This window comes from Macrobrachium rosenbergii, chromosome 51, assembly GCF_040412425.1.
Source record: "Macrobrachium rosenbergii isolate ZJJX-2024 chromosome 51, ASM4041242v1, whole genome shotgun sequence".
Classification (NCBI taxonomy): Eukaryota; Metazoa; Arthropoda; class Malacostraca; order Decapoda; family Palaemonidae; genus Macrobrachium; species Macrobrachium rosenbergii.
The window spans coordinates 9,994,268-10,282,625 of NC_089791.1; the positions used below are offsets into that span (position 1 = coordinate 9,994,268).

A 288,358-nucleotide genomic window follows, 5' to 3' on the forward strand; every position below is an offset into this window, starting at 1 on the left:
AGCAACGGAGCTTATTTATTGCTACGCAGGCTACAAATGTTGCGAAGTCAGATATATATATATATATATATATATATATATATATATATATATATATATATATCTGCCTCTCTGTATATTTATATGGATATATCATATAATCGCTCTACTTACTTATACAGTGATGATGACTGTTGTGCTGGTAATTTTACTTCAATAGAAATTTGCCATTTAGAATAAAAGTGACATTTATATCGATGCTGACTTATATCGTTTCTTTCTTGCATGATGAGTGCAAGGAAACATTTGAATGCAAGTGTTCATCATTTAATTTTTCATGTTTCCTTTGAAACGTTTGCACACTAATGTCTTTTAAATGGATAAGCAATTAATATTCTTTCTTGATAAGGTGATATCGAATCACAAGAGATAAATATTTTATTTTTATGCTTGCATGAAGCAACAAATGTTACTGATCCTTTATTAGGAAATTCATAAATAAGAAGTGAATGTTAATAAGAAATTCATGGATGCTTATTTAGCAAATTCTCAGTTGCCATCTTGTAAAATTCCAGCACAGGAAATTACATATCCTGAGGTAAAATCGTAATACATATTTTCCCACTGTCAAGTCGTTTCATTATAAACTTGGAACTGACGGCGATAGTTGCTTTTTTTCTAAGCCAAGCCTTTCGGGGGCACCAGATAACGTTGAAATAATTACTTCTTGCTTTTAAATTAGAATAATTATCTAATCCACGCATGTAAATACTCTACTCCTGAAGTTCGTTACCTCCATTTTCATAGTCTAATGGGTCATAAGCTGACAGTAGAACAATAGGCCTATGTTTCGCAAGTTATCGCATTAAATGAGCAGGCAGGCTTTATCCTCACACAGGTTTTATAGTTATCTATTTTCATAAAGCAATTGCTAATACTGTAATTGTAGAACATGCAATATAGTTTTTTGATGAATGCAAATTATAACGTATCAGATACGTTTTTTTCTGTTATAATTTTCCCCCTTTTTTTTTCTTTATTTGCCAAAGTTTAAGGGGCAAGCTTTCCTCCCTTGGCCCATCCCGGCTCTTCATATGGCCAATGGGCTCACAAAACTAACCGTAAAAGATCATGTTCTTAGGCTCATCAGTCATGAACTTATTGTGCTCACAAAATAGGTTCCGAGTATCTCTGCGCAACACTAGCTAGCACTAGCAATACTAGATGAACGACCTTTCTTGCGGCCTTGGGGCCAAATTGGTGGTAAATTCGTTCTCTCAAGTTTGAGCTTAAAGTTAAATATATTAAATTTGAATGAAGACGCTTAAATCAGAATTACTGGCATGGTATACCTTCATTATACTTTTAAAAATCAAAGGAGATTAGGCTTTGTGATGGTATGTTTGACAGACAACTGGCACGCAGTAGCTTTGACATGCTGATCCTTGATCCTCAGATTATTGTTTTGGAACATTACAAGCACATTTTTATTTACACGAGCAGAGACGCAACGCACATCGAAAATCACTGATCGATCCGTTCAGGAATGTTATTTCAAAAAGAATAGTGAAAATATTTGTCCCGCTATCTCTGTCCCGAGACTGATTTATCTGTGTGAGACGGCATTCGTACATATGTTCCCACAACTTACAATAGCATTCACTGTGTCAAATTACGTAGCACTCTTTATCATCGTGTTTGCAAGTCAGATTTTTTCCCCTACCAGAGTTAAGGGCCCCATGCAAAATCCTTTATTGCGCGAGCATTTCCAACGTGAGTGGGTATGATTGGTGGTTTGCGCAAATGATTAAGTAAGTTCCAACACAGTTTGGTATTTTTAGCTCATTCCTGGTGTTTGTATAATCTTGAGTGACAGTTAGTGGTAGTAACTGCACAAACAGCTGTCTTTCTCTTTCGTCTGTCACCATGGCGAGTACACCGGCTTCCCAGGAGTTTTGGGGAGAATTCATCGAACTTTTTTGTCGATTTCCTGCTCTTTGGAAAAGTAAGAGCGTTGAATATATAAACAGAGATTTAAAGAACGAAGGTTACGCAAAAATGGTTGCGAAATTAAGGGAAATAGACCCCACTGCTAACAGGACTTCAGTAACGAAGAAAATGAATTCGTTGCGTTCAAACTACCGAAGAGAGCTGAAGAAAGTGAGCAACAGTGAGAAGTCAGGTGCTGGTTTGGATGATATACAGTATACACACCTTGACTGTGGTATTTTTATGACCTTGCATTCCTTCGTGATCATGAAGAACAGCAAGATGGAATTCCGACTATGGACAGTGAGGAAGTTGCTTTTGATCAATGGATAATTCCGGAAGTATTCAACCTTTTACTCATGTATCTTATTGGCATAACGCTCTCTCTCTCTCTCTCTCTCTCTCTCTCTCTCTCTCTCTCTCTATATATATATATATATATATATATATATATATATATATATATATATATATATATATATATATGTATGTATGTATGTATGTATGTATGTATGTATGTATGTATGTATGTATGTATGTATGTATGTATGTATGTATCGCTATATTTTAATAAATTTCAATAAGTATGTAGAAACTCAATCCTTATTGATATTTTTTATATGTCAAACATATTTATATGAAAAATAATAAAAACCATAGCTTTAAATTTCATGCATATACGTGAAATATGCAACTTTAATATAGTACAACTTTCTTTTCACACTTTTCTTTTTTTCAGATTCTTCTAAGGCCAGAATAATGGCAACACGTGCAGCCTTTTTGCCCATCCTCACTAGTCGGACTTTAACAGACAACTGATGATTGTGCAATCCTGCCTCTGGTGAGTGGACAATACCAATGATTGCGCAATCACCAATTTTTACAATCAAGATTGATAGTGTATGGGACCCTTTAAACGTGAAATTGGCACTCTCAAAAGTGTGTTCGTAACTTTCCGCCTGGTCTCATTTGGTCTATGTCTGCATGTATGCCCTTGTTTCATTGTAGGCTACCTTGCTTAGGACGTTATACCCATGAACTGATAGGCTACAGCTCGTAATCAGTTTGCGTGACAACGTATCAGGCTGGGTGTCATTATCTACTATAGTCAAACCAAAATGACTACGAACATGTAGCACGTTTTCGACGGTGCCACTTCTCTCAGATTTGATTCATAAAACCTTGGCCTAGCTTGGGATGTCGTGAGATGAGGCAAAACGATGCCATATCTTCCTTATACAGGTCAAAAGGGTAAACACCTTGACGCAGTTGTCCTGCGTTTCTACAACTGAAGACGTAAAATGAGCGAAAGAAATGGAATTTGAAGAAGAGAAAAGGATGATCTATAGTAAAAAAAATTAAACTGTTTTGATGACAGGGTAAGATGAGGACGATTTAGTTTCTAATAAACTAAATATATACAAATTCCCAATATCTAGCCCAAACTCACTGATGAAAATAAATGATACAATGCGATAAAAAAAAAAATGAAGTCTGCCTTATCCCGGAACGGTCTTACTACTGGAAAGCCCGTGGGAGTGGTAAGTTAGATTTTAAGACCGGTTTTAAAGAACCGAAAATTGAGTGATGCAGATTGACAGCGGTCGGGTTATGTCACGAAGAAGTTTGGCAACGGAGTTAACGACAGCCATGTTCGTAGTCATTTTGGTTTGACTGTAGATCTTTTGTTGTTATTTCTTTTCCGGTTTCGTGGACGTTGTTACCATTTATTGTTATGGTCTGTTGGATTTTCAAACCATGTTTAATTTCAAGTTTTTTTTCTTTACTTTGAACGATTTCTAAAAAAAAATTATTCTTCTCTTCCTGTAGACATCATTCTGTACATATCTGCAAATGTCCTCAGTTATTCTGTAAAATTTGGTTTTCGTCACTTTGGGATGATAGATAATAAATTTGATTTTTGTAATTCCTTTCGTTCCTAATTCAAGAGCATAATACACTTCGTCATTTTTAACTATATTTATAATGTTGCTGCGTTGGGGAAGAACCATTTATCTTTAACATAACAGAAGAATAATTTTCTCTGCTTTATTGTTATTAATTTCAATATATATATATATATATATATATATATATATATATATATATATATATATATATATATATATATATAATATATATATATATATATATATATATATATATATATATATATATATATATATATATATATATTGTATGTGTGTATGTATATATGTGTGTGGGTATGTGTATCAGCTATCCAATTTGTATCTCGTATTGTTAGACAATTCACATGACGCTTAATAATTTAGTTTCTTAGCTTTTTCACTCTGATTCAGAATGAAATTATCATCCAGAGTCATCATTTGTGATTACGACTGTCCCTCCAGAACTGAAATGGCACAGGTAAGAATGAAACTAATCGGTTACCAAAATAATTTAATAGTTGCAAATAATCCGAATAGAATACTTTAATGGGCCTAATGATAACAGTAAAGCTTCATAACCAATGACTTTGCGGAGATGTTAGTTCCGCCAAGAGATTGTTTTTCCTTTGACTTGGTGAGAGGCCATGTAGAGCTGGAGATTTAATAATCCTCGCCCTGCTCCTCATCCTCGCCAACAGTGTCGAGACCGACCTCTTCGTAATCCTTCTCGAGAGCTGCCAGATCCTCACGGGCTTCGGAGAATTCACCTTCCTCCATACCCTCGCCTACGTACCAGTGGACGAAGGCGCGCTTGGCATACATGAGGTCAAACTTGTGGTCAAGGCGTGCCCAGGCCTCGGCAATGGCAGTGGTGTTGGACAACATGCAGACGGCGCGAGAAACCTTTGCCAAGTCGCCGTTGGGCACCACGGTGGGAGGCTGGTAGTTGATGCCCACCTTGAAACCAGTGGGACACCAGTCGACGAACTGGATGGACCTCTTGGTCTTGATGGAAGCGATAGCGGCGTTCACGTCCTTGGGGACGACGTCACCGCGGTACAGCAGGCAGCAGGCCATGTACTTGCCGTGGCGGGGGTCGCATTTCACCATCTGGTTGGCGGGTTCGAAGCAAGCATTTGTGATCTCGCCGACGGAGAGCTGCTCGTGGTAGGCCTTTTCGGCGGAGATGACGGGGGCGTAGGTGACCAGGGGGAAGTGGATTCTTGGGTAGGGCACCAAGTTAGTCTGGAATTCGGTCAAGTCAACGTTGAGGGCACCGTCGAACCTAAGGGAGGCAGTGATAGAGGAGACGATTTGACCAATGAGACGGTTGAGGTTAGCGTAGGTGGGTCTCTCGATGTCAAGGTTTCTGCGGCAGATGTCGTAGATGGCTTCGTTGTCGACCATGAAGGCGCAGTCGGAGTGCTCAAGGGTGGTGTGGGTGGTGAGGATGGAGTTGTAGGGTTCGACGACGGCGGTGGCAACCTGAGGGGCGGGGTAGATAGCGAATTCCAATTTGCTCTTCTTACCGTAATCAACGGAAAGCCTTTCCATCAACAGGGAGGTGAAACCTGAGCCAGTGCCACCGCCGAAGGAATGGAAGACGAGGAAGCCCTGAAGGCCTGTGCAGCTATCAGCCAGCTTCCTAATGCGGTCGAGGACGAGGTCAACGATTTCCTTTCCGATGGTGTAGTGTCCACGGGCATAGTTGTTGGCAGCATCTTCCTTTCCACTGATCAGTTGTTCGGGATGGAAAAGCTGGCGGTAGGTACCGGTACGAACCTCATCTGCAAAGGTACAATTGATGTTGATAATCTCGTTTATATATATACATACACATATAAATATATATATATATATATATATATAATATATATATATATATATATATATATATATACATATATATATATATATATATATATATATATTATATATATATATCAATTAAGTTCATAAAGTGCAACTCTCTAAGTTATCTATATGTTTCTTGCATACGAGTAAAATTATGGTTTTAACCCTTTTAATAACTTCTTTTTCCCATTGATAATCATGATCGTCAGCTTCCATAATATTTCAGTTTAAATTTTATGCCAGAACCCTTAAAAAATCAAAGAAGCAAATATACGCACCAACTACAGAGGGTTCAAGATCGACGAAGACAGCTCTTGGGACGTGTTTACCGGCACCGGTCTCGCTGAAGAATGTGTTGAAAGAGTCGTCGCCGCCTCCGAGGGCTTTATCTGATGGCATAGAACCATCGGGAGCAATACCGTGTTCGAGACAGTAAAGCTCCCAGCAGGCATTGCCCATCTGGCAACCAGCCTGGCCGACGTGGATGGAGATGCACTCACGCTGGAAGAGAAGATGGAGAGGTGTCATGAATGAGAAAATGAAGAAAATAAGATTACATGCGACTATCCGGGAAAAACGAATGTCAGAAAAAGAAAGAGAAACATGTCAACTTGTCTTTGAATAAAAACAAACTTAAGTACAAGAAGGAATTTTCAAGTTTAACAGTGACAGTGATAAAGGAAGAAAAATAACGACGGCTAAGGTCACCCTCTACCTTCCTTCAACACTCCTAGCATCAACACTAATTAGGTGATATATTATTCATGCAGAAATTCCTAAAACGGGACCGCACCTAACCCCACACCTCCATTACAACGCCTACGCGAACCTCACAAGGAGAGAGAGAGAGTCAGAGTCATATTCCGCTTTTGGCACTGATAAGCATTCTCCCCTTGGCCCCTAGTACTGCTACCTTAAATAGTAAAAGGAGTTAGGAATGGGTAATATACGCATGAATATCAGGAACCTATTTTATTGCAAATTTATGTTCTTCTTCGGAGTTAGAGATCTACTCTTTCTCTCTTCAAGGACCTTACTTAGAAAAAAAAACGTATCTGTCTCAAAATTGTTTACTTTCTCGCTCTCACACCAATGACGCCATACTTTCTATATCTGTTCTTTATTATAAACAAATCCCCTGCTTAACAGATATAAGCGAACTTTTGAGAACTCTCTCTCTCTCTCTCTCTCTCTCTCTCCTCTCTCTCTCTCTCTCTCTCTCTCTCTCTCTCAGACTGCTGTCAGGTTCATCCCTGCATTTACCTCTCTCATTCATATAAAGCAAGTCATTGAAACCGCTCTCTATCTCACTTACCGCATCATTAAAGTTCTGAATGGCTCTTTGATTTCATACGAGTGGTAGGTCCCTTCCACTAGATTTATCAAATAAGAGCAAAAATGAATTGGAAGTTGTTTAGCCTATATTCCTCAAAATTTAACTTTTATAATTAAATGATTAATTTCCAAGTTTTTTATAAACTACACCCATACAAATTAATTTATTCGATTGACATTACAAAGTGTATGGAAAAATAATGAATTTATTACCCATCTATTTGATGATGAGTGCCTGTTACTGAAATTATTCTAACAGGTTATGGCTGAAACTGCTTGCACACGAACAGATGGAATCACGTCAGTTCATCTGCTAAAATTCCATCGCCCCGCGCCCTTGCGGCAGGTGGGCGGAGTCATATCGAAAACTAATGACCCTCAAATGCGTAGCGGCCAGGTGTGACCTAAGTTTCTCTTTGCTTAATGAAAATAAAGTTTTCTAACATTTTCTTTTACATAAAGGCTGTATGTTTTTAAAAAAATTGGATATATGTTCTCTTCAAAGAGAGGAAAGTTAAAATGGGGTAAAGTAAGTTGACTGGAAACCAAAATGTTGGGGTAATCTGTCCGAAACCCTTTCATTGCTAAACACTTTCACTTCGGATGTCGCCACGGTCACCTGGATACTGATGAACAGCATTTTCAAGTATTGTTTTGCAATATTCCACTGTTTAGAAGTTTAGCTTAAAGTTATCACTTCTTATTACCTCTTTTAAGGTAACAAAACTTTTGAAACCAATAATTCATTGAACTGTATAGCGTTTGCTTCGTAAAATATTGCGAAAAAAATTTTTAATAAGATTTGCTTCAGGAGTGAAATGCATTGTTTATCTAGCCGTGATTTCAAATGAATCTCGTGAAAAGAACCTCCCAGATGAATGCAATCACCTAAAACATTTTTCAGCTTTTTTTTTTTTTTTTGAAAACTTAAGATAAGCCTAGCATCACCACGAAAACAAAGCTCTCAGACACTTACCATTTTGATTAGTTTTTGGTTGTAAAACGAAGAGGCTTAAATAAAGCTCCTGAGCCCAGTCGCGTCTAACAGTTTGGCGTTAGCGCAGTAGAGGATCTGACGAAATCCACCTGTGCCTTACGTTATATACCCACGGTGACGTCACACCCACACGAGAAGAGTTCTCCCAGCTGATTGGCCGCTGGAAGCCGGGCACTGGGGGCGTAGGCGGGTATGTGTGGGCTGCTCGTGTGTGTACATACACGTAAAGAAGGCAAAGAAATGGCCTTGGCAAGTTGGTAAAGAAATTGCTCTTCTCTTCTTATAAACATTGTATGCACTACTTTAAAAGGTCAATATACAATAAATCGGACAAGAGCCAACGCATGATCTAATGTCAACTGGGATAACTGGAATCACGCTCGATTCAAGATTCAGTTGTGTTAGAGTTTCTCTCTCTCTCTCTCTCTCTCTCTCTCTCTCTCTCTCTCTCTCTCTCTCTCTCTCTTTAAATGTATGGAAAATGGCTGTCTTACAATGCTAAAAAGTCCAGAGGTTTATTACGTTGTGGGCTACGTCATTCTGTTTTAGTTCCCAAAGTCTGGTGAAAACAGGGAAAATAACAAAAAAGCAAGTGACTTGACCCTCTGAGACTATGACCAGAAAAGGCTTTACTCCATTCTCGCTTGCTGGGTGAATCACTGACAGGCAGTGGGCGGAGAACAGCATCACACGCCCTTCGACGCCCATACATATTATCTTCTTTGGAAGAGTGGCTGGAAGTGTAAAATGACCTCTTCATTTATATATGTATATATATACAGTATATATATATATATATATATATATATATATATATATATATATATACATATATATACAGTATATATATTATATATACTGTATATATATATATATATATATGTATATTGATTTATATGTATTATATATATATATATATATATATATATATATATATATAGTATATATATATATACGACGTTCGGGGTTATATATATATATATATATCTACGATATGTTCGGGTAACTGGCGTCATCGCCAATCCGACGGAAGAAATATACTTCAGAATAGTTTTTAGTGAATTTCAATAATCGAGTTTACATGTTTGCAAAGAAAATAGAAATTGATACGTTTCGACGATTTTCCGGCTTGACGATTTTATATTATACAAAACGGAACCGTATATAAACGGGGACCGCCATATATATAACTGTGTCTATGTGTACTTCGTAGTTTTTATATTTATATATCGATTGTTAGAAAAATAAATTAATATGAAGTAATATATATATACACACACACACATATATATATATATATATATATATATATATATATATATATATATATATATATATATTATATATGTGTGTGTGTGTGTGTGTGTGTGTCCGTGCGCTTGCGTGCGTGTTAGTAAATTTTAGATCACTTGCTTCCAAAGAAAAAAGAAAAAATAGTAATAGTAAAACAACACTTGTCATCTCTTTGTTTTCTTGAGTCAGAGATGGACTCCAGATTGCTGAAATATCTTCAAATTCAAAATTACTTGTGAAACCAATACTTTTTAGCTGTAGCACACATCCTCTTCTCCTAAAGCCATATGTGTCTTACAGTTTTTTCTTTTTTTTTTTTTGCTTAGCCCATCTTAAACAACTAGTTACCTTTTAGTCAAAGATTAACATTTCTCTCGCTTTGAAAACTTTAACTTGTGCATATTTTAAAATGGGTATATCTCTTACTTTGCAACAGTTTTTAATCTCACTTATTTATTATTTTTCAGAAACAACTGATAATTACCTTTCAGTTCTTCATATAAAGTTGACTTATTACTCCTTTCATGCGTTCCAAGTTCAACTTCATCCAAATTCTTTTTCATCCCTACAGCTCTCCTTAGAAGAAAGAAGCTTAGGCAAGACCACTGAGCTGAGACAGAATGCTGGCCCGAAGGATTAAAAACTTTTTATTTTACTGGCTGAATTGGTCAGGAATCCATTAAATGGAACAGACAATTAAAGGAAAGTATAATTTTATCACCGAAATAAATTCCTCTAACTCTTCACAGTTGAGCTTCAACTCCGGTTATCTGAATGACGGTTGAAGCTTTCACTGGTTATTATTCTTGAGACAGAATGCTTAAAATGTCAATTATTTCCCGCTTATTATTCAACTGTTTCACTAAAAAAATAACCCTGATTGCCATGGAATGCAAACTACGTCCTGAAGAAGTAACACTTTAATATAGAGGGTAGAGGATAAAAGTGACAAAAACAAATTCTAGCACGTAGCTTTTAGAATGGTAATCACGTAAAGCTTCCATCCCTGGTCTTCACTAATACATTAATACATAGTGCCACTGGTCTTCTTGAGCTATTGTCTTAAGCAGGTTGAGAGAATTTAAAGTGTCCAAGGATAGGTAGCACCAATCTATGCTTTGGAGATAAGGGGGTTTTATCATTTTGTATGGTGGCTCTTTTTGTCTCTCATCTTCAAGAAAATACTGCAATAATGCAGTCTGCTCTGATTATACGGCTTGGTTAAACCAGTGAGTTTTCCTACCTATTATTTTCTAGGCCTACTCTGCCATGTAAGTTAACTTACAAGATAAAAGAAGTTAATGTTCCTTTCTTACAAATGTAAACCAAGAACTAACGTTATAAAACTAGTCTTGCTATGTAAGAATAAGAATAAACAAGAGTATTAACGACCTGCCTTACAAACATATTCCAAGCTCAAGTATTAACTTATCACAAGTTAGCAGTGTCATTACTTTCCAGTTCCGGCGATATTTTAATTTATAATCTTAAATCTACTTCATGTCTGCAAACAGCATTTTCCATAAATATACAAAGTGTACTTGTTACTAATCAGCAAATGAGATCTGCAAAGCCAACTAAATGCATCTTAACGACTCTCAGTAATAAATTTAAATATTTTCAGTGGACTGATGTGATGACTCCGGACATCACGATTACAGGAAAGTAACGAAGGAAGCAAAGTGGGACTTGAATGCGACAGTCTATTTAAAGCGATGACGGAAAGGTGATCAGCATTCACTCCGATAGACCAATAGCCTGCACTGCATAAAAGTGCAAGAAATGAATACTTAATATTGGCCCCTCCCCTTTCGCGTTGGAAATATATACAAACAATGTCAGCCAGACTTCCTGGTGAATCTTCTATGAATGATGAATGTTATCAATTTTGTTGTTTAACAAGTCAGGAAAAATCAAAAGTATATACTTCAGAATGTGATGTAACTAAGACATCGAAAATATACGTATGGTCAGATAAACATTAGGATATAACAAAATCCATATTAAATTTCGAATTTTCTTGTTTATTAGTATGACATTAATAAACCAGTTATTCAATATCGTCTTCAACTGATATTTTTTCTTTCAGTCATGAAAAATAATAAAATTCTTCTTAGGTTTTCTACACTTCGTTGCTTATTTGCTATTAACATCTATTCATGTAGTTAATTAGTTTAGGTTTTGATTTGTAATTTTTCCTTAATCTACTTTTAAATGGTAGCCAAGTGAAATTTACTTATGTGTAACACATACAGTACACTTACACACACATATACGCTCACACATACACGGACAAACATACAAATATATATATATATATATATATATATATATATATATATATATATATATATATATATATATATATATATATATATATTACTAATTAGAAAGTATAGCCAGTAGCCTACTAATTACAGACAGCATTTCAGGATTAAATTTAATTTTCCGTGTAATTGACGCTTGTAACGGCTGCTCTAGAGCATGAGCCCGTGCCAGCACAAGGCTTAATCTATGAAGATGATTAACAAGATATGATTGCTAATACAATCACTAATAAATCGCAATATAAAACATAATATTACAACAAAAAGGAAGTCATAAAACTTAATATTCTTCTTGGACAATTTACAACATGAATACTATGTGAGAACTGTGACTGCAAACCTCATGTTGCAGTCCATTTGGTCATTTTCACAAAACGCAGAGAAAGAGATGTTATTGCTGTATATCTCGGCATAATACGGGAGTGAAAACGTGTGATTGCCGTTGGCTTCAAGGTAGAAGGTTCATCAGCCATCTAGGGGCATCTCCTTCCTCCAAAAGATCCTCAGCCCTCAAATAGGTGCTCCATTGCCTTGGGATTCGTTTGATTAGCGCCAAGCCACAAACGCCTCTAGGAAAGCTAATTCCAGGTTGTACTGTTTAATACCACTGCAGTACTAGTAATTCATAAACTGCCTAACCTGCATGAAAGTGAAATATCGGTGTTAAATGATTATGAAATGGAGAAAAGGCAGCTGTTGAGATGAACTGTTTGTGTAGTATATCATAGAATAGGAAAGGTGAAAAATGGCCACGCAGTGAATCAGTATGGTCAATAATAGGATGTCAATGGCGTCGAGATTCATGGAAGACCAGCGGCATACGTCAGAAAAAATTCAACGTATTTTTGCTACGAATGAGGAACACCGAAAATTAACTCTCTATATGTATGTATGTAAGTATGTGGATCATTGGGAAGACAGTTACTTAATACGAGTAGAGTCTAGCGCTGTTAAGTTGCATGACATCAACAAAAACTTGTGAAACAAAATGGATTGATCTAATATAGACAAGATATTCCAAAACAAATGACAACTGATGGTGCAAATAGTCAGCAAGTACAAAATATAGAGTGTTGAGGGAAAGTTTACCTTAGTCCTTTCTTATGAAAAGTGGATTAATGAATAGTTGAATAAATAAATATATTAAATTTCGGCTTCCAATGTAAAACTCAGTGTCTCGTACGCTATACGTAATAATGAAAAAGAAAATTGTCATCATACACCATGCGGTAAAAATTATGTAAATTTTAAATTCCTCTATAACCAAATTTGATAATCCTAAAATCCCAAGTATTTTCTTGATAATGGGTCACAGGAAAGGGGAATGTTATAAACAAATGAACAAAAAGTAACCGGTAGCGCGATGCGATCTTCCGGTTTCATGGAAAACAAGATGTATATGTTAGTTTGTCAAGAAAAAACAAGGCAATATACCATGATAATTAGAATTAAACAATATAGAGATATCTGAAAACAACAGTTATATATATATGTGCACCTTAAATAAAAAAGGATCTAAATCAAAGTTTGAACAATGCACCATTGGATGCAGGAAACATCACACATTTAGAGGGTCAGGTGTTGAAGATGAATGTAAACTGTGGCAAAAGGGCTGCCGTAAGGAAAGGTGAAAGGATGAATGATGTCTCTGATAGACGCCTTTGTGTCATGAAAGTAAAGCCGTTTCGTCCAGTCTGAGCAGATCCTTTCTCCACATTTCCTCGTAAGCGATTTGATGAAATTGCTAGGTTACTTTTTCACTCTCTTTTTCTCTCCTTTTGTCTGCTTTTCTGGCTGTCTGTCTATCTGTCTGAACAACAACATAAACACTTATAGAGTCAAATATGAAATCCAGCGAAGTTTTCGATCTTGCATATAAAAGGGTAGTCTTCATATGGCACACCAGAATAAAAGACCCAATTAAGTGAATGCAATTGTTTCGCAGGTATCAAAGCACTTTGATACGATAAGTGTACGAAAGTACCGGTCTTCTCTCTCTCTCTCTCTCTCTCTCTCTCTCTCTCTCTCTCTCTCTCTCTCTCTCTCTCTCTCCTCGTCTTTTACGATTGTTTACTGAGGCCATTCGTATACTGGTCACGTACGCATGGGTTCTAATCCTTTCCCAGGTCTGCGAACAGTACTTAAGTTGTTTGTACTTGCTTTCACTCCTAAGCATATGTTTTATATATATATACATATGTAAATGTATATACATGCATATATACATATATACATATGTATGTAATATATGTATGTATGTATATATATATATATATATATATATATATATATATATATATATATATATATATATATATATATATATATATATATATTCAAAATGTCAATCTTGAAGGATCATTAACTTGCAACGAATGCTTGAGTGAATAGAAAGTCAAATGTTAAAAATAGAAAAACAAGTGATATTTATCAATATGAATAATAGGCCATATATATGAATGCTTGCTTGCTGTACATACAGTCATTATTCATTCATAGTTTCATTTATCACCATTTTAACACCAATTTTGAGTACCTTAAATAAGTTTTTAAGAGTATTAACGATCGCTATAATCTCACATATAAAAGATAACTCTCTGACCTTTCAAATCTGTTACACTGTTTCTCCAAGGCTCTCTTGTTAACGAATTTTGAAAAGAAACAAGTGTACCAAACGCGGATTTACATACCTAAGATGGAAGGGAATGAAACTGTCAATTTCAAAGAAAGTTGCATTGATGTGTGGCCTCTAGGGTCTACATATTCTCTCCAAAAAGATTTGAAAATCCCAAGGAATTGATATTAGTGATACACCACAAGAGGAAGACATACTTTTGCAAGTGCCTTAGTAAAAACGTTATATGCTAACTTGATCATATCAATTTTAGCTGTTCGTTGTGGATAAAAAAGGCAAAACATTCATGTCTCAGCATTGGAACTCTAACTTCACTTACATAGTAAACAGTGGCCGCATTTACAATAAAAGCAACAGCATCAAGAACAGCAGGCATACCGACATTCATCGGCAGATTACTCATAGTACTGGCTCCTCCATTGTCAACCAAGAACCGGCTTAGAAAGTTTGCAGTTTATAAGCTTGAGTATCTCCACGATGAAAGACATCAGTCTCTCTCTCTCTCTCTCTCTCTCTCTCTCTCTCTCTCTCTCTCTCTCTTTATATATAATACACACACATATATATATATACATATATATGTATATATAGATAGATAGATACACACACATGTATATATATATGGACAGTAGATGCACACACACACACACACACACACACACACACATTTTATATATATATATATATATATATATATATATATATATATATAGAGAGAGAGAGAGAGAGAGAAGAGAGAAGAAAGAGAGAGAGAAGAGAGAGAGAGAGATAAAATACGGTGTACATATATAACTAACTATATTAGCTCTCTGAACTTATTAAAAAGATAAAAAGAGACAATTACCCTTTTGAATTATCGACCTTGTCATGAACGGTTACAAGCTGTATGTCCAATGACATTCTTGAGGTACGCATGAAACTGGATTTTCACAACTCTTTAATTTTGCTGTTGGGAATTTCCTTTTTCATAGACCCATTAAATACTAAATTATCTTGAATTATAAGCACTTTCTTTATGTTTTTCTAACCCTCAATGGAAAACCTTGATACTGAGTCATTAAACTAACTTGCTGACGGACGCGTAAATATTTTAAACTCTGATATTTTGTATTAACGAAAATATCTTTGGAGTAGCAAAGAAATTCAAGGGAATTCTTTCACAAAAATCCCCAAAAATGGGAAGGGGAACAAAAGGAATTTAAGCACTGAGTGGGATGCAGTGCTGAGGAGGGAGGACGCCAGCTGGCTTTTGTTGAACGAGGCACCATTGAAGTCAAGTATAACCTCATGTTGTCACTATAAAGTGCCCTGCTTTATAGGTCTCGTTTCGCCCTTGCGTTACGTCTGACTTTATAGCTCTCCTGAAGGTTGAAATTTATGGATGGTAATAAATTTATTTAGAAAATCTGGAAATATTTAATACCGATTCTAATTTTCTGCGCGAATGTTTAAAAAAATGTATAGTCAAAACTATAATTCCGCCAGTGCAGATCATAAGTCCATGACGACCCCGAAATGGTAAGAAAAACTGGCCAAGGCTGCCTTGTAAGGCTAAATGAAACTTTTAGTCCTAAAACAATAGAAATTGAGAAACAAACAACTATAAGTTCGAGATAAACAACAAATAAAGTCTTTTATGAAACGACAACATGAAAAAGAAGGAAGAATTAAAATGCCTTTTTCGGATCCAGAGATCAATACTAGCAAGACAAAACACATTCAGTTGTCTTCACAGTGATGGCTAAGCCTTACATCATCATCGTCTCCAATACTGCGGAATACAAAGGGCCTCTGAAACTCCGCCACTCGTGTCTTTCCGGTGCTTTGTCTTCCACAAATCTCCACTCACCTCCAGCCTTTCTCATGCTCTCATCCAAGTAGGTCTGGGTCTTCCATCTCTCCTGATGCCCACAGGAACCCAGCTAACACCCGGGAGTTGTGCGAAGTACATGTCTAAGCCATCTCCAAATCTCTTTCATCATTGAGGAACGTCCGTAATTTCTCTTAGGAGATCATTTCTAACTCTGCCCTGCTGTCTGACTCCTAATATTCTTCATAAAACTTTCTTTTCTAAACGAAAATTTCCTTCTAGGTATAATTTCACTGTCATACCATGATGTATGTTGATATAGCAATACAGTTCATTATAGACTTCTGTATAATCTTGCATCTGTATACAATTTCAGTTTATTTTATTTCCAAATGTCATTCAGTCTGCCCATTGTTTGATTTCACTTTCTTGGGGTTTCACTGAAATCCAACTCAAGTAAACCTGTACTGGATATCATTGCTCCATTATATATGAAAATTTCAACTTCATTAATCCTTTCTCCAAAGAATGCTATTTAATATCTATATGCATATTCTCTCCTCACTACATCTGTTTTTCTTATATGTACTTTGAGTCCTACCTCCCCGGATATATAAAGCATTCCATTAAGCATGCTTCGCATTGTGGTGTTTTGCTGACTAAAACAGCATCAGCTGCTCAGCTAAATATTCTAAACCTTCTCTTCCATCTCAGACCGCTTTTTTCATTATAAAATCGGTAACAAGGGCAAACAGCAAAGGTGGAATAATATTCCCTTATAGCACCGCAGTATTTACTGCAAATTATTTATCGCAACCTAAAGTTCTGTCTCTCCCTTATATAGAATCCACAAGTCATCGCAGTATCATGATAAAAAGTAATAAAGAACGCTTGCAGAGAGGGAGGGGTATCTGATACACAAGCATATAGAAATATGACAGATCAGGTAGGAGTAGATAAAGATAGTCTGATTTTGACAACTAGTATTATGTGGTATGTTGATCAAATCCGCAGATATGTTTTACTCTGGTCCGCAATTTGAATAATAATTTTGCTAACTCCATTGTATTATTTGACCGAGGGACAAATAATTTCGTCTATAGCCCAAGCGGTATCTATAAATATTATATTCTTTGCTATACATTTCGTGAAATAATTTAAATACCCCAGCTAACTTATTTGGTGTCCTTAATCCAGCCACTTAACATCAGACCAGCGCGACGAAAACAGGTATTATGGCTCAGAAAACGGGGACTGGGAGACCAGTTAGGAGTTTCACGAGAGATGGGCGTCGGCCTCGTTTAGGGTCTGGCCAATACTCCTCCAGGGACGCCCAAAGGGGTATCTTTTATTTTTTTAAATTCTCGTTCATTGCCTTCCCCAAGGTGTAGGCGTAACCCTCATCTGAATGTGGGTGGAGTGTAGCGCTAGCTGGCTTCCCTCGTCGCCTTTCTTCATCTTCTTTCTCGTTAATTCTTGGCCTGAAATGGTCATGCCACAGTGTTCCTTCACCTTATTATATATGAAATGGGATATGATTGTTTCCCAAAAGATGTTACCGCGACGTGACATGTTGATCCGTTTTTTCATATATCCAGGAATTATAATTATCCACTTTCACCCGTTAAGTTAATTTTACGAATTAGTACTATAAAACCCACTAAAATAATGATTTAATCTGAATCGAATATTTTATTTTCAAGATGAGTTTGTCTAAATTTTGAAAGCGCAAGAAATTAATTCTTCATAAGCACATTTCAGTTCCAAGGCTATATATGTACACACTTTCGTCGTACGACGTAATCTATTCTTAATATTTTCTAAACCGTCGAATTGCTTGTGAAAAAGTTGCCTTACGTTACCTGCTGACTTCCTAAGATTGGCATAACATTAAAATAGCTTCAGCTAAAGTGAGATACACTAAAGCTACTTTCCCCTCTTAGAGAGCTTGGAATATGGACATGAAAGTGCATAGTTTGAAAAACAAATAGCCCGCAGTGAAAAGGACGATGATGGAACAGACACATTTCCCATTTTATGAGCACTAAAATATATATTTCTTTTTCTTTCATTTTGACAGTCCTTTTAGTCGACGAGGCTCAAGAAACATTACCCTTCTGATTCTCAGCTATCATTGAAGGATGAGGTAGCCAACCCTATGCCCTTTGTGTTGTGTATGTGCATGTCTGTGAGTGTGCCTGTTCGTGTGTTGGATTATAGGTCCCGTGGTAGATATATTCATGAAACTAAAGCAGGAGAAATAACACCAGTATGAAAAAGAATAACGAGAAGAGGAAGGATTTTAATTACTGATGATTCTACCAGTAGTGAGATCAATGTCAATTAAAGAAATAAAACTCATTTATGCTTTCTGCTGAATGCACTTAGAAAAATAGTCTGAAAAGAACTGTGGGCACTGCAATAATTTGTTATAAATCACCATAACCTGAAATCAGTCAGTTCATGACTAATTTTTAGAATAATATTTGTATAAATACTTTTGCAAGCATGCAAATATTAATCAGACAGAGACCCATTCACACTGCTTGTGCAGATGCACATCTGTTGAGAGTGTAAACTTAAATCAATAGAGAGAAATTATATCCGTTCGAGAACATTACCTCCACGTGCATAGGGACTGATAAAACATCATATCGCGTAAAATACCATAAAGCATGTGGTTCAAAGTCCTGTGGTTTTTAAATGTAGCGATAAATGTATGCGGGTTAGGGCGATAAAGAGGCGGGGACGCAAAAGCCCACCTTGTGAGTCACCACTAGCAATGAGTCCGAAACGAACAAACAAACAGGTGGAACAGACTAAACCCTGACATTACTCACATTGTCAGATGCATGATCCAAGGACACCAAGTGATAAGAGTAAAGATGGGAGTTTTCCATAGAAAGCAAAACACTTTCAGGTCTAATTCAGGAAAAGAAAATAACCTTATATAAGTTCAGAACAATACGCTCAAGTTTGGAGATCTCATTCTACGCTTTCGCTGCTGGATCAGCCTGGTAGCATGGAGCAACCAATGTTTTGTGACTTGTCTCCGCTGTGAGTATGGCATGGCACCTGTTCTCTTCGTCCATCACATAACCTTCATTTGGATTCCACGCTCCTGTTTCTTTGCAGAACGGAACGAAGAAGTCAGGAATAAGGAGCACCCAGTGATGAGGAAAGGAAAAGTCACCTGTGGTCATGTTTTAAGGCTTCGTCAAACAGTCGCTTCATCGTTCAGGTGCCGGGTGCTCTATCTTTCTTCCTCGTCCTCTCACTCTCTCACTTCCCGATACATGTCCTTTTAAGGGTCCCCGGCCCTCACCTAGCGACCGGCATATTATAAGTGTTTGGGAGTCAGCCTTCATCCCTTCACTTGCTGGCTCTCTCTCGCCTGATACACTTTCGTCTTTTATGGAGAGAGAGAGAGAGAGAGAGAGAGAGAGAGAGAGAGAGAGAGAGAGCATGATTCAGGATGGAAGTTTGAGTTTTTTTTTATTCTTTATAATGCACAAAATACGTTTTGAATGAGGATTCAGTACTTCATAATTTTCGCATTTTGTCCTGTAATATTCAAAATATGTGCTGGAATAAATATTTTGACATAATTTTTTGTGTAGCATGAAAATATTGCCATATTGCTGTTTTCAGACAGATGGGCCTATGGCAAATTTACTAATGGAATATAAAGACGAACCCAATAAGAATAGATGACTAAGCCAATCATCAAAAAAATTCAACTTATTGTTTATGCCACTTTTACTGAAGAGTAATTTTTAAAAAAATTATTATTAACAAACACTTTCTAGAAGACTTGATACACCATAATAGACGCCGCTAAATAAATGAATGTTACCAGTGCCGTCTTGGAAAAAGTAATGTCTAGGGAAACTTCTCAAACCATACTAGACAACAAACAAATAAACAAAACATGATGGACCGAAATCCCATTATTGAATTTTTTTATCTGGCATATATATATATATATATATATATATATATATATATATATATATATATATATATATATATATATATATATATATATATATATATATATATATATACATGTATGTGTGTATGCATGCACTTGAAAATTAAAATAATACAATGGTTTTGTAACAGAATAATTGTAAGCGTCATTCATAAGTTATAATTACTCTGATTACATGCTAGTGTGTATGCACTCTGTAAGTGAGAGAAGTCATGTAAGTAACTTCGGTTTCCAAAAATAAGATATATATATAATATATATAAAATATATATATATATATATGTATATATATACATATTTATGCATATATATATACCTGTACACTATATATAAATTTGTAAACCGTAGTTACTTACATTACATCACTCACAGGATACGTACTCTGAACACACAAATTTAAGCAAACTAATTGTATCACGTTCACATTATATGTATATAATTCTGTGTATGTTCCATTTGTGTGTATGCATATGTATATATATATATATATATATATATATATATATATATATATATATATATATATATATATATATATATATATATATATATATATATATATATATATATCAACACACACATAATCGTATACTGATAATGAGGTGGATGAGCTGCAATTAGTCTGCGTGTAATTATGTGGTCAGTAACACGTACAAGAAAACTACAAATATCTTGAAAGAATGGCTATGGATACTACGTAACAAATATCAAAAACTTTATTCGAAGCAGAGGAAGTTATGTCAGCTGGAGAGTCGTGCTTGAAGTAGTTAGAACCAAGAGATGGCATTATCAGCTCGATGCGGGAAGCTGTGACAATATGTAAGCAGGTCAACCTCCGTCTTGTACACCTAGGAAAACTCGTCGTGCAATAGCAGGTACTTCAAGGCATGGCAGCTGTTTCCCGATAGAAATCATGGTTTTAAAACCAGTACATATCTCCGCAAATCGTTACATGTGCCTTTTCAGAGCGAAAACTGTATATCAAGGTATCAGTTGGTTTAACAGCGACTAACTCTTTCTCCTGAAAAAGACGTCTGTTGCTGAGACCCTTCGACCCCAGTCTACTTTCTACTTCGTGCCACGGTCGGGGAGCTTCGAGGTATGGAGATAAACCTAGAGAAACTGACGCCCAGTTCTATTATGCAATGGGAGGCAAAGTTGCTTCAAAGATTGCTCACGTTTTATGAGATTTACCTTAATCTTATTTTGGTAGTATCAATCTTTGTCACGTATTAGAAGTCTCAATGACCATTTATTACAAAATAAAATTTAAAGATAAATTAACAGATATACTTTTTTTTTTCAGAGTAAAGAAAATATTGTAAAATGATGAATCAGATGCCTCAAGGCTTACCTCAGGTACAGCACCTTCCTCAACAGATGGCGTAGGCTCGTCCAAGATCATGCCAAATAAGGAAAGGGGTAGAGGGTCTGGGAATTGGAACTTCAGGAGAGAGACCAGAAGACACCTTTCGCCTGCCACTTGCAGATGACATTTTAAAGACCGAGATATTCTTTGTACGATAATTTCATACCTAGGTACGGCGGTCTAATAAGCAACTGAAATATTACGAGAAAAATTCTTCGCTTGCCTAGGTTCTAGAAACTAAAAGATTTTCACTCTCTCTCTCTCTCTCTCTCTCTCTCTCTCTCTCTCTCTCTCTCTCTCTCTCCCCCCGTGTTTACGCAGTTGACTCAGACCATTTTCCATTAAAGGTTATGGATGAAGCAGGTGAAACAGCTGAGAATGGTGGGAGTATAATACTCAGTTATACTATTTTTTTAATAAACGGGTATATTCCTTTCCAATCCTTTGGTTATATTAGTTTATCTCTCTCTCTCTCTCTCTCTCTCTCTCTCTCTCTCTCTCTCTCTCCACGTATACATATATGTATATATATATATGTGTGTGTGTGTGTATATATACTGTATATATACTGTATATATATATATATATATATATATATATATAATCTCTACTGGAACACATACACGCACGCAAATTATATATATATATATATGTTATATATATATATATATATATATATATATATATATATATATATATATATATATATATATATATATATATATATACATACATACATATATATGTGTGTGTGTATTAAAATCATACTAATTTTTGCAGAGCTGAAAGTTTAATCTAGAGCTGTTTCAGCGCAAGACTTTGGAAAGAAACACTTCAGACGAAAGTCAGCAAGATATAAAACAAACCGAAAGTTGACAAACTCAAGTCAGACCAGTGTCTTTTCATTGGTTTATCAGTGGCATAATTTATTTCACTACCAGCCAAGGTATCATGAAAATATAATCTATCCTGAGGGCACGCAGAAAATAACGTACCGAATACTGACATAAAAAGATTTCATCTACATAACACTCTTTTGATATCAAATACAGATGGGTTGCCAGACCTCAAGGGTGAGAATACTGCACTGTAATACTATTACACCTAAATTTTGTACACCGCCAATACATTTAGATTAGAGTTAGGTGGGAAACGGAAATATTAACCAATTATACTTGTATCACTCAGAGATTTTGATCATTTTTGAGCCAACCAGCTTGGTGATATAGATCAGAATAAAATTGTGAAGAGAAAGTTCAGGAACGTTTTGGGAAGGTTCACTGTTATCTAGGGATCGGTCTCTTACGTGCCCTCTTCAATCCGGACCAAATGCTTGAAGGGCATGGCCTAATCCATACTGTACAACCTCTCCTGAATGTTGTTATTATCATTATTATTATTATTATTATTATTATTATTATTATTATTATTATTATTATTATTATAGCAAACCATGCAACAACCCTAGTTGGAAAAGTAGAATATAAGAGCCCAAGGGCCCCAATACGGAAAGTAATCTGTTACAAAAAATGAAATCGACTTAATGAATAAACTGTGAAAGAAATAAAAAAGTAAAACAAATAAAAAAATTAATATCAAATGTAAAATAGTACACGACAAATAACCAATAAACTGTGAAGTAAGGCTCATATCAGGCTCCCCATGAACGTTTTGCCAAATTCTAAGAGCAGTCGAACAAAAGGGGGTGTGACTATGCTTATTTTAGAGATGTTACATCATAAAACAAAACCATATGAAGAGTCATAAGCTCTAACTCTTTTGCGTGGTAATTTTTATATATAAACAGCTGCTAATATTGCACCACAAGACGTTTGAAATCTGTAATTTCCTTTGGACATATTTTCATCTTTGCAACAGTAATAATAATAATAATAATAATAATAATAATAATAATAATAATAATATACTTATGTCTTATGAAACGATTCAGGGATTCCCAATGTAGCTCCGAATAGAGGGACCTTGAAAAACACCTGCTTGGAGATCTTTGTAATTAAAGCAGTTATTAGCTGATGCATGTTCAGGTTCGCTGCACGAATATACAACGGCAACTATAATAAAGATGTTTGCACCATCCTCGCATGAATTTAGTTCAGTATGCAAAAGCTAGGAAAATCTGCACGCAGATTTTGAACAAAAAGAGTTTTGTGCTTTGTAAAAAAAAAAAAAAAAAAAAAAAAATTCTAACAATTTTTTGTTGTCTGATAATAATTGACTTTCCTGGAATATAATATCAAGATATGGATATACGTATTTTATTCGATGTTTCGCTGCTGAACTTATTTGGACTATGAAAGCTAGGAGGTGCTTCAGTTCACTGCATTCTTCGATTAAAATAATGCCATTAATGAAGTATGATCAATTAACTCTTTAAAGCTAAATGTGAAGGACCATCCCTGAAATGATTGCAAGTATTCATATAAAGGTTCTTTACGATTTTTTTCGCACACACACACACACACACACACACACATACACAAAATTATTGTACTTTTTCTTTGGAAAGTTGTCGCTGCTGGTTTCATCATTCCACATTTCCGACTTTTGATAACACTTTCGGGTTCCTTCAGGTTTCTCCGAATGTAAGTAAGCCATATTTTCAGAATTCTTCCTAATGAAATATGAGTTGCAAATCACAAAATTTTTAAAAGTATATATACTATTATATATGTGTATATATATAATATATATATATATATATATATATATATATATATATATATATATATATATATATATATATATATATATATATATATATATATATATACATATACATGAGTATATACATGTTTAAAATTTTGTGATTTTCAACTCATATTTCATTTGGAAGAATTCTGAAAAAAAAAAATCGCTTACAGTACATTCAGAAAAACCTGAAGGGACCCGAAAATGTTATCAAAAGTATTCGAAAACGTGGAATGATGAAACTTGTAGACGACAACCTTCCAAAGAAAAAGTACAATAATTTTAGGTCAAAAGAGTGGCCAGTGATACTTGACTTCTAATGAAACGTCAAAGGATGTCACTTACGTCATGCAGGATGCAATTCAATCCTTTGATACATCTGACGTAACCGGATGTGTGACAAACACGTCTTTGTAACTTGCAGTTTTAGGGCGATGGCAAATTTACTGAAAGATTAAACTCGTGTAGAAAATTAGCATAAAATCATATTAGTGGTACAAAAGTAATTCTCGTTTGTAATTTTGGGCGCCGTTGTGTCTTCAAAAGAATATAAGAAAATTGCACAAGTTTTCAGCTTGCGCAAAATCCTTCCTTTACTGTTCAAATAAAGGAAATGGCGTAAGGATCTGCACCAAACAGCACGTATTCAGTAGTCTATTTATACAGTACACCCGCAGAACGGTTTCCAGTGAACAGAAAAAAAAGCCACGATCTGAACTCAGAGATGTATTGCAAGGACAACTTAATTATAACTCAGTTGCACAAAGAAACAAGTAAAAAATGCGCCGAAGTTTCTTCGGCGCATTCGTGTTTTCTATACATCGTATAATCAAGACCACCGAAAATAGATCTATCTTTCGATGGTCTCGGTATAATACTGTACGAGCAGCAGCCCATGAAACTTTAACCAAGGCCGGTGGTGGCGTGTCCTATATTGTTGTCAGATGCACGATTATGACTCACTTTACCCTTAAATAAAATAAAAATTACTGAGGCTAGAGGGCTGCAATTTGGTATGTTTGATGGCTGGAGGGTGGATGATCAACATAACAATTTGCAGCCCTCTAGTCTCAGTAGTTTTTAAGATCTGAGGGCGGACAGAAAAAGAGCGGACGGACAGACAGGGCCGGCACGATAGTTTTCTTTTACAGAAAACTAAAACATTTCCGTGCAAAAATAAACAAATAACCTTTAAAAAACTTAACTCATAATCACGTTGACAGGAAAAAAGATTTCAGCAAAAGAGAAGAAAGGCTGTGGGGATGAGCAGATGGACCACTTGGAGCGAAGTTACGTGTGTTTCTTTGCCCTACAGACAGAGATGAATGAATACCCATAAGAACTGGAGATTATTAGTGCCGTAATAAAATTTCGTTATGAAAGTCAGCATTTTGATACGGGTATTGTTCGGTATGATAAAATACTGCCCATTACACGCTATGATGTCGTTGATTTTCCAAGCACAGAAGAAATCAAAGTTTTTCGATGGATATGTAGTTCTGAAATGCTTCTCGAAGCCAAAGTAGTCTTAAATCACCAAAATCGTCTGCTTAGAATGACAACAGATCGCGAAAAAGGGTCACAACAGGAGTTTGTTAAGGTTTCAACATTAAAGAGATGATATCAGTAACCCAGCGAATGGGAAACAGCGTTAGGTAATTTCATGAAGTCTTGAAACTTCAAAAAATATAACTAGAATTAATGGTGCTTCGGTCTCTACTGCAGGCATTACTTAGGGCTTGGTCTTTCTTAGACCATGCTTAAGGGTCTTTGCAGCGTCCCTTCGACCTTTAGCTGCAACCCATTTCATTCCTTTTTCTGTACCTCTGTTCATATTCTCTTTTTTCCATCTCACTTTCCACCCTCTCCTAACAATTATTTCAAAGTGTAACTGCGAGGTTTTCTCCCTGTTACACCTTTAGAACCTTTTTACTCTCAGTTTCCCTTTCAGCGCTGGATGACCTCATAGGTCTCAGCACTTGGCCTTTGGCCTAAATTTTATATTCCATTCCATTCCGACTGGAGGATGCGGCAGCTGTATTCAAGACAATCCATTTCTTTGCCTCTGTTCCTATTCTTTTTCAGTAGTGAAATCATACATGCGTGTAATCATTTATTTTCATAAATCCTTCATAACAGGCAAAAGGAAGATACGGCATGCAGAAAATGCATTATGACCTGCACGCGAGTTACACTCTTTCCCAAACACTCGCTCAAGCACAGACACTGCCATGAGGCGATCACAGTCATACAGTGAATGTCTGAAACCACCACAAATGGACATGCTCTTCCTCCAATCAGTCGCTTGGGAGTGTAAAGAGAACCTTTCAGAAAGTCCACAGAAAACTCTCTCTCTCTCTCTCTCTCTCTCTCTCTCTCTCTCTCTTCCTTTGTATGAGCACACATTCATCTTTACGTGACAGCGCCAAGCAAGATTCATGCCTATAATACCGAGGAACATTTACGAAACAACGATCGCACACTCGACTCTCTCTCTCTCTCTCTCTCTCTCTCTCTCTCTCTCTCTCTCTCTCTCTCTCTCAGAAAATGCGATCTGAATGCAGTCTCAGTGAGCCATTCCCTTTACCCAAGAGTGATTCATTACTTTTTTAACTTTTGATTATAGCTTCTGAAATGCACGCCATGATTCGCCCCAGTCATCAGTTACCTTACTTGGGAAGCTCAAGGGCACTATCACCGAAACAATTTTATTTTCTCATAAGAACAGAACCCCATAACAAGCAATGGCTTTAAACAAAAACAAGTCTCCGCTACATTATCATTATTATTACATCACACATATCTTTTTCAATACATCATCTTTATTATTATTATTATTATTATTATTATTATTATTATTATTATTATTATTATTATCATCCTGATTTTTCGAAAGCGACCTACATCTTTTATTTCTTCATTCCGTTAATATTAAAGTTAGTTTTCAGTTTACTAAATTTGTTATGATGACTAGAGCAAAGTCTCTTAAAAAGGATAAGATCATACAATGTTTACTGCCGAGTGGATGAGTAATGGTCACACTCAATAAAATTATCTAAGAATAATTTGACTGAAATTTGAACAATAATTCTTCATTGGGATACCATATCTTCCTCGTTATACAGAATCTTAATTATAAAGGCCACAGTCAGCAAAGTCTTACAGGTAAGGTTCAAAATAATGACATGCAAGATTAATACACTTCACTAATAAATGCATATATATACATATACATATATATATATATATATATATATATATATATATATATATATATATATATATTGTCGTATGTGTTTAATTTTACGTAAATTGATTTGTTTTGAATAAGCCACTTTGGCAGTAATTATTCTTTTGGAACGTAATGACCCTGTTTCCTCCTCCCCGACATTTCTGACTTGTTGTGTAGTTTTAATTACAATGAGCTTGTTTCATTTTCACGTTTGGTTTTTGGCTTCTCATCCGAGCTGTATTCGTCGCTGTCTCACGAGGACTGAGAGAGTTGTTTTCCTGGACCTTTAGCATTGTGTGGGCCTGCCTTATTCTTGATTGATTTTGAATTATCTCTGGATTACGATACCTGCCTTCATCAGTTGCTGCTGCTTTGGGAGATTGATTTATTCTTCAGTCTACGCCCTTGGTCCAGTAACACTGCCAAGGGACCTCTCTGCCAACTGGTAAGGTGATTGCCTGTCGGACGGCCGTGTCCGTTGATCGTCTTGCGACGTTAAGTGATTTCTATCTTCTGTCTACGCCCTTGGTTCAGTAATACTGCCTAGGACCTCTCTTACGTTTGGTAAGGTCTCGAGAATATATATTATGCCCTCGACCCGTGATTTGAAGGCTGCGTTTGCCTCTTCTACTGTTTACAGCTCACTTAAGGGAAGCAGTTTTTTTTTTTTTTTTATAAACATTTAGTCTTGTAATAAGTTAGGTTATTCTGTCTTTTCGACATCCTATTACTTTCAGGCCCTCTTTAAAGTGTAATTGTATAGTCTATCTTAATTTGGTGTAAGAGTGTTTGTTATTCGATGTTTTCAGTGTGTGGTTGATTTTTGTGTCTATTTAATGTGTTTGTAAGAGGCTCAGTGGTCATTTCTTTCAAAAAGTTTTATTAAATATCAAGGTTTTATTTTCAGCTTTACTTATCCTCCTTGATTCCATCTCTGTAATTTCTTTGCGGCCATTCCACCTATTGTGACTTGGTCGTTTGTGACTTTGTATTTTAAGAGACTTGTGTATGTTTGATGTGGGTTGGGCTTATAACAATATATATATATATATATATATATATATATATATATATATATATATATATATATATATATATATATATGAGTATATATACACGTGTGTGTGTGTGTGTGTATAGAATCTACTGGTCCCTTTTACCAGGTACGTATGTAATTGCAATAACTGGATCTTTTAGCCAACAATACAGATATAGTTATCTATGATATTTGTCTTGAACGCTTGCGTGATAATAAGAAAACAGTTATTGTTTTAATCTACCCTTTTTAATGTCGTTTTCCTTTTACGAACTTTATTCTACCTATGGGATTGGCCGGCCGGTCGGGTCCTATCGATCAAACATAAATCCATGAATATGGCAATGAAAACAGAAATTTATACCATAACCTGCAGTCGACGTTGATTTCAAAACAATACGAATGGTTACACTATGCTTTTGTCAGTCTAGACGGAACTTCCTCGTATCCTTTGTGCATTATAATCAGTGACATTTTTGTAATTTTGTAGTTATCCTTTTGTTACAGACTGATGTGTCTGTACTCTTCATTAGACATAAAGCACATAATTACGACAAAGGCTTTCGCTGATTTGAAAGCATCCAGTAAATGACAGCATCAGCAAACTGCTTACAAATTTAGCTATCTGGAGCATGAATATCTTAATTCCGTTTATTTGAAGTCTTTCAATACTTTATGTGAGCTTTCTTAAAATGAAATTCATTTTCCTCAAAAAAAAGAGACATACCTGTTTATTCAGTTTCTCCTGGCTAGCCTATTTTGGAAATGGTGAGACAATGCAAGTCTTTTTCTGAAGAAAATGCAGTCTATTAGATATATATATATATATATAATATATATATATATATATATATATATATATATATATATATATATATATATATAAATTAATGAAATACTGAAATTTCTCATTTATTGCTTTCTTAAACTCACAGACTAACTCATTGAGCTGTTGATAAAAACTTGCTTTAGTCCAATAAACAATGATTTCGATTAATCTTAATATTTCTGTTTTCACCTTGCAGTCCATGATTTAATGAACTAGCGGCTTTGATACCTTAATATTCACTTATGGCCCTCCCTCACTATCCGAATGGTCACTTCGTTGCCAGCAACAATTTCATAGTCTTTCTCAAGACTGGCAAGATCTTCTCTAGCCTCTATAAACTCACCTTCTTCCATGCCCTCGCCTACGTACCAATGGACGAAGGCTCGTTTCGTGTACATGAGGTCAAATTTATAATTAAGTCTAGAAAAAGCTTCGACGATTGACGTGGTGTTTGCCAGCATGCAAACAGCCCGAGAGACCTTTGCCAGATCACCATCCGGTACCACAGTAGGCGGCTGGTAGTTAATTCCAATTTTGAATCCAGTGGGGCACCAGTCGACGAACTGGATGTTTCTCTTCGTCTTAATCTGTGCAATGGAGGCGTTGACATCTTTTGGGACCACGTCTCCCCTGTACAAGAGGCAGCAAGCCATGTACATGCCGTTGCGTGGATTGCATCGTACCATCTGGTTAGAAGGTTCGAAACAGGCACTTGTAATCTGAGAGACTGACAGTTGCTCGTGGTAAGCCTTTTCGGTGGATATGATGGGTGAGTAAGTCACAAGTGGGAAGTGAATTCTTGGGTACGGCACCAAGTTAGTCTGGAACTCAGCCAAGTCAACATTAAGTGCACCGTCGAATCTCAAGGAGGCAGTAATGGAGGACACAACTTGACCAATCAGGCGGTTCAGGTTAGAGTAAGTTGGTCTTTCAATGCCCAGGTTTTTCTGGCAGATGCTGTAAATGGCTTCGTTGTCGACCATAAAGGAGCAGTCGGAGTGTTCGAGGGTAGTGTGAGTCGTTAAGATGGAGTTGTAAGGCTCAACAACCGATGTTGAGACTTGAGGGGCAGGGTACACGGCAAATTCTAGCTTGCTCTTCTTGCCAAAATCAACAGAGAGCCTCTCCATCAGGAGAGAAGTGAATCCAGAGCCCGTGCCCCCTCCGAAGGAGTGGAAGACGAGGAAACCTTGCAGGCCGCTGCAGATGTCGGCCAATTTCCTTATCCTGTCGAGGACTTGATCAACGATCTCTTTTCCTATGGTGTAATGACCACGAGCGTAGTTATTGGCAGCATCTTCCTTGCCGTTAATTAATTGCTCTGGATGGAACAGCTGCCTGTATGGGCCAGTGCGAACTTCATCTGCAATAAAGAATCTGGTTTAGCATGAGTGACGAACAGGAGCATTTCAGAGACATGACGAAAACAGCAACAAGAATTAGGCCATTAACATTGCGTAATATAAGAGGTTTTGAGGACTATTACATAATGTCAAGTTTAAAAGGATGCTTCTCTGGCTGGGATTCAAAAGACCGATTATACTTATCAAATATTGTTGACAATATTGTCAATAATAGTTGTCAGTAAGTTTTGTTTTACATAGCTTTATTATGAGTAATCAGGTAATCTCATTGATCATTAGTATTCTCCATTCTAAACTAGATAAAAAAAGAATAACATTTCTGCTTATGAAACAATGGATAAAATCGTACTTTGATCACTTCTATAATATAGATAGTTCGCATACCAATGACTGTTGGTTCAAGGTCCACGAAGACCGAGCGAGGAACATATCTGCCACTGCCTGTCTCGCTGAAGAAAGTTGTGAATGAAGACTCAAACTTCTGTTCTCCTTTCAGCATGACCCCATTTCGTTCAATCCCATGCTCGAGACAGTACAGCTCCCAGCATGCATTGCCCATCTGGCAACCAGCCTGGCCGACGTGAATGGAAATTACTTCTCTCTGTTCAAAGAAAACAAATCGGAGAAAATGGTAGTTCACTTACTTAGTATTTAAACAAATTCAGTACATATCTAGTCATATGATAACAACAGGAGCTTGGCATGAAGATAAGGAGGGCAGTTCAACAGAACTGGGAAAGAATATACTTCATTTTTATAAGATCTTTATTTATATGGAATACGAAAAAACCGCTTTAAATATTATCTCTTGACTCTTTAAAAAGTATTTATTTTACCAGACTAACTACTACAATACTCATGATCTCATAGATAATAAAAAAAAATTGATGATATTTTACTTCACCACAACGTGGGATTCTTGACCCAACTAAAGAATCAGATTCTTTGTCAACTAAATAATGATTCCATAAGGCATTTTTTTCATAAGACGTGTCTGAACCATATTTTGTTATATTTGGATGGTCTTTATTCACATCATAACACGCAAGTAACCAAAGAAAAAATTAAATAGGGTACACGAACAAACACACTAAAGTTACTGCGTCTTTGTGCCTGCAAATGTAAATTCTCGTGCATCAAATATTTTTAAATTCAATTAACCCACCATCTGCTTCTCTGATCATCCACAGTAACTTTATAGTTCTCACAAATAAGAAATCTGGCTTTAACATCCATAACTGATGATCCCTTAAATGCAGTTTGGTCGAAGAAATTCGAAATAATCAAACGTTAATTCTGTTCTAAACTGATCTCACAGAGGCCAGTAGACATGTCTGTCTGAAAAGCATGATGGCGAAGGGGGAAAGGCAAACGTGCGTTTCATCTCTTGAAGTATTTTAAGCCAATTGTGAACTTGAAATTCATCCTTCACTTGATTCAGATTTTTGCTGATTTTATCCTGGAAAAAGTCAACAACTGCCAAAAACATGTTGTTTTTTGGTTTTAACACATTCCCTTTAATTCTATTGAACAGACATAGTTATCGTTGCACAACTGTTGAGAAAATAAGTGACTATGGTTGCGAAAATGATATTTGAAAAAGTAAGTAGAGAAAATTTTGCACAAGAAAGTTTAAAGAATCAGGGACTAGCCATGTTCGGAATTCTCTTATTTCGTTTCTCTTGCATTTTCCCAAAACCTCTGCTAATTTGTTCATCATTCTCTGGAACACTCTCACTCTTTGTTCATGTTCTGAAGCAGCACCAAATAAGATGTAATGAAAGAAAAATTGGTTAGAATTCGTAACAGCCTTTTTCAGTATTTCGAAATTTTCGAGTGCCAGAAATCCTTCCCCTCCCCCACCACTCGCCTGAACCTGAAAATCAATCTTTCAATTCGTTTGAGAGTTGGTCATCAATTGCTGTGTTGTATTTTGGCAAAAATGACTAACGAATTTATTTATTTCAACCCGGTTACCCGTGTAATTAATAAAAAATGCATAATTATCATTATGGCTTTATGCGAAGATGCCATTCGCTTGACTTGCTACATTTCAATGAGCATAATGGTCGTATGTGGAAGGGAGTTTTATCAGCGAGAAGATATTAGCCTTCGACCACAGAAATTGTCTCCCGTTTTGCTTTATCTAATGCCCCTTGATTTCCTTGATACAGGAAACCAGAGTGAATTGTTGATGGCGATTCTTCAAATGAAATTACGAACTCACCGGTATCAATAATCTTCTATGTGGATTATAGGAAATACGATTCACAGTTCATGTGAATAGGAGTGTACATTTTCAAACAAATGTGTTAATAATGGTTTCTATATGCTAAACTATAGTGCAGAAGACAGGCAACTGTCTTTGGGGTGACCGAGCACACAAGATATGGCCAAGATCTCAAATGCATTAAGCTATTAGAATCTGTACCACAGATTGTTAAACGCAGCTAAACATACCAACAAGATTCCCAATGTTAAGTAAATCAGGTGATTAAAAACTTAGTAGGGTTGACAGCTATGTACAGAATCGTTATAAATGAATCAAATTTGTCTTTTACCAAAGCAGAAAAAGACGATAGTAAACTATCCATTCACTCCCTAGGTATAGCCGAAACTGAATATTATTTCGCTAAGCAATTATAAGAAATGGAAAAGTATGGAGTCCCTTTCCCTCGAATCGCCTTGAATGGTAAATGAATCACAAGTACCGCTTGTAGCTGTGTCTCAGAGTGAAAACTAGGCACGAGCAGCGTTGCGGAAAAACTGGATAAAAACTGTATCGATCTCATACGTTGCCCAGGCAGCCTACCTCATAAACTCCTGGTATAGTTAAAAACTTGATCAGTTTGATTGAATGGTTCAATATGAATCTGATAGTAAAATATCAATGGAATTAAATATATAATCATAACAAGCCTAGAAAAACAGGAATCAAATGCGTTTACTCAACAACTTATTCTACTTAATAATAACGGCAATTCAGATAAGATAATCTTATCTTACTCAATGATAGCTACTTGCCTCTGAATGGTAAACTTCTATTCACATGGGCTAGACTTTGACAAACACAAATACACAGACTATCCACTTAATACAGTACTTCCATGCACAAAAATCCACAACCATGTATGTCAAAAGAGTAGAGAGAGAGAGAGAGAGAGAGAGAGAGAGAGAGAGAGAGAGAGAGAGAGAGAGAGAGAGAGAGAGAGGAGGTCAGACCCCCGTTGACGCCTGGGAACGTGCATTTACACAATACACATATGTATGTATGTATGTATGTATGTATGTATGTATGTATGTATGTATGTATAACACGTAGGGCTGTTTTGGTCATTGTATGTAAACATTCCTACGATGTTAAATAAAGAAAACAAACGAATTGAAATCCCAAATTATAACAATCCAATGTATCCAGAAAGTCACCAAAAACAGACAATGTTTTGACACCGAAACATGATCATTCAGTCACTAAATCTTTATTTATCTCTGAACCAAAGCCAAATCTTCTTCTTCTTCTTCTTCTTCTTCTTCTTCTTCTCTTCTTCTTCTTCTTCTTTCTTCTTCTTCTTCTTCTATGATACAAGCATCTCAAGATAAACTGGAAAATGCAGAGGGACCGACAGAATACGCGACCCGCTGATATAGTACATCGAGTGCATTTACGTAAATGAAAGTACTGATACATCCCAGTTTGCAGCACTCTCTAGGAGACGCTGCTCAAGTATGTGTAAGATATATAGCTAGAAAGATAGCCTGACATATTGAGCATGAATGATAGAGTCCATCACCTAATCGAACTTACTGATACGCCCACCGTCATCACGATTAGATTGTGAAGGGCAAGATCACGGGCCGAGCTGAACTCCGAGAATTCACCTGCATATACACACAAATTTTATTTCAAACTCTACCTGAAATCGAGTGCAAACGGTATACATTTGCGTGAGCATGTTAATCCCATGAAATTTCTCTCGGTTGAAATATCCCATATAAAACTCAATGTGCATTCATTTATTCAGTCTTCTGTGTGTAACAAATGGGGTCTGCAAGTAGTGAAAGCCACGTTTAACTATCATAAAATCTTAAACAAGTAAATCCAGTGCATCTTCATATACTTGATATGCAGTATTGTCAGCAAGATTTAATGGCAAAATTATTTTAATATTCTGACACTTTTGACGTGTTATATTTATCAATACTGTATATTATATATATATATATATATATATATATATATATATATATATATATATATATATATATATATATATATATATATATATATATATATATACATATATATATATATATTTCATTTTCATTTATACAGGCATGGCTTTTTTATATTTATAAAATATTAAGTTACAGGTATCATTTAGTATGAAATTGCTATATTTAAGGTATAATCTTTATAATTTCAACAGGAATTATAACTGATAACTGTTTCTTGCGCAAGTGGTCAAAAGCACTAACTATCATTGTTTCCTAATCAGGCCACGTTCGAATCCTAGCCTCAACAGAAGCACTTATCAAGTGTAATTCTAAAAAGTTATTCCCAAGATATATTGAGTTCTGAGTTCTATTAAACTTTATTTATAGCTTGATATTTCATGTATACACACACACACACACACACACACACACACATATATATATATATATATATATATATATATATATATATATATACTGTATATATCGAAGTGGGTATTTGCACCCGGAGGTGAAAATAACATTGCGTTATCGTATGCTAGTAGTTAGAAGTGCTTAGATCGCATTTCCTTCTCTTCTCTCTTAAGTTAGTTACATACTTAACCAGTCCACCTCTTAAAGATACTGCTTGTTGTCGAAGGGAGTGGTCTCTCGTTATTTGCACTCCACAGTTAAGATAAAAGTTAGACAGCTACATACTTAACCAGTTCTCCTCTTTAAGATACTGCTTGTTATTGAAGAGAATGCCCTAATTATCGATAGTCAGACCTTCCGAAACTATGATGGTCAGTTTTCAGTTAACTTTCAAAGAGGATTAATATCATGGCTGGAATAAAAGTGACCGATTTCTCTGACATCTTCAAGGAAGATTTCTCCAGCACCACCTTAAGTTCTTTTGTAGAATTTGAGCAACAGTTCAGTTACTTCAAGAAAAAGACTGGGAGTGTCTACCGAGTAAAGACATCATGCAGCGTTGAGGCAGAAAACAAATGAAGAGAACCTCTTTTACCCGCAGAGCTTAAATATTCTTCTGTGACTTATGTGTGTGTTCATTATGGTGACTTAAAAGAACTCTATGACATGTTCACTGAACATGCAGTTGCATAAATGTTGGAAGATCACTAAATACCATTGGATGCTGCATCAAAAGTCAATTGTTTGCAAGGTGTACTTACAGTAAAAGTCAACAAATCCTACCATACAGTAACTATAGAAGAATTAAAATATGCTTGTACATGTAATTTTCCATTCCTGATATATCAACTGCCTTGTCGTCACATTGTAGCTCAGTCTGTTATCGAATGGGAGACATCAAAAGGCTTGCATCAAACTCCTGCTGACAAAATGCAACTTTATTGGTCCCACACTAAATCTTCAAAGCAAAGTCTACTTCTGTAACCCCTGAGCCAGAGCAAGTCTTTTATGTTCACAGAGAAATATAAGACTTCTGAAGACATTTAGTGCTTACATCTGTCTTAATAAATTTGAGGTACAACCATGCGTTTAGAACGATTAGAAACGCTAAAACACATTGTTAGTGCCTGGGAAGAACCAAAACATTTAAGCTTGTTTCGCTTATCAAAAAGTTCCTAGTAAATCTACAACACAATTAGCAGCAGAGTTTGCAACTAGGATTCAGGACCCCCCTTCTTCACCAAATAATGACCATGTCCCCCATTCATCAGTATTTGGCACGAGATCATCAGAAAAAGCACTGCCTGTTCAAGATGAGACCCTAACCATTTCTCAACAAATGCGAAAAGTTAACGCTCATCTCCCTGTTGTGAAGTGTCAGGTCGACCGAAGGAATCAAAAACAATAGGGCGATTTAATTCAAGTTCTAAAAAACGGAAGACCAACAGCAAACTTGGTGAAAGTAGCAGAGGCAAGAAATCAACAAGGATTTAGCCATCTCTTTTTATTGTAAATGGAATAAAATGCTATCCTTATGTGAACTAATTGTAACATGATTCGTTCATTTTAATCACTGTTTTATTATCCCATTGTCATAAAAAATAGAATGTACATTTTAGCAAATAAAATAAGATCTTTTTAATGAGTTTTATTAAGATTCTAATATATGCAACAGTCGAGGCGTACTGAATTTACGAAAGGCCAAGAGTTAAGAAATTGTTCAGATCTCCGGGTAAAAATAACATTGTCATATTATCACCCCCCCAGTGCAAATACCATTGCGTTATTTTCTCCTCCGGGTGCAAATACCCACGTCCTTTATATATACACATGTATGTATGTATATTTGTGTGTATATGTGAGCGAGCGCGCGCGTATGTGTGAATAATTGAAAATCAAACTTATAAACAGAGTATATTTAAACTGATAAATATTATAAAGGGTGTTATATTTCATTCCAGGTGAGGATCTTGCAGTTAAGGTGTTATTTTATCAAGAAATTATACTTCTGGTTAAAAACCATATACATCATTAATACTGTAGTTATATATTGTCCACATATTACTATATAGAAAGAAATACGATTCAGAGCACTGATAGAATTAAAATTTAGAGAGACCATTCCAAGGCTATAACTAGTGCTAATTATTATTATTATTATTATTATTATTATTATTATTATTATTATTATTATTATTATTATTATTATTATTATTATTATTATTATTAATTCAGCTATCTATTTTACTGACACAATTTAACCTTTAGCATCTTGACTTGTAAGAGACCCATCGACCGATGGTGGCGGTCTCTGAGCACTGAATCGCGAACTGGCCATATGCAGAACTCTGGCCTTCCATTGGTATATGTTTTATCACTTGCATCGTTTATTATGTCTCTCACAATCTCATCCGTTTGTCTGCGACAAACATAGATGTGAAAACATTACTTCCTCTGTCTGTGTATAGATGCTACTTCGCTCCTTTGCAGGCCAATAATCTTCGAAGATTCTGTACATTCTTACGGGCTGCTCTAGGAGCAAGAACCCGTGCTGGCACAAGGCCAGCTAAATCTGAAACAACAACATGTACGTTCATACCCCCACCAAAATCATTTCTATGCATCATGCAAAGTTTTCATCTAACCTACCCATCACAGACTCATCATCAATATAGAGTTGCAGGCTGCTCTAGGAGCAGAGCCCGTGCTGGCACAAGGCCAGCTAAATCTGAAACAACAACAACAACATGAAAATTCATTCAGTAAGGAACCACCAATAAACCAGTCAACACCCAGCCAGTAGGTCACTCAATCCCGTCCTTACAAACTCGGCGCAACGAGGAATTGTCTGCGAAAAATAATGCTCCCTTTCTTCCAAAAACTTTTTGAAATAATCATAATGCTTACCATTCTGATGTGATGTGATAAATAATTGGCAGGCTAGTCGAACGGATCCCTTAAATTACTGATAGTTAGATCACCCAAAATACCAGAAGCGTCTAACGTGGTCTGGATTAGCGCATCTGGGAGATAATAATGGGCGTCCTTCTTCAGATAAGGTATATATATACAAAATCATGACGTCACTTATCAACGTATGACTCTTGAGTACATAATCTGATAATGCCTGAAGATAGCAGAGATGAAATTCACATGTTCAGGTTGAATCAGAGATGAAATTAACATATCCGAAGGCATCAGAATAATCAAGTACAGTGGATGGTACAATAGGAAGTAGGCTACGGTAGCAATTTTTTCGTTGACTTAACAATGACATAAAATCTACTTCCATAATAGCCATTACGAGGCATATCTCATGCCTTTTACTTCTATAAGTACGTATATAGAATATCTTAAGTAATCCAGGGAAAGAAAATTATGGGCAAAGCACATGGTAAATATTAGTTAAGAATAGCTAAAAAGAGTAAAGTGAAAGATCTGACGGTACGTAATAAATAGGATTAAATAATATCCGGATATCATTTTGAAGGGGTGATAAAAAGGTCCGATAATTTCGTGAAAGTGAATGCTTTCCGCGGTTGGGCCATTTTGGCAGATGTGATGCAAGATAGCTCATAAATGGAAAGTGCCGAGAAGAGGTAAAAGTGCCTCAAGTCCAGCCGCAGTGACTCCTTTTTTTTTGTGCGGTAGGTATATCAATTTTGATGGTGGAACTTCAAATTACGTTTACTTCTGTGGAATAATACCATCTCATCATTTCGAAAGTCTCAGCCTCTGATGTACGTGAGCTCAGTGATCAGCATTTCATTACATTACACAAACACACACACATCACACACACACATATATATACACATATATATATATATATATATTATATATATATATATATATATATATATATATATATATATATATATATATTTATATGGAAATACTGATCACCAGTAAATGTGCATGAGTTGGTATACTGTATAGATTTATGTATATATAAATGTATATATATATGACTGGAAATAATGAAATATATATCTATATACACACATATATACAAATATATATATATATATTTATATATAATGTATGTGAGTACCGAGTTCATGTGCAACTGAGGTGGAGACTAAAAATAATGAAATGTCATATTGAAACACACACATTTATATATATATATATATATATATATATATTATATATATATATATATATATATATATATATATATATCTACACAAAATTACATGTGGAACGAAATAAATTTCTGACTCACATGGAGCTGTCTTTCAATATATATATCCTATATATATATATAAAAGGATTAGATATTATTTTTATATGGCCAAGAATATATATGCATTATATACAGCAATGTGTACAGTATGTTTATAGGAACCTCATAACCAGGTCAGTAGAGAAATGAATTTCTATCAGTATGTGAAACGGGTTCAAATCCTTGTTCAGCCGACCGGTCGAGATTCGAACTTTGCTATCCAGTACCAGGGATATCCAACCTTTTTTAATTTAACGGAACCATTGCAAACTTACCCAGCAAGGAATCACAGAATATCTTAATACAATAACGAAAAATTAAAAAAAACAAAACCATGTGAACAGTTTTAACATTATTGAACGACATAAATATTGTAATGTTTATATGCATTATACAAAAAAACATTTAATTTTATTAACCAATTTCAATGAGACGGAATTTTTTGAGCCATAATGTCCTCAGATTTTGCCGAAGGATGCATTCTTAAATTCTAAGAATGTTTGCTAAATGTTGATCCAACCTATTTCTTTTATCATAATGTTTTTCATGGATGAAAAACTGCTCATATTGGCTTCAACTGATAATAATTTTCTGGATAAGTTTAGAATTTGATTAAATTCATTTTTGAGAGAATGCAATTTCTGATAAAATAAAGGATGTGTGTTTACCCTTTTGAAAGTTTTAAACCTTACTTTATCAATCAGTTCAAGTTGGTACTCCACTTTTATCATATTCAAATGAAAATGGATCATTAAACAAAAAGCCAATTTCAATCTTGATAAAGTCAGAAAATCTAATTGTAAACTCTATAAATATCAATAATTTAGTATATTTTTCATAGTTTACAGAAAACTTTTCACTCTTTCAGATAGACTACGAAAGTGTACAATTTTACCAGCTTTTTAGCTTGCTATAAAAGTTCAATTTCTTTGTGAAACTAGTTATCAGAAACATTTGAGGAACATAACTGGTGCCTTTCCTTGTAAATGCATATTAAGTTCAATTTAATACTTCGGTGATTTACAAGATAAAATTATTTAAATTCTTCATTTTCTAAAAAATCCACAGTGTCTTCAAAGGAACACTTTTATTTGCAACAATAACTGAAATCTTTTTTATTGATTTACTGAAGCTATCCTTTTTAAAATTAAGTCTTCATATTCAAATGTATCTTTTTCCATATAATAATTTAAAAACATGCTTATTAAACAGTGATCTGGAGTTAAAGATAGACAATATTGTCATCAAATGTTTCATGTTGCTTTTGAGCATTAATTTTGTTGATGTATAGGCTTAATGGTAAAAGAATTGATGATCAACAGACTCTTTGAATAAAGTAATAAAACCATTGTGTTTACTGAGAAGTCAGGCAGGAGCACCATCAGTTGTAATTGAATAAATGTTTTCTTATCAATATTAGATTTACCTAATAGAATACATTAACAAACTCATATATGTCACTTGCTGTTGTTGCTACCCTTTACTATGACACAAGTCCAACATTTCTTCAATAATATTGAAAGTTATGAAGGAATTCCTCTAATGAAAATAACTAATTCCCAGTATCACTTTGTCCAGTACTTTTATCCACCTAAGTCTGAGCATACAGATAATTTGATATTCAGTAGTGCCTTCAATATTATCTGAGTCATGATGCTTCTACCAATTGAGAAAACTGACAACATGTTTCTTTACTAAAACCTTGTCCTGGACAGTACTCATTAAAAGAATAACAATGCATTCTTTATTAATTCTCCATCAACAAGTAGTTTCCTTTCTTAGCTAATTTCTCAGCTATAAGGTTAACTTTTGTACATGTTCCAGTTTAACAACATGTTTTGAAGACTAGCTTGTTGTGGAATTACCCCCGTCAATTCTTCAAAGTTTTCTTCTTTCTTCATTAAACGTCTGATATTCTGACTCTATTTCGAGAGACATAAGACGTTTGATATTGTAGCGTGAATACTAATTATTTACATATGGGATTATTATATTACCAAAATGTCGGACACAAAATATTTTTCCGTCCATTGGGGACAATTTCCTCTTTTCTTCTGCTATCTTCCTTTTTTTAGTAATAGATTCCATGGCCATATGAATATAAAATTTTCAATATTTAAGATTAAATTTCTCTGGAAATTAACCATTAATAGGTATACTGCTAGTTTACTAAAAATGTATTTATTTCAACAACAAAGAAAATTTAAAATCCATTAAGGAGTGATGAATATAGAGAATTAATGCCAATAATGTTAATTTAGTTTTAACAAGATGGCCTTCACTCGAGGCATACGAAATCATATTTAAAAACATGTTTTTATGTGCTTCAAATAAAATTTTCAAGAGGTAACGTGTCAAACTGGGATTTAACAAATTTGTTCTCTATAGATATTGTTACGCACCATACAGTTACAACAGCCATCATTGTTTTTCAAAATCTTCAGGGTAAACAGTGCTTCAAAAATCGAAAAAGTGCAGGGAGTTAACTTACCATTAAATTTGATTACCGACATGGAAAGTGTTTTGAGCGCTAGCTCTTAGGTTGAAATGGCTATAACCAAAAGAACAACAAAGCAAGAAAATGACCTTAATGGTGACCTTGATTTTGGTCCGATGACCTTGACCAACGAACATAGCCGAGATATTATACACTCTAGTAATTGAGGAAAAATGAACTTCCTATATCATGAATTCAAACGAAGAGCGAACAGACGCTTGACTTGCTGCACACACAGAAAGACAGATAGACAGACAGACCAGATGACTGAAAACAAAACGGATTGTCTTTTGTATCCTCGAGATTAATAGATGCACAAATAAAACAAAACGCAGAGGATAGACTAGCTCCAAATTTGGATGAATTAGGCAGCAATGAATTATTTGCACTGACACCCCCTCCAAGAGAAAAAATGTAGAAATCTGAACTCCTTTTAGAAGATATAATTGTATGGAAACAAAATTTAAAGGCACTTTCAAATAAAAACAAATAAATTTCATATCTTGTCCACGGTGAAATACAATATCTTATATATTGAATTCACTGCATTCATTTCATCTCATAAAAAGAAAGTAAAAAAAATCACATATCAAGTTCAGGGGAACGTAACCATGATTTAAAATTCTCTGTCTTCATATCAAGTGATGTTTATCCATAGTGTGTATTAATTTTGGGGTCCAATTAACTGTGTTCCCCTCACTTCAAACTCTGGAAATTTCCACCCCCCCGCCCCCGAGTTACATATGCACAGGGTAATAAATAATAAAGCTATAAAGCTGCACGACGAACCCACACCTTAAATCATTCTCATCTAACACTGGCGCACCAGGTTGGCAATCTACTTTTAGACGAGACGGTTCATCTTTCTCTCCTCGCTATACATCATACAAATCCATGTTCTGTACATGTACATGTACACGTTCCTCCTCCCCGAGTTTGTATTCCTGTAATGCTAAGTAAACCATACGCTGTGATGTACCCATAGCGTTAGTAAATCCACTCCTTAAAATTCTACGGGGTTTTGAATAGTACGAGAAATTCTGCATTTTCGTGAAAGTCGTACCAAATGTGCTTACTACACCTAAAGTACCAAAACTGGTACATTTGTACCAGGACTGGCAACCCTGCACTGGCGGTAGTCATACAGACTAGACGAGAGTTGAACAACTAGGAACAAAACAGAACGAGTTTTATACAAGATGATTTTACGTTCATGAAACACATGGTGTTGTCACGATACTATGATAACTTGTGTGTCTCTATTGGCTACAAAGGCAATCATAAAATGTTATAATCAATATGATGGCAGTCAAAAGAAACTCAAAATAATCTATATTCTTGATGACAATTTCAGAAAATTAAATGAGGTACAAAATAGTAATTTAGATTTTAAATAATTAGTCCGGGTCCTATAAGCCTAATCACAGAACTAAGAATTGACAATATTATATGCTTGAGTAAAAAGCTCTCGTAAATTTCATCTTCATATATTGTTTTAAAATTATTTATGTTAATTATTTTATTTTATTAAATATAAAGTATTTTGATTAAATTACATGCGACTCTTGTGCAGACTGTTGATAAATTTGGCAAAAAAAAAAAATTTTTGATGAGTCGATAGTGGGCCGCATCCAATCAGTGAGTGGGCATTTTCCAGTTAATTTATGTTGGACATCCATTTATACCCCGGGATTTTATTATCAATGGATTATTTCTAAAAGCAAATGGGAAGCAAATGGGTGTTACATGTCTTGACAAAGCCACTCCAAGATAGAATAAAGAGACATCACTTAAGCAGATTTCTAATGTTCTCGCTGCTGGGAGAAAGGGAGCTGGTGATTTGGTTACGATACATGTACATACGCTACCGGGGTCTAAGCGATGTCAGGCAGAGCAGCCGATCGAGACTACGGTCTATCCCAAAGCCAAATCAAAGTCCTTCAAAAAGAAGGCATCGTGCTTACCCCATACAAAAAAATGGGAAAAAGCACGTTAAAAGAAGAAGAATTGTGAGTGTGTTTATAAGCTAACTGTTGGTAACTGAGCTCAAGTGTAACGAAGATGAAACTGCAATTATGAAATGCTATATATATATATATATATATATATATATATATATATATATATATATATATATATATATATAATTTATATATATATATTATATATATATTTGATTTTAAATCACGAAAAATTAAAAACGTGATGATTATATGAACAAAGTTACAGCCACGAACGGGGAATAATTCAAACAATTTTTTGGTATGGCAATGGGAAACCCACTTTTGCCTGTTCTTTCAAACTTACATATGGAATTTTCTGAACGCCTGTACATTCCCAAGATTTTCCATTTTCCTGTAACATGGTACCGTTATGTTGATGATATTTTAGCCATCATACCCGAAAATTTGGACGTAAATAACATATTGGCTCAACTAAATGATCAAATCCCTGCTGTTAAATTTACACTTGAATTAGTGAAAGATGATTGTTTACCTTTTTTGACATTTACATTTATATTAAAAGGGACCCTTATAACTGTAAATTTAGCATTTATAGGAAAAAGCCAAATAATTTGACATATGTACACTATTATTCAGGACATCATATAAATATCAAAATGTCAGTTTTTTCATCAATGTTTCTTCAAGCTTTGCGAATAGTCAGCCCTGAGTTTTAGATCAAGAATTAAAAAAAATCAGAAAACTAGATAGAGATCTATGCTATCCACCCCATATTATGGATATTTGTTACAATAAAGCTATTAAGACCTTTTATGGAAAATCGGAGGGGAAAAAAAGAAGTGTCCTCAAACACCCTTTGTTTGCCACATTTTATTGGATTTGAAGCTGTAAAGCCTTTTTTAAAATTGTTTAATACAAATGTATCCTTTACATATAATAATATAAAAACATGCTTATAAAAAACAGCCCCTGAAAAGATAGTAATATTGTATACAAAATTCCATGCATGGATTGTGATTTATTTTACTTATATATAGGTCAGACCAGTAAAGAATTGAACACCAGAGTAAACAACACAAATACTCGTTAAGAACAGGTCAGACTAATAATGCTCTACTTTTACATTCAAGTGAAAAGTCCCACAGAATACATGGAACGCAAAGCCAAATATTGTCACGTTGTAACGAAACTACTAAGGGATTCTTATCAAAGTATCGGATAAAGGTGAAAGTTGGCAAGTGTATATTTTATAACCCTACCTAATTTTTGCAGGTATTATTTAGCACCTAAGTTCGAGTTTTGATATTCATAGAGTAAAATGAAGTCGCCGGTGCCGAAACCGAGAAAATCACAAACAAGGATCATAAAACCATTTGTGACGTAAACAGAATATGACGTCATGAGGCTCCGCCCATCCACCAGGTAGCAGTAAGTCACTGTGACTAGCCTTACCAAGTTACACACTCTAGTCTTCAACAAATTCGATAATGGGCAGCGGGATATGGAATTGTCCCCGTGGTTGCAAGCCTGCATTTGTGCTAAGGCATGCCACTTTGTATACAAGTGAGAGACCCGTGGCAAGATTTATTCTAGCGTGAATAGGTAATTATTTCTATGGTGGGTAATAGTTACTTGGCCACCCCAGAAGTGTGGGCAGGAGCTGTTAGACAATCCCGTCATTTTGAGTAGTACTGGAAGTCGGACAATATCCATGAAAGCGTGGAACCAGTCATCATTGACATCGCTAGCGACGATGTGGACGAGGATCATGACCTCTTCCTCGAGAGTGACGATGAAGACATTTTGTAAATAAATTACGTATAGCGTTAGAGGTTTTATTTGTACATCTAAATCATATTTATTTAAACATAATGCTTATAACAGTATGTTCCTCATTCAAACTGATTTAAATATATTTTCCTTTCCAAGCATATCGATATAAATCGTGTTATATTTGATTGATATTAAGTAGGTAAATAATAGCTTGCCCTCAAAATCTCGACTCCTACCATTACCTTTTATTTGCAGCGAGTATACGAGCGCTGTTTAGGGTGCTGTATGGTATAAGTAAAAGAAAAACAAAGCAAGAAAATTACCAATGGGTTACAGTAACTGAAATAAAACAATGGCGTTGATCTTTACACCTCTAGCAATTGAGGGAAATGATGTATCATTGCTTTTCATGTGAATTCTACTTCTTGTGACTGCTCCTGACTTGCTGCAAATAGAAGGCTATAGTATCGAGACCTGAGGTAAAACAAAACGGATTGTCTTTTTGTATCCCTCCCCTGAATAGATGTAGATCAAACAAATGAGATATAGACTGGTTCATTATGTGGATGAATTACATACAATGAATTATTTGTAAAGTAGAAACAGGGGCGTTCCTAGACATTTTGGGGCCCAGCGGGCACAGACCCATTTGGGGCCCCTCTTCGGGGTGGAAGGCAAGCGAAGTTTTGCCAAAGCTGCTGGGGGTTTGCGGGGGGAATTTTAGAATATGAGCAATTGTAGGGATCATTTTAAAGGCACTTGTAAATGCAAATTTCAGCTTGTCCTGTCATAGCAGCAATGGTTAAATTTTGCATTTTGGGGCCCCCTTCACTTTGGGGCCCGGGGGACGATTTCAAACAGCCACCCCCTCAGGAACGCCACTGAGTAGAAACAATCGCTGTTCTTATGTTTTAATATTTTCAGCTCCAACTGCCATCACTATCGTTTTATCTCCTTCATATGTGTGAACTTTGTAGACATAGGCCTACGACTGTTACAAGTTGAACTATTAGTCTTATTAACATCAACAAATACGACTTTTGTAAAGATTTGCTTCACATTATTATTAATTAAATTTTTGAATGACTAATCCTATGTAGCCTGTACTGTGAACTAGTGAAACTTAATATAAAATATACTGAACTAGACTAACAGATTTCACGTCTATTTTGTAATACATAGAATATAATCGCACACACACACTTACATACATACATACATACATACATACATACATACATACATACATACATACATATATATATATATATATATATATATATATATATATATATATATATATATATATATATATATATATATATATATATACACACACACACATATATATATATATATATATATATATATATATATATATATATATATATATATATATATATATATATATACTGCCTATATATATATATATATATATATATAATGCCTATTTTTGTATTTCTCATTATCTAAGTTTCCAAAGAATTAAAATTAGCAAGAAGTTCAACATTAATTTAGTTAATGCTAAATGCCAGCAGTTAAGAAGACTACCATGCTCATCAGTGGAGAATGTCTTCTCCTCATCACAAAAGATGACTTGTACAGAAATCATCGGCCACTGGATTATATTATAACGCAAACCCTAGCCTCTATTCTTTGTGTTTCACTGATATGAAGTATTTCTTGGCAGAAGTATGATGAAATAATATCTTGGTCTCATGTAGCCTGTTACAGATGGTTTGAGCAGCAACTTAAAGGGAGAGCGTAATGTTCTCTCTTTATAGCAACATCGGTTGTCAGGGGGGAGTTAGGCGGAGCTCCTTAAGTGATCATCCGATGATGAACTTTAACAGTAGTGCAACAATGGGGTTGTCCTCCAGTTTTTACAATGAATTTATCATGTTTCCTCGTTCTCTCTGTTGTTGCATCCCTCTATACATGGTTGTTTTATTTACGCTAAGCTGCCGAGCAATATCTACAATAGAAACATTAGTCTTATGCTAATGATTGTGGTGTGACTTAGTCTGTCAGTCGACCATAGGTGCAAGTGATAGACAGGCAAACTTTTCCTGCCTGAATGTATCACACGACACATACGACGCTATGAGATTTTGTTTTCATTTTTGACAACGATAATGGTTGAATTCTTTCTTTATTTATATATAATTTCATTGATGATTTATTCAATATTATTTTATTAGTCAATAAGCTTTTTACCTGGACTTCGAAATATAGTTTTTTCTTTGAATTTTTGCCCAATCATCTGAAGTGATATTTTTTCAAAATGTTTCGTCATTTTTCGTAATATGAATTTTTCACTCACCATTCTTTTATATTGTTAACCGTATGATTAATAGCAAAATCAGAATAAGAAAATTACATTTCCTTGTAAATATCAAAAGAACAAATTACTGTTAGGTGAACGAAAACTTCTGGAAACATGTTACCAAAACATTTTGAGTGACTGTACACTGTGCCCAAGTATATAAATTAGCCAGTACCCAGTTCTGTCTCTTTGACCTATTAATATATATATATATATATATATATATATATATATATATATATATATATATATATATATGTGTGTGTGTGTGTGTGTGTGTGTGTGTGTGTGTGTGTGTGTGTGTGTGTGTGTGTGTGTGGATGGGTGGGTGGGTGTGTGATAAGCGTATTGTAGTGCCCGAAGTGGCCTAATAACTTCTTGATTTATAAATATATTTGATTAGCGTTTCTTTGGTATTCTAACTTGTTCTTATCTTGGAAGGAGAATTTCTTCATTCATTTCTCTTAAATCCAAGGTTTTCAATGAGGAATGTATAAAGAATATTTGGAAATCGAGACGTTAAGAAGTCATTGTGGCCATCACGATGCAGAGATCTGGTGGATGTTATAAAGATCTGCGAATGTTGTAATTTCTTGTCTTTTGCTCTCACTCCATTTATTTGGACCGACACCGTCTTGCTGTCCTTGCTGGTCACTCGTTCAAGCATTCGCCAGAGTTAACGTTGTGCTTTTTTTTTTTTAATACAAGTTCACGGGTATTAATTTACTTAGAAGCAATAGACAAGAGACTGCTGATAGTAGGCTATAATAAAAAAAAATAGGTTTACCTTCTGCATCAGAAAATAACTACTACATTATACAAAAGATTTGTCTCAATTATAATTCCGAGATAAAAACCCACGACTAATCGGTGCTTGAGTTCTCATTTCTGCTAATAAATGTTGTCCAGTAGAAATAAAATTTTACTCCTGCTTAATCATTCTTACAATCAGTCAGTTGCCATATACAATATTTGTGACTGCACAGTTAAACTGTTACCTTTTTTATTATTGCAGTAATGAGAAAAACACATGACAACCTTTTAAATTAATTGGTTTGAATTAAATTGAATCTTGCAGATCTGGTTTATCACAGATGCATTCATCAACCAAGGGTAATTTTCCCTCACATAGAAACAAGACTATTTGTTGCCATTTCGGTCAGCTGACAAGGAACGCATTTATGCTTGAGCCAGAACTTGAAAAGAGAGTTTACTTGTCATAAATGATGATGCTTCTGAATAAATATCTACCTAAAAGTCGTCTTTAATTATTCAAAAAAATTTGATTATATGTTAGTTTTTTCAAAATATTCAGCAGAATAATAAAAGAGTTTTGAAAGGTTCTTTATGGCACATAAAAAGCACCACCAGTGAAATAGAAACACTACAAATTTGAGAGCATCCCAAAGTTCGCGAGATAATTCAGGTTGTTCAGGTCCAAGTACTCGAGACCCAGTAACAGCATAATTTTTCTGTGGCCTTACATCTACTGCGAACCCCAAGCATAATGGCAGCTCTGACGAGAGGTAAGTTCGGTGATAAAACGTCACTAATTAATAGCGTAAACTACGTTACCTACAATACGAATTGAGTTGATTTATGCAGACCTATACTAAGGTAGCCAACTTTAGCATAGGCCTAAGTTAGCCTATCGTTGGCTATTCAAGGTTCGTTAACTTTAGACCCAGGCTACGCACAGGCCGGCTGTTTGGCGAGATAAGTCGTGAATATTGATTGAGAGATTGCACTGTTTTAACTGCCAGCTAGGTTATGATTCCATACCCTACTATTGGTAGATATAGCCAGAGTGACCGGTAGGCTACTGGATGACAGTAGGATGAACCGGCTTACTTTTCATTCAGACGATAGGCCTAACCTAGGCTCTTCTAGCAGTGGATAGCCTACCGAAAATCCTCGGCTTAAGCCGCCAAGGCTTAGGCTAGGCTTCGTATAGCCTACCCAGCGGCCGGATTTGAGGTTAAGCCTGCTTCATCTTGGAAGTGAGCTTTGTCACAGTAGGTTGGTTGATCCTTGAAGCTGTGCAGGGCGCTCTCTTTTGGTATATGGACTAAATGCACAAGTATTATGGTATGAATGCACTGAGTGTGTGGTCCCAATGCACCAATTCCCAGTTAACCCAAGAGATGCTAAGGGGATGCCACTTAAGGATGACGGCAATATTATGCATTTGCAACTTCAGTTATGGAACCATTATTTTCTTGCTCAGTTTTTTAGGTAATTCTAAGCCGGCTGTCCGCGGTGAGGTAGCCTATGGCAGTTGACGTTTTTCCTATGTTATTTTACTTGCTTTATGAGAATTTAAAGTAATATTTTGTCGGCCGGCTGTAACTAAACTGTAAATGACCTTTGAAGGCTACACGACGGTATCAATAGGTCCCCTGCACCGACCTATACAGTTCAAAGGTAATTTACAGTTTAGCTACAGCCGGCTGGCAAAATATTACCTTAAACTCCTGTAAAACAAGTAAAACAACACAGAAAAACGTCAACTGCCATAGTCTAGCTGGACTGGACATTATTCGAAGCTTTCAGTTGGGGCGAAGAAACGTAAACGGGTGGCGGAATGGCGCTTCGCGTCTTATCCGCATTTTGAAATATTCTTGGCAAGCTCATATGTTCTGGGAGGCGGTAATGTTGCGCTGTGCGTGCTAGCCACGGGGGTTACAGAAAATATAAAAAGAATATTACTTTAAATTCTTGTAAAGCAAGTAAAATAACATAGGAAAATGTCATTTGCCACAGTCTAACTCACCAATGAACACCAGCTTGTAATACTACTCTCTTAGTTGGAGGCATCGGGTGATTGGCTCGCCTGTAAGGCCACGCATGCATGATAGGGCCTAGAATCAGCAATAGTAGTAATGCATGAAAAGTGCCTTTGGAATGGCTCCCGCTGTCCATTTATTCGCTTGTTTTTCATGCTCCAAATGACATATATAAGAGGAAATACAATAATAAGGTGCCCAAACCTTTTCCCAAGTTATTTGCCCCACTCAAAACCCCGAATCCCAACGGGTCCCCCTTACCATTAGCTATTCATGAAAGTGTTTGCTACCAAACCCGATTCCCCAACGGGTCCCCCTTTTCCGTCGGCTACAGTTCTAAGATAATTTACTTAATTACAGCCGAGCGACAAAATATTACTTTAAATTCTTGTTCAGCAGGTAAAGTTCTATAGAAAAACGTCAACTGTCATAGTGTAGCTAACCGCGGACAGCCGGCTTAGATCTACCGTTTTTTAAAAGTACAAAAAATATACGACAGTTATTAATTGGTTGAATGGGTGTATAGGCTATGTGTGCGTATGTTAACTGTCATATGCAGACTAACTTTAAAACCAATATTATTATTGTCACTGTCATTGCAATTAACTATCTCGATATTACTATTTGATGAAAATGAATAAGCATCATCATCAAAGACCATTACAGTATCTCCAAAATTTTCAAAATAAAGATTTATAAAAATCTTCGACCCTTGCTCAACTTCAGCATACAAAAGCCTCCCTGGTCCTGCCCCCCGGGCTGACGGAGAGTTTACAATTTTGCTATTTTTGTACGCATCATTAAGAGAAATCTGGCATCTTTTATGTTCAAGAGTGAGCTGAATGGCTGTTGAGATTGTTGGTGCCACTCGAGCTGACTAAATTTACTCAGGTATTTGAAAATAAAGCGTCAATAATATTGTCATCCTAGCGCAACATATAAAGTGTCAGTTATAGCGATGTGCAGCACCTTGTGGATTAAAGTGCATCTTTCCTTATGGTCCCAGTGCACCAACTTAATTCACATAACAACTGCTCTCTGGGGAACTATATATGTAGGTAACTATATTCACTTTGCAGGATTATTTTCTTTGATATAGTGAATCATTTACAAAGTCTGAATAAGAATATTACTAAGCCAAGAAATACATTATGCTATAAGAAGACAATTAAAACTGGTAGAACTATGGGGTTGCTCCACATGGAGTATTACCTTGGAAATTGACTTTTCCTGTAGTATTTTTGCTGCATATTAACAGTTTAATGTTATCTTTTGTCAGTCAGCTATAATTAACCTGTAATTAACCTTTAAGGAAGGGCATAATTTATCAATGTGCAGCACCCCAGACCGGGGAAACTTTGAGGTCGGCAAAATAAAAAAAATCACATCAGTGGAAAGAGAATGACACATACATTCACACTGTATAAATAAAAAATTCTAAAAAATTTTACCTTCCGAGAAGTTGAAAATGACTATTTACAACTCCTTGGTACCTCATACAAGACAGTCGTAAATTTTACCAACTTATATATGTTTTCTAATAAATAAATTCATTGTATTTTGTAAAATTATTACTGCTCACACAATATCAAAACAGATAAGAAATAAAGCAGTAACAAATTTTTGCATATTTGTTGTAAAATTTTCAGGTAAATTTCTGAGAAGAAGATTCAGTAACCTTTTTTTACTTTTACATGCTTTTTCTAATATTTCTTTGCAATTTTTTGTAAATTACATTTACAACCAACATACTATCGTAAAGACAAAAACAAAAACAACCAACAACCCATTAGTATATTTACAAGCAAATTTACAAAAAAAGACTCATGTGAGAGAAGTGCAGTACTTTTCCTTGAAGTCACAAGCATTACTGATACTGGCTAACTCACGTCTGTATAAAGTTGCCATTAGTGAATTTATAGTATAGAAGTATTGGCACCTTTGTTTTGAATCATTATTACCATAACAGTGGTGCGTAATTCTGCTTCACACTGAAGCTCAATCTGTCCACCTTCCCAAACCTGTTTTACTTCACACTGAGGCTCAATCTGTCCCTTAAGGGTTAATATCAGAACTGATATTTGTTCCGACACGATATACAAACCGTCAGTCCTTTACATTAGGAATTACTTTCAGCACAGCTGGAAACAGCTATTGAACTTTTGAACAAGGTGATTAGGCAGTTAACTACCGTCTGGGAGGTAAGGGTACCGCCTGCCCAGGTGTAAACATTCCAATTTGCTTTCGGCCATTGTGGGCTGCAGACGCGTTTCTTGCTCTCTGCCCTGACTGCCTTTGAGCTGTTTTCCTGGTGGGATCTTTCTTGTTTGTTCTTTATCATGGATGTGGATAAATCTCATAAGACCTCCTTCCCCCAGCATGTGTGTCCTGGGGTGGTAGGAAAGAAATGTAACACCTTTCGTTCTAGCATGGATATGGACCCACATGCCCTCTGCCCCACTTGCAGAGGACGCGTGTGTTCATGCGCTTCTCCATGCAGAGCGTTGTTCCTGGTCTGCTGAGCAGTGGGCGAAGTCTGAGGGGAGGGGACAATACTGTAGAAACCCCGCCAAGGCGTCGTCCGAGGGTAACACGCCCCCGACGACTCCCGTGGTGGCTGACCCGTTGGGATCGTTTCTCCCTCCCAGCAAGCTTCCCCTTTTTGCTGCCTCTCCCTTGGGTGAGGACTCCCCTTCCCCTTCCTCATTCGTTTCGTCGGGTGTGGAAGGCTGCGGGGGTGCGGACGTTCAGGACATCCTCTCTGGGTCCTCTCCTCACTCTGGGGGCGAATTTTTCCTCATGGAGTGAGTAGAGGCTTCCGTGTTTGACCTGATTCTTTCCTCAGGCTTGGCAGTGAAAGTGTCTCTTGGTAGCCAGGTACCCGACCTCGCCTCTTCCTGGCTGCACCTGGGTCTGCTTGGTGTTACGTCACTGGAGGGGGCCTGGCATCCCATCTGTCAGGCACTCCAGTGACAACCCACACAGCTACAACACCCACCACCATGACTGTCACCATGTCATCATTTGGGAAGCTGCCTGTGACGGGCCTCGCACCTGGGCACCCAGGTGTCGGCCGCTCCTGCCATGCTCCATTCCGTGCCACTGCCTCCTGGTTTCCTGGCCCTGTTATCCCTGTCTGGCCCCTCGCAGATGGTGACTTCTTCAGTGCCATACATATCCATGCCTGCTCCCGTTGCCAACCCATGGTCGTTCCTGACCCCGGCCCTGGCTCCTGGCTACCCTGACTCTCGGCCCGGTGTGGCTTCTCATGCACCACCCATGCCTTCGACCTATGCATCGTCTACTGGCTTTCCTGGCTCACACCCGCTCCACCTGCCCCGGTAGCTGCTGGCCCGAGCACCGTCTCCACTACCCAGGTTGTGCCCACTTCCCTGGCCCCCCTGGCTGCGCCTGTGTCTTCTGTTGCTCCCTCGTGGATAGGGAACCTGACCGCCATCCTGAGGAAGATGACGAAGAAGTCGAAGAAGAGATCTAGGAAGATAATGGTCGTTGTCCACGTCTTCGTCGTCCTCGTCGTCTGCTACCTCTTCTTCCTCTTCTTCTTCTTCTTCCAAGGCTCGCCAGCCAAAGGAGAAGAAGCCTTCGTCTCCCCCCCCCCCCAGAAGTCTTGCTCCGAGACTTCTAAGGGACTGCTTCCTTCCACAGGAAAGGAAGTGGGATCTCTCATTGGCTCTTCCCAGTCCACGGACCAGGGAATTGATGCATTGACCCCCAGGTCAGTCGTATCGGGAGCCGAGGGTGTGCAGACCGCGGTTTGCACTCCCCCTGCTGCGCTGAAGAAGCCTGCTTCTAAGGCCAGCGGGACTGTGTTGGATGCTCATTCGCGAGCCGCGCCGAGTACATGGGTCTCCTTAGGTCTCTAAGGATACCGAGTACCCAAGTCTGGTACTGGAGAAACCTCTCTCCGTACCAACTCAGGCACAGGACGGGAGAAAGAGTCTGGGCATGCAGGTGCTCCGACTCTTCCTGCTGGCACTTCTTCGAGTGCCAAGCCAGGTTCCCAGGGAGGTGCGCCGGTCCCTCAGGTTCGGACACCTAGTGAGGTAGAGAAGAGGTCCCCTGCTCAGTCTTCCTGAGAGGCCTTGGCCTCAAAGAAGACTGGGGTGCACCCAGAGGACAGTGCAAGTTCTCGCCAGCCAGCCTCGCGCTCGACTCCTTCTAGTCCCCAGCCACATTTGTGTTGCCAGCCTGGCTTGGGGAGCTGAGTGCGCGGCTCGACTCACGTGAGCTGCTCTGCTCTCACTCAGGCAGCCAATCGCCGAGAGTGTTCTCCTCAACCAGGTTTGCTGTCACCACACTGGGTTGGTAGCTCTCCCGGCCTGCTGCTCCTGTTGGTTCACCAGCAAGACCAGTGGGAGTGCCCGATCCTCCTCGCCTGTCCCCTCTACCTCCTGAACTCCTCCTAGGGGGCGCGAGTCGGACAGGAAGAACTCCGGCGAGGTGTCTCCCCAGAGTTCTACCTCGGGGGTGTATGTGCCTGACTCGGTCCTAGGTCGTACGCCCGCATGGTGCAGGAAGGATCACAGGAGTCTGCCGAGGTTCTCCCTCCTGCAGTGATAGTAGATCGGGAGGACTGTACCCTGGAAGGACTCGAGGGTCCCCTTCCCCAGGACGCGGACACCCCCAAGATACAGAGGACTTTTGTCAAGGTAATTGTGCTGATTCGTCAGCACAGCGACCTCGGGAAAGGGACCATGGCCTCTTCTGTGGATCATCCTTCACGCTTCGAATCCTTTTGGGGACCCAAGAAGGAATCCAAGGCTTCAGTGGGGCTGCTGTGGTCCATGCTTGCCGAGGGGGTCTTCGATCAAGTGAATGGTCTTGTGTCTGGGCGAAAAGAAAGGACAATTCACAACTTAATTGAACCGCTCGGACAAGCTGCTTCCCCTCCTCTGCCTCGTCAGAAGCATTTCTGTACCACCATTGGAGAGTCATTGCTGTCTAAGCAGGTTGACCCACCTGGTTCGTGGGCGGGTCTTTTGTTGCAGCAACTTGCTGCAGAGAGCATCTAACCCTGGAAGCCACTGCCATGGCAGCTTTCCAGGCAGTCTCCTGGTTGGATCTGTGGTCATTCACAGTATCCAAAGTGCAATACCCTGTGGGCCTGACTGTTGCTGGGGTCTACCTCTCTCTTCCCTAGAGAGTTGGTGGACACTGCGGTGTGGACAAGGGTTGGGCCGATGACATCGACCGCCTTGTTCACCAGGCAGTGGCCAAGACCTCCGGGTCTTTGCATTCCACTGTGGCCAGGCCCTCGGGTCAGACTAGCACTTCTCGGCCCCTAAATTCCGTCTTTGAAGGGATCATTAGAATACCCAGCCTTCTTAGGTCCTCTGGAAAAGTGGGTCTTCCCGCCCCTTTCAGTCTGCTTTCCAGTCCGGTAAAGGGGGCAGGGGAAGAAGAAGGGAAACGCTAGGGGCGGTGGTCCCCCCGACTGCTGCGAAGGTGGGAGGGTGCCTGTCGATGCCATTGGGCAACATAGCGGCTTGTCTGGGCCGAGACTTGGATAGTGGATGTCCTTTGGGAGGGATATCTCTACTGCCCGAGTCTTGGCCACCCCTTCCGCAACACCCCCGTCTGTCTCTGCACCTACGTCCAGGATCACCGAAGGACTCCGCTTCACAGCAAAGTGCAAGCCATGCTAGTGTGAGGTGCTGTGTAAGTTGTGTCGGATCAGTCCCGGGCTTTTACAGCTGTGTCTTGCCGTAGAAAGCCACAGGGGGTTGTTGGAGGTCGGTCATAGACCTCTCTCCTGAACTGATTCCTACGCCAGACTCGGTTTCACAATGGAAACGGCGCCATCGTGCTCGCTTCCATCAGGAGAAACGACTTCATACTTACAGTGGACTTGAGGATGCATATTTCCAAATACCCATTCATCCATCCTATCGCAAGTACCTCTGCTTTATCCTCGGGGAGGCGGTCTTCCAATTCAGGGCACTCTGCCTCGGGCTCTCGACCACTCCCCAGGTGTTCACGAGTCTTCTCTCGTGTCAGCTTGGGCCCATTGGCAGGGATCGGTCTGCTGGGGTATCTCGGCGAGCTGGCTGGTCCTGGCGAGCTCCGTTTGCAGTTGCTGGGACCAGGATTGACTCATTGAGCTTTGCCATGATTTTGGGATCATGGTGAGATCTCGAAAGTCAGATCACCCCCAAACAGAGGATAAAGTACCTGGGCATTTGTAGACACGGTAGCAGCGAAAGTCTTTCCCTTGAACTCTTGTATCAGCAGGCTTAGGAAGGCAGCACAACTGTCCCTGTCTCAACAGGAACAGCCAGCTCGGCAATGGCAAGTCGTCACTGGTCACCTGTTGTCGCCAGAGAAGCTGGTACCTCATGGGCGTCTTCACCTGTGGTCTCTACAATGGAGACTAAAGGAGTAGTGGTCCCAGTCCTGAGACCCCTAGTCCTTTCTCATCCCTCTTTCCGAGGAGGTGAGAGAGGACCTCCGCTGGTGGATGGATGATGGAAACCTCTTGATAGGAGTATCCCTACATACTCCCCTCTCTGGACATGCTGTTCTCAGATGCATTGACCGAGGGATGGACCGCACACCTAGAGGAGTTGCTGACTTGGAGTATAGCACCGAGGCGACAAGCACCTGCACATCAACATCCTGGAACTCAAGGCAGCCTTCCTGGCTCTCAAAGTTCGGGATCGGTGATGGGACACTCCGTGGTACTGATGGCGACAATACCATGGTAGTGGCATACGTCAACAAGCAGGGGGTCTAGTATCCCTCCCGCTCCCATCAGTTGACGATGCAGGTGCGCAGTGAGCTGCTCACTTTCGGCCAGAGCTGTCAACCAGGTACTGTACATTCCAGGTAAGAGGAATGTCGCGAACAAGCTCAGCCTCCAGAATCAGGTAATTGGAACTGAATGGTCCCTTCACTCCGGAAGTCACGGAAAGGTTGTTTGACCTGTGAGGGCATCCAGTCATCGATCTGTTCACCACCTGGCACAACAGAAAACTCCAGGTCTTATGTTCTGTTATGCCAGACCCATGGGCCACTGCGGAGGATGTTCCAGCACCCGTGGGACAACCTCGACGTCTGCGCCTTTCTTCCATTCTGTCTGATTCGCAGTGATCAACCAGGTGATGATCACTCCAAATCTCAGAATGATTCTCGTGGCACCTTGGTATCCCAACCTGCTAGCCCTCCTTTCCAAGGTGCCGAGAGAGATTCCCCCCTGGCCCAACCTGCCGTGTCAACCCCACGTGGAGCAGTATCACCAGGCAGTGCAGTCCCTGTGTCTTCATGGCTGGAGGTTATCCACCATCTCCTGCAAGCGAGAGGCTTTTCGCATCGCGCAGCAACGGAGATGGCCGGGTACCTCAGACGATCCTCCACAGTGGTGTAGTACCAGGGAAAGTGGTCCGTCTTCTGTGGTTGGTGTCGTGGATGGGGTATTCCACTGGTCGGAGCTACTGTTCAGCAGGTCACAGACTTCCTCGTCTTCCTTCACGGAGAGAAGCTTCTCTCCACTTCAGCTGTAAAAGGCTACCGTGCTGCACGTGGCTTAGTCTTGCAGCTGAAAGGAGTAGATGTCTCCTCTTCTTTTGAGATTTCCCTACTGATGAGGGCTTGGAAAGGTCTTGCCCACCCAGGCATCAGGCCCCCTGCATGGGCTGTGATTCTCGTTCTAAGGAACCTGACTCATGCACTGTACGAGCCTTTACAAGAGTTGTCAGACAGGGATCTGACCCTCAAGACCGTCTTCTTACTGGCCCTGGCATCAGCGAAGAGAGTTGGCGAACTTCACGGACTTTCCTTTGATGTTAAACACTTGAGGGGATGGGGATCATTTACGCTTGATTTAGTCACGGATTTTGTGACGAAGACTCAGAATCCTTCGGTCCCTGATGCACGGTTCAAGTCTTTCATGATCCCCTCCTTAGAGGACTTTGTAATGAACCAGACGAGATGCTACTGTGTCCTGTTAGAGTGCTGCAGCGCTATCTGAAGAGGACTTGACGTCTCCGGCCTGAGTGTCGACGACTCTTCGTTAGTACTGGCTCGACCAAGAAAGAAGTGTCCAAGAACACGATCTCCTTCTGGCCGGTGAGGCGATATGAGAGTGCGTATTCTGCTGCTGGAGAAGATTTACACCGGGTATTTTTTGTAGAAGAGCTCACGAAGTCCGCAGCTTTGGTCCGTCCCTCGCATTCCAGAAGAACATGTCGGTTCTTCAGGTGTTGGAGGCAGGTCCAGTGTGGCCCCAACAGACCACCTTCACTTCCTTCTACCTTTGGGATGTTGCTCACAAGCCCTTGGAAACTTTTTCCTTTGATCCTGTGGTGGCTGCTCAACAAGTTGTGCAGCTTACCCAGCTCCTCTAACAGGACAGGTTGCATCTCGCCTAAGATGTACGGTTGTGATTGGGAGAATGAATGTGGAGTGACTGGCCTATCTTCCTTCTCCCCATCTCGGCTCTCTTCCCCCGGGCAGGGAGCGGACGTGCTGCTACATGCTGGATCTGGCAGTCAATGCAGGTAAGCACTTAACGGGAGCTTCCGTTCTATTTCCATTCAGGTTTATAGAAGCAACCCCACTCCTTCCCCTTGCAAAGGGGGGAAGGAGACCATGCCAATAAGACAAACCCAATGCTTGTGATTGCCTTAATGTCACCGACTCCAAGTTCTTCCTAGCCTACTTTGCATGAACTGATGCTTCCTCTTTCATGCAAAGGGACCCAGAAGTCTGACAATTGATCTCATGTTTCTTACAACCCAATCATTTTGTCAGAGGTAGTTTTCCCTTCCTCACTCTATCGACCAGGAAGGGAAGACAAGGTGTGGTAAACTCCAGTCAGTTTGTAGAGACTCACTCAGATTCTCTCTCCAACCAGTGAGTCTTCCTAATGTAAAGGACTGATGGTTTATATATCGTGTCAGAACAAATCACAGATTTTTTAAAGTAAATGGTGTTTTTCCTAACTATACAAACCCGAGGTCCTTTACATTATGTTTCATGCCCACCTCATGCCACCCCTCAATCTGAAACCTGGGCCAAAAGGCAAATTGGAATGTTTACATCTAGGCAGGCGGTACCCCCACCTCCCAGATGGTAGTTAACTGCCTAACCACCTTGTTCGAAAGTTTAATGGCTGTTTCCAGCTGCTCTGAAAGTAATTCCTAATGTAAAGGACCTCAGGTTTGTATAGTTAGGAAAAATACAATTTACTTTAAAAATGTGATTTCAGGAAAAGATAATGTCATAGCAGATTATTTATCCCGTTGTGAATCGTTGGATTCAAACCCAGGATAACTAATCTTCCTGGGGGGAGGAATTTCATGATGTTGCTTTGTAATATGTAGATCATCCCAGTTTTGATATATTTACTCTTCTGTTTATCATGTGTTATGTGTACTGTAATATAGTAACAATAATTGTTGAAATATCATATGTAGTGTGATGTCAGACCCCAAAAGAGTTAGTGATTTAGTTAACAGCGTAATTTAGAATTAATAATATTTTTCCCGATAATAGCACAGTAGCGGGAGAGAGAGATTCGAGTTTTAGACCAGATGTGCCATCTATCATCAGTTCAGATAAGAGAGCGCTTTGTTTTGGGTTACGCGATGACAGGACGGAATAACAATTGTTGATCCGTTCTGGAAACCAACTTGGGTTTTTCATTTTGTTTTTAAAACATGCCAATCATAATTACCCAGTTGCCATCTGTTTTATCACGTAAAGATTTCTGTAAAAGCTTTGTCTCACACGAGAAGAAGGCAAATGATTTTGCAATGTTACATGTATTCCATGCGATTTTCTGGTAAAAACATGTACCTTTTGAGAGATATGAACAAGTGTTGCACTGAAGCTCATGGCATTTGTGTCATGTTTAAGATGGCATTGCTGTGATCAAGTGTTGTCCCGATTGCGTTAAAAATGTTTTGCTTCCTTCTTCTAGAACCTCTTGTATCTCGTCCCCAAAATGCCTTAATGACGTCACTTGAGTGTTTCGTGTGCTACAGGAATCCCAAAATTTGCTCATTCTGATTTCGGAGACCATTCATATTGATTCTCTCTCTCTCTCTCTCTCTCTCTCTCTCTCTCTCTCTCTCTCTCTCTCTCTCTCTCTCTCTCTCTCTCTTCAAAGAGAGTAATTTTAATCTAGGAAATATATTTGTGGTCACTAGTGATAGTCTTAGCTTTTGAGATCTGAATTTATGAAAATTATATCTAAAGATGCCTTATAAGGTGTGTTTTTGTGAATCTAAAGCAGACAAATTGATTTTACAAAGGTTTTCACAAGCTTGTGTAAGGTAAAGTGAAATTTAATTATTATTACCATGGTATAATAAGGTGTGTTGAAAGAATTTTTGTCTAAGTGAAATTATTATTGATAAATCTTTTGTGTATTTTATGTGTTCTTGTGTTTGCAATCTCTTAATTTTTCATATTTTATATACTTGTGATTTCACATTTATTTATATATTTAGCATTTTAAATATTTCTTGATAATTTAACATTGTCTACTTGATTTAATTTTTATTTATTAAGTTTTTCTTTTCAAATCTTGAGTAATTCTTGATAGTTTAAATTTTGCTTGATTAATTTAATTTCTTGATAAATTAAAGTTTTTGTGATTTAGTTTTGTTTAATAATTGAATTCAAGAATTAATTAAATTTTGTGTTGTTTTCAAGTAATAGTAAATTTTTCATATTGTGAATTCTAATTTAAATTTTGATTTTATATATGTAACTTACCCAGTAATTACTTAGCTAAGAGTTTCTACTCGAACAGCAGTTAGAATTCTGAATTCCGTGGTAGCGATTCTTTTGTTTTGTATAGATGACTATGCCCCACCCACTCTCGGGTTACGAAAGAGGGACAACACCGCCAACACGACAATTTGTTTCTGCTGCTTGTAGCATCAACACCTGGTGTTGTTACAGCAGTTCAGAGTTTTTGGATTTGTAATTTTCTTCCTTGGTGAAGTATTTTGTAGCCTTTTCAGCAGTTTTTCATATGGACTTTCACAATTTCAACCTTTTCAACTATTAGGGTATGTCCGACACTAGTAGTTCTAGTTTCCAGTATTGCAGTAAAAGCTGCAATACATGGATGACAAAATTGACTTACGATTCTCACACCTTGTGTTCCGGTTGTAGAGGTCAAGTTTGCTCTATTAACTTGACATGTGACGAATGCAGGGATTGGGGAGAACAAAAATGGAAGACTTTAAATTCTCATTTAGCAAAGCTAGAGAGAGATAGGAAGAGGAAAGCAGCCGCTAAAGCCAGTGGAAAATTAGCTAGTCAGACTTTGACTCTAGATCGGGTCAAGGCTGACATGTTCCATTCTCCAACTGCTAACCCTTCCCACCTGCATCTCTTAAACCACCCCTAGCCCAGATTTTGAACCACCTACTACCTGCCTTGAGAAGATAAGTTTGAGCAACATTTAAATCTGGTAGTGACTACAGTGGCCCAGTTACGGGCATCAGTGCGTGTCTGATGGACAAGTTTGAGAACAGTGCTAAAGGTGAATCTTGGAGGTGGTCGTCCCCACTGATTCTCTCCTAGCGTTAAATCTTCCATACTCCCTGCTACCTGGGAGAAACATACTAGTAGCCCAAGGGAAAAAGAAAGTATACCTTAGTTTTACCAGACCACTGAGCCAATTAACAGCTCTCTAGGGTTGGCTCAAGGATTAGACTTATTTTGCGTGGCTAAGAACCAATTAGTTACCTAGCAGCGGGACCTACAGCTTATTGTGGAATCGAACACATTTTAGCGAGAAATTAATTTCTATCACCAGAAATAAATTCCTCTAATTCCTCATTAACCAACCGGAGAATCGAACTCGGGCCTAGCGAGTGCAGACAACTCACTGAGTCGAGCCAACGCATTTAACTATAGTAGCCCAAGGGAGGTCAGTGGGGTCTGCCCGTGGGCAGTTGTCCCCTCACTCCAACCTGTTGCATCCCAGGTTGCGACTAGACAGCATCAAGTTCTGAGGAGTCCTCGCCTTGTAAGAGCTGTCTTCGTCGTTTCCCTGATGAATCTTGCCCGCTTAAGAGACATTTCTCAGGTAAAGAGTAGTCCCCGCATCTCCCTTACAAGGGAATGAGGGAGCCTTCCTTCAGTCCTCAACCTTTGTGTAGCAAGTGGGACACTCCGAAGTGTTTCTCATCCCCTCAGCACCAGGAGTGAGGTTCTAGCTCTGTACACCTCTCGGGCAAGCAGCTCCAGATTTCACGTAAACGGCCTGTTCCCTCCGAACGTTCCATATCAGCGGAATGCTTTGATGAGCGCCATGATGCGCCCCAGCACCCTGTGGTGGTCGGATGCTCTCTTTCGTCGGAGTGCCCTGAAGCTTCTGATCTTCCCATAGCTCTTGAGCCCCTCTCAAGTCGCCAAGCACCCTGCAGCTTTGGATGAGCCTTCTCCTGCATTGGACCCAGCTCTTGAACCTTTGCGACATAAACTGGATAATATCCTTCATCTTTTACAGAAATCAGCAGCACAGACTGCCCTGAATTAGACTCGATGACGTTTCCAATCTCTTACGAAGATGAAGAAGAGGAGCAGGATGCATCTTCTGTGCTGTATGCGTCACTCCTGAAGTTCCTTCTTCAGCAGTTCCTGGAATTTTTCACTCCGACCTCTCCTTCCTCTCCAGGTTCGTCTTTCTTGATGAGCAATCAGCCCGTGGATTCAACGAGACTTCCTAAGATGGCTCTCTCTAAATCATTGAAGAAAGCTCTTTGCCAAGTAGAGAACTGGCTTTCCGAGAAGAGGGATCAAGGGAAAGCCTGTTTTAGTCCTCCCTCTCGTCTCGCACTTATGCGGTACTTGTCTTGTGCAATGGGAGAAGCTCCTTCCCTGGGAGTGGCTGCCTCCTCCCAGGGGGACTTTTCTGCGCTCATTGACTCCGGACGGAAATCGGCTCTTGCTTCGGCAAAAACGTTCTTTTCAGCACAGGAGATGGATCATCTTTTGAAGAGTTTGTTTAAGTCTTTCGAGGTGTTGAGTTTTCTCAACTGGTGTTTGGGAGCAGTTGCCAAGAAGTTTCAAGAACCAGTTTTTTTGTGTGATGAAGCTGCAGACCTGTTTAAATTTCTCTCTTCCGCAGATAAAGCCGTTAGAGGTGGCTCACAGGAATTAGCTGCCCTTTATACCATGGTTGTCATCTGCAAAGATGGAGCATTTGTAGTTCTGTAGAGGCCAGGTGAATCAGTTAGAGTATACCTTAGATTTGTTGACCAGACCAAGTGCCAGAGGGACTGTCTGCCTTTCTCATTAAACCACAACTCTCTTGACCTGGCTTTCGAAGGATTAGATTTAGGTCCACGGTTCAGTTATTTGTGAAACCTAAGAAAACCAAAAATTGGTTGCTCCACTAGGGCCAGGGATCCTTTTGGGGAGAGATGGAGCAAAAGAGGACAGGTTACTGTGGAAACCGATTTTGGGAGGCTAAGAACCACATTATGGCTGCCCCACAGGTTAGAATACCACATTATGGCGAGAAATGAAGTTCTATCTTCAGAAATCTTCTTCTTCGTTTAACATGCTTTTTCCCATTTTTTATATGGGGTAAGGATGATAAAATCCTCTAATTTTTCAGTGGCTGGTCGGAGAATCTTAATGCTGGGCCAGCAGATTGCTAGCTGAGAATGGTACCCACCCATCCAATGAGGAACTGAGCGGATCAGTGGGTGGTGAAAGTTTTAAAGGAGGGATGCTCTATTCCCTTCAAGGAGAATTCGTCATTGACCAACATTCCCATTGTATTGACGGCTTACTCCATAGGATCAGAGAGGTATTCGCCCCGTCGAAGGAAGTGTCCTCTCTTCTGAGCAAAGAAGCGATAGAATTAGTGAAAAAGGCAGACTTGAAAGGATTTTACAATCTCCTTTTTGTAGTATCCATGACTTCAGGGGGTTGGAGACCGGTGCTTGACATAAGTGCTTTGAACGTCTTCATAGAAAAAACAAAATTCAACATGGAAGCCACCCACTCAGTTCTTGCTTCCATCTGTCAGGGAGATTGGATGGTTTCCCTGGACATGCAAGACGCTTATTCCCATATTCCGATTCACCCGGATTCGAGAAAATACCTACGATTCGTTTTTGAGGACCAGATTTTTCAATTTCGAGCATTTTGTTTCGGTCTCTCGACAGCCCCTCAAGTCTTCCTGTTAAGCTTTTTGGCGAAGGACGAGAACCCTTCACACCCTTGGCCTCGTTCCTTCACAGTTAAGAGCCTCCCTGATATTTTAGGCATGGAATAGGAAGAAAGAGTGCTTTGCCTGATGAGAGCCCTCAGGTACTACCTGCACCGAACCGAGAAAATTAGAGGGCAATTTTCTAATTTATGGTGCTCGGTCAAAAATCCCTCTAGACCCTTATCTAAGAATGCTATTTCCTTCTTTTTGAGGAACTTTATCATTGAACCTCACTCCTAAGTAGAAGAAAATGATTTGAAAATCATGAAAGTGAAAGCTCATGAAGTTGGGGCAGTTGTTATATCAGTAGCTTTCAAGCACAATCTTTCCTTATCCTCATATTGGAAAAGCAAGTCGTTGTTTGCAATGCACTATCTGTGGGATGTGGAAACTATTTTTTTTTTTTTTTTGTACTGCACCCTGGGCAGGGGCAATGATCTGAGCTTTGTTGACCTTCGGTATTCTTCATCACAAAGTCCCTGCTGTATGTTCTGTCGGCCTTCGGAGCACTCCTAAAACACAGAATGTCCCACTTCCGTAGAGACGACTCTGACTATACCGTCAGTTTCTACAGTTCGAGATGAGCGCCAACCAGAGGCAGTAATTATCTGCACAGCTCACTGACCAGGTAAGGCAACAACAAACAGTGTCTCAATGTTAGCCTTGTTTAGATCATTAACTTTCATATGTAAATTGTTATTTTACTGTCCACGATTCCGTACCTCCTTTCAGTGTGGAATCAGCTAAGTAATTACTGGGTAAGTTACTTGTATAAAAATTATATTTTTATGATAAAATAAAGTTTTATATAAGTAACGTACCAAGTAATTACATAGCTATTGGTTCCCTAACCTACGGCAGCTTAAAAATTCAAAATTCGTGATGTGGTGCTACTATCATTAGTGTTTAGGTGACAAAGTCCTGCCCACCATCTGGGACTCGAGGAAACAGCCCAGTGGAGAGCTCAATTCGTTTTATGCTCTAATGTTCATGTAAGGGAAGGAGGGCGGGCTCCGACCATGTAATTACTTGGTAAGTATAACTTTACTTTATCATAAAAATGTCATTTTTATATAATTAACTTACCAAGTAATTATATAGCTGATTCCACATTGTTAGGAGGTGGGAAAGAGCATGGGCATATTCTACTCCAAAGCATTAAGTAAGTAATGAATTTGAAATAGAAAGGTTGCAAACATTGAATAAATGTTTGTTGTTTCCTTACCTGTTGAGAGCGCTGCTGCAGGTAATTACTTGGTAAGTACTGTAGATATAAAACTATTTTATCATAAAAATTTCATTTTTATACATACTTACCCAATAATTACAAATGGAGCCCACCCTCTGTAATATATTATCCCAGGTCCAAATAAACGTTGGGGTATATTTGCATAGTTTATTCCCAGACAAGGATCCATGGTGATACTAACAATTCAGTTACAGAAACTAGACTCGCTGTTATACAGAAAGCATCAGAAAACGTTAACAGTACAAACCATAAATATATATAATAAAACCTTAACAGCAGTTCTCCATCATCATCATCCAACAATAAACAAGTGCAGTTCTCCATAATTGAACCATTGAACGGACATACATACTTATACAACAAACGACTCAAGTATACAACACCCTCCTCCCTGTGCATGTTTTGAGCATAAACAAATTGGTATAATGGCTTAGTTGTTCCTTTCTCTTACCCGAAAATGGGTGGGTCTTATCCCTACACAAAAACAAAAAATGATCAACATAAATTTCAAAATTTAAGCTATCCGTTGGGTAGAAATTCTTCACTAAGTAATTACTGGGTATGTAAATATAAAACTTTATTTTATCATAAAAATATAATTTCTTTCTGAAAATCAGTTGGAACAGAAAGAAATATCCGGATTCTTTCATCTTTCCAATAATGAAGGAAATAAAAGTGGACCTTGTTTGGTGGAAATCAAGAGACAAGCTCTCTCAAGGGAAGTTGCCCCTTCCTCTGAGCCCCAACCTAGTGTTTTATTTTTGATGCATCATTTTCTAAGTTGGGAAGCACTGGGAGACAAGGAAGTCTCAGGCCTTTTGACTTTAGATTGCAGAGGAAAGGGGCACATCATTGTGAATAATTGATAGCAATTCACTGGGGATTGCAAGATTTATCATCCGGAGGTGTCTGGGAGGACAGTGACCATCCACTCAGACAACACCCTGCATTGTCCTATGTCAGAGATCAGGGGGAACTCGTTCGTTTGCCCTTTTGCCAGCAGCAAGAGCCTTGCTCATTTAGGTGGATTAAGTCCAAACCAGATCTTAACCAGGTTTTATTTGGGGAAATTAATGTTGGTGGACTAACTCTGCCATCAAGCAAGTTCTCCCCACGGAATGGACTCGGGACTCCCATGTGTGCCTAGAGTTTGTGGAAATTGTGGGGAAGGCCGGTCCTAGATCTGTTCTGCTGACCTCAAAGGATCATCGTCTTCCCCTCTATTGTTCGGCCAGCGCCAGATCTGCAAGCATGGACGCACGGTCTAATGCTTTAGATTGATTGAACAAAGACCTTTACGCCTTTCCCCATTCAAGATGGTAGAGAAGTCATAAGTTCAAATCATCAGAATGTAACGTGACGTAGTGGCCTTTCTGGCCAGCACAGGAATGGTTCCTGGACTTGCTGGAACTTCTCACGGATTTTCTTAGGCTGTTGCTGCAAAAGCCAGACTACTCCACAACCACATTTCAGTAAATCCCATCAAAGACTATTATTTCCTGGCTCTGACCGTGTTTTAGACTGTGTACAGATTGTATATGAACAAAGGATTTTGAAAGGCAAATTTGCAGATGCTGTTATCGTTGCAGATGACATTCCTTGAGCAAAGTTTATCAGGCCAAGTGGACAGTCTTCCATGACTAATGCAGGAGACACAACATCCATCTTCTAAAGGCATCTGTAGTGGAGCCAGGTGATTTCCTGCTCCATTTAAGTCTTCCAGAATCTGTCTACCTCAACCATTCGGGCTACTGAGCAAGTAGAGCTCTTTATTTAAACATAGGGGTATAGATCTCTCCTCAAATAAAGATCTATCTGATCTGTCTCTAATAAAGGTCTATCTGATCTCATCAAGTCATTGACACAACCAACAGAAAGTGATAAAGGCTGGTAGCCTGGCTGATGTAGTTTTAAACGCTGTCACCAGGTCACATTTTGAAGGTGGGTGGATATCTCTTTTGGGGACCTAACTAGGAAGACTGTTCCCTTGGGGATTATCTACTGCCAAGGGGTAAAGTGAGCTTCATGCTTTTGATAAAGATTGATTCTCTCAGGTAATGTAATTTGCTCTTTTAGTCCTGAGTTCTTAGCTAAAATGAGACCCCTTCCAGTCCCTGGCCTCGCTAATTCATTATTAAAAGTTTTAGATGTTCTAGGTCTGTAGGATTTAGAAAGAACTCTTTGCCCGTAAGGGCATTGAATTGATATTACCTAGATGCGGATAAGATCTTGAGTATTCAATCAACCTTTTGATGCTCAAATGGGATCCTTCTTGTCCCTCTTACAAAAATTTATGGTGAATTTTTATGAAGGATCTTATTCTAGAGGCTAACACTCACAGATTGAGAGGATGTGTTTAGTCCTTTAGTCAAGGTAAAAGTGCATGAAGTGCTTTATTAGCCGTTCCATAAAGTTTTAGGCATAATTTATCTATCACTTCTATTAGAAACAACAATTTTGGAAATGCAAATTGTTGTTGCATCTCATTATTTGAAATGAAATTGAAACTGTTTTATGAAAATTGCAACCTTTGGTCCTATTTTGGTTGCTGGTGTGGTGTTGCAGGATTGTAAGCTAAACTTCTTGTCATTCTAGTATACCAATCATTCACCTTGATGTTGCATCAAATTGTAGAAGTCTCTAGGATACAATATTTCGATTTATGCTTACCAGTTTTATCTAAAAATGGTTGGGTAATGGGTGCTTTTAACTTTTGCAATATCGACTGTGTTTTTATTCTCAGTTTTGTTTTATGGTACTTTGCCCAGTTTTCATCTGGCAGCTTGCATAAAGTTTTTGTGTGCAATTGACACTTCTGTAGAATAGCAAAGAATAACCATGGCTGATGTAGTTAGGCGAGTCCTGAAATAGCCTATACCAAATGCGCTATGCTAAAGAGCCATCCAGAGGCATCACTTTTGAGCAGCTAATCAACAGGTAAGGAACCAGCACATTTTACCATTAAAAACAATAGTACTTCTATTTCTTTTTTTTTTTACCTTCAATTTTAACAAATTAGGATAGTAATCCATGCACACCTCTCCATTTTGGATTCAGCTATGTAATTTTTTAAAGTAGCTTTCTAACTATGACATTTTTTATAATAAAATGAAGTTTTATAAATCTACCAAATAATTTTAATCAAAGCCCTTCCCTCCTTTAGTCACATTTGCTATTAGCCAAAACAAAAGTAGTTTTCTACCATGAATTTCAAATTCTAGCCATGTTAACCCTTACAACAAAAATGGACGTATCATTGTAAACTAAATTGTCTGTTTTGCCAAATATGTACATATAATCACTCCGACTACAAAAATTTCAACCTTTGGTCAACTTGACTCAATTTAAAATGGTCGAAAATGCAATTGTTAGCTAAAACTCGTACATTCTAGTAATATTCAATCATTTACCTTCATTTTGCAACAAATTGAAAGTCTCTGTACAATATTTCGATTATGGTGAATTTGAAAATTTTTCATACGTCGTAGCAGTAGCTCCGTTGAAAATTTCAGAAATTCTTTCTTCATTTTGTCGTAATTTTTGCACTGTTTTATATTAGCAATTACGTAAAGTTTTATATATGAAAATGTGCAATTTCATATAAGATACAACAAAATACAACCCCATGGTTGTAGCTTTTTTATCAGTTTGGAAATATTTTCATATAAATCATGATAATGCCAAAATTTCAATCTTGGTCAATTTTGACTCAACCATTGAAATGGTAAAATGCAAATTGTAAGCTAAAACTCTTACATTCTAGTAATATTCAATCATGTACCTTCATTTGCAATAAATTGGAAGTCTCTAATAATATTTCGATTTATGATGAATTTTGAAAACTTTTTTCCATACGTCCGTGCCAGAAATTCTTAAATCACGTTATGTAATGTTTGCACCGTTTTATATTAGTCGTTACATAAAGTTTTATATATGGAAATGTGTGCAATTTTATAGAATACAACAGAAAATAACTCATGGTTGTAGCTTGTATCCAGTTTTGAAATATTTTCTTATAAATCACGATAACTGCCAAAATTTCAACCTTGGTCCATCTTTAACTTGACCAAAATGGTAAAAACGCAATTATAAGCTAAAACTCTTACATTCCAAAATATCTAATCATGTTCCTTCTTCAAGTCTCAATATTTGATTTATGGTGAATTTAAAAAAACCTTTGTTCGGGCTGGCAATTCTTTCACGACGCTGTCGGAACGTCTGTTCTCTGAAATGCGCAATTTCATGTTCAGAAAATAATTTATGGATTACTTTTTGATTTAACTTAAAACAATTTTCAACTTTAACTCGACCGTCTGAAACGCAAATTGTAAGCTAAAATTTGGCATTCTAGTAATATTCAATCATTTACCTTTTATTTTGCAATAAAATGGAAGTCTCTCAATATTATTTTGATTTATGGTGAATTTTTAAAAATAATTCTTTCCAGAAATTCTTTCACAGCGTTGTCGTAATGTTGCACCATTTTTTATATTAGTCATTACATAAACTTTTATGTATGAAAATGTGCGCAATTTCATGTAGAATACAACAGAAAATAACTCATGGTTGTAGCTTTTATCAGTTTGATATTTTTCCATATAAATTACGATAAATAGAAAAATTCACCTTAGTCAAATTTAACTCAACGCGAAATGGTCGAAAACTGCAATTATGAAGCTAAAACACTTACAGTCTAGTAATATTCAATCAGTGCTTCATTTTCAACAAAGCGAAAAGTCTTAGCATAAGTATTTGATTTATAGTGAATTTTGAAAAAATTTTTTACGTCCATGCGTAGAGTTCATGCATCATGTTGTGATAATATTTTCTCTGTGTTGCTTTGATCTTTACAATTGTTATACTAAAATCATTTGCAATTTAGTGATAATACAAAGAAAAAATAATCCGTAAACTTTAACTGCTTTTGCTCACAGCGATTTGTATAAAATTATGTATGAAGAAATTTTTTTGTGCTGTCATATATTTCAATGACCTATATGATAATGATATTTTTTCATTTTGATGGTTTGCATACTAAACTGCAAGCAACCAAAAGGAGCCAAAGTGAACTCTTAATCTTAAAACTAAGGGTGACATGATTTTATGAAACAACTTCCCTTCAGCGCTTGCTCCCGTAACGCCGCGGCATACGAGACGTTTTTGTAAATAGAGGCCTCAAGCATTTGGTTAGTAACTAGAAACTAGCTATGTAATTATTTAATTATATATAAAACTTTATTTTATTATAAAATGTCATATTTCATTGCTACCATCACTTGTATAGGTTACAGGGTCCCGCCCACTTTTGGAACTGATAGGTACAACTCGGCAAAGAGGATCAGTTTGTTTACTGCCGGCTCCCGATTAACATTGGTAGTCTTGTTCAGTCGCTGCTTCATCTTTTTTGGATTTTGTTCTGCATTTTTGGTGAAGTATTCTCTCACTTTTTCGTGGTGGCTTCTTTTGTATTAGTAATATCGTTAGTTAACTTTATTTCGAAAGATAGGCAAATATGTCGGACTCCAGCTCTTCCAGCATTCGTTATTGCATTGAGGGATGTAAAACTAGACTTACTAAGGTGGCTATGATTCGCACACTGGGTGTGTCAAGTGTAGGGGGCAGGATTGTAGTAGAGAGCTTACATGTCTGGAGTGTCAGGATTGGGAAGATAGTAAATTGAAGACCTTGAAATCCTGGGCCTGGACATATTAGACCCAAGATAGGAAAGGAAGGCTGGCCCATGTGGCTAAAAAGTAGAGTACTTAGTCAGGAGATTCCTTCTTTACTCTAATGTGGTAGAAAACAGGTCTGTTTCTTCACCTTTGATCCATGCTATGTCTCCCATCCTTAGCCCTCCTACACCTTTACCAGGTTCCTGTGCTTCCGATCCCAACTCTGTTGCCAGTCTTGAAGCAAAATTTGATAAATTTGAATTCTTGGCCAAAACTGTTTTGGAGTTAGGTTCCTCTTTCAGGGATTTTGTGTTGAAAACAGTGCCAGGTGTTGGTGTTGCACCTAGTGAGAGTGTTGTGAGTGTTGAGGGGTTGGCTACCTGTCCCGCTGGTGCTCCTAGGTGAAGGTCACTGTCCGGCTCCCCTGCACCAGGGAGAAGACATACCAGAGGTCCAAGGGAGGCCAGTGGGTTTGCCCACGGGCAGTCACCCCCTCTTTCGAGCCTGTTGCATGGTCCCAGGCTACGACGAGTGCCATTGGAAAGGCGTCTCATTCAGTGCTTCTTGTCTGTTGTCGGATATGGAAGACACTTTGCTGGACATGAGGTATCAGTGGCGTCGATCTTCCGTCTCTTGGCCTTTGAAGAGGCACTCCGATGTGGCAGACAGCTCCCCTCCTCTGTCAAGAGATGAGGAGGCTAGTGTTAGTCCTCAGCCCTCCTGCAGTTTCACCATTCCGCCTGCCACCGCTGCCTCTGCTCGTCATCAACCTTCTTAGGATAGTCTGGAACCTCTTTCAAGTCATGAGCACCCTACTGTATTTTGGTCTCAAAGCGACATGATACTTCGAGTAAGCGCCCGTCACCATCTGCTAAGCGTTTAAATTGGCCAACCTTAGAGTTTGCCCAGTCTGGGGGTGTGCTTAATATGTATTTAGCCTGTCCTGTAAGGGTTAAAGTAGACTACTTAGTACATGTCTTTTGGAGTCACTCCAAGGGGATGATATTTGCATTCCAACTATGATGTATTCAGAACAGAAACTTGTAGGAGACTTAGAGGATCAGGGTGTGGTTAGATTTGAAAGAATGAAGACGATGATCAATGGAGCTTTTTTTCCACTTGCAAGTTAACTATTACAGTATGTTCAATTCTACCTGCTTACCTAATGTAGTAAAAACAGCATGGTTACATTTTAAGGTTAAGCATTATATCCCAAGACTGAGGGGGTTTTTTATATAAAGAATATGATCATATGTTAGGTCTTGCGGGCAAAAGATACAAGGCAAACCTGCTGCATGTGTCAGTGTAGTGAACAGAGCATGGTATATGTATCATCATCATCATCATCATCCAGGTGCCATATCCCACAGGATCGCCAAATCGCGGGCTTGCCACTCCTCTCTATTTCCGGCTCTCTGTGGTAACTGAGCTGCAGACATTCTTCCTCCAGTCATTCTCACCAACCCATCCATATATTTTGTCTAGGTCTTCCCTCTCGGCCTCCTTTCATTGGTTGCAGTGAGAGAGATGTTTCTAGTTCTTGTCTTCTCTCACTATGTGGCCCATAAAGAAGCCAAAATGTATACATTATGGAGATAATCATCCATCCCTCTTCTAAAATTATGATGGGCATCATGGGAAGAAAATAGACATTAGGAGTAAAAATCATCGCATTTGATGAGTGGTCAAAGCACAACCGTGCCATTGCTCAGAGTCATGAGTGTCATTTTAGAGTTTATGTCTTGGTATCTTTTGAGATCTCACACTAGCTCTACAATCAGAAACAGGTAATAGGGACTTATTGGTCCCGAGGCACATGTATAGCGAGAAAGTTGTTATAGATTTTTAGGTTTGAACTTGCACCTGGCTGGCTTGTGGCACAATAGGAGCTCTGAAAGGACTTTCTTTTTCATATTTGAATTGTGGTAAGCATGGAAGAAGACTTTCTTTTGTGGAAGACAACCTTGAACTTTGTCTTTCTTGCCATTCTGCCTTTTCAGTAAGTAATCAATGGCAGGTTGATTTCTTCGTTTCTCAGGTGGATTCTGGTGGTTCCTATATGCCCATGCCAGGTATATCCAGACCTGCTAGCTTTATGTGAGGTCCTGAGAGATGTTTCTCTTTGGTTGACCAATGGATTCAGTTGCTCATGGTTGGGTGTCTTTGGGTGTAAGAGTTTTGGCACTTTACACTAGGAGGATATCCAGTGTCTCCTCCGTCAAGAGGGGTTCCCTCTTCTGTCTGCATAGGAATTTTCAAAATACTGTCATTTCCTGAAGGGTTGTCTACAAGGGAAGGATCATCTCCAAATTCTGTTGTTGGAGACAAGGTATCTTTATGGTCAGAGGTACTCATCAGCAGGTAGTGGTGTTTTCTCGCCCAGCGTTGCTGTAAGAAACTTCTTTTTGACCTTACCTGATCACCCTTAGACTAAGGTTGGATTCCAGAAATGGATCTCCCAATTTAAAGGGGGAAATTTTGTTCTCAGAAGCTCATAAACAGTCTCTCTTGGGGATTCAGACCCCAGAGATGTGGGGCTTTTGTCCTTGGGAGTTTGGTGTGCTGTTTGTTCAGGATTGTCCCAGTTTCATCAAAACTCTGAACTGTCTGTCACGAAAGTTCGAGTCCTTTTCAGCCACCTCCCTACTAGACTTTCATTATTGACATGTAATACTACTCTGTCTGTTTTGGGTGTTAAATGATATCTGAAGAAATCCCGACATTTCTGTCTTGAATGTCACTGTTTCTTCAGTTAGTGCTAAAAGAGCTAAGGAAGTGGTGTTCAAGAACACTAGGTCTTTCTAGCTCTGTGAATCGATCAGTGTTAAGGGCAAGTATGCAACCTGGATGAGAGCTCATAATGGTAGGGGCAGCGCCTCATCCTTTGCACTCAGTAGGAACCTGTAGGATCATCAGGTATTTTGTGCAGAGGTTGATTGTATTTGACCACCTGCACATTTATTATACTGCTGAACAATGCCCACTGGCCTTGAACACACTTTCCTTGGACAGTTGGTGGTTGCTTATGGGTTGGGTAGCTAGCTCAGCTCCCTTTCAGGACAGATGGGACTCTAGACGATAATGAAAGTCCATTAAGGAGGTGGCTGAAAAGGACTCGAACTTTCTTGACCGACAGTTGAGAGTTTTGATGAAATTGGGACAATCCTGGAAAGGGAGAGGTTAGGAGTGACTCCTCCTCCTCCTCCTCCTCCTCCCTCCCTCCTCCCCTCCTCCTCCTCCTCCTCCTCCTCCTCCTCCTCTCCCTCCTCCTCCTCCTCCTCCTCCTCCTCCTCCTCCTCCCTCCTCCTCCCTCCTCCTCCTCCTCCTCCCTCCTCCCCTCCTCCTCCTCCTCCCTCCCTCCTCCTCCTCCTCCCTCCTCCTCCTCCTCCTCCTCCCTCCTCCTCCTCCTCCCTCCCATTGCAATCTTATGCAGGCTGGATGGATGAGAGTAAGATTAGCTATTCACCTGAGCATCAGTCTTTGTGTTGGTTGCAAATGGATGCAAATTCCCCTCCTCTCTTGGTAAGGGTGAGAGAAGGATAGACAATATATAAGGCCCTCATTGACTTAGGCCTGCCTTATTGTCTCCAACTTTTTCTTCTCTCAAGGTTCTTACAGCCTGACTTAAATAATTGCATCATAAACCCATGACTTAATGGTTCAGAAGTCTGGCAGCTGCAATATCCCATATGGGTGGCAAGCTAGAGGTGCGGAGTCAGCCTTCCTCTGCTCCTGAGTGGACCAGGAAAGTGACATTCCCAGACTGGGCGAACCTCCCAGTCAGTTCAGAGAGCACCCAGATTTCCTCTCTCCAATGGATAGGTCTGCTAATGTAAAAAACAAAGGTTTGTATTTGTGTAAGGACAAATAGCAAATTTTGAAAGTAATTTGTATTTTTCCTAACATACAAGCCTGAAGTTCTTGACATGAATGGCCCACCTCAGCCACCCCTCTAATCTGCCCTGTGGGCTGGAAGGCAAAGTGGAGTGCAGACCATGAGGTGGGTGGGGCTTCCCCCTACCTGCTGGTAGTTTAATTACCTTGTCAGTAATTTTGAATGGATGATCCAACTTGTTTGCAGGCTTATCCTAATGTAAAGAACTTCAGGCTATATGTTAAGAATTTGCTATTCTGCAATGAAAGTTTTAGATACTGTACTGTATATTAATATCAGACATTTTAGTTACTGTATAAAGTATTGTTCTTTGTAGGTATTTTTGTGGTTGGAGCAAAACGCACTCCGTTTGGCACATTTGGTGGTAAATTGGCTAACCGCACACCAACTGATTTGCAAGAAGTAGCTGCTAAAGCAGCTCTTTCAGCTGCCAATGTTAACCCAGAACTTGTTGATTCGGTTATTATTGGTAATGTGATTGGGGTGAGTAGATACATTTGTATTTTTATTACTTAAACCTCAGTTCAAATATGATAATACGTAATTTGAAGAACTTTATATTCGAGATGGAATTCCGTATAGGAATCTGGTGCTCAGATTGGTGCATGTGTGAAATTTAAACCTAGATAAATGATGCAATACTTAGTCATCTTTTCATATAAGTAACTTACCAAGTAATTACATAGCTATAGTTTCCACTCGCATGGCAGCTTAAATTTAAAAAATCTCTTTAGCGCTTTTATTGTTTTTGTGTAGGTGACTAGTCCCACCCACTATTGAGGAACAATAGGAACAAATAAAGCAGAAGAGCTCTCTTCGTTTCTGCCGGCTTTCGACGTAACATCGAATGTTTGCAGCAGCTATTTTTTATTTATTTCATTGGTATTTTGGGCCAATCCTTCAGGATTCAGTGAAGTATTCTCGCAATTGTGTAGCCTTCAAGCTTGTTATTTTTATATAAGTAACTTACCAGGTAACTACATAGCTATTACGTTTCATTTATTGACAGCTTAAATTTGAAAATTCGCAGTAGCGTTCCAATATTTTGGTGTAGGTAACTCACCCCGCCAACTTTCGGGGAAGGATAGGTAAAACACTACTAACGAGCCCAATTCGTTTCTGCTGGTTGACAGCTTAACTTGGTTGTTAACTTCAGTTTTCTTTTGAAGTGTAATTCGCTGGATGATTTTCATCATTATTTGGTGAAATATTCCGTGTCTCGGTAGCGATTGCGCTAATTGCATTAGCTTATTTAGCTTGGACTTTATTTTTCAGGGTATGTCTGACTCTAGTTCTGCTAGTAGTAGGTTTTGCAGCAAAGGCTGTCATACCAGACTAACTTCTATCAATTATGACTCATACCGTATGTTGTCAATGCAGAGGACCAACTTGCTCTTCAGTCTTGACTTGTGACGAATGCAAAGAATGGGATCGGGAAATGGAAGACTTTAACTAGTTACTTAAATAAACTTGAGAGTAACAGACGTAGGAGAGCAGCGGCTAAGACTGAAGCTAAATTCAGTTAGTCAGGGTTCTCCTGTTTTGCCCCTGCCCAACTCCTATATCTACATTTCCCCATCACCAGTCCTCTAACCTTACTGTGACTCCCATTATCCCAACTTCCAACCTTCTGAACCCAATGCCATCGCCAGTGTGGAAGCCAGAAATGGACCAGAAAATTGGTCTCATAGTGAACACTGTAGCTCAAGTAGGGGCTTCAGTGAGGGCCTTTTGGATAAGATTGGAGTACCAGTGGCGTTGGTGCAAGTGTTGTGGCAGTGGAGGAGGTGGCTACTTGTCACTGATGCTCCTGGATGAAGGTCCCTGTCACAACTCCCTAAACCTGGGAGGGAGGCAAACTGTAAGTCCCTGGGAGGTCAGTGGGTTTGCCCCCTCAACCGTGCCTGTTGTTCGGGGATTACCAGGACTACAGCGGACAGCTACTGGAAAGGCATCCGCATTGGAGTTCATGCACTTTCGCCAGTGATGTGGATTTGGGATCCGACGAATCCAAGTGCAAAGCGAGTCAGAAGCGGAGCTGGCGCTTTCCGGGACATTGAAAAGGCCGATATCCTCAGCTGAGTCCGAATTTCCGATCCCGTGCAAGCGGAACAGAGATCGGGATCCGAGTTCCAAACCTTCATGTAGTTTTTGGGATGATCCATCTAACGTGTCGCCCGTGGTGTCTGTGTCAGAGCCTCAGTTTCTGTTGCCCAAGCGGATCCTTAAGAAACACGGAGATCGCACTTTTGGATCCAAGGGATCCAAGCATCAAAGGGGATCCAGTTTAGTGGGATCTGGTGGATCCAGGTACCTAGTGGGATAGGAAGGAAGGCTCCAAATATTCAGTGGGATCTGAGGGATCGAGGCATCCATCGGGATCTGAGGATCCAGTTGTCCAGTGAGATCCTGAGGATCCATTAGGTCCAGTGGGATCCGAGGACGGTCATCAAGGGATCTATAGGATCCAAGTGTTTAATCGGATCAAGGGATCCAAAGACACAGTGGGATCTAGAGGATCTGATGCACCGTTAGACCAGTTCAACAAGTAGTTCGGTAGCAGTTGTCGATGCCCCATCACTTCCATTCCGGAGCGTAAGTGACGGGCATCTGGCACCATTCTACTGTTCATCTGGTTCAAGATCCGCTTTCGAAACTGGGATTAAACAGCGCTAGACAGTATTATGGATCTTTTACATGAACCATCAGTGACTCATGAGCCTGAGGATTTGACTCTCTCACCCATTTTGTCTGCAGAAGAGACGAGGAACAGGATCAGCCTGCTTCAGCCTATGCTTCCTTTGAAATACTTCTTGTTTTGCTTCCCGACTTCTCTTTTCTCCAGCGATTCCCCTTTCGCCGGGTTTCTTCTTTATGATGAGACAGCCTCACAAAAGCCTCTAGGCTGCCTAAGATGGTGCTATCGGGCCATTGAAGAAAGCTGTCAAGCATTGAGGAGCTGGTTGACAGAAGAGGAAAACGGGAAAGCAGTATTCTGCACTTCTCCTCCTCGCTTATCCAAGAGGAGATACATATCCTATGTGACTGGGGAAGTGCCATTGTTGGGAATTACTGCCACCTCCCAAGGGGATTTCTCCAGTTTAATTGACTCGTCATGGAGATCTGCCTTCTCCTCTTCCAAGATCTTGTTTATGACTTCTGAACTCGAGCATTTGACTAAGGACATCTTTAAGGTCTTCGAGATCTTAAGTTTTCTTGACTGGACCGTCGGCGCCTTAGTGAAGAAAATAGAAGATTGCGCCTCTCTCCAAGCTAACTTCACTACAGACTGGCTGGGAGTGCTCTCATGCGCGAATAAAGTGATCAGGGATGGATCCCAGGAACTGGCAGCCTTGTTCATGGTGGTAGTAGCAAGGCGAGAGGCAGTGTTGTTCATTCTGCCCACTCCCACAGAGATCCGCACTCCTTTTGCCCTTTAAATCAACAGGAACTTTTTCCCAGCTCTACAGCAGAACATACTCCTTGTGGAGCTGCAAAGAAATCCACACAAGACTTGCTGGGCCAGTCCACAAGCGTCCTAAGGAGTCTGGATGTTCTGCATCTTCGCATCGTTTGTGCCTAGAACAGTTTCTCTACAGCAAACATTTCGAGGAGAGGTAGAGGTAGATTCCAGCCCGTTCTCAGCGTATTCTAGGTCCGTTCAGCCAATCAAGAAGTCAGCAAGCAGCTTCCTCTTGTAGTGAGGATACTATCCTCCTGTACCCAGTAGGCCAACCAACATCTTTGGAGCAAGTGGAAGGACAGAGATGCAAAACCTTGGAGTTTTAAAGGATACTCCATCCCATTCAGGAGAAATCTCCCATAGTGTCCTCTCTCCTATCAACTTGATTTGAGGACTTTAGGACTCAGAGAGGTATTTGGCCTATCACAGGAAGTTTCGTCTCTCCCTCGCCAGAGAGCCATAGAAAATAGTCGTGTCAACACTCCTGGGTTCTACAACTGCCTATTCATCGTCCCAAAATCATGAGAGGTTGGGAGCCTGTCCTGGACGTCAGCGCCCTGGAATTTCTATATTCAGACTCTTAAATTCAAAATGGAAACGACCCACTCAGTTCTGTCTTCCATCCATCAAAATGTTGGATGGCAAACCATATACATGCAGGATGCACATTTCGCGTTCAGTTCACCGGAGGCCAGGAAATATCTACAGTTTTTGTTCCAGGACAAGCGCTATGCTTTGGACTTTCGACAGCCCCTCAAGTTTTTATCTCTTGGGGATCAACATCTGCCTCTATTTAGACGATTGGCTCTTATGCACTCCCCTCGGAATCAAGTTGCAGGGAGGGCAAAGAAGACTCTTGCTTTAGCCAAGGTGGGCCCTGCATTGGATAAACCTAGACAAGTCCCAATTAGTTCCAAGTCAATCAATTCTTTATTTGGGAATGAAGATCAACTCTCGGGATTTTCGGCTTTTCTGTCAGACAAGAGAATAAAAGCCTGCATTTGGACAGTTCAGAAATTCCTCTCTCTCCCACCATGATCGGCCAACGAATGGATGAGTTTACTGGGAACTCTCTCATCCATAGAAAGTTCGATTTCCTTAGGAGACTTACACGAGAGTACTATAATTCTTTCCAAAGTCAGTTGGCAGAGGAAGTTTCTCCCGGACTCCGTATGTTTTCCCAATTTTAGATCAAAGAGGACCTTTGATGGTGGCTGGTAACAGGAAGATTTGCAGAAGGGAAATCACCTCTGAACTCCCAACCTCATTATACTCAGATGCACCGGATCTGGGTTGGGAGACTCCTAGAAAAACAAGCGCCGAGACATGGTCACACCGAGAGAGAACTTCCATACCAACGTGAAGGCGCTGATGGCAATACACTTAACTCTTCAACACTTCTTGACAGCAACTTACAAATCAGGTCATAGTCCACTTGGACAATATGTCAGCTCTGGCTTATACAGGCAGTCCCCGATTAACGGTGGGCTCGGTTAACAGCGATCCGGTTTTATGGGGCTTGTCAAGTGATGAAAATCAGCAATTTTCGGCGCCGAAAATCGCTGATTTCCGCTTATCGGCGCCGATAATTTGGGTATTGGCACTGATACACACTAACAGAGTGCGATAACCGAAAATCAGCGCTTTGGCATTGATAACCCCAAAATTGCTGAAAAAGCGCTGAAATCGCCAATTTTCGTTAGCCGATTTTCGGTTATCATCACACTCAGAAACGGAACCCACCGATAACCGGGACTGCCTGTATAAAGAATCAGGGCGGGGACACACTCCTTCTCACTATCTTCGCCACCAAAGATCTTATCTAAGGGAAATCAAACCAAGATTGTTACCCGCTTTATACAGGGCAAACTCAATGTTATAGCAGACGAATTGAGTCGTTGCAAACGGAATGGACGCTGAATCCGCAGGTATGCACCGATTCTTTGGAAACGGTGGAGAAAGCTGTCGATAGGTCTATTTGCAACGTTGAGGAATCACCGGCTCCCTTTGTATTGCTCCCCAGCCCCGGACCCTCTCGTATGGGCAATGGATGCGATGCTCCAGGACTGGTCGAACCTGGATGTATATGCCTTCCCACCATTCAGTGTGCAGTGTGGTGAGAGACGTAATCAACAAATTCCCTTCCATGACAACGTGTCGATGACCCTGGTAGCTCCCTTCTGGCCACAGAAAGAGCGGTTTCCAGATCTCCTCAATCTCCTAGTAGACTTTCCAAGATTGCTTCCACAGTGACGATATCTACTCAAGCAACTGCACTTTCACCAGTTCCATCTAGGTCTATCCACTCTCACTCTGACAGACTTCAGACTATCAGGAAACTTGTCAAAGCAAAAGGCTTTTCGAGATCAGCTGCGGAAGCAATTGCCAGATGTAGACGTCAGTCTTTCTCCAATGTGTACCAGAATAAATGAATAAATTGATACTATTCTGCAACTGGTGCAGAAGACACAAGGTATCATCCTCTTCTACCTCTGTAACGCAAATAGCAGACTACTTGCTATTTTTAAGGTCTTCACGAGGATTGGCTACGTCCATGATCAAAGGCTACAGAGCAATGCTCAACTTCGTTTTCAGACATAGAGGTCTGGATCTATCTACTGATAAAGACATCAGTGACCTTATCAAGTCACTAGATCTGTGAAGCAAGAGAAGTCAGGTTCCATATCCTGGAACCTAGATGTTGTTTTAAAATGGCTCTCAGGTCTGCCGTTGGAACCTCTTCGACCCACATCCCTCAGGGATCTTACAAGAAAAACACTATTTCTAGTTACTCTAGCTATTGCCAAGAGAGTTAGTGAGTTACAGGCCCTGATTCAAGAAGGTAGGATTCTCACAGGGAGATGCAGTCTGTTGCTTTACTTTGGGGTTCCTAGTGAAGAATGAAATGCCGTCCTTTCCCTGGCCCCATTCATTCACAATCAAAGGCTTAACGGACACTCTAGGTCCTATGGACCAAGAGAGAGCTCTTTGTCCAGTAAGAGCACTTGAGTATTATTTAGAAAGAACAAAGAATATCAGAGGCACGTCCCCTAACCTCTGGTGTTCAGTTAAGGATCCAACACGTCCTTTGTCCTAGAAAGCATTGGCGTTCTTCGTGAGAGACGTGATTTCTGAGTCGTACATTAAGATTCAAGAAAAAGACTTGCCAATTTGCAAGGTTAAAGCCCACGAAATTAGGGCAGTAGCGACTTTGATTTCCTTCAAGAGGAATTTATTTCTATCTTCTATTTTACAATCCACTTTCTGGAGGTGCAAATCAGTATTTGCAAATTTTTTTCTACATGACATTGAAACTGTTTACGAGAACTGCAGTACCCTTGGCCCATTATCCGTGGCTGGCATGGTATTGGGGGGAGAAGGGTAGGGGATACCCTTACACTCCTCTATCTACTCACCTTGAGTTAAGTTGTTGAGTTTCGGGAAGTTGAGAGGTACTGAGTACCTGGAGCACCCATCATTCGCTGTGTCGTGTTATGAATGGGTTATAGTATCTGATCGGTTTTATGGTGTATGTGTAACTTGTGTTTTATGGTTTTAGTTGTTACTGCGCCCAGGGCAAGGGCTTTTGTGTTTTGTGTACTTTGGCAGCCATCAGAGTACTCCTCGGCTGCAAAGCCCCACTAATGTAGAGGTGCCTTTGGCTTCACTGCCACGCCACTACGGTCGAGATGAGCTGCATCAGAGGCAGTATTTTCCTGCTGGAGCTCTCTCGCCAGGTAGGTTACAACTAACATTCTCAGTGTTAACTGCTTACTATTTTAAAATTCATCTCCATTCATGAGTGTTTTTTGAAGTAGTTCATGAGTGTTTTTTGAAGTAGTACATGCCCATGCATCTCACCTGTCAGTGTGGGATTCAGCTATGTAGTTACTTGGTAAGTTACTTATATAAAAATGACATTTTTATAATAAAATAGTCTTACATATACTTACCAAGTAACTACATGATGATAGCCCTCCCTCCTCCCCTCTCATGGGCATAGGGCATAAATGAATTGGGCTCGTTAGTAGTGTTGTACCTATCCTTCCCCGAAAGTGGCAGGGCGAGTTACCTACACCAGAATATTGGAACTAGTTAAAGTCTTCCTTTTCCCGTGATCCCATTCTTTGCATTCGTCACAAGTCAAGACTGAAGAGCAAGTTTGTCCTCTACATTGGCAACAATGCTGCAGAACCTACTATTTTACTAGCAGAACTAGAGTCAGACATATCCTGAAAAACAAAAGTCCAAGCTAAATAAGCTAATGCAATTAGCGCAGTTGCTACCAAGACACGGAATACTTCACCAAATAACAATGAAAATCATCTGGCGAATTATACCAAGTCAAAAGAAACCTGAAGTTAACAACCAAGTTAAGCTGTCAACCAGCAGAAACGAATTGTACCCATCCTTCCCTGAAAGTGGGCGGGGCGAGTTACCTACACCAAAGTATTGGAACGCTACCGCAAATTTTCAAATTTAAGCTGCCAATAAATGAAATGTAATAACTGTGTGGTTACTTGATAAGTATATATAAAACTTTATTTTATTATAAAAATGTCATTTTTAGCTTAAGTTGTTTATAACCTGTTTTTTGTGGGGTATCATGTCGGACTCAAGTTCCTCCAACAATAGGTATTGTTGGGAGGGTTGTAAGACCAGGTTGACAAAATCTTCTTATGATTCTGGTACAATTTGTACAAACTGTAGGGGATAAATATGAACGAAAGAGCGAACGTGATGAGTGTAAACACTGGGATGATAAGCAATGGAAGGTGTTGAAATATCCCATCTAGATAAGCTTGATTAGGATAGGAAGAGGAAGGCGGCCTCTAGAGCCGAAAGTAGGGCACGTAGCCTAGAGCCATCACCTAGACCTAGTGTTTTAGGTGATTTTTCCATTCCTCCTTACCCTGTTCCAGCCTTGTCTCCCATCCCCAGTCCCTCTACCATTGTACCACCGACTCCAGTGCCTAGCTCCCATGCTTACGATCCTGATCCCATTGGCAGTCTTGAGTGCATTACGGGCTGCTCCAGGAGCAAGAGCCCGTGCCAGCACAAGGCTGGCTTAATCTTAAACAACAAGTCTTGAGTGCAGGTTCGATCGCAAGATTGATCTAGTGGTGAATGCAGTGGCCTAATTAAGGGTGTCCCTAAGGGTCCTTATGGACAAAATTTTCAGTGAAAATCCTAAAAGTGATGGTGTCTTGCAAGTGGAGGAGGCAACTGCTCATCCCTCTGGTTCTCCTAGACAAAGGTCCCTGTCATAGTCCCCTGACCTTGGGAGAAGACATAATGGAGGTCCAAAGGAGGCTGGTGGGGCTTGCCCACAGGTAGTCACACCCTCAGTTGAGCCTGTCACACGTCCAGGCTTCGACAGACAGCCGTTGGAAAGGCGTCTCAGTTAGTGTGCATCAATTGTCTTCCGACTCGGAGAATTCCAGTCCTGGCAAGAGAGCGCCAATGGCATTTTCCCGGCGAATCTCAACCTTTGAAGAGAGGTTCGGATGACGTGCTCAGCTCTTCGCCACTGCCTCGTATGTGGTTTTAGGAACCACCTCACAGCCCTCAGCCTTCCTGCAGTGCTTGGCACAATCCAGAGTATTTTTCGCCCGAACGTTCAGTCACAGAGTGCCAGTATTTGGCTCCCAAGCACCTGAGGGTCAAGAAATGCTCTTCATCTTCATCCAGGGCCCCATTGTCTCGCTAGGACCCATCTTCTCCCAAGCGCCAAGTGCCATTCCAAGTTTCCAAGCGCAAGGCGCTAGCTCTCAAGTGTTTGGCGCCAGTTGACAAGCACCCGGAGCCCTCTCTGCCAGCTTCAAGTGCTTCTGTGCCCGTGGTAGGAGACCCATCCTTGGTGCCCATCAAGCAGCAGTTGGACGACATTCTGAGTTTACTCTAAAAAGCTCCTGTTGTGAACAAACCATTTAAGGACTTGTCTTTGTCCCCAGTTTCTTCTGTTGAAGAGGATTTAGTGCAAGAACCTGCTCCTTCAGCTTACGCATCTCTTCTGAGATATTTCCTGGCGACTTTAACATTGTACTTCGAGCCAGCTGCCCCAGTCTCGCCTGCTTAGACTTTCCAGGTGAGAAACCAAGAGGTCGGTGATTGGCTTTCAGTGAAGAGAGAGCAGGGTAAGGCCACCTTCGCATTTCTGCCTTTAAGGTTGACAGCCAGGAGATACCTGTTGTACGCTACTGGAGAAGCTCCGTCTTTGGGAGGTGCTGCTTCCTCCCAGGGAGACTTTTCGGGCCTCATTGACTCGGCACGCCATTCAACCTTCTTGTCGGCAAAAGTAATGTTTGTGTCCACGGAACTGGATCACCTCGTTAAGAATATTTTTATTTAAAGATTTTAGGCGTTCAGTTTTCTCAATTGGACAGTTGGAGCCCTTGCCAAGATTGAGGACTGCACAGAATTGACAGACTTCGCTGCAGACTGGTTTGGCGTACTGTGGGTTCTCAAGAAGAGAAAGTTGTGGTGCTCCTTCACTACTAGAGGAGAAACTTCTATACAGAAGTCAACCTTGCTATACTCTCCTTGTACCACCTTTATCTTTTTCCCCAGTCCACGGTCAAGGAGATAGCTACAGACCTCCAGAAAAAGTCGACACAGGACCTGTTGGCACAGTCTTCTAAGCGCCCTAAAGAGCCTTTATCATTTGGCACTAAGTCTATTTCACCACTTCAGTAATGGCCTTTCGTGGGAGTAGACAGAGTTTTCCTCCCAAGCCCCGCTCCAAGATGCATTTTTCGGCCAGGTTGATCAAGAGGACTTCTACCAGACCTTCATTCAAGAAATGAAACGTCAGTCGTTTGTGCACCATTAGGAGCCAGACTTCTTTTTTGAGAGAGGTGGAGTGTCGGAGGAGTGGAACCTTGGATAATCAAGATCTTGAAGGAGGGCTACTCAGTACCATTCAAGGAGTATCCTCCGCTAGTCTCCACACCAATCGCATTGACGGCCTACTCAAAAGGATCTGAGAGGTATGTGGCCCTTTCAGAGGAAGTGTCATCCCTCCTCCGAAAGAGAGCCATAGAGTAGGTAGAGGATTGCTCCACGACAGGCTTTTACAGCTGTCTTTCTGTAGTCCCCAAGTCGTCAGGGGGTTGGAGACTTGTCCTTGATGTCAGCGCTCTGAACTTCGTCGTTTAGAAGACAAAGTTCAAAATGGAGACGAACCAGTTGGTACTATAGTCCATTAACCTGGGCGATTGGATGATTACTCTCGATATGCAGGACGCATACTCCCATGTCCCTGTTCATCCAGACACCAGGAAGTATCTCAAGTTCGTCTTCGAGGACAGAGTCACTCAATATCGGCCCTGTGCTTGGGCCTCTCTTCAGCTCCTCAAGCTTTTGCGAGAGTGCTCAGCTCCTTTCGTGAAGTGGCTCTATCTTCTCGGCATCAACACCGTCAAAGGAGAAGTGCATGAAGGACCTACAGAAGACCCTTCTCCTCGCCCAAGAGCTAGGAATACTGATCAATCTGCAGAAGTCGCAGCCAACTCTGACTCAGGAGATTCCCTATTGAGGGATGAGGATCAACTCTCTTAGTTTTCGGGCTTTTCTATCCCCCAAGAGAATTGACTCCTGTCTACAGACGGTCTACTCTCCCATCTTGTTTGGCCAGTCGGTGGATGAGTCTTTTTGGAACTCTCGTCTACATCGAACAGTTTGTCAAGTTAGGTGGACTCCATATAAGAGTCCTGCAGTTCTTCCTAAAAGCAAACTGGAACAGGAAAATGCAACCAGTCTCATTTGTGTTCCCCATAACAATGGGGATCAAGTTGGACCTGCGATGGTGGACATCCAAAGGATGACTTTCCGAGGGAAAGTCTCTGCGCCCTGTGAGCCCCGACCTAGACTTTTATTCAAACGCCTCAGATCTAGGTTGGGGAGCCCTGCTGGGGAACATGGTCTCTGGAACACTGGAACCTGCACATCAATATAAAAGAATTGATAGCCATTCATTTAGGCCTCATAACCTTTTCGGACATGATTACTGACAAAACAGTAGTGGTACATTTGGACAACACCACTGCTCTTTCCTACATCAGGAAACCAAGGCGGGACTCACTCCTCCTCCCTCTGCGAAGCAGCAAAGGACCTCCTTATTTGGGTGGACCAGAATCGAGTGAAACTAGTCGCTCATTTCATTCAAGGGAAGGTGAATGCGTTGGCGGACGAACTGAGTTGTCGCAAACAGGTTCTCCCCACAGAGTGGACCTTGGACCCCATGATCTGGAACGACCTTTGGAAACTGTGGGGCAAACCATCCTTGGACTTGTTCGCCACATCAGTGAATCATTGCCTTCCTCTCTTTTGTTCTCTGGTATGGACCCTCTGGCATGGGCGACAAATGCCATGCTGCAGAATTGGTCAGATTTAGACCTCTATGCATTCTTTCTATTCAGCATGGTCAGGGAAATACTCAAGAATTTCAATCTCATCACAGTGTGACTATGACCTTGTTAGCTCCGTTTTGGCCTCTCAAAGAGTGGTTCCCGGACCTCTTGAGACTCTTAGTGGACTTCCCATGACTTCTTCCTCAAAGTCCACATCTGCTCAAACAACCCCACTTCTGGAGGTTTCACCAGGGACTATCCACTTTACTCTGACAGGCTTCAGACTATCTGGAGACTTGTCAGAGCGAAGGGCTTTTCAAGATTAGCCGCATAAGCTATTTCAATGTGTAGACATCAGTGCTCATGCAGCTGTTTCAATGTGTGGACATCAGTCCTCTTGCCAAGTCTACCAATCTAAGTGGGCCGTCTTCCGAAGATGGCGTAGCAGACATAACATCTCATATTGTAAAACATATGTAACTCAGATAGCAGACTTCCTTCTCTATCTGAGGACCACCAAGGGACCCCCTTCTTCCACCATTAAAGAGTATAGATCCACGCTGAGTTCAGTTTTTAAACATAAAGACCTAGATCTTTCCTCTAACCAGGATCTTAGCGATTTGATTAAATCTTTCGACAGTTCAAAGCAGACGAAAGTAGATTCCGTATCTTGGAATCTTGATGTAGTTCTCAAGTGGTAAAAGACTCCCCCCCCCTCTTTCGAGCCCCTCTGTTCCATGTCTCTCAAGAACCCGACTCAGAAGACTATTCCTTATTACCAAGGCACATTTTCGGATCCAAGAGGACATCCTGCCTACCTCAAAGGTGAACGCACACGACATTAGAGCTGTCGCCACCTCATTTGCTTTCAGGCATAATATGTGTCTCTATTCAATTCTACAGTCTACTTACTGGTAGTGTAAGTCCATATTCGTGTCACACTATTTAAGAGAAACTGTGTTTGAAAACTGTAGTATCCTGGGACCTTTGTCAGTGGCTGGCATGGTATTGGGGGAAGAAGTGTAGGAAGTATTCCTTTTATCCTTGATCTCTTCGCCTTTACATGGGTGTCGAGTCATTGGGAAGCCTGAGGGTACTTTGTACCTAGAGTGCCCACCAGTTTTTAGTGGATGGATGATGGTTTTTTTATTTCAGTGTAGGTAACAGCGTTATCTGGTTATTGTTTTTACATGTTTTTATTTAACTGGACTTCTGCGTCTGTCTGTCTGTCCGTCCTCAAATCTTGTAACTCAATTTTCGACCTGTTCCCTTCTTTCAGTGGACTTGAAATTTTGCATGGTTACTCATTCCCAGTGGCATTACAACCGTACATGATCAGCAGTTCAGCAGCGACCTCTAGTGACCCTACAGTGACCTCTCCCAGTATCTCAGGATTTGTGTAAAACTTCGGATTTTTCGCAACTTCTTTGACTCGGTAGGGTCTATCTTCTATATAACCCCTCCCCCTTCCCTCTTCCATCCCCTTCCCCCTTCCCTTTTCCATCTCCCTCCCCCAGCACACGATCAAGTGTTATTTTAGCTGTCCTCTCCCTCCCCTGCCCACTTCTCTCCCCTTCCCTCTTTCATCCCCTTCCCCCACCCATCCCCCCAAGCACACGATCAAGTGTTAATTTAGCTGTGTTCTCCCCTCCCCTTCCCTCTTCCATCCCCCTCCCCTTCCCTCTTCCATCCCCCTTCCCCTCCTCCCCTCCCTTTCCCTTCCAGTGCATATGATCAAGTGTTAATTTAGCAGTGCCTCCCCTCCCCTTCCATCCCCTCCCTCCACCTTCCAAAGTACACGATTAAGTGTTAATTTAGCTGTGTCCTCCCCTTCCCGCTTCCCTCCCCTTCCCCTTCTGGAGCACACGATCAAGTGTTAATTTAGCTCTGTCCTCCCCTCCCTTCCACCTTCCCTACTTCTCCCTCCCCTCCCCATTCTCCTACCCTACCTCCCCTCCCCTCCCCATTCTCCCTTCCTTCTCATATCCTCCTCCTCCCCTCCCAGCACATTACGATCAAGTGTTAATTTAGCTGTCCTCCTCCCCTTCCTTCTTCCATCCTCCACTTCCACCTCCACCCTTCCCCACCCCCTCCCACTTCCTCTTCCCCCTCCCCTTCCTCCTCCACCCATCCCCTACCTCATCCACCCATCCCCTACCTCCTCCACCCCTCCCCTACCTCCTCCCTCCTCCTCCCATTTCCCCTCATTTCTCTTCCCTCCCCTCCCCTTCCCATCCCCCTCCCTTCCCTCCTCCTTTACCCCTTCCTTCCCCTCACCTTTCTACTCCCCCTACCCCTTCCCTCCCCTCCTACCCCCTTCCCTCACCTCCCTGTAAACGGATATCAGTTTCTATTAACTACAATCACAAATCAGCCATTTACAATTTCTGTCAAAACAGAAAAGCATAAAATAAACAAAATCTAAAAAAATTTTCTTTAACATGCTTTTATTAAAATGCACTAAAAAGTAAAAAACAGTATTGTGAGACACACCAGGATTTTCTTACAGTTAATCATGTCTACAAAAATAAAAGTGTGGTCCCCAAACACTGAGGGAAATGCTACAAGAAATAGAAAAATCTATTTCTTTTCTGGTAGCATTTCCTTCCTTGTTTGGATGGTTAATCGTAAGAAAATCCTTGTGTGTCTCAAAATATTATTTTTTACTTTTCAGTGCATTTTAATAAAAGCATGTTTAGAAATTTGTTTATATTTTTTTATTTGGTACTGTGCCCAGGGCAAGGGCACCTGCTTTTTATGCTTTGCAAGCCATCAGAATTTTCCTTCGCTCCAAAGCTCCCACTTAAAAGTGGAGGCGCCTCGCAACTATTCTGCCACGTCACTACAGGTCAAGATGACCACTGACCAGAGGCAGTAATTACCTGCAGTAGCTCTCTTACCAGGTAAGGAAACAACAAGCATTGCATCAATGCTAGCAGATTGTGTATTTCAAATTTATTTTCATGACTGAATGTTTTGGAGTACAATATGTCCATGTATCCCACCTCCTATCAGTATGGGATTCAGCTATGCAATTAGGCTACTTGGTAAGTTACTTTTATGAAAATGTTATTTTCTTTATAAAATTAAATTTCATATATAAGTACAAAGTACTTACAGGCTGGAGCCCTCCCTCCTCCTCTCTCTTGGACATAAGGGCACAAACAAAGTGAGCTCTTCTGCTTGGTTATTCCTGTTGTTCCCCGATAGTGGGCAAGGCTAGTCACCTACACAAAAACAATAGAAGCGTTACCGCAATTTTTAAAATTTAAGCTGCCGCATGAGTGGAAATGATAGTTATGTAATTACTTGGTAAGTATATATGAAACTTTATTTTATCATGAAAATGAAATTTTCAGTGTTTACTGTTGGGTATCCTGTTTTACCATTTTGTTAAGTTTTACATTTCAGATACAGTAATTGATGCACCCTTTAAACCACTTGCAATGTCTTCTCTGTGATTATAGGAGTTGGATCCATTGAATTTGGGTTAATTTTTCAAGTTTTAAGTGATGCATTTGTAGAATGAACTAACCTTTGCCTGTATTGTAAAGATGTTCTTAAATCTTTCCTGTTAATTCTATTAGGTTTTGTATAATTTTCTTAGAATCCTATTTTTTTTTTTATTCAAGTTTGCTTTTCCTTTACCAGAATGTTAAGAGGAAGGGGAGCTTTTAATGTCCTGTATAAATCATAAAGCGTTAAAAAATTGTTACAGGAGTGTTTTGTCAACTTATTGAGTTAAATCCGTTGTTTAAAAGCAAGATTATCTTTTATTATTTTTAGTAGCTAATCAAATTTTCTTTCTAGTGTGCTCACACAGATACAATCTATGCTGCTCGACATGTAGGCCTTCGATGTGGAGTTCCCATTAGTGCTCCAGCCCTCTCTGTTAATAGGCTGTGTGGATCTGGATTCCAGTCAGTTGTGAATGGTGCCCATGTAAGTTATTGCTATTGTATTACAGTATTTGCTCTGTGCTATGGCAATATCAGTTTTCTGTACTGCATGATAATTTTTTGTTTCAATAATTTGCACCATGCTTAACACATTTTTAAAGATTCGTTACTTGAAGGAAACTATCAGGTAACAATAAAACCATGTAAAGAATAACAGTTGAAGCTGCCTTTTTGAAAATACTTGCTGTGAACATGGTTAAATATAATTTGTGGATTTGATGTTATCTTCATATTGATGAATTCTTTGTTTGGGCTATCTTAAATTTCTGTTTGGAACTAATGACCATTGTTTCATTGCTCGTCATACTCAGTTACAGAAATATAAATGCTTTATAATTGTTTCATGGGTTACATTTTGAACAAAAACTGCATTAAACCCTTGTTAGTCCGCACCACCTTTTACCACATTTTCTTCCAGTCATCTTCTGTCAGCTATCTCCAAGGACTATTATAGGCCTAATTAGACAGTATTTAAAAGTCACCTCAGAGAGGAGAGAGAGAGAGAGAGAGAGAGAGAGAGAGAGAGAGAGAGAGAGAGAGAGAGAGAGAGAGAGAGAGAGAGAGAGAGAGCACTGTGCTTGATTGTGAACATGGCTGCTGACATTAAGGCATTAGGGGCTGGGAATGTGTAGATAAGCATCCAGTGGTGTATCGTTTGACCTGGTTAAGCTTAAGTTATTCCCATAGTGGTTATAAAACATGATTAAAATAATTGGGAGATTTGTTAGTGTTGAAAATGATGATTAAGGAAATAAAATCTACAGTATTGTTAAGGCATTCCTTGTTACAAAACAGTATCAGTGATTTTATTTCTACATGAAGAACATGCTTATTAAACCAGTAGACTTAAATGTAGTATCTACAAAATTAGACTTGAATATAGTATCAACAAAATGCAGCTGTATGTGGCAAAAGCAGTGGTATGTCACTTGAAAATGATTTTTTATATAAGTAACTTATCCAGTAATTACATAGCTATTAGCTTCTTTTAACCGGCAACTTAAAATTTTGAAATTGCAGATCACACCAGTTTGTTTTGGTTATGGCGATGTGCCCCGCCCACTTTTGGGTGGAAGAAGAGGTACAACATAGCCAAGCGCTTCAATTTGTTTCTGCCAGCTGTGGATGAAGGACTGTGGTTGGCAGCAGCTTGAATTTTGAAATTTATACCTTGCTGGTTATTTTAAGGATGAATCCAGACCACTGAAAAGGTTTGTGGTGGATGTGTCAAGCACCCCTCAGGTGCCATGTAAGAAAGTTAAGGAGGCTGAACTATTGTGTAGCTTTTGGGACAACCATGAGTGCATTATGCTTGAATGTTCACCTGTGACGTGTCGTTTCGGAGCCCGAACAGTCTCCATCGGCGCCCGAGCTTCCTTCCACTTCCGAGCACGTTTTAGTGAATGAGTGCCTTTCAGGGCCTGCACTCTCATCCAGACATTCTGCAGCATCCTGAAGTGTAGAAGTGACAGCCATTACTTCAACCTCTAAGGCTTTAGAAGCGCCCAGACGTTCAGTAGCATCCGAGCTGTCAGTTGCTCCCTAGTGTTCTGTATCTCCTGAGCGCCCAGTAGCTCCTGAGCACTCAGTAGCGTCTGAGCGGCCAGTTGCTCCTGAGCGCTCTGTATCTTCCGAGCACCCAGTAGCTCCTGAGCACCCAGCGGCACCCAAGCATCCATTGGCGCCAGAACTTCCTTCTTCTCATTGTTCGGTGACAGCTTCGTCTCTTGCTGCACCAACTTGTGGATCTGGCTCTAGCTCCCATCCCACAATGACTGGATGACATCTTGAGTTTTTTGAAACCTCAGCCTCCTCCGCTAGCGCTGTAGATGCGCCCTTGTCTCCAGTGTCATCGGCCAAAGGTAAGGGTGAGGATCCAGAGGAAGAAACTCCTACTATGGCATATTCAGCTTTCTTGTGTTTTCTTGAAGTTTTCCTAATTTCTTCTCCCCAGAGGCCCCTTCTTCTCCCGGCCTCTGCCTTCTAGATGAACAATCTTCCTATGAGTCGTCCAAGCTTCCAAAATCGGTGTTCTCTACCTCGGCTAGGAAGACTTTGAGTGAAGTTGAGTGCTGGTTGGCAGACGAGAGAGAAAGAAAAGGCTGCGTTCTGCCATCCCCCTTCGTGTTTGTTGCAAAGAAGATGATCTTACTTTACTACCGTAGAAGCTCCTTCCCTGGACGCGTCTGCCTCCTCCCAGGGGGACTTCTCAGGTCTCACTGAGTCCTCTAGCAGGTCGGCCTTTGCAGTGGCTAAGGTGATGTTTTCGTTTGCTGAACTCGACCACATACTGAAGAATATCTTTGGATCTTCTGGGCGTGCTATCTTGCATCGATAGAGGGATAGGATATACTTCTCGAGAGTTAGTCTCCACCTATTCAGTGATAATGTTGAAGAAAAGAGAGCTTTGGTGCTCTTTTACCTCAAAAGGGGTTACGTCAGCAGAAGTTGGCCTTCCATGTCGCTATACATCCAGACTTGAGGAAGTATCTCAGATTCGTTTTTCGGTACCAAATATTCCAGTTTTCGGCCCTATGCTTCGTACTTTCAACAGCCCCTCAAGTTTACACCCATGTTCTTGCTCTGATAGCTGGTTGGCTCCATCTAGTGGGCATCAACATTGTTCTCTGTTTGGATGACTGGCTCATACATTCTCTGACACAGGAAGGTTGCGCGGGGGACATTCAAAAGAATCTTCTTTTAGCAAAGGAGTTGGGACTGTTGGTCAGTCTTTAGAAGTCTCAACTGGCTCCCTCTCAACAGATAGTATATTTGGGAATGACTCTGAATTATCTTCTTTTTTGGGCTTTTCCATCCCCCAAGAGGGTAGAATCCTGTCTAAGGACAATAGATGAATTTCTCTCTCTGCAGGCTTGTTCGACCAACAAGTGGATGAGTCTCCTCGGGACATTGGCCTCCATTGAGCAGTTTGCCTCCTTGGGGAGATTTCACATGAGAGTGCTTCAGTTTTTTCTCATAGACAACTGGGACAGAAAGAAACATCCGGACTCGTTTGGTTTTCAGGTAACCCAGAATATCAAGAAGCACCTGCTTTAGTGGAGGTCTGAGGACAGGTTGCTAAAAAAGAAGTCCCTTTTTCCTCAGAATCCCGACCTGAGCTTCTATGCAGACATGTCTGATTTAGGCTGGGGAGCTATCCTGGGGGACAAGGAAGTTTCTGGGATATGGTCACAGGAACAGAAGAACCGGCACATAAATGTGAGAGAACTGAAAGCAGTCAGCCTGGGATTGCAAGCCTGTGCATCAGAAGTCTGAGACAAGATTGATATAGTACACTTAGACAATATGACCACCCTGTCCTATATCAGCGAGCAGGGTGGTAACTCATTCCTTCTCCCTTTGCGAGGCGGCGAGCGACCTTCTTCTCTGGGCTCATGAGAACCAGACAGGAGTAGTAACAAGATTTGTACGAGGCAAACCGAATGTTCTAGCAGACCAACTAAGTCGTAGCAACCAAGTGACACCCACAGAATGGACTTTGGATCCATTGGTCTGCCTGGACCTTTGGAAACTGTGGGGAAGGCCAACAATAGACCTATTCGCGACCTCCAAAAATCACTGTCTTCCTCTTTATTGTTCACCAGTACCGCATCCCTCAGCATGGTCAATGGATGCCATGCTTCTAGACTGGTTCGACAAGGGTCTTTATGCCTTCCTAAGTTCGGGATGATAAGGGAAGTGATGAACAGGTTCCGATCTCACAAGAATGCCTCGATGATCCTCATAGCCCTGTTTAGACCACTAAGGGAATGGTTCCCGGACCTGATGAGTCTCCTAGTCAACTTCCCAAGACTGCTTCCTCAAAAAAACAAGCTTCTCGGACAACCCCAGCTCAGGTGATTCTGTCGAGGGTTATCTACGCTAGCTCTGACAGGATACAAACTGTCAAGAGCTCCTCAGAGATAAAGGCTTTTTGAGAGCAACTTCAGAAGCTATCTCAAAATGCAGGCTACAGTCATTGTCCAATGTCTACCAAAACAAGTGGACTATTTTCTGCACTTAGTGCAAAAGAAATCACATCTCTTCTAAAACATTTGTGACAGAGATTGCCAAGTTTTTTTTTTGTTTTTGAGAACTTCTAGGGGCTTATCCTCTTCAACTATTAAGGGTTACAGAGCTATGTTAAGCTCGGTATTCAGATATAGGGGCCTAGATCTTTCTTTGAATCAAGGCTTATCTGGTCTTATTAGGTCTTTCGATACTTCTAAATGCAAGGATATAGATCAAGTGTCATGGAACTTGGACGTTGCACTTAAGTGGCTTTTATACTTAACTTGCTTTTATACTTAACTTAACTTCTGGTCCACCTTTCGAACCTCTTGGCTCTGCTTGGTTACAGGATGTAACCAAGAAGGCGATACTTCAAAAACAAGGATATAGATCAAGTGTTGTGGAACTTTGATGTTGTACTTAAATGGCTTTCTGGTCCCCCTTTCGAACGTCTTGGCTCTGCTTCGTTACAGGATGTAACCAAGAAGGCCCTTTTTCTAGTAGCCTTAGCTACAGCCAAGAGAGTAAGCAAGATCCTACCTCTTGATAAAAGAATCAGCTTCTCTAATGGAGATGCGATATGTTCTTACACTCTTGGTTTTCGTGCAAAGAACGAGAATCCACTGAAACCATGGCCTCGTTTTTTTAGCATTAAAAACCTAATACAAGCACGTAGTAGGTTCAGAAGACGAGGAGAGATTCCTATGTCCAGTAAGGTCACTTAAATTCTACCTCCGTAAACTAACAATATAAGAGGTCCTTCCAATAATTTATGGTGTTCAGTGAAGAACCCCTCTCGACCTCTCAAAAAATACCCTCTCTTTCTTCCTAAGGGATCTCATTCATGAGGCACATTCCCAAGAAGGAGAAGAACTTCTACCTATTTTGAAAGTGAGAGCTCACGAGATTAGGGCCATGGCGACGTCTTTAGCATTTAAGTATAACCTCTCCTTCCAATCTCCAATCCACATATGGTGTTGGGGAAGGAAGTATAGGAAGCACTCCTTCCATCCTTACTCTTCACCTTGGAAACTGGTGTCGAGTCTTAAGGGAGTCTGGGGGTACTCTGCACTGGGATGCCCACCAGGTCTTTTAATGGTTGGGTGGTGGTGTTTTTAATTTTTTGGTGTAGGTAACAGCATTGTTATCTGGTTATTGTGTTCTGGTACTGCTCCCAGGGCAGGGCCAGCCTTTTTATTTTGCTAGCGTTTGGAGAAGTCCTTCGCTGCTAGGTCCCCACTTATGTAGCAGGTGACACTTGGCTATACCCCCACACCTTTACGGGTTAAGATGAGTGCCACCAGAGGCAGTATCTTCCTCATTACTTTTATTAATGCTCAGGGGTAGAATAAGTCCATGAATCCCACCTCTTGTCAATGTGGGAATTAGCTATGTAATTACTTGGTAAGTTATTTATAAAAAAATGACATTTTTATAATAAAGTTCTATATATGCTTACCAAGTAATTACAGTGGGAGCCCTCCCTCCTCCCCTCACATGGACATTACGCCATAAACAAATTGGCGCTCTCTGCTGTGTTGTTCCTTTCCTTCCCCAAAAGTGGGTGGGCTAGTTACTAGAAATTGATAGCTATGTAATTACTTGGTAAGTACAGTATGTATAAAACTTTATTTTATTAACGTATTTCGACTTCGCTGCCATCAGTAGCTAGTAATGAGGTTGCTAGAATCGATAAGAGTAAGAATGCAGGTATAGACATTGTTATTAATGATAATATCCCTGTAGCAAGTTGTTCTTCCTCTGTTATGTTGACTCAATCAGTTGTTGAACCTATTTTGTTTGCATCTACATCTCATTCTAAATCTTTCTCTGCTATTCCTCTGTCTCCTCGAAATGCACATGGTCGTTCTTTACATGCTGTTTCCCTGGCTATTGGAAATTCTCCTTCTGACACTGTTAATATTTCTTTTTCCCTTACTACTATGGTTACAGATTCTACTGTTGTTCCTCCTCGATGTGGGACCACTTTGACATGGTGAGGGGACTCTTGAACACCAGGAATTTGTTCCTGAGTTTGAGTCCAGGAGTCCCATGTACCATTATATATTTATTTGGATTAATTTTTTGTGGATTTTTCTACTTTACCTAAAATTTATTGGACCTGATAAATAGGAAAAGATATCATAGCTGGGAATGGGTTTATATCCGAAGCTAAATAGTGAGAAATATGGTAGGACCATCAGCTGCCGGATAATGTTCGGACCTGAGAGTTATCACAATAGCTCAAAAGCAGATTTATTCTTTAGGGCTGGACCATGGATTCCAGGGGGGGTGTCTGGTTCTGGGGATAAGATTCACAGCATCTATCCAGTTTGCCCATAACATGATAAGGATGGGGATGATTGTATTCTAGTAATATTGTCAGTCCTAGCAAGCGGGTTTGGCTCACACTTGGGCCACTCTAATCATGTTGTACCCTTGTGGGGTAGGGTAGGGAGCGGACATTTGGGAGTCAGCTCTCACTTGTGCCATTGGTGGAAGAATAAACTCCATGAAAGGCTGATGATATCTATATAAAGTTTCGTTTTTTTTATGTTTTTTAATTTTTTTTTATATACTGTACCTCAGTCTTTATGCTCAGTAGTGTTAAAGATTTAAGTACCCCTGGGCCCTTTGGTGGTAGCAACTTGGCAGAGTTGACAACCGCTGGAACCTCCTCTGACAACCTCTCTCTGAAGAAATCAGAAAAAAATACTAATGCAATTACACTGGAACCTTACTCACCAGTACAAAACAAGCCCAAAGAAGTAAATATTGTCTTGACCCAACTTTGACTCACTTCGACTCCCTCTTTGGGAGTGGAAGTTGGTCAAGGTTTCTGATCTTAGAAACAGAATGGAAAATTTCAGCCCTGAAGTTAGAGAACTACCTATTAAACAGACATTCAACGACAAAAATGTTTATACAGATAAAAGAAAAGACGTGGCTAATAGAAACCACAACAAAGAGTCAATCTGAAGACTATACTGTATGTCTATAACAGCAATAGATAATATAAATGTAAAAATTAAAAAGCATGACACTATGAACAGCATTCAGGTTACCATTGTGGTTCCTGAGAGCAGTGATGAACCAATTGAAAAGAATATTCTCTTGGACACTCTTAAAAAAGATATCCCAGAATCCAAAGTTGTGAGGTATATAATATACTGAGTAAACAGAAAAATAAGAAAATGTTAAAAATCACAAAAATAAAATTTGAGGGTCAAGATCTACCCCCAAAAATTAAGTTTTCTTAATAAAACTAATATGGTAATACTTACTTGAACACCTGAATTAGCCCTGGTCACCTACCAGCCCGAACCACATCCCGATAACTTATTACCCACTAAGTGGGTAATTAACTGTCAGCGCTACCAACGCTTACAGGAAAATCTTGTCAAATGAGTTACCTGAAGTCCAGGCCGAGTGTGGCCAAGATCCCCAATTGCGTTATTCACCATTCAAATTGAAGAGGGGAGGAGGGTGGGAATCATTCAGGTGTTCAGGTAAGTATTACAATATTAGTTTTATTATGAAAACTTCATATTGCAATACACCCCCTGAACACCTGAATTAGCCCGATTAACAAAATTTTAAGGAGGTGGGATCAATCTTAGTCAGCCTGACCTGCCAACAGGGAAAGCAGTTAACTCATTATTTGCCTACTTTGTATATATGAATGTATCCTCACCTGGTTATCTTACTCGGCAGGTGAGGATGCCTGTAGAGAGAGTACCCTCGACGTCAGTCTCATGTCTCGGTACTGTCTGAGTCGAGCTACCTCTCGTGGTATTCAAAACCCTCCCATGGATGGAGAGGAGAAGACAAACCTCCCATGTGGCTAATCAGAGCCTTCCATGTAGTGGAGAATGACGAACCTCCCATGTAGTGGAGAATGATGAACCTCCCATGTGGCTATTCATAGCCTTTCATGTATGGAGGAGTACAATGAGCCTCCCATGTGGCTATTGTAGCCGATGTTTGTGCAGAATGGGTTGAAGAAATCAAATATGACACCTGGATCTGCCTAACTCCACAGTACTAATGCCAAACTTAATACTCCCACCATGGATCTCGATTGACCGAGAATTCTAAGTTCTTAAGACTACATTCATTACCTAAATACCGCCCCCCCCCAACCTTACCACGTAATTATAAAATTGAGTTGGCCGCCACAAAGGGACCCAGCGAGGAACCCTTCTCTGATGAAAACTGTATGCCTCTAAGGTAGAAAGTCATGAAAACAGAAACTGACTTCCAAGTGGCTGCTTCTAAGATCGCCGACACCGAAAAATTCCTAAGGAATGCTGAAGATGTCGCCACTCCCCTAATACTGTGTCCCCTTGGACACGCAAAGGAACTCGAAGGTTCCGAAAGAGATGAAGAACTCTCCGATGCTTGTTGAATAACCTCTCTTAGAAAGAAATTAATCTCATTCTTAGAGATAGAACGCGATGGACATTTAGGGGAAACAAATAGCGTTCTCGGGCGAGGCAAAAGTTTTTCGGTTAGGGACAAATAAACTTTCAGAACCCTAACCGGACATAAGAGCATTTCTGAAGTGTCACCTCCTACGAAATCTTCCAAAGATGTGACCTTGAACACTCTGGGGAGAGGATTTGTTTTTGATTCGGATTTCACAGTGAATTCTGGCAGGTAGGAAAGAAAAATATCTTTCCCCGAAAAGGATACAGTCCTCGAAACAGCTCGAATTTCCCCAACTCTTTTGGATGTAGCCAGCGCAACTAAAAATAATACCTTTTTCGTTAATTGCCTTAGGGACAGTGACTAAAGGTTCGAATGCTGCCGATCTTAAGAGACCTAACACAGCCGCTAAATCCCATGAGGGGGCCCGAAGCAGAAGAACTGGGCATTCTATTTTAAAGGACCTTAGAAGATCATGAAGAATTCTGCTGGTTGAAAATTTCCGGTACCAACTGCGGTACATCGCCCACCTGGCCTGGTACAGTTTCCTAGTTGAACTTCACAGACAGACAGACAGACAGTCGTCAAACCACTGCCTTAGAGAGTCCTGCATGACGTGCTGCTCGCTGGACAGTCTCCACGCAGCTAGCTTCAGCACGCGGAGGTTCCGGTGGAAGTAATAGAAATGCAGCTGTCTGAGAAGATCTTTCCTCTCTGGGAGGAATACCGGGACTTCTGTCAAGTCCAGAAGGTCCAGAAACTAAGGTCTTTGGGACCAGAAAGGGCAAACCAAAGTCTTCTGAGTGTTGTTGGAGTTTCTGAGCTTTACCAACACTTCTTGAATCATCCCGAACTGAGGGGATGCATACACCTGCAAGTTGTCTCAAGAGAGTAGCATTGCATCTGTCCCGCAGGATATGGGGTCTGCTACTGGGGTGAAGTAGACTGGGAGACTAGTAACCACCTGGTGGCTAATAGGTTCATTGTTGCTGGCCATCTCTTCATTAGAAGTTGCACCTCCTCCTGAACTCAGAGTCCATTCTCCCTCAAGAACTTCCTGTGAACAACTGGAGCGCTCACTAACACGTTGAGTTTTTCCTGACAAATTGGGAATGAGAGAACTCTGTGTTCTCAGACTCAATGCAGAAAAAACACTGTGCTATTCCATTTAATGCTTATGCGATCTTGTTCCCTTCCTTTTTCTTGAGATGTGAACACCCTTGCCACGCCACAAAAGAGTGCTACTGTCTTGTTGCTTATCTGCTCTGAGAAGCAACTTAGAGCCTCCTCTACTGCTCTTAACTCCATGCAGTTTATGGACTCCTCCCAATCCCGATCCCCCAGGGTTGCACCCCAGCCCCGATCTGAGGCATCTGTGTACAGATGAACATTTGGAAAATGGGAGTCCAATCTTATGCCGATGATCAGATGATGTTCTTACCACCACCGAAGATCCTTCAGGCAAGAATCGTCCCAGACTATAAACGTGTTCTCTTCCTGAAAGTTCCAGCGATTCCCGAGACACACCTACAGAGAACGCATCCGGAGACGAGACCCTGGAACTAGAAGCAAGAGGGAGGCCATTTGGCCCAACAAGCTTTTCCACAGGCTCACAGGTTGAGCTCTGTCCGACAGGAATACCTCCAGCTGGCTTAAAATCGCCAAAACCCGCTCCTCTGTCAGGAAAGCCCTCAAAAGATGCGTCTGAATTGTCATCCCCAAATACATCTTCATTTGTGCTGGAATTAGTGAACTCTTGTCTACACTGATTCGAATTCCTAACTCTTGACGAAGCTTGAACTAACCATTCGTCGAGATATCTCCTCATTTGGAAACCCCAACAATGCATTAAGTCTGAAACAGGAGACATCACCCTCGTGAATGCCTGAGGTGCTGTGGTCAGACCGAAGCATAGGACTTTGAACTGGAATATTCCAGATGGACCCGAGAATCGAAGGAACTTCCGAGATTCCTGATGAATTGGAACTTGAAGATATGCGTCCTTGAGGGCCATTGAAACCATTCAATCGTCTCTCCGAACTGACCGCAGCACCGACTGCGAAGTTTCCATATGAAATTTCGTTGAGACAACAAACCGGTTGAGACCCGAGAGATCTATGATGGGTCTCCAAGATCCATCTTCCAGCTGTAAAACCCCGGAGAAGTGGGAGCGGGCTCTAATACTCCATTCTCAAAAGGTTTGACTCCTTGCCCCAAAGCTATCTCCCCAGATGGAGTGAAGGGAATAACTGGGAAGATGAACCGTGAGCTGATAGAGAGGATGAGAGTGAAAGGACTCTTGTACCCTTCCTAGCACCTCCACTACCCAACTGTCCACCCACTCCTTCCAGGTGTTCCAGAAAGGAGGCAACTTACAGGTGCAGCGTATGGAATGTCTATTTCAAAAACCCTTTCTAAGAACAGGTTTTTGATCTGATGCAGGAGCAGGACTTTTGAGTGAAAGTTTTATGATTTTTCGGAGATCTTACCAGCCATTTGGAACGTGGTGGACTTTTGACGTGATGCCATCCTGACCCCCTTAGTGATCTGGCACTCTGTTGCCACCCAATCATTGCCTGCTGCAACTCGGGACTGCTTGAAGAAGAAACAAAATTCACCTTGGCAGAAACATCTTCCTCCCTAAACAGACTTGCTGAGCGCTAATGGAGCCTCTGAGAAACCCTCTTGTGGATATCTGGATAATGGGAGACAGATGATTCAAAAGAAGTCCCCCTCTTCTTCCCAAAGAGCGTCAGCATGTCTCCAAGAAATGTTCACTGGTAAGCTAAAACCCACCGACACCAAGTGATGAGGCTATCTATCAAGGTCGGATCCAAAGAGTATATCCATCCTGCCAAGAAATCCTATTAATCCCGACTGATCATGAAAGTGTCTTCCAAGATGCAGTTTCTCAGCTGTAACAGATACTGACAGCTATCTGAAGAAGGAATCCTAGATAAGAGAGCCTCCACCGATTGCTTAGAGGAACCCTGACACCAGCAGAAGGATTACCCACAACCTTATAAAACCCCTTCTGAATAGGAAGCAAGGTTGAGTCCTGCTTACCCGACCCTATCAAAGCCGCTGACCTATTGTCCGCCTCCGTCAATACCTGCTTGACACAGCCAAATCAGACTAGATTCTTTGATGACTGTGCAACTACTGGTTTTGTCACAAACAGCAACCTGAACATTGCTTGATTTGGTTGTATAGGCTCCTCCGGAGCCTTGGACTGCAGATAAAGTGCATGGATGAAGTCCACCACCCACCTGTACTCATTCTCATTGGCTGAAGGAAAATTAACCTCCGGTACCGGATCTTCTTCTTCACAAGAACAATCCTTGTTGGACTGGTCCGACTGAGTTGAGACTGGAAATGAGACAGGCTGACCCCTAGCAAACACTGAACCCGACAAACCAGAACACGATACACCTGGGTGCGTGAGACGGACACCTGAAGAATCAGCCGCGATCATATTGGAGGCAACCAAATAGGTTGCTTAAAACCCTTGCACCCTCCAATGATGGTAACGGCAACACCCTGGCCGCCACACCTGAAATGGACAACGCCACTTCTGAGAGCCAAGAAGTCACAACACCAAACATTTGAAACCTGATGCATCAGGGCTGCATGAGAATGTGGATCCAGAACAGAAGATCTGCTATTTAAGGAAGAAGAAGGGGGAAAATTTCCCTGATGACCTGAAACCAACCCTGAACCTACATAGACCGCCTTAGCTGGAGGAACAGAGAAACCTTTTGGAAAAGTTGAGAAAGAAGGAACCAAAGGAAGGAAAAGGGAAGAAGTCACACTCTGGGTAACCACCGGAGCTCCTGCCGACGACGTCGGACAGGTGAACGCCCCAACTGGACTGGAACTCAAAAGGGTTTCAAAGGGAAGGCTACAAGGTACCGAACCCAAAGTAATAGAGGAAGACAAATTACCAGTCATCCAAGCTACTGGAGCAATTGTGGAAACTATCGGTACCGAAACATTGAACACAGAGGCAGCTGCACCGCCAACTGCCGCAGAAACTAGATCGGAAGCCTGAGAAACTATGAGATTCGCCGATGATTGCACCGAAGGCAAGTCCGCTACGGGCAAGGAACCCGAATGAGTGAACGAAGAACCCGAAAAGTTCCCAAGAGTGACCCAAAAAAAAAAGAAGTTGCTGAGAAAGAGCAATGAAGAAGGTTTGGAAGCTAGGAGAAAAAGAGAAATATCTGCAGTTACAGAAGAGCTATAGATTTTAAGGAAAGAAAATATACTGATTCTGTTCCCCCCTGATAATCTTGCAAGACATCATTAGCGAATTCAGGAAGATTTTTTAAGACATGATCATAGATATTAGAAAAACCCAGATTGAAACAGTGTTTAACTAACGACCTGTAACCCTTAGAGAGACCCAACAAATCAGCATTATATTCTGCAATATTTGGAACCCGATCTACAGAATTAGCATCACCGCAAGACGAAAGTTTGTCCCCTGAAGGAAAAGGAACTTTCGAAGAAGGAGGAGTATTCTCCAACATTTCCGAACATGACGAACTAACAACCACATTTGAACTATCCTCCACAGATCTAGCAACCCCTTGTTGCAGAGAGCCTGCTGCCAGAAATAGAACGCCGCTGGATCTAACAAAGATGCTGAAACCTTAACCACACCTGACCCCGTAGAAGACTGCACCTTCGACTTTTCTTCCTGACTACTTACTAATGCACTGTCCCTACTTGTCTGAGTCATACCTAAATCTAAATTCACCTTTGAATTTATATTACCAGAGGGAAAGGGGAAATCTGCTGCTAACACTGCCTGCTCCGTGCCAGGGGGCCGGCAGATCCTACCTTCGAGGCTTGCGGTTCTCCATGACCCCCGGCACCCGTTAGGGCTGGTTCTGGAACAGGCAGGGGAGCTGAAAGAGAATGATTAGATTCTATCTCCCTATTACTATTGTTCTGATCTTTCATTTTCGTTAGTGTAGACATGAAACTAGAAAATAAGCTAGACATACTAGATGATAATTTATCTTCTAATTTTCTGAACAATTCAGATTCTAAAGCTTCTTTATCAAAACCTGTGTCTCTACTGCTGGTTCCCTACGCTTACTCTTAGAAGCCAAAGATTTCCATGCTTCACATAATCCTCCATTTGCGCTGTTGCATCATGACCTACATTCTGTCATTACTCAGAGTGACATTACATTGAACCTTTCTGCATGCTATGCACAAAGAATGTCTGTCATGTTTGGAGGGTACTCATCCTGCTCTTGCAGGCTGTGCCATCGATGAGCTGCAGCATCTCCAGCAGTAGAGAGCCTCGGTCGTAACAGCTATAGCAGATGTGGCAGCAGCCGTAAGTATCTCGGAGGGGCATCTTCCTGTCCAATTTATCCATTTCAAGTCCAAAAACTGCCAAAGCCCAGACGGAGAGAAGATCCAAAGAAGTAAATAGTACAATCCAGGAGAAAAAGGGGCGAAAAATGCGGTCCAAGTCGTTATCCAGAATCCAAGAAATTATATATGTATAGGGTCGCTGAGAAACAAAAGTTTGCCTGATGGCAGGAAACGTTCAGCAGCACGCGAACAAAAAGCACACTTGGGATCTCGCCACACTGCCGGGACTTTGCAGCAGCTGTTAACGGCAATTTCAGGTAACTCATTTGAAAAGATTTTCCTAAGTGTTGGTAATGCTGACAAGTTAATTAGCTCACTTATGGGTACAAGTTTGGGGGATGTAGTTCGGGCTGGAAAATACCAGGCTAATTCAGAGGTGTTCAAGGGGTGTATTGCAATATAAAAGTTTTAGGCCAAAACAGAGAAATAAGGCCCTATGTCCCAAAGCCACTACAGTGTCAAAACTGTAGTAAATATGGGGATGCAAAAAAATATTAGTGAAGCAAACCTGTATGTGTGCATTGTAGATCTGAAGAACATGCCACACAATGGAATTGCAGCAAACCAAAGTGTATAAACTGTGGGCAGAATCATCATGCAAGATACAAAGAATGCATGGATTACATATACAATATGGAATTGAAAAAGCTACAAGAAAGAACAGGGATGTCTATTAGAGAGGCTAAATTAGAATTCAAGATCCTTCCAAGAAACTTGCGTATGCCTCGATAACAAGAACTAATAATGAAACAAAACGACATACAGATAGAAGTAACAAAATGCAGGAAAACAAATCTCAAAAAGAAAATAATGCTTTACAGAAATAAAACTAAAATGTTAAAGAATCAAGAAACAGGCACCAAGGATATGGGTAACATTTCATCCAACGCATTTGAAATGTTAATGCAAATAGCACAAGAGATGATACTACTACAGAAGAAACAGGAAAGTCGTGATGGAGTGGAAATTGAAGATAAAAAAAGACCTTTGGAGAGAACACCACCCAAAATGAAAAACCAACTATAATTAGAACAACATCGTTTAAACCAAAGACAAAGGATATGAAGAAAGAACAAAAACTAACTAAGAATACTGTATACAGTACCTTTATCTCTAAAATAATAGTAAAACTTATGGATACAGATATCCAGAACACTGAAGTTGAAGATAACAATGATTATGTCAAGGGAGAAGAGATTACTCCATCAGCAATAATTGATACAAGAGCAAATGAAACAAGGAATATATATGAAAACAACTGTGGATGTAATGATTGTTTTTTAGAATTGTGCAATAATAACAAAAACATACAAAAGATTGTTTAACAAACATTATAAGAAATTTTATGAAATATAGAAAAAAAGAAACAGATTTGTGTGCCCATGAAAAAGGTTGCATGTGAATTGAGCCTTAGTATATTAAAAAGAAAAACAAATGAATGTTGTGAGTAAATTATTAGAAAAATACAAGTTGATAATACAAAAAAAGAGAGTAAAACTCGACCGCTATAGTAAAATCTTGTCAATAGCTCTATTATACAATGGAACGTAAATGGTCTGCAGACTAGATTACACCTAGGAGAAATACAATGATTACTAAAAGAATACGAACCAATGATATTTTGTTTACAACATGCCAACAAAGCAATGCCAACAATAGGTAAATATACCTTAGCATCTACATCTAGAGAAGAAGAAGGAAATTTAGGTACTGCTATATATGTACATAACACAGTATGTTATGACACAGTACCTGTAAACTTTACTGATCTGCAAATATCGAGTATTAGAATACAAATCAAAAATGATAATTATGTAATTATAATTTATACAACCAACTTAATAAAAATTATGACTTTGACAGACTTAAAGAATTACTTAATGCCAAGGAACCTGCATTAATAGTAGGTGAATTTAATGCTCACAACCCGATGTGGGACTGTAATTGTACAGGCTTGAATAGAGTAGGAAGTAAGAATTCATAGAATCATATGACATGTGCTGTATAAATAATAACGAAATCAGCACATATTTTTCTAAAACACATGGAACATTTTCCTCAATCAACTTAACTCTATGTACAACAAACATTGTTGACAGATTGGATTGGAATGCAGTTGACGACTTGCATACAAGTGATCATTCCCAAATATTAATTTCATTATTACAAAATAATCCTGCCAAGCATGTCCCTCAATATTAACGTTTATAAAGCAGATGGGGAGTGATGTGAGTTCCACACTAGGAATATCCCACCATTTGAATATTTAAAAGATCATAATGAAACTAATAAATTTCTTGTTGATTTCATTAAAAATGCTGCTGATAAAGCAATACCAAAATCAAAATCTCATCCAACAAAACACAAAGTCCCATGGTGGTCTGAAAAACTAACAGAATTAATAAAAATAAAACACCAAATTGGAAGACGATTAGATAATTTGATAGAAAGTTCAGTAAAATAAACAAAACATTACCGATATTAGAAGGAACTTTACAAAAAATTACTATATTATTATTGGAAATTGATATATTAAAACCTCTATATAACAAAATATTTGAAAAATTTAAAAGAGAAATAATTCAAGGAAGAATCATTTCATGGAGGAAATATGTATCAGATATCTCTAATAATACTCCCATATAAAAAATATGGGAAAAATTCAGGAAAATAAACGGTACCCATGTTAAACCACTTAGACATGCCATAATAAAAGATGGGAAAAGAATACTTGATCCTGAAGAAATGAGTAATGTAATAGGAGAAAATTTAGCAAAAGTAAGTTGTGACAAAAATTTAGGTGAGCATTTCCGCACAAAGAAAAATAGTATAGCATTAATAACAATAAATTTTGAAACAGAAGATATATAACAGAAAATTTAATATGGAAGAGTTAGAGTTATAACAGAAAATTTAATATGGAAAAGTTGGAGTTTGCTCTGTTGGACAGCAATAAATCTGCCCCAAGAGGTGACGGTATTTGTTTTGAAATGATCTGCCATTTAGCACCTTTGGCAAAGTCATACTTACTAGAGTTTTATAACCACTTACAGTTTCGAAATTTATTTCCTGATGAATGGTGTAAAGCTGTAATTGTTCCTATCCCCAAACCTGGAAAAGATCCCAGTAATGTAAACAATTACAGACCAATTTCTTTAACAAGTTGTTTATGCAGATTACTGGAGAAAATGGTATATGCTCGACTAACATGGCAATTCGAGAAAATAAAATTTTGACTCCCACTCAGCTTGGGTCACAATGTAACAGATCTACACTGGATTCTCTGCCTAACTTGGAGGACCACATATGAAGAGGATTTGAACGAAAGCAAATTGCTGTAGCCGTCTTTTTTTAGATTGAAAAGGCATGTGATACTACATGGAGATATGCAGTACTGAAAATGCTGCATAAAACAGCAGCCATGGACATTTACCTAGGTTTATCCAAAACTTTCTGACAAATTGCACTTTTTAAGTGAGAATTGATGATGTATTGTCAAGTACATTTCCACTTGAGAATGGGGTTCCACAAGGAAGTGTCCTTAGTGGCACACTGTTTACTTTAGCAATAATTGATGTCAGTAATAATCTATGTATCGGAATTAAAAGTAACTTGTATATGGATAATTTTGCCATATATTATTCAGCATCCCGCATAAAACATGCAGAGTGAATCATTAACCCTTAAAAAGTATAGTAAAAAGTGTGGGCGCATCTGTAGGCGAAAAAGTTTTTTAAAAAAATCAGAGCACGCTTAATTTTTAAGATTAAGAGTTCCTTTAGAAATTTTTTGTCATTACTGAAAAGTTTAGCATGCAACCATCAGAAATGAAAAATATCATCATATATAAATATTGAAATATATGACAGTGAAAAAAAATTACATATAATTGTATCAAAAAGTAAAAGAGTTAAAGCTAATGAGTTATTTTTTCTTTGTATTGTATACTAAATTGCGATGAATTTGGTATATAAAAACAAAACGATCAAAGTAACACAGAGAAAATATTATCACAAAATGATGCATGAATCTGATGCAGTCGACTTAAAAAAAGATTTTTCAAAATTCACCATGTAAATCGAATATTGTGCTGAGAGACTTCCAAAATCATTGTTGCAAAATGAAGGTAATTGATTGAATATTACTAGAATGTAAGTGTTTTAGCTTAAAATTGAAAAGCTTTCATCATTTCATTGAGTTTAAACTGACCAAAGGTTGAATTTTTTCTATTTATGATTTATAGAGAAAATATTTCAAAATTGATAAAAGCTACAACCATCAGTTATTTTTGTTGTATTGTTTGACACGAAATTGTACACATTTTATATATAAAACTTTATGTAACAAAATGAATAACATAAAATTTGTGCAAACATTATTTACAAAGTGCCGATTTAAAGAATTTTGAGATGTTCGTTGGCTGAGTTATTTTTTCAAAATTCACCATAAATCAAAATATTACAGATAGAGATCAATTTGTTGCGTAAAAATGAAGGTAAATGATTGAATATTACTAGAACAAAGAGTTTTAGTTACAATTCCATTTTTCTAATTATTTTGGTTGAGTCAAATTGACTGAAGGTTGAATTTTTGGCACTTATCGTGATTTATATGAAAATATTTCAAAACTGATAAAAAGCTACAACCATGAGTTATTTTTTGATTGAATTTACATGAAATTGCACACTTTTACTTATATAAAACTTTATGTAACAACAAATTATAAAACGGAAAACATTATACAAAGTGATGTAAAGAATTTCTTGAGATGTTCGCCGATCCTATGCGGGCTTATGAAAAAGTTTTTCTTTTTTAAATGCAGATAAATCGAAACATTGTTAGAGACTTCCAATTTGTTGCAGAAAATGAAGGTAAATGATTGAATATTACTAGAATGTAAGAGTTTTAGCCATAATATCCTTTTACTACCATTTCCAGTCGAAATAAAGTTGACCGAAGGTTGAAATTTTGGCACTTATCGATGATTTATATGAAAATATTTCAAAACCAATAAAAGCTACAACCATCAGTTATTTTTTATATTCTACATGAAATTGGACACATTTTCATATAAAACTTTATGCAACGGCTAATATAAAACGTGCAAACATTACGACAAAGTGACGAAAGAATTTCTGAGATGTTCGCCTCCCGAGTGCTCATACAAGACGGACGAAAAAAAAGTTTTTTCAAAAATTCACCATAAATCGAAATATTGTGCTAGAGACTTCCAATTTGTTGCAAATGAAGGTAAATGATTGAATATTACTAGAATGTAAGAGTTTTAATTATTAATTTATGTTTTGAATTTCGGTAATTTAAGTTGACAGAAGGTTGAAATTTGGCACTTATCGATTTATATGAAAATATTTCAAAACTGATACAAAAAACCATGGGTTGTTTTTTTGTTGTATTTACATGAAATTGCATACATTTCACATATAAAACCTTTTATGTAATGGCTAATATAAATGGAAAAAATTAAGACAAAATGACGTAAAAGAATTTCTGAAATTTTCGGCCGAAAGTTATACACGACGTACAGAAAAGTTTTTTTTTTAAAAATTCAACATAAATCGAAATATTGTCCTAGAGACTTCCAATTTGTTGCAAAATGAAGGTAAATGATTGAATATTACTAGAATGTAAGAGTTTTAGCTACAATTGTGAAAGTCGAGCCATTTCGTCGAAATAAAGTTACCAAGGTTGAAATTTTTAATAATGAAGAAGTAGCCCACTACTCACCCGACAGACAATTTTATTTGACTTTTTATCAACGTCCCATGCTTTTTAATATAATTATAATAAAACTAGATGAAAGGGCCTCATCTGTAGGCTTCAAATTTATATACAAAGACTGACAGTAATGTTTTATAAAAATAAAAAATGGAAGTAAGGTGAAGGAATAGATTTAAAAATCAGAAATCATTCCATACCAATTGGCCAAGTAGCAAAAGTTTTAGGATTGTTATTTGGTACTCACTTGAACTGTAAAGCCCACATAACTTAAATGAAATAAAATGTAAAAGAGCATTAAACCTAATTACAAAACTATCAAACACTTTGGGGAGCCGATAGACATTACCCTTACTGTACTGTACAGTATAAAGCAACAGTGCTGTCTATTATTGATTATGGAAGCGAAATATATGGCTTGGCATTAGATGCAATGCTGAAAACGTTAGGCCCAGTTGATAATGAAGGTCTTAGAATATGTTCAGGAGCTTTTTGATCATCACCAACGTCGTCTTTACAGGTTGAATGTGGTGAACTCACTAACTAACTAACTAACTCAACTAACACTCATGCTCAGTTAGAGCTAGAAGATAGTTTGAGTCACTAAATATAAATATACAATTACCTTTAATATTAACATTACCTCCTCCTTGGATAATGAATAAAATGAGAATTTGTACACACTTGAAATATTTATCAAACAGTTATTCATATACCCCAGAACACCATAGACAACGTACAGTAGAAAATATAATCCTAAAAGGTTCACATTAAGCAATATACACTGACAGATCTGAGTCACAATACGGAGTGGGATATGCTGCAGTACCCCCAGACAAAAGGTATCAGTTCTCTCTACCAGATAATGCCTTGGTATTTACAGCTGAGTTATGTGCAATAGCATCAGCCATAAAAATAATTAGAAAATCCTCAAGTAATGATTTTGTGATTTATAGCGACTCCAGAAGCGCTATAGAAACCATTCAAAGCTATAATCAAATAAATAATATAGTACAACAGATTAAGTTTTCACTCCATAAATTGTATAAGAATGGAAAATATATTGAAATATGTTGGATCCCTGCCCATGTAGGGAGTAAAGGAAATCAAGGGGCTGATAAAGCAGCTAAAGAAGCAGTCCACATGATAGGAGCAAATGTCGATATCCCTATTAGTGACTATGTAAGATATATAAAAACAATCATTGTAAGTAAATGGTAAAATATATGGAATGAAGAACCTGAAAGTAATAAATTAAAACAGATAAAATCCAGTGCGGGAAAATGGAGTTCATCATATCAGAGAAAGAGAGAAACACAAGTAATTCTGACATATCTTCGGATAGGCCATACTCATTTGACACATGGACACTTAATGAAAAGTCCAGGTGGTCCTCCTTCCAAATGCCCAGATTGCAAAGCATTGATAACTGTCCAATGTGCATTGTGTGAATGTCCAAAATATAACCTACAGCAATTATCAAATTTTGGAAATAGATCAATGAAGGAAATTTTGTCAGAATCTGCTACTACATTTTCAGTAATTCCAATTTTAATGTTCATGAGGAGCTGTGATTTGATTAACAAGATATAAAAATAAGTTAGTAATAAAAACATGAAAACCCTTAGGCATCTAATGAATTTTAAAACAACTAAATTTTAAAATGTTACTTAACTTATTCTAAATTTTAATATACCTTTTTAGTGAGTAGGTATGAATATGTGAGTATAAAGTATTTATTGTGCAAGTGTGTTCCAGTATGAGGGCATATGCCTTAATGCAGTTTTTAAGATAGTTTTCATTCATTCATCACCATACCGAATGACCTATTTGGTCCTAGTGCTAGGCCTCTGGCCTAGACCTGGCATTTCATTCAAATCCTTTAGGCCAGCCCTATGAGAGCTGATAGGCAGCTCAGTGATCTGGTTAAACTGGTTAAATAATAATAATAATAATAGTGCTCCCATTAGTGGGCGGGGCTTGTCACCTACATTAAACTATTGACGTGCTACCACAGTTTTTTAAATAAAGGCTGCTGCGCGAGTTGAAACTATAGCTATGTAATTACTAGGTAAGTATATATGAAACTTAATTTTATCATGAAAATATTTTTTGTACCTGCTAGTGGAAGTAAAACGATAAAGGTACCTATGCATGTTTTATCATTCCCTGCATATATGCACTTGAGGAAATGAAATAGCAACTACATATTTACTGTATTATTCTTAACAAGTACTAGGAATAAAGGTTTTGGTTTGGTGTGCAAATTTTGAAGTATGGAAGTGATTAAAAATTAGAATGATGCAGGTATTTAATTGTGAAAAGTGTAGCTAGACCACCACTGAGCTAAAAATTTGAGCTCAAATGGGGCTGGCCAGCATAATTTAGTTGAATCTTGGTGATTATCTGATGGTGTTTTGGACGTGTGTAGTTACTGGAAGTTATTTAATTTACACATTCCAATGACTATGCTGTACAAGTAGAGGTAAGTAAAAATTGAGGAATGATTAGCTTTGTACTCTTGTTTTAGAGTGGTGTTTCAGGATAGAATTTTACTTTTTATTAGTGTATTTTGCTATGAGTTTTGGTTTGGTAATAGATATCATATATAATAATAATTTACTGCTTGCTTTCTTTTACAGGTTTTTGCAAAACAGTGAGAAAATTATATCTTTTCATAAGGAAATTTTATGCATAGAATTGTTAATGTATTTTGATGTTTTGAACAGGACATCATCATGGGAGATAGCAAGGTTGTATTGACTGGAGGCACTGACAGTATGAGTATGGCACCATATGCTGTTAGGAACATAAGATTTGGCACCAGATTAGGCAGTGATCTTACAATGGAGGTGAGTGCAAATATTGAAATGCTATAATTGATGTATGTGCTGGGTCTAGAAAATTGTATTTCCTTGTAAAATAAGGAAATTGGAAAGTATTATGTAAGAATTCAGGGGCAATTTATCCATAACCTAATTGGCAACATGAAATTAGGTAATTTATAACCAAGATTACACAAGTTGATTATATATTAGTAGGATAAGAGTAGCTTATGATGCAAGAAATTACTGTAATATGGAAGTTTTAACAAATTGCAAGAGAAAAATTATGTGAAATGATAGCTTAAAAGGTTAAGAGTTTGTTTCTTGGATGTCTGTGGTTGAACTTTTTATGTTTATTTGATGTAGAATGTTGTGTGTTTCAAAGAACGTGAAAAAGTATTGTTGAGAAGGAAGTTTTCATCTGTAATTATTGTACAGTAAGAATATGTTCGAGAACTTTGGATAAATTTGCTTTTATAGGGTAATCTTTTTTTAGAACAGAATATGCATCATGTTTTTGAGATACAGGTACTTTTGGAAGCTGGATTGCTTTTATTGAAAAGTACATCTTTCCTTTTTTTTTTATATGTCTCCTTGCTAGAATGCTCTTTGTTGTAACTCTGGCTAAAAGTTGCAGTGGTGTCATCTCAGTGGGTTATAATTTACTTATATCTCTTCCACCTTCTCTCATTAACTAGCAGAACTTCTGTTTGCTGTAATTTATACCTATCTTTAGGTATAAAATATCTTTATATATATATATATATATATATATATATATATATATATATATATATATATATATATATATATATATATAAATGATGTGACTTTATAATGTATATATTTTTTCTGTATTTTCTTATATTTGTCATGTGCTGTGTGTTGAAATATCAAATCTCAGATCTTAAAAAGGTTAGTTTGACTGTGTGATTTTAGAGATAAGATACATTTTTCTGTTAGAGTCATGTTTGCACAGCTAGTAGGCTAATGTTTACCCAGGTGTCAGGTGTTCAACCACGGTAACCCCCTCTTTGTTGAAGGATCATGCCCAAACCACTAAAGCTGTCATCAAAAGAGAGATGAGGTGACAAGTCTAGATAATATTTGTGGACCGAGGCGAGGGTAAAAACCCCTTTTTAGTCAAAGGGAGCCGCGAGAGCCTCATGCAGTTAGGTTATGTGAAGGTTTGTTTCCTTATCTACTTAAACTGTCATTGAGAAGAGATATGGGATGACAGGTTTAGATAAGAGTGGTTGGCTCCAAAAGCTTTTTGTTTGAACAAGTGTGCAGGCAGGAAATCTCCTGTCAATTAAACAGATATGAGATGACAGGCTAAAGAGCCCTCTTTGCCCCTTGTGGCTTTTCCCTTCTCCAGGGAAATTTCCCTTGTTATTTTTTTCCCCTTCAGGAAAGATTCCTGGGGTGTTTCCCATAAATGTATTGTGGCAACATAGGTTACTTCTCATAGTAGAATTTGGGAAGCTGGGCATTAGCCTGTTAGAGTCCATTTGAGTTGGTCAGACTCTCTCTCTTATCCTCTCATTCTTCAAAGGAGAGTAAAATTTATAGCATAATAGATTTTGTGGTCACTGGTAGCACAGATCTTTTAAGATCTGATTTTGGTGAAACTGTCTAGTCTTTTAGGCATCATATATAAAGAGTTTTTGCACTGCAGCAAGGGATTTTACAAAAGTGATACAAGCTTGTATAAGGTAAAGTGGATTTTTACTTATTACTACCATGGTATAATAAGAAATATCAGCGAGATTTTGCCTTAGTGAAATTATTGTTGATAAATCTTTTGTGCATTATTTTGTGTGTTCTTGTTTTGTGCATTTTTGTGTGTGTTCTTATGTTTGCAATTTCATAGTTTTACCCAAACTTTTGTGTTAGTGATTTAACATTTGTTCACTTAATATTTTACATATTTTTGATGCTGTAACATTGCATACTTGATTTGATTTTCATTTGTTAAGATTTCCTTTTCAAATCTTGAGTAATTCTTAATAGCTTAAATTTTGCTCAGTTAACTTAATTTCTTGATAAATTAAAGTTTTGTTTAATAATTAATTAAATTCTTGTGTTGTTTTCAAGTAATGGTAAATTTTTCAGATTGTGAATTCTAATGAAAAATTTTGAAGTTAAAAATAATTTTTTTTTATTCAAAGTTCTTAAATACAGTGTTTCATTTGCTGACCACCAGTGAATAAGATTAATTGTGTGTGCATAAGGCAAAGTGATAAACATGTTTTGTTCCCTTTAAATTTACTGAAGTGAATTAAGACCAGGGAAACAATTATAGTCATTTGATAGAGTGATGTCCTTTTTTATCTAGTATATTTTAATACCTCGCACATAACTTGATAAACTTAGTTTGATTTTTCAAATGATAAGTAAGTTTTAAAGGGATCACTATTACCTTTACAGTGTTCAGTTGTAATTTTATTGTTATGAGGGTTCAGGTATCTGGCTGAAGTGAGGTAAATTTTTGGGTTTTGTGACTAGTTGTATGATAAACAAGGTACTTGGTACACTTCGTGATAATATTATTTGGTGCCCAGAACAGGGAGAACAAAACATAATATCACTCTGGTTTATGGTTTATACTGGTGGTGTTAGGTTTATATTTTGATAGGAGAGTGACCACATAATTGTTTTGAATTGTATTGTAAATTATTTAGTCGAGTAACTTTGAGAAAATGGCTCTGTTTAAAGTTCAGAAGTTTTTAGCAACTCCATCCATCCAAGAGTTATCTGAATCCAATCTGACTAAAGCACAGTGGATTGCTTTAGCAGTGGCATGGTGGGGTTAATGTGACTAGTGGTATGATTGAGGCAGAAATCAAATGTATTGCAATTCAAGCACTGATGGACTCTGGTAAAATAGACAAAGAGTTGAAAGAGGCACAAGAATTGTTGATTGCAGCTGAAACAGAGTTTACATATAAGCAAGAGCAAAAGAAAGAGAACAGTGATGCAGGAGCAGAGCTTAGACCTTTAGAAGCAGAAAAAAATTTGATTAGGCTGAAGATGCTAGAATCAGAAGAAAATATGATTAGGCTGAAGATGCTAGAATCAGAAGAAAATATGATTAGGCTGAAGATGTAGGCTGACAGAGAAAAAGAAGACAGAGAAAGAGCAAAAGAGGAAAGGGAAAGAGCAAGGAAATGAGAAGGTTATGAAAGAGAGATGAAATTAACCCTTAAACGCCTATTGATCGGGATTCACACGCCGATTAAAATTGTCTGTTGCGCCGAGTGGACGATCGCACGCCGACACAAAAATTTCAACGCTCGTCAACTTTGATCTGACCAAAATGGTCAAAAACGCAATTGTAAGCTAAAACTTTACATTCTAGTAATATTCAATCATGTACCTTCATTTTGCAACAAATTGGAAGTCTCTAGCACAATATTTCGATTTATGGTGAATTTTTGAAAAACTTTTTCTACGCATATGTAACTCAGCCTAAAATTTCATAAATTCTTTCTGTCATTTTGTCGTAATTTTTGCACTGTTCTATATTAGCCATTACATAAAGTTTTATATATGAAAATGTGCGCAATTTCATGTACAGTACAGCAAAATACAACCCATGGTTGTAGCTTTTATCAGTTTGAAATATTTTCATATAAACCACGATAACTGCTAAAATTTCAACCTTCGGTCAACTTTGACTGACCGAAATGGTCAAAAACGCATTTTAAGCTAAAATTTACGATCTAGTAATATTCAATCATTTACCTTCATTTTGCAACTAATTAGAAGTCTCTAGCACAATATTTCGATTTATGGTGAATTTTTGAAAAATCATCCGCACGTCCCGCCAGAAATTCTTTCACACGTTGTTGTAATGTTTGCACTGTTTTATATTAGTCATTACATAAAGTTTTTATATATGGAAATGTGCTGCACTTCATGTAGAATACAACAGAAAATAACTCATGGTTGTAGCTTTTATCAGTTTTGAAATATTTTCATATAAATCACTTATAATCGCAAAATTTCCGCTTTGGTTAACTTTAACTCGACCGAAATGGTAAAAACGCAATTATAAGCTAAAACTCTTACATTCTAGTAATATTCAATCATGTACCTTCATTTTGCAACAAACTGGAAGTCTCTAGCACAATTTTCGATTTATGGTGAATTTCTGAAAAAAAATTTTTCCCTTACGCCTGCGCCGTGTAACTCGCCGAACATCTCAGAAATTCTTTGTCATGTTGTCGTGAATGTTTGCATCATTTTACATTAGTCGTTACATAAACTTTTATATATGAAAATGTGTGCAATTTCATGTACAATACAACAGAAAATAGCTCATGGTTGTAGCTTTATCAGTTTTGAAATATTTTCACATAAATCACTTATAACTGCCAAAATTTCAACCTTTGGTCAACTTTAACTTGACTGAAATGGTAAAAACGCAATTGTAAGCCAAAACTTTACATTCTAGTAATATTCAATCATTTAACTTCATTTTGCAATAAATTGAAGTCTCTAGCACAATATTTTCGATTTATGGTGAATTTTTAAAAAAACATTTTCTTACATCTGCGCGGTAACTCGCCGAACATCTCAGAAATTTTTCGCCGTTGTCGTAATATTTGCATTGCTTATATTAGTTGTTACATAAAGTTTTATATATGAAAATGTGCGCAGTTTCATGTACAATACAACAAAAATAACTCATGGTTGTAGCTTTATCAGTTTTGAAATATTTCCATATAAAATCACGATAAATAGAAAAATTCAGACTTTCGTCAACTTTAACTCGACTTAAATGGTCGAAACTGCAATTGTAAGTTAAAACACTTACAGTTTAGAAATATTCAATCAATTAGCTTCATTTTTCAACAAACGGGAAGTCTCTAGCACAATATTTCGATTTATGGTGAATTTTTGAAAAACATTTTTTACGCCCTGCTATTTAATTCATGCATCATTTTGTGATAATATTTTCTGTGTTGCTTTGATCGTTTTAAAATTTATTATATACCAAAATCATCGCAATTTAGTGTACAATACAACTAAAAAAATTAACTCATTTGTTTTAACCGCTTTGCTTTAGCGCGATTTGTATACAATTATACACGAAGCTTTTTTTTTTTTTTTCGCTGTCATATATTCCAATATTTATATATGATAATGATATTTTTTCATTTCTGATGGTTGCATATCAAACTTCAGGCAATGACAAAAACAATGATCCAAAATGAACTCTTAATCTTAAAACTAGCGTGTTGTGATTTTTTGAAAAACTTTTTCCACTTCGCGCTTAACTCACCGAACGCTACCGCATAACGTGAGACGTTTTTTGTAAATAGGGCTTCGGCGTTAAAGGGTTAATAGAAACTCGCTCCAAATTACCTGTAACACCATATAACCATATCCAAGGTAATTCAGACCCTCTGTTTGATGAAGTAAGAGTGCAGAAGTTAATTCCAAGGTTTACAGAAGAAGCTCCAGATGAGTTTTTTTGAGCACTTTGAAAAAGTGGCTTTGGGTACGGGATGGCCAGTCTTGTTACAGAGTGTTCTCATTGGTAAAGGAAGAAGTTCCTGTTTAGCCTTATCGGCTGATCAGTGTAATCAGTACGATGTACTGAAACAATGTGCTACAGGTTTATCAGATGATCCCTGAATATTACAATGAAAGATTCAGATCTTTGAGAAAGTATGTCAAGATGACTTTCTTGGATTATGCCTACAAACTAAGAAGATGTTTTAAACGATGGTGGGAGGCCGCTTAAGTTAAATCTATGGAGGAACTTGAGGAGTTAGTAGTCCTAGAGCAATATCTTAGAGGAATTCCTGAACACATAAGAGCTATTTAAGAGAGAGAGAGAGGTTAAGAAACTTGACAAAGTTGCTACACTGAGCGAGTACTACAATATAATCAGTAGCAAAAGGAATTATAATGTCATGTACCAGAACCAACAACTCACAGGTTATGGGTCTCATTCAAATGTCCAGAACTTTGATATTTGGAACCCTTCTAGTGGCAATGCCATTACAAAGCCAGGAAATACCCCTCAGCAATCTAATATTAAACCCTCATCATCCAGTTTCTCAAGCCAGATACAGAAGACTAATGTTGTCTGCTACAAGTGTGGAAGAGTAGGACACTACAGTCGAGATTGTTATCAGACGCAACAGCAGACCAAGCCAGTTGGTCAAGTGGTTAAAGGTAACCAGGTAAAGTAAGTATTCCCCACACTGAATACTGAGACTAGACAAGCAGAGTGTTTAGCAACCAGTGGAAATGTAACCTCAAGCAGTGAGTGGCCTAGCAGTTTGGAGGCTTTTAAGCCATATGTCTATGAAGGTATGCTGACAACTCAAGGAGGGAGTGTGCAGGTACCAGTCAAGGTATTACGAGATACAGGGAGTAACCATAGTGTGGTAGTTCGTGGTGCTCACCCACAGTTGGAGAAGAATCTCACCGGAGATTCAGTTATTTTGAAGTGTATAGGAGGAGAGGAAGTACCTTCTATATGCCGCTTGCATCTGTCCTGTGAATTGGTGACAGGAAGTATTGATTTTGCGGTAAAGGACTCACTAGCTGTTGAAGGTGTACATGTTTTACTAGGTAATGAAGTTGGTGGTGTACCCTTTGTTCCTTGTCCTATAGTGACAGACAAACTGTTGAGGATTAGTCCTATGGTAGAGCTAGAGAAGAAAAACTCCCACATGTTTCCAAGCTGTGTACCTGTCAGGAGTATGAAGAGAACTACGTTTGCAAGTGAAGAAATTGAGGATTTACCTGTACCAGAAGGAGCAAGTGAAGGATTTTTGAGCTTTTAGAAGAGTTATTCCAGAAAGTGAAGGTTCTTGGGAGAGGTTAGTGGAATGCTCAGAGGTTACCCAAGAAGAAGAGATCCGGTTGTTGTTAAAGAGACCAGTATAGCAAAGTGTTCCTGAAGATAGTAAATGAAACCACAGCAGCAGAGTTAGTGGATATTGAGAGTTCAGCCTGAAGTTGGTCATGACTAGAGAGAAGTTTAATGGAACTGCAGAAGAAGGATACAATGTTGGCTGATTTGTTCTTTAGAGTTGTTGATCAAGAAGAGATGCAACAAACTCCTACCTGTTAGTATCTGAAGGAAGGATTGGTAATGAGGAAGCATCAACCTGCACATATACCAGGAAATGCTGAATGGGGGGAATATCGTCAAATTTTGATTCCATATCCATTTTCAAGATAGCTGGAAAACCAAATGAAACTATTCAGAAAGCCCCCCTACAACCCATAGGAGTTAGAGGAGAACCCTTTAGCAAGGTGATTATAGATGTGGTCGGACCGCTTCCGAAACAGAAAGGAAATGAATATCTGTTTACATTAATGTGTCCAGTAACAAGGTATCCTGAGGCGATTCCTGTAAGAAGTATGCAAGTGCAAAGGTGTAATGCTGAGAAGTTGGTGGAGTTTTTCCAAGTTTGGAATACCAGAAATTGTGCAAAGCCATAGAGAAACTAACTTTACTTCAAAAATCATTCCAGGATGTGATGAACTTGTTAGAGGAAAAACAACAGTTATCAACTGCTTACCATCCAGAGACTCATGAGCCTTGAAAAGGTTCCACCAGACTTTGAAAACATGTTAACAAAAGTACTATAACGAATCAGAAGGACTGATACCGCTTACTCCTTGATGTTATTTTCAGTTAGGAATGCTTACCAAGAAAGTATGGGGATGTTCACCAAATGAAACGATTTTGGTCTAGTGAGAGAGGTCCATTGAAGACTTTGCAGAGAATTGGGAAGAAAATCAAGAGGAAATCCAAGGAGAATATGTGAAGAACTTGAGGAAAAGTTTAAGAGAAATTAGAAAATTCTTCTAAGAAAATTTGAAAATAAGTTAAGAGAAAATGAAAAGGAAATATGATGCTAAGACTAATCTAAGAAGTTTTAGTATTGGGCAGCAAGTTCTAGTGTTCTTACCATTGAAAAGATTTCCTCTTACCAATAAGTTTCAAGGTCCTCATAGGATAATAGAGAAGTTAAGTGATCGAACTTATGTGATTGAAACACCAGGGAGAAGGAAACGACAGAGGAAAATACATGAATCTCTTGAAACCTTACTTATCAGAGACTAGAACTTAAACAGTGTCAGTGACCCAAACAACTTCATCTACAGAGGACGATGATGAATATGAATTGAAAGCTGAGAACAAGATGAACATTTCTTCAATATTGGAGAATTTGGAGGATAAACTAAAAATCTGAGTGTTGAGCAAAGCGATGAATTAAGTGAAATGATTCAAAGTTTCCCTGAAATTTTTGCAGATGTACCTAGGTGTACTGACTTGACAAAGCATGAGATAAAGATCAGAGAAGATGGAAAACCTTTTAAACAAAGAGCTTACCGTCGTATCACCTTTTCATCGAGACGTTTTGAAAAAAGAAGTTGAATATTTATTGCAACATGGATTAGCAGAAACCAGTTCAAGTCATTACAGTTCTCCTTGTGTATTAGTGAAGAAACCAGATGGCTCATTTAGGATGTGTACTGATTATAGAAACTGAATTCATCAGTGGCTGATAATTATCCCTTGCTCTATTGATCAATTACTTGATAATGTTGGGCAAGCTAAGTTTGTTTCCAAGATAGACTTGTTGAAAGGATATTATCAAATTCCCTTAGATGAGGATGCTAAGTTGCTGTCAGCTTTCATTATTCCTTTTGGACTGTATCAATATGTAACCATAGTGTAGAGATGGAGAACATTTTTAAAAAGAACAATGTAATTATCGATTATTTATCTTGTTCCGATTGGTTGCATCAAACCCGGGATAATTAATCTTCTGGGAGGAGGAATATAATGATGTGGCTTTATAATGTATATGTTTTCTGTATTTTCTCATATATTTGTCATGTGTTGTGTGCTGAAATATCAAATCTCAGATCTTAAAAGGGTTAGTTTGACAGCGTGATTTTAGAGATAAGATAAATTTTTCTGTTAAGAGTCAAGTTTGCACAGCTGGTAGGCTAATGTTTACCCAGGTGTCAGGTGCTCAACCAGGGTAACCCCCTCTTTTTTGAAGGATCGTGCCCAAACCACTTAAGCTGTCATCAAAAGAGAGATGAGGTGACAGATCTAGATATTTGTGGACCGAAGCGAGGGTAAAAACCCCTTTTCTGAAGGTTTGTTTCCTTATCTACTTGAGCTGTCATTGAGAAGAGATATGGGATGACAGGTTTAGATAACAGTGGTTGGCTCCAAAAGCTGTGTTTGTTTGAACAAGTGTGCAGGCAGGAAACCGTCAATTAAACAGATATGAGATGACAGGCCAAAGAGCCTCCTTGACCCTTGTGGCTTTTCTTCTCCAGGAAATTTCCTTGTCATTTTTTCCTTCAGGAAAGATTCCATAGGGTTTTTCCCTAAAAATCTTAGTTTTTGGCAACATACAGTTACTGCATTACAGAATTTAAAGGCATTAGCCTGTTGTTAGAGTCCATTTGAGTTGGCTCACCAGAAACAAATTTCTAACTCTCTCTCTCTGGAATTGAATTATATCTCTGAACAAAGCCAACAGAGGCGTTTTTCTAATTTTTCTTTCTTTTTCTTCAAAGGAGAGTAAAATTTCGTTAGCATAATGAGATTTTGTATTACTACTGGTGACACAGATCTTTTAAGATCTGATTTTGGTGAAACTAGTCTTATAGGCAAACATATATAAAGTTTCATTTTTTAAAGGTAAATGGGATTTTACAAAAAGTGATACAAGCTTGTATAAGGTAAAGAGGATTTTTACTTATTACTACCATGGTATAATAAGAAATATCAGCGAGAATTTGCCTTAGTGAAATTATTGTTGATAAATCTTTTGTGCATTTTTTTGTGTGTTCTTGTTTTGTGTATTTTTGTGTGTTCTTGTGTTTGCAGTTTCATAGTTTTAGCCAAACTTTTGTGTTAGTGATTTAACATTTATTTACTTAACATTTTATATATTTTTTATACTTTTAACATTGCATACTTGATTTGGTTTTCATTTGTTAAGATTTCCTTTTCAATCTTGAGTGTCTTAATAGTTTAAATTTTTTTTTAATTTATTGATTTCTTAAAGTTTTGTGAATTAACTTGTTTAAGAGTTAATTGAATTTTTGTTGTTTTCTGATAAGGGTAAATTTTTCAGATTGTGAATTTAATTACTGTATAAATTTTTAGTTAGAAATAAATTTGTATTTAAAGTTCTTGTAACACAGTATATCATTTGCTGACCACCAGTGAATAGGATTAATTGTGTGTGCATAAGGGAAAGTGGTAAACATGTTTTGTTCCCTTTAGTTTTGCTGAAGTTAATTAAGACCAGGGGAACAATTATAGTTATTTGATAGAGTGATGCCCTTTTTTATCTAGCATATTTTAATACCTCACATAACTTGATAAACTTAGTTTGATTTTTCAAGTGATAATTAAGTTTTAAATAGATCACTGTTACCTTTAGAGAGGGTTCAAATGTAATTTTTTATTGTTAGTTAGTGAGGGTTCAGGTATCTTGGCATTCAATATATACAGTATAGTGAGGTAAATTTTTGGATTTTGTAACTAGTTATGTGATAATATCAGGTACTTGGTACACATCTCACATATATATATAGTATATATAGTATATATATCATAGCTAAAGGAAATATATATATATATATATATATATATATATATATATATATATATATATATATATATAATTATATATATATATATATATATATATATATATATATGTAAAAGGTGAATTATATATATATTTTAATAAAATATATATATATATATATATATATAGATGCCATATATATAATATATATATATATATATATATATATATATATATATATATATAATAAACATATATATATGTATATGTGTGTTTGTATATATGTGTATATGTATAATGTATATATGTATATATATACACAATTCCATTTTTAAGTTTTCCTTTCAAGGCCAGTCCATTTAAAAATGGATTATCTGGGCCTCAGGCAAGCTTTTGGATCGTACTCAGACAATAATAGTGCCTCGCTTTCCCCTTTTATCTCCATTTTCTTCATTTTTCTCATGTATTGCATCACTTAGTTTATAAAAATTCATAGGTAAGTAGAAGGGTAAATAGGCAAAAACTGGAGATTCAATAACTAAATAATAAGAATTATCATTACAGTATTGGCAGTTGTCAATCACAGTATTTTATTTTCATCTGCATGCTTATAAGAATTAAGTAAAGTCAGTACATGCATACGAAAGGTACAGTATATAATTAAAATAAATGTTATAGAAAAAAGAAACTACAGTAATTAGAAATAAATACAATCTGCACTCGAATGGTCATGACCCTGTAGGCAGTTGCCGTGTAATTTTTGTTTTGCTGACACTCTGGGTACCCTAAGTGTTTGCTGGGCAAGCTCTTAGCTTACTGCTTGGGCCCCTGAAGTTGTTCACATGGTTAAGAGTCAAAATATTTTTCAAGCATAACTTGAATTTTTAAAAACTTACTTGAAGAATTTCTGTTAACCGTGATACTAGAAGACTAAACTGTGTGAACATTGTATCTATATCAAGAGCTCCTTCCCCCCTTATAAAAAATTCTGTGGATCAACAACATGTAAGTTTTATTCTCCCAGATTATCAAGGTTAACCATTTTAGAGGATTGTGGTATAGGAAGGTAAAAGCTACTTGGTAACGATCATATTATTGGATATTATACTGCATGATGGCCCAGCACTGTGTTCGGGGCTTGGGTAAAGCACAAAAGAATTAAGCAACGTCAGTGGGTAGGTTTTTACCTCCCAAAGATAATCCAGTTTCCAGATTGGACCTTTAAATCATTGTTTTGGTTTTCCTTTTTTCTGCACTGTGCATTGTCAAGGTTGATTTATAGATGACGATCTATGCATGGCTTTGATCATGATTTTGACCACTCTTATAATATAAAAGGAAGATGAGGTTGGATGGCAAGCCATCTCACTTGGTATTTTAGTAACCAATGTAGTCAAACGAGGTGAAAGTGAGATGTCAAGCTTTCCTCCTAGTGCTTGGTCCAATCTTGATAGACTGACAACCCTCAACACTAGAAATGTTGCATATTCTGTACCTACATGTAAGACCCTGGTCTTCCTGTAAAAGGTGAATTCATCCATCCTTTAAATGTAGCTTTATGGTAGACACTGGAAAATGCCTGGACAAATTTTAAAAACTCATGTCCCCATGACAAATCAAATCTACAGTATATGGTAACAAATATTGAATGGAAAAAAATCTGAAGACTTCTTCCCTTGGAATTCATTCACACCTAATAAAAAAAATAAAAATAAGTGCCCTATCCATGATTGATTAAATTTTACTCACTGTTAGGGAATTATAGTATCTTCAAGGTTCCTCGACCCAACAATCGCTAAATTTTACTCACTTTTCAGGAACCATTATTATTCAAAGTTCTTGCTTCTGAAAAAAGATATTTCTTATTAACAAGAGGACCATCAGATCTCTTCAGACAGACAAAAGAAAATTGTTGGTTAATGGAAACTACAATTTAACAGTAATAAAGCAAGTGTCACTTACAAAGTAGCACAAATGTCAGTTTCAAAATGCAATACAGTGACATGAAATGAACTAATTAACAAAGATATAGTATTTGATTCCTTCAGAACAAAAGACAAGAAAATGCACAAGATGTAGAAATATATACCATCCAAGGAAAAATAGGGAATATCAGTAATGATTGTGTAAATTTTGGATAAAACCTAACCATTGGAAATTAAAATATTTGGATTAGGTTTAGAACTTTAGCCTTATATTCTCAAATCCTTCTGTTGTAAAACCTGTTCAAGTGACCCCAAATGTGCATGCCGTGGATCAGTCAAGTGGAATTGTGTAATACCATAATGTGTCAATTGTAGTCAAAACCATCATGAACAATCTAAATTCTGTTCATACTGTGTGGACAATATTGAACTCAAAATATTCTAAGAAAGAATGGGAATGACTATCACGGAAGCAAAATTACCAATGGGAAGAGTAGTATTGAGAATGATAGTTGTTACGTTTTTAGGTTGGGTAAAACAGAAATGACCAGAAATTTAGTTAAATCTAGATAACTAAGGCACTAATTGAGTACCTTGATTGTAATCAAATGAACATTTCTGAGTACAGTCCCGTGTCAGCCGGTGAAATTCCATTACAAGCACTAATTTCTAGGTATAACAATGCTAGATATACCAGAAAAGAGCTTTTCAGGAAAGCTGGGGTTACTACCCCAGTCGATCGTCTTCTTATGAAGACGTCGGTATAATGAAGGGTGAGTGAAATACCACACCACGGAAATATACCGAAAGATCTCTCCTATCAAAACCCCCGGAAAAGAGCGGTGAGCCGTTACAGCTCCCACACTCAACACCCGCCAGGACCAGCGACACCAGCGCCACCTACTCTATTCCATTTTCTAGCACGTGATAATGCTGTTTCATTTTTGTGTGCCGTCTCCCTTTTGGATTTTTTTACATTTCTACAATGGCTTCGAGCACCTTTTCCATCTCCAAGTTAAGTACCATCTTCTTGTGGGGTTTTGATCTGTTTTTGGCTGTTTCGGTCTCGTATTTTCATAAATATGGGATCTTATTATGACGCCTGGCGTCCCCTTTCAGCCATGGCGACCCGAGGCACTCCTTCTGTTCTTTTCGGTTGGAGTTGTCTCCTTTGTCGCTTATATAGATAGATTTTGCCCCCATGGTTCCTTCCTGGTGGTTCCGTGTGGCCCCTCCATATTTTAATTTTGTTTTGCTGGCCTCCCCCCGTCCAAGTACCCTCCACCAGGTTGGGTTCTTTTCATTTAGTCTCTAGGCTATTATGTTATTTTCTTGAAGATGGTGCTCTTCTTTAGTTTTATTCATTTTTATTTTGTTTATTTGCAGTTTTATTGTTTTTGCCTGTGTGGTTTAAATGTTTGAATTACATTCCCGAGGTAGGCTACGCTCTCTGTTGAACATAATTTTATTTTGATTGTTTTTATTATGGTTGTAGCTGTGGCTCCATCCCTTGCCCTGGGTGAGAGATCAGGTTGAGGAGTTTTGTTGCTGTTTCCTCCGGGATCCGTTTTTGGGTCAGAGTGAGCCCCTTAGTCCTCTTCCTCCAGTTTTGGGGGAATTGAGTTCTTTGGTTGTGTTTCCTCTAGGCTAGTCGCCTATTTATCCCCCACTCGTTCCCTGGCTGGCCTTGGCACAAAATTCTCTCCTGTTGGTTCCTCCTCCTTTCACCCCTTTCTCCTTTCCTAACCTATACTAGGTTAGGTTTATATTAGCTACGCCTAGGAGAGTTGGGCTTTGGGCTGTGTAGCTCCCTGAGTAGGCCACCCTTCCAAGTTCATTTGGAAGGAAGGATGCAGTTGAGCCGGGTGTCATGTTCCCCCTTGTCTCCTGTCCCCTTCCGGTAGCCTACTCCTCTCCCACCCCCCCTCCTCCCCTCCTCAGCTCTATGCATGCGGGTGACGCTAGATGGCGTTTCTCCGAGTTCAGGGACTTCTCCTATTGGTAGAGGGATTCGCTCCCTCCCATACCGTCCCCAGCATCGCTGTGGTGGGGTGGGTGGTTTGCTTGCTCGAGCGTGTTCGAATCCTGTCCCCATACTTCTCATCTCCCCATCGGGCCACTGTTGGGTTAAGGTGGGCCCCGCTATGTTATGAACATAGATCCTTTACCCGCTTGTTTCACCGGCGGGAGGTGAATGTGGGTTGATTCCACATCATACTAGCGGATCCTTCCGGACTCCGGAGGTCTCCGGGATTGTTACCATTTTGTTTATTTTTGATTGTTGTTATTCATTATTTTGTTTTACCATATACTTGATTCGGTCCCACACCCGGGGCTCTGGCGTTATTTTTCTGGCAGCTCTTATGGTTGGTTCCTTGCTTCTGTTCCTTCATTCCCCGGAGTCTCTCGGGGTCTGAATCCTTACCTTCCACTCTGTGCATTTAAAGCTTATTGGCCCAGTTTATGTTGGTAGTTCTTCTCCCGCCGGAGTATTCCGGTTGTAGTTGAGTTTCCGGCCTTGCCGACTTTATTTTGCTTAGAGTGGGAGGTTCATGTACTTTTACCTTTTACAGACTGTTCGCTGTGAGGAGCGGGGTGTACCGCTCCTTCAACAACCCCATGGACGTGGTGTGCGGACCCACGCTGGTTGTGCGGTCCACTGGATGACCTGGTTGTTTGGCACCCCTGATGGCTGTGAGGTTTGCTTCGCTCTTTCCTCAACCATCCAAGATGAGTCGGTAAGTGAAAGTCTTCTTTCCTCCGGTCCATGCTCCTCATGCGCGTTACGTTGTTTATATGGTTCCTCGGTTTTCATTCTGACTAACTGCAGGTTTTCTCACAGGCGGATGAAATTCCAAGAAGTCTGCCTTGGAATCCCTCCGGCCTGGGTGGCTGGGTTTGGCAGAAATGTTCCGTCGGGAAGCCCTACGTCCTCGGCGCCAGGTTGAGGGACCTGCTTACCCCGGCGCACGGGTGGCGCAGCAGTGCCAGAAGAACTTGCCACCCCTATCATCCAGCAGATCCGGGATGCGACCCAGCCACCCCAAGTGGACATCCTTTGCAGCGAGGTCTCGGAGGATGTTGCCGCACTAAATCTCGACTTGGAACCATGAATACGGAGCAGGACCAGGTGGTAAGTGGTGAGGTAAGTGAGGATATTGGGGCGGGCCCCTTGTTTGACTCCCTGCTTCTTCTATGTCTTCATTTTCAGGTTTTGTGAAGTCTTCTTCTTTGGGTGATAGAGCCCGTCTGCTATCCCCCAAGTTGAAGACTTCATGGAAGGTGAAGGGCTACAAGTCCTCGACTTCCAAGAAGGCATTGCCCTTCCCCGTCAAAGGCTAAGGTTTCAGGACCGTAGCCTCCGGGAGTAAATCTAGTTCCTCCCGGCAAGGGCGCGAGTAAGAGGGCTGCAAAACCAAGCCCTCCTCCCAGCCTCTTTTTTGATGCGCAAGCCTTTGCCACTGAACTGTACAAAAGTTCACTGGAGGATCTAGATTCTAGGTTTGAGAAGATCTCGATAAGTTTGCCACTTATGACAATATACTGGCAGGTTTGGCTGCCAACCTAAGGCAGAACCGCAGTACTCTATCCCCGACACTGTGGACCTCCTCCGTTTGATGTCGAAACCCTTGGCGGTTCAGACCGGGCCATCCAACATGATGGCAAACTTACCTTAGACGGTCTGGGCACGAGGCGGTTGGAGGAGTTGGAGTTCTTCCCCGATCTCCTGCCCCCTTATCCTGGCTTCGTGAGGCTTACTGAAGAAGCCTGGATTCGGTCAGACAAGGTTCCTAGGGAGACTGTCATCATCCCCAGCTCTCCTGAGTCATCATCCCAAGGGACCAGGCTCAGTCGGCTCTCCCTGCACTCTGACGGAGTGGCAGGCAGTGAACACAAAATTGACCCCTTTCAAGGGCAATTTCACTATGTTCACCCTGGGAGAAGATCTTCCCACTCCTTGTATGGACAAAATTGCTCTGGCCACGACCCGAGCGTGCTTTGACGGGAATCCTTACCTCAATTAAGGGAAACAGACCCTACTTCCCTGGTATTCCCAGGAAGTAATGAGTTCTGGGTGGACGCCCGTCCACTTTCACTGTAGGCAAGCTGGACCCTCTTTGCGCTTCCACGCAGTTTAGTTAAGCAACTCCCTAAGCTGCCGGAAGCTCTTGTTAAAGCGGAGTTTGATGCCCGGACTAAGTTAGCCCGGTCCTTGAGCTCCGCTGTCTTACTGAGGCTACTGCCGTCTCCTGCTCGGACTGAACCTTTTTTCCAGGTCCTGGCTAAATCTTTGCTGGCAGGCTTCCAGTTAGACTTAAATGAGTTTATTATGGCCAGGCTGGAATGCAGAAAGTTTATTTTTGCTGACGCCACAATCCACCACGAGCCTAACAAGCTCATTAAAAAGCTCAATCTGGGGACCTAACCTCTTCCCTGAAGAAGAGGTTACATGTCATGTCTGAGGCTACACGGGCCAATCCCCAGAGTCTGCGCCGCTCGCTGGGGAATTCGGCCTATAAGCGCAAGACCCCAGAATCGGCCGGCCCCCAGACAAGAGGAGGAAAAGGTTCAGGAGACATAAGAGGCCCTCATCAGGCGGTGGTCAAGCTGCCCCGGTCACCGGCAGTGGCTCAGCCATCTACCTCTAAGTCCCAACCCCAACAGTATGTTTTGGTCCAACCAGCTGCACCCTCCTATGTGGCCTCACCAGCATACAACCCCCATATGAAGGCCGTGGATTTTTTCACGCCCCTCAATAGGGGGTGGCAAGGGAGGAAGAGGCAAGGCCCCACAGAGGAAAATCTAACACCACCCCAAGGGGAGACCTGGACGTGGTAGAGGGAACAAACCCGCTCCTCCCACTGAGAGAACACAGGTAGGCGGTCGCCTGTTTTGGTTCAGGGACCAATGGACCTTCAGCCCTTGGGCACACAGCATTGTGTCCAAGGGACTAGGTGGAGCTGGATCAAGAATCCTCCCCCTCTAAAACAGATTTTACCAGCCACCCACATCAATCCTGCAGGATTACGTAACAGGAATTGCTCAACAAACGGGCAATAAAGAAAGCAAGGCACCTAAAAGTTTCAAGGCAGGCTATTCACTGTTCCCTAAAAAGACTCCGATCAGCAAAGAGTGATCCTGGATCTGTCGCGTCTAAATCTCTACATAAAATGCGACAAATTTCGCATGCTTACGGTAGCTCAGGTCCGGACTCTACTTCGCGTGGAGCCGTCACCACCTCTATCGATCTTTCAGACGCTTATTATCACGCCCCGGTTGCGCCGGAACTTCTCTCAGTTCCTCGGTTTCAGACTCGGGAATCAAGCCTACTCCTTCAGGGTCATGCCTTGGTCTGAACATTGCACCCAGGATATTCACCAAGCTGGCGGATACGGTAGTACAGCAGCTCCGGTCCCAAGGAATCTCCTAGCAGCATACCTGGACGATTGGATAATTTGGGCACCAACAGTTCCGGAGTGTCAAGAAGCTACGCCCATAGTCATCAATTTCCTAGAGTCATTGGTTTTCAGCTGAACAGGGAGAAGTCCCGCCTGACTCGAGTCTCGGTTTCAGTGGCTGGGTCTTCAGTGGGACCTGTCCTCCCACACGTTGTCTCTCCTCCTTCCAAGAGGAAAGAGATAGCATCTCTCACCAAGAGGTTTCTCAAAATCCATCAGCATCCCGTCGGTCCCAGGAAAGGGTCCTTGGGTCTCTTCAGTTTGCCTCAGTGACAGACCTGCTCTTGAAAGCCAAATTAAAAGACATAAACAGAGTGTGGCGGAGTCGAGCAAATGTCAAGCTCAGGGACAAGGTCTCCTCCATCCCTCGGATCTTAAAGACAAGACTGCGGCCTTGGACCACAGTCAAGGGCCTGTCCAAAACAGTTCCACTTCAGTTTCCTCCGGCACTAGTTGTCCACACAGACGCTTCTCTAAGCGGCTGGGGGATATATTCACCAAAACAAAAGTACTGGGAACGTGGTCCACAATGTTTCAGCAGTTCCATATAAACACCCTGGAAGCCATGGCGGTCTTTCTGAAGCTGAAGAAAATCCGCCCCCAATCGGATTCATATCAGGTTGGTGTTAGACAGCGCAGTGGTAGTTCATTGCATCAACAGGGCGGCTCCAAATCAGGTCGAGTAAACCAAGTAATGGTAGCTATCTTCTCCCCTGGCGAACAAGCACAGTTGGCACCTGTCAGCCACCCACCTAGCAGGTGTCCGAACGTGGTGGCGGATTCCTGTCCAGGACTACCCGTTGGAGACGGAGTGGTCCCTGGATGCGAATCTTTCAATGGATTTACCGCCGGTTCGGGACTCCAAGTGGATCTGTTCGCAACGGAGAGCAACTTCAAGCTCCCCTGTTATGTAGGCCCCAACCTGGACCCTCAGGCGCCATACAGACGCAATGACAGTAGATTGGAACAATTGGGAGAGGATTTATCTGTTCCTCCAATAAATTTACTGCTGAAAGTTTTACACAAACTCAGGACATTCAAAGGTCAACCAGCCCTAGTAGCCCCTATTGGCCAAGAGCAATTGGTTCCCTCTTCTTCAGGAACTGGGATTACGGAGTCTTCGATTCCCAAAACCCATTCTGACCCAGACAGTACAAACCAAGACTGTGTCAGCTTCCTCAAGAATTCAAGATGCCCTAGCTTTATGGACTTTATAAAGTTCGCAGCCCAAAAGGAGCAAACATTGACCCTGTCAACACTCTGTTTTTAGAATCAGATAAAAGAGATTCTACTATTAGACAATATGACTCAGCAGTCAAAAATTAGCCTCCTTCCTGAAAGCATCTGAAGCCAAAATTATGACGACTAATTTAGGAGTTTCCTTCTTTAGGTCACTGTTTGAGAAAGGCCTTGCTCCGGCCACTATTACCACAGTCAAGTCAGCATTAAAGAAAGTATTTTTTTCTGGCTTTAAAATTGACCTTACAGATTCTTATTTTTCATCCATCCCCAGAGCATGCGCTCGTCTGAGACCAGTATCACGCCCACATTGGTTACTTGGTTTTCTCAATGACGTCCTTAAAGTTAGCATCAGAGTTGGATAACTTCCATTGCTCTTATCAGGATCTGTTAAGGAAAACCTTATTTTTATTAGTTTGGCTTCAGGTGCTAGAATCTCAGAGCTGTCAGCTCTCACTAGAGGTGATAATTTTGTTAACTTCCTCCCATCCGGAGAAGTCCTCTCCCCTGACCCTAGATTTTTAGCTAAAAACGAAGACCCACAGGACAGGTGGTCTCCTTGGAAGGTGGTGCCCTTCCTCAAGACCAATCTTTATGTCCAGTCCATACACTTAAATCTTACCTTCAAGAACTCCACAGAGTAAGTCGGGTCTCTTTTTATCAGGGAGAAAGGTGGTACTCTTTCTCTTAATGGTATAAGACAACAAATTCTGTATTTCATTAAACAAGCCAACCCAGACTCAGTTCCTAAAGTTCATGATATTTGAGCAGTGGCTACTTCTATTAATTATTTTCATAATATGGACTTTTCAGAGTTATCAAAATATACAGGTTGAAATCACCTCTAGTGTTTAAACGCCACTATTTAAAAATCACTCAAGCCCTGAAATATTCTACAATAGCTGTGGGAAGTGTCATCTCCCCACCTTAAATAATTATATCCTTCCTTTTCCCCGCCCGCCACCTCATTTGCTTTTCTGCTTATTCCTCCTGGTTGTTTATGCCTCACTGCCTAGCTCTTCATATTGATATTTTTGTATTTATGATGGAAAACTGTAATCTGATTAGCCATAATTGTTTTTCTTATGGGTACTGGACAGTTTTTGTTTGGCTCCATGTAGGACTCGGATAATTGTGTGTGTTATTTTCATTAGTCTTGTCTCTTACGTGTGTTTAGCCTAAGTTTACATGTATAGTTTTAAGGTTGTTTTTTTGTTCTGTGTAATTTTCATGTTTCACTACTTTTAAGTAATTTTAAGATTTTTGAGGTTTTTTCCCATCAGTGGACCCCCATTGTTTTGTAGTGTTAAGTTTATTGGTGTGCCTTAAAATTAAGTTACCTTACTTTTAAGTATTCTTGCTTCATGGGAGAGATTCATTAATTAAATTATTTTCGTTATAATTTTGCCTTTTCTTCAGGTTACCCCCTTGTTTTCCAGTAGTAGCAGTCTTGGCATGATTCTCTATCACTATTTCACCGGCTGACACGGGACTGGACTCAGAAAGGGATTTTGACAGAGGAAAAATCTATTTCTGAGGAAGGTCCCGTGTCACCCGGGGTGACCTCCCTGTCTAGTCTAGTACTCCCCCTACTTGCACATGCCAAGTCTGGGGTTAGTGCTAGCATGGAATGAAAGTAGGTGGCGCTGGTGTCGCGAGCTGGCGGGTGTTGAGTGTGGGAGCTGTAACGGCTCACCGCTCTTTACGGGGTTTTGATAAGGAGAGATCTTTCGAGTATATTTCCGTGGTAGTGGTATTTCACTCCCTTCATTATACCGGCGTCTTCTAAAGACGATCGACTGGGGTAGTAACCCCAGCTTTCTGAAAGCTCTTTTTCTCTGGTATATCTAGCATTGTTATACCTAGAAATTAGATGCTGTAATGGAATTTCACGGGTGACAGGACCTTCCTCAGAAATAGATTTTTCCTCTGTCAAAATCCCTTTTTATATATTCCATACTTTTTCATTTAAATTTTATCAGTGCCTAAATTTAGTTTATATAATGAAATCAACTCATCAAGAAACAACTTTGGCAATATATATATTTATAAATATATATATGTTCTCAGGCTTATAAATATATAATTACATTTTGCAATAATTTATATTTAATACTGTGGCATTTTGGGTTCTTTATTTCTACACAGCCAAAGATAAAACACAATCAGAGTGAAATGGAGACTAATATAAAACTTAAATTTAACTGGCATGCAGTACAACAGGTTAAGCCATATTTTCCAGTTTGCCGATAAATTTAGGCCTTGATAAATTAGATTTCGGTATAATATGAATCATACCTATATAAGACTGTTTTCCCATTTCTTATATACGGCAGGGGTTCTTGCACATTATGATGATAAGTAAAAATTTGGGAAAGAGTATTAATCATTACTCAGTGGTATACCTGATCTTGTTTTATTCAAATTATGCTTATGATTTTTTTATTTATATGAAATATGCTATTATCAGCAGTTATATTTTAAAAATTTGAAAATTTGATTTTGATATTAAACCCAAAGAAAATCAATGTAGACACATCCCTGATGCCAACATAGATTACAACTGATAATTCCAACCAATTGTTTGATAAGGGAGATTCAATGATGTTCCTTAATGTTCAGGTTTGAATATTGCTTATTTTTTTGCTTCTTTATTTTTATGTATCTTGTTTAATCAATGTTTGTAATTTGTTCATCTTGTCACTGCAAAAATATCTTCCTCTCTATTTCTTTGTGCCTAATGCCTTTTTCTCAGTGTGTTTTACTGAGACTGTAATGTTTGAGTGGACAAAATTTTAACGAAACAAATGAATCTATCTTTATGGTTAGATGTTCTTAAGCAAGTACAATGGTGCGTATTGGTGATTGTTGGGAAGAGAGCCCAGTTATTTCAAAAACTCCCAAAACATGATTTCAAATTTTACATCACCGGACAAATTGTTCATTGTTGCATTTTCAAGTTCAAAACATTAACTTCAATGTTAGCCAATTTCCTATTCCCATCTTTTACATTTCAAATGTTTATGTAGTAATAGTGTTAACATTATCCCACTAATTACATTTGCAGCTTATCTCCAAGTAATTAAGCTAAAATTCACTTAGTAACCCACTTACATTTTCCAATAGAGCTTGTACTATGGCTATGCATGTGTTGAATGGTACTTTAAAGAAAACCCGTTTTTTGCGTTGGAAATCAAAAAATCTCAAAAATTCTTTTAACAATGTTAATAATCCTTGTAATTAGCGGGCATGCAAAAACCTCATAAACTTTTTGAGTTTCACGGGCTTTTAAAATGTCAGATTAACTGATTTTGGAAACTGAGTGCCCTTCTAAATTATATATAAATGGTTTACCTGAACCAAAACCACATTTATTTTATGTACTAAAAAAAGAAATTATGGGCCAGTAATACTATATATGTTTCTTTTAGCAGCTAAAGATATTATGACTCGTCTATTTTTTGTCCATAGGCAATCTATTTATTCTGATTTGAACGCATAATTTTCATTAGTCGTAATATATATAAATGTTAAGAATCATTTTTTTTAGTAATTGTTTATATCTGACTGATGTATGAATATCATTATATATAATCAATTGGGGTCTGACACCATCCAAAACTAACATTTTGATTGATATAGTATACATATTTTTATTAAAATATATATAATTATGAGATAATAATCTACTTGAAATAACAGAACTTACATTTAAATGTCAATGTTTTCTAAGTCTACATATTTTTTATATGGGATGAAAATTACTTTGTGTTTATATACCCTAGATTACAGACTGTTTATTTAAGTTCCACATGATTCTAAATTAGAAGTGAATGTGATTGCTCATAGGTGTTTGTAATAGTACTATCCTAAAATATATGGCCTATAAGGTATAATAATGATTTTCAAAAGCTTATCTGTATGTTATCTATGAAAAACTTTCTATTAAATATCTGCAATATCTATTACATCAATAACAATGTGATGGAGGCCTGAGTGCATAAATTTTTTAGATCAGACATGATTAGGGTTTATTTAACTGTTGTCCAGCAAATGGTTACTGGTTTCAACTTATCATGATAAATTTGAAATAACCATAGGATATGATACAGGATATACATGGGCATACTTTGTTTTTGCTTAACCTAAAGCAATAACTCTAAATCAAAACCTGGGATAAAATACAATGTTAAACAACCAAGATAGCTAATACAACAAAAAAGTCAAGCTACATAATCATAACTAATGTTAGATCTGGCATTATTTATATTAAAGCATGCCAAGGCCAAAAATATACCCATCTTTTAAATAGTGGTCTTCTATGAAATTATATTATATTTAGTGAAGATCGTAATAACACCCAGGACCTACCTCTGGCTAATATGGCAAAATTGCTAGAATTTAGTTATCATCAAAGGGTCAGATATGGAAATTTGATTGTTAGAGAGAGTCATCAAAAATTTTACCCATTTTTAATGAGCCATTGGACAAATTGGCTTCTCAGATGAGGCAAAGAACAAACTAACAAACAAAAGCTCCTTGTTGTAATCAACTTTGCAATTCAAGGTGATCTTGACTCTGTATTTTTGTTTCACTGGAATTATACGTTTTGTTTTAAACTGCAGTCACAAAAGGTTAAGGTAAGAATGGCCCCATGAACTCTCAAGTTAACTTGACAGAGTTGTTAAAATAGTTTGCAAATCATTATTACTAGTTTAAATGAAGAATTTTGTGTTAATCCTTCCTCCTGTATTTTTGCATTTTACATGAGATTGCAGATTACAGCCTGGTTCAGGGGTTCAAAGTGTTAATCCTTTTCCATACTACACTGGATAACAGAAGTGTGTTTTCTAGGTACCAAATGTGTTCCAAAAATTCTCAAGACTTTTTTGTCAAGAGTCCATTTTTTTTGTGAGCTGTGACAAATTAACTCCAAAAATCAACATTGTTTTTTGATCAATCAAAATGAAAAAATTTGCCTCTTGTCTTTATACATTTGGAACCCAAGAATATCATGACAAAATTTACCTGTTTTTGTATTTTTCCAAGAAGATAGACATGATAATGGCTCAGATTAATGGATATTTAGTTAAAAGAAACCGTTAAAATTGTAATAACCTTCCGATGGATTAAAAACGTTCTAAGTAGAAGCCTATTTTATGAAGGGATCTCTTCAGTTTACCTTTCAGATGTAACCATGAGCCAGAGGTCAGGCCTTGTATGCACTCATAACCTCAGGTTTGTAAGGAAGGCAATGGTACAAATGGTAATTAAAGAATTTGTCATAAGTCAACTGAATACAAAATCTGATGTATGACAAACAATTTGACATCTAAAAGTCCCATTTTAAAACTGTTAATGAATTGGCATATTTTACCTATTTCTTTACCAAGCATTTGTTTTGTTACCATAACTATATCAAAATTCTTCTTAGTTCAACTGCCAGACTTTTGTACACTTCAAACTAACATCAAAATTGATTCAAAGGATTCAATTTTTTTTTTTTCATATGTTTTTTCTTTGACATAAAGGGCAACTTTTTCCTTGCTTAAGACATGGCTCAGAGGACATTGTTTTAACCATAAAAAATCTGCAAAGATAGACCGCTCAAAATTTGTGTAGCAGCCATCTAACCTGCTCTACGCCAAACTCAAAATATATTACATGCTCTTGTCATCCATTTTCAATATAGGAAAATGTTGAATAACCTATAAATGTTTGGCTGGGCCTGGTGTGATCCTTTGCCTTATCTGTGAAAAGCATGGTATCTTATAATATGCAGTATGATTTTCATTAATTAGTATTTGTGCTTTTAGATTTTCATAATCAATAATGTATTGTTTTACAGTAGTTTTGCAAATATATAATTGATCATCACAGTGATGAATGGCCTCCTAGAATTGTACATTTGACCTAGTTCTTCAAGCCAGGTGCCATTTTTAGGACTGACAAAAAGCTCCGATTTGAGAGAAAAATGTTTATACCATTCATTAGTTAGGTAAAACAGCAAAACAAAAATAATGTATTTCCATGTATAACAGTAATTAACATCAGTAATAGCATGGTAGATTTTATTGATTGTACAGATGAAGTGAAGTTGAAACATAACAGTTTAAAAAAATTTCATATAGTAGGTTTTTGCTTTAATAAAATTCAATATAAATTTTTTGAACATCAAAAGATAAGTCAAACAAAGATTTCTTGAAAGGTTTTAATTGAAAAACAACAGTAAATTGATATTTGTCTGAACCTATGTATTCAGTAAAAGTGGTTTCTCTACCCAATTTTAGTTCATGAATGCTATTCAGATCCTGATATATAGTGTAACACCCAAAAACACTGATAACGCATTTTAACAGTGTTTACCAGTCACCATTCATTTCTAACAAAAGAATACAGTATAGTTCCATTAAACCAAAAAGACATGTAAAACAATATAAAAATTTCCATATTTGATAATTATCTTTTATTTGTCAAAATATTCTCTTTTCAATTTGACATTTTTGATGATATAAGAAAAGAAAATTGGATTTTCCAGAATGCATAAAAGTTATCGTGCATCCCAAGGGGCAATCAACATTTTGATTGGCTATTTACCCAACAGAACCTCATTTATCCAGTTTAATTCCACTACCCTTCAGTGAAGCAAGCTGCATAGTTTAAGAATGGTTTTATAAATTACATTTTGATAATCATATCTTGTTTGGTAAGCAAAATAAAATTTTTTTTGTAAATAGAAAGATATTTAAACATGATAATCTGATAACATTAGATATACCAAACTCTACCCACTTGGTTTTACTGGCCCTCATTTAACAGAAAGCTCTTTATCACAGTGCAAATGACTCTGATAACACAGTTGACAGGACTGTTCATATCTAAACTTGATGAAATATTTCATAACGATTTGGACACTCTGATAACACAGTTAGTAGGACTGTTCATATCTAAACTTGATGAAATATTTCATAACGATTTGGACAAAATACTTAAAAAACTGCATTAAACAAGGAATTTTCTGGTATTTTTATTTTTTCTTGTTTTAATCGATTCTATTTTTCATATGAAAAAAATATTCAAACTAATTAATATCTGGACATTAAAAAATAAGTAGGATCCAAACATTATAATTCATAAAGTGATGCAGCATTAAGTATCATGATTGTATATAAAATTTTTGAAATCAATAGTTAAACACCTCACAGGGAGTATAATAAAATTATGGCTCAAAAGCTAAATTTAAAATTGATGGAAAAAACACAAATTGACATAAGCCCATACAAAGGCAAGGCAGTTCATCGAACACTTACTCCTCTGTTCAGTTTGAGTCTGCATCAGAAAGAACATGTTTTTTCATTGGTTAAATACATGAAATAACTCAAACCTTCAGATACTAATGTACAATAATGAGGTGCAAGATTTTCTCACTGTCCTTGTTGTTTCTCTTCAAAGCATTTGCTGTTGCTTAACTGTGCCATCACTTTAAAAGGCTTGAACTGCAGCCCAGTGTTTTGTTTCAGGTTACATTGCTGTTGAGTCAACAGCTGTTTCTTAAATGTTATTCATCAGCTTGCAACATCCATCTTGTATTCTGAAAATGCCTCTTTTTGATATTTTTGAAGTACATGTGTTGTGTTGTACCCTATCATAGTAGTTTATGCTACAGCCCAATTCTTTTTACCATATATTTTCATATATAAGACAGCCTTTAGATAACCGTCAGGTAAACCATTTTGACAACTTTAATTCATGAATTTATCTCATATCTCTAAGTTTTGCATTCTCTAAAACTACAAAAGGTCTGTGTATTGATAGCTTTGCAGCAATAGGTATCAAATTTGAGACAGTTTTGTTATGTAAAGTTGAGGACTTTACAAATGCTGTTTTCAGAAACAGTGTCCTTCCAAAATTCAAAATACATCTGTGATATATTCACTTAATCATGGCAGACAAGAGACCTAATTTTAGGCTAATTTTAAGGGATTCCTTCCAAACACGAAATATAAAGTTTTATGTTGTAATATTCACATATTCAAGTATTATTATAAAATTCAAACATAGATCTTTAAGCATCTTCCATGGATATTTTAACAGTTGTTATGCATCTTCAACACTTTCTAATATTTTTGCATTCGCTATTACTAATTGTACTATAAAATACAAGCGAGTGATCAACATTTGCATTGTTCAGGTTTTCAAGAGTGTGGACAATGCCATCCCTAGGACAAGGAATTTTGTTTCTGTTTTGAATTCATTCTGTGGGGATAACAAAAGGGGTCTGAGGATCCCACTACAGTTAAAGTCAACTGTAAAGATCAGCTCATGCCCAGCAGTTGTTTTAAAATTTTTTCTCAATATTTTGACTCATGGTTAAGTTTGACCATTGTGAGGTTTTCTAGCACTTTTCTTGTCGCTTTATAGTCATTTTGAACATTGTATTTTCAGCTTCAAGTTACAACTTGCACTTAAAAAGGATATATTTTTTGCGATCTTTCTCCAGTAGCAAATGAGGTTATAATGTAAATATGTATCACCTATTCTAGCTTAACGTCATTTTGTAACATAACTACAGTAAAGCATCCATGATTCAGTTCTCATTTCTGGACTTTTGGAATGTTGAGGATTTCTACTTGATGTAGGATTCCAAAGCTTTTGGCAGAAAATTTGCTTGTTCAAGGCTGTATTTTGAGGAAATATTCACTAATTATAACTTGGCTCATATAATTTTGTTGACTAAATGCACTTTTTGTGATCAAAACTATTCTCTAGAGGTTTTTCTTTTGTTTAAACTATCAAAATGAGTTCTAAGTGTTTTTGCCAATGAATTTTAGTATTTTAACCCAGCCACTGCCAAGCTGGCCATGAAACCAACATACTGTGCATCCCATCACCTTATCTTACAAAGGGTTACTGTTGGCAGTAATTGTTTAATATCCGCGATGGTTGAAATGCAAGCAAAACAGACTGTTGTTATCCAGCTGTTTCCCGTTCAGTTGTTTTATTGCCACTGTTTACTCAACAAATAATTAACTAGGAGATACTTTTATCATTGTATTTTAATTTTTAACTTTAACTAGAACATGTGATAAAAAGATAAAGTAAAAGATTCAGTTAGTAATCTGGTTTGAAAAAGGAACTCTCATGATACACAAGATACATGATAATAATATTTTTATGGATGAATGAACAGTGTGAACATGAGTAGGAGTTCTTATGGTAACAAGTGTGTACCTTTTGAAATAATGTCGATTCTGAATCGTGGTTCTTTCCCACACTTATAAAATCTTAAACATTGTTCTACGTTTCATCGCCAGTCACAAGCAACCCCTGCTACATGATAAAAGTATGATAATTATCATTACATACTGTAATTACCATTCAATGACAGATTGTCTTCAGTTACAAACAGCCTGAATTTTTACTAACAAAATTACATTATATTGTATAAATGTTATTACTAACATAATTACAGCTGTTCTGGAAGATAAAAGTTGCTAAAGTACAGCCATAACTAGATATTTATGTACATTCTGGGTCAGACTGGATTTTTTAAAAAGTTGATTTCATTGTTCCCATAATTATTTCAGAATAGGCTATTTATTATGTGATATGCCAATAATATATTGTAAAAGGTTTTACTCTGATTATCAGTTTATTTCATAATCTGAATCTTTTCCGTTAATGTGATATTGGTTATCATACCAATGAAAAGGCTAGTTATGTATTTATAGGTTAACAGATAGAATTCAAGGTTTGATTTTTAAATGGTAAATCTAACTCCAATTTGTCCAGTTGTGAATTTATGATTAAAAGGTCATTTTTTATGTAGAAAACAATGATCTAGTATATAATCTGTCATTTTGATGATGGTAAAAATCATAAGATTTAGTGTCATTCTTCATTTTGTTTCTATTCCTATTCTGGTTCCTTTTCATATAGACCATATATCTTTTAGCATTATTCAAAGTATTAAACATGTTAAAACATGTATTATCAAAATTTTATTTGCAAATTCCTATTTTTTAAATGTTATTACATCGGCTTTACAACACACCTTTTATACTGCCTTTTGCCTCTCTTTTGATATTTTTGAAGTAATGTACATATGTGTTATACCCTATCATAGTATTGTATACTATAGCTATGGTTAAATCATTTTTAATTAACTATCATTTTGATGATTTTTTTTCAAGGACAATATATAAAAATCTTTAGGAAATAAGTATTGTAATAATTTTATAATAAAAAGTGCATTTAGTAATAAAATAATGAAAATACTGTAATTAGTGAAAATTTCTATGTGAAAATGCGCATGGGCAAATCAATACTCCAGGAATAATGCACAAGATATGTTCTAAGAGAAATCTTGATTCGTGATGGTTTGAAATCTGATTTCAGGATCTATTTAGTTAATTTTTGGTATCTAAGGATCCACTTTAATACAGTATTATATCTGTGCGGTTTATCTAAAGTAATTTTATTTTGCAAAATAATTAGCCTAATTTTATTTGACTATTAAAATATAATATAAGCCTTTTAGACAATGAGAAAATTTTATTGATGATATTTTACACAAAGTAAATAATAAACTCATTATGTCTTTTAGGGAAAAGGAGGAGTAGAATTTTGCACAGGTATTTACAGTAATATTTAATGAGACAGTGGTCAGTGTTACTCAGTTGACTGTGGACTCATTTTTAAGCCCTATAAGTCAAAATAAAAGGGTGGAAAATCAAATTTTGAAATTCAAGCCAGGCAGATTGTTGTAAAAATTTGGTTATTAGCAGGGCGTTTACTCAAGTTGAAAGTGTTTCAAATTTTGTAGGAGTTGATAATACTAACAATAAACTTTATCATGTATACACTTTACAATAACAAATTATTTTTTGTAAAATCAGAAGTTAGTCATTTAGTTTTCTTAATGCTGTTGAACTTCAGTTTCTGTGATGGCTGTTTATAGTTGGCATATAAATTTGGTTTAACTACACTGGAAATTATTCAAACCAATTGTTATGGTAGAACATTATCAAAATGCAAAGCTCTCCACACTGCTGACACCTCTACTCTTAGTCCAAGGAAATAATTTGCAAACAAAAATATTTTCATTTATAACAAAGCAATAGAGGTTCTATAACTGATGTTGCAAAGGCCATTGCTTTTACAGCTGTAGCAACAAAAGTATGGAATTGCTTGTAAATTGAATTTGAAAGTTTGCAAGAGATGAATTGAGAAAAAGCAATCCTGTAAACAATAAATAACTGTTAAAAAGAAAATAGATAAAATTGCTCAAGAAAAACATTCCTGAACACAGGTTCACAAAAAACTTATTACAGTACTGGTTGACCATCACTAATCCGGCAATCAGTAGTCCGGAACAATCAGTAATCCGGCACAAATTTTGGCTAAGTAATTTCTAATGTTTCGCACTAATTTTTCAAATTTCCCTAGGTAAGCTGCGCTAACTCAGCTCGCCAGCCGCTTCGATTTGGTGGTGCAGTGTGCTGCATCAACAAACTGGTAGCCTAGCCTACATTGTACTGTACTTTATTCACATATTAACAGTATTATACAAACATCAACATAAAGAATGTGCATCTTTTTCATGGATCTTTTAAAAAGTTATGCTGTACTACATTGTTTCCAGTTGCATATATTCTCATATTGCTTTTGTATTATAAAATGCAATCAATGTTTTGTTTTGGGAATTGATATCAGGTGTTTACGTTCTGTATTTACATTATTTAACTAAGTTCAAAGCGCTTTTCTTGCTTCTAGTTAGCGTAAATGAATATGGATACTTTATTTATTTGGGACAAGGATATTTTTCAGTTATACAAAGTGTTTTAAGTCGAAATATAACTTAAATAGGTCTCGTTGTGAAATTAATTTAGCAATTTTTTCGTTAATATATGGCGTTTGCAGGAATCGCGGCTGGCTGTTTTGGGGCATGTTTGTTTTTAGTAAAAAAATCAAGATTCCGTTAGCTATTTTCTCTTGATTTCATCATAATACTGAGCTTCACGTATTTATCTTTTATCTGCGTGAAAACAGTAGTAATTTGTATTCTTTCATGCCCAGTAGTTTTGATTAAAATACATTCTCTCCAGTTTTATTCTGGTCGAGTTTCATCCATGTTGCCGATGCGCGATAATTTATAGTCATTAGCAGCTTGAATATTGTTTTCTCAGCTTCAGCTACAACTTGCAGCTTAAAGTTACTGTAGCAGTATATTTCCCTGCCGATCTTTTCTCCAAAGCGAATAAAGGGTATAGTGTAAAAAATATATCAGTCCTATTGTACAGTACTTAAACGTCATTTGTAACATAACTACAGTAATTGTGTATTACCGTCACGATGGTTGAAATACAAAGCAAAACAGTTGTTATCCGACACGATTATTAACCAAAACAACAGTTTCCGGTTGGTTGTTTATGGCTTGCGCATTTTTGCAAGAGTATAACATTACTAACAATACTTTTATCATTCTCTTTTACTTTTTAACTAGCAGATGGAATAAAGAGATGGAGGAAAAAAAAGTTTGTCTATTGTAAGTTGGTCTCTCTTGCTGCCCCTGCCTGCATGAAATCTAAAAATATTTCTAAATATTTTAAGTATCGGTATTAATTGCTAACCCCATCGTAAACTCGAAATATTGTAAGTTGAATTATCATAACTCGAGCACTACCTGTATTTGATAATTGTCTTTTCTTTATTAACCAACTTGTACTGATTTATAGGATATTTTAATTCTAAGATGAGGTGCTTAGCTACTGTGTTTCGTGTATTCTAGCCTAATAAATGGCTAATCCGGCAAAATGGCTAATCCGGCACCCTCTAGGTCCCAATGATGCCGGATTAGTGATGGTCAACCTGTATTATTATAATTATTATTATTCCTCAAGCACTGCAATGAAAGAAAATAAAAAGAAAACAAAATACCCTGAGTGCCATTTCTTGGGAAATGAAGTAGCGTAAATGACTGGATTCAGGCAAAACCGTAAACAAGGAATTAACATTAAGGGAAAGATTTAAGTAGGTAAATAGATAGAGCCACATCATAATGTTTGATTGATTATAAACTTGAGTAATCTTTATCTCCTTTGCCTTCCACTTCCCCATCATCAGCTTATCATACGATGTAAGCTCATACACGAGCTATGTATGGGGTTCAAGAATGTAACCTGAACACATTTAGAGGAATCACTGTGGTGTGTTTATGAGAGCGCTGTAGACAGTACTAAAGGTTTACTGTAGTATCGTTTTGGCCTTAGCTGCATTAGTTTCATTTTGCACATTTTATTTTATCCTTTTATCTCTTTTCACTTAGATGTCTAACTGTCCTCTCTTCAATATAATTTAAGAACACATCCTTCGGGTGAGCGTTATGAGAGTCTAGTAACACACCTAAGTGGTCTTATTAAGTTACTTAATACATTAATAGTATTATACTGTAATAGTATATAATAATATCTAGTATTTAATACTTTGTTTTTTATGTTTTTTTAAACATGTTATTTCAGCTCAGGATAATGGTCATTTTACTGCTGAGATTGCACCTATTGCTGTTAAAACTAAAAAGGGTCCTGTTGATATGACAGTAGATGAACACCCAAAGCCACAGTCTACTTTGGAAAGTGTGGCAAAGCTGCCACCAGTCTTCAAGAAAAATGGAACCGTTACTGCTGCTACAGCCTCTGTAAGTTTACTGCTTCCATTTTGTTTTTTTGTGATCAAGTTTTGCCTATTTTAATATTATCTATAGGAGTTTGTTTTTTATTAACAGCTCTTTAATGACACCAATTTTTTAAAAATTTAAATATTTTCATGTATGTTGAATTTGTACTATAGAAAATGCAGAATTTTTTTGTGAACTCTCACGTAATGGCTGTGAACTAAAGTTTTGTGCTTTGTTCATTAAAATGAAACTCCTTTGATATACACTTATGTATGTAATCCAGTTATCTTTATTACATTATAGAAATTTTAGAATTCTAAAGAGCTACAGTAGGGTAAGAAATTTCATTATTTAAATCAATCAGATGACAGCACAAACTCAGAGCCTCTCAAAAATGGATACATATCCTTTGATCATGTAATGTATTACAGTATAAAGAAAATCATATACAGGTTGTTGACTAATAGAGGCTTATCATTGTCATCATCATAAACATTTTTATAATAGTTTTTCCCCACAAGGTTTTAGATATGAAATGGATTTCTCTTCATTCTTCTCTGTCCTGTGCTTTTTCTGCTTGAACTCCCACAAGGTCTAGGTCTTCTGTGTCACCCTTCTCCATGCTTTCTTAGGCTATTTGTCCCCCTTCTCTCCATTCCATTCCAGTCTCTCACTGTACACCTTGATTCGATCATATGTTTGTTTTCTCTATAGCCCATCCTGCTGTCACCCAGCATACCTGCTGCTGCTGCTGTCTTTTGTATGTCTTATTGTAGCATTTTCAATCAACTTCTAAATGCTGTAGTTGCTGTCACTTTTTCTTGATATTCCATTTTGGTGTCTTCATTTTTCAGGTTCATGTTTTTATTCTTATGACTGGTTGTATTTTTTTCATTTTTTCATCCCTCGGTTCTGTTTTTTTCATTTTTTCATCCCTCTCTGTTACATTAGCTTGTAGCAATCTGTGTTGTGAAAAGCAAGCCTCAGCTGACATAAAAGAAAAGTCTTCTTTGATGGTGTTCATCAGAATACTGCATAATCAGTCAGTGTATCATCTCCATTCTATGTTTTCAAATTGTTTCTTGGCTCCTTAAACACTGTGTCAACAATTTCAGTGTGTGTTTTAACAAAGCATGAGTTCTGTTTCTGCCTCTTTATTTCTTTCTCCTAGGCTTTACCTTTACTTACCCAAAACCTCAAAATCAGTTCTTGTCTGTTCCTGTGTTGCCCTGTAGGTCTCCTCTTATTAGTATCCCATCTGACTGTTGCACTTTTTTCACTCCATCAGATAGCCTCTCCTTTTTATGCTTTTCTTTATAGTATGTCACTTATCCTTAATACAATAGTTTATGTATGAAATGGAAAATTTCAGCCACCTTTAAACTACTTTTCATAAAAATTTTTTAAACTAATTTGAAATTGGGAAAGTTTGTCAGAAACAAGTGATCATTTATCCAGGACACTGAATTTTTTTTCCTGGTACAAGTGGATACCATTATCTTGGTTAAGAATGCATGTTGGCTCATGATGAACCCAAGGCTTTTTTTTAATGATGACTACCTTCCAGTTTTATGTTTCATTTTACTGTTTGAGCCATCTATTAATTGACTGTTTTGTCCATCCACCTGATCAGGTTTTCTCAAAGCACTGTAATTTTAAAATATAATTTCGTAAATGTCATTAATGGGCAATGAGTATTCAGTATTTTATGTGGTGGGTCCAAGGTCAAGGTCATACCTATAGGTCAGAGGTCAAAAGGGAATTTAACCTTTTCCCTTACTTTGATTTAATATTAAGACATCCTATCCACTAATGAAACGTGTGCAGAGGATGGTCAACGTCATGCTTAGAGATTAAAGGTCAAACAAGCCTTTAACCTTTTATGTTGGTTTTGAACCTTATAGATAGAGATTTCACAGTTGGCATGCTTACCCCATTAATGGAACAAGTGTAGACAGTTAGGTAAAGAACATACTTAGAAATTTAGGTCAAATAGAAATTGGCCTCCAGTGTGCCATTATGTTTCACAAAGTCATGTTCTCTTTCATTTATTGCATATTTTAATGAATATGCTAACAAAATAAAATTTTATATTTTTATTTCTGTTCATTATAGTGTACAGTAATGAGTGATTCTAAAGATTTGCCCAAAGAATTTGTTATTTAGGGGGTGCTGAAAATAGTGAGTTATGTACAAATGAATAAATAGGACAGTCAACCCCTTGTGGACAGGTAACATACATATATGTTTACATATAGCTTTGCAGTGTAGTCCTGGTAACATACATATATGTTCAAGATTTCGTGCCATATAGTTTGAATGAATTTTGCGGGAAAAATGTTCCATGTGCCATAAATCACTATTGGCAACTCATCAGATAGCAGTACTGTATGAGAGTCTGAGAGAGCTCGGAGATATTTAGTCTTGCTGGAGGTGGTAAAGGGGAATATTGTCCCAAATTCCCATCCCAGGATGAGTTGTAAATATTTTACAATAAGTATACTCAGATTTTGTTACTGATTTCAGTTCTTATCTGTTGTGATATTGTGTTAGCTGTAATTATAATTTGACAAAATAAAATAAAAATATTAGAAAAAACACTTATAACTTGGTAAAATTAGCATATTTTTATGACTGTCTTTTGGAAAAGAGGCCCTGCATGGGGTTGGAAATTTCACCTTCAACTTCCACAGGAAGGTTCAGAAAATTTTTTAGAATTTTTTTTCTAATGCTATTGATTTTTTTAAAAAATTGGCCATCCTTAAATTTAGCCCAGTATATGGGTGTTCTTAATGTATGTTTAACCCGGACTGTGAGGATTAAGTGGGAAGAGACTAAAATGAACAGATGTCAAGTAAAATGCAGAAAGCAGTGGATCCATGGCCAAATATTAACTGCAGAGTTAGTTATAAATGACTTGTTTAACCAGACCTCTGAACCCTGTAAGGGTTCTTCTCAAGCTGGAAATTAACTGCAAAGAACCCATAGTACCAGCTATGGTCTGCTTTGCAAGGTAAACTTCTTAGTTGTGTCCCTTAGTAGAAGACAGAACTATACAGTTACTCATCCTGATATTTTATTTGATGAAGTATGCATTTTATTGCTTCGTTTTGCATTGTCGTTGCTTCCCAGAAATATTACTTTGGGTCAGCCTTATAGAAATTTGACTTGGTGAAGTGTTCTGACTGTTGCATAATATTAACATTGTATGGGGGCGTCAGTCATTATTTTCTCATGCACATAACTTTTTATTTGAACAACAGAAGTGCACCATGAAACTATACAAAAGTTCTTTGCAGCATTACATTTTGCCTTGGCTGTATTGTTTCCTGCCCGGTACTTCTCATCTGGTTCCTGTGGTTTCTTCCCACTTGAAGCTTGTCCAAGTTCTTTACTCATAACTTGCTTCAATTTTCATCCTTATAAGAACATTTTAGTCCACCTGCATTGCTGTGTACCGTTTTGGTTTTTTAATCCTACTGTCCACCTTTTTCAGCTTTGCTTTGCTCAAGCTTTCAGTTCTCATTTGAGACTGAATCTTTCAGTTGAGCCCTGTAAGAGTAGAAATTGTGACTCACTAATTACACTACCTTATATTATTATTAGGAAGATTAATCAAACTTAGCTTCCTGTAGGGTTCCATAATAATTAGTAGTATTGTAATCAGTAGTACTAATACCTTAAGTTCCTGTGGTGGGTGGAGGTGGTGGTGCCAGTGCACTGTATATGGTGCACTGTAGGCATTACTAAAGGTTGTTTGCAGCTTCCCTGATGCCCCTAACTGCACCTAATTTTTAGCCCTTTTCTTTACTTTCCTCTTGCTGTTCAAACACTCCATATCCCTCTCTTGACTGAATGGCTGAAAGTGCCCCAGTGCTTGACTTTATTGCCAAATTTCCATAATTTAGTCAGCAATACCATGTTAGTGGGAATATATAAATGAAGGGAACCCATTTTACTATAATGCCAAATTTCTATAATTCAGTCAACAATACCATGTTAGTGGGAATTTATAAATGAAGGGAACCCATTTTACTTGAATGTTGCTGTCATTATAATGTATTACCTGAAATGTGAATGACACTTGTCTGTCACAGGTAGCTGTATAAATTCATACCTTTTTTTTTTTCTCCTTTCAGGGAATATGTGATGGGGCTGGAGCAGTTGTATTAGCTTCGGAAGAAGCTTGTAAGGAGCATGGTTTCAAGCCTTTAGCACGCTTAGTAGGTTACGCAGTTGCTGGAGTTGACCCAACCATTATGGGCATTGGTCCTGTGCCTGCTATTCAGAAATTACTAAAGGTTTCAGGTTTAGAACTGAAGGATGTTGGGATGGTTGAGGTAAGTTTTGTTATTGCTGGCAAGTTAAATGCAGTTTTAATTGCCTTTAAGGTTTTCTCTATCTAGAGGTCAGCAGTATTTTTTCTGAACAAGGATGTTTTTTTTATTTTTCACTATATATTTTCCAGTATAGTAGTCATTATTTCAGTATTAGTATAGAATGATTTTCCTTAAGCATGATACAAAGTTTTCCATACCAAGCAGATATTCATGAAAATCTGGGAATTCTGTATGGCTGATTCATATACAGTACTATACATTACTGTTCTTATTGATAGCACTGTATCCAAATGGTGTTCGTAATGAGTGTTTGAAATCGAGGATCAGTGTGTTTACCTTTCCAAATTTATTAGGAGTATTCTCTAGATTTCTATAGCAAATCAAGATATCCCTGAAGGGGGTTTATGTCATCAGTGAACCTTATGCAGTGTACTATAGGCATTATTAAAGCATGTTTGCAGACCCTTTTGTCCTCAGTTGGCCCACCGTAGCATTTTACTTTTACATCTATTCCCTGTTACTGTGGGGGATTTCTTCCAGTTTCACCTTTAGATCCTTATGCTTCATAGTTATTTTCTTAATGACTGCAAGTCTCCAATGTTTGGCTTTTGTAATAAAAATTTCATGATTCATGCACTCTCTCATCAAAATATAAATACAATAGCAGCAGCAGTACAGTAGTGCTAGTAACTTAAGGTAGTGAATATTCAGACAATTTCATGGCCTATATTTACAGGTTTTTACTTTTTATTATTAATTTTATTACTTACAAAAGAATTAAATATATATATTTCAGTGCACATAATGAAAATGAGGAACATACTATCCCAAGAAAGTGACCGTAATATCTTGTTAAATATAAAAAGTTGAACTCATAATTTGAAATTACTAGATGTAGCTCTCAGAAACCTTTGTAATACAGTAATTTGAAATTACTAGATGTAGCTCTCAGAAACGTTTGCAATTTTCATCCTTTGGAACTTCAATCACTTATACCCTTAGAAAACAAGTTTTGATGTAGGAAAAACCTATTTTTGGTAGTCGTTGTTGAGTCCTCTAGGAGTTACCTTCCATGGTCTACCAGAGCTCCATGGTGACCAAACTAAAATCAGAGAGTTCTCTTCTAGTTGGTCTTTGTGGCCAGGTATTGTGTCGTAATGATTAACATTATAACAAGTGATGGAGTATATAATGAACTCAGAGATAAGCGGGCACTTTCCCATATCTTCAGCGAAGCTGAACCCAGTTTTTCCAACGTCAAAGAACCTGCAAGAAAGAGAAGTGACTATTGTGCATACGCGTCCGCCCTCTTGTTTACAACGGGGCTGATAAAGACCAGGGAGTTGTTACTCTCTGTTGGTCAATGCAGGATGATCCCTTGCCCAAATCCCATGCCTTTTCGTCAGGGAAGTGGGAGGGTTTTGAGGACTCGGCAGTGACTACCAAAAATAGGTTTCATCCTCAAGGAGCTTTACAAAGAAACTGACAGGTGGCGAAAAAGGCTTAAGCTCTCAATTTTTAATCCCAACACCCCAAAGGAAAAAACATTTCTGTCCTGAGGTCAAGCCATAAATTTCAAGTCCCATTCTTTATTCCAAATACTCTTCAGGTTTTGGTACCAAGGAACAAGAAACTATATATGAAGTGATGTTTTAGGATGTAGTTCTACAGTGGCTTACATAAGCATGCTGGGTTTGGTTGCAGTACTGTCGCCCTTCTCCCAGCGATAGTTAGCATACTCACCGTCAATAAGACCCCTGGTTTTCTGCTGTAGCACCTAGGGGTTAGGACTAACCATGCCACCTACTGATACACAGTGTAGTCGAATTTGTTCAAGCGCGTGGCAGTTTTATTTGGGGGTGTTTTCTGATGACTACCCTGTACATTTGGAGACTTCTTCAAAAGAGACATTTCTGAAGGCTGACGGCTTACATACTTTCCTAATATCATGTGACCTAGGAAAGGAGTGTGGATTTGCCTTTTTAATGAGGGACACTACAATCATTCTCAGCCCCTGTAGGGAGAGTGGTTAGTTTGTGCTTGGGTATAGGAAAATAGGACCCTCTGGAATGTTTGCCATGATTTCTATGTAAACAGTAAGTGCTTGAACTGGGCATAATGTCTTGTCTGCTAAATTGAGGTTTCTTATAAGAATAGATTTCCTTCTTAAAGGATCCTCATTCTTGGCCAGGAATGATGGGCCAGGAGACAATAATCATTGATGCTCAGCTGTTTGCTTGATGTATCGTCCCAGTCTAAGAGCCCAGTTCACTAACACAAGCTCCTGATGCTAATAGAATCAAGAAGATCGCCTTTTTTAGCTGTGTGTTATGGTTGTGTTGGGTCCGCTGAATTCTTCTTCTTCTATTAATGTGCTTTTTTTTCCCATTTTTGTGTAGGGCAAGCACGATGCCTTCTTGGAAGGACTTTGATTTGGCTTTGAGCTAGACCGTAGTCTCGATCGGCTGCCCTGCCTGACATCGCTTAGACCCTGGTAGCATATACATGTATCGTACCAGTCACCAGCTCCCTTTCTCCCAGCAGCGAGGAGACGTTGAGCAGTTAGGTCGACAGTTCGAGACGTGTGAGGTGTCTGTTATGTTTTTAGATGTTGGAGTGGCTTTGTTTGTGTGTGTATTAGTCTGTGTGAGGTGTCTGTTATGTTTTTAGATGTTGGAGTGGCTTTGTCTGCATGTGTATTAGTCTGTAACACCCATTTGCTTTTAAGCAAACCTATCTCTTGATTACATACATAATCCCAGGGTGTCTACACGGATAGCAAATTATCCGCCTCTCTTGCCGGTTGGCTGTGGATTTGAACCCGCGCCACAGAGCTCTATGAAGTGCGAAGCTGCTGCTCTAATGACTTGGCCATCGAGGCTCTGTTGGGTCTGCTGAATAGAGGGTTTTATATAAGTCTAAGCACCTTGTTCAGGGACCAAGTAATTGGAAGCCCTTCAGGAGCAGGCCTTTGTAGAGCAAAAGACTGCAGAAGGGAAGTGACAACTTCTGTACTGGAGTCAATCCTGAATCCATAAAGCAAGGGTTCCATTAATGCTGCTTTGTATGCCATGACCGTTGTAACCGCAAGGCATTTGTTTTCAAAAAGGTGTATAAGAAAATTAAAAAGTGTTTCTATAGAAATCTCAACTGGGCTATTATTATGGAGATAATCTAACCATATCTTCCATACGGACTGGTATTGCTGGATAGATGTTGCCCGTAATTTTTGCACTAGATACCTAGCAATGTTGGGTGAGTAATTTTCACGATAGATATTTAAAAAATCCATATGTGAAGGTCCCGGCTCAGATAGGAGGATGTGTAAACAACTTATCCTCCTATTGTCTGGGGTAAAACAGTGGACGGTAGTGGAATTGATCTTTTCGCTTGCTGTTGAAGTAATAGGAACCAATGCTTGATTTGGGGCTATTAAGTAAGCTGTTCCTTTGAAGGTTAGAAGTTTTCTCAAAACCTTTGATATCTGGGACAATGGAGGAAAAAGACATTGCCCTCCCTTTGTTCCAGTCTTAAGGAAGGCATATCTTGCTGTTGCTTGACGTTCAGGCTCGGAGACACATACATTAGGAGTTTGTGATTCTCGTGTGTGGTGAACAGGTCCACTTCTGTTTGAAAAGAGTGGTTGTGAACGTGGCCTTGCCTCTTGATGCAGGACATTGTAGTCATGTTGTCTCTCCCCTTCTGGAGGTTTGAGTTTTGTGAGAGACAAAAAGACAGCCATGAGCTCCAGGAAATTGATATGAGAATTCCTCTGAGTAGCTGACCACCTTCCTGCCACCTGACGACCCTCCCAACCTGTCAGTGAGGCATCTGTGTGTATTGTCACTTGTACAGATGGAGGAGTCAGGGTGACCTGTTTTGCCAGAGATTCCTCTTCCGGGTGCAAGGCCAAAGTATCTCCCCAACTTTTTTAAACTTTTGATGAGGTAGGTCTCGCATCTTTTTTCTTGCATGCGATAGCCAGAATTTGTTCACATTTTTAGTTGCAATCTAAGTAGTGGATCTATTACTGATGTGAACTGCAGCAGGCCCATCATATGTTCTAATTGCCATATGGAAACTATGGGCTGTGCAAGGGACCTTTTGAGGACTTTCCTTATTCTGTTTTGAGTATGGTGAGGAGAGACAGTGGGCCATGAAGAGTATCCCAACACATTCCCATATAAAACCTTTTGACTGTTGACCATTGCTCTTAGGTTTTTCAAGCACTTTTTTTCAAGCAGACTTTTCTTGTGAGCCCCCAGATCAACCAGTTGTCTGTCTATGCTATTAGTTGTATTCCATTTTGTGTGAGTTCTCGAACAAAAACTGTTGCTAATTTTGTAACAAAAAATTCTTTAGGCAATGTTTAGCCCAGAGAGCATGACTTTGATTCTATATATATATATCATTCCCTATCTGAAACCTTAGGAAGGGGCGGGAGGGAACGGCGACAGGGACCTGCCAGTATGCATCTTTCATCTCTATAGAAACTGTCTAAGTCCCTTTTGGAATTATTGAACATACTTTAGCAACGGCAGTTATCCGAAACTTTTGGCAAACAATTTGGTTGTTCAGTGTTGATTGGTTAAGGATCACTCTTCTTTGGGAGGAATCCTTTTTGGGGACACTGAAGAGATGTACTTGGTGGCAAATATACACACTTCTCTATGGCCCCCATTAACAGGGCCTTCCTGCCCGTGAACTACCAGAGAGGGGTCTGGTTTTTGGAAGAACCCCTTTAAAGGAGGGAGAGGGACGAACCCGTTTCTACCCCAGCCCGTTGAAAATAATGTTGTCCCCCCGAAGGAAAAAACTTCCATTGTCTGTGATGTCGTTGAAGTGGACCCCCAACCTTACAATTCCTATTGGTATCCACCTCTTCCTCTGCCTTTGCCTTTGATAGACATTCCAGGTGTTGCTTTTCCTTTTCCCCCCTACAAGATAGTTTTTGGACGTTGTGAAAAGAATGTCTTTGCTGTTGTTGTTGTCCCTTTGTAGGGAATTGTCCCTTCTGACCACCTACCTGTGTTTTTGAGGAAACCTTTGGGGATGACTGAAGCCTTATATGATTTTTGATCAAAGCGAGCCTTTTTTGGGGTTCTGTAAAGGGAAATTTTGGCTTCCTGAATTCCCCTTTCCCAAGGAGAGCGTAACTGTAGAGTTTTGTTGGTGGGCTTTGTCGTGAGTTGAGCCACAACAGACTCCTCAAACAGGTCCTTACAGAAGAGGTTAGAATGTAATAATGCAGTGACAGTGGAGAGTGATTTGTTGGAGCCCTCCAATGCTTCCATTAGTGCTTTTATGTGCCTTTCTAGAAAGTCACAGCGCTTCCCATAGGGTTCTCATAAGACTTTTGGCCTCAACAGCAAAAATTGTCCTGGAATCTTCTGGAAGCCTTTTTTGGTGGCAACTTCCAGCAAGATGGTAGCTACAGGTTATAATACTTAGGAGTCAGAGTCTAGCATAAAATTCTGACAAGACTGTCCCCTCTGAGAGTCTTCTCATAGGGGTCCCAAACTGCTGTGTAGCCATATCTAAAGGGAGTTGTAGCGTTGCCCATTCCTTGGTGGAATTTCCCGAAATTGGGATGACTTTGGCAAATGGTTTTAATTCTGCCATTGTCTTTCGTTTTTAGTGACTACAAATTCTGAAAATCTGTCTTCGCATGATTAATAATTTTGAAAGTGAAGGGACAGAAGGCAGGTGCTACTTGGTGAGCAACTGAGGTCTTATTCAAAATGGAAGCAGGGAGCCATTTTTTGCTGACCTGGTAAAGGGTATTTTCTGTAGTTTGTAATACTATAGGAACAGGTAAGAAAATTGTTTCTGTTGGTTGTTTCACCATGTCTGGTGAAGATGGTACCAGGTGTCATTCTGTAACGGGGAATGCTGCCCTGTTTGTAAATTCTACATGTACAACTTCGATCATAGTTTTTCATTAGTTACATACTTGCCATTGGGATGGAAAATGTACATTGAGGTGTCTCGCCAAGGATTACCAGCATCATCGGGGTGAATATTGGAGCCCCTATTATTTATTGATCTGAAGTTGTGTATTCCGAACTGACTATTTTGTTGTTTCCAGTCGGAATTCTAACATTAGACCTTGTTTGGGCAGCATTTGTATCCACACTCACTTTTGGTTAAAGGATGCAGTACTTTTACACTTTTGGGATGCACATGACTGATGTAATTTCCTTTTCGGAATCATGCTTCATGTCCCTTATATATTGCTGTTCTGTGGCAAGAACATCTTTGAAGTTACTCAATTTCCTTACGGAATTGATCTAATGCCGCAAACTGTGTATCCCTTTTTGGGGAGCTTGCGCAGTCTAACTGAACTTCAACAACTGAACTGTAACTGCCTGTTAATCAAGGGGCAGAAGTCCTGGATAAGTTACTACACCCCTCCAAAACTGTAGTTATTTCAGTCGGAGTTAGGTGGATCCTAGTATCTCTTCTGGGAGAAAGATCCTATTCAGCGTCGATAGCTGCATGGGGAATAGAATTCCTTCTGGAAGGTTTCTCCCATAGCTAGCTGAAATTTGTGTCCCTGATCCTTCTGGGTTCAGCAGGGCCATTTCAGTGGCAATGTCCACTTCATATTCTTTAGTAGAATGTAAAGATTCCTCTACTTCCTCCGCAGGGTTAACCTGGGAGGTACTGGGGACTGATGTTACTGGTTTTCGGCCCAAACATAGATCTTGTTCTAAGAAAGGGTTAAATATCTGCTGCTGGAGTTCTGCCGGAAAGATATAATCTACCCCTTCCTCTCCCCTACTGAACCATAGGACCCATCGAGACAGCTTAAAAAGAGCTGTTTCATTCTTCAACCTTGCTACCAAGAGCATACTACAAATCTCCCACCAAGCAAATTTTTCTTGTATTTTACGTGGACTATGCTCATGGCAGGTGGTATGGGCTGTACCCACTGGCAAAAAGTGAATGGAGGAATTTGCTACGGAACACCTGAGCTGAGGCTCCTTCCTAATGGCGGCCCTGTAGTGACGTAAAACAAGTTATTAGAAGCTAGTTAGTATTAATTGTTTTAAGGAGGGACACTTCTGTAGTTCCTCATATAGTTTCCATATTATACAGGTTAGCTTGAACACAAGTGTGTAGTTGTAATACATTTAATTAAATATCTATCTTAACTTAAACCCTCTAAGGTTTAGGTTAGTTTTCTTACCTGTATATGGCTGTATTACTTATACACTGTTAGCCCTTTTGCAGTGACTATGTAAAATTTTTAATTCTAATTGTCATGCCATTAAGACTAACTGCTATGAACTAATTAAACTAATCCAAGCTACTGTTTTATAAGGCTTAGGTTCATGCTTCTCATATAATCTATGTTAAGCTAAGAATAGAGGATTTCTTAAAGGGTTCTCGCCTAACCTATTCTAGGCTTATTTAAAACTTGATGATATAAACTATACAGAAAATAACCCTCTTTTAATCTGGTTTTCTGTTGTATGTAGCCGAGACTACCCTTTTATCTGATATTCGGCCATCGCTGTTATAGGCTAATACTGCAGTAGGATATTCCTTAAGGGGCTTCTACTTAATCTGGTTAGGCTACTGTCTGTTCTAGGTGTATATCACCTTTAAGGGTGTGCCAATCGCTGAATTTCGAGGAATTATTGATTTTTAGTTTTTTTCCAATTTTGGACTGGTATATATCTAAATAAACATGCCCTGAAATATTATTGCTAAAAAAATGTTTTGTGATTTTTTACATTTTTGTTCACCACATTTACCGGCATTGAACGAAAAATTGTCGCAAAATTTCTGTATGACTTTTTGGGTGGAAGTGAGAAATATACTTTACTTTCTTACTAAAATACACATTATCTATGATAAAAACTAGCTCTCTCTCTCAAAAAAATATAATAGAGTAAATATGTAATCTATGTATCTTGATATCGCCCTGTGAGCGACATCGAGCAACAAATTGTCGTACAATGTTTGTATGACTTGCCAATTCTGGGTAGTAGAAAGTGAGAAATTTACTTTAGTATCCTACTAAAATTATCCATTTTCTATGATAAGAGCTTGTTCGTTTTCTAAAAAATTATCAAACAAAATACACAAAAAAGTAACTATATAACTATGTATCTCGATATTTTGAACTCGTTATGACAGATGTACCATGCCAACTAGTATACTACAATATAGACAATATTTTATATTTTTTGACATTTTTACTGCGTATTTTCAGAAATATGAAATTATATAAGTAGGTAACAGTTCCAAACAGCATCGGGTTTTACCAATACAGTAAACCATCTCAATTTGTATGTGGTTCTGGTTCAAGCGATATCCTAGTGCTTTGTGACGCATTACCTTTTCGGATTTTCTTACCATGTAGTGCATTCACGCAATTCCATTGCCATAAGGAAGAGAAGTACCACTCCTGAGGAGGATTTGAGCAGATGCATCTTGTAAGTTTGTTGCAAAGAGAGGAATAGCTCAAATGGGGTGTCTGGCCTAGGATAGCAACAACACCAGAACACCCATGTCTGAGTAAGGGCTTTGTTTTCCTGAGATGATCATCCTCTTCTACAAAGGGAATTACCACTCACAATATAAGAAGGACAAACGGACCCTGGAAAATATTATTAGGGACAACGTTGCCCCCACCGACAGCAGCAAGAAGATCCAACTAGTTATCTTCTACAGAAGCAAGAAGACGTGCAGTCTAGTGATGAAGAACAACCATGCCCTTCCCCAAGATCCCATGAAGAGGACAAATGGCATATACTGATACATGTGCCCTTTCCGAGGATGCCCCGGAACTTACATCGTCAAGACATCCATGCACCTCTCTACTTGGATCTCCTGCCATGCAGGAGGAACCATCTTTAATCACTGTAAGACTGCCCACAACCAGAGAGGATCCACAGCAACATTGTTGGACATTTGAAGTTATTGGCGCCCCCGACCTTCGTCATCTTCGAATCCTGGGGCGGTCCACATGGGAAGGAAAAACTGAGCCTTAATGTGACTTAGGAGACCTTCCTTCTCCCTGGCTGTCAAGCCCGAGGACAACCAGGCAGAACCACATCCCCAGCCTCGCGCTTGAGGGCGACCTCCAGAGCACCGGGTGACTGCCTAGTGAGATCTCACCCCGGGCGACCATAAGATCGCCCCTCACACCCACCTCGACTCAAAGACTCCCCCGGCGTCGAGGACAACACAACCCTGCGCCCGAGGATGCCCTTCCAACACCGAGGGAAGGCAGAGGCACCACCTTCACCTTCAGAATGATCAGTTAACCCCACCTTCCTTGAAATTGCACCATCGCCGATCAGCGGTGAAGCCTAGATCAGGAAGACAGCCAATCAGGGCTGCCTTTCCAATGATGTCACGGCGGATAGCCAGTGAAATGAAGCAACTAACTCCACAAACCAACAGACGGATAAGATTAAAAATCCACGCATTACAGTCATTGCATCCTGCGATCCTGTCCTGAATGATGCCCTAACGAGAAGGGTGAAGCTAGTCGACACCCCACGAGAACTACCTCCTACACATCACTAAACCACCAGAAATGAATACTGTATCGGTCAATTGCTTGCAACCGTTCCAGCGCAAGAAAAGCAATTGATAAGATAGATTGAGTGTTTACTATATAAAATCAATTCTGTTGAAACTTCCATTTTGTTTAACAAAACCTGTATTATATTATTATTATTATTATTATTATTATTATTTAATAGTCATACTAATATTTGAAAATTAGTAAATCATTTTTTTATCATAATGCATTTAGTCATGAAAATATCAAAATACACTATGATTAGTGAATATTTCTCTACAAAAAAGTCTGTGAATTGCCAAATTTTCCACGAATAATTTATAGATATGTTCCACAGAAAACCCTGTGAATTGGTGAGTCTCGAATTGTGAGACTGCAAGTACAGGGGATTTACTGTATTTTGCCCATCCCTTAAGGGTTAAACACTCAAGGGTTGGGGATCAGTTACGCTTGATTTCATAGTGAAGACTCAGAATCCGTCAGTCCCTGGCACCAGATTCGAGTCCTTTACGATCCCCTCCCTAGAGGAGTTTGTTGCTAATGATCCAAATGAGATGCTAATCTGTCCTGATAGAGTGCTGCAGTATTATCTTCACAGGACTTGACATCTACAGGCCAAGTGTTGACGACTCTATGTTAGCACTGGCTCAACCAAGAAAGAGAGGTGTCCAAGAACACAGTCCCTTTCTGGCTTCATGAAACAATCAAATGGGTGTACTCTGCAGCTGGTGAGGACAACACCAATACATTCCAGGCGAGAGCTCAAGAAGTTGGGCATTGGTCCATCCCTCGTATTCAGGAAGAATCTATCCCTTCCTCGGGTACTGAAGGCGAGGGTGTGGTCGCACCAGACCACCTTCACATCCTTCTGCCTTCAGGACGTTACCCACAAGTCTTTGGACACTTTTTCCTTGGGTCCTGTGGTGGCTGCTCAACAAGTTGTGTAGCTTACCTGAAGAGGACGGGTCACATCTTGCCTAAAGTGCTCAATTACAAAAGAGAAGTGTGGGTGACTGGCCTCTTCCCCTTCCTCTTTCATCATCCTACACCTCCCTGAAGGCAGAGGGTAGGTTGTGAGCTGTCACATGCCGGAACTGGCGTTCACTGCAGGTGAGTGCCACATAGAGTAACCATTCTATTATTGTAGTTGTACAGCAGCAGCCCTGCCCTTTTTCTCTAGCAAGGGGAGAAAGGGGTCTAGCAATAAAAACTCAATGCTTATACATTCCATTATTGCTTCCAACATACAGATTCATCCTAGCCCATTTTCAAATGATGTTGGTTACTCCTATTCATTTGAAAAGGCCCAGAAGTCTGACAGTTGAACATGCAGCTCTACACTACATTCAACATGTCAGAAGCACGGTACTCTTCCTTGATTTACTCAACCAGGAAGAGGACCTGGGGTGTGGCAAACTACCAGTCAGTTGAGAGACATACTCAGATTCTTCCCTCCAAGGGAGTAAGTCTTTCTTATGTAAGAACCAATGGTTTGTATTTTGTGTAGGAACAAATGTTAAATTTTCAGAGCAATTTGTATTTTTCCTAACTATACAAACCTCATTCTGATACCTGGCCCGAAAGGGAAAGTGAATGCCTACCATCTGGGTGGGTGGGACTTTGCCAGTCAGACGGTAGTTAACCCTTAGACGCCGAGCCTCTATTTACAAAAGTGTCTGTCGTATGCGGCGCGTTGGGAGTTAGCGCCCGAGCGGAAAAAGTTTTTCAAAAATCACAGCACGCTTAGTTTTTAAGATTAAGAGTTCATTTTGGCTCCATGTTTTTGTCATTGCCTGAAGTTTAGTATGCAACCATCAGAAATGAAAAAAAATATCATTATCATATATAAATATTGAAATATATGACAGTGCAAAAAAAACTTCATATATAATTGTATACAAATCGCGCTGTGAGCAATACGGTTAAAGCTAATGAGTTATTCTTTTTTTCTTTGTATTGTACACTAAATTGCAATGATTTTGGTATATAACAATTTGTAAAACGATCAAAGCAACACAGAAAAAATTTCACAAAATGATGCATGAATTCATAGCAGTACTGACGTAAAAAACATTTTTTCAAAATTCCATAAATCGAAATATTGTGCTGAACTTCCAATTTGTTGCAAAATGAAGGTAATTGATTGAATATTACTAGACTGTAAATGTTTTAGCTTACAATTCCAGTTTTCGGCCATTTGGTTGAGTTAAAAAGTTGACCAAGGGGTAGAATTTTTCTATCTATCGTGATTTATATAGAAAATATTTCAGAGAACTGATAAGCTACAACCATGAGTTATTTTTGTTGTATTCTACATGAAGTGCACATTTTCATATGTAAAACTTTATGTAATGACTAATATAAGCAGGTGCAAACATTACGACAAAGTGGCGAAAAGAATTTCTGAGATGTTGGCCCGAGTTACTTGCGGGCGTAAGTTTTTTTTTTTTTTTTCAAAATTCACCATAAATCGAAATATTGTGCTACAGACTTCCAATTTGTTGCAAAATGAAGGTACATGATTGAATATTACTAGAATGTAAGAGTTTTAGCTTACAATTGTGTTTTTGACCATTTCGGTCGAGTTAAAAGTTGACGAAGGTTAAATTTTAGCATATCATGATTTATAAAAATATTTAAAACTGATCAAGCTACATCCATGAGTTATTTTCTGTTGTATTCTGCATGAAATTGCACACATTTTCATATATAAAACTTTGTAACGACTAATATAAAACGGTGCAAACATTACGACAAATTGACGAAAAGAATTTCTGAGATGTTGGCCGAGGATTACGCGTGTGGGCGTATGAGAAAAGTTTTTAAAAAATTCACCATAAATCGAAAATTTGTTGCAAAATGAAGGTAAATGATTGAATATTACTAGAATGTAAAGTTTTAGCTTACAATTAGTTTTTCGACCATTTAGGTCGAGTCAAAGTTGACGAAGGTTGAAATTTTAGCACTTATGCGTGTTATATGAAATATTTCCAACCTGATAAAAGCTACAACCATAGGTTTTTGTTGTATTTACATGAAATTGCACATTTTCATATATAAAACTTTATGTAACGACTAATATAAAATGGTGCAAAAATTACGACAAAATGGCGAAAGAATTTCTGAAATTTTTAGGCACCATTGAAGTTACAGCGGACGTAAGAAAAAGTTTTTTTTTAATTCACCATAAATCGAAATATTGTACTAGAGACTTCCAGTTTGTTAAAATGAAAGGTAAATGATTGAATATTACTAGAATGTAAGAGTTTTAGCTTACAATTGCGTTTTCAACCATTTACGGTCGGTCAGAGTTGACCGAGGTTGAAATTTTTGTAGTCAACGTGAATACGGTTCACTGCGTCGCAACAGACAATTTTGGTTGACTTACGTCGTCCAGTCGGCGTTTAAGGGTTAACTACCTAACTGCCTTGTTTAAAAGTTAAACAGCCGTTTTCAGCTGTGCTGAAGCATATTCCCTATGTAAAGACCTCAGGTTTGTATAGTTAGGAAGTATACCAATTACTTTGAAAATCTGTCATGTTATCAGCATTTTTAGAGGGGGATGTCAGGTTTTCGCAGATTTTAGCTATTCGCGGGTGGTTGTGATCCTTACCCTCGTGAATACCGGGGTTGACTGGATTGCAATTGCCACTAACAATGTTTTCTGGTCTGAACATTACTGTACTCATTTCTTCAGCTACAATCTTAAATTTAGTGGCATACTTTTTGAACACTTATCTGTTGTGTGAAGGATGAAGATAACTTTTATTTTATTTTTACTTATGGAAATCACCATTGAAAATTAGCAGGGTTTCAACAAGCTGACAGTTGTAATGCAATGCTTATATAATAAATGTAGGTTAGTTACAGTAACTAACATGATTCCGTTATTTATCCCAGTGTCTTGCACACAACAGGTTACGTGGTTGTTAAATATAAGAAACAGTAATATTCTTAGACAAGCCACAAGTTTTTGAAGCCTGTCTGCAGGTATGAAGATTTGCATTTAACCTACTGAACTTTTGCCTATAGGCCTATTTATTAGTTAAAAGCTAACTTAGATATAATATCCCCCTCGATATGGGACAACCTTGATGTGGTGAGGGGGCTCTTGAACCCCAGGAATTTGTTCCTGGGTTTGAGTACAAGAGTCTCATCTATTAATATATATTTCTTTTGACATATTTTGGAATTTTCCACTTTGCTAAAATTTATTGGACTTGACAAATAGGAAAAGATATCTCATAGCTGGGATTGGGTTTGTATCCAAAGTTAAGTAGTGGGCACTATGGTAGGACCATCAACTGCCCGATAATGTTCAGACCTGAGAGTTATCAGATTGATAGCTTAGAGGCGGAACTATTCTTTAGGGCTGGACCACGGATTTCAGGGAGGCCTGGGACTCTCGGCATTCTATCCAGTTTGCCCATGATGTGATTAGAGTGGGGATGATTGTATTCTTGTAATACTCTCAGTCTTAGCAAGCAGGTTTGGCTTACACTTGGGCCACTCTATTCATGTTGTGCCATCCCCCTGTGGGGTACGGTAGGGAGCGAACATTTGGGAGTTGGTTCTCACTTTTGCCGTTGGTGGAAGGATAAATACCGTGAAAGGCTGATGCCTTTTCAAGGTTTTCAGTTTTTTTTTTCTCTCTCCAACCTTCATGAATAGTGAGACCATCAGGATTCAAGTACCCCTGGTCCCTTTGATGGTACAGTCTTGGCACAGTTGACGACCACAGGAACCTCCTCTGACAACCTCTGTTTGGAAAAATCCAAGAAACATACTAGTGTAATTACACTGGAACCCTATGCTCCAGTGCAGAAAAAATCCAAAAGTAAATATTGTCTTTACCCAACCTTGACTCATTTTGACTCCCTCTTTGGGAATGTAAGTTGGTCAAGATTCCTGACCATGGAAACTGACCAAAAAATACTTCAGCCATAAAATAAAAAAATTATCTGTTAAATCAAGATCCAACAGCAGAAATGTTTTTCAGACAAATAAAGGAGAAGACTTTGCTTATAGAAGCCACAACAAAAAGTCAGTCCGAAGACTATTTGTCTTTGAAAAATATAGATAACATTACTGTAAAAGTGGAAAAAGACTATACTATGAGCAGCATTCAGGGTACCATTGTACTTCCTGAAATTAACAACAAACCAACAAACCAATCGAAAAGAAAACGCTATTAAACTCTCTCTCAAAAGAGATACCCCAAGGTCCAGGATTGTGAGGTATATGTTGTATCAAGTAAAAAAAAAAAACAATAAACAAATATTAAAAATAGATTAAAAATAGCAAAAATAAAATTTTAGGGTGAAGATCTACCTCAAAAAATAAAAATTTTAGGCGAAAACAGAGTTAAGGGTCTGATGTCCAAAAGCCACTACCATGTCAAAATTACTTCAAGTATGGGCACACAAAGAAAAATTGTAGAAATGAACCGGTATGCGCTTATTGAGGATCTACTGAACATACCACACAATTTAAGTGCAATGAACCAAAGTGTATAAACTGTGGGCAGAATCATCATGCAAGGTCCACAGAAATGCATGTACTACATATACAATATAGAACTAAAAATGTTACAAGAAAGAACAGGGGATGTCTATAAAAGAGGCTAAATTAGAATTGAAAGTGAGAGGAATTCAATATCCTGCTAAGATATACATATTCTTTGATAACAAAAACCAATAATGAAATAAAAACACATAAAGATATAAGTAATAAAACGCAGCTAAATAAATCTCAAGAAATTTTAATGCTTTACAGAAAAAAACTAATACAGGAGGTTTACTGTATTATGTTTACAACATGTCAACAAAACAATATCAACAATAGGTAAGTATACCTTAGCATCAGCATCATGAGAAGAAGGAAATTTAGGCAGAGCCATATGTATACATAAAGTAGTTTATGACAAAGTACAGATAAACATAGCTGACTGGCAAATATCAGGTATTAAAATTCGAGTAAAAAACGATAATTATGTAATTTACAATTTATACAACCAACCTAATAAAAATTACGACACTGACAAACTTAACATTAACAGTAGGTGATTTTAATGCTCACAACCCGATGTGGGACTGTAATTGTACAGGCTCAAATAGACCTGGGAGTGAAATAGAAGAATTCATATGACATGTGCTGTATAAATGATGATGAAATCAGTATATATTTTTCTAGAACACATGTAACATTTTCCTCAGTCGACAACAAACCTAGTAGACAGACTGGATTGGAATACAGTTGACGGCTTGCATACAAGTGATCATTTCCCAATATTAATTTCATTATTACAAAATAACCCCACCAAGCATGTCCCTCAATATAACATTTATAAAGCAGATTAGGAACCTTATGAATTCCACACTAGGAATATTCCACCATTTGAATGTTGACTTCATTAAAAATGCTGCTGATAAAGCAATACCAAAATCAAAATCTCATCAACAAAACACAAAGTCCCATGGTGGTCTGAAAACTAACAATTAATAAAATAAAATACCAAATTGGAAGACGATTAAATCATTTGAATAGAAAATTCAGTAAAATAAAAACCTTACTGATATTAGAAGAAAACCTTAAAAAACTGACTATATTATTATTAGAAATTGATACATTAAAACCTCTATAAACAAAATATCTGCAAAATTTAAAGAGAAATAATACAGGAAGAATCATTTTCATGGAAAAATATGTATCAGATCTCTCTAATAATACTCCCATACAAAAATATGGGAAAAATTCAGAAAAATAAATGGTACCCATGTTAAACCACCTAGACATGCCATAATAAAAGATGGGAAAAGAATACTTGATCCAAAAGAAATAAGTAATGTAATAGGAGAAAATTTAGCAAAAGTAAGTAGTGACTAAAATTTAGAGGAGCATTTCTGCACAAAGAAAATTAGTATAGAATTAATAACAATAAATTTTGAAACAATAGAAGATATATATCATAATAGAAAATTCAATATGGAGGAGTTGGAATTTGCTCTCTTGAATAGCAATAAATCTGCCCTTGGAGGTGACAATATTTGTTTTGAAATTATCTACCATTAGCACCTTTGGCAAAGTAATACTTATTAGAGTTTTATAACCACTTATGGCTTCAAAATTTATTTCCTGATGAATGGCGTAAAGATATAATTATTCCTACCCCCAGACTGGAAAAGATCCCAGTAATGTAAACAATAACTGACCAATTTCTTTAACAAGTTGTTATGCAAATTACTAGAGAAAATGGTAAGTGCTTGACTAACATGGCACATTTGAGAAAATAAAATTTTGGCTCCCACTCAATTTGGGTCACAATGTAACAGATCTACACTGGATTCTCTGTCTATCTTGGAAGACCACATACAGAGAGGATTTGAACGAAAACAAATTACTATAGCCGTTTTTTTTAACATTGAAAAGGCATATGATACTACATGGAGATATGCAATATTAAAAATATTACATACAAACAGCATCCATGGACATTTACCTAGGTTTATCCAAAACTTTCTGACAAATGCATTCTTCACGTGAGAATTGATGATGTTTTTGTCAAGTACATTTCCGCTTGAAAATGGTGTTCCACAAGGAAGTGTCCTTATTGGCACACTGTTTACGTTTAGCAATAAATGATATCAGTAATAATCTACCTATTGGTATTAAAGTAACTTGTATATGGATGATTTTTGCCATATATTATTTGCATCTCAATAAAACATGCAGAACTTTTATTAATAAAAGCATGGCCTAAAAATCCCCCTGATGGCTATTACATCTGTAGGCTCAAAATTTTTCAAGAATTTTGGCTGAAATGTTTTATAAAAACAAAAAATAGATGTTGTAGAAAGAAATAGACTTAAAATCAGAAACCTAATAACCAATTAAAAACAATTTTTAGGATTATTATTTATCATCATCACAACCCATCACCACAATTAACTGCTAGTATGATAATCAATATCTACGTTGTTATTACCGATATTTTAAAAAAACTGTTAATATCATTATTGGGTCTACAGCGCATACCCTTCCACATTGTATAAAACTTACAGTGCTGTCTATCGTTGATTATTGATGATTATCTCGATGGCTTTCGACATCAGGCCACCGTTCTGTTGGCAGTTGGCAATTCCAGCCTTAACATTTCTTTTCGATCATCAACAACATCTTCTTTACAAGTTGGTGGTTGACAATTCTTCTCTTTATAATATATAATGGATATATATAACAGAATTCAGACAACATGATTCTCAACAAAAAATTATTCTGGATTAAGAGATGTTTACAAATAAACAATGTTGCACCTTCTTTGGTAAACCTAGAGGTAGATTGTTAGCAGCAGATAAAAATATGTATATAAATGGCTGATTGTATAATACATATTTTGATAAATATAAATATGGTAAACAACTTCTTTATTAATGTTTTTGTTGATTCTGTTGGTAAGAAAACAACATGCATATGATAACCTAATACTACAGATTTTACTTACCAAATTAATATGAGCATAGGCGAAATCTATTTTTTTTCCCTCAATGTCCTGGGATATTGCGGTATCCCAAAACAGACATATCGTTCTTATAAGCCATCAAAGCCTCTGTATTAATCAGCATCTAATGCAATAAAAATGCAGCCATAAAATTAATATAAGTATAATAAAAATAACGGATGTAATTTGTAGGACTTCAGATTTTCTATACAAAAGACTCAAGCTAGTAATGTTTTAAAAAATAGTGGACAAAATGTAAAGAAATCAGTCCATCCAATTCGTTAAGGGGACCCCCATTAATATATTGGATCCCTGGACACTGAAGGATTCAAGGGAAATTAAAAGTAATGTTCGAAAGCGATTAAAGATAGTTACTGTTCCTCCACTCATCACATGACATTTCCTTTTATTTACCATACAAAATAAAAAACTTTTCATTATGTTTTTATTTCATATATACTGTTCTGTATTTAACTGTACCAAACTGAAATATTTTTAACTTAACATTATGTACAGTCATAGAAATGCTATTGTCTGGAAGGGTCGTCATATCATAGCCAATCACTGAGCATTAACATTTTATCTATCTGCTGCCTAACTGGTAGCTACAGTACAGTTTGACCATCACTGATCCGGCATCATTGGGACCTGGAGGGTGCGGATAGAAGCAATTTTGCGGATTAACCATTTATTAGGCTAGAATACATGAAACCCAGTAGCTAAGCAAAAGCGTCTTAGAATTTTAAAATATCCGATAAATTTTACGAGTTGGTTAATTTTTATAAACGCTTTTTACTGGATGTATCATACGTCGACTAAAATTGTCTGTTGGGTGCCAAGTGTTCCGTATGAACGTATGCGACTACAAAAAATTTCAACCGGTCAACTTTTGACTTTTAAATGGTCGAAAAATGCAATTTTAGCTAAAACTCTTACATTCTAGTAATATTCAATCATGTACCTTCATTTTGCAACAAATTGGAAGTCTCTAGTTTAAATATTTTGATTTATGGTGAATTTCCCAAAAAAAAAAATTTTTTCAAACAAAGGCCCATGGTAACTCAGCATGAAAATTTCAGAAATTCTTTTGTCATTTTGACAAATCTTAATTTTACACTGTTCTATATTAGCCTGTTACATAAAGTTTTATATATGAAAATGTGTGCAATTTCATGTACAATACAACAGAAAAATAACTCATGGTTGTACCTTTTATCAGTTTGAAATATTTTCACATAAATCACGATAATTATTACCAAAAATTTCAACCTTCAGTCAATTTTGACTTGACCGAAATGGTCAAAAAACGCATTGTAAGCTAAAACTCTTACATTAAGTAATATTCAATCATTTACCTTCATTTTGCAACCAATTAAGTATCTAGCACAATATTTCGATTTATGGTGAATTTTTGAAAAAACTTTTTCTTACGTCCGCCTTTCAGAAATTCTTTCATCACGTTGTCGTAATGTTGCACTGTTTATATTAGTCGTTACATAAAGTTTTATATATGGAAATATGCGCAATTTCATGTAAGAATACAACATTTGAAAATAACTCATGGTTGTAGCTTTATCAGTTTTGAAATATTTTCATATAAATCAAGATAATATTGCCAAAATTTCAAGCTTGTTCAACTTTAACTTGACAGAAATGGTAAAAACGCAATTATAAGCTAAAACTCTTACATTCTAGTAATATTCAATCATGTACCTTCATTTTGTAAACAAACTGGAAGTCTCTAGCAGAATATTTCGATCTTATGGTAAATGAACAGTCATAAGGAAAAAAAAAAAAACTTTTTCCTTGTCTTTGCGTGATTGCTGAACATCTCAGAAATTCTTCTTGTCATGTTGTCGTAATGTTTGCATCGTTTTACATTAAAGTTACATAAACTTTTATATATGAAAATGTGCTCAATTTTATGTACAATACAACAGAAGATAGCTCATGGTTGTAGCTTTATCAGTTTTGTCTACTGCTAGGTTTTCACATAAATCCGATAACTGCCAAAATTTCAACCTTGTCAACTTGACCAAAATGGTCAAAAAACGCACAATTGTAAGCTAAACCTCTTACATTCTAGTAATATTCAATCGTTTACCTTCATTTTGCAATAAATTGGAAGTCTCTAGTACAATATTTCGATTTATGGTGCTTTTTTTAAAAACATTTTCCTTACGATCTCTGCTAGAAAAATTAACTTTCCGAACATCTCAGAAATTCTTTAAAAAAACAATTAATATTTGCACCCGCTTTATATTATCGTTAACAATAAAGTTTTATATATGAAAATGTGTGCAATTTAATGTACAATACAACAGAAAATAACTCATGTGTTGTAGAAATTTTATCAGTTTTGAAATATTTTCATATAAAAACGATAAATAGAAAAATTCGACTTTAGGTCATCCTTTAATTTCGGCGAAATGGTGGGGAAACTGCAATTTTCCCAGCTAAAACACTTACAGTCTAGTAATATTCAATCAATTAGTTTTTGTTTCTCAACAAATGGAAGTCTCTAGCACAATATTTCGATTTATGGTGAATTTTAAAAAAAACATTTTTCGTCCGCTCGGAAAATTCATGCATCATTTGTGATAATATTTTCTGTGTTTTTTGATTGTTTTACAATTTGTTATATACCAAAATCATCGCAATTTAGTGTACAATACAACTAAAAAAATTAACTCATTACCTTTAACAGAACCTTGTTTTACAGCGCAATTTGTATACAATTATATGAGTTTTTTTTTGGCTGTCATATATTCCAATATTTATATATGATAATGATATTTTTCATTTCTGATGGTTGCATACTAAACTTCAGGCAACGACAAAAAAGAGCCAAAATGAACTCTTAATCTTAAAAACTAGCGTGCTGTGATTTTTGAAAAAAAACCTTTTTTCGTTCTTAACGGCTAACCCCGAACGCTGGCATAACGGGAGATGTTTTTGTAAATAGAGGCTCGGCGTTTAAAGGGTTAATAAAGACAATTATCAAATACAGGTAATGCTTGAGTCACGATAATTCGACTTAGGATATTTAAAAATGTCATTTTGATGGGGTTAGCAATTAATACCGTCAAAATATTTACAAAATATTTTTAGATTTCACGCAGGTGCAGGCAGCGAGAATGGCCAAGTTACAATAGACCAACTTCTTTTCTTCCATCTCTTTATTCCATCTGCTAGTTAAAAAAGTAAAAGAGAATTATAAAAGTATTGTTAGTAACGTTATACTCTTGCGTAAATGCGTACAGCCATAAACAACCAAACGGGAAACTTGTTTTGCTAATAATCGTATCGGATAACAACTGTTTTGCTTGTATTTCAACCATCGTAAGGTAATACACAATTACTGTAATTATGTTAAAAATGACGTTAAGTACTAATAACAGGACTGATATAAAATTTTTACACTATAATATTAACATATGGATAAAAGATCGGTAGGGAAATATACTGCTACAGTAACTTTGCTGCAAGTTGTAGCTGAAGCTGAAAACAATGTTAAAGCTGCTAATGACTATAAATTATCGTGCATCAGCAACATGGATGAAACTCGGACTACTTAAATAAAACTGGAGAGAATATATTTTAATCAAAACTACTGGGCATGAAAGACATAATTACTACTATGTTTTCACTCCAATAAAAGATAAATACGTAAAGCTCAGTTACTTATGATGAAATCAAGAGAAAATAGCTTAACAGAATCTTGATTTGTTTTACAAAAACAAAACATACCCCAAAGGGAGCCAGCCACGATTCCCGTGAGCGTCATATATTAATGAAAAAATAGCTAAATTAATTTCACAAGAGACGTGTTGAAGTTATATTTCGACTTAAAAACACTTAGTATAATGAAAAATATCCTTGTCCCAAAATAAATAAAGTATCCATATTTGTTTACGCTAACTAGAAGCAAGAAAAGCGCTGTTTGAACTTATAAATGCGGTGAAATAAACACCGTGATATTGATTCCAAAACAAAACATTGATTGCAATTTATAATACAAAAAGCAATGAGAATATCGCAATTGGAAACAATCAGTAAAGCATAACTTTTAAAAAGATCCATGAAAAGATGCACAGGACCGTTATGTTGATGTTTGTATAATACTTGTATCATGTGAATGGAGTTCAGTATAATGTAGGCTGGGCTACCAGTTTGTTGATGCAGCACACTGCGCCACCAAATCCAAGGTGCCGCGAGCGAGTTAGCGTGCGACAGGAAATTTGAAAATCAGTCGAAACATTAGAAATTACTCTCTGAAATTTGTGCGGATCACTGATTGTTCCAGACTACTGATTGCCGGATTAGTGATGGTCAACCTGTACAATGCTTTGTATATTTTTAGGAAAGAAAAGGACATGACAAAGGTAAACTTTATGAAGACAAAAGCTCGAGTTATTTGGGCAAATGACATGAGAGAGAGAGTTGCCAGTTCCCTCTATGCAGCGTAATTCTTTCCATGTTTACGTGGTAAATGATACACACACACAGAATGAGAGAGAGAGAATTGCCAGTTCCCTCTATGCAGCGTAATTCTATCCTGAGAGATTGAAGAAGAATTTTGTTTTAAAAGTATGTCCCAGCTTAGTAAATATCTTCTAAAGCAAAAAAGTTATATATATATATAAATATATATTATATATATATCCAGTATATATATATATGGTATATATATATAATATTATATATATATATATATATATAATAATATATATATATATATATATATAATTTTGCACTCCAAAGTAATAAGAAGGAATTCATTCTATTCTTCATTTAATCAGTAAAATACATACACTATTAAAAACTTAAGTATTGCATTCAAAACACACTCGTGTCATCGTCAGCTTCTCTGAGCAAAAGTTCTTTCTCAGACAGAAAACAGCTAAAGCCTGATTGGCTGGCAGGTTGCTATGGCGATCTGCTAGCCAGTGACAGCCCTCTACTTACTTCTGTTCTATTTATAGACATATGTCGTGATGGCACAAAGTTTGAACGTTGCCGTGATCATGATTATTTGACTGCTGATGGCAAAAATTGCTCAATAATTTGCTTTATATAATTATTTCTTCATGAAAACATGAATTCAACAATAATTTCAAGTTTAATATAGTGGTATGAAAAATTCATCACTTCTGAATCCTATTCCTGCACTGTCCTCACATTTACGACTGCAAACTGATGATGACGTCAATAACAAAAAAAAACATTACTCTCCAAGATCGATATGATGAAATGTATTTTATAGTCTTACTTGTTAAAATTCACAAGTTGAATTACAGTCATTTTGATCATGTATATTTTTGCATTTTACGGAATGTTTTTGTTGAAAACGAAATGTGTTAGTGAACTTATGGTCTTAATTGTCCCACTATTTTATTACTGATGATCTTAATTATCTCATATTTATTTAACAGTATATATTAATATAGATAATAATAAACTATCATGAATGAATAACTAAAATGAAAAAAACATGAAAAAGGAAAAAAATTTTATATTTCATTTTAGACTCCACTTCATTTTTCTTAACAATTATGCGTTCATGTCTTGGTCTAGGCATCTACATATGTGGCTGAATTCTATAATTTTTATCATATTTTATCTTTCATTTTTCATCTTTTACCATGAGCTTTAATTCAAACATTTCTACATTGGTTTATTATCCATACTCATTATAAAAATAATGAAATACAGTATATTTATAGGTATATATAGATATCGCCGGTTAAACTGGACTATTGGCTAAGACGGACACCCTATTAGTCTGTCTTAACGAGGGTCGACTGTAGCTTGAAAAATCAGAAATCATTCCATACCAATTGGCCAAACAGCAAAATTCTTGGGATTAGTATTTGATACTCACTTGAACTGGAAAGCCCACATAATAACATACATGAAATCAAAATGTAAAAGAGCATTAAACCTAATTAAAAAAGCTATCGAACACTACTTGGGGAGCCGATAGACATACCCTTGCTTTACTGTATAAAGCAACACTACTGTTTATCATTGCTTATGGAAGTGAAATATATGGCTCCGCATCAGACACAATGCTGAAAACGTTAGACCCAGTTCATAATGAAGGCATTAGAATATGTTCAGGAGCTTTCAGATCATCACCAAAGTCATCTTTACAAGTTGAATGTGGTGAACGACCTCTCTCTCTCTCTCTCTCTCTAGAGTGCTAGTAACAATGAAGAGTGCTCTGAGAATTAAGACAAGTGATTCTCCAATCAAAAAGTTATTTGGATTAAGAGATGTTTATAAACAATCATCCGCCTCCATTCCCAATCAGAGCTAGAAGATTGAGTCGCTAAATATAAATATACAAGTGCCTTTAACAGTAAAATCACCTCCTCCTTGGACAATGAATAAACTGAGAATTTGTACACACCTGAAACATTTATCAAAAAGTTACTCATACACACCAGAACACCATAGACAACACACAAAAGATTATATAAGCCAATAAAGGTCCACATTACGCAATATAAACAGGTGGATCTGAATCACAGCACGGAGTAGGAGATGCTGCAGTGTCCTAAGACAAAACTAATCAGTTCTCTCTTCCTAATAATGCTTCAATATTCACAGCAGAATTGTGCACAGTTGCATCTGCAATTAAAATAATTAACGAAACATCATTCAATAATTTTGTAACTTTTAGTGACTCGAGAAGCGCTATAGAAGCTATTCAGTTACAAATCAAAAAATAATGCTGTATAACAAATTAAATTATTTCTCCAAAGAAGATGGGGGGAGGAGCTCACTAGGGATGGCGAGCCCCCCTCAGATGCTGCCGTCGGGGGGGGGACGGCTATCCAGCCATTGGGCAACATGGCAGCGATACAGAGCGGAGACCTGGGTAGGGGATGTCCTCCTGGAGGGATATTTTCTACCCTTCGAGTCACCTACCCCCCTCACCGACACTCCGGTCCAGTTCCCATCGTACCTCCAAGACCCCTGAAGAAACAGGCCCTTCTTCAGGAGGTCGAAACTATTTGCAGGATCTTTCTCGTAGAGAGGGCTTCTGGCGGCTGGAGGCCGGTGATTGACCTCTCTCCCCTGAATCGTTTCGTTCGCCAGACACGGTTCACGATGGAAACGGTACTGTCAGCCATCAGGGAGAACGACCTCATGTTGGTGGTCGATTTGATGGACGCGTACTTCCAGGTACCAGTTCATCCGTCGTCTCGTCGGTACCTTCGCTTTGTCCTCAACGGAGTGGTCTATCAATTCAAGGTTCTCTATTTCGGTCTGTCAACCGCTCTGCAGGTGTTCACGAGAGTTCACCCTCATTTCAGTTTGGGCCCATTCGCGCAGGATACGTCTACCGAGTTATCTCGACGATTGGTTAATCCTGGCAAGCTCCCGCTTGCAGTTGCTACAGGACAGAGATCGTCTCGTCGAGTTGTTTCATGAGCTGGGTGTCAGGATCAACTTTTGGACGTCGGATCTCACTCCCAAACAGAGGACTCGTTATCTGGGCATGCTGATCGACACAGCAGCAAGCAGAGTCTTTCCTTCTCAGGCTTGGATCAGCACGTTCAAGAAGGTGGCGAGGCAGTTCCTGACACAACAGGACCAGCCGGCTCAACAGTGGCAAGTTGCGATTGGCCACCTGTCGTCCTTGGACAAACTCGTTCCACATGGGCGACTCCCTTCGGTCTCTCCAGTGGAGACTGAGGGACTTCTGGGATCAATCTCGGGAACCCCAGTCGGTTCTTGTCCCCATCTCTCAGGAGGTGAGGGACGATCTCGCCTGGTGGTTGGACAACAGGAACCTCTGCATAGGGACACCTCTGTCTTCTCGCCCCCCAGACTTGCTTCTCTTTTCAGATGCATCGAAGGAGGTCTGGGGCACACACTTGGAGGAGTTGCTGACTTCAGATGTGTGGGACCAACACGACCGGCACCTTCACATCAACGTCCTGGAAATGAAGGCAGCGTTCTTAGGTCTTCAGTGCCTCCAGGACTGTTTGATGGGACACTCGGTGGCGTTGATGAGCGACAACACGACCATGGTGGCATACATCAACAAGCAAGGGGGTCTGGTCTCCCGAGCTCGTCACAAGTTGATGTTGCAGGTACACCAAATGGCAGTCGCCCACTCTGTGGAGCTGTCAGCCAGGTACATTTTAGGCAAGAGGAATGTCCTGGCAGACACACTCAGCCGTCGGGATGAGGTAGTGGGATCCGAGTGGTCCCTCTGTCAGAGCGTAGCGGACAGGCTCTTCGACCTGTGGGGGTGTCCAGTAGTCGATCTGTTCACCACGCGGTACAACAGAAAGCTTCCGACCTTTTTCTCTGTCATACTGGACCCGTGGGCAGCTGCAGAAGACTCCTTCCAACACTCGTGGGACAACCTCGAAGTGTATGTTTTTCCCCCGTTCTGTCTCCTTTGCCCAGTTCTCAGTTGGGTTCTGGAGTTGAGAAACCTTTGACTGATCCTGGTGGCCCCCAAGTGTCCAGAAGCCGCTTGGTACCCAGGCCTGCTGGCTCTGCTCTCCGAGGTTCCGAGAGAACTTCCCCTCTGGCACAACCTGCTTCACCAACCCCACGTAGAATGGTACCCCCACGCCGTGGCCTCCCTGTCTCTTCCTGCCTGGAGGTTATCCACCATCTCTTGCGAGTGAGAGGCTTTTCTCGCTGGGCAGCGACAGAGATGGCAGGATACCTCAGGAAGTCGTGAGCAGTGGTTTACCAAGGCAAGTGGGCCGTCTTCTGTGGTTGGTGTCGTAGATGGGGTTATTCTCCAGTCGGAGCCACTCTTCAACAGGTAGCGGATTTCCTCGTCTTCCTTTGCCGGGAGAAGCTTTTATCAGTTTCAGCGGTAAAAGGGTACAGGGCGGTCTTAGCCTTGGTCCTGAAGCTAAAAGGCATTGATATTTCATCCTCCCTCGAAATATCCTTGCTGATGAAGAGCTTTAAACGGTCTTGCCCACCCAGGGAACTCAGGCCCCCCGAGTGGGATGTGTCTCTCGTTTTGTGGAGCCTAACTCATGCCCCTTACGAGCCACTATGAGAGGCCACAGACGGATCTGACTCTCAAGACCATCTTCCTTCTAGCCCTGGCATCAGCAAAGAGGATTAGCAAATTACAGGGACTTTCCTTCTCAGTTAAACACTCGAGGGGATTGGCTTCAGTAATGCTCGAATTTGTCCCGGAGTTCGTAACGAAAACTCAAAACCCAGCGGGCCTTGACACTCTGAGTCTTTCACGATCCCATCCGAGTGACTTTGTAGATAATGACCCTGACGAGTTGCGACTCTCTGTCCTAATAGGCTGCGCTGTGGTGCTATCTGAAGAAGGACCCGACACCTCAGGCCTGAGTGTGGCGACTCGTTAGCACGGGACCCCCAAGAAGGAGGTATCCAAGAACACTATCTCTTTCTACGTGAGGTTATCAGAAAGTGTATGTAGCGGCTGGCGAGGCGTCACCAGCCCTCTGCGCCCCGTGCTCACGAAATCAGGAGGATTGCGCCCTCTTTAGCATTCAAGAAGAACCTGTTGGTTCAGCAGGTACTGAAGGTGGGGGTGTGGTCATGCCAGACCCCATTCACCTCATTTTACCTAAGGGACGTTACCCATCGGTCCTTGGACACCTCCTTGGGGCCAGTGGTGGCTGCTCAAGTTGTGTAACTTACCCAGCTCCCATATAGGACAGAGTTGCGTCTCGTCTCTGAGTGATTGGGCGTGAAAGGTGAATGACTGGCTCTCTCTTCCCCCCTATTGTCCAACTCTTTCCCTCGGGCAAGAGTTAGGCCGTACAAGCTGAACCAGACATCTGATGCAGGTGAGTTTCATTACTTGAGTGTCCTATCTTTGTTGCCTTTCAGGTACAGTACACATTAGATATGATGTCCCCTCTTTCCCCTGCAGGCAGGGAAGGGGTTGCGGGCTAATTACCGAACCCATTCCTTATGTTGGTCCTTAGTCCCCGACGTTTCCCAATCACCCCTTATGTGGCTGGGAAGGGTTCTCCCTGGCTTTCTCCTCACTGTGTGATCGTTTACTACCGTAACCTCGTCACAGAGAGGACGGTCTAGTAGACTGGTCCGTATCACCACAGTTCTCACAACGGTGCTCACAGTCCAGTGGCCATGTCCTCCTGGCTCTTACCCCAGGTGAACATAAGGTGCGTTGAACTTTGAACTTTCAGTCATTCAGAGACTTCCACTCACATTCCTCCCACGGAATCCTGAGTCCCCATATGTAAAGGACCAAGGGTTTGTATTTGTGTAGGAACAAATTGCATTTTTAAAAGTAAAATGCGTTTTTCCTAACATACAAACCCAAGGTCCTTTACTCAGGTTACCCACCTCAGCCTCCCCACAATCTGCCCTAGACCAGAAAGTAAAGTGAATGCGTGAAGCTGGGCGGTTAGTACCGTGGGCTTCCCACTGTTACCAACCACATGCCCAGCAGGTAGTGATACCAACTCATGCCCTGTAAGTCTTTAGCGGCCAGTTCAGCTGTGCCGAAAGTATTCCCCATATGTAAAGGGCCTTGGGTTTGTATGTTAGGAAAAGTGCATTTTACTTTTAAAAATGCAATTTTTAGTGTGGAAGCATGAGTAAATAAATTTATTGTATGTGTTGCAGTGTGAGAACATGTGCCTATGTGCAGTTTTTAATTTAATTTGAATTTGTTCACCATCGTACTGAATGACTTATTGGGTCCCAGAGCATGGCTTCAGGCCTAGACCTGGTATTTTATTCAAATCCTTCAGGCCAGCCCTCTGAGAGCTGAAAATCAGCTCAGTGGTCTGGTTAAACTACTTCAGTACTACTACTAGAAATATGCTTCATCAGTGGCCTCTACCAAAAATGGGACAGGCAAAAAGCCTAGCATACTATATAACCTACTCTACTACTACTACCTACTACTGCTAAAAAAACTAAAACTACTACTAAAAAAAAAAAAAAATTAACTTGCACCGATTAAGCATAGCCTCTTATAACCTACCAAAAATGCGTCTTGCACTACAAATGATATAGGGTATACTGTATCATGTTTTGGGACAAAATTTTAAGGATAGCAGGACACACAAGATCGGATGATACACAATTGTATGGGCAAGTCATGTTACTTTTTGATGCCTTATATTTTTGAGTTTCACAGAAGGTTTTTAGAAGGTTTTTGTTGGTAATAAACTGCGCTTATGTATTTATGGAGCAACCTTCAGACTTTATATCATGTGAATAGGTGTGAAGAGTATGGTACCTTTAAAATAACATTAGACACCAACTTACGAACAATTCAAGATACAAACAGCCACTTGGAACCCAACTTTCCCCTTTTCAATCAGATTGAAAAAGGGAATCAAGCATTCCCAAAAATTCTCTCTAATTTATTTTTAAATATATGTACGGTACCTATACATAACTGTGGATTTGTTTCTCCAATTAGCAACTGTACATCTTTGGTCTCATGTAAGGAAAACTGTTTTTGATTGCAACTTTTTTTTTTTAATGTATATTTTAAATATGACTTTTGCATGTATTTTCAGTATAAGTTGTTTAATATTTTCAGTATAAATTGTTTAATAAGTGGTAAAAATTTGAACCAAATCTCTTCAATCACAAAGTAGCAATGCTCTCCTTTACAATATGGTCTCATGGCATCTATGCGCCCCGTAAGTCGTGAAATATAAGAACTTCAAGATCCAATGAAGAATGTTGCTAAAGATGGCTTGGTGCTTTCCACCATAGGAACCTCTTCAAAAGTAATTTTCCTCTGCAAATGCTATTTGGATCTTGCCAAGTAAAGCACCTTTTATCCATGGTTGTTGAGCTGATGTAAAATTTTGCCAAATGTAATGGGGCCTCGTTCATTCTTGTTGATGCCCATATGCACAACAGAAGTCAGATGATGAGGATGGTAGAATTGTGTGGCAGGCCATCTTTTACTAAAGAATTGAAGGTATACCTACTGGTCAGATGTTCCAAGGAAAAAATGAAAAGTAACTGATGGGGCAAGTCTCCAGTCTTTGAAGTGGCTCAAGTAGCTGGTGTCTTACCTGTAATCATGATTATTTAGTTGCTGTAATAATTTTCAAAATGGAAAAATGCTTCCTCATATTTCTTGTTGATGTATCATCATCTTCATACTTCTTGTTGATGTATCATCATCCCAAAGTTATCAATCAAAGTTGAAGGTATCCTACTGACCAGATGTCCAAACATTTATCAAGTGTCCCAGTGCCCTGCTTGACAGCCCGAATTTCATAAATTATGCCATTGAATATTGCAGCAGTCCTGGACTGACTTGAAGCAAGGGCTGAAGCAGGTCTTGGTGCAACTCTGAAATAAGTCAAAGGTCTGTCTGTTAACACCGGTATGATGATGGTCCTTGGCATCAAGTCTATTATGGCTTTTCCCCAAGACAGACTCTCCAGTGGCAATGCCCTGGCCACAACTCTTCACATTATTGAGGCTTTGATCCTAGCATAAGTTGTTTCAGGTCACTGGAATGCCCTCTTAACCCTCTAACACCGAGCCTCTATTTACAAAAGTGTCTGTTGTATGCACGCTTAATCTTTAAGAGTTCATTTTTGGCTGTTCTTTTTTTTGTCATTACCTGAAGTTTAGTATGCAACCATCAGAAATGAAAAAAAATATCATTATCATATATAAATATTGAAATATTTGACAGTGCAAAAAAAAAATTTCTTATATAATTGTATACAAATCGCGCTGTGAGCAAAACGGTTAAAGCTAATGAGTTATTTTTTTCCTTGTATTTTTGTAAAGCGATCAAAACAACACAGAAAATATTATCACAAAATGATGCATGAATTAAGTAACCAAGGGATTTATAAAAAATTTTTTCAAACATTCACCATAACCGAAATATTGTGCTAGAGACTTCCCGTTTGTTGCAAAATGAAGGTAATTGATTGAATATTACTAGACTGTAAGTGTTTTAGCTTACAATTGTAGTTTTCGGCACCATTTGGTCGAGTTAAAGTTGACCGAAGTAGAATTTTTTTCTATTTATGCGTGATTTGTATGAAAATATTTCAATCCGATAAAAGCTACAACCATGAGCTATTTTTGTTGTATTCTACATGAAATTGCGCATTTCCATATATAAAACTTTACGATGCGACAAATAAAACGATGCAAACATTACGACAAAGTGATGTAAAGAATTTCTGAGATGTTCGCGAGTTACCATGCGGACGTAAGAAAAAGTTTTTTCACAAAATTCACCATAACGAAATGATATTGCTAGAGACTTCCAGTTTGTTGCAAAATGAAGATACATGATTGAATATTACTAGAATGTAAGAGTTTTAGCTTACAATTGCGTTTTTTCAATAATTTCGGTCGAGTTAAAGTTGACGAAGGTTGAAATTTTGGCACATCATGATTTTTATATGAAAATATGTCAAAACTGATAAAAAGATACAACCATGAGTTATTTTTGTTGTATTCTACATGAAACTGTACACATTTTCATATATAAAACTTTATGTAACGACTAATATAAACGGGGTGCAAACATTACAAGAAAGTGGACGAAGAATTTCCAGAGATGTTCGGCGAGGTTACTGCGCATGGACGCGAGGAAAAATTTTTCACTTTTTTTTTTCAAAAATTCACCATAAATCAAATATTGTACAGAGACTTCCAGTTTGTTGCAAAATGAAGGTACATGATTGAATATTACTAGAATGTAAGAGATTTTAGCAACACAATTGCGTTTTTACCATTTCCGTCGAGTTAAAGTTGACCGAAGGTTGAAATTTGGCACTTATCGTGATTTATATGGAAATACTTCAAAACTGATAAAAGCTACAACCATGAGTTATTTTCTGTTGTATTCTACATGAAATTGCGCACATTTCCATATATAAAACTTTGTAATGACTAATATAAACCGGAGCAAACATTACGACAAAGTGATGAAAGAATTTCTGAGATGTTCAGTAGAGTTACCGCGAGTGGACGTAGGGAAAAAGTTTTTTTTCAAAAATTCACCATAAATTGAAATATTGTGCTAGAGACTTCCAATTTGTTGCAAAATGAAGGTACATGACTGAATATTACTAGAATGTAAGAGTTTTAGCTTTTAATTGCATTTTTCTACCATTTCGGTCGAGTTAAAGTTGACCGAAGGTTGAAATTTTGGCACCATGATTTATATGAAAATATTTCAAAACTGATAAAAGCTACAACCATCAGTTATTTTTTGTTGTATTCTACATGAAATTGCACACATTTTCATATATAAAACTTTATGTAACGACTAATATAAACCGGTGTAAACATTACGACAAAATGACGAAAGAATTTCTGAAATTTTCGGCCGAGTTACCGTGCGGACGTAAGGAAAAAGTTTTTTAAAAAATTCACCATATATCAAAATATTGTGCTAGAGACTTCCAATTTGTTGCAAAATGAAGGTAAATGATTGAATATTACTAGAATGTAAGAGTTTTAGCTTACAATTGCATTTTTCGACCATTTTCGATCAGGAGTCAAAGTTGACTGAAGGTTGAAATTTTTGTAGTCGTGCGATGCGTCCACTCGGCACCCAACAGACAATTTTAGTTGACGTACGATACGTCCAGTTGGCGTTTAAGGGTTAAACATTACTGTGGTTACTGCTTGCAGCTTGTGAGGGTGGGCCTCAGGTGACTTACATCTGCTAGTCTTTCTCTGATATTGATGCAGTTCTCCTGGTACAGATTTGTACAGAGGTATAGTTTCCATTACTACTTTGTCATAGATGTCTGCTACCCTAAGTATGGACACTTCTCTGGTCACAGCTTGGTACTTGAACTGCTGATCATGGAATGCAAACTGTAATGGACCCCTTGTGGAACTACCTAAGTGTTTCATGACCACCAGTTGTTGCTCGAGTCAGGCTTGTCTGTCAGTCTTTCGGCAAAGTCCATGAAGTTTTAACTCCTTCAGTGCAGCATCTTGGCTTTAAAACTTCAGTTTACCACATAACACTAATAAGGCAAAGCTTTACTGGAAACTTTGTGTTGAGGTTCAAATCCTGCATGCAAAGAGCGAAAGTGGTGGAGGAAACACCTTAAATTTGTCATGACCCTTCCCTGCCATTCCATTCATTTCATACTGGTTGCCAGTCCTTGCAGTGGCATTGGTGATAATTTCAAGGTAAGAAGGAAGTCTTGTGACTTATTAGATCTATATTGTAGGTAGTATGTCTTAGTGCTAATCTTTTCATATTTTCAAGCTGAAAAACTCCAGATCCTGTACTACTGTAGGTTGGTCCTGTCCTGCCAAGGGAAACTTTGAAGTTACTGTATTTTCATCTTTATCCATTATATGGATTCTGCTTACTAGAGTTACTTTGATCCTGGCAAAGTGTAATGGGCCCTTGTCCTTTCTGTTGATCTCTGCTAAAGACATCAAAAGATTACGAGGTGAAATTGTGTGGTTAGCCCCTACCTGCACCTGCCAGGTGTTTAGGATTGCTGGATGAGTACCTTAGTCACTGAAGTGGCTCAAGTTGCTGCTATCTCTGCTCCCGTTAAAGCTCCATGTATACTGTATACATACTGGAACACCACTGGAAAAGGCATCTGTTAGACCTTGAATGCTGAAGTGGTTTTGGACTTATAGCAAGGAGAGGGTCTGATCACAGCTGCAGATGGTGGCACAGGTTTTATAGCAAGGAGAGGGTCTGATCACAGCTCCAGATGGTGGCACAGGTTTTACTAAGTGAAGCTTTTGTTTCGGGTCAGCTTACTGTCTGCTGCCACAGGTATGATGGTGGTCCTTGGCATCTACATTGCCCAGGTCACAATTAACATTTTATTGTATCTGCTACTCCCACTGATGTCAGTGCAGCTTTCCTGGCACAGATTTGCACAGAGGTACCGCTTCAGTCATTGTTCCTGAAGATAGTCCTTTCATTGGAGCCCCTAAGTAATAATCATAGCAACAGCAGTTGAGCAAGCTGTATTGGCTTTGGAACAGGGTGGAGTTAAATTGGATGGTCATTGTAGTATGTGCCTTGCTACTGTACAAGGAACTGAAGCAGATGACTCTTGCAGTCAAGTATGTTAAATGATTCCTGGAAAGATTTTGCTCCTGTTGCACAGCAGGTGAGACTGGGTACACATTCCTGTTCCTGGCAGCTGCTGCACAGTTTTGGGCCCTTTAAAAATCAACATATTACAAGGCTTGCCTGAACAATGAATCATGTTAAAGTATTACAAAAATATGATGTGTAGGTCACTTTATATATACTGTACTGTATACACAGACAGAACACTTGAATATTGGTCTGCACAACAAGTTGCTAGCAAGCATAAATCACAAGTGGATTAATTAACTGGATAAGACAAAAATGTTTAAGAACAAAAATCAAGTAATGGCTGTAAAATCATTTAAACAGTGAAACAAGACTGACTTAACACTTTCAGAAACTGAACAGTTGTTATTCTAATAAAAGCTAACTAGCCTAATGTCCAATAACTGTTTAACCCTTACCAACATCAAATAACACAAGGTGGCTAATTACCAACTACCAAATATTGAATACTGCCAAATAGGAATGCAGTTTTTCCTAACTAGCTGAAAACTACTGAATACTCTTAGTGTCCAAAAGAAAATAGTATTTGAAAAAAAGTTGCAGCATTGTAATGAGTTATTAAGGCAGTTCTTTAAGGTAAAAACATAGTTTTTTTGGGAGTAATAATGTTTACCTATTTGGAGAACTTTTTAGTTTACCTAAATATACAGAATGCTAATGACTACTAGATTATTGGACACCTAGGGATTGATCTTAGCCATACATGTGCACACCTAGATGCTAAATGTTATCTTGTTCTGGGACAGAATTTAAGTGATGGGTTTGTCATTGAGACAGATACAAATTGTAAAATTTGATGTTTAATGTATTAGAAGATAGTACCATAATGATGGAAATTAAGAATTTTGTTTGCTGTAGCACAATTTTAATTCATGCATTGTACCACATTTTGTATTCAAGCATTGTTATTTATTAACTAAATTCTTTTACAGATTAATGAAGCATTTGCTCCCCAAACTATTGCTTGTCAAAGGGCCCTTGATCTTGATCCAGCCATTTTAAATATGAATGGAGGAGCAATTGCTTTAGGTCACCCTTTGGGAGCATCAGGTTCTCGTATTACTGCCCATATTGTTCATGAAATCAGGTAATCTATATATATATTTTTACGTATAGTACACTTTTGTCAGTTCCCCATAGGGGACACCCGTTAGTGTGCTACATACACTGTAATAAAGGAATTTTTTTTTATCTCTTTTCTTGGCTTCACCTACTTGAGAAAGTAATTTAAATTTACCTTGCTCCAATTATCAGTTCTCCTGTAAGAACAAATAATTTGGGAAAACCTTACTGAGAAACTGCCCATTCCCTACCACTTTATCTTATTAAAATTTATAGAGGTGGTTTCACTTTTGTTGGTAGAGTTAGCTTTCCAAACAGCTCTAATGGTATTTGCTGCTAAATAAAAAAAAAATGCACAGAAGATGCATCCTTTGCCAAGGGTTCTAATGTTTGGTTAAATATTTGCATGCTGATTGTCTATGTAAGGGGAATAAGAGAAGGTAAATTGAAGAAGGGATGTATAATTTTCAGGACTTAGTCTCTGCATTCACTGTCTGGAATAATGAACAATTTTTTTTTTTCCAGGCGTCGTGGAATAAAGTATGGCATTGGATCAGCTTGTATTGGTGGTGGTCAGGGTATTGCCCTCCTGCTAGAGAGCCTTTAAGAGGGATGTTACATTTAAGTGTTACTAATCCATCCAAGACTGATAAGTCCACCTTTTTAAATGGACATACAGTATTCAGGTGTTCATAATACTTATTGTTCTAGAAGGCAAGCAAAAATGTGTTGGACTTTGTCAATGCACGTATCAATGCAATTTTATACTAATTTTATGTCGTAGTTTGATTATGTAGCCATAAAGCTATTCAAATATATATATATATATATTCTACAATTTTTGTTTAATTATCCTAAATTTTATAGCAAAAATTATCTTCACCATAAGTGGTGTACTTTTGCTACAGCTGTTACTCTGAGTATCTTAACGTATTCTAAAGTTTCAATGCTTAAATCAGTAATTTCCCAGAAATGTTTAAAAATGACATTTTTATGACAAAGTTTTATGTATACTTACCAAGCAATTACATAGCTACTAGCTTTCTACACAGCAGTCTAACGAAATTCAAATTTTCTTGGTGGCGCTGCCATTGCTAGTGTAGGTGACAGGGTCCCGCCCACTTCTGGGACTGATAAGTACAACTCAGCACAGAGCTTCAATTTGTTTGATGCCTAAATGTCCAATGAGGGGAGGAGGGCGGGCTCCAATTATGTAATTGTTTGGCAAGTACATATAAAACTTTATCATAAAAATGTCATATAAAAATAAGTGACTTACCAAGCAATTACATAGCTGATTCCACGTTGTGAGGAGGTGGGAGCCATGGACATGTTCTAATCCAAAACATTAATAAGGATAATGACTTTGAACTAGAAAGGTTGCTAGCACTGGGTCAATGCTTGTTGTACCTTATCTGGTAAGAGAGCTGCTTCAGGAGGGGTACCACCTCTGGTCGACGCTCATCTTAACCTGTAGAGGGCGTGGCAGTATTGGCCACAAGTTGCCCCTACTTCAGTGGGTACTTTGCAGCCATGGAAATTCAGCGACGGCTGACAAAGACAAAAAATAGCGCCCTTGCCCTGGGCATAGACCAGAATAAACACAACACTGTCATCTACAACCAAAATTAAGAACCACCACCCCAACCATTGAAAACTGGTGGGTACTCCATGTACACTGTACCCCAAGGTTTCCCTTAAACTCAACAACCTTACAACAAGGCGAAGAGACAGGAAAGGGACAGAGGGCCCCCTACGCTTCCTTTCCCAACCATGCCAGCCATGGATTGCGGAAGTTGGTGCTGAGCGCCCGGATATTGGCGTCAATTGCCCCACTGTTGACACCGAACGCTCCACAGTCGTGAGTTGGTGCCAATCAGTCGGATGCAGAAGACTGACAAAGCGGGTATCAAGCGAGTCGAAAGAGAGGGGTGCTCCGGGCTGAGTGCAAGCACTTTATGAAGACAGTACTTCAAGGCTCCCACAGGACAAAGAAGTCTCTCCTCCTCCTCTGGCCTGAGGATGGCCGTTACTCTCTTAATAACAAACGAGTGAGGCCATGGCTTGCAAACGTCCTCATTCTGGGCGAGGAAACCAAGGGAGAGAGAGAGAGTATACTGCATTTCCATTTGAAAAGTCTACTTTCATGTTGAAGGCTTGCCGCTCGCTAATATATTTGGCAATCGCTAATGCCACAAGAAAGAGAGTCTTCCTTGTGAGATTCTTAAGAGAGGTCGAGCTGAGGTGTTTGAAAGTTGAGCTCGTAAGCCACTTCATAACAACGTCCAAATTCCAGGAGAGAAATTCAGGCTTTTCTAATTTGGAGGTTTCAAAGGAACTGATAAGGTCGTTGAAGTCTTAAAACAATAACCTATACCCCTTGATTGTAGAGGAAGACAACTTCCTATCGGTCCTCAGGAAAGGTAAAAAGTCAGTTAACTGGTTTATAGAGGTTTCAGAAGACGAGATGTTATTTTGTTGGTACCATCCTCTGAAAACTGACCACTTGGATTGGTAGAGCTTGCTAGCAGATGTTTTGCACCTAGTAAAAGCTTCTGTAGCTTGCTTTGAAAAGCCTTTTCACTCTGACAAGGCTCATGACAGTCTGAAGCCTGTCAGGGCCATAGAGGACAATCCCTGATAGGACCTGAGGAAGTGGGGCTGTTGAACAGCAATTGTCTTTGTGGCAGAAGTCTTGGGAAGTCCATTAACAGACACAGCAGATCTGGAAACCATTCCTTCCTGGGCCAGAACAGAGTGATCAGGGTCAATGGAACGTTCTGGTGAGAGGAGAACTTGTTTATCACCTCCCTGATCAATCTGAAAGGTGGGAAGGTGTGGACATCCAAGCTCGTCCAATCCAACAGCATGGCATCTGTCACCCAGGCAAGAGGGTCCAGGACTGGGCAGTAACAGGGAGACATATGATGATTTCTCGATGTTGCGAAGAGGTCCACAGCTGGTTTGTCTCAAAGTTTCCAGAAATTGTCGCATATGAGGGAGTTCCCAAGTCCACTCCATCGGCAACACCTGATTGCAGCAATTCAATTCACTTGCAAGGACATTCAATTTTCCCCGCATGAAGCAAATAATAATCTTCACCTGGTACTGATCTGCCCAGAGGTGGTCTTTCACTGACTCGCAGAGAGAGGAGTGGGTGCCAAGTTGTTTGCGGACATAAGACAGAGCCGTGGTGTTGTCCGCCTAAACCACTACTGCTTTGCTAGATACTAAAGGAGAAAAAACCTGGAGACTTAGTCGAATGGCCCTTAGTTCCTTCACATAGATGTGGAGCTCTCTGATCCACAGGCCACATCCTTGAGATCTTCCGACTCCCTAGAAGGACTCCCCAAACCTCCTGAAGCGTCGGTATAAAATTCTGGGAGCAATGGTAGAAGAGACTCCCCCTCTCAAAGTCTTTCTACGGACAACCACCATTGAAGGTTGGTCTTGATCTCTGAGGAGATGGGGAAGAAAGGAGTCCAACTGGGTTTTCCCACTCCAGCACTTTAGATAAAACTGAAGAGGCCTCATGTGAAGCCTGTCCCTCTTTATGAATGGTTCTACTGAGGCCCAAGTTCCCAGCAGACTCATCCACTGAAGCACTGAGCAAGTCCAAGGAGAGCGAAGAAGCCAATCGTTGAGATAGAGATAAAAGTTATCATCGGGAAGGTGAAGCCATTTCCCAAGAGGAGCTAGGATTTGAGTGAACACTTGTGGGGTGGTGGACAGGCTAAAGCACAAGGCTTGAAACTGGAGAACTTTGCCCCGATATACAGAGTGCAGGAATTTTCTTGAATGTGGATGTATTGGAACATAAAAAAAGGCGTCCCGCATGCCCAGGGTAACCATCCAGTCACCCTGATGGAGAGAGGACTTGACCTATTGACTGGTTTCCATATGAAATTTGGTTTTCAGCATGAAATGATTCAGGAAGCTGACATCCAGAACTGGCCTCCAGCCCCCGATGACTTAGGGACTTGAAGAAATGTGTTAAAATCCCTCCAGCTGAGATCTAAAACCTCCTCTATTGCCCCTTCGTGAAGAAGGGACTCTATTTCTAGAGAGAAAGCGGCAAGCTTCTTGGAGTAAGCCAAGTAGGCGGTCAAGTTGATCAGCGACTTGAATAAGGAAGGTCTTTCATGGAAAGGGCTGGAAAATCCTTTCCTCAATACTTGGACTACCAAAAGTTCTGGCCCTCTGCAGCTCCATTCCTCCCAAAAAGATGTGTAACCTGGCTCTGACCAGGGTGCGAAGGACTATGTTCTCATTTCTTAGCAGCTGGTTTAAATAAAGACACTTTGGTCGATCTAGACGGGTGCAGATCGGTCCAAGGTCTAGATTAAGGTCCATACTTTCCTCCTCAAGAAGACTGCTGTAGAGGAGAGAAGGACTTGGTTGCTGTTGTGGGAGCTTCCTTAGGCTGCTTGGAAAACTGAGCCAGAAGATCAGTCGTCGATGTCTTCTGAAGGTCAGAGAGGATCTCCTTAACAGTATCTTGGGGGAAGAGATGGGATCTGCCTAATGGAGAGAACAAAGGGAGCTGACTTCTGTGTTGCGGTGACTCCTTTATTGGCAAAGGCGCACCACAGCTCTCATTTCTTCAAGATTCCCATCAAAAACAGGGTGAGCTCGGAAGAACCATCCATGCACAAGAAAATACTCTGAACCAGTCAGAAGAGAAATCTTCGGCCAAGACCAGATAATCCTTGATTTTTCTAGCCAAAGCTCCCCACTGTCCAATCAAGGAAGCAAAAAATTTCTAATACCTTGAACACATTCTTGGCAAGATGGTCCAGTTTGGGCGACAAGAAGATCTTGGCTGTGGAGAATGCAGAACGAGTGGCATCAACCAAACTGGAGAAAACCCCTTGGGAGGCGGCAGGGACTCCCTTGGACCTCCACCATGTCTTCTCCCAGGTGTGGGGAGCAGGACCGCAACCTTCATCTAGGAGAACCAGGGGATGGACAGCCACCTCCTCAACACTCTCAACACTGTCACTGGGTGCAACACTGACACTTGGTGCCGTTTTCAATACAGAATCCCTGAATAGGAGCTAATTCCATAACAGTATTGGCCAATTCAAAATTGTTAACAAATCTTGCTACGAGACTGGCGTTGGGATCGGAAGCACGGGAACCTGGTAAAGGAGTATGGGGTAAAGGAGTAGGAGGGCTAAGGATGGGAGACATAGCATGAATCAAAGGAGAAGAAACAGAGTTATCTTATACCACGTTAGGTAAAGGAGGAATCCCCTGACTAGCTCTATCACATTAGGTAAAGGAGGAATCTCCTGACTAGCTCTATTATTGGCTCTACGGGCCGCCTTCCTTTTTCTATCTCGGTCTAAGTTAAGATGGGATTCATGGTCTTCCCTTTACTATCTTCCCAATCCTGACACCCTGGACATGTAATCTCTCTACTACATTCCTGCCCCCTACACTTGACACTCTTAGTGTGTGAATCAGAAGTCACTTTAATAAGTCTAATTTTACACCCCTCAATGTAATAATGAATGCTTGAAGAGCTGAAATCTGACATATTAGTCTATCTTTAGAAATAAAGTTAACTAACGATAATACTAATATAGAAAAAGCCACCCCCAAAAAAACACAGGACAAAAAATAAAAAAAGATGGAGTAGAGACTGCACAAGACTACTGACACTAATCAGAAGCTGGCAGAAAATAAAGTTGTATGCTGAGTTGTACCTATCAGTCCCGAAAGTAGGCAGGACCCTGTCATCTACACTAGCAATGGTGGCACCACCGCAAAAATTTAAATTTCGTTAAACTGCCGTGTAGAAAGCTAGTAGCTATGTAATTTGCTTGGTAAGTCACAAAAATAATGAACTTACTTTATGTCTATGCCGCAAGTTGATATTAAGAGTTAGCAATATAAACTTGACTGATGACAACTATCCAAGAGTTTGATATAACAGTCAGCATCGTAAGACCACACCGAGTAATTCCAAGGAAGAAGCAAAGTGTTAAGACACATAACAGCTTCACCCAAAACCCTTCTGCAAGATACTAACTTTTTGAGAAACAGAGGAAGCAGGAACCAATATCAAGTACAGGGCGTTTCGAAATTAGAGCTCCCCGCCTCTACAGCATAAACAAAAATTGTTATGGACAAAAACAAAAGTAATTCAGAACAGGTATTGAAGTTTCTCTCTGAGTATTTAATATTTTGTGTGGCCTCCATCTGCCTGTACCACAGCCTGCATTCTTGAGGGGTATGATTTTGGCAAATTGCAAAGCTGAGACTCAAACTCCATTTCCTGAGCGCCGGTCCTCTCTCTTCGCAGGTCGTGGAAATGAAATTGTGCATCATAGTTCACTGTCACGTGCTTCAACACGATCCTTTAGATACTACCAATGTTTTCACATTAAGGTCAGGAGCTACCTGAAATTCACTTGACAGAAAGAAATCTATATCACTGTTTGAAGCAGCTCCTGTTTTTTTGAAGAGCCTTGAAACATAGTGCCTTATCATGCAAAAATGTGACTCCTTCAACAGATAACATGTTCAGGATCTTTGAGGAAAAAATACTCCACCAGTAAGCACAGTTTCTCTGAAGTATTCGCCATTCCACGACTGTCCTTTTTCTTTGGCTGTGAAACAGAGAAAAATTCCCAAACATTCAGGAAATTTCACAACTTGGCAATAGCACACGTCATTGCTGATATCATCAACTGCGGCCCAAATGATGTCATTTTTATGATTTGGCTTCCTGACTGTGTAAATGAAGAATTCATCTGATGCAGCAACATGGAAAATCAGCTTCATCCCAATCTTTAGAAATGACCACAAAACCATGCACAGTCTTCTCTCTGTTGCTGAGTGATGTTGGGCTTGCTGATAACATGAAATGACTTGATGCCAGATTTTTCAACTCACAATATACAGCACTATAACTACTCTTATTTCCCCTTTTTGTTTCTAGTTCAAAGCACCAATTTAGGTAAAGACTTTCTTGGTCTACCCACTGCCTCAGCTATGATGCCTTTTGACTCTGAGAGAAAGGACTTGGGCCTTCCAAGATTCTCACTCTTGTCGCGATGACAGTCATATTGATTTTGTTCAGTTTCTTTAACAAAGTTCATCTCTTTCAATGTATTTAGCTATCCAGGAGCGTGAAATGAAGGGGATGCGCCAGCATCACAGCCTCTGAAGTTTATAGCCTGGATATGATCAATCCATCTGATTTCCTCAAATCGTTAGCCATGGCTGTATCTAACTCAATCACTCAGTCTGAAAATACAAAATGTAAAATGAAAAATAACAATAGAAACTTAAAAATAATGTACTTGGAGATAGGCTATAGCAGAAAACTTCATAACTTTCCATTTTTCTGCTTAAAGGAGAGGAGGGCTCTAATTTCAAAACACCTGGTATATACTGTATATCCTTCTCAAAAGTTAATTTCTTCTAAAAAGTTACACCTAAAATCTTAAATTTTTGGCAACTGACATCTAAAACTGTACCATTTTAATGTAAATCAGGATGCAACTATACTTTGAGTTTCATGCCCCAAAGCCTACTACACTCATGAATATGTGCCAGATCCCTGTTCAAGAATTCTGCAACCACAGACTTATGGCACAGAGAAAGAACAACAGCTAGAAGGATAGCATCATCAGCACATGCAATCGGTTTCTCCAGACCTTGCCACATGTCACTAGTATGTAAATAGCAAAGGTCCCAGAACATTACCTTGCAGAACACAAGAAATGACATTAATAAAGCTACTATAGTGGCCATCAACACAGACCCTTTGGGGTCTGCCTATTAAAAAAATTAACTCAAAATACTAAAGATCCCCCTATTCCCCATAATCTTAGCTTGTAGATCTGTGCCTCATGACTCACATGGTCAAAGTTTTCACTGAAATTTCGACTGACCACGCATGCTTCTGCATCCTCATCAAGAGCACTCTGCAAGAAGCACAGGTGTGCAAGCCAGTGGTAGTTCCCCTGTCCAAAAAGATTTCGGTTACCAAGCACCCCATGCCTGGGTTACCACACACCCTCCACATGCACACTCATGGGACTGTGGCATACAATCAGTCCCACCTAAACTGATCGATGTACAATGGGCCATGGATAACCCATACTAACCTTTTATCAAAATCTAGGGAAGTCTTTGAAGACAGAGTAGGTACAGTGAAAAATGCACAAGCTTTCTTAGTTTTAAAGTCGGATGCCACTCTTCAAATTTTTTGTCCCCTGGTCAGTTCCACATACACCAAAATCTGCTGAGGAAACTGAAAACTGGAAAATGAAGGCCCGTGGCAGAAAGTTGCCTGTTCAGCATAAGCTACACCTTTCGATTTTGATCGCAAAGGATAACAAGTCAGGCTGGGTTGCATGGAGATGACACAGTTATTCTAAATTCACAACTGCAGGTGGCTTAACACCCATTGCTCAATACCAAAGACATACTTGCAACTTTGTCAGGAACTGCAGTACCATATTTTCAAAAGTGAATCGCAAGACAAGCTTTCCAACAGCTCTCCATAGATGAATGGTCACAACGTTTTTGTCTGATCCACATGCCTTTAGGATTAAACTGTCCAAAGTGACAACAATATGGAGAAGCTTGCAGATTTCAGTCACAAGTAGAAATATGGAATTGCAAAAAGAAAAATTACATTCAGTTCTGAGAAAACTGAAGAATGCAACATCAAGATTAACAAGAACAAATCAGAGGTGATTCAGTAGCATATTTAGGATTTATCATCAATGGTAAAGGCATTCACAAGAAAAAGGATAAAGCAAGGGCAGTACAATCAACTAAGGTACAGAAAAATGTCACAGAATTAATCATTATTGGTTTAGTAACTTATTGGAAGTTTCACTCAGAACTTGGCAACAATTGCACACCCACTTTAATTTAATGAATATGGAAGTTGATGTGACCTCACCCACATTCCTGGTGCAGTACCAATGGATTTGCCAGAAAACACATATGTAACACCTCAGGAATAAACTTAAGGGCAGTATTAGCACTTGCAATGCCAGGTAGAACAGAGAAGCCCCTGGCATTTACTTCTACAGTGTTAAAGAAGGAAGTAAGAACTTACAAACAGAAAAGAAGGATTCACACTGGTGTATGAAGTAAAAAAAAAAAAAAAACCCACATGTATTTTACTGGCAGAATATTCATTAGTCACAGATCATAAATTCTTATTGGCAATTTTAGGTCCAAAAGCAAGTCTACCAAAGTCAGTAGCAGCAAGACTACATTGCTGGGCTACTACATTAGCAGCTTATGATATCACTGGTAAAAAGTGATGAAATCACAAAAGGGGTAGTAGAGCCCAGCCACAAGAGACATATGGAGGTCAGGGGGATACATTATTAAAACAGTCTAACCAGACCACTGAGCTGACTGTCAGCTCTCATAGGGCTGGCCCCAAAGATTTGGATGAAATGCCAGGTCCAGGCCAGAGGCCTAGCACTGGGACCAAATAGGTCAATTCAGTATGATGATGAATGAGTGAAACTGAAATTAAAAACTGCACTGAGGCATACGCTCTCATACTGCAACGCGCTCACACAATACATACATTTATACTCTTGTTTCCATATATACTCACTAAAAACTACACTTTTATAATAAAGTTTTATATATGCTTACCCTGTAATTGCCATAGCTATTAGTTTCACTCATTTGGCAGCTTAAAATTTTGAAATTCACGGGTCAAGGTTTGCCTCACTTATTCTTGCACCTACTTATCGCTCCGGGACGATGTTCACAGGTTCGAGAACGGACAGAAGGCATAACGTCTTCAGAAAACTCTCCGTAAACAGCTAACTTATTTTAAGAGGACCGGGTCAACTCTTGGACTCCGGTAAACAAAGGGGCAGCAACTTCTTCAGCAACTGACATTGAGAACATTACAAATGCCCACTGAAAGGACATAGGAATTTCCCGACTCTACGATTCGCCCGAAGTTGCTGACCCCGGACTAGAGGGTGTGAAGCGAAGAGTTACGAGACTTGCGGCCGGCCTCCAGGAGGGGGAAAATTAGGACCCCAAACACCGGAGGAGCAACTATTAATAAGTCATATGAGACGGAGTTTGGCGAAGGAAAAACCGATAGGTGTATATGAAACCTACCGATTTATCGAGAATCTCGCCCAGAGATGGAGTTTGGCGGAGGGAAATCGATAGGCGTATATGAAACCTACCGATCCACCGAGAATCTCGCCCGGAGAGAGCCCAAACACCGAAAGAGCAACTATTAATAAGCCACATGAGGCGGAGCTTGACAGAGGTAAAACCGACAGGTGTATATGAAACCTACAGATTCATCAGGTAGCCTGCTCGGAGAGAGCATAGCGTACAACGCAACCTGCCGGGTACCAAACGACTAATAATAAGCCATATGAGGTGGCGTTTGGCGGAGATAAAACCGACTGGTGTAAATAAAACCTACGGATTCATCAAGTAGCCTGCTCGGAGAGAGCATAGCGTACTTTACAACCTTCCGAGCCAAGAATAAGCCACATGAGGCGGTGTTTGGCGGAGACGAAACCGACAGGTGTATATAAAACCCTACGGTTCATCAAGAAGTCTGCTCGGGAGAGCATAGCGTACTTCACAACCTTCCGTGCCAAACTATAAATTCTCCAAAACAGACTGCGCACCGGAATGGGAACTATAGACTCCGTGACCGCTGGCTTGTTGCAGGATAGCGGAGCATTCCTGCACTTGACAAAACCAGCTGAAGACGTATGAGAAGTGGGCATGCTGGAATGGATGCCGGAGCAGAGTACCGTAGCAGCGACTTTGCCTAGTCAGACCAGGAAAACCGGAGAGAAAACCGGGCTAACAGGACAAAACTTATAGACATAAAAACAGAGTCAACGGAACATTCCGGAGCGACCATGTTTTAACAATATGTGACGGATACAAACATAGTGGGAAGGTTATGAACTGTTCGGAAGTGGGCGCACTCAGAGCCAAGAGAGGAAAACCCCCGGAGGAGGATATCCTGAACGAAGTGATAGCGGTGGGTGGAATAAATGCCGACCACTAAACACTATAATCGCCGGAGCAGTAAGCAAGGAGAGCGCCCAACAAGATAACGAAACACCGAACAGGTAGTAGCAAAATGGAGGGGGAACGCCGAAAGTAAATAAAACAGAAGACAGTTAGGTGGAAAACGCTAACTGGCCTCGTATGAGATCCCAACAGTGAGGTGAGAACATGTAGGAAGCGCCACGAAGGGAAACAGTCGACGTACAAGGAAGGGGGAAGGATAGGCCAGGAGGTTGGTAACCCAAAGTAGCGACCAGAGGTGGGACAGCACTCCCCGGGCGCCCAGAGATCCTCATAGATCCCCTCGCTATGTGAGCTGTGTTGCACGACAAGAGCGAGAGAAAAGGAGAGGAAGGGCAAAAACCTATACGGCCAGGAGAGCAAAGAAAGGTAAAAGGAGTGTGAACAGGAGTGGGGAGAGCACTCCCGGTCACCTCCAGGTCCAGGTGGAGTGCCAACCGAGGGACAACCAATCAATGCAGAGGGAGGGGATGTAAGCTACAGCACAAAATAAGGATAAATTGCTCTCAAGCCTTGGAAAGTTAACAAACCTTGAAAACGAACCAAGGGGAGAGAGAGAGCAAAGGATAAAAGGGGGAGAAGGGGATTCTCGATACCACAAAATAATATATATATAGTCGGTAAAAGGAGTGTGAACAGGAGTGGGGAGAGCACTCCGTCACCATTGGTAAGCAACCCAAAAGAAGGATTGAACTAGGATAGGCTACGCAGATAAACCCTCGCTATTCCAGCTTAACTTATTAGGAACATTAGCCTAAGTGAAAAGCCAAACAGGAGAGGGTGGACATAGGCAATATATCCAAGCCAAAACCAAACAAAGGGAAGCACCAGACATAAAACACATATGTACAGAACGAGATCACAGACATGAAACTCATACGTACAGATCGAGATCGCCCCTCCTTAACGATTTTTCCCGAAGGGAAAAAGTGCTATAGCCAACCCCTAGGCTAACCTAACTGAGGCGATGCAAAGGAAGGAAGCCTAGGAGAGGGGTAAAGGCCAACTAATAACTCAAATAATGCATAATAAAACAAAAATTTTCTATAAGGTACATGTAGGAGGATAGGCAGGCCCAACACGACATGAACGTGAAGGGAAATGGCCGACCTCCAGTGAAATGAAAGTACCCAAAATAATTAACAAAATTCAAAGCATCCGAGCACAAGGTCAAAAACTTAAATGTACCAATGAAAATCATGTTCCCATAAGCTTAGAGAAGTGAGAGTCTAAAATAAGGCAAAATAAAGCCAAAATAATAGCGAATAGGCCCGAGGGGGAACCACGTAGCCTAAACAGCAAGACAGCACTTGACCAGGAAGGGAACACAAAATTCACAAAAAAAAAAAAAATTATAAAACAAAGTAAAAACCGTAACAGTACCAATGAAAATAAGATCCCCAAAGGCTAAGAGAAGTGAGGGACAAAATTAAGGCATAATGAAGCCATGATAATAAGCGAATGGGCCCGAGGGTAGCTCGTAGTCTAAACGCTAAACATCACTTCTGTGAATGAAGCCATGATAAAAAAGCGAATGGGCCGAGGGGGTAGCTCGTAGCCTAAACGCTAAAACAGCACTTCTCGTAGTGAAGCCATGATAAAAAGCGAATGGGCCCGAGGGGGTAGCTCGAGCCTAAACGCTAAACATCACTTCGTGAATGAAGCCATGATAAAAGCGAATGGGCCCAGGGGAAGCTTTAGCCTAAACGCTAAACAGCACTTCTCTCGTAGTAAAGGGTACAGAACAAACATTAAATTAATCAAACCCACTAAAGTTAGGAATCATTAATTGGGAAAATATCCCAAACAAAAAGGTATACTAATAAATAACACAAAACAAACATGCCGACCCAAGACCAAGAGAGGTCAAGAGATGCCGTGAGAGGAGATCGAGACGGGCGTTATAAAATCCCTTTAATTATTAAACTAAAGGAAAATATGAGCCTCAATCGCCTAAAAACAATAAAACACTGGTACTCAAGTTGTTGAAGAAGAACCTTGCGAGGATGCCATAAAAATGCCAAAATAGAGCACAAAATAAGGATCACAATGAAATTACGTGTGAACGAAATCGCGTGCTAAAATGGAATGCGACTAGTGGTGCCTTGTGTACAGTCCGCGAGTAGTGCATGAGCTTGTATCGGCACCTCTCTCGTTGGGACTTTTGACATTGGGAATCTTTATAGGGCAGGGTCCCGTGATTGTGACAATCTCACCCTTTACCATATACGACTCCATTTCATGGAGCTCGCTCTGGGGGTAGTAACCCCAGCTTTACATTTAGCTTTTCTCTGGTACCTAGCAACGGAATTACCTAGAAATAAGTGCTGAATGGATTATTTCACCGGGTGACACGGGCCCCTCCCCAGAAATAGATTTTTCCTTTGTCAAAATCCTTTTATTAATGGTAATACCTGTAATGAATTTGAGAATAGAAAAATTGCTAACACTGAATCAATGTTTGTTTTTTCCTTACCTGATAAGAGAGCTGCTGCAGGCAGATACTGCCTCTGGTTGGCGCTCATCTTATCCTGTACAGGAAAGGCGGTATAGCCTGGAGTGCCTACTACTACAGTGGGTGCTTTGCAGCAATGGACCAATTCCGATGGCTAGCAAAGAATACAAGTTGCCCTTGCCCAGGGCGCAGTACCATACAAAATACCCAGAGTAAAAACACAGTCACCAAAAACCACCAATTCAATATTAAAAAACACCAATACCCCAACATTAAAAAGAAAAGACTGGAGGGTACTACAAGTACACAGTACTCCCAGGCTCGCCTCGGACTCAACATCCTATGCAAGGCAAAGAGATAAAAGGAAGGAACAGTGCCTCCTACTTTTCCTCCCCCAACACCACACCATCCGCATAAAATGGACCCAAGGTACTGCACTGATCATACACAGTTTCCATATCCCTTAAGTAATGAGAAGCAAAAACTGACTTGCATTTCCAAAAAGTTGATTATAAGATAGAGGGTAGGAATAAGTTTCGCTTAAATGCTGAGGAAGTAGTGACTGCCCGTATCTCACGAGTTTTCACTTTACAAGGGAAAAAGCTCTTCTCCAACCAAAGAGTTTGCTTCGGATATAAGGTCTCTGAGGAAGAATGCCAGGGCATTCTTAGACGGAGGCCATGATGGATTTTTCACAGAACACCAAAGACTACTTGAAGTTCCACGAATAGACTTCGTTCTGTGGAGATAATAGAGATAATATTTAAGGGCCCTCACAGGGCAAAGAGTTCTCTCCTCTTCAGCTGGATCCATAACTTAAGACAAGCTTTTAATAGTAAAAGAACGAGGCCATGGTTTCGATGGTGTTTTGTTCCTAACCAAGAATCCCAAGGAAAAAGAACAAACTGTTTCCTTGGGAAAAACCTATTCTTCTATCTAAAGCATGAATCTCACTGGCCCATTTTGCTGTTGCCACAGCGACCAAGAAAAGGGTCTCCCTAGTAAGGTCTATTAAGGAGACAGATTGCATGGGTTCAAAACGAGAATTGGATAGCCATCTAAGTATGATGTCTAGGTTCCAGGAGACTATGGGAGTTTCCTTTTGCTTGACTGATTCAAAGGACTTTATTAGATCTGACAAATATTGGTTGGAGGATAAATCCATTCCTCTGTGTCAGAAGACACAGCTTAGCATGGCTCTGTACCCTTTTATAGTGGATGTGGAAAGATCTCTAGAAATTTGTAAGTATAGCATAAAATCTGCTATTTCTGCAATAGAGGTTTTAGTAAAGGAAACATTGTCTTCTAAACCATGACCTGAAGATGGTCCACTGGTAAACCTTTCTGAAGATTGCCTTCTGCACTTGGCAATAGACTCTGAAGCTGCTTTTGAAAAGCCCTTCTTTCTGAGCACTTCCTTAACAGTTTGAACCCTGTCAGAGCCAGAGTAGACAGGCTTTGATGAAACTGGTCTGAAGCGTGGTTATGAGTAGCTGTTGCTTTTGAGGCAGCAGTCTCAGAAAGTCCACATGCAGTTCGAGGAGATCTGGAAACCACTCTTTCGCTGGCCAAAAGGAGCTATCAATATCATGGAGACATTTTGGTGGGACCAGAATTTATATAATACTGGCCTCACCATATTGAACAGAAGAAAAGCATAGAGTTCTTTGTTTGACAGTCCTGCAACATTGCATCAGTGGCCCACGCTAGAGGATCTGGGACTGGTGAATAGAACAGAAGAAACCGATGGTTCCTGGAGGATGCGAAGAGGTCTAACAATGGTTTCCCCCACAGTTTCCATAGTTCCGGGCAGACTATTGGGTCTAACGTCCACTCCGTGGGAAGGACTTGTTTCTGGTGGCTTAACTCGTCTGCTAGATCTAGTTTCCCTTGGATGAAGCGAGTCACCACTCAAGTTTCGTTCTGGTCCAACCAGAGAAGGAGGTCCCTCACTGTCTCATACAGAGAAAGAGTGGGTCCCCACCTGCTTCCTGATGTAGGACAGGGCAGTCGTGCTGTCTGAATGTACTGTCATGGTTTTGCTGCACATTTCCGAGGCGAAGAATTGAAGGCCCAGATGTATCGCCTTTAGTTCTTTTACATTTATGTGCCAGGATCTCTGTTCTTGGGACCAAGTTCCCAAAATTTCTTTGCTCCCTAGAAGAGCTCCCCAACCTCCATCTGATGCATCTGAGAACTCTAGGTTGGGGTTCAGAGGGAGGGGGGGGACTTCCCTACTGTCAATCATCTCTTGCAACTCCACCAGTGCAGGGCCTCCTTTATTTCCATCGTTACTGGAAATACAAACGTGTCCGGGAACTTTTTCCTGTTCCAGATGACTCTTAAATAATATTGAAGAGGTCTCATATGGAGCCTCCCCAGAGAGACGAACTGCTCAATGGACGACAAATTGCCCAGGATATTTTGATCCCTATCAGATGAAGCCACTTTGCAAGGGGAGCCAGTACTCTGGTGAAAAATTGAGAGGCCGTTGATAGCCCGAAACATAGGGCCCAAAACTGGAACACTTTGCCCTTGAAAACAAACCTGAGGTACTTTCTCAAAGCAGGGTGTATCCGTATGTGAAAGTATGCATCCCGCAAGTCAATGGATGCCATCCATTCTCCCTGGCGAATGGATGCTAGAACTGTCTGGTTTGTTTCTATCTTGAAAGCTGTCTTTTGTACAAGACATTCAAGGCGGTGACATCTAGTACAGGTCTCCAGCCTCCTGATGACTTGGGTACTACGAACAGATGATTGTAGAATCTGGAAAATAAATGTCCTCTACTACTTCTATGGCCTTTCAGAAAGAGAGACTCAGATTCTTGCAAGAGGGCTGCAAGCCTCTTTGAGCCTGGCGAGTAAGCTGTCGCTGCAACAGGCGTGTTGACTAAGGGAGGTTTGCTCATAAAGGGAATAGTGTAGCCCTCCCTCAAGACAGATACTATCCAGGGTTCTACTCCCTTTTGCTCCCAACACTCCCAAAAGATAAGGAGTCTCGCTTCTACCTGCGTACGGAGGACTGTTCTCACTTCCTAGAGGAGGATTTCTTGATGGCGCAGTGTGGAAAATGGGCGCTGGTTCTCTGTCTAACATACGGTCTTGGTCTGCCGCTCCAAAAGGGTTACGTCTCCAGGGGCGTCGAAGGTCTGGGAGTATAAGCAGGGGACTCCTTAGGGCATCTTGAAGATTGAGAGAGAAGGTCCTGTGTGCTCTTTTTCTGAAGGTCAGAAGCTATATCCAATATTGTAGCCTGAGGAAAAAGGTGTGTCCGATCCAAGGGCGAGAAAAGAGCTGACCTCCGTGAGGGAGTTACAGTACTCCCTTAAATATAAAGGAACACCACAGTTTCCTTTTCTTTAAAACACCCATGGTGTAAAGACCAGCTAATTCCCGTGAGTTATCTCTTATTCCCCTGGCAATACAGGAAAGAATTCCTAGCCAGACGGACGAGGAATCTTGAGGTAACACCACACAATCCCTAATTTTGCGTGCTAGAGCACCTACTGCCCAGTCTAAAAAACTCATCACTTCAGATACCTTAAAGATATTCTTCAAAAGATGAGCTAACTCTGTGGCAGAGAACATGATCTTACCCGATGTGAAAGCAGATCTCCCAGCCAAATCTATTAGCCTGGAGAAGTCCCCCTGGGAGGCAGAAACTCCAAGGTAAGGAGCTTCCCGGTGGCATAGAAGTGGTAGCTCACCTGTGAAAGCCTGGATGGCAGACAACTGAAGGTAGATTTACCTTGGTCTCTCTTTCTGCAAGCCACCCTTTGATTTCACTCTGCGCCTTCTTCTCTGAAGAAGTGAGAAAAAAAAAAAGTATATCTTAGTTTAACCAGACTACTGAGCTAATTAACAGCTCTCCTAGGGCTGGCCCGAAGGATTAGATTTATTTTTACATGGCTAAGAACCAATTGGTTACCTAGCAACGGGACCTACAGCTTATTGTGGAATCCGAACCACATTATAGCGAGAAATGAATTTCTATCACCAGAAACAAATTCCTCTTGTTCTTCATTGGCCGGTCGGAGATTCGAACTCGCGACCAACAGAGTGGTAGCTGAGAACAGAACCCGCTCACCCAGCGAGGAACCTGAAGAAGTGAGAACAAACTTAGGTAACTTAGAGGAACCAGCTCTCCGAGTCTTCATAAAAAAAATGCCAAAGCAGGAGAGGAGGGAGTTGCTGGTGAAAAGAAGCCAGGAAAGGTGGCCAGAAGGAACATCAGCAAGGAGGCATACATTGTCGAAGGTGTGTCCTGTTCCGCTACAACTTCTTCCTCAAAAGAAACTGGTGACAAAGATAAATCCGCAGGAGCCTGGGCCATTGGAGGAGCCTTCTTAAGCAGACTCAATATGCTGTCAAGTTTACTCTGAATAGGATTGGTGGCTGCAGGCGCTGGAATACCAGACAAGTTAGCCTGAGTACTAAGAGGAGCTTGTGCGGGTAACGGATCAGAATGCGGAAAAGATAAAATTCCGATTGCAGGAGCGACTGAAGAAGCAATACGATGCGTAGGTAGACTTGTGGGCGCCAACGGTCACTCAGAAATCATAAGAGGGATGGGCGCCAGAGACGGAACACTAGGGAACTTGAGCGCCAATTCATGTACGGGAGCTGCTGGGTGCTCAGGGGCTAACTGACGCACTGAAGCTACTGGGTGCTCAACGTCTGCAGGAAGTTCCGACACTGCTGGGCGCTCAGGCTCTAAACGACAATCCTTGGAGAGGTTCTTCTAGAAGATGAAGACACTTGACACTGCTTCAGTGCCAAAAGACGATCCTCAGCTGAGAGGTTACCTGAAGAAAAACATTCCAAGCTTTCCTAGTGACTACAAGAGGGGAGCTTGGGATCTTTACTCTTCTTGCAAGGTACAGGAGAAGAGTTTGTGATGTCCACTGCACGCCTTTTCAGTGGTCGTGACAGTCCGAAAAGCGCCACTGGCTTCTGGGACTTGGATCCTCAGAACTAGAAGGCATACAATGCACGTCCACTTTAAGGCCTTTCCAATGGCCTTTTGTTGCAGTCTGGGATATGTCAACAGACTGAACCAAGGGGACGACTGCTTGTGGGCAGACCCCACCAACCTCCCTGAGGTTACCAGGTGCTGGGGAGTATGCCAGGGACCTTGGCCAAGGAGAATCGGTGGGTCGAACAGCCACCTCCTCCACTAATACTGCACTTGCACTGGGCGCCACCGGGTGCTCTGAATCACCTTTATTATCCATGAGCACTTTAACTGAAGAAGCTAATTGGGCGAATGATTCAACGTTTAATTCAAATCTCATGTCAATCTTTGACTCAAGGGTGGCTATGGGGTTGGGATCTGAAACATGGGAGCCGGGTAAAGGAGAGGCTTGCAATACTTAAAGCTAGAAACACTGGTGTTTGACATTATGAAAATCTAAAAACAATCCCAAAAATGTGAAAAAAGGTCGTAATCTGATGATAAAGTCTTGCCTATCACTAACTAAATATGATGTACGGCTAGCAAAAGAATACTTCACCAATTGCTCATGAAAGAATCACCAACTGCTGATGAAAGAACAACCAGAAAAGTAAGAATTCCAAAATTCAAGCTGCTGCCAACCACTGGACTTCAGCCATCAGCCAGCAGAAACAAATTGAGCTCTTTGCTAAGTTGTTCCTCTCTCTTTCCCCCAAAAGTGGGCGGGGCATATCACCTACCCCAAAACAAACTAGCATGACCCACGAATTTCAAAATTTTAAGCTGCCGAACAAGTGAAACTAATAGCTATGTAATTACTGGGTAAGTTACTTATATAAAAAGGTATATTAAAATTCTGAATAAGTTGAGCAACATTTTAAAATTTAGTTGTTTTAAAATTCATTAGACACCATTAAGGGTTTTCATATTTTTATTAATTACTAATTTTTATATTTTATTAATTAAATCATAGCTCCTCATAAACATTAAAATTGGTATTACTGAAAATGTAAAAGATTCTGACAATACATTCACACAATGCATTCTTGACTGTCATCAACACTTTGCTATCTGGGAATTTGGGACGAGGGCCATGTGGACTGTTCGTTAAGTGTCCTTGTGTCAAACAAGTATGGCCTATTTGAAGACGCATCAGAATTACTTGTGTGCGTCTCTCTCCGAATTGTTGAAATCCATTTTCCAACACTGGGTTGTATCTGTTTTATTATTATCAGGTTCTTCATACCATATATTTTGCCATTTACTTACAATGATAGCTTTTATATATCTTATACAGTCACTAACAGGGATGTTTACATTAGTTCTTGTCATGTGGACCACTTCTTTAGCTGCTTTATCAGCCTTTTCATTTCCTTTAATCCTTACATGGGCAGGGATCCAACATATTTCAATATTTTTTCCATTATTATACAATTTATATGGAGTGAAAACTTGATTTGTTGTATAATATTATTTTTTGGATTGTAATTTTAAATGGCTTCTATGGCACTTCTAGAGTCGTTATAAATCACAAAATTACTAAATGAGGCGGCTTTAATTATTTTTATGGCTGATGCTATTGCACATAACTCGGCTGTAAATACTGAGGCATTATCTGGTAGAAAGAACTGAAATGTTTTGTCTTGGGACACTACAGCATATCCCACTCCGTACTGTGATTCAGATCCGTCGATGTATATTGCTTAATGTGGACTTTTTCGGATTATATGCTCTACTGTGTGCTGTCTATGGTGTTCTGGGGTATATGAATAACTTTTGGATAAATATTTTAAGAGCGTACAAATTCTCATTTTATTCATTGTCCAAGAAGGAAGTAATTTTAGTATTAAAGGTAACTGTATATTTATATTCAGCAACTTAAACAATCTTCTAGCTCCACCTGGGAAAGGAGGTGGATGATTGGCATGGGTTGGTGGGCCCGTCGTGGTGATGTGGTGGAAGATGCCGTGCTTTGCTGAAGCTCCAGGTGACTGGCGCAGTTCTGGTTTGAATATGTCTGGGAACTCCTGTAGGAGGGACGTGTAGCTGTTGGGGGCTGTGGAGAGCTGACGGGAGTGGCATGTTCCTGTGCCGAGGAGGCGTTGTCTAGCAACATCGACTAGAAGTCCGTGGTGCCTTAGGAAGTCCGCGCCCAGCAGGGGGAACTTAACATCCGCTATGACGAAAGGCCAGTGGTATCTGTGCCCCAGGATTGAGATAGCCCAGGTCGTCGTGCCATAAGTGCAGATGGGAGTTCCATTCGCTGCTATGAAGGTAGGTACTGAGTAAGGTATTTTTTCTAAACCTTCCCTGGATGGCGGGAAGACTGACTGCATTGCCCCCGAATCTACCAGGAGGCGTAGTTTGGAAATTTTGTCTGTGATGAAAAAACCTGCTGGGCGGGGGGAGTTGGATTTCGTGGCCACAGCTGTTACTTGTGGCCGCCTTTGTCGTTTTTTGTGAAAGAACAGGAAGGCCTTCAGGTTCTGGCGTTGGTCCCGAACTTTCTATGGTCGAAGCACCACTCCGGGTTTGACCATGTCCTGTGCTCTCTGAATGGCAGTCTCTTCTTATAAACGGTGTTGTTGTCTCCGTCATCGTCACCATCTTCCTCCAACAGGTTCCAGGCTCCCAGGGCGGCGGCTGCAAGGTGGTGGCGTGTGTCAAGGCCTTGGTGGCCTCGTATAGTTTCTGGGCATCATCAACTAAGGCATCCATGTCTAGGTTCTCTGCATCCCTTATCTGGCGCCGAGCTTCCAGCGGGAGGCGCCGAAGGAAAATTACTTTTGTTAGGTCTATTGTCCTTTTCCTTCCGTTCTCATCGCGGCCTGGGTTATCAACCCCCGCAGCTGGTCCCAGGCTTCCCTGGGTGATGCATCTCCAAGGGGCTGGGATAACAGGTTGAATGCACTCTGCGCTCTCTTGGACACGGGCATGGAGTAAGAATTTAGCAGTTTGTTTTTTCAGTCCATGTATGTGACTTGTCTGGTTGCGTGTCCAGCCAGGGGGAGATTCTGCTGAATACTTCTTCCGGGAGTGCCGTCATGACTATGTCTGATTTGGTAGCATCGTCTGAGATGTGTGCCATGTGAAAGTGCGTGTCTGCACGCCCTAACCATGATGCTGTGTTTTGCCGCGAGAAAGGGGGAAGTTTGACTGTATCTGGCTTTGTTGGCGAGAGAGGCATACAGACGATGCTCGCGGGTTCACATTGAGGTTCTGCTTCTGACATCTTTACTTCTCATGCACCAAAACGCGGGAAAATGTGTTGTGTTGAGTTCATTAATCATGCCGATTTGTTCGAGAGGTTGAGCGAAGTGCCAAAACGTGCCCTTTTGGGTATGCTGTATTTAGTCCGTTAATGGCACGGTTTCTGCCAGGGAGGGTGCTATTAGAGGCCTAAACTTTACGCCATTGTTAGTCCGCTAAAGGCTTTCTGATGGTACGGTGCAGCCGTCGTTAGTCCGTTAATGGCTTGGCCAAAACCGCGCTACCTGTCCCTGACCCTGGGTCACCAGCATGAAGTTCAAGAGAAATGTCAAAAGAGAGACCAATTCTTATTATTCTTAACAGGTGTTTATAAAACAAAAAGAGGACGGAAAGGTAGCAGGCGACGCGAGGCCCCCGCTGCGTCCATACAGAATTTGTTTTCTGACAAGGATAAAAATACATACAATATTCGTTACGTGGCATATAAAAGACAGATATACATACCGGAGGAAAGGCTGTACAATGATGCATAAGATGAGGCACATAAAGAATCTGAAATAAAGACAGGTAATATACATGACGTGATTTATGTACATATGAAGGGAGAAACACAAGAAAGGAGAGGCGATTTGTAGCCCTTACACACTAAGACAAAATATGATTAAAGACTGATACAAGATTACCTTCACTTTTAAAAAAAGGCTAAACTCACGTTTTTCTAAAACTTCCTCAAAGACAACACTGCCAAGTCACAATTATTTGCACTTGGTAAAAAATAGTTAGCAGCAAGACACATCAGAACTCACTATAAGAGATATTATCCACCTATTTTGATAGTTCAAACGGTAATTCTAAGCCGGCTGTCCGCGGTGAGCTAGCCTATGGCAAGTGACGTTTTCCTACGTTATTTTACCTGCTGAACATGAATTTAAAATAGTATTTTGTCGGTCAGCTGTAACTAAAATGTAATTGACCCTAGAAAACTGCACATCTGTACCTGTGGGCAGAGAGGACCGCCGTTAAATTATATGTATATATATATATATATATATATATATATATATATATATATATATATATATATATATATATATATATATATATATATATATATACAGTAGTCCCTGTTTGATGACGGTTCCGCTTTCACGCATGTTCCTATATGTTACACGCTTTTCAAATATATTCATCAGAAATTATTTCACTTACGAATGCATGTCCTGGGTTGTTTATTTACCGTATTTACTGATCCGACGAAGAAATATGCCCAAAACGGCAGAATAATTTACTACTCGATATGCAGACTACTACACTCAATTGAGTTTTATCGTTCATTTTCCTCCTCTCTGAACTATAAACTCGAACACCCTTAGTTTAGGAGACTTCTGATAGATCTGTTGCAGATCACCTTGGGGAGCAATTCCTAAGAACATAATGCGTACCTAATTCGGTACTGGCTGTACTTAACTGATTCACAGGGAAAAAGGAAAGGGGTCTCGAATCAATCACTATGTAAAATTTAACAATTTAATACAAGAAACGAATATTTAATACATCAAATTAATTAAATTACTAATAAAACAACAACTGAATCACAACAACTGAATCATGTCATTGTCTATAATAAACAACTTATATGTTAAACTAAAGGTTAATCCAAATTACACATATATACAGTTACGGTAAAATTAACACATAACAAAACTATCACAATAAAAAGGCCGCAAATTCTTCCGATAGATCCCTTGGTCTTAATATACACTTAAGACAACTATAAAGGAACACGGATACTCCCCTTTCACACCGGAGCTCGACTGTATCTGCCTATATCCTGTCAAAAAGCATAAAGGTAAGACTGGTGGGCGTATGTATAACTATTCCAACAATGACAAGGGGGATAATTAGTTATAATACTAAGAGGAGTATATATATATCGTATTTCTTTTATAAAGGAAAATGAAAAATATCATATGAATATACAAATACATAAACATAAATAATACATAGATATAATATGACAATCTGAAAACATTCAGATATTTGTATAATAAACAACTGAACACTAATAAATTTTTCTGAACTCCATCTACAATGGTTCAGAAAATGGAGAGAACGTAATTTCTGACATTCCCCCCCACAAAAATAGCCAATAAATACTGTACAGTAAATCAAGGCACAAAAATTAATTTATACCTGAAACACATATCCATTACAACAGATCATATTCATAATAAATCCTCATCAATCAGCTCCTTTCGCTTGTTAATTACACTTTAATGCTGCACGTCTCATAGGACGATGTTGAGGTAGGACCTGGTGATGGAGGTACTATGGGATGTGGGTGCAGGAGCAAACCTGCATTTTTCATCAAACTGAGGAGTAACCTATATATATGTATCAACCTCAAGAAGTACTACTCTTATTTAGACTCTATGGTATAATTTGTCACCTATATTTATGAGTAAGGACCGTACAACACCATCTGCACTAGGTATGAGTATTTGTATGACCCATGGCTACCATTTATGGAAGAAGTTCTAAATCAATAAGGACAATATCACCTCTTTAAATGGGCATTCACAATTGTTAACACTGCTATAGTGTCTTTCCCTTAAAGCGGTGAGGTAATCACTATTCCACAACTTCTCAAACTTACACAGCATAGGATAGTCTAGTATACTGATTCCTTTAGATCCAAGTTTTCAGCATAAGGGATCTCATCACTAGCCAGGATATTCAGAGGTGGTGACAAACACACACTTATGCCCAAATATAAGATGTGTAGGAGTCAAACATTCCATACTGTCCTCTGAAAGGTATGTATGGACGATTATTAATACAGCAGAAAATTCTGACGTATGGTTTCAACCTTCAAAGGATACTTTTATAAAGGGCTTTAGCTAAACATCCTTTGTGACGCCTATTAAACGTTCAAAAATTCATTTTTCCATGGAGCCCTTGGTACAGAAAACTTCCATTTAACAGATAAATTCTGCATATGCTCCATAACCCAGGCTCGTCACTTATTTCTTTTTCCAGAAGTGCTGAAAACCTACAAAGTTTCTGGCATTATCTGTAATGATAACATCAAGTACTGAATATAATGCACAAAACCTGGGAAAGGCTAGCAAAAGTCTGATGCAGAAACTGATGATACTAACTCCAAATGTACTGCACGTACTGAAGCACAAGTAAATAAACACACATAAGCTTTCCCCTGAATATCAGAATCAGGTTCAGCATAACAAATAGCTCCTGTATAATCTATACCAACACAAGAAAATGGCCTGGTTAAAGTGACTCTTCTGTTGCTGGTAAGGGCGAGGACCAGATTAGCTATAACCTTACCAGCAACCTTCTTACAAAACACACATTTGTTAATAATAGATTTGACTACCTGTCAAACATTTTTGTATCCAAAATTGCTCTCTCAGAAGAACTAACAATACTGAAAAACAATGATGATTGAGTAGCATGAAAATATCTTATTATAAGCGTAGTCAAGTGGCTTTGAGGTGGGGAGTGAAATAAGGTGACTTTGCAGTTTCCTGTTAGCATACTGGATACGTCCTTGAAGGCGCAAAAAGTCTGTTGATCCACAGATAGATTTAACTGTGAGCAAAATTTTAATGTCAGCTGAAACCAGATTACTGTTAAAAAGATATTACAAACCAGGATAATGTTGCTGCGAGCCAACCTTATTAAGTAAAGCAGTGGGTCAAGGTGGAAATTGGTAACCAGTTATTGCCCTGATAATTTCAATACTAAAAGCATTACTCCTGCTTACTTTAATTTCGTTAGAGTAACATTCAAATTTAATAATTATGGGGAGGTATAACATTTACTGGTTCAGCAATGATCTCATTAACACCACGTTCAATGACATATCAACTAAATATGCTTTTGAGGAGGATAATTCCGCTAATCAACCAATCTGGTCCATACTTCCACAAAGAAGAAGCCAACAATACTTTAATATCACAACCTCTGACAAAAGGTCAGCTAGGTTCTCCCTAGAGCTAACATACATAATGGGAAATGCTGAGTCTCTAATTTCTTTAACCCTATTTTTACATAAGGGTCTTGACACTTATCACCCTGATTCGTGCTATAGTGACTTCACTGTCACCCAAATAAAACAAGATTGAAATTTGAGGTGTGATATTTTCATCAAAGTGTTTGCCAGTTTACAAACCAATATTTACTGATGTCAGCTCCAACTTTGGCATGGTTAGCTTCTTTGGGGACAAACTCTAGCTTTACTAACTAGCAAATTACTGGTCTGGGAACTCAAATCAACTGAGTATGCAACTGCACCAAAGGCTTTTGAGAGGAGTCGCAAAATATATGCAGCTGACATTTTCCTGGGGAAACAGCAAATCTAGGAAATTCTATGGTAGAAACTGTAAGCAATTGCTCTTTTAACTCTATTAAATCTCTCAATAATCTCTGGGCTGACTGGTTCATCCCACTTCAAATTCTAGTTTCCACAAATCTGAAATTAATATTTTCCCAAAATTACTACAGGGGAAACTAAACCCAATGGGTCAAAGACACTTGCTGGACGCATGACAAAATAGACATCTGTTTGGTGACTGATGAGTCATTCCACTACAGGGTTTCAATTTAATACATCTGAAAAATGTTCCAGTTAATTCCTAACACTGAAGTTACACCATTTTTGTCATTTACCAATTTCTCTGCACAAATACATTCATTAAATTGTGCACTGTTTGACACCCATTCCTGTAGTGGCATACCTGCCTGCTCTAATATATGATTAATAACAGGGTAGTCAGCTAACATTTGTTCAACATTGGATAAGTACACAGAAAATTATCTACATAAAAGCAAGACATCAGAGATTTTGCCAATGGGTGTGAATGGTTAGTAAAGTGATAATTTAAGGTACTTTGCAAAAGGAAAGGTGAACAAGTAGCACCAAACATACAACCTAAATCTGTATGATACAATACTTGAGGGGTCTGTGGGGTCTGTCATCCAAATGAATCTACACCAATCTCGGGATGATTCATCAACCCCAATCCTGAGGAATGCTTTGCTTATGTCTGAAATAACTGCCCAAGGATTGGTTCTAAATGGTAAGAAGTGATTCAAACAACTTAGTGGTCAAAGATGGCCCTGTGGTAAACATTCATTTAGAGAATAAGTGCCAGACCTTTTTAAAAGAGGCATTAAATACCACGTATTGGGGTTGTATTCGAGTCCAAACTTACATGATGATAAGGCAAGTAGTGACTTTGATTGTTCCGACGGTGGAACACTTTCAATAAATCCCTAAATTCAAATACCTAGACAAAAATACTACTATAATGGTGCCAAAGTAAGGGATCACTAATGAATTTCCATCAATGACTTCAATTGTCCAAGTGCTATACGATAATTTGTAGGTGGTCTGCAACTTGACTTAAATGGCAAACTTATCACATACTGGTTATTAACCTTATGAATAGAATGCTCAAACTGTTCAACTGTTCTTTCTCCTCTGGCGAGAGGTCAAACTCCTTTATTCCTATGGCATCCAATTCCCAAAGATTGAAATGCTACAACACTCACTACAGAGGTCCATTACACCAACACGTGCACATATCACATGCATGCTGGCTACAATATTCATTGACTGATCATAAGACCACTGAGGCATGGGACCATAAATGAGGGCACCACCAGCTGTACTGAAAGTACAAATAGCATAGTACTAGACTGATTATGTATAAATTTGTGAAAATAGTCTACACCAATAATCAACTGAATACAATTAACATTATCACTAGTAAGGTAGTGATCGGCCAATTTAACACCTTTACTACGAAGGAATGTGGCAACCTTAGCTATACCAGGAGTGAAAATACTAGTGTCAACATTATTATGAACCAATGCTTTAACTGAAATTTTGATTTTACCCGAGTGGAAGTTGAACCACCACCTTAACCAGATCACAAGTAACTGTCACTGGGTCACACCTAAATGGAGAAAGGGATAGTGTAATCCTATCCAAAGTCTTAAGGTTTAACTCCTGTACAAGTGAGGGACAAATAAATGATCTCTGGGAACCTGTATCAAAAAGGTACGTGTTTGTATTTTGTGCCACCACCTGAAACTTGAACAGTTGCTGTAGGTATTGCAGTTGAAACTAACTTACCTTCCGAACAATATCGAGGTAATACTGCACTTGACTGTACAGATACAGAACCATTATTACCCCAAATCACTTGTAACAGAACTTGAACTAACACTCTGTACTTGGGAATCACCTTTGACAGATTTCTGGCTTTGAACATTAACTCTGTCCATGGACTTTGAAGGATTCAGTATTTGTTGTTACACAGCTTGAAACACGAAAGTATGATGACGTCCATCACAGTGTCTACACTTCACCTGTGTTTGCAGTTACTAACTACATGACCTGGCTGTAAACATAAAAGCATAGACTAAGTTCTTCAACTTCTGTCTACGAGATTCCACTAGGATAATTACTACAATACTTGGCTGCATGGTTTTCATTACAGAACAAACAGGGCTTATGTTTTGCTGAATATTAACCGAATTTGACCGTCAATGGCTACCTGCAGAAATTATTTTATATCTATCTCCTACTTTACCTGAATCTGACTGAGACACAATGGAAGCTACTTTAGAGGGTTATGACCAACTGGTTTTCGAATCATGAGAACTTAGTTCTTTACAGTATTCAAACAAATCTAGTGCATACTTCAACCCTTCTGAAATCTGAGAGAGTGAAAGATCAAATGTTTGATATTTGCTGATAAGTAACTTTGATGTCTCCGGCGACAACTTCTGGAGCAAAATATTTGTAAGGAGAGACTCAGACTGTTCTACATTGACTTATTATTACTTGCCTGCAACATCAGCTTCCTATAAGCAAGTCTAAAATTCAACAATTCTTCATAATTATGTCTGGGAGAGGTAAATTATTTAAACTCTCTAAGCAAGGAACGAGTTAGACGGCTACTTATCGAGATAGGTCTCTTTCAGCATCTGTATAGCCACATCATAATTCTGATTAGTAATACTAAGACCTTCTATAACCCTAAAAGCATTACCTTGAGACTGGACCTTAAAATACTGAACTTCAAAACACTGGTTATATCAGTACGGTTATGAATGACACTACTGTACAAATCCCAAAATGCTGGCCATTCCTGATAGTTTTACCATCAAAATCTGGTATCTTTATATATGGTAACCTTGGCAAGGGAAGTGCACCATTCCTCTTATTAGGAGAAATACCTGATTTCACTAACCTTAGACAGGGTTTTCTCATTAATTTTAGCAGATAAATCATTTCTGATTTTCCTAGCATTACCAGCAGCTCTATAGTCTCGTAATTTGGGGACCCAATAAATCAGGATTTCTAGTCAACACTGACTGATAATGAAGCTAAGTATTCTCCAGATTCTGCAAAGCACCTTGCAGGTCACTACTATAATTCTGAAGAATTTCAAGAGCATTCACCTGTGCCTGCCAACCAAGAGCTCTATCTCAAGATTCTATAACATGATGGACAGCATCATCATACACTGTCTGAATGAGTGTATCAGCATGCAAATTTGCACCTAGCGCTTCTGTCTCTGTAGCCATGACAATAAAACTACAACCAAATCACTGACGACAGGAAAATATTGTTAACACTTAAATATTCAATGTTAACCCTGAAATATAACACCACAATACACATTGATATACTGAATCCTGAAATACAAATACACCACAATACACAGTGATAATGGCACAAATGGAACAAAATCCTAAAACATGTTACACACAATGATTATCTGAACTCAAATCATGGGGACTGGTAACTGCTGGTTAAGGTTATCAAACCCACTTTAACATAAGCACAAAACACCGTCATAAATATGATAATGAAACCAGGTAAATGCAAATACCATTTCACCATCGGAAGAACTTGCGAAAAAAACTATAGCGATTGATTCACGAGCGACTAAAACAAGAATGTTGAAAACTAACTATCTACTAAACTAATGGTATCCGGTTCGAAGGACCACTATCTAAGGGTGTGGGAAATTATTACCGATATGCAGACTACTACACTCAATTGAGTTTTATCGGCCTGTTCCTCCTCTCTGAACTATAAAACTCGAACACCCTTTAGTTTAGGAGACTTGATAGATCTGTTGCAGATCACCTTGGGAGAATTCCTACCAGCATAATGCGTACCTAATTCGGTACTGGCCTTACTTAACTGATTCACAGGGAAAAGGAAAGGGGTCTCGGAATCAATCACTATGTAAAATTTAACAATTTAATACAAGAAACGAATATTTAACACATCAAATTAATTAAATTACTAATAAACAACAACTGAATCACAACAACTGAATGGTCTGTCTAGCAATAAACAACTTACGTTAAACTAAAGGTTAATCCAAATTACACATATTACAGTTACGGTAAAATTAACACAGTAAACAAACTATCACAATAAAAAGGCCGCAAATTCTTCCGATAGATCCCTTTGGGTCTTAATATACACTTAAGACAACCTCCAAAGGAACACGGATACTTCCCCTTTCACACCGGAGCCTCGACCGTCTCTGCCTGCTTCCTGTCAAAAAGCATAAAGGTAAGACTGGTGGGCGTATGCGTAACTATTCCAACAACGACAAGGGGGATACCACTAGTTATAAATACTAAGAGGGAGTATCAAGGTAATCGCATTTCCTTTTACAAAGGAAAATGAAAACTTTCACCATGAATATACAAATACATAAACATAAATAATACATAGACATACAACATGACAATCTGAAAACATTCAGATATTTGGTATAATAAACAACTGAACACTAATAAATTTTTCTGAACTCCATCTACAATGGTTCAGAAAATGGAGAGAACGTAATTTCTCGACATTCTCCCCACAAAAATAGCCAACAAATACTGTATAGTAAATCAAGGCACAAAAATTAATTTATGTACCTGAAAACATATCCATTACAACAGATCATATTCATAATAAATCCTCATCAATCAGCCCTTCGCTTGGCATCACACTTTAATGCTGCACGTCTCATAGGACGATGTTGAGGTAGGGACCCGGTGATGGAGGTACTACGGGATGTGGTGCAGGAGCAAACCTGCATTTTCATCAAACTGAGGAGTAACCTCTGACGTATCAACCTCAAGAAGTACTACTTTATTTAGACTCCTATGGTATAATTTGTCACCTACCTTATGAGTAAGGACCGTACAACACCATCTGCACTAGGTATGAGCTTTTGTATGCGACCTAATGGCCACCATTTACGGGAAGAAGTTCCCAAATCAACAAGGACAATATCACCTCTTTAAAGGGGCATTCACAATTGTTAACACTGCTATAGTGTCTTTCCTTAAAGCGGTGAGGTAATCACTATTCCACAACTCTCAAACTTACACAGCACGCTAGACAGTCTAGTATACTGATTCCTTAGATCCAAGTTTTCAGCATAAGGGATCTCATCACTAGCCAGGATATTCAGAGGTGGTGACAAACACACACTTCGCCCAAATATAAGATGTGCAGGAGTCAAACATTCCATACTGTCCTCTGAAAGGTATGTAAGTGGACGATTATTAATACAGCAGAAAATTCTGACGTAAGGGTTCTCAATTCTTCAAAGGATACAACTTTTCTATAAAGGGCTTTAGCTAAACATCCTTTGTGACGCCTATTAAACGTTCAAAAACCCATTTTTCCATGGAGCCCTTGGTACAGAAAACTTCCATTTAACAGATAAATTCTGCATATGCTCCATAACTCAGGCTTGTCACTTATTTCTTTCCAGAAGTGCTGAAAACCTACAAAGTTTCTGGCATTATCTGTAATGATAACATCGGGCACTGAATATAATGCACAAAACCTGCGAAAGGCTAGCAAAAGTCTGATGCAGAAACTGATGATACTAACTCCAAATGTACTGCACGTACTGAAGCACAAGTAAATAAACACACATAAGCTTTCCCTGAATATCAGAATCAGGTTCAGCATAACAAATAGCTCCTGTATAATCTATACCAACACAAGAAAATGGCCTGGTTAAAGTGACTCTCTGCTGGTAAGGGCGGAGGACCAGGATTAGCCATAACCTTACCAGCAACCTTCTTACAAAACACACATTTGTTAATAATAGATTTGACTACCTGTCTACATTTTGGTATCCAAAATTGCTCTCTCAGAAGAACTAACAATACTGAAACTCCACAATGATGATTGAGTACATGAAAATATCTTATTATAAGCGTAGTCAAGTGGCTTTGAGGTGGGAGTAAATAAGGTGACTTTGCAGTTTCCTTCAAGTTAGCATACTGGATACGTCCTTTGTGCGCACTAAGTTCTGTTGATCCACAGATAGATTTAACTGAAAAGCAAAATTTTAATGTCAGCTGAAACCTTTAGATTACTGTTAAAAAGATATGCTACTAAACCAGGATAATGTTGTTGCTGTGCCAACCTTATTAAGTAAGTGGGTCAAGTGGGAAATTGGTAACCAGTTATTATACTGATAAATTTCAATACTAAAAGCATTACTTCGCTTTACTTTAATTGTTAGAGTAACATTCAAATTTAATAATTATGGGGGGAGGCATAACATTTACTGGTTCAGCAATGATCTCATTAACACTCACGTTCAATGACATATCAACTAAATACTCCTTTTGAGGAGGATAATCTCCGCTAATCAACCAATCTGGTCCATACTTCCACAAAGAAGAAGCCAACAATACTTTAATATCACAACCTCTGGACAAAAGGTCAGCTGGGTTCTCCCTAGAGCTAACATACATAATGGGAAATGCTGAGTCTCTAATTTCTTTAACCCTATTTCTTACATAAGGGTCTTGACACTTATCACTCCTGATTCGTGCTATAGTGACTTCACTGTCACTCCAAATAAAACAAGATTGAAATTTGAGGTGTGATATTTTCATCAAAGTGTTTGCCAGTTTACAACCAATATTTACTGATGTCAGCTCCAACTTTGCATGGTTAGCTTTTGGGGACAAACTCTAGCTTTACTAACTAGCAAATTACTGGTCTGGGAACTCAAATCAACTGAGTATGCAACTGCACCAAAGGCCTTTTGAGAGGAGTCGCAAAATATATGCAGCTGACATTTTCCTGGGGAAACAGCAAATCTAGGAAATTTATGGTAGAAACTGTAAGCAATTGCTTTTAACTCTATTAAATCTCTCAATAATCTCTGGGCTGACTGGTTCATCCCACTTCAAATTTAGTTTCCACAAATCTGAAATTAATATTTTCCCTAAAATTACTACAGGGGAAACTAAACCCAATGGGTCAAAGACACTTGCTACGCATGACAAAATAGACCGTTTGGTGACTGATGAGTCATTCACACTACAGGGTTTCACATTTAATACATCTGAAAAAATGTTCCAGTTAATTCCTAACACTGAAGTTACACCATTTTTGTCATTTTTACCAATTTCTCTGCACAAATACATTCATTAAATTGTGCACTGTTTGACACACATTCCTGTAGTGGCATACCTGCCTGCTCTAATATATGATTAATAACAGGGTAGTCAGCTAACATTTGTTCAACATTCTCATAAGTACACAGAAAATTATCTACATAAAAGCAAGACATCAGAGATTTTGCCAATGGGTGTGAATGGTTAGTAAAGTGATAATTTAAGGTACTTTGTAAAAGGAAAGGTGAACAAGTAGCACCCAAAACATACAACCTTAAATCTGTATGATACAATACTTGAGGGGTCTGTGGGGTCTGTCATCCAAATGAATCTACACCAATCTCGGGATGATTCATCAACCCCAATCCTGAGGAATGCTTTGCTTATGTCTGAAATAACTGCCCAAGGATTGGTTCTAAATGTAAGAAGTGATTCAAACAACTTAGTGGTCAAAGATGGCCCTGTAAGTAAACATTCATTTAGAGAATAAGTGCCAGACCTTTAAAAGAGGCATTAAATACAACACGTATTGGGGTTGTATTCTGAGTCCTTCTTTACATGATGATAAGGCAAGTAGTGACTTTGATTGGTTCCGACGGTGGAACACTTTCAATAAATCCTAAATTCAAATACTCAGACAAAATACTACTATAATGGTGCCAAAGTAAGGGATCACTAATGAATTTCCCCCATCAATGACTTCCAATTGTCCAAGTGCTATACGATAATTTGTAGGTGGTCTGCAACTTGACTTAAATGGCAAACTTACACATACTGGTTATTAACCTTATGAATAGAATGCTCAAACTGTTCAACTGTTCTTCTCTCCTCTGGCGAGAGGTCAAACTCCTTTATTCCTATGGCATCCAATTCCCAAAGATTGAAATGCTACAACACTCACTACAGAGGTCCATTACACCAACACGTGCACATATTACATGCTGGTGGCTGCAATATTCATTGACTGATCATAAGACCACTGAGGCATGGGACCATAAATGAGGGCACCACCAGCTGTACTGAAAGTACAAATACCCATAGTACTAGACTGATTATGTATAAATTTGTGAAAATAGTCTACACCAATAATCAACTGAATACAATTAACATTATCACTAGTAAGGTAGTGATCGCCAATTTAACACCTTTACTACGAAGGAATGTGGCAACCTTAGCTATACCAGGAGTGAAAATACTAGTGTCAACATTATTATGAACCAATGCTTTAACTGAAATTCTTTTGATTTACCCAAGCGAACCACCACCTTAACCAGATCACAAGTAACTGTCACTGGGTCACACCTAAATGGAGAAAGGATAGTGTAATCCCATCCAAAGTCTTAAGGTTTAACTCCTGTACAAGTGAGGACAAATAAATGATCTCTGGGAACCTGTATCAAAAAAGGTACGTGTTTGGCAATTTTGTGCCACCACCTGAAACTTGAACAGTTGCTGTAGGTATTGCAGTTGAAACTAACTTACCTTCCGAACAATATCGAGGTAATACTGCACTTGACTGTACAGATACAGAACCATTATTACCCAAATCACTTGTGGTAACAGAACTTGAACTAACACTCTGTACGGAATCACCTTTGACAGATTTCTGGCTTTGAACATTAACTCTGTCCATGGACTTTGAAGGATTCAGTATTTTGTTGTTACACAGCTTTGAAACAAAGGAAAGTATGATGACGTCCATCACAGTGTCTACACTTCACCTGTGTTTTGCAGTTACTAACTACATGACCTGGCTGTAAACATAAAAAGCATAAACTAAGTTCTCTCAACTTCTGTCTACGAGATTCCACACTAGGATAATTACTACAATACTTGGCTGCATGGTTTTCATTACAGAACAAACAGGGCTTATGTTTTGCTGAATATTAACCGAATTTGACCGCTGGCTACCTGCAGAAATTATTTTATATCTATCTCCTACCTTACCTGAATCTGACCGAGACACAATGGAAGCTACTTTTAGAGGGTTATGACCAACTGATTTCGAATCATGAGAACTTAGTTCTTTACAGTATTCAAACAAATCTAGTGCATACTTCAACCCTTCTGAAATCTGAGAGAGTGAAAGATCAAATGTTTGATATTTGCTGATAAGTAACTTTGATGTCTCCGGCGACAACTTCTGAGCAAAATATTTGTAAGGAGAGACTCAGACTGTTCTACATTGACTTCATTATTACTTGCCTGCAACATCAGCTTCCTATAAGCAAGTCTAAAATTCAACAATTCTTCATAATTATGTCTGGGAGAGGGTAAATTACTAAACTCTCTAAGCAAGGAACGAGTTAGACGGCTACTATCGAGATAGGTCTCTTTCAGCATCTGTATAGCCACATCATAATTCTGATTAGTAATACTAAGACCTTCTATAACCCTAAAAGCATTACCTTTGAGACTGGACCTTAAAATACTGAACTTCAAAACACTGGTTATATCAGTATGGTTATGAATGACACTACTGTACAAATCCCAAAATGCTGGCCATTCCTGATACTTACCATCAAAATCTGGTATCTTTATATGTGGTAACCTTGGCAGTGGGAAGTGCACCATTCCTTTATTAGAGAAATACCTGTATCACTAACCTTAGACAGGGTTTTTCATTAATTTTAGCAGATAAATCATTTCTGATTTTCCTAGCATTGCGACCAGCAGCTCTATAGTCTCGTAATTTGGGACCCAATAAATCAGGATTTCTAGTCAACACTGACTGATAATGAAGCCAAGTATTCTCCAGATTCTGCAAAGCACCTTGCAGGTCACTACTATAATTCTGAAGAATTTCAAGAGCAGGTTCACCTGTGCCTGCCAAGTACTGCTCTATCTCACTTCCTATCTCTATAACATGATGGACAGCATCATCATACACTGTCTGAATGAGTGTATCAGCATGCAAATTTGCACCTAGCGCTTCTGTCTCTGTAGCCATGACAATAAAACTACAACCAAATCACTGACGACAGGAAAATATTGTTAACACTTAAATATTCAATGTTAACCCTGAAATATAACACCACAATACACATTGATATACCGAATCCTGAAATACAAATACACACAATACACAGTGATAATGGCACAAATGGAACAAAATCCTAAAACATGTTACACACAATGATTATCTGAACCTCAAATCATGGGGACTGGTAACTGCTGGTTAAGGTTATCAAACCCACTTAACATAAGCACAAAACACCGTCATAAATATGATAATGAAACCAGGTAAATGCAAATACCATTTCACCATCGGAAGAACTTATGAAAAAAAACTATAGCGATTGATTCACGAGCGACTAAAACAAGAATGTTGAGAACTAACTATCTACTAAACTAATGGTATCCGGTTGAAGGACCACTATCTAAGGGTGTGGGAAATTATTACTCGATATGCAGACTACTACACTCAATTGAGTTTTATCGGCCTGTTCCTCCTCTGAACTATAAAACTCGAACACCCTTAGTTTAGGGAGACTTGATAGATCTGTTGCAGATCACCTTGGGGAGCAATTCCTACCTACATAATGCGTACTTAATTCGGTACTGGCCTTACTTAACTGATTCACAGGGGAAAAGGAAAGGGTCTCGAATCAATCACTATGTAAAATTTAACAATTTAATACAAGAAACGAATATTTAACACATCAAATTAATTAAATTACTAATAAACAAAAACTGAATCACAACAACTGAATCACTGTCGGCTGTCTAGCAATAAACAACTTACGTTAAACTAAAGGTTAATCCAAATTACACATATTACAGTTACGGTAAAATTAACACAGTAACAAACTATCACAATAAAAGGTCGCAAATTCTTCCGATAGATCCCTTTGGGTCTTAATATACACTTAAGACAACCTCCAAAGGGAACACGGATACTCCCCTTTCACACCGGAGCTCTCGACCGTCTCTGCCTGCTTCCTGTCAAAAAGCATAAAGGTAAGACTGGTGGGGCGTATCGTAACTATTCCAACAACGACAAGGGGGATAATTGCTAGTTATAAATACTAAGAGGGAGTATCAAGGTAATCGCATTTCCTTTACAAAGGAAAATGAAAACTTTCACTCATGAATATACAAATACATAAACATAAATAATATATAGACATACAACATGACAATCTGAAAACATTCAGATATTTGGTATAATAAACAACTGAACACCAATAAATTTTTCTGAACTCCATCTACAATGGTTCAGAAAATGGAGAGTGTCATCATCAAATCATCAGAAAATGATTCCCTAGTGGTGATGGTGGCTGGGAGTGTCATAAAGGTGGGATATAATTTAGCAGCTTCAAGTAAAAATTGGTGTAAAACTGAACTGTACTGCTGCAGGTAACACTTCATGTTGTCTTTAAAAATCAATGCATCATGTTTCATTTTCAAAGAAATTGTGAATTGCTGAAAATAATCAAAGTTACAAGAACGAACACAGACGGGACATAACCTCACTCTATGACAGACTTGGAACCAAATGACAAGGGAAAATGCCTGACACCTGTAAGATTTTCATACTGGGTCTCTGGACTCCCCAGACAACACGTAACTACCCACAATGCAATTTTAAGGGGGAAAATTCTCATCAGAACCACAATGCAGTTCTAAACATAAACAAACTCAAATCAGAGCACAAACTGTGTCCATGTTAAAGTAAACAAAACACTTATAAATTTTTCGAGGATGGGGATTAAGCCTATATAAACATTCATATCTCAGATATGGTGAATTTCCCCAAAAAGTGTTCAGAGACAAAGTTTAATTATTTTTTGTGCAGAATTCATCTATAATACTACAATTATTATAGAATGAGTTGGAACTATTGTAAAATAATACTGAACCGCCAGTGGGTTGCACACAGCTAAAGGTTAAATTACAGTTTAGCAGCAGCCGACCGGCAAAATATTACCTTAAACTCTTGTAAAGCAATTAAAATAACATAGAAAAACGTCAATTGCCATAATCTCGCTCCACTGCACACTGTTCGAAGCTTTCGTAAACGAGAAACAAAATATTACCATTTCCGCTTTCAACCTGGGTGGCCTCTATAGGTCGCCGTAGCAGACCGGTGCCGTGCGCCTTACCTGCATTTTTAAAGAATACTGCAAGCTCATATGTTCTGGCAAGAGGTAATTACTTTAAACTTTTGCTCAGCAAGTAAAATAACATAGGAAAACGTCATTTACCAGTCTCTCACAGTTCTCGCTAAGCATAGAAAACCGGCAACTGGCCACTGGTGATTGGTGAACCAAAAGCTAGCGCATGCACGTTATGGCTTAGAATCAGTAGTACTAGTAATGAATGAAAATTGCCTTTGGAACGGCTTCCACTATCCATTTATTCGCCCTTCTTTTTACACTTTTTTTTCGTGTTCCAAGTGACATATATAACAGGAAATACAACAATAAGGTACCGAAACCTTTACCAAAGTTATTTACCCCACCAAAAAACCCAAATTCCCAATAGGTCTCCCTTCCTGTTAGCTATTCTCAAAGGGGTTTTACCACACCAGTTCTGAGATAATTTACAGCTTAATTACAGCCGAGCGACAAAATATTACCTTAAATTCTTGTTCAGCAGGTAAAATTCTATAGAAAAAAGTCAACTGCCATAGCCTGGCTCACCACGGACAGCCGACTTAGATCTACCGTTCAAACACACACACAAAAACTAAAAATGCGCATACAGGTATTATCCTACTTACGATGGGGTTAGGTTCCAAAAAAATATATATATCATTTGTTGGAAAAGGAGTAATACCAAAACGTATCTCGAACATAGCCTAGCCTACACTAGGGTATTCGGTACCATGTACTGTATACATATACGGTAGCCTAGCCTACACTATAAAATATACTCTTTACTGTAATTTTTTTTTACTAACACCCATTTACAAATATTAAAATATTTACAATGCATTTTGTCTACTTTAACACACCTGTAATCAACTTGGTAAGGCAACAGTGAGATTAGCTTACGCCCTCCTAATTCTCATAAATGTACAAAACGAGATCAAAAGAAAGGTATATTGCTACTTAGCCACAATGTTCCGTTGTTCTACAGGTGTCTTCGTAGATTTTTAACGTCCTTGTTAACGGTTTCACGGTATCTTCACCTAACGGTGGTTGCTACTCAGGGCTCCCACTATGCTTCAACATCAACAGTATTTCCCTAGGCAGCTGTTCAAAATTCCCTAAAACAGTTCAAAATTCCCGAAATAACTTGCTATGTTAATATCCATTGAATAACATTAATAAAAATCAACAAGTATACTAAATTCTAATCCACAAATATGTTTACTCTTAAATTTTAACAGTAAAATGCAGGTCTATAAAAAAGGACTTAAATAAGCAAATGTAGATTTGTTTTTTAATATACTTGTACAGTGTTAGAGCAATTGCATAATTTGAAGAAAACGAAATGAGTCAGGTATCTTGACAGTTGCTAATTAAGTGAAAAGTTATGCTGCCTGAACATCAAAAAAACACACACACACACAAACAAAGTAAATTCACTTCTGAATGAATAACTTAAAGTTGAACTTCTTGCAAAATATATACCATAATAACCACTCCAGTATAAACAACTTAAAGTTGGACTTCTTACAAAAAAAAATAACCACTTCTGTATGAATTAAATAATCTCTGTCTTAATTATTCACGTCTTTTATGATTTCATGAGCTTGATATCAGTTAGTTGCTTTCACATTTCGAACTAATTTCAATAATTCAGAAAATTCAGTTGGTTAGTATTTTTTCCAGTGGTAGCTAGTCCCCTTCCTTTGCATGAAGTGAGCCATATTTTCTCGTTTGAGACTGTTTCTGTACTCATTTTTGGTGATTTACAGCACTGAATAGATCTTTCCACTGACAAAAAATAATATAATAATAAATAATCGTGAGTTTTATTTGGAATTTAAAAGTTTATAATAGTGGCCGATAGTAAAAATTCCTAGATTTCCAGAAATCACAAATTATTCCCTTTTGAAGCTCTCAAAGTCCCAAATCTAGTGGAAATTCCAAAAGTGGGAGCCCTGTTGTTACTACTACTAGCTTTTTTTTCCGCTCGAGCTAACCCACAAGGGGAGGTTCCAACAATATTTATGCTGGTTTAATTATTTAATTACTTCATTTGATTTACTCAAAGTTATTTTACTTTAAATTAATCCTAATGATAATTAATTCAATTAATGGATATCAAAGCCAAATACGCCATTATATTTATTAAATTACTAACGGTTTCGTTTACGCATTTAATACTTTAGTCATGAACGAAACTGAAGGGTGAGTTTTTAGCAACATTTATTACCTTTAAGAGGAAATAAATTTTTATTTATTAGGAATGCGCAATATTCGTTGTACAATTCCATCATCCTGAGAGAATCTTCCAACATTACATACACGGTATATAGTAATTATTAACATCAGCTAATTCTGGAGGTTCAAGCAAAGTGAGTTATGACAATTCAATACAAAGAGAAAATGAATAACAAACAAGAATTAGCTTACCCTACACTATGGTATATTGTATACATACACGGTAGCGTAGCCTACATTATACTCAGGACCCACTTCTACAGGTCAGCCAAACAAGAGATTATCGACGACTCACGCTAAAGAGGTCAACTGAGCCGCAACACCTAGACCGCACTGACAGCCATTCATCTGCGGTAGTTCAACCAGTTAAGCGGAGAAGATGGCGGAGCATCCGCCAAGGATGAAGATGAGACTAGTTCTGGCTTCCTCCAGCCTCTCAAGCAGCGTCTTGTTTTCGAACTTTTGGGCCAATCGTACCTGCAAATATATCACAACAACCAGCAAAAGGGCAGAGGAAAAAAAAAGTTCATAGGTTAATGCTTCCGATTAAAGTCCTAATTGACCACTAGCCCTACGTTTCCATTAACCTTCCCCTCATACCTAAATACACCACCTCACGTGATGGGGGTGAGAAGGGGGGTTTTCATTGTTCCCCGGATCAAACGATTGTGGGGGGGATGTGAAGGAAAGCCTACGCTAACGGCTTCGAGCTAGTTTGAACTATGCTGGGTCCTCCCGCGCCCGCCAATTTGGCGCCTGACAACACTAACTGAGAGGAGAAATTTATCACCAATCACAGCTAAATAGGAGGGAGGAACAAATCCTTGATAATATATATATATATATATATATATATATATATATATATATATATATATATATATACATACATACACACACACACACACACATATATATATATATATATATATATATATATATATATATATATATATATATATATATATATATATATATATATATATGTATATATGCAGTATATATATATTTAGACTTTTAATCTGAAACTCTCTTAAACTTATTTATTTATCTTTTTAATTTCCTATTTAATTTTATTATGGCACCAATAATATAGACGTTGTAACGCCAGGTTTTAATACCCAAAAATCAATCAATCAATGTCGACTTCTGTATACTGACTAACATTATGCAAAATGTCTCGTTTTCCTCTTCTTGCTTTTGCTTCCTATAAATCATTTATTTTGATTTCCTTCCATCACCACCGTTTGGAGTTCACTGGAGCTTTCATTTTCCGTTCCTCTCAGTTTTCTCAACTTCTCTGTCTCTGTTCCAATTCCCTCTAACGTTAATACCTGCCTTATCCCTTTCTAATTCCATATATTGACTTTTATCCTGTAGTACTGCCTCATTCTGCTCTCCGCATCTCCCCATTTCTCATGTATCGATCACTTTCCCCTCTTCATTTTTTAGCCACACCCTTTATTCTTTATATTCTTCTCTTTATTTTGTTGCTAAACCCTTAATTATTCATAAGTTATTTTGATCGCATTTAAAAAAAAATGCTTCAACTTCGCATCATTTAAAATTCTTCTAGTCCTTCATTGACCTTCCTCACTGATTACAGTACAATCTCATTCTTCAGGTTTCCCATTTTTTAGTCGTATTTTCACCTAGCCTATATGCTCATTATTTATTTCTTCCAGTTCTTTTATCATTTATATGTATTCATTTGTACACCTCGTGTGCAGTTTTTAAAGAACCACGCTACTTCTCAATATAATTTTCAGCGAGTCATGAAAGACCGTGTAACCGCCTTTGTCACCCCTAGAAATGGGTGCTTTTCCTCCGTTTTCTTTGGTGTATGCCAATTGATTTTCAGTAATAGAAAACTTATAGAAAACTAAAATTGTAAACTAAAGTATTATATAAATTCTGTTAAAATAATTCACGGCAATTTGAAAAAATGAGACAGCAATTTGATAGGTCCAAACTTAAGAAACATTAATGGCTGGGAAGACAGTAACAGAACACAAAGCCCCTGACAGCACATTCCAGCTACGATGAGAACCCAGAGATTAATTTCTTTCTGACCAGTAATTTTTCGAAAAAGCCTTTGCAAATAAATATTTTAAAAAATTATTCAGAGTAGGCTGAGTTCCGTACCTTTCGTGTCCAATCATATTCTTGAAATATAATGAAAATTTAATATTTACAGTTTTACATCACAAAAAAATAAAAGGTTTGAACTCAACGTTATGTAGTACATGGGAACTCTCAAGAATAGTTTTAACGTTTTAATACGGAAATAAATATAAGTAAAGGCCAAAGATACAAGCTAAAAATTGTAGAATAAGTCAATCTCTCTCTCTCTTTCTCTGAATATATATATGTATATATATATATATATATATATATATATATATATATATATATATATATATATATATATATATATATATATATATATATATATATATATATATATTATATTATATGTGTGTGAATGTGTGCGTGTTTTTTTATATGTAAGTGAATGTTTGTAAGTATATTTGTAACACTTGTGCGCTATAGAAATCCGAACCGTTTGACCGATCTAGACAAAATTTGGCACATGGCCATCATTTGACCCAACTTAATATAATAGGGTAGGTTTTAAACCTGTAGCCACCCCCTTCCCCTTCCCCTTCCTCCTTCCCTTTGTAACTTATGTGGTAAATAAACTCTACGGGTTTATCATACCTCATTTCATATACTCGAGACCATAGAAATATGTTATTGAAAATGCTTTTCAGTCACCATAAAAATACTGGATAAAAGGGACAGTCACCATAGTAATACCTGGATAAAGAGGACAGACAGCACACTAACAACTGGATAAAATGGACAGTCAGCACAGTAATATCTGGATAAAAGAGACAGTTACCACAGTAATACCTGGATAAAAAGGACAGTCACCACAGTAATACCTGGATAAAAGGGACAATCACCACAGTAATACCTGGATAAAAGGGACAATCACTGCAGTAATACCTGGATAAAAGGGACAGACAGAACAGTAATACCTGGATAAAATGGACAGTCACCACAATAATCTCTGGATAAAAGGGATAGACAGTACAGTAATACCTGGTTAAAGGGAACAGACAGTACAGTAATAACTGGTTAAAGGGGACAGACAGTATAGTAATATCCAGATAAAAGAGACAGTCACCACCATAATACCTGGATAAAAGGGACAGACAGAATAGTGATACCTGTTATTTTACAGGTGACAGCCAGTACAGTAATACCTGTTTAAAGGTGTCAGATAGTACAGTAAGACATGGATAAAAGGGACAGTCACCACAGTAATACCTAGATTAAAGGGACACTCACCACACTAATACCTGGATAAAATGGACAGACAGAACAGTAATGCCTGGATAAAAGGGACAGTCACCACAGTAATACCTGGATAAAAGGGACAGTCACCACAGTAATACCTGGATAAAAGGGACAGTCACCGCAGTAATACCTGGATAAAAGGGACAGACAGAACAGTAATATCTGGATAAAAGGGACAGTCACCACAGTAATGCCTGTCAGTTCACACACAACTGTTCGAAGGGTGAACGTTCGCATGAAAAAATTAGAACTGTCAGTTGGGCCGTCAACACGAACCCCTCCCCCTTTTCCCCTTCCACCTCCCTCTTCCTCTTCCCTCCCCCTCCCTATCCCTGTTTCCTCCTACCGTAGACTGTCATTCAGAGTTTTCCCAGCGCTGGGTTGGTCAGCTAGTATATATATATATATATATATATATATATATATATATATATATATATATATATATATATATATATATATATATACACACACACACACACACATATATATATATATATATATATATATATATATATATATATATATATATATATATATATATTATATAACAGTACACGTCTAGTAATACAGTACATATTGCCAAACAAATACATGCAATGCACCTCCAAAAGAGAAAAGGAGTTGTAGCGTTCTTGTAAATTTAACATGGATAATTATTTTCAAGCATCTATGAATAAAGAAGAACTAACTTGAAACACTTGATAGACTGATGTTTCACATATACAGCCTGATTATAAATTTTTTAAGAGAAGACCGGTGGAACGGGAGACTTTCAAGGCCTGAAGAAATACACAAGAAAAGATTGACAAGTCGAGTCGTGAACCAGGTGGAGAAAGAATTTCTTTTTAAGAGTAATAAACACAGCAATCTCAGGACTGCTAACCTTCAAATATTACTAGTTTGTAACCAACTCTGAAAAGGAGGGATTCTCTCCCTAAGCTCATGGAATAGTGGACTTTACTCAGAAGCAAGAGAGAAAAATTTTAGAGGCAAATTTACTTATCTGATATATTTTCTCTCAATTTTTATTTGACAGTATTTCAAAATCAAAAGTTTTGACAGAAAATTGTTAGATTTTATTTTCTTCTCAACAGATGATCTGGACGGGAGACTAGAGGGAAGAACCAGTAAGAAAAACCTTGAGTGTTGGAGTATACAGTACATTGGAAATAGAATATAAAACTTAGGCCAAAGGGAAAGTTCTGGGACATATAACGCCATTCAGCGCTGAGAATAATTTTGAAACAATTGTTAGGAAAGGGTGGAAAGTAAGATGGAAGAAAGAGAATATGAACGGAGGTATAATAAAAGGAATGAAAGGGATTGCAACCAGAAGCCGAAGGGGCTCTGCAAAGACCCTTAAGTAATGCCTACAGTGTACCGTGTGATGCGCACTGATGGCACTACCCCCTTACGGAGATGAGTGTTGGAGGCACTGAAATTAACTATATTTATTGGACGAATTCATATATTTTCTTCTCCTTGTCAGCATACTGTACTAAAGGAGGGAATGTGGTTCTAATACAGTTGCCGAAGTTATGAGTTCATTGAAGGTGTTGTCAGCTCAGCATAATGAAGCAACAAGCCCCACGAGGGATGTTGATGTGGAGGCCCGCTGACACCCCGAACTGTCAGTGAAGGTACTGCTGGCTGGAGGGGGTCAGTGTAGGAAATAGGGGAAGAAGCATTATGACACAATGGGAAATCATTTATTCATTACGATTCTGGGTTTAGGAATGATCAAGAACATTTTGTACGTGGTAGTGACAATTATGAACATGTGATGAGTGCTGACATTTCTTTTTGTAAAAGTAACAGGAAAAAACGAGCACTTTATCACCTCCCATATATCTCGGTAGTGTATGACTGAAATTCCCGAAGGAGAGAAATTCTGCCATGCAAATGAGATAGTAGTATAAACAGTTGCAAGGAAAAACTATAAGATTTGGTGAATAAGGAGAGAAGAACAGAAGCATCACTGGATAACTGAGTTTTAGAGACGAGGAGAACATATGCCTACGTGATATGCCAGGAATAGGGAAAGATTTGCCCTCTACAGTCCTTGAATATTATCATAGTGAATAAACACAGATGCAGGACTTCCATTAACTGAGGGGTCACGAGCGAAGATAATTTTCATTATCAGTAAAGTCCTCCATTCACCTATAATGCAGTCAACTCAGATATATTCTGGATGCTGTGCACATACTTTTGATACTGGGACTCATGCATGTGTGAACTCTCATTTTTTTTAACATAAAAGGAAGCGAAATAATGACGGTGTTTTTTTTAATGTTTTAGTAATCTAGTAATGGAAATATGAAAATGATAAACTTGACAGTTCGCAATTCCAGTCTGTGGTATGGTCAAGTTTTTTCATAATAATAATAATAATAATAATAATAATAATAATAATAATAATAATAATAATAATAATAATAATAATAATAATAATAATAATAATTCTGATATTACAAAGTCCAATAACTTTCTTCTTATCCTCCCTCTAGAGTCTGCGCTTATTTTTATGGTTCTGCTCTTCTTGATTCTTATAATCTTTTTGTTACACAATTTTTTCCCTTTAGCAAAGATTCAATAAGGTCGTAAGGCTCTCATAACAGAATATTAATAAGATGCGAATATCTTCGAAACATGCATGCGTCTCTTTACCAGCATGAGCATATTCAAGAACAACTGCCAATATCAATAAATTACCTATTCATTATTTCCTTTTGTTACAAGAAAAACTTTTCCAGTGAAAAACGCTCCTTCCATTACTCCAGTTGAATGTGACTGCAAGGACAAGATATACATTCAGTATCAGATTAAAAAGAGCAAAATATATATAAAGCAATTCAATGTAACACCGGATTTCCAGCCTTAACTGACGGTTTGCTTAAAAAACTGCTTATACCGTACGGACGTCATACCAAAGATCTCAAAGAAAATAAAATCAAAGGTTTCAGCCTGACCTCCTGAATAAAAAAAAAAGTCTTTTCATAATAAAGGTGAGAGTTTGAGAGAGGGGAAAAAAAGAAGGAACTCCAGTAATACACTTCAACATTGACCGTAATCAACAATTCATTGTAAGGCTTTTTCAGTCTGCGAACAATGCTATCAGTCTATATGCAACAGACCTAAAATAAGTTGCATTGAAGGCGAGGAAGGCATTCAGATAATCCTTCAACTTGACTGGCATGAGCTACCGGCCTTCTCCAAGTAATCAAAGCGAAGCCTTCACTGCTGGGTACTCATTAACCTGGCTTGAGAATACCCAGGGCTCTAAGTACCTGCCAATGGCATAGAAACCTCATTGAGGTCCTTTTAGTGGCATTGCAAAATAACTCGTCAAAACCACACAATGGACTCAACAAACAAGAAGAACTACTTGTCGGTCATATAGCCTTCAGCTGGCTTTTGTCTCGCCGGTCAATTAGCACAAGTATGAGACATGGACGTGACAGGTGGGCGGACAAAAACTTGCCGCAGAGGCGAGACACGAGCGGTAATTAATAACGTTATGGACATTAATGATCTAATTTAATTGCTCTCTCTCTCTCTCTCTCTCTCTCTCTCTCTCTCTCTCTCTCTCTCCATTCACAGTACTTTCGGCAGATGGCTCAAATTGGCCTCAAATAATTGGCACCAAGAGGGGTGATGTTGTTTGTCCTATGTGCCTCTGCTAGTGAACATATAAAAAGATTACCGTAATATTGGGATAAAAGTTGACATATGAAATCCCTTTGGTCTTCTTAGCAACGCAGAACCCATGATTCTGTCAACTATGACCATGATTGTCACTATTACCAGTGGCTACAACTCAGGATGAAGTTTGTTTGCCAGTAAGAATGACAGCGACATGTAAAGCCAAAATGAAAGATGCAAAACTTGGCTTATCTTAAATTCTGAAGGAAACCCAGTCCCAAAAATGTAAAAAGAAAAAAAAAAAAAACCACAGTTTTTGAAGATAAGTTTCTTTCTTGACAGCAAAGATGCTAACCACTCTTTAAACGTGAAATTTTTAGAAGGCAAAATAGGTTGAAGAAAAGGATATCTCTAAATTACTAAATGAATTAAAACCAGAAACAAAAAAGCTCCAAGATTTACCCTAGACATTTAAAGAGAAGTCACAGAAATAAAAAAAAAGAAAACACACATCAATCATATCAAGCTACATCAAAATTGTACTTTTTCTTAAAATCCCTAAAACTAAAGCTATTTGCCGCACTTTTTTTTTTTATTATATCCATGTAATCGAGTTCAGGTTAGCTTCAACTCATTTTAATGCCTTACTTACTTCTCTGACCAATGTAATGTCATAAAAATGCTTACTAGAACTGAGCAAGTGATAAAAGACTTAATTAAAGAAACAACTGAACTCCGTTGTCAATATCATAAAAAACCAACTGCAAAATACTCACACCAATTGCTACTAACTGTAACTAAAAAGTCAATAAAGCAACAACTTTTTTTTTAAGTGGTCCACACAATATTTCATGCTCAAATGAGTAAATGAAAAAAGAATGAATTTACAAGCGCTTTTAAACAGCAACAGTTGTCGCTTATTAAACCATTTCCTTTTCTTTTCCTCAATAATATGAACGGAAAAAAATTGTGACTGTGAGGAGACATAAAAAGCAATCCTATGATCCTCCTTCAGACATGAAAAATGATAAAGTTTAGCAGATTCTTGAAATGCTCATTATGGGAACTTCGCCAAAAGACGTGCACACTAAGTAATAGTAATAATAAAATAAGGAGGTTAAACTAAAAAGATAAGGGCCGCGGTCGTCAAATACTTTCAAAACGCCACAAGGAGTAACGACCGTGAAAATGGTTTGATTCTCCAAAAGAGGCGGAAAAAGGCCGGTTAACACGAATGGTCAATAAATTCCGAAGCCATAAATAAGTCGAAGGTCAGGATGACCCGCAAAAAGAAATGGAAGATGAAAACCTACATTGATTTTCTCACGCCTTTAATTATAGAGAAAGAGGAAACACTCTTAAGATAATCGGAATGACAAGATACGCACCATCCAACACCTATAGGCCTGATCTCCCTAAAATACTGTGGCAGAGCTGATAAAGATAAAATCAAACACCCTTGGTACGCAACAGCCAAAGTCTTGAGTTTTACAGCTGCACGAGAGCCTTAATGCCGATGTTACCTAACGTTGACTAATCCAGTAAAAAGCCCAATTAAGAAATAGGTCTGGTAGACTACAAATCTCGGTTATCAGGTAACATCTTAGGAGTCTGGAAAAGGATGGAATGGAGGAGGGGTTGGCGGGGAGAGGGGCAGGAACTGGAAGACAGCGAAAGTAGGCTTACGGACCATCGTCAGGCCGTGAGCCCTGAAGGGGAAAACGAGCATCTTCAGGGTTAAAATCTAGACGGTTATGACAATTAAAAATTTTTTTAATACAAACGTTCATCGTCACTAAAATATGAACATTAACGGTCAAAATCTAAATCCCAAAATATTATTAGCACAGTAATTTTCTAGAATGTTTGAACTGTTGATAAGGAAAAAAATAAAAAATGACAAAAGGGTTGAGTACAGACGCCTTTCCATTATTATGCAACCGTTCAATTAAGTTACATGTCGAAAATCTTTTAGGTAAGTTACTCCGAGTTCATGAGTGATAGAAGGTTTCACGCTTCTCTGGGAAATATTTTCAACTTACTTAATGATTAATTACTTTGGTGATGTTTCTTCCTTATTCATGTTTTTGGTCCTAGAGTATTTAATTAATAAAATCTATTCCATACTACGTTTAAACCAATCTAGAGTTTAAACAGGGGGAACCAACGCAGCACACTTTAATCTTTAACACTTTAATAGCTTTCAATATTAGTCTCGCAGTGTACCTAGTATACCGTTTTCAAATATCTTGAATTTAAATAGCGTCCACTGATTTCCTTTTAAACAATTTTACCAATAAATTCTCTCTCCCTCTCGCTAGAATCAGACAACACAGTTGTTTAATATGAAGTGTTAATTTTTCATAACTTACAAATAAAAAACCTACTTCGTATACTGTAAGGCTAATTTAACACAGTTTCATCTCAGACACATCTTAATATATTATTATCATTATTATTCAGAAGATGAAACCTATTCATATGGAACAAGCCCACAAGGGCCATGACTTGAAATTCAAGCTTCCAAAGAATATTATGGTGTTCATTAGGAAGAAGTACGAGGAGGTAAAGGGAAATACGTAAAGAAGAGATCCCACTTATTAAAAAAGAAAAAAGTAAGTAAATAGATTAAAAAATAGATCAAAATGTATTAAAATGCAAGAATAGTATTAGGGTAGTATTGCATTGCATCTTTGCTTGAACTTCAGAAGGTTCAGATAAATGAAAGTTAAATCTGTAATTTCCGGACTACATCACTACCCTAACAGTCATCATAAATTAATTACATAAATAAATTTGGTATATATAATCACATTCATGTGTATTCATACATATCTCACAAACCATGTAATTCCTTATGAGCAAAATTTATTTAACCTGCATGATAGCTGAAAACTCAGGAAAAACAGTCATGGAAATTACTGCCTTTATATTTGCATTCCCACAAGGGATATTTTGAAAACGAGTAATTTACAACAAAGGCAACTGGGCCATTTCCGTGACTGCGGATCATTTATCATCTAAGGTACTTCTCTGGGTGTTTAAGGGTTGGGCCCGGTGGTCAAAGGAGGAGGGGCGCGGCAGCCCCAGCTTAATTGGAGTCTCCACCTGGGGAGGTGGGTGATTAAACACATTACACACTCACTGAGTCTTTCTGTCGGCGCAATTTAGCCGGTATTTTCCAGTTGGCAATTATATGATTTTTTTTGTTTTTTTTTTATTTCACATGGTCTATTGGCCTGGCCAACATTTTGCTTATTTCCATTCTCCTCGTATTCCTATGTTTCATTCACTCAGCTAAAGCATTCACGGAAGCAATCGTATGATCGATAACAGAACTTCGAATATTATACTTAATCCTTCGAAAATTGATTTCTTGAAAGAAATGAACGTCCCTATACAGTATATTTCATGATTTAGTTTCACTGAGGCAATTAAGTGTGCTTCATTTGCAAGAATTATTATATGCAAAATGTTTACACTGCCTTTGTTTTGATTTTCTTTAATCCACATAAACACTATCTTTTGACAGTTCCAAGTGAAGAAAAGGCACATGAAAATCCCCATACATTCAGGACACATGTAGGAGTGTGCCTGGACGCATATAATCATACACATTTTCTGCTTGAAATTTTAAGTTTCTGTTATTTCAATTCAAAAATTTATTGTAAATTTCTCTTGATAGTTTGACAGGTGCTGGTGAGAAGATACTGAAGATGAAAAAGTTTAAAGTAACTGGTCAGAGAATGAAAAATACTTGTAAGGAAAGATTATGGGTAAATATCAAGCGTGACGAAAGTCCGTACGGAGGATGGAAGAATGGAAATGGCTAATTGAGGCAGATACATGAGGGTAAATTTTACGAATGAGAATAGAATGGAAGTGATTATGGAGGTGTGGCATGGAATATGCGTGAATAAAAAAAAAAAAAATAATTTGACATCGTCGTATATGTAGCACGGTCGAAAAGGTTGAAAGGTAGAGAGATGCGATGATATTTGAAACGGCGCAGGTGACAAGATGGGTTAGAGTGATTTGAGGTAGCCCCATTACGTACAGAATGGTTAAAAATAGGCCTCCGAAAATGGTATCTAATTCTGAAATCTTGGGAAGAAGGAAGGGAGGCATTCCTCAGAAGTGGTGGGTTTACGTAGGGTGAACGAGATTAAATATGAGCTGTAATATCCTGGAACCACAGAGAATTACAGCAAGATATAACCAAATAGTGCAGTAAGTATGAAAATGCAGACATGCAGTTAATGAGACTTTTATGTAGGATTATGAAGTCGATTAGAACTATGAAAGTTTTCGGCATATGGGTTCAGTGTTGTGTCAGCAATAAGAATATAGTTTCAGTAGTGAAAATGATAAAACTTATACTTGAATGTAAATGACTGAGAGGGAGCGTACCTGCCTAAAATAATTCCCTATAATAAAAATATATAAAAATTTTTTAATCACACCATAAATTACTCATACGAAGAGAAATTGCGTAGCAGGCGAGGGAAACTTCATGACCAACAGTGACTTTGCATCTCATCAGCTCTAATTTGAGAAGATGCATTTTTCGGAAGTCTTATGCAATTAGAATTCATAAGACTCAAAAGGAGCATTCTTACAACGCAAAACATATGTTTTACATATATGTAAAAAATCTAGTTTATTCAGGTTCTACACATGGATTATCAGTTAATACCAAATGTAATTCAAATGAATTAAATCTAATCCCTCTCGTTAACGTCTAAATTCAGAAGTGGTTTGTCTACCTCTAATTAGCATCAATACTCAGATTTGCAAGAAAAGTGTTGAGATGTGACCAAGCGACATATAACTTCTTGGTTGACTTCAGTGAGAAAAACTTACGAACCTTATCTGCAGGCGCCACACTTTAATTTTTCAGACCTAGCGATGGGTAGTCTATCGGAATAACTAGGCGTTTAAACGGACTTTCTCAAACTATGCCTTCAACATTTTAATTTTGGAGTAAAATACGCTATCGCAATTTCAACAAATAAGCTTCTCAATAATCTATAAACATTATTTCCACAAATTTACGATCATCTCTTAAAGAACAGTATTGATCAGAAACAAAAAACCAATACGAAATGCAATAAAGATAGCGATCACATACACACCCAAATTAGACTCGATAATTTTAATATATCTGACACTTTCTGGAATCCCAACGACTCAAGAATTCAAAGATGAAATTATGAAATGAACTTTCCGAACGAAAAAATTAAAGTTCAGTATGAAATTTACATTCCGAGTCAATTTCTTGAATACCAAAATATGAAATTTAGGTTCCGGGTGAAAAATTCCAAGATTTAAGTATGAAGTTTACATTCTGAGTGGAAAATATTCCAGAGTACCTGCATTTCCCCTATAAAATAAAACAGCAAAAATCGCCACACATTATCTGCCCAAAGTAACGTAAAAACTTGTAACTTAAGTACTTGAACATTTATTCTTACTGGATGACCTACATCCAAGTGTAATGAGAGAGGAGAGAGAAAAAGCCAGGCAATTTCTATGTTGATCTTGCAAGGTACACAATGCAAGCCCTTTTCAAGGCAATCAGGACATTCTCGCAAACTCCCAGTGCTTTCTCAAGCGCTAAAGCACAGTATTTTGCATAACGTAACCGGTGTTCAAGATTTCAAGCGATCGCAAATTATCTGCTTAGTGTTCTGCCTTATCTTTCTCACAGACGTCTAATTACCTTTTGAGATGCTTTCGGGGAATGTCTTTGCTGCACAAGAGTCTTTATCGTCCCAAGTTCAGCCTTTGTCTTTTGTTTATTTGTTTTCTCTCCTTTTCGTTTTGTTTTACGTTAATCTTCCCGTCTTGATGTTCTGAATCTTTTTCCTCCTAATTCTCCACAATTTTTTTCTGTTTTTCTAATTTATTCATCAATTCTTGAGATCTAAGCATACGTATGTGCGTGTTAGTATAAGTGATTTACGAAAAACTTACCATAAGAACACGTAAACACTGCACTCACAAACAAATTTTATAACAACATTTAAGGATGAAAAAGTGAACCTAATATGGGACACTTACAGCTCGAACACGAAAATTTTGGCATTCACAACTTGTATTTCAGTGTTTATCCACTTGCGCTTGATAAAAGGAAAAGGTTTCATCTATAAATAACATCAGTTTTGGAGCATTATAAATTACTGGCATATTTTGTTCATGTATAAGAACTGGCTTTGGAAGTTAATATACTTAATGAATGAGACATCATGAATAAAGAATGGAATAAGTAATAAACTCATCAGATATCTGGATAAGGTTCTTTTAATGACAGCTTACCATCGAAACTGATATGTTCTGAGGAATGATGATCTAAAAGTTTCGCACTTTATATCAAATGGGAAATTGAGTGATACCCTTGTGATTTGTTTCTTATTAGATGGCAATGGGGACAATAGGCATATATAATATATATAATATATATATAATATATAATATATATATATATATATGAATATATATATAATATATATAATATATATATAATATATATATAATATATATAATATATATAATATATATATAATATATAATATATATAATATATATAATATATGTAATATATATATATATATATATATATATATATATATCTATATATATATATATATATATATATGTACATCAACTGGGTTCAGAGCAGGAAACTACAGAAGATAACCGATTGATTTCCACTGTGCACAGTCATACAGGCATAAGGTCTTAGTAGAATTAATTTTTCGATTTGGGATGCACCCCTACAGTAAGTACATCAGTACGTCCAGTAAGCAGGACAACAGGTCCCTGAGCTATCAAAATATTATTGAAGAATAGTTACACTGATTATTTGAAAGGAAAACAGCAGAAACTGCTTGCAAATTTATTATGAAAATAAAGAGATAAACCATTATTTGGGAGAATGAAATACTTCAAAATATCAACCTGAAAATTAATTAAACATTCATACAATGGGAAGTAAACCAAAAATTAGGAAATTTGTTGAAACCCTACTAAGGGGGAAAGATACAGCAAAAACAAATTCTACTAGTGATCAAGCACAAAAATACTTCAAAAGAGGATCACATAATTCTACATTTCTCCATTCACCCAGGATTGCTGAATCTTTTGAACTCTTGAATTTGATGATTACTAGGGCGAATGAATACAGGAAAATATCAACCTGAAAAATTTATTGAATACAAGACAAAGGAATGTATAAAACATTCCTAATAAAGAACAAGAAAACTTGATGAAACTCTGCTACGGCGAGTGAAATTCAACAAAATTTCTACCATTAGTTAAGCACAAAAATACTTCGCAGGAGGAGCACATAATTCTACATTTGTCCATACACCCAGGATTTCTGCATCTTTTGAACTCTGAGTTTGGTGGAAGTGCAAGTGGCATGTGCTTGGCTCCATTAGTTCTGAAATCTTGGGGAGTGGCTGTGACTTAAGGCGTTTTTCCTTTGGCATTTCAGCTGAACAATTTTGTTTATCCTCTTCATCATGAGTATCACTTGGACTCTGCTGTTGACCAGCATCTGACCAAAGAGCGCCATCAATTAACCTAAATAGCTAGTGACATTTTAAAATATAGACAATCCTTAAGTTCACCACAATTGACTTTGTGCGTCAAGAAAGTGTAGACTACAGCGAACTGTCCACTTATTTGTGTTAGTCAAGAAAGTGTAGAACCTGATCAGCGTATCAACCCCTCCCACTATTATTCTCTAACTTGAAGAGGCCTATACTTAAGTGCTTATTTTCTCTTTTAGACCACCTTTTACATTCATCTTCAGGTCCCATGAATGGAGTAGAGACATAAGAATCCTCTCTAACTGCTGCAGGCGGCTGCCATCAGATCTCACTTGGTTATAGGTAGCTCCCTCTACCTAGCTTTGTCATCTCTTTCTCAGACTTAAATTTAGCACCCTTACGAACCAAGTTCTTTTTTATCTTACCTGTGCCATGTAAGTTATGTTTGACCAGTTCTAAAAGTAAGGCCGGAGATGCAAAGTATCTACCAAAGTACATGACAGTTCAAGGATCAACGCTTCTGACAAAACGAAGAACAGCAGCTTCTCCAATACCAACGTTCAGCAATACAACGGTGAATTGTAGCATGTGATTTTTATAAAAAAATCTTCATTTATGTAGGCTTCAAAATAACCAATTGGCCTAAGATGAGCTGTAGTGACTGGAACCTCAGGAAGTGGATGTTGGCCAAGCTGTCCTTTAAAATGAGGGTCCACTTTGAAATACATTTGTCTGGTACGATCAGAAGGCGAGGTAATTGGTTGTTATCATCCTCCTCCTCTTCTACCTCACTTTCAGATGTGTCTTCTGCTTATTTTGATGTCCCACGCTCAGCAGGTGTCCACTTCTCGTCTTCATCATCACTAATGTCACTGAAGCATCAAAATCGAGATCAGGAGCATCATCTTCCTGCGTACCTGTGGAAAAATCAATGCAATGAAATACAAAAGTTAAAAAAAAAAAAAAAAAAATTCTTGCTATGAATTTTATCTTTAAGTGATCAAGGATGGATTAGAGTTGCCCCACACACACACACGAACACACACACACACACAGAGAGAGAGAGAGAGAGAGAGAGAGAGAGAGAGAGAGAGAGAGAGACTGGAAGTAGAGACGATATTATTATTATTATTATTATTATTATTATTATATTATTACAATCGTAAACTATGACTATGTTCATGACAGGAAATACCTTTATAAAGAAATATTACTGTAAATGCCTAATTAAAACCCATATCAATTGTGCATGTAGTGGACATTGAGACCTGAAGTGCAGATTACAATGGACAAGCCTGAGTCGCGGACTTGAAAAGCTCCGTTTCAGTTGTTAATATATACTTTTTAACACGATTATCACTTCACTTGAATGATGTTACCATATTAGCCAAGTCACTGTCAAATCTGACGAAAGAATCATCTAGCATGCTAAAGGTGGAGTTTTGAAGAAAATTGCTTGAAAACTTACATGTACAGTACAAGCCCAATGTCCAGATATTGCACATGCTACTTTACCAAGCTAATACAGGAGCTCATTTTAAGAGATTTAACTCAGATAAACTTTAAATTATCTCCATAACTCCTTCAGATATGCTCTACAAGACCCTATGATTTAGTACACATATTAACCAGTGAAACTTTACTTACGAGGTGTAGCAGGAGAAATCTTCTTTTCATTTTCGCCCCATCCTCTCGGTCTGCTGGAGAACGACGTAGTTGTTGGGGCCGACCAAGGATGATCAAATCGCAGGAACAGGGAGTCGGGAGCGCCGTAAACTCCTCAAGCGCGCGAAATTTAAATGGCAAGGAACCGCATTGGATCTTTAATGTTTGTGCAGAGGACTGGACAGGAGATATATATAAAGATATATCAATAGGATATATATATATATATATATATATATATATATATATATATATATATATATATATATATATTATATGTATATATATAAATATATATACAGTATATACAATATATATATATATATATATATATATTATATATGTATATACAATATATATATATAGTATATTCACAGAAATATACAAAATTTTGATGGCTAACTGATGCTCCAATAGCGCCTTCCTTTTTAAATCAGGAAGGAAGAAAATAGAGCGGTAATTCTCAGTTCTTAAGTGATGTAAAACATAATGCGCATACTGTACCACCAACAAGCATATTGTTGTCATTCATCCGTATCTGCAACTGGGAATGCTCTACACACTCACTTCAACAATAATACCCATGGACCACAAGTAAATAACCTGAACATACACGAAAGGTCATTGATAGAAAACGGCACTAGATTTAAAAAACTGAGAGAGAGAGAGAGAGAGAGAGAGAGAGAGAGAGAGAGAGAGAGAGAGAGAGGAGAGAGAGAGAGAGGTTAATTCGCGGCTTTGTTAACACAAAGCATTAAGTCTCGAGGCAATATACGAGTATTGCATGGAAGTCCTTCTCAGCAAAACATTTCATGAATATCCAAACAAACAAAGCGCAGCAAACAGGATTAGTGCAACAGATATATAAAGCAACTAACCACTTAGCCTGTACCTAAAAACCAACATGGATACAAAACGAAAGCAACTAATCACTTAGTCTGTACCTGAAAAAACATGGACACAAAACGAAGTTACGAAACTTCAAAGACCTCCAAATGCCACAGGGTCGACTAAATCTTAAGAAAATGAACTGCATACATGCAAGTATAAACATAACAACATATACAGTACCACGATCTCTACTACTGTACTTGTCTATCTATATTTGTAAATGCGTCTGAAAGAATGTTTGTCACTATGAATTCTGAAACCGTTTAATCTAGACGACAGGCACTGTCATCATTATTCCCAGTTATTAATTACTCTAGATTTACATACCTGGAGTATATCGTATATCCCTAGTTATGAATATCGTGTTTCAGATTTCTTAAAAATCAGGCCACTCGCTGCTTGTTAAAAATATGTATAGTCTACCGTCTTATTGCCTCTATAGGTTACGATGATGATTACATTAATAACTGTTTTTTCGTGCATATTATGTTCATGAATATTGCCATCTCAATCGGATTTTAAAAGACAATTGGAAGTGTATGATACTTTACTAGAAGACGATGAAAAGGCAAAGGATATGGTCAGAGGATCGTAAGAAGTGTAGGTGAAAAGTGGGCTTATATAGGCATGTAGCTAAAGGAACTGATGGAGGGACCGTAACTGGATGGTGGAAACAGGGCTATAGGAGTGGAATTCTCAGCCCAAATAGATATTAAATGAGAAGAAAACAAGTAAATCTCTTGAGAAGAGATCTAGAGGATATAACTCTAGATTTCTTCTTGACAGATTTCTAATTTTACTATACTGTATATAAACTTGATCTACAACTCTTCCATAATTTCATTTTATATTCTTGATTTTCATCAAAACGGAAATGTTCATCATCCATTAGAAGCTATATATATATCGTATATATATATATATATATATATATATATATATATATATATATATATATATATATATATATATATATATATATACAAAGCATACATTTTAATATACCTGAAGCTTTTGTTTTCTTTCAAGCGAATTATTCTCGTTCTCTCTTGAATGGAGATAACATCAGAGCCCAGAGTAGAGCAAATGCATATTATTCTCCTTTCTAAAACCTGCTCTTGCTATTCCCGCTACCTCTGATCTGCCCCATATTTTATCCTGTCCGATACACGACCGCTTTCCTCCTGCATTCTATTTAAATCCGTCCGTTTAATTTCACTCCTGTTTTGCTCCCACTGCTTTCCTTCCATTCCTCCTTCTTCTTCTCTTTCGCCTCCTCCCCCTCCTCCTCCTCCCCCCCCTCCATGGCAGCGGCTGACTTTGTGAGAGCTTTGCTTCTGTATGTGCCTCCGTCCCCACACACACACACACACACACACACACACACACACACACATACCTTTGATATGCTCATGTACCTAAATATACATATACATATATATGTATATATATACAAATATATATGTATATATGAATATATATATATATACAGTATATATATATATATATATATATATATATATATATATATATATATATATATATATATATATATATATATATATATATATATAAGCTCACTGATGAGTATGCACATATGGTAAGTTATTTCATAACGCACATACGCGAACACATAATGTACATGGATGGGCAAAAGGAAATAAACCTGGAACAATGATTTAATAACATAATCAAGCTTAGCTCTTTCATTTTATATTAGAAATAAATGTTAAATTTACGACTCAGGATTGCCAGAAGGCATCCAAGCATAACTGACGTTGCCAAGTACATATGAATATTAAGAGAGGGAGATTTCCCTTTATACTAAAAATATCCAAATACCGAACGAAGGTTCGCGTCGACAGACAAATCAAAAATACATTTCACGCACCGAATTCACAGTTGGGGCCATTTGCATAACTCGTCCGGTGTTTGACGCGACAGTCGGAATGGGAGACGCGAAGGCTGGTTAACATACAAGTTGTATGTATTTATGTATTTATATATAAAAACTTTTAATAAATAATGCATATACACATATATATATATATACACATATATATTTTTCTATATGTGAAAATACAAATTTCCTAGATTAATTATATTTTATTAAAGGGAAATTTTTCACCTCTTGACACTAATAGAAAGCTGTACTACACAAGTATTAAATGCACTAATAAAAAGCTGTACTATACAAGTATTAAATGGACTGCAACAGATGTACAAACATACACGGAAACAAACAAGTAACGAAAAAAAACAAGTTTTTACAAAAGGGTTGAATAAAGAAAATTATTCGGTTATCGGTCTGGATACTTATTTTCGCTTAAAAAAAATAATGGTCTTTTATATAAGATATTGTCGCACATACAGACAAAGGGGTTTCTTCTATTTTTCTTAAGTTTCCTTTCACTTTAGTGAAAGGAAACTAAATCAAGTTTAAGCTCTAGAATTTTTTGGGATATGTTTTGTGAGTCCACAAAGTAAAGGCGAAGTAGAAATCGATGTGTTTGAACCGAGTCATTGAGCCATACTAAATAATTAACCTGATACAGTTCACAATTAAATGGAGTTCATTATATTTGCTTGAAAGTGTGGAAAACCTATTTACAGATATGTAAATTATTGCATTTTTAGTAAGCAAAAGAGATAAGATTTGATGTACAGAGCCAACATGGTCAACTACTTCGTATTTCCAGGTTTGTGTCAAATGACTTCTTCAGCCAGTAATGCTACATCCAGTAAGTGTTACTGGAGCAGCGTGAGCGAAAAACCATATATATCAACCTATACTAAGACCTATACGGGTCCTCTTTGGGGGAAGACAAGAAACTGCCGCAAACGATAATTTCCCTTTGCCATTTTGTAACGTCATTTCATGTGAAAAGAAAGGAAAGGGCAGGTAAAGCTTTGTTCGCAGTCTTGTAAGTCTATCATAGTGAAATAAATGACACTGGCTATATCACAAGTTTACTGGTGAAAGTTCATCTAACTGATAAGATTAACCCCGTTGTGCATTGCTCAGTAAACTTTTTCAGGGGAAATTTACCTCAACCTGAGTTAGATGACAGAATATTAGACTTTCATAACTTTTTAAGAATCATGATATTTCTGTTTCTAAACTGGTTTGCAACCACACATAAACAATGTATTTTAGATAGAAATGTTTCAGATTCTGAGAAAAAAATAAACTCAGCGATTTAAGAGCATAAAAATGTCTCAGGATGTGCAACTAACGAGACTAGTGTGGATCGAGTGTAGCTACCATTAAAGATAAAACTATTGAATTACAAAAAAAAAAAAAACATTCACAGAGTTCGACGCTAAAGGAATTTATTATTGTCTGTAACCGCGTGAATCTGACGAGAAAAAATATTTTCAATGGAATTAACGTGGCTAAATTTTCTTCTTTAAGAGTCAGGGTATCTGTTTTGTAAAAATTAGCAGTTCATAAACTGAGCCACCTATAATGAATAATAAGTCACAGCTCAGTATTGTAAACTTAACAACAATAATAAAAATAATGATGAAATCTGGACAGGCGGCTCGATCTGAACCCATGTAAAAATTCAGGTAACCTTCCTCAGTCACAGTTTCATTCAAATCCACTCATCACTTTTTTCAAGCATCCCACTAGTAATAACACTTCACATTACATGCCGGAAGAAGATATATTATCGTTTCTATCTTGCTTGCAATTTAACATAAAAATTATCACCAGTTTAACCCAGATACTATGTTAATGGGGTGTGCGCGAAACCGATCATCCTACCCAGAACAGATACAGAAGTTATTGACTTCAACTTTTTCTATATTGCATAATAATCATTTTACTTACAAAGTTAAATTTCTTTGATCCTGAAAGCTTCCAGAACATCTTAAAATACAATAAGCCTTATGGTCTGATACATAAAATGAAAAGACGAACTGGAGATTATCGGGTTTAACGAAATTAAATATGATGAAAGAAAAGGAGTGTACTTGAGTGTATCCTCTAGCGAGGGAATTTTAAAGAAACGCGAGAGGCTATGGTGTAGAGTCTTTGGTAGAGACGAAGATTTAAGAACCCTGGTCACATGCTCACATCACGGCGAAAAAAAATAAATACGACTACCGAAACGAACCAGCTAAACATAACAACTGCAGTGCACATGTGAAGTATTCCTGCGAACGAAACGTAGTTCTTATTTGTACACTACAACAACGATAATGATAACAATCTTAACTTTGTAAATATAATCAACGATGATCATAATAATACCTTACTTCTCAAGTAAAAGCAAGCCGGAATACAATAACAATGGAACTTAACATTCCAGTACGAGTGCTGGCCGCCATAAAATTCTTTGTTTAAAATTAATTTTCACTATAGTCTCCCATACAACTTTAAGGTACGTGTGTGTGTGTGTGTGTGTGCGGGTGCAGACGCAGAGAGAGAGAGAGAGAGAGAGAGAGAGAGAGAGAGAGAGAGAGATTCTCTATCTGTGCATGAACGTGTGCACGAACGAACTTAAGGATAGTTCAATTTCTTTTTAGAAGGGTAAACAGCCCATCCAAGCCCAGAAGAGAGAGTAAGCCATCCGCCCGCTGAATCCAATCAAGAAGGCATCGAATTTCTTGGGACTCAGAAAAACTCCCTTATGATTTTATGACCTTGTTTATAATGATTCCAATCCCGTATAGGTCATAAAAGTAGGATCACATGCTTAATATTCCACCACCTGCATTGAGAGTAAAGCCAAGAGGCGTAGAAAAACTTTCTAAATGTAAAACCGACTCCGTCGGGGACGGACCACTTCACGTGAAATCCTGCCATAAATTGCATGAAATCCCATAATAAAAGGCCATTTCTAACTATACTGTGAAGGGTATAAATCATTTCTGTTACGATAATAGTAAAACGGGCAGGGGCTGGAAAAAGATAGCGCTATTAAGATCAAGAGAAAATGTTTTTATTTGTTAAATTTTTTCAAAAGTATGTTATTGGAAAAGAAATGTATGCATTATCGGAGCTTATTATCAAAATGATCCTCATACATAAGCAAATGTCGACACGGAACCTCAGCCTTATGTCTTAGGACACTAACAACTTATACCATAATCTACAGGCAAAAAAGTTGTCCCCATTAACCTAAATATCCAGAGCAATTTTCTGCAACGTTTTACTCTTCCGGACGGTACATAAACCTGTCTCTTACGACGCCCTAAAGTGGTACAAGACAAGCATAGACTCATCGTGCAGATTACAAGTGAACGTTTCTTCGAAGTTAAAAAGCCAGTTCATCTTGTCTCCACCTTCAATGTTCATTTGCATAGGACAATTTGGGACGAAATGGTAACATGTTTTCTAGGATTTTCTCCTAAGGTGAATCTTGCTCAACTGCAGTGCACTCTGTATTTTACAAAGATAACACGTGGTAGTTTAAAATTCTATGAAATTAAATCCCATTCCCTGGTCTGCTCAAGAAACCAAACTAATAAACAAATCTTTGCTTAAGTAGGTCTTGTTTTCTAAAAGCAATTTAACATCAATATCTCCCCACCGAAATTTTGTTTGAAAAGCTATCAAACCCCATATTCAAAGAAACGGTCCACCAAAAGCGAAAACTACGGCATCTTTGTATTTATATTACCGAGAAGTCACGGTGCTATTATCTTCTAGATTATAGAAAGAGGACATCAATGTTTAGTGTCTCCTGTAGCTTTGAAAACCTTCGAAGGTTCTGAATACAAAATAGTAAGGTGGGACTTGATTTTGTATGAAAAGAAAATTTAGACTCATATTAAAGAAGTCCATTCATCCCTGTCATCTCTATATAATATATTAAGAAAAATTCCTTTAGAAAGCGTTTAAGTATATATTATAGCGCCTAATGAACACTGCTTCAATGAGCATACGTTATAGTCAAGGCAACAATTACGATAAGAGTGCTAAAATAATTTCTGACGAAAACCAAGTCGTAGAAAACGAAAACAAAAAGCATCGTTTCGCTATGTTTTTCACTCATTCCTTTCATAATTTAGTTTTCTGCAAAAGAAAACTATCGAGATGGCTATGTCTGTCTGTCCGCACTTTTCTCCGCCCTCAGACCTTAAAACTACTGAGGCTAGAGGGCTGCAAATTGGTACGTTGATCACCCACCCTTAGATCATCAAAACATACCGAATTGCAGCCCTCTAGCCTCAGTAGTTTTTTTTATATTTTATTTAGGGTTAAAGTTAGCCATGATCGTGCGTCTGGCACCGATACAGGTGCCAACAACAAAGGTCACCACCTGGCCGTGGCCGAGTGTTTCATACAGCATGATACGCTGTACAGAAAACTCGATTACGCCGAAGAAACTTCGGCGCATTTTTACTTGTTTCTCTTTCTTCTTTCTGAACCACTCCAAGCAAAAACGCTGTAACTCCTAATCCATTCCTGGTTTAAATTTGCTAAGAGGGTCAAAAAGAGCGAGCCAAATTTCCTCATCTCCATCACAGAGGCGAACGCGAGCAACCTGTGAGCAAAAAGGCTTGAAAATCCCATTATGGTAATCACTCAGGGATGCAACTACTGTTTTTATGAAGACCAAAGCTCTGCTGAACAATTGCAACTATTACGGTTGAAAGCTCGATGCAACAAGAACACAACTCTTAGATTTTAATCTGAGATTAAAAGCAAGTGTTGGCATATTGTATAATTACTTGTAAATTATTACGAGAGAGAGAGAGAGAGAGAGAGAGAGAGAGAGAGAGAGAGAGAGAGAGAGAGGTTTATTAACTTAAATTTGTTCTATTTGTGAAGTTTGATGTTTGATATATATCTACATTTTCCTTTATATGAAGGCACAACAGATCACAATCAATGTTTTTTTCTGTATCTTAGAGATATTTAAATTTTTTTCTGAATAACGACCAAGTGACTGGTCTAATTGCACCGGTTTTCGGAGCTAACCGAAATCACATGGCTATTATAACAAAATCAACTAACATATGGACCATGTTTCTCATTAATGTTTCATAAGTGGGAGTGACTCCGGAGAAAAGTTAGAGAAAGACATACACTTACCTCCATTCTAACATAATAATAATAATAATAATAATAATATTAATAATAATAATAATAATAATAATAATAATAATAATAATAATAATAATAATAAAAACAGAATGAGATCGCTACTTCAACTAAATTGTTTCTTGTGCATCTTTCCGATTCGCCTATTCAGTTTCATCTTATTATGCGGCAAGTTAAATATAAAATGACAAATATTTACTTGTTTATTGCGTAAGTACAGGTCGCTTAGAGCAGTTCTGGCTTCTGTTCTTCAGGTACTGCTAAATGATACAGGAAAGTTACCATGTATTAAAACTCTGTAACGTTCCACTGCAATTTAGTAATATCCGAAGACTAGTAGAAGTCAAAAATATCCAAAACGTCCCTGTACTTATGCAATAAACTTATGAATATAAGTTATCCAATCTTTAACTTGCCCTATAACGAGAAAGTTATGAGGTAAATCGAAAGATTTGCAATAATAGTAATAAATATTATTATTATTATTTTAAAGGGATGCTGATGGCAAACTTAACTACGCGTATTTAGAATCTTTGATTTGTAATTATTTTTCCATGATTCAACGAGATTATCATCAGCCCAGCAATCAGTATTAGTCCTCTAAGCACTTCTGTCTCATTATATACCTAACAGCAACATTCATGCATATTAGCTTATGAATACCTCAAACAAACAGAAAAGGGAGACTCGTGTGATCTTGAGTTAAAACTCATAAAACCAAATACAGATTTTATTTTTCAGGAAGACAATTACTTTTAAAGCAAAAACAGCGGCAGCAAGCTATCTTCAGACACACAAGACCAGTATATAAACCATATCCTTAATGATCGAGATGACACAGGAGTCGTCAACTCTTCCTTTGGAAGTTTGAATCATCAAAAATAATAAAAGGAAAGAATTTTGTAATATTCGAATATGAAATAATAAAAGAAAGAACTTGGCTAAAAATGGAGGAAGGGATCAATTGCATTCACAATAAACAACAATTGAGATAACTCCATTGAGAAAACGAGGATTTAACATAATGAGAAGAGGAAGATTCGAGTAGGCGACTTTGAACGAGCTATCACTTTCTCTTCTTGGCATTTATCCTCCCCTCCGCCATTTTGTATCTTTCTCATGGAATCTAACTGATAACATGTGGCATATCTCCAAAATTTCCGAATCGGACTTTTGACCAGAACTCTGTACGCCATTCTTTTCACGTGACCATACCATCCACAACCAATCTGATTCATCTACGCATGTGCTTACTTTTTCGCCAAATCTTTGCTACCTTTTACAATTTCTCATACTCTAGGTATCTTGCACATACATTGCATTAAGACTGCCTCCACCTTTTATCTCTAATTCACGCTCTTCATCCACGCTTTACTTCCGTGAAGGAGAGCTGACACAACGATCATTTTAAACAGACCAGCTTTTGCTTCTCTAGACATTCCTCTTTCTTTCCAAACCTTTAACAGAAATTCAACTCCTTTATTGTTTCACCTCTCCTAAATCTCTATATTGCCTGACCTGTTCTTCTCTCGTCCTGTGCATTTACTAAAAAGTATCGTAAAGAAATCTACCACTTACATTCTTTTACCATCTACCAACATTCACTGTTCCATCTTCCTGGATTCCTTTTACCCTCAAAACCTTACTCTTACTAACATTTACTTACAAATTTCTCAGCAGTCAAACAATTTGTAACTCTTTCATAACCACCAAGTAACTGATTTTCTCTTTGATCCATCCATAGAAATGTCTGACTGCCATGAAAATATTAAAATCTTTTACATAAAATCTGTTCCACCTACCTCTGCTTTTTCTAGCAAGTTCTTAGCTTTCGACATAAATTCTATCACTCGGTCTATTGAAGCTACATACAGCTCTCCCCCTCTACTTTTACACTTACTTGTCACATAGTCATTTCACATCATATCCTTGATCCACACATCTTCTTCCTTGTTTAAAGCAATACTGCTTTAGACTCTTTAGCCTTGGCAGGCAACTCAGAAACCAGACCAGTGGGTGGAAGGGACCCTTCTAAGAGTCGGTTACTCTGGATACAAACCTTGAACTCCAACCTTGGACTTTGCCATAGTCACTGTGCCGTGGCCTTCCATGGTCTTGGGTGAGTTCCCTGCCTGGAGGTACACCTCAGGATTTTTCTCTTTTGTTCACTCTGTTTTCCGAAGTATGTGGGGACAGGCTGATGAGAAATCAAAAGTTGCTTAATGGATTAGCAGGAAAGTGCCTTCTTCTTTACCTTATCTTTTCCTTCTGAAGTTTTTTATAATTTCTAAATTTATAAGACAAACGACCAGCCATGGTTTGATGATACATGTAGACGAACATACCATGATAAACAGACAAATTCAACACATGGAGACGAAATCGTTCACATGAAAATTAATCCATTTTTGTTGAGTCTCCCCATGCTGCGAATAGAATTTACCGTATAGCTGAGAGAAATTACAATAATCCCTTAAAAAGGAAACTTGAAGGAACCACTCAGCCTCATTTCACCAAAACTAACAGATGAAGGAAGATTGGTTACTGGCCCTAAGGAAGAGGCTGAACTCCTTCATCGAGCTTTGGCGCTAAGCAATCAGCTGAGGATGTCCCTCTCCTTGATACTTGTCATCCTGAACCTATTCTTACAAAATTTACATTTCGTCCTAAGGATGTAGAAAATTCTTGATAATCTTGATAGCTGGCATGGAGATCTTGATGGGGTCTTCCCTTTGTTTTTAAAAGGTTTCTAGTCTGTTGTCTCCCAAGATTAGTAGATTTTATGTGTCTATATGTCGACGTAGTATCTTTGTGGATGAGTGCAAGCTTAGTAATACAGTTCCTATTCCAAAGAACGACATATCTACAGACTGCAGTAACTACAGGCTAATTTCTGTTCGCCTTTTGCTCTTTAGAGTTGCAGAAAAACTTATTTTTAAGCCATCTAGTGAAAGTGTCAGCAAACGCCACACGGAAGTTAGGTACGTACGCAAGGTCTCATATTTTTATAACAGTGATAAAATCAATGCAATCTGTTTTAGGCCATTAGTCCTTCCTTTACTAGAATACTGTTCTCTGGTGTGGATGTCTGCCTCTGCTAGATATTTATCTCTTTTAGATAAAGTGGTTCGCGGTGTTAGGTTTCTGTTTCTGCATTGATGGTCTCTGTCAACTTAGTAAATGGGGCTCATGTCGAACTTCTCAGTTCCAGAGGCCTTATTCCTCACACTGCTGGACTGTGGAATGTCTCCTGGACAGTGAAATGTGTAACTGGAACCCTCGGGAAGTTCAAGCTTAAGATGCGATGCCTTACCACCCTAAAATAAATTCCCTTGTGTTTCATAATTTACTTACATTTTTAACTATTTATTTATTCATTTGTTAATCTATTTTTTCTGTTCTAATAAATGACCTCTTCTTTTTGAATTTTTTCTGTTACCTTCGGTTACTTCTTTCAAATAAACACCATATTTTTTAGAAGCTTGAATTTCAAATCAATGGCACCTGTGGGCTTGTTCCATATGAATAGGCTTCATCTTCTGAACAATAATAAGAATATCCCGTCCTTCGTTTACCTATCTTATTTTCCCGGTATATCATACAATATTTTAGTTAATTATTTCTAATTGTCACTTCTGTCATCTTTCACCTTACACAAAAGGAAACCTTTCTCTCTTTCAAATATTCTTTATGCATACAGACATACAGAAATAAGGGGTTTTTATACATATTATGCCATTTCCCTTTTGGGGTCGGCTCCTAAATGTGTCACCGATTTTCTGTTTGTATTTTGCGAAAAATTTGCTAACTTCATCCCGTTTCTCACTCACTTCTGTTGACTAACTAACAGGTACTTTATTCGCTGCTTGGGACAAGAGGGACACAAGTTAAGTATATTTTAGTTTAACCAGACCACTGGGCTGGTTATCAGCTCTCCTAGGGCAGGCCCGAAGGATTAGACTTATTTTTACGTGGCTAAGAACCAACTGGTTACCTAGCAACGGGACCTACAGCTTATTGTGGAATCCGAACCACATTATGACCAGACGAGTCTGAAAGGAGCATACCCATATTACTTCGTATTTACCTGACTTTCAAACTAGGTTGTCTCGCTAGTGTGGCGGATGCCTGCACAATTAGATCACAAGGGCATAACCTATCCTTACATTTACACACACACACACACACACACACACACACACACATATATATATATATATATATATATATATATATATATATATATATATATAATAAACATACGTTCAGGATAAAATTCGTTCGAAGTAAGATATATAATTCTTCTTGTATTTCCTCCCAACGCCACTGTCCTTTCCTGAGAGTCATTGCTCCCAGAGACTGCCGTCGATAACGAGCACTATACTAGAACTAAAGCTGCAACTGGACCGGGATCAAAACTTAGCATGGTCCCATAACTTTAGGAGGCATGATACTATCTAGACCAGAACAACACTGGGTGTTTACCGTCCACGCACGGAAAGGGGAGAGAGAGAGAGAGAGAGAGAGAGAGAGAGAGAGAGAGAGTGGTAGTACTCTGGATACTGTACGCGGTATCTAGTAACACTAACTGTCCACCTCTTGCATCAGGTATGTTATTATGCTGTAATGAATACAAACTATCCATAAATTACTTTAAGACATTACATGACATTAAGGGGATAAGAAAATCGTGCCTTAGAAAAAAAAAAGCGAACACTCAGCACACCTGCTCTCTAATTCGCACATTCAAGTTGCAACATAATCAAGCTCCTTAATTAAGCCCAATCGCTCGAATCTTGCAACCTGAAACACTGTATGAAGGTACTCGTTCTCTATCTCTCGGAAATGAAACCAACCATGATAAGAACGTACAATAAAATAAAATGACAAAGGTTAAAAATTAATTTCCTCTTACAGATCGAGAAAGAAAGATTCAGGGGAATGCCCAGGTAGTTGTCTCTGCCAAGATCAAAGTCCCAGCGAGCGCGTTCGTTTTAAATCAAAACCTCCACTTTTATATGCAAGCCCAGAGTCTTGCATTTCTCTCGACCGGTCCAACAACATTGCAAGGATTAAACTGTTCCAGAAGACGAAAAGATACAAAGTAAAATAACACACACACACACCATTGCACATAATATATAAATATTTATATGTATATTATATATATATATATATATATATATATATATATATATATATATATATATATATATATATATATATATATATAGAAAACTTGTGGCTTTTATAAGAGTATTACAATATGAATAACTCGTTTTGTCTACAGAGTATGTACACTACATATTAAGTATCACTGCAATCTGGAATATTAATAGCGTCAGGTAACGAGCAAAGAATAAAAGTCTGGTAAGTTTCGACCTTCAAAAACATACGAACGATAAATGTGTATAAAGACACTGGAGTTTTGAAAACACCTAGCAAGTATCGATAACACAGTTTCAAAAAAAGAAAATAGTCCCCTAGAAAAGACCGAAAAAGTTGTATATTCTGGCAAAATATGTAACAATGGAAACGTTGAAAGATAAGGTTAACGCAGATATGGTCAGGAAAGTAAATGGAAGTCCAGATGGTAGTATGACGGAAGTTAGCCTCGAAACTAGAAAAATAAAAATAACCGTCTCGAAATGTTTGTTACTCATCCTGTGAAGAAATTAGCTCCTGTATAACTTCTGCCATAGAAGTGCACCTCAAATAATCTTTTTCCTTTTCTAGCCCTTTCATTCCCTCATCACACCACTATTTTTATTCCCTCTTCCTACCCTCTTATATTCACAAAATAACTTGCCTCGGTCCATATATAGCAGACGAGGCAAGAAAGGCAACGAAAGCTCTGCTTAAGATTCACAAGAGAGAAAAGCTGGAATGACAGGACTGCTGAGCTACATCTCTTCTCGGCTGTGAGGAGCTGGTGATGAATGCACATTAAGAATGACTCAGAGGAAGCAGTTTTTCTGGATGATCTGGAAATTACTTCAGAGGTCAGGTTGGTGATAAAGTGCAGTGAAATTGATGGAATAGAGCGTTTGCAAGATGTTTAGCTTGCATAGAGGAAATGGTCACTTTAGACTGGTAAAAAGCTGAATATATCCGTTCTTGAAAGCTGGTTGACTATTTACACCTAACTCCCTCCACATTATGTGGTACAACTTAAATTTTATTTCTCAAAGATACAGTGATATTAGTCTGTCACTTACTTTACACTAGATACTACCAGCACTATACGTTTTGCATTTCAAGCTATACTTTTGCCATTACAATACGACAGAAGCCTATAAGCGCAATTATATTTCTGTATCATTTAAGGAGAGATTTTGGCTAATTTTACTTTCAGTAGTTGGTAAGACTGCATGCACGGAAATGGCGGAAAAATAGTAAAGGACACTGTAAAGAAACTTGTAATGGTTGGGGAATATGTTTTTCACAAACTGTTCCATTCTTGATTTAGTAGTAAAGGAATAAAATGAAAATAACTTAATAATAATATAATAATAATAATACAATACATAATAATAATAATAATAATAATAATACACACAATAATTCATCATCATTATAATGGGTATTAACATACTGAATCAGACATTATATGGACAGTAATTGTTAACTGAGAATGCAACAGATAACAGGAAAGTAAGAATTCACAAAAATCAAGTATAGCCAAAATAAGCAAATACAAACACAAAAATAAGCAAGGTTAAAAATAGCGGTAGTAATTAACATGAGAAGGGCAGAACACCCCTGAAGATGAAATCATCCTCTGAATCTCATATTCAACCAATCCAGAGCGAGTCTATAAAAGGTGTTCTCAGATAACGTGTAACTGATAAACCCACAGATAGAGAAACATTAGTTCAAAACCATTTATCATTGTGGCTGTACGGATCCTTTCCCATGGCCTGGCGTATTGCTCCGTGGGGGGCCCAACACGCTCAATAGGGGCAGAATTAGCAAATTGGGGAACTGAAGGTAGAATGGTTGGGGCGGGAGTTAGAGCGATAAAAAAAAAAAAAAAACAGAAAAAGGATGATAAATTTTGGGTCTCATCTTCCGGTGAATCTAAAAATATCTAATCGAAAACTCAAATAGAAGTCTTCGAGAAAGTACTCATCGCAGAAAAGTTTTCCCATCAAGCTCATTGGTCTCACAAAAGAAGGAACTTTGCACCTTCCCACGAAATTTTTCCACACCTATCAGCAACAGCACCTCCACCCTCTCCCCAGGCCCTGGGAAAACAAAGAGGGTATGATAGGTTGGGCATTGGGTATGATAAAATAGACACTAAGGCAAGTACATTAGGAGCCGGGGTGTAAGAACGAGGTGCGAAGCAGGGCTAACGTGGCAGCCATGCCTAATGCTGATGTAGAAACTAGTAACACAATTAGATCTTCTTTTTCTTCCAATTTTTTCTTCTTTATTCACTCAAGGCTTCAGGTTGATGAATCCCCGGTGAGCGTTTCGCAATAAACTGATGATGAGAACTCAAATTGTCTTTACAATATGTGCAACTTAAGGGGTTTTTGGATGCATATTACTTCATTTGTACTAGACAGATATCGATATAAATGGAAGCGCGCAAGTTTCAAGCAAACACAGCAGAAAAACAGAGGTACAGAAAGAGTTTCTTCAACAGTATGTAAAAAAATAAAATATTCGATAACTGCTTGTATATTTACATTAATATCAATAATGATGCTGACGGCCATTATTTTCTGAGCGGTCACTAAAATGTCTATAAGAATGTTGCATTTCATATTGGGTCTGTGAACCACATGTGGAAAAATTACTAACTAATAATGATAGTAGCTTAGAATATGGATGAGTTTGACAGAAATGTCATTCAAATGACTGCAGTTTTTTCTGATAAAATTCAACTGGCCCTTAAGTTGACGATATATATGTTTGAAGTCTAATTCCTGGGTTAAAGTAAAGTCATGATCGGCATGACTTTACTTGAAATCGGTAGAGCTATACACAATCTTGAGTGTTCCTTATTTTTCTTATGATTATCTTTATTCATGATAACTCGCAGTATACTTGATTTTCTGGTCATTATACGCCTCTGTCCCGAGTTAAGGTAATGAGAATGATGACAATGAAATTATAACTATCATTACTGCTTTTCTACGACAAAGAATCAAGAACAGAACTGAATCAATCCTTTACCTACTGGTATTTCCTTTCTAACTTTCGACAACCGTCCAACTTTTTTTTCTCCTTTAGGATGCCACAAGGTCAAAAAATCCGGTTTCTTCTTTCATGTTGCTTCCCATATCCTCACACTTTTGGGGATGCCGGTTTGTAAAAATGAATCAAATTAATCCCCACATTTTTTAAGAAGTAGATCTGGTCTTGCTGGAGTTTACTGGGGATTTTTCTAGATACACAGTCGTTAAGATATAAGACTTAAAAAATAGCAAGTGAAATAAATGATTAATTAAATGTAAACTTTCATATAATTGGTGACTGTATGCATACAATGAAAAACTATGCAAGAAAGTTTATGTTGATAAACCACTGATTTACTTTCATACTTATTCATTTACTTTTATTGTCCATAATTTGTAACTTAGTTAAAGGATTCTTGTTGAAACTATTTGGTTTTCGCAGAGAAACCTACATATGCTCAAAGTTCTTACATTTTTACAAATTTCTGATCACAGACACAAGACCAACAATACCACGAATAAGAATAATAATAAGTACGAATGCTAAGCAGCAGTATTTAAGAACATTATTTCATATGAAGGTCAAACAAGTTACAAGTACAAGACTCAACAGGTCTTATGTCCCAGACAATTCCAAACAATTACATCCTTGATAGGGCACATGAAAAATTCTCCTCCGACGGTATTACTACAGGTAACTCTGTTAAGATGATTCTTGTCCTAATGATCGCTTCATTAATGGCACGTAGTGAAAACTTTCCATATTTTCGAAAATAATTTTGAAAGGTGACGGAAGGGAGAAGAGATAGGTCATACAGTAAATAAATACACAGGCATGCCATTAAATAACTAATAAATTACGTGATATCAATAGAGTTCCTTGAGTAAGAATGATAATAATTTCTACATGCATCCTAGACTACGTGTGATGATAGCGTATTAGGTGCAGAAAGGTCCTATTTCATGATTACCTGATTACTGATGTAGCATAAGGACCCTATTTTCATTATTTTCTCAGCATCAGTGTGACTAGAGAGAGAGAGAGAGAGAGAGAGAGAGAGAGAGAGAGAGAGAGAGAGAGAGATTATCTATACGTTTACCAAGGTTTCTATTAGAGGTCATTGCAACCATCTGATATGATCCGTCTTCAGAGGTTATCGATAACTCTTCTCAGAAATAATTTCCGCTTAACAACTTCGACTTTTTTTCTAACCACTTTCCAAAAACATACAAAAAGCTGCAACAACGAGTTCCTTAACCTCGCAAACCTTCCTGGAATAGCGTCATGAATATTTTACAGATATTGTCTGTAAATAAATGTCTAATTTCCAAACATAAAAGTATAGGACCATAATCCAGTAAACACACTTTTAATCCCATTATGTTAATAAAGAGAAGAACTCAGTATTTGCAAATCGTTTAGAAATCTGAATAAACTATTAGAATATTAATAATATAATATATGAGCAAAATTGAGCAGTCGGAAATATCACAAGACACACCGATCAACGCACTTTCAAGCAAAAAAAGACTTCGCTTTCAAAATCATCGCTTTTTTTACAGTCAAACCACAGATATCGAAACAATTAAAAGATTTGGGAAATAAAAAATAAGATAAATAATATCTAAACGTATTCATAGTGTAATCCAAGCAAGGCTGTGAGTTTCTAAGAAGGCAATTAGCATGTATATAATTTTTGAAAAAAAAAACCGCATAATTCATCATTTCTACAATGAGTGAAAATAAATTTAAAGCGTAACAACTGAACAAAAACAGAGCTCAACTTCTATACCTGCAAAGAGCACAAGCAAGGAAGAACTTAATTTTCCGTTTTTGTTTTCTTTTTAAAGACGATAAAAGCAATGTTCTGTGTTTTTTGGGGTTTTAGTTTCTTAGTCAATGAACCAGGGTAAATGAAACAATAAAATAATTCAGACACCTGTAAATGCTACGGTCATTACTATGCTCTTGGTTACCCAAACAATATTCAGCTAACTAAATTTCCGAAATAATTCCCAAAATGAAGTTAAAAAAATAGCAGCTGCCGTGAAATTTCCGACAGTGACTGGGAGGCTTTCTAACAGCAAACCCGTAATTTTCTTCGGTGATAAGTACTTTACTTGTATGAACTGCAACATTCCGGTAAAACAGAGCGGTGGGAAAAATAAGGACAATAACACCGCATGCAATAAAAAACCAACAAGACTAAATCTGACAAAATCCCTAACATAATGCAGCATTCTTAAACCTTCCAAGAAGAAAATAAAACAGCTTCTATAGAGATGAACTACTTACAAGATTACCGGCCCAACAAAACGTATCTAACATAAGAACACTAAGAACGCCATCGTGTCCAATGTAAAAATTACTCCCCCATTAAAATTACTTACTAAGCCTTCTTTAATTTAGCACGACACTCCGAGTTGAAATAAAATCAGACATCTTAACAATCATAATCAAATTGAATTTATAATAACTGACAAAGTAAATTGATGATAACGAACCACAACGCTCGTTTAGACACTAAGGCAATGTCAATAAAAGCTTAGATCTCTAATCAGAACGACAAAAAGACCAGGTTTTTTTTAATGAGAATCCCGTTAATCAAAAAGACACTCTCGGGGATAATACGAAAATACTTCGATAATTAAAAGACGCCTCTCTCTCTCTCTCTCTCTCTCTCTCTCTCTCTCTTATAAAAAAGCAAACATACAGGAGCCAGAAAATAATTCTTCCTCCGATAAACACGGGCAAAGGCAAGACCGAGAATTGAAAGCACGGTTAAATTCTATTCGGTCGTGTTTGGATTGCATGACCAGAGCCATAAAAGCCGCAACGGCGGCAATCACGAGAACATGACAGATGAAGAACGAAATGCGAAGCTCCTAACACCTAAATCTGTCGGCTTTTGGGTAGAGGTGAAAGAGGGAGCGAGGGTAGGAGGAAGGAGCGGAAATTACACGAAGCTTTGAAGACACCCTTATGACCTAATGTTCGGTTCAATTGGTTTTGATAAGGCAATTACATATACCCATGAGGGACTAACATTTCGGGAAGGGGGAGAGGGTGCATACTACAAAACTTCGCAGCTATGAACGGATGAAGGCACGCGCTATGACTCCCCCTTAAGTCCACCAACTTTCGAAGACCACCCTAAGCAGAAGAAGAGCTTAAGGATCAGAATCCATGAACGGAACAAAAGACGATCAACTGAATCGCTGCGAAAGGTCTTCGATGCTCTTATCGCGCATGGCCGAGCCACGGCGTGTTCACGGCTCTCGCTTGGTCGTATCTGGAAATCTGACAGCATTTAATGTCTAATATATCACGATCAAGCCCACCGGGTCGTTAATCATCCCTTGGCAACACTGCGCTTTCTCTCAATGCCTCTTTGCAACGCTGCTATTTTTCTTACCAAGAGATGAGAGAGGGAGGAAGAAAGACAAAGCTGGTGATATTCAGGCAGGCAATGCAAAGAATAATGCGATTCCACCAGGCTTCAACAATAGAATGATGCAATCCTCTAACCTCGAGAGAGAGAGAGAGAGAGAGAGAGAGAGAGAGAGAGAGAGAGAGAGAGAGAGAAACACTGCTATTGAGTGTGAATAGTTACGCAAAATAAAGGGATCAGCAAGCTTCCTTATAAAGAGTAATCTTTCGTGTGGCCTTGACATCTGACAATGTTATTGCCAGTTTAAGCATTTACAACTTGCACTCTGATCGTGGTTACATTCCCTGATCGTAAATTTCCATTGTAATCTTCAAAGTCATTCATCCAAAATGACCCAATTGCACTGGGAAACCCATTAATTGCCAAGGTGCTTAGCGTGCAACAAACAGTGCAGTACACACACACACAAATATATACATGTTACATAATATTACCTAATACAATAAACTGTGTATATATGTGCAGTATATACACACAAATATTTATATATAATATTTATACATATATGCAGCATATATATATATATGCATATATATATATATATATATATATATATATATATATATATATATTTGATAGTAAAAATGCTAAAAAAATCGTATATCTGGAAAGACGAGACTCAAACCTAAGTAAAGCAGAATTAATGAGGACAAGGATGAAATACATTAAATGAAGAATGGATAAGAGATTGAATCCTTCAAATTTTTATGAAAAATAGTATCAGTAAAGGTTCTCCAGAGCTGGAATTTAGTAGAAGATTAAGAAAGGCATATGAAATAAATGGTAAGCTGAATAAAATTCTGAAACCATATAGATTGAACTGCATACGGAAGTAGTATTATATATAAATATAATACTATCTGTATAGTCATACAGAAACGAATCATGGGTATGACAATGAAACGATATCTATAAAATGCTGCTGATTTTGAGAAAAAGCTTTAAAAGGAATAGTAGGAGTCAGATGACAATGAGGGGAGGGAGAGAACTTCGTGAATGTGTCAGCTAGGGTCCTAAGGGCCCTTGCGGAGTTGAAAGGCCCAAACCGGTCTGGACGTGCACATGATGGTGAAATTTGTAGAAGCACAGGAAAGGAATGAGTGGCAGTATATAACAGAGTCCTTTATGTATGTATGTGTGTATATATTATATATTATATATATATATATATATATATATATATATATATATATATATATATATATATGTATATATGTATGTATAGAGACAGAGTAAGTGGTCACGAAAAAAAGTGAGACCAATCAGTGCAAAGATCTTTCACCTTTACTTTAAGGCATTTTCAAACAAACTATAAATAATGAAGTAAAAGATTAAAAAGAAGATATATATATATAGATATATGTGTATATACATATATATATATATACATATATATATATATATATATATATATAATATATATATATATATATATATATATATATATATATATAATAATATTACATATATAGTGTATATATAGTGTATGTATATACATATATATAGTGTCACAAAGTGTTCCAAGTACCTGATTATTACATTAAATAATAGAATTAAAAACTTACCTCACTACAGCCAGATACCTGAACTCTCATAAGAAAAAATATAACTGAGCACTCTAAAGTCAACAGTGATCCCTTAGAAAGCTTATCAACAATGTGAGGTATCAATATCTAAAGTTTATCAAAATAATTGTGAGGTATCAATATTTAAACAAGAAATATACAAAAGGAAAAGGGTATCACTCCATTGCTGTGTCTTTACCACCACAATTTGAGTCACTTCAGCAAAACTGAAGGAACAAAACTTCATCACTATGGCTTAATCACAAAGTTATTCCTACCACTGGTGGTTAATAAATGGTACTACTGCAAAAAAGCTTTAAATACAAAAATTTATTTTTAATTCAAAATTAATAAATCAAAATTCACAATCTTACTTTGAAGAAAAGTTACTATTACTTGGAATCAAAATTCACAATTTTAATTAACTCTTAAATCAAATTAAGCAACAAAATTAAATCACCAAAATGTTAATATATGAAACCAAATTAAGTAAGCATCTTGAAAAAGATAAGAGATTGTAAACACACAAAATATGAAAAAATACTAAATTAAAAAAGAATGAAGCAAGCAATTCAAATGACACTAGGAAAACACAAATATACAAAACATGAAAATGAAATGTAAACGTATTAAATTCATCAATTGAACTTCAAGTTTCAACCATAGTTCAAGACTTGCAAAAACTACGATGCCTTTCACCAGCTGCAGCACAAAATACACACTTTTACAATTCCTAACGAGGTGCCGTTACCAATATATACACTGTTATAACGTCTATAGATTTCAAAATTAATTAATAGAGTGACCAGTATAAAAACAATTTACGTTACTTTAAAATATCTACCGAATGGATATAAGAGAGAGAGAGAGAGAGAGAGAGAGAGAGAGAGAGAGAGAGAGAGGACTTCTCTTTTTAAATCTACACTGCACGGTTCTTGGCTCCTCAATGAAAATGATTTCTGTTTCCAATCATAAGCAAGACCCCATAGAATATTCCATTGAAGCTGAATGACGTCAATATCTAGACAAAACGTTTCTGTACAAGAAATTAAAAGCAGATGATATGTGATCAGAGTCTAAATGACGTAATATTCATGTACTTTTGTGCAATACTTTATCCCAGAGCAGGACATGTCCAGAGTGTATATGATGCAATAGCCACACGGTTTTGAGCTATAATTTCCATAGAACAAGATACCCATGTAATTCTCTCTCTAAGACAAAAGATGATGCAGCACAGTGCGATCATTCCCTTCTTCTCGTATGGAAATAAAAAGTTGGATTACGTAACTAAGCGCCCAACATCAAATAAAAAATGATTGACACGTTTAATAAACAGACTAAGACAGCAATGACTGCCCAAAACCTTGACTGTTGATGTTACTTATCGCTTGAACTCAAAACAAAAGATCCCATCACATGATACAGCCACATGAGGCATAATCTCTGCCCCCCCCCATTACATTATTACCAAGGAACATGTTAATCATTTCTTGTGAAATCCTAACAAATAATATTTTACATAAATGACATTTTACAAACTAATATTAATACTTTAAATATAATAACACTTTGGAAATATATACTATCAACATATTCTATACATACTAAAGGTAAAAGATTAAAAATTAGTTACTATATACAAATATATAATATATATACATATATATATATATATATATATATATATATATATATATATATATATATATATATATATATTATATATATATATATATATATATATATATATATATATATATATATATATATATATATATATATAGAGAGAGAGAGAGAGAGAGAGAGAGAGAGAAAATCACTAAATGAGCAGCTTCTTAAAACAAGGACGACCAAGGGAAAAATCAAGACAACAATCATGCCATGTTCATCCTTTACAAGCTGAATGAGCAATGTTAACCAACAATCCTACCTCTGTGCAGAAAAACTCCACAGGACCAACTACTTTAATCAACTACACAGAAATATCAGCTGGGAAACGTTAACCTCTTCTACCACCACTACACGCACTGTGACACTTTCCTTTCTTCTGCACACCCTTACACCTGCTGTATATCAAGGTCCACCCGTTCCAATGCTGCTGTCACAACGCCTTCCATTCCCTTCCTATGACAGAAATCAGAATACTTTGACTTATACCTCTAGATAAATAAAAATAAATGAAAATAAATAAATAAAAATAAATAAATGAAAATAAATTAAAATAAATAAAAATAAATAAAATAATTAAATAAATAAAAATAAATAAATAAAAAAATAAAGAAAAAAATAATATATGTTAACCTTTAATACATATCTCTGTTGTATCTCTAGATACTTTCAACCACTCTTATTCTACATATACCAAGTAAATCATACAGGTTTAAAACTTCTACTGTATTTCTTTCATTTTGGGTAGTGAGTTAATGTGGCCTTTCTTGGCAATATTTGGTTCAGCGTGTGACGTCCCTGCCTACATGAGTTAGAGTAGAAGAGTCTCTTTGGCCCAAACCATTGGGTAACAGGGACCATTTAGCCCTTCGGACAGAAGGTTACTCTGAATACAAACCCTATGCCATAGCCATTGAGTTCCTTTGCTTGAGGGTACAATCAAGCATTTTTCCTCTTTTTTGTTCACTTTCCTGTTTTTCAAAAAGTGGGTAGGGGCAGGGTGATGAGAAAGCAAAATTTCTAGGTGGATTATTAGGAAAGTGCCTTCATCTTTACCTAATCTTTTCCTTCTAAGGTTTTTATAATTTCTAAATCCATCCTGACTGTCGTCCCCCCGTTGTTATGGCAAACGTGGCTGGTTTCTTATTTGTCCTAAAAAGGTGTGCCAAACTCGTCGATCAGTTGCTTCCAGCGCTTTTTTCAATGACATATGGTCAGGTCTATTTATACTTTCAATGGAATTTTTGTAAATAATGTAAATACTGTTGATTTTGATGATGTTATTATTGTTTTTTGTTCTGTTGGTGTTTATAATGTTACTGTTGTTAAGATTTTATGTTGTTAATTTTAAATCTTCCAGGAGACACTGAGCTGAACCCTAGGCCTGTTACTCATTACAGTAGAGAAAATTACAAAGTACTTTACTGAAATATTTGGGGCTTAAGGTCAAATTTTTTTTGTCTCCAGAATTGAGCCAAAAATAACCTCGATGGCTTGGTTGGTAGAGCAGCAACCTCAGACTTCATAGAGGTCTGTGGCGAGGTTCAATCCCGAAGCCGACCAGTCAGAGAGCGGACACTTTGCTATCCTTGTAGACACCCCGGGATTACGTATGTAATCAACGGATAGGTTAACTGAAAGCAAATGGGTGTTACAGACTAACACGCGTTAAATAAACAAAGCCACTCCAACATCTTCTAAAAACATAACAGACATCTCAATCTCGAACTGTCGACCTAACTTAACCAGTTCTCTTCGCTACTGGGAGAAAGGGGCTGGAGATTTGGTACAATACATGTACACATTCGTTACTGGGGTCTAAGCGATGTCAGGCAGGGCAGCCAATCGAGGCTAAATACCCCACCGCCAAATCAAAGTCCTTCAAAAGAAGGCATCATAATTACCCCATAAAAAATGGGGAAAAAGCACATTAAAACAAAAGTTAAAACGAAGAAGTTGAGCCCATAACTACAATTCGATGTTTTTATTTCAGAAACTTGTTCATAGAAACAAGTCAAACAAGTCAAAGATTGAGTCTTTAATCCAAGGAATTGATGATCCTGACTTTACTCATCATTATAACATCCCACATGTGCAAGGCGTGGCTGTATACACTAAGCCTGGACGACCTATTTATCGTCAGAAAAACTTGGAGTATAGATGCCATGAAGGTCTTACTTTTAAAATTTTCAGTAAGTTATAAGTGTTTACATATTTGTTGTTTACCACAATCCAAATATCGAAGATTCTATATATGACTGCCTATTGGAAAGGATTAGTATGGCTCAGTCACAGGATTCTAAAGCTTCTTTCATTATTTGTGGAGACTGTAATGCAAAGCACAGAGTGGCTAAATTCAAATTCCACAGATATACATGGCTACTCTGCTCTTGGGTTCTGTGTCTCCTCCAATTTTGTCCAGCTAATTGAGGAACCCAAGCATATTTGTTAAATGGGTGCAGAGGTGTTTGTGACATACGAACTCTTGCAATGTTTAGTGGTTTTGCAGGTGGAAGAACTTGGGTGTTTGATGAGATGGTACCTGTTGCAGCACTGCTAGGCACATTTTATGCAATTCAGCATTGACCACCTATGACCTGAACATCGTTTGGAGAGTGCCTGGATACAGTGACGCATGGGGCAGAGGTTAGCATTAGCACAGATTGTTCTAGAAGCCTGGGGTCTGGTTCAAGTCGGATTTTTGGGTGGGCCGTGGATATAGCGTGCGTGTGTGCATTGTGAAAATAGCTAAGTGTGAAGGGGCGTGTGAAAGACTGTTCACTCCTTTGTGAAATGCCAGATTGGAAGGACATGTTGATTGCTTAAGAAGTGGGATTTCCGGTCACTGGAAGAGTGAGTAGAAACTTGGAAAATTACTAACCTTTACAGACCTGATTATTTTAGTGATTATTGCTTTACCATTATCTAACATTTATATGATGTGTTTCTGTGGGTTTATGAACTGGGTGAACTCTGATTTTTAATGGAGGTGGTTCTATTCTTTGGCTAAACTGGGATGGTCACACAGCTGCACAGACATATGTGTAACATAGTCATTGTGGGAAGTGGTCATTTAAAAGGAACTATGATGAAAGGACTTATGATTACATGGAGACTTATCGGGGTAGAGAGTGAAATGGGGAAGAATGCTATGTATAATTTTGGTGTTTACTAAGATTTTTTGGGGCGAGATATTCATTTATCATTTACATTAATTTTTTGTGCTTTTAGCATTTGTTTTCTTATTTACCATGTTTTTAACTTGTTGTTTGTTAGCTTTACAGAATAAACTATTTTTGGTAAGATAGGTTTGATTTCCACACCATAGATAAAATAGGTGCAGGGGCTTGAAGGAAGAGAGAGAATGAGAGAGAGAGAGAGATAGAGGGGTCGATGCTACCAAGTTGACCAACGCCTGTGACTTCGGCAGGTAAGTGCAAAACAAAGTTGTATGGGTTTTTCCATACAACATATTTATGGTAATAGATTAGACCTCATTTTCACAGGTGTTCCAGCTATTGTCAAGTCCGAGGTCTGCGAATATATAGGTACTTCTGATTATTGCGCCACTCAGATGGACATTATCTGTCAATCAGTTACTCCTAATGCCACAATTGGAAAAATGGTCTGGATGAAATCTAGATCCAATTGCGATCGTATTGCTGAAGCTTGTCAGGCACTTAATATTTCAGATCCTATATCAGACCCTGATCCCAAGAAGTTAAATGAAATGCTGATGGCTATTTTAATAAGGTACATCCCTAGAAAGGTCATCAAATTCAGGACAAATGACCAGCCATGGTTTGATGATACATGTAGACGAGCTTACCACGACAAAAAGACCAAATTTAACACATGGAGACGAGATCGTTCAAATGAGGTTTACACCATTTTTGTTGAGTCTTGCCGTGCTGCAAATAGAACTTATCATACAGCCAAGAGAAACTGCAATAATTCGCTATGAAGGCTTGAAATTCTCCAGCCACATCTGTAGTGGACCAATGGGCATCATCTATCTTTAGGTCGAGCTGTCTTCATTCCCACACTACTAACAGATGATGGTAGGTTGGTCACTGGCCCTAGGGAAAAGGCTGAACTCCTTCACCGAGCTTTTGAAGCTAAGCAATCAGCTGAGGATGTCCCTTTCCCTCATACTTTTCATCCTGAACTTATACTTACAAAATTTGCATTTCACTCTAGGCATATTAGGAACATTATGGATAGTCTTGATAACTGGGGGCGGAGAAGGTCCTGATAGGTCCTTCCTTTTGTTTTTTTTTTTTAGAGTTTCTGGTGTGTTGTCTCACAAGATTAGTAGATTCTATAGATTTTTATACTGATGTGATATCTTTCTGGATGAGTACAAGCTTAATAATAAAGTGCCTGTCCCAAAGAATGGCATATCTGCAGACTGCAGTAACTACAGGCCAAATCTCTATCCTCCCTGTGCTCACCAGAGTTGCAGAAAAACTTATTTTCAAGCCACTATATAAGTATGTGGAATCTAAAGGATTGTTAGCTGATAGTCACTATGCACATAGGAAGCAGTTAGGTACCTGTGATGCTCTTTTATACTTGACATGCCATTTGCAAGAAAACCTTGAAAAGGGTTTTGTGTGTACAGAAATTCAAATAGATTTTAGAGCTGCTTTCGATTTAGTAAATCACAAGGCGTTTATTTATAAACTTCAAAATCTTGAAGTGGGTGGATATGTTTTAGGATTACTTCAAGATTTCCTTACAGGTAGGCAGCAGCGAGTTGCTGTTGAAGGGATCTTTAGCGAACAAAGACCTACTGTGTCTGGAGTTCCACAGGATAGTGTTCTTGATCGATTGTTATTTTTTAGTGTATACAAGTGATATAGTTGTCCTGAAAAACAAGATTGTTCAATATGTCGATGATGCAACATTTGTGGGTGTCACAGTCTCCACTTATGAGTAATGAAGCTGCCCTCAGCCTCAATCGGGACATGGACCGAATCAGTGAATGGTGTAGTTGGTGGGATATGAGTAAAACCAAAATTCTATTGGTTAGCAGATCTTGCACAGATTTTCTACCCCATCCTCCCATTCAGTGGATAGGACTCCATGAGTCTGAAGCTTTAACTATTCTAGATGTAACTTTTAAGTCACACCTTACTTTTGAGAAACACCTAATGAAATTTCAGCAAATGCCGCACAAAAGTTAGGCACTGTTTGTATGGCTTCATATACTTATATTGGTGATAAAATCAATCAACCTATTTTAGGTCATTTGCCCTTCCTTTAGAATACTTTTCTCTGGTGTGGATGTTTGCTTCTGCCAGAGATTCATCTGTTTTAGATAGAGTGGTTCATGGTGGTAGGTTTTTTGTTTCCTAATATTAGCAGTTATGACTTGGACCATCGACGGATGGCTTCTTGTTTGTCGCTTTTTCATAAGTTGTATTTTAAGAGATCTTTCACATTCACAATTGATCCCTGACCCCATTTTCCTGGCAAGAGCAACTAGATTCGCTGAACAGCAGCACCCATATGCAGTAAATGGGCCTCGCTGTCGAACTTCTTAGTTCCACACGTTCGTTATTCCTCACGCCGTTGGACTGTGGAACAGCCTCCCTGATGTTGAGCAGTTGAAACTTCAGTTCAAGCGAAGATCCAGTGCACTACTACCCTAATACAATTCTCCTTGTATTTTAACCATTTACTTACATTTTTATCTGTATTTATTAAGTTGTTAATTTATCTGTTTTTCTAACATCTGATCTCTGCTTTCTGTCTTTTCCATTACCTTCGGGTAATTCTTTCGAATGAACACCATATTCTTTGGAAGCTTGAATTTCAAGTCAGTGGCCCCTGTGGGCTTGTTCCATAAGAATAGGGTTCATGTTCTGAATAATAATAATAATAATAATAATAATAATAATAATAATAATAATAATAATAATAATAATAATAATAATAATAATAGCAACACTTCATCTCCACTTCACAGTAAAAGAGCTACTATTTTCTTTGCATTAAATTTTCCGTGGTTCACTTATTCTTCCATATTGTCATCTACTGTAACTTTACTTCAAAACATCTTCATGACTTTAGCCTTTCATTTATTGTTTTCTAGGATTCTTCACCTCTTTGTTAGCCTTACCCTAATTAACGATCAGTATGTCTCCTCTTACAACTCTTGAACTTTCGCCAGTCCGACACTTCCTTATCACTGCTTAACACATATTTATTGTATAATCAGTCACTCAACACTCCGTTCACCATCGGTTTCAAAATACCCAAGTTACACGGCTTCTCCCGCCATTCAATCCATGTAAAAATATCAAATATCCACGAAGACATAACACACCCTTATCTCAGGCTCAATTTTCCCCAAGCTAGACACTGCCGCCTGCATAATATTATCACAAGCTTCACATTCATTATAAAAAATTTTTACTGGTAACCAGTCTGTACAGATTCTCTTTACTGTCATCAATCAGTGCTACCTTCTGCACACACACACACACACACACACACACACACACACATATATATATATATATATATATATATATATATATATATATATATATATATATATATATATATATATAATATATATATAACTAAGCTAATTGCCAGGCTGAAACTGTAGCCATAAATGGCCCAAAATTTGTTCTTAATTAAGGAATATTCAGATTAAAAACATTTCAGAATTTCACTTGAAAACTGATCTTTCATGTCAGGAAGGAGACTGGTTTCCACAACAATTACAGCAGTCTGGTAAGCAATGTAATGAGACACAGATATGACCGACATCAATATTAAATTTAATAATATAAAAGTATTATTCACACAGTACATATGTGTATATATATAAATATATAAATAGGAATATGGGACATACTGAAACCACAGTTATATTTCTTCTTTACAATGATGTACACTTTTAATTTTTATGATTTTTAAAATGAATGGAAAACGTTAAATTTTTGGGCCTGGCTCCACTGCAGAATGCCTTATCATCCCAATTCGCAAGGGTCATATGTTCAGTCTATGGTTATAAACTTCTTTGTTTCTCGGATTCACAGTCTAAGGTCGGAAAAGTATTAAATTGAAACTTTGACTTGGATGCGACGGCCTTGTTTATTATATGTAATGCATTGCACTAATTCCTCGTGAAAAGTTACAGGTGCGGGCCAATATGAAAGAAAGTGCTGCCGTTTGGAAAGAGAAGACAGATGTAAACCCAGAACGATATGTTATTCAGTTGTATTCCACTTAGGAAAATGAAAGATGTTTTAGTTAGAATATGCCCAACAGTTTCGTCCTCCAATGGACCTCTTCTTGGAGCGTTAATTAATAAACGACCAAGAGAGTCCATTTGGAGAGTTAAAGCAGGCATATTCTATAAAACATCTTTCATTTTCTATAAGTACTATGAATAATATATATATATATATATATATATATATATATATATATATATATATATATATATATATATATATATATATACATATAAATACATACATACATACATACATTCATTTCATACATATGTATATATATACATATGTATATATTCAATAGTTATTTTGTGATATAAATATATATATATATATATATATATATATATATATATATATATATATATATATATATATATATATATAACTTTCTAATGAAGTTAATGGCATTTTTGAAGAAACTATCTTTTTATCAAGACTCTGAATCAGTCTGCATAAAAAGATAGTATCTACGAACAATGCCATTAACTTCAACAGAAAAAATGCATGAGAGAAAATACGCCAAATAGCATGTAGTATATATATATATATATATATATAATATAATATTTATATTTATATATATATATACATATATATATATATATATATATATATATATATATATATATATATATATATATATATATATATATATATATATATATATATGTGTGTGTGTATCTTATAATGAAGCAGCAGTAAGTAAGTAGGTTCAAGGTATTCTAATTTGCTGACTGAAACATATAGTCAGATCATGTTTCTCACACCTGGGGAATGGTTAACAATTCTATATACAAATTAGGAAGAGATTTCAAATGCATATGATTAGAAAGCTTGCAATGCCTTACATACATTAGTAATTACTATTCTGACAAGGGAAATAAAGTATCTTCTGAAAAATGCATAAAAGATCGTTTGAATCAGGAGCGCTGGATCTGTGTTTCTTGAGAGTCTTGGTGCATCATGTAGATTGTTGTTTTGAAGTGAGGATGCCCTGAGGGTCCCAGCAACAGCTCTGGACCTCACAGTACTCGCCCCCAAACAAAAAGTAAGCCTAGTGGAGTGGGTAGCGGTCTGGGATATAGGTTGGTTTTAATCTGTTGATGGAGAACAAGGTGATTTTCCTGTTCACCATCAGCTGATACGCTTTCTCTATGCGCTGTAGTATGTGGTTTTAAGGTCTTCGTGGATGTGTTCTTTTCTTGCTATGTTGTATGTTGTCTTCACTGGCATGATGTTTTCCAGTGCTCTAGAGACGTTTGGAAGAGTCGTGGGCTCTGTCATGTCTTGAAAAACGTCTGCCGGTATTGTCAACTCTTGACTGTAGAGTGCTTCTGCCGGGGATGTGTTGAACGCTACACGCAGGGCTGTTCTTAATCCCAGCAAGACCCACGGTAATTCCATTCGCTAACTCCCGCCTTGACATTTGGCGGTGAGTGCTAATTTGAGGAAGCAGTGCAGCCATGCCACCATGCTGTTCGCTTCTAGGTTGTGTACTGTTGTGTGAATGAGTTTTGTTCCGAGGCTGGCAGTGAGGGAATTCCATAAGGTGAGGGTAAAGTTAGCTCCACTGTCGCTTGTTATGTACTACAATACTCCATGCCTGCTTTCACACAACTCTCTGCTGTCTGCTGCCTTACAGGTATTGCTTCTGGCCATCTGGTGTTCCTGTTGACAATCAGTGAAGATATACCTGTACCTCTTGGAGGGGGGCAGGGGTCCCACAATGTTGACATGGATGTGGGGCAATCGTCATAGTGTTGTCTGGAATTCTCCTATTCCCGTCTCTGTGTGCCTCGTTATTTTTGATGTTTGGCATGGGAGGCATTCTCTTGCCCACTTCTTGATGTCCGCTTTCATTCCCCACCAGATGTTCCACTCCGACAAGGTTTGGGGTGGATCTGCCCGATGGGTGGGACAAGTTGTGAGCGAGGTTGAAGGCTTTCTTTCCCAACCCTAATGGTAGGTATGGGTGAGGGCGTTTGGTACTCATCTCGCAGGCGATGGTCGTCTCTCCGTCATTGATGGAGAGGTTGCTCCACATCAGGGCTGGGTTCTCCCGCCGAAGTTGGTGTTGGTTCATGTCATCCTTTTGAGTTGATGCTATTTTGGGATATGATATCCCGATCTGGACGGTGTTGATGGAGTTTTGGAAGAGCCCTTTAAGTATATGATGGTGCAGGAGTGCTCTGTTATTAACAATAGGTGACGCTGCTGTCCTACTGACCACCCATCGCTTTTGGTGAAGGCATGTACCAGCTGTCGGTGGTCTGTCTCCACTACGAATTGTTGTCCTCCTAGCATGTGTTGGAAGTGGCAGATGACCCTGTGGACTGCCAGTAACTATTGGTTGAATGTGGAGTACTTTTGTTCTGCTGGCAATAACTTATTTCTGAAGAATGCCAATATGCGACGACCATCGTCTGTATCTTGTTTGAGTACCATGTCCATCACTGTGCTAGTCACATCCGTCGTTAGGGTGAGGGACCTATGGGGTAAAGGAAAGAGTAGTGTGGCAGCAGAGGTGATTGCTTTTTCAGCTAGTGTGAAGGTTTTATCTTGTTTTTCATATCAACTTAGTTTTTTAGGTTTTTCTTTTAAACAATCGTATATTAGGGCCATTTTTTTCAGCAAGGTTGGGTATGAAACGGTGGTAATAGTTGATCATTCCTGTGAATTCTTGGACTGCTTTGATTGATGTTGGTTTTGGGAAGTCGGTGATTGCTTGGACCTTTATCAGAAGGGGCTTGACACCATTGGGGCTTATTTGGTGGCCCAGGAATTCCACTGCTGGTTTTGCACATTCACATTTGTCTTTTCTGACTATAAGTCCGTTTTCTTTAAATATCTGCAGGACCCGCCTAACGTCTCTCACGTGTTGTTTGATGTTGGGGCTGAATATCAGTATACTGTCGACGTAGATGACACAGAAGGGTAGATTGCCCAGGATTTCGTCCATCAGATGTTGGAAGGTTGCACCTGAGTTCAAGGCTGAAGGTGTATGTGCTGAAGGGGTGGATGACAAGTGGCCGTTTCCTATGTCCTCCATGACCGGGACTTTGAAGTGTCCCTTCAACAGGTCGATCCTCGTAGATATTTTGGCGCCCTCCATCTGGTTGGTTATGTCGGCAATGCTCGGTAGTGGGTACCTGTCAGGTACTGTCTTGATGTTGAGTCTCCAGTAGTCGCCGCAGGGTCGCCATGTGCTGTCATGTTTTAGTACCATGTGTAGGGAAGATGCCCCGGGACTGGAGGCTTTTTGGCATATCCCTGCCCATTCCATGTCCCGGAAAGCTTGTTTGGCTGTGGGTGAGTTTTTCTGGGGCCAAACGTCTAAAACAGGCATGGTGGCTATGTGGTGATGGATGTGTTGCTTTGCAGGTTTGGTCAGGTCATGCTGCAGGTCATCCTTGAATATCTCCAGGAACTCCTGCATGAGGCAAAAAATCTCTGGTGCTGGAGTCAGTGTGAGTGGGGCTATGTAGGTGGTTCATGTATTAGCTGCTGTTTCGCTACGTCTACCAGCATGCTGTGGGCTTTTAGGAAGTCTGCTCCTAAAAGTGCGATTGTTATGTCTGCTGTGATGAAAGTCTAGTTGTACTGCTTCCTGCCAAACGACACTTTCGTGGTCCTTTTCCCATATATTTTGAGTGGGGCTCTGCTGGCAGTGGACACCTGTAGGGCGCTGTTGGTTGAATTGAAGCATTTGTGCGGGTTGGCTGGCACAAATGATTTGAATGCATCATTGTCGACCAAAAACTCTGTATCTGATCTTTGCCTACGATGAAAAAACACGTTGAGTCTTTTTGACTGTACCTGGACGAAGGACATCGGAAAGCAGGCGCGGTTCCTCTTACAAGGCAGTCGTTCTGCCCACTGCTGATGTTTATTTTGTTGGGTTGCTGCTGTGACCTTTTTGCAAGTTTTTTGACATGCAGCAATCATTTTCACATTTTCAGGCTTCGCTCCCGAACCTCCAGTAGTAGAAACAAATGCCCTTAGGACGTTCTTCTGTTTTGGGCTTCTATTTGGGTTTGTTTTTCCACCTGGGCTGTTGGTGGTGTGTGTATGGGGTGCAGGGCCTGGATCTGTCCATCTCTGTGTTGGTCTGTTGCCGCGGCTGTGAGGCAGCTGCTGCTACAGGTGACTGTGTAGGCTCCGTCCACTTGTGGGCCAGGTGGATGGCGTCAATTGTCTTCAGGAAATTGTTGGGGTCCATGGTTGATGCATTGGGGATGGCCACAACTGTTTGGCGGGGTAATTTTGTGAGTAGGACCTCTCTCACAAGGTCCAACGTAGTCTCTGGGCAGCCGTCTATGGCAGGGATCATAACTAGCCACCGCAGTCGCTAGTACACGTGTGATGGCTGCTGGTCTCATATTGCTGCCCCTACGTTGTCTGGGAATTTCCTAGTTCTGAGTGCAGGCATCATGCTGAAGAATGACATTAGTTGGGCCTTCAGCGTTTCTTAGGTGACAGTTGTCTTTTGATCGATGAGCCATTCTGTGATCTGCTTGAAGACGTCGCCTGGCAGGAACTCGAGGACGGTGCTGTCTTTGCGGGATGAAGAGGAGATCTTCTTAAACCTGAAGATGGTCTCTGCTCTGAAAAACCAAGTCTCTTGGTTGTGGGTTGTGAAGGGTAGTAGGTGGATGCTTGCTGCTGCAGTGTTGTCGCTGGATGGGCTGGTGCTGGCGGTGGCAGCGTTGGTCATCTTCAGGGTCACCAGTATAACAAGGCGGCGAGTAAGAAGCAGGTTCAAGGTATTCTAATTTATTGACACAAAATTTCTGACAGGTCAAGAACTCCTGCGAGCGGAAAAGTAGCATTTGACAGTGAAAAACAGAGGGACATCTGTATACAGTCAAATGTGTTTTCGCACACCTGAGGAATGGTTAACAATTCTATATTCAAATTAGGAAGAGATTTCAAATACATATAGTTAGAAAACTTGCAATGCCTTACATATATTAGTGATTACAATTCTGATAAGGACATAAAGTATCTTCGGAAAAATGCATAAAAGATCGTTTGAATCTGGAGTGCTGGATCTAACTTCCAAGTCTCGGTGCGTCATATATATTGTTTTGAGCAAGGATGCCCTGGGTCCCGGAGACAGTTCAATATTATATGCCTATATATATATATATATATATATATATATAAATATATATATATATATGTATATTTATATATATATATATATATATATATATATATATATATATATATATATATATATATATATATATATATATATATATATATTGATAAAAGGTACCTAAAGGGAAAAATAAGACACCCTATGCAAGACCCCTTTTTGGCTAAGAAGGGGAGGATCTAGAGCGTGTTACCCTTCCAATTCTCAGTACATATTTTAAGATGAAGTCGCAAGCTCCATTCTTTTCTCTGCCCTGGCTGCGATTTACCATAGCCGCCCAATTCAGGGATTAGACCATTTTGACAGTAATAAAATAAAACCCCTATATACCTCTCACGGCCTGGGATTCAAACTCTGGGCTTCTCTAGTGTCAAGTACTAGATATGCAGATTATATATATATATATATATATATATATATTATATATATATATATATATATATATATATATATATATATATATATATATATATATATATATATATATATATATATATATATAGAGAGAGAGAGAGAGAGAGAGAGAGAGAGAGAGAGATTAAATAGACAAGATAGATAAGTGTGTGTACCTATACGAATATATACAAATATACGAATAAGAATTTTCATTTCAGCTGAGCGCTCTCCTTTTTTAACGAAGTGGGGCACTGTATTCCACAAGGCGTGAACATCTAGAATCTAGTCAATTTATAAAAAGATGCGAATTCACTGGCACTAAAGCCTTATCAAAACACCCACTTTACATTTTTTACTTTTTCTCTAACAGCAGATGCAAAATTAGAGCACACAAGCTTAAAATATTTCCTTACACTCTATAACCAAATCTATTATTATTTTTTTCATATTAATTAAGAATATCGAACCAACACTACAGACGGCCTGGTAGTGAGAGAGAGAGAGAGAGAGAGAGAAAGAGAGAGAGCAAATCAGATTAGAGTTGCCCATCATAATAAAGCGGTCAAAAGCTCAGAAGTTCATAGAGCAGAGAGAGACAAACGAGAGCTACGTTGACAAACAGATCAGTAGATAAATCCAACAGACAGATAGACAGAGGAGGACAGAAGGAGAGACGGAGAAAGTTACTTTTATATCAAGTTTCTTTAGAGAGAGAGAGAGAGAGAGAGAGAGAGAGAGAGAGAGAGAGAGAGAGAGAAGAGAGAGAATAACACAGACATTATCACCTTTTCTATTGACTTATAAAATCGCATAGATATATTTCTTACCTTTAAGCTGACCGAATTATCGATGTACCGAGAAGAATAAAATCTGAACGAAAGACGAAAATTCAAGCCAAAGGTAATTAATTAAGTTTTAATCTTTATTTGTGAAAACGTCTCTATATTCTGCTACTCGAATTCATAAAAATGAAAAATTTGTGAATGTGAACGGACAATGTTTCAGATGTCATACTTTATAAACGTCTTTGTTTCCGTAGCTACATAAAAACATTTCACACTATTATTTGTAAAAAATATATATATATATATATATATATATATATATATATATATATATTATATATATATGTATTTATATATATACAGTATATATATATATATATATCTATATATATACACACAAACACACACATATATATACACACTTATTATACACACACACACACATATATATATATATATATATATATATATATATATATATATGCTATGTATATATATATATATGTTTGTGTGAGTGTTTAATGTATATGTGTGTGGTAACATTATGAAAAATATATCAGGATTTGGGTAAAAGTTAGAATTTAAACATGTCTTGAGATGGTACATAATTGGGATTTTATCCTGTATCCCACCTCATATGATCTTTCCACCGCCGCTTCTCATGAGGTTAAGCCCTTAATATTTCCTTTGATTCTTTTCATGTCTTGCTTTATTATAATATATAGTACCTGCACAAATGGTACTCACGTACAAATTCAGTGCTACTTCCTATAAAAATGTGTGTATGTATGTATATATATATATATATATATATATATATATATATATATATATATATATATATATATATATATATATATATATATATATGTGTGTGTACAGTAAATATTCAAAAAGGTGGTACTCAAACCATGTTTCACCTTGAGTGTTTCACAGAAAGTTAATAGGACAACAGATTTATTCATTTGTAGCGGGCGTGTTTGGAATGGCGAACACACACACACACACACACACACACACACACACACACACACACACACACATATATATATATATATATATATATATATATACATATACATACATATACATATACATACATATATTGTCATCGCAAATTGAACCATGGAACCATTGGGGCCACAGTTCATTTTAAATCTTTGAAATTGGGCAATTCCATCATGAGAAAGAAATAATAATTGAGGCATCCTCAGTACAGAAGATTTCGCTATATGCAAATATAGAAGTATGAAATATACAAACGCAACCACTCAGAAGATGACAAGCATGCCATGCCGCGAGCCTACTTTCCAGCACCAGCAGTGAGCTAGTTAACTCGATGAACGACCACCAGTCACACAAGCACTCGCTCCTCTCCTTGACAGACCTTGTAACCACTCGCTCTCAAGGAGATAAAGAAATAAAAATGGTGAAGCCAGAAGAGAGTCAAGTCTAGTAAAAAAAAAAAATAAACAAAAAATGACATCTTGAATAATGTAGGGGCCATATAGTGTACGGCAAACTCGCATGGAAATGACATCGATCTTTATCTATTAAAGTTATGAATCAACAGCAGCTCATATACTTTCCGTTTTTTGTTGTTGTCGTTTCTAGGGCATATAAAAAATTCAGAGACTCGTTTCGCCATTCCAAACACGGCCGCTACAAAAGAATAAATCTGTTGTCTTATTAACTTTCTGTGAAACAATGAAAGTGAAACATGGTTTGAGTACCACCTTCTGAATATTTTTGTTAAGACCTATCCCTCACTAATTTTTTTTTTTTTTCAGACAAAAGGGTATGCTATGATGTTATTGAAAGATTTTCGGTTCTTCCATACATTAGCTTAAAAACATTTTTACGCAGTTAGATAAAAATGAATCTGGAATTTTTCCTTCATAACTGAGTCTAATTCAATAATGGATTCAACATCAAACAGAAAGAAATCTCGCGAAAGTTTAATTGATGAATATCAGGGTGATGTAAATGCTGATGATCTCAGCCTCTATAGGGTGCCTGCATCCGGATGTCGATTAATTTTCTTATTACCTCAGTCTTTCCCATCTTCCTTACCTTTATCACCGTTAACACGGCATGAGAATGAGAGAAAGGGGGAACAGAGAAGGAGCTCGGGAGGAAAAGACGGATGAAAAGAATGTACTTTGGGACTAAAGGGTAAAATGAGAGAGAGAGAGAGAGAGAGAGAGAGAGAGAGAGAGAGAGAGGGTGGTCTACCTCCACCTGGTCGGTAATCACCTGGAATGGCACATTTACAAACGAATTAAACGCCAGTATTAGCCGGCTCGTTAAAGTTCCTAATTTGTGGCAGGGAGAGGATGGGAGAGAAAGATAATACTCATATCAAAAATGTGATTGCTAATGCACTGGGGGATAATACTTGACCCCGGGAATATCAAAGAGTCGTGATCGCCCTCGAATTGAATAGTATCGTAAGCATATAATCCCCGTCGAGATTTACATTAGCAAGGCTGGGAGGGGCCCCTGAAGTCTAGCGGCAGCCTCTGCGATGTGTTAGAGCCCTTCTCGGAGAAAGACCAACGGGAATTTCGACCTTAATACATTTCAGTTTGAGACTTGAGAGGTTGGGGCTCATTTGGTCTCAATTTAGATACTCAGGAGAATTTTTTTTTCTTGATGGGGTCTAGGTCACGATTTTAAAGGGGTCTATTTTCAAAGCGATTTTTTCACGGCATTGTAATGTCGGCGGGTTTATTACATGAACTGTTTAATGCACATGGAGGTTTATTATTCTCTCGATCATTCCGGATAGGAAGAGACCGAATTCAAATGCAGTCGTTCTAATGATAAGATGGCCACTTGGGCCGCCAAGAACGCGCGTTATGAACTTCCCCAAGCGCTCGTAAAAGGCATCTTAAAATACAAACCTCTTGTTCATCAAGATGGCTTATCTATTCATTATTGAAACACGATCTCAAATTAGCTTCGAGAAAACAAAACGAGAATAGGATGAACAGACGACTTCTTAAGACTCGGAGAAGTCTTCATGAAAACAAATACACAAAAGACCAGAAAAATATTCTTTGAAAACACAAATGATTGACGCAAAACAATAGTGCTATTTTTCTTGAAATTGTAAGAATCATACTTAGGCTAGACAATAGTTCTTCTTCAGGGGCTGCTTTGAAGAGTAGTCTCTCAAATTAATTCTATGACGTTAACGCATAATGAGCCTACTCAAGAAAGGAACACGAATACATTTTGTAAAAATGATGATGATCATTATTATTATGTAATGGGTCTCAATTGCATTAACTTGTGGAGAAAGCTCCCAGAGAAACAGAAGGCTAATAAGTCTATGGAGAAAAACACTAAAGAAGATATGGTAAAACGTTCAACGAAGACATCAAAATATAAATACAAACCTATGAAACAATGTAAAAAACAACATCGCAGCATTCTGAATTTACACTGCCTTTCAATGACGTTCGTTTTTGAGATATCCTGATTCATTTCCCACTAAATTAGCTTACAGTTCCAATGACATTAAAGGTCCACGACAACCTGCGCAGGTGGAGCGGGTGAGATCCAAATTGGCCTTTTTCATTTTCTGAAAGTACTTCCTATTAGACCTGTCCACAAGACAGAACATTTCTGTAGTTTTTTAGTTTTTTGTAAAAGAAAACTATTGAGATGGCTTTATCTGTCCGTCCGCACTTTTTCTGTCCGCCCTCAGATCTAGAGGCTAGAGGGCTGCAAATTAATATGTTGATCATCCACCCAACCCCCCTCATCAATCATACCAAATTGCAGTCCTCGAGCTTCAGTAGTTTTTATCTTATTTAATGTTAAAGTTAGCCATGATCATGCGTCTGGCACCGCTATAGGTGCCAACAACACAGGCCACCACCGTTCCATGGATGAAAGTTTCATGGGCCGCGGCTGAAGAATTTCATGGGCCGTGGCTGAGAGTTTCATACAGCATTATACGCCATACAGAAAATTCGATTGCGCCGATGAAACTTCGGCGCATTTTTTACTTTTTTTTCGTTCCGACAAAACTATTTAATTTACCAGGTGGTCGTAAATTAAATAATTATTCTGTTCTAAAGAGTAGTGTGAGTGCGGATTGCAATAATTACCGTTCATGACCCTTCCTCTCAGCGTTCTGTAAGGCTGATGAAAGGTTGGTCTTCAACTCCTAATGATTACATTACACACAAGCACTTTATTACTAATAGACAGTAGGTATAAAATACAACTGAGTAAGTTTGAGAGCATTTTAAATCTAACAAATTACATCCAGAAAAACTGAACAAAGAATACTTTTTCAAATTAACTTTGAATTCGCCGTAGGGGTCATCCTTATGAACTTTTTAACTAAGTACAATTTAAAAGACAGAAAGGCTTTTTTGTTGATCTGTTTCTTATGAGTCTAGGCCTATCATATTAACGCTCAACAAGACGGCGGGTTCTTTGCTGATTTTAGTTTTTACAAATACTTATGACTGTTAGCCCTGCGAATACGAGTGTACAGTACGGCAAAAATCCAAACATAGTATCAATCATCAGTTCTCCCACTTATGAAATGAAGCAGCCGCTAGAGGTCTGGAGAGGAAAATTGTATAATCTGATTTCTGTAAGGCTTCCAAAAGCTACAGAAATCACTACTACAGGCTTCAAAATCTCTAACTCTACAACTAATGAAATATTATGCCCTGGTCTGGAAGTCAGCAAAACTGCCAGATGTAGTAATTTTCTGTCCTCAGTGATGCTAATTATAGTTAAAATTGAAACCATTGCCAGAACACTTCGTTTAGATAATTTTCAATATGTTCTAGTAAAACAGCAAATGTTCATATCTGCCCCTGGTACATTGTCCCTTTTGATGTCTATTAACGTATATATGAATTTATCTGTTGACTATGTTTATTTATATATTTTTTTCATATTTGCTTCTCGCTTTTTTCCAGTTTCCACACATGGGCATTCACATATTACACATTCTGGATGATGATTTTTAGAAGTTTAAATGAGCCTGTACGTTCGTTCGTTCATTTTAGATAAGTCAGACTTGTGCTGCTACGGGCTCTTGTTCTTGGGCAGCCCGTAACTGAAACAAGATAAACAAGATTAACAATGGGTTCTTGGGAATTAATTCCTGCTTATATTGATCTATTTGTTGCTATACGAGTTATTAACACTGTCAAAGAAATTAGGTTTTCGGTTAGTTTTTCAGTTCTGTTTGTTAGCAAGATTACGCAAAAAAGATACCTGTGGAGTTTTACGAAAATTCTTAGCAAAAGGCCGGCATAGAGATTGGCAAAACAGGGAGTAGATTTTGGGAGAGACACGGATACAGCGTCTGGGGAACGGGAATGTCTTTCTCTCTTGAACTCAGGCGGTGATTAAGGCCCTGAGTTGTTCGGGATATCGAAAACGCTACATCAGCACCAAATGGACCTTAGCTTAGGTTACGTTAGGTTAGAGAAGCTCACGTTAGGATACAAATCAATATAATTTTTTGGAAAACACCACTGAGCCTCTGTTAAACTAATCAGTAAATCTGGTACATAAAAGCTGGTCAACAATGGAGGGTGACACCTAGTAGTGCATAAGGCAATACTTAAAGATAAGTCACGATCGGAAGTCTCATCTCATGTTTGCTTTCCAGTCACGCTAAGCTCTTCAGATTTTCGAACTGCGAGTATTTTTGCTTTTATAATTCCTAATGGATAAATTTCAAGAGGTTTGCAAAGCTTGCCTCTGCTTCTATCTGCTGTAACTGACACAAAATTCCCGTAATAAGCTAAAAAAGAGTAACTTACTTTATTCTCTTTTCTTTTCGTCTTTCAACTTTCGCCTCACATCTGTGAGTATATTAGGTTGCCATCATCTCTGAACTGCAATAGCATCAACATTCATCTCCACTGGACAGAGAAACGAGGCAAAGTGTTCTCTCATCAACGGGTTTTGTCATTCAAATAACAGGAGTGACTTTGAGTTCTTCAGGAGGGTCTCCCGTGTTCTTCGGGAGAATAAACGCGGTCAGTGGCCTCTTGTACCTCCAAAAAAACAAGTTGATTCTCTCTCTCTCTCTCTCTCTCTCTCTCTCTCTCTCTCTCTCTCTCTCTCTCTCTCTCTCTGTGTGTAAAAACCATAATTGATAGTGATCAATTTTTCGGGTTATTACATCTATCATAAATAGTTTTATTATGAAATACTACTGCTTTCTGTTAATACAATTTTAAAGTGCTATTTATAATTATACCTTACATCCCCTACTTTCCTAAAAGGTATCTTAAACTATTGCTGCAGTTATAAGGCTGCATCATTTCGAAACATAACAACTAAAACTACAAGAAGGCAGCTACAAGGGATTAAAAGTATCCTTCTTGTGGAATGCCACAGGATAAATTAACTATACTGACTAAATTATAAAATATTAAATGAAATCACCATCTAGACTCAAGTTACTTATAATATTAAAAATAATACCGATAATGATCATGGAGATAATAATTATGATGATGATAAATACAACATGTTCAAAGATGATAAAAATTACTACTGTTGAAAAAATAATGTTGATAATGTTAGGGAAATAATTATCAGCAGATAAAAACACACATATTATCTAAATTAGAACTGCCGCTCGCCACATAAATCACCCCCTAAGAAACAAGCGAGAAGTCAATATAGAAACGCCATAAGAAAACGAAAATTGCTTATTTGACTGACGCATTCCAAAAAATACATGCATCTTCTGCATTCCCTTCAGTCCAGCTCAAAAAATCAAAATCCTATCATGCGGGAAAAAAATAATAAAAAAATATCACCTAAAAGGACCAGCATGAAGCGGGATTAACAAGGCATTATCATGGTAATATAACTCATGACTCCATTTCAATCTATTTAAAGATTATTGAGTGACGATAAGAAGAATGATTTCCCATTGCCCCTTTGCTCACTATTCTGAGCTTTCCTATATTAAGTTTTATACCGTGATTGAATATAGTAGTCTGATGATCAGTTTCAAGAAAACATTTCATGGCTGCTGCACATCTCCGACGTCAATAGTAAAAACGACGAAAATCAACTACTGTATGCAAGCAGAAACAGGCCCATTCACATGTCTATTGTTAAGAGGAATTATAATAATCTAAATAAAAAAAATTCATGTTCCTAAGAAGCAATAAACAAACTCTGAAACAGTTCTCGAGAAAAGAATTATTTGTTGCAACAAAATATTAACATAAGCTTATCATGCATAATCATATAAATTCAAAGCAAAAGTTGCAGATTTCCATAAAAGGAAAGAATAACAAAAATACTGAAGAATTAAGAAAGAGAATTGATTCTCCTCTTAAGAAAAGGACTCGAGAAAGAAAGCTTGATCGACACACTTACAAAAGAAACGCGTAGAGAGAGATCGAAAGAACCCAGCCGGCCAGTCCTTGTCGAATGTGATCGGCGTGCCCCTTTGTTAGGAAGTTCAAAAGTCATTGTTTGTTTTATGCAGGGAGACGTTAGTCGCATCTTGCAGATTCCGAGACCGGCCCTTGAAATACAATTAATTATGGCCGTATTCTTTCGCGCGAGGGTTTCCCCAATTAACGGTGTGGCAACGGGGCAAACCTGGGGAGGAAAGTTGAACATTAACAGTGTGTGTAACGTTAAGGACTACGATGGAATGTAAGACTACTCTGTCTGTAATGGCTACAACAAAATGTTAAAATTAAGAGTGAATTAACAAGAGTGAGGAATGGTGATACGATCATCCGAAAATAAACAAAAGGACTCCGGTCGATATTTCTTCGAAATCATATGACTAGGAATGGGTCGGAGGTTGAAAAAGAGAAGCCAGTAAGTCATGTAAAAGTTATATAAAAAACATTGTGACTTGAAAGTTATTTATAGTATTTTGATCCTATTATTTAGCGCTGTTATGCCAAGTGATACGAAACTGCCTTGTCATAAAAAAAATTTCTTAGGATTTCATCTGAAGAAAAATTTTCGCATGAAGTTTTGTTTTAGCTGTAAGACCATTTGGAAATACTACTTGTATTTCTTGTTCATATGTAAATTATATGGTAAAAAAAGTGAGCATTAATAAAGAAAATATCTTTTATCCTCAGATTATACAAACATTTTACATTTCATGCGAAAACTTTATGTCAATTAATCAGTTAATCTTATGGTCAGTAACAAAATAAACCGAATGCATCTAGCTATTTTGGGTATCAGACCTCTGCAAAATTCCTTCCAGAACAAAACAAGTCCTCTTCCACACCCGTTACTTTTCTCCCTAATAATGTTAAGGTTCAAAAGTCTGCCGGAGTCTTTATCTTAATCAGCTGCCTCTTCCGCAACTTTCCCTTCCCCTGATTTCGACAAACCAAGACACAAATTCTCGATTAGGACAAGCTACTACCCACACCCACTGAGAGCAAGCAGATAGCGAGAAAGAGGTTCATTCCTTACCATTTGCTTTTTTATTGCTTGAAAGTACATTTACGTATTTATTTTACCCACCGAATTTACTGTTTCTTGTTTGCTTTTGTTTTGCAACCCGAAAGTTTGGATCTAAAGAATGTAATAAAAGACGTTGTTTCAATATACCCATGGTGCTTACTCATGTGATTTAAGATGATCATTAATGGATGATCTGTGAGACCTAACTAAACTAACTATCCGTTTTT

At 38.2% G+C, this 288,358-nt stretch overlaps 3 protein-coding genes and 1 long non-coding RNA gene across 4 annotated transcripts; 1 reads left to right on the forward strand and 3 right to left on the reverse strand.

The window, feature by feature from the left end:
* Window positions 1–4,376: 4,376 nt before the first annotated feature.
* On the reverse strand, window positions 4,377–8,689 carry LOC136833130 (tubulin alpha-1A chain-like). The gene is made up of 3 exons (XM_067094797.1): window positions 8,044–8,689; window positions 6,011–6,233; window positions 4,377–5,665 (listed from the first exon to the last, which is right to left on the reverse strand). The coding sequence occupies exons 1-3, from the start codon at window positions 8,044–8,046 to the stop codon at window positions 4,539–4,541; spliced, it is 1,353 nt and encodes a 450-aa protein (XP_066950898.1). The 5' UTR covers window positions 8,047–8,689; the 3' UTR covers window positions 4,377–4,538.
* A 20,679-nt stretch (window positions 8,690–29,368) lies between these two features.
* LOC136833131 (tubulin alpha-3 chain-like) lies at window positions 29,369–38,331 on the reverse strand. The gene is made up of 3 exons (XM_067094798.1): window positions 38,199–38,331; window positions 31,047–31,263; window positions 29,369–30,661 (listed from the first exon to the last, which is right to left on the reverse strand). Exons 1-3 carry the CDS (start codon window positions 38,199–38,201, stop codon window positions 29,535–29,537), a joined length of 1,347 nt encoding a protein of 448 aa, XP_066950899.1. The 5' UTR covers window positions 38,202–38,331; the 3' UTR covers window positions 29,369–29,534.
* An 11,126-nt stretch (window positions 38,332–49,457) lies between these two features.
* LOC136832951 (3-ketoacyl-CoA thiolase, mitochondrial-like) lies at window positions 49,458–187,323 on the forward strand. Its single transcript, XM_067094605.1, has 12 exons — window positions 49,458–49,605; window positions 76,201–76,367; window positions 91,509–91,640; window positions 113,956–114,078; window positions 116,851–117,158; window positions 120,056–120,243; window positions 120,688–120,837; window positions 129,792–129,862; window positions 146,753–146,974; window positions 151,093–151,293; window positions 186,369–186,523; window positions 187,024–187,323. The coding sequence occupies exons 1-12, from the start codon at window positions 49,587–49,589 to the stop codon at window positions 187,103–187,105; spliced, it is 1,818 nt and encodes a 605-aa protein (XP_066950706.1). The 5' UTR covers window positions 49,458–49,586; the 3' UTR covers window positions 187,106–187,323.
* Window positions 187,324–242,126: 54,803 nt separating this feature from the next.
* Window positions 242,127–243,190, reverse strand: LOC136833524 (uncharacterized). Its single transcript, XR_010851491.1, has 2 exons — window positions 243,052–243,190; window positions 242,127–242,500 (listed from the first exon to the last, which is right to left on the reverse strand). It is a non-coding gene; the product is annotated as an uncharacterized lncRNA (long non-coding RNA).
* Window positions 243,191–288,358: the final 45,168 nt, after the last annotated feature.

What these genes read in the sequence shown, in the direction of transcription:
- LOC136832951 (XM_067094605.1), top strand. An exon ending in AGGATGTTGGGATGGTTGAG is followed by an intron (nt 151,294 to 186,368) that starts GTAAGTTTTGTT and finishes ATTCTTTTACAG; the next exon opens with ATTAATGAAGCATTTGCTCC. An exon ending in CATATTGTTCATGAAATCAG is followed by an intron (nt 186,524 to 187,023) that starts GTAATCTATATA and finishes TTTTTTTTCCAG; the next exon opens with GCGTCGTGGAATAAAGTATG.
- LOC136833131 (XM_067094798.1), bottom strand. An exon ending in CCTTGAACCAACAGTCATTG is followed by an intron (nt 30,662 to 31,046) that starts GTATGCGAACTA and finishes TCTTTATTGCAG; the next exon opens with ATGAAGTTCGCACTGGCCCA.
- LOC136833130 (XM_067094797.1), bottom strand. An exon ending in TCTTGAACCCTCTGTAGTTG is followed by an intron (nt 5,666 to 6,010) that starts GTGCGTATATTT and finishes GTACCTTTGCAG; the next exon opens with ATGAGGTTCGTACCGGTACC.